Genomic DNA, 288,358 nt, shown 5'->3' with positions numbered 1-288,358 from the left:
AACAGGTGGATTTCTACTCCCTATTTCTGTTCCACGTGGGAAAGGAAGTACTGCCGACAACTGCTAATTAGAAGGTGATTGTGCACAGTACTTTGGACGCTATCCTGTGGTGCACCAACCCGGTATCTAGCGTGAGCCTTGTGCCGTTCGGGATAAGTTTTCCCTTACTAACCTTCCCTCCTTTTGTCGTTGTTTCCTTATTTGGATTACTTCAGAGACTTGTTGGCGGAGCCTCCAGTTATCAGAATCTACAGGTTAGTGTTATACTAATTGCTATTGCTGTGCTATTAGTGAGAGTTAATGTTGGGACACTTCCTCATTACACCTTATTGTATCCTATGCTGACTTTCAATGGTTTTCCCATGCCCTTTCCAGTGATTCCTCTCTCTGCCTGTTCTACTAGTCAGAGAGTGGTAAAATTTGGAAGGTCTATTTTGACTTCACTACTTTCAAGCCGTTTGCCTCATCAAGGATCCGGAAGAACCCTACCAATGTTCTCCTTTATGGTTATACCTGTATCCTTTTACAAAAGATACTTGGGTGATTTATGACATCTCTATATGGCAGAGGAGAGGCACAGAGGACCCCATCCAAGATTCTCTATTGTAGGTAGCAATGGACCAGCAATCAAGGCTTAGCTCTCAGGAGGTGATGCAGGCTGGTTCTTAAGTACAGTGTAGTCCCAAACCACCCACAAAGTATTGTCCACACACTATGTTAGTGAAAACACAGTTCATTATATAAATAAGGTTCACGTACGTTATATACACAATAACACACTTTCGCTCCGACAATTCTAAAATGGTAAATATATACAGTTCTAGGTGGTACCACTATTACTCTGATTCCATTATAATGCATCAACTGTACTCAGGTCAAATAGCATATGAATAAACACATCAAAACGATATCAACCATAGATTTAGTAGGAAATTAAGTTGGTTAGATAATTGGCAGAATACTGGGCCCCTACCCCTAGTCACAGTTCTGTAGGAGGATCCCCACCTGGGCAACCTCTAAACGAAGATGCACTACAAGCCCAGTCCATATATTGTCTATTAAAGTCTTATCTTCTTCTATAGTTCTGCAACCCAAATTTACCTTGGGCCTCATTCCGAGTACGGCGCTAATGGAAAAACGATGGCGGTAAAGTAATTCCGCCATCATTTACCGCCGTGGACTATTCCGACCCTTCACACCGTAATTACCGCCACCGTAAAGTACGACGCCGTAAATAGCGTACCAGTGTCGCGCGCCCGACACACCACGTCGGAAATAACGCCAGGCGTAAACCAGTGCTGATCCCAAGTAAAGCGGACACGGTAAAAACGGCCTCCACAAGGGCGCAAAGTACCTTAACGCCATGGCGTAATTACCGGCATCGCAGAGAAGGTGTTAACAACCCTGAACAGTGCCAGAAAGAGGAACAGGTGCACCCAATCAGCACAGGTGGAGTCCATAGAGTCAGGCACAGCACAAAAGGAGCACACCCACACACCACACCCCCTCCCACACCAAGATGATACCAATTCTCGCAGCATTCATGGAGCTGGAGGCCCTGCTTGCAAGGCAGCAACGACGACAACATCAACAACAGCAACCACAGCAACCACAGCAACCACAGCCCCCACCACAGAGGATACACAGGAGGAGAAGGAGGCAGAGACAGGGCCAGCATGCCCTACCGGTGCAGCCACAATTACCACGCCGTCAACCCCCAATCCCACGCATCAGACCCACCCCCTTCAACCTCACACCAGAGCAGATACACACCCTGTACCGCCTTGACCGGGACACGATAACCACCATAGTGGCCCTGATACATAACGACATAGTGAGCCTAATAGAAATCAGCACTGCCATCCCCCCTCTACTAAAGGTAGTGTCTGTGCTCCACTTCCTTGCCACAGGGACCTACCAGCATACAGTGGGGCACATGCATGGCATTTCACAGCCCATATTTTCCCGGATACTCAACCAAGTGCTCGATGCCCTCCTCAAGCACAGAAGGGACTACATATGCCTCCCCCGGACTCCCCAGGAGACATATGATACCAAAGCTGCTTTCCATGCACTTGCAGGCATGCCAAATTGCATAGGTGCCATCGACTGCACCCACGTAGAATTGGTGGTGCCCCATGCCATGGAGGTGCCGTATCGCAACCGCAAGCAATATCACTCCATCAACGTCCAGATGGTGTGTAATGCAAGTAAAACCATCACACAATGCAATGCCCGATACCCCGGATCAACTCATGACTCCTTGGTCCTGCGCAACTCTACACTACCACGCTACATGGAGCGACATGCTGAACGACGTACCTGGCTGCTTGGTGAGTAACCGGAATGGGCCATGGCAGTCCATTGGGGCTGTGAGTAGGCTGCCAGCATACTCCACCAGGGTGGTAAAGGGTGGGGTAGAGAGATGCATAAGGTTGGGGCAGTCAACGCCATTGTACGATGTAATGGGGTCACTGTATCCTGGGACATGTGTGCATGGCCAGTGAACACCTGCTGCAATGTCAGATTAGCCCATTTCTCCACCATGATTGCACGAACACTTACCTTCATTCCACTCTCATGCAGGTGATGCTGGCTACCCATTGAAGGCATGGCTCATGACCCCCGTCCGCAACCCACAAAACAGGCACCAGGAGGACTACAATAGATCTCATACCCGTACACGGGTGGTGATAGAGCAGACCTTCGGACTTCTGAAGGCACGATTTCGTTGCCTCAGCCGGTCAGGTGGGGCCCTCATCTACAGCCACGAGAAGGTGTCCAAGATCACCATGGCATGTGCAATGCTGCACAACATGTGCATCCATCGGAACGTGCCACTGCCCCCTGACGTGGGTCTGCTCCCACCAGAGGAGGAGGAGGAGGAGGAGGAGGAGGAGGAAGGAATGGCAGGACAGCATCACGGGGCCGATGCACAGGAGGGACGTCACGTGCGACAAGCATTGATTGACCAATATTTCTGAGTCACAAGTCAGCTGAGGGGGTGAGGATGACAGGACATTGGGCACTGGGTGTGGGGATACGTGTACTACATGCACTGTGAGACATTAAAAGACACATGCACAATGATCAATGTCCACTCTGTTTTCAAGGAAACACCAAACTGTGTATTTTACAATCATGTGAAAACGTGTACAAATAATCCTCCACCTTCACCCCCCTCCCCCCAACTCCCACGCACACCCTCACCCCCCTCCCCCCCAACTCCCACGCACACCCTCACCCCCCTCCCCCCCAACTCCCACGCACACCCTCACCCCCCTCACCCTCCCCCCACAACAGCCCCACAATGGTCCCATCAATACTACATAGGCCACATGTGTGTGGCTTCATAGTCAATGGGCACGCCCCGAGCATGAGGAATCATTTACGCATTGTGCGTTGTGACCTGCGGACCGGGCTGGTCTGCGTGGAGGAGCACTGGGAGGGTGGTTCCTCCTGCTGGGGCTGAGGTCTGGGGGTAGCTGCCTCCAGGGCATCAGCAATCCTGCCGAGCACCTCACAGAGCCGGTTTGTTGATGTAGTGATGACCTCGCCCAGAGCCTGCAGGTCATTGTGATGCACCAACCCTGATTCCCGGTTGTCCCGGAGAAACTCCTCAATCATGGCCGTGAGGTTCTGGGAGTGCACAGCTTCTGCGGCCGTTGTGGGGGATGTGGTTTGCAGGCTCGGTATTGTGCCTGCAGGCCTCTCAGGTGTTGCTCCAGGGGATGTGGGCTGATGTGAGACAGGTGTTGCCCCTTCGCCTGTGAGGCCTGGCCCATCACTCGACCCGGAGTCGCAGTGTGCAACCTGGCTGTATGATGGTGACTCAGGGCTGCAGACGTTGGTCTCCTCCACGTTGACCCCAGAATGGGATGTGGGGCTGTCTGGCACACTAAGGAGGCACATGGCAGCATTCTCCCCTGACATGCTGGATTCCTCAGGGTGCAGCGTGGGGCATGTTTCCTGCGGAACTGCAGCCATGTCCAGGTGCGCGGGTGGGGGTTGTGTACCCTCCATGGGGGTTGCTGGAGCAGGTGGCGTGGAATGGGCCTTATGTCTGCCAGCAGGTATGCGCTGTACCCTGCCCCTGTCCCGGGAGGTACTTGGCCGGGAGCCTTCCTGCTCCTCACTTTCATGTCCGCTACCTGTGGGGGGCAAGAGGGAGAGAGACAGCATGATCAATGATCTGGGGGTCATCATGACTACAAGCCTATGGTAACACATTGGGAGAGCAGCGTCTTGGTGATATTTTGGTTGGTGAGAGAACTTGGCTTGGATGGTAAAAGCATACTGTTGGCGGGGTCAATCATGTTGGCGGAGTACAGTGGTGAGTGACATTGGCCAGCTTTCTGTGTGGAATGGCCAATATGGGTGTCTGCCTTGCACCTGACATCATCCTGGGTCCCACTTGTTACGACATGGTTGCGGGGGGGGGGGGCTACGAAGCAAACATGATGTGACTCTTTGGGCGGCCCTTTGCGGTGAATTAAATTAAGGATGCATGTACTGTTTGGACTCATGACACTCACCTGCATCAGCGGATGAGGGGTCACCGCAATCCATTTCGCCCACACCTTCGATGGCTTCTGTGCCCATCATCTCCGCACATGTTTCCTCCCAGGGCATCATTTTAATGGGTGAGCCTGGGCCTCCTCCTGTCTCCAGGGCCTGCTGACGGTTTGCTGACATGATGGCCCGCACCCTGAGACGAAGGTCATCCCACCGTTTGCGGCAATGCGTTGTGCTGCGGGGGTGTTTCCAACGGCGCTCACCCTCTGTGCGACCAACTCCCATATCTCCTTCTTTCTGAGGATGGTGGGCCTACGCATGTCGCCGCAGAATACGATATCTGCATGTTCATGCAGGGTGTCGACCAGGACCTGTAACTCCTCCTGGGTGAATTTTTCTTTTCGGATGCGCGCAGCGCCCTTTTTCAGAACTTTTGGCATGATGATCTTCTCTGTTGTATATTTGGTCGATCTGAGTCCTGTATGGAGTCCTGTATGTCCTGTATGGTGAGGATTGCAATGGATTGTGATTTTAAATATGGCCGCCGTGATGCTTCCCGTTCCTGTGCGATGACGTTATTTCCGTTTCCGGTATTTAACGGTGGCCGTAATTTACGGTCAGCGTAACTTACGGTCACCGCTAATTACGGATTCGATCGAAGGCGGTGGTGTTAAATGCGTCTAGGCTTATGGCGGTAAGGGGTTTGACGGGACCTTTTGCGCTATGCCGCAAGGGAGTTTACCGCCATGGCGGAATACTCGTGCACGCGAAGTCGGAATATGGTGGAAATAGCGCCTTCCGACCACATCGTACATGGTATTTACGCCATGGCGGTAATTACTATTACTTACCGCCGGACTCGGAATGAGGCCCCTTGTGTTGCAGAGTTCTTCGCCTGGGAATCGACGGGCCATTCTTGAGTGCACTCCCTTTCAGGGAGGAGCCATGGGTCATCGAACTTCTGAGATGAAGGAAAGGGGAATGTTGTCGTTGAGGCAGCAGCTTCTGTCCTTGCTGTGCTCGTTGACGATTGGTCGAAAACGTCCTGCAACAGGGGAGGCGTGCGGTTATATTGCTCTCCCAGAGTGCACAGACAATCATAAATTACCAATGCAATTACGGAGCCAATACTTTGAACGCAGGAAGACACAATAACTTGCAACCACACACTCTTAGAAAATAATGAGCACTTAGACGGTTATTTATTCAAAGCTTAGAAGCAACCAGTGACAACATAAAAATAAATCACAGAAGAAACAAAGAATTCAAAAGAAAATACATCACCGTGAGCGTAATTGGATTCCTCATCTCGCCAGAAGCGGCTGGAAGACCCAGATAACAGCCAGGCCAAGAGCACAACAGCCCACAGGTAGGCCGGACGGAAGCGTCCCCCCCTCCGGCTGAAGTCTCACCTGACCGCTCAGGGGTTCCGCATATATGCACTCTTCAAAAGGGGTGGCGATTTCTCGAACCTTCTGGCAACGCACTTGCGCATTGATGAGCCGCTGTTGGTTGCCACCTGGGTCAACCGACAGTAACCTCAAGGAGCAAAGTGCCTCCCTCCTCTAAAAACAAGCACCACGGAAAACAGTCCCATAGCTCATAACAAGACATAACAAAGTTAGCTTTCCCAGCAGAAATGTCCTTGACTGCATACCAGGTTTGGAAAGCCCGTTTTCTCCAGCATCGTGAATCTAGCTCTTAGCAAAGTGAGTGCAGCTTTTCACTGCGGCCTGAAGTAAATATCCATCATGGCTCCGAGCGCTCCCAGAATGCACTGCGCACCAGCGCCATGTTTTAGCTCAAGCATAACAGCGGTGCACCTTGACGACGATGGTTCCTTGCCGCAAAGAGTCAGTGAAGAACTTTGGGTTGTCGGAGTCGACGAATGGGACGTGACCACGGCTGGTTTCAGTAACTTCGTCAGCGTTTCTGAGGTCTTCGGGTGGCGGGAAACCCACCGCCAGATTCTCCTCGGTCGTCGGCAGCCTTGACTTTCTCCGGCAGGACGAAAGCAGTCAACGAAATCGAACAAGAGGGTTCTTGGATCAAATGTTCTTAGGAAAAGGAAGCACTGCAGCTCCAGTCGGTGACGGCGGTCGTCAAACGGCTGTCCGGTTTTCTCTTTGTCCTCCTCGGCGGTCTCCTTCTCAGGTTCACAGCCTTTTGTAGGTTTGTCTACCAGGGAGCTTTGGCAAAGATCAGCTGGTGCACGATGGTCCTTCATAGCTCGGGAAGAGGTCTCCTAGCCAGGTCCTCTCTTGGATCAGTTCCTTGAAGGCACAGCAGCTTTCAGATTAGCGAAGGACAGCAGCAGCAGTTCTTCTTCGAGTGGGATTCAAAGTTAAGCATCAGTTTCAACTTCAGCTTCTGAATGATTTCTAGCAGTGGCAGGCCCGCAGATATACTGTTGATCTCCCATTCACTCTGCTGGGTCATAATCAGGCAACCAATTATCCAGAAGGGCATTCATGCCTTGAAACACTTGTGTATTCGCGCCTTGAAACACTTGTGTATAGGCGCGTTACAAAGGCCATATCATATCATATATCATATCATTCAGGCAGTCAGGGAGCCAATCAGGCGCACAGTGCATTCAAGCCATTCTTCTCCATCCAGAAACTCACAATACACAATGTGGATTCGGGCAAGCACTCTGCCATTCAGCACTACACACTGCATTCATGCCAGTTTCGGGCAGGGCTGTCTCAGTCATTGTGTCAAACACCAGATACCAGACACCCATAAGACAGAATGCGTATTCGTCACACACTCCATTCACCCAGGTCCCACCCCACGGGCATACCCACAACATATGGTCATTGGGAACGCTCCAGCCAGTCTGGCCTGGACTTCCCAACACCACATATGGAACTTCCACCCAGCAGCCAGTCAGGGGGAAGGGACAGAGTCAGGGATTCCCGGTACTTTGGCAAAAGTAAGGTAACAGGCGATAGAAAGCAAGAGGCCACAGGGCCCATCTTGTTTCCATCAGGAATCCACGGATTCCAATGACAGGGCCTCGGCATCCCAAAATGGAGGATGCGCGGGGCAGCTGTCAATTCATCATGGAGCTGCCACCAGCCCATACCGTGCTCTGTGGGTCACACACAGGTGCCCAAAAAACATACACTCGGAGTACAGGGTCGTACTCCCACCCATGGGTGCCATAAGGGTATCCCAAGGGTCTGTTCACCAACCAAATACAGGAAGAGCCGCACCACCAGGAATCCCACATGAACTTTGGAGGCCCTGTCCCTCCGATGCATTTCCAGCATCACAGTGGCCTACTGATTTCTTGTGATCGCTGGGCTGCATGACTCTGGCTCAGCAACGATTTTGCCTCACCTTAGGTAGACAGAGTTTTCTGCTTTTTCACAGGTCGCTCTTCTGACCTAGATTTATGGCTGTACAGTGACTGCTTTCCAGAGGGTCTGGTAGCTCTCCCACTTCTTTAAGAGCCTTCCTCCGATGCAGGGTAAGACCCCTCGTTCAGCCAACAGATTAGACGATGCTTTCTATCTTTTAGGGTTTTTTGGGAGAAACCCTGACGGATCTCACAGTCCTCCAACGAGTGATTTGGGGACAGGCAGTATATGCAGTCTAGATGTCTTTCCTCTTCGTAGACGTTTTTTAGGCTACACATCCCACATGCTCTAAATAAGGATTTCTTAGACGCTGTGGTTTCCATGTTTGTTGCCGATGTCGTCAAATGGTCATCGTATCCGGTGTTTGTTTTGTTGAAAGATTACATAATTCTTTCGAGATTAAAAAGATTTCTCTCTGGAGAGAAGAACACAAGGATTACTATCGGCAAAGAAGACGGTTGAAATCTGTGGGGAAGCTGGTGGGGCGGAGCTATACACTCGACGTCCTATTGGTAGGGACCAAAAGCACACACAGTGATGTGGGTAGGACACTCAAGGTGGAAGAGGTTTTTCCTTAGGAAAGGTATTAAAATATAAGTAACCAGTGATTCCCAGCCTGACGACGGGGAATATTAACAGCATGAAAATCTATGAAAGATCCAATGCTGAAGAAATCTTTGGTTTAGGAAATGTCATCCAAATCCATCCAGTAAGTCAAAAGTTGTTAGCCTCACTCAAGTCAAAGGTTATTAGCCTCTCTCAACCTCTCTGCTGTGAAAAAAGCACCAATGCCGAGAACAAGGTTTTGTTGGGAAGGAGCTAGCGCCTTCCTTCATTGCCAAGCGCTTTAGAATTAGACAAGACTTCTGTTGACTGCTTCTAAGCACTGGGAAATCTCTCTTATGCAAATATAATCACACACACAGACATGAGTGGGCACTAAAAGAAGGCAGTTATTAAAATATAAGGTGCAAATAACTATTAGTTGAATACATTTGTAAAACCCTCTGTGCCAAAAGGAATGTGGCCTGTGCTAAAAATGGATCGCAGAGCATGCAGCGTTGCGTCACTGAGGCTAAGCTCAGGCAGAGCACACAAAGTGGCTCACCAGTTGTTTGCTGTCTGTCAAAAGCCCACATATGCTAAAATGGGATTGTACATGCCCAATGCACGACATGCAGAATTATGAAAAACAAGGTTTTAAAGGACAATTACTGGACCAGATAAAAATATGGGTATAATTAGTGAAGTATGGAGAGCATGACGGGAACATGTGTTTATTTATAAATGTTCATAAGCAGCAAAATGATAAAAAATTGAAGCTACAGTATATTCTTGCATAGGCTAGCAATATGTAAAGTAGTATTTCCTAAACTATTTTCTAAACGGAAATTTGACCATGTAAGAAGGAAGACCGGAGTATCCCTGGTATGGAAGAAAGACGAATTGGGATAAAGCTATGCCCATATCCAGAGATGCCACTACAGCAAGTTAACAGTATATATAAGCGCCTGCTTCGCTCCAGTCTGGACGAGCATGGAACGGTTGAGGGACAGAACAGACCATTCAGGAGCAGAGTTCTTTGCCCCATTCTCATTTCTGTACAGATTAAACTTGTTATCCTTGCAAGATAAGACTCTTGGCCTTGCTTCCCTAGAGGGGTGTATTTATTCTTGTGTGAGCGTAATTAAGGGGTATCCCCTAATTTGGGATAACCTTACAGTTTAAAGTAGCAAGGGGCACTCCCTTCTCTGTCAAATATATTAAAACAATACTGGATGGATTTATCCTAAACTAGTCAAGGAAATTAAGTCAATGCTCTGTGCTCAACTTGTTTCCTCTTCGGTCCGAATCTTCACAGTGGTTTTCATGCTACGGCTGTTCAAAAACAGCACTTTTTCCTCTATGGGAAAATGGATGCGAGTAAGTTGAAAATAGTGTTTTTATGTTTTCTTAATACATTTTCATTTTTTAGCAAATTCCCAAAATGTCCAGTTTGGGGAGGCCCCTGACAAATCTTTGGTTTAGAAAATTTCACCAAATTCATCCAGCAAGTAAAAGGTTAACTAGCCTATACCAACCTCTCTGCTGTAAAAAGCACCAAGGCCGAGATAACGCTTTTTAGGAGCAAGGGGCTCTCCATTCTCTGTGAAAAAATTTTTTAATTACTGGATGGATTTACCACAAAGCTGTTAAGAAATGTAAGTCCACGATTTGTGCTCAAGTTGTTTCTTATTAGGTCCAAATCTGCCCAGTGGTTTTCACGGTACATCTGTTCAAAGACTGCACGTTTTCCACAATGGGACAATGAATAGGCTGAAAAGGATGAAACGTTTTTTCTTAATAACCTTTTCATTGTATAACGTTTTGTTCCCAAAATGTGCAGTTTGGTGTGGGTAGAGGGATCTTGATAGATGTTTTGTTTAGTAAATGTCATCCAAATACATCTAGCAAGTCAAAAGTTATTAGCAATAGAATTTTGTGAAAAAATGGCTGCTTTTGCATTTCTGAAAGGTCTCTCAGCTGCAAAGCACCATGGTATAGCTATAATTTTGGGAGAAGAGAGCTTCCCTTCTCCATCAAATATTTTACAAACTACTGGATGCAATAGACCCAGACCCTCCACCCCTGAAATCGAGTCAGCGTTTAATGCCCAAGTTGTTTCATACCTGGTCCAAGTGACTTTTTATGTGTGGCTAGTAGCTTGAAATTTAAAATGTTGCAGTAGAAATATATATATACACACACACACACAAATTATGGTGGGTTTAAAAAGGCTTTATTCATTCATAAAGCGCATCGAGGCGCTGTTACAGAATACAGTAGAATGCTTGCAAAATCTAGGGTACGGGTTATACATAGTTACATAAGAACAGGATAAGGTAGGTGGGTGCGAGAGAGGAGGGCGTATACATGTATTTAGGTAAACAACCAAGTTGACAGCTTTCCGGAACGTAGAGGGTTCTGCTCAGAGAGAAGTTGGCAGGGAGTTCCAAAGTCTGACTGCAATAAAAGGGAAACTGGCCACACCTTCTTTGGCGTGTTTGACTTTGGGCGCATGAGACGATGGGAGTAGGGTGTTCTGGTGGGTCTGGATGAGCTTGCCCGAGGTAGGGGGGCTGTATTGGCAATGCACTTGTGAGTGATCGCTAGCGTTTGAAAAAGGATGAGTTCTCTGACGGGGAGCCAGTGGGCATTGCGCCTTGCTGCGCTTATGTGGTCTCTTTTGGGAATGCTCAGGGCGGTTCAGAGTGCATTATTCTGTACGATTTGTAGTTTTGTTTTTTTGGAAAGGTACAGCGAAGAGGACATTACAGTAGCCCAATTTGACCCAATAATGGCTCTGGCAATATTGAGGCAGTTTTCGGTGGATAAGTAGGGTTTTGCTGCATTGAGTAGTTTGGTTGCGGAGGCAACACAGGGGGGGATGGCAATAACCTGCCGGGACATTGAGAGAGTGGCATCAAGGTGGACTCAAAGTTTTGACTGATGAGGATACATGGATATGTATGTTGTCTATGGCGAATACAGTGTATTGGCTGCTGAGTTTTTTTTTAGGGTTTCTTGTGGTCCAACCAGAAGGATTTCCGTTTTGTTTCCATTTGGGCACAGCCATTTGTCAGCCCTCCAGGGCTGGATGGTGGAGTAGGCTGTATTGTGGGTATTGGTATCAGAGTTGTAGTGACCTATGAGGGGGAGTGGGACTTGTAAGTCATCGGCAGAGTAAGTATAGGCTATTCCGATGGAGTCAAGATGCTGTAAAGTGTGGGTGAGATGCATGAGCCCTATGGGCAGGCCTTTTTACGCCTTTTTACGCATGAAAATCGTGTAAATACGACAACTTTATTATTTTCCTGTGTACATTTACACACAAGTTTAGAGCATAGGGCAGTGCAAAGGTCAGGCTACTTGACAGAAACCAGAAGGCTTTTTTTTATTTTTATCTACATGGATGTAATTGCAAGCCATGAATAAAAGCCTCTGAAACAAATTTCTCTGAAGCCTTTCAAAAAAAGAAACTGCACACTGTGATAAAAAGAAAGGTTTATTTCCATTCAGCTTCTGCTGTGTTGCTGCTCATGGAGGAAACAGAAGCACTGTGCATATTTATTTTCCTAGCATTTTAGGATTGCAAAATTCATAAAATGGAAAACTAAATTGCCATTGAGAATTAATAGTTTGTAACAAATCATGCCTTTTCCAGTGAAAGCAAACCAGCATTGCACAATTGTATTTTTCAGCGTTCCTGTGCTATGTGCATAATCATTCGGAGGCAGATCATTTTTACACTTATAATTTACATTTTTACACTTATAATTTAATTTACAGTCTAATTATAAAAACAGTGTATAAAATGATGACTATGCACGGTCTAGTTTACATGCATTCAACCTTGCAGTCAATGGGGTACATTACTAGAAATGGTCAGTGGCAGCAGAGTCTTTGTTCAAGGGTGAGTGATTGTTATTACACCAATCACAGGTGTTCTAGCCTTTCAAATCTTCAAGACTACAATTAAAACATCCAGAACCTGACTCCCCACAAAGGTGCAAGCGCTGTTCAAAAACAAAACAAATGAAAGTTACATTTGTAATTGAAATAGAAACTCAGCAAAACCTGTCCCTGTGATGATTCAGATAGGTATTTAACTTTATCTAGCGCTTCATACATGGTTCCTCCAAAATCTAGGCACTGTGATTATTATACCACAGTCGATACTCAGTTAACCGACCTCTGAAGGATGTTAGCCAATTAGATACCTCAGCCGGTTGAGCACTCGTTGCTGCGATCTGTAGGTTGCAGGTTGGAATCCCGGCGAGGATAACTCAGCCTTTCCTCCTTTCAAGGACGATAAAGGAGTACCGACTTCAGTTTGGTGATAATTGTGATCAATATTTACTATGTACAGCGCTTTTCCAAAAGCGCTATATAAATAACCATTTGGCCTTGAGATTAAATATAGAATTTAGCATAGAGCCCTTACTGTTGTATCATAGCATTGGCATACCATTAGGTAGTAATAGCTCCAGGAAATGAGGACTTTCATTAAACATCAAAAGACAATTCTGCTATTGAACCTCAAAACACACAATACAATTCATGCTTGCTTTACTATGTAATTGGTTAGGGTTTTGTGTTTTCAACATTTAAATATATACTGGAGAGATAGAATGGCCAGACCTTAGAGAAATAATTAAAGGTGTATTCTATCACAATGCAGAAAGCTGCTGCATAGTAATGATTTCCATACAGTTTTTACACACGTCGGCTAGATGGCACATACATTTTACTCTCTTGGAAAGAAGAAAAGTCATTTTTACTATCGTAAAATCACATTTACTCTCAAAGTTTAAAAATACGGAGTAAAATACTCCCATCTCAAAATCTTATCTGGAGCACTGCCTATGGAACTCCGCAGTGGATGGTGGCTGGGGTGGCACATGCCTGTTCTGAAAAAACTCTCATTGCTCTTCCTTCTAGGAATGAGGGGGTCCAGGCTGTGGCATTCAGTGAGAAGTGTGCAGAGGTAGTGAGGTGGTGGCAGAGAGTGTTGTGGTCCACTAAATCGAAGTCAGCTGACAGGTCTAGGAGGAGGAGAAGGGCCTGCTTGCATAAATCCCTAATTTCGTCCAGCTGGTTTTTTTAAATCAAGTAGTGCTGATTCCGTGCCATGGCCGGTTCGAAAGCCGGATTGTCATAATCCTAGGAAATGATTAGTTTCGAGGAAGTGTTGGACCTATAGATAAGCTTCCTTATGTAGAATTATTTGTAAGAAGGGGCAGTTGTCATAGGCCTGTAGTTGTTGGGTGCAGTGAGGTCAAGAGAAGATTTTTTTTTTTTTTAGGCCTTACCCATACCTCCTTAGGTTGGGCAGGGACGAGTCCCGAGGCAAATGACGCATTTATAAAAAGGTGGTGAAGAAAGGGGCAAGGGTGGTTGTGCATTCCTTGATAATAGTGGGTGGGCAGGGATCCCCTTTTCATTTTGAAGGTTTTAGGTTTTTCAATAGGCTGAGGACTTCAGGTTCGGAGACTTCTCTGAAAGTGAAAGGGGGAGGTTCTGGGAGGGTGTGTTCAGGGTGGTGGTGGTAACTGCAGTGTGGGGTATTCAGGCTGTTCTGGTTGGTCTGGGTACTGCTGTGTAGGAGGTCTATTTTTTTTAGCATGGCAGATTGGATGTTGGAGCACTCGGCTTTATCTTTGCTGAAGGACTGTGCAGTGGGGGACTGGAGCTTCGAGTTCCCTAAAGATAGAGAAGATTTCCCTGGTGTCTGATTTTGCGTTGGCAATCCTGGTGTTGAAGGAGGGGCTTTGGCTAAGGAGATGGCTTTTTTGTATTTGGCTCAAAGCTTGTTGAATTCTAGTTTCAGGGATTCAGTTGGGCTTTGTTGCCAGGTGGTGAGGGCGGTACCTTTACTGTTTTGCAATGCAAGCAGCTCTGGGGTGTTCCATGAATTTGAGTGGCCGATGGGTTTTGCTCTCCGTGCTAGTAGAGGGGCTATAGCGTTGACTGCTTGTGTTAGTGTGGCGTTGTATATGTCAGCGAGGACATTGGGGTCCTTGGAGAACGGTGGTCTGAGATGGGGGACTTCTAGGATTGGTAGAAGGTTGTCCTTAGTTTATGTGTGCTACCTGCAAGAGCAGTTGGTAGAGGGGTGGCGACTTGTTTATGTTTCTGGGGTAGGGGGATGGAGAAGATGAGGTGATGGTCTTTCCATAGGCAGGGCTCGTTGGAACTTATGGAAGGTGAACAGTTGAGGTTGCCAATCCAGTCCAGGGTGCAGCCTTTGATGTGTGTGGGATTGGTGACACATTGTGAGGATCCAAGGTTTTCTAAGGCCTTTATCAGCTTGTAGGTCTGCTGGATCATTGAGGCCTAGGTTCAGGTCCACTAGCAGGATGATTTTTGAAGATATCTTAATGTTGTCCTCAAGGATGTTGAGGAGGTTATCATGGAAACTTGTGGGCCTGGTGGACGGTAGACAATGTGGAATGTGGTGGTTCAGGTAGGGGAGGTGGTTAGCTTGCGAGAAAGGATGTTGTTGTTGTTTTGGAGTGAGGCTTCCCGAGGGGCAGGGACTCTTTGGCTATGAGGGCCACTCCTCCCCCTCTAGTATTCGAGTGGTCCTGTCGCTAGATGGTGTAGCCTGATGGGAGGGCTAAGGATAAGGCTGGTCCAGAGGCTTTGTGGAGCCATGTCTCTGAGATGGCTAGGGCATCTCGGTTGTGGGCTGTCAGCAAATCATGCATATCAAGGGCGTGCGCTGGCAGGGAGCGAACTTAACAAGAGCACAATTAATGTGCGCTACAGGGCCTGGGGGCGGTTTAGGAGTGGGTGCGGTAGTGGCAAGGTTGTCGATGGAGAGTAGTGGGGTGGGCTTGAACATTTCAGCTGTAGAATGCAGAGTAATAGAATTTACATTGGTGTGCATTTCTGCTTTGGCATGCAAGATATTAACATTGACATTAGTATGCATTGCAACAATATTATCCAATACATTGACATTGGTTTGCAGGGCGTTGGTGGAGGATTCCTTTGGTGGGACGGCAAAAATGTTGGTATTTTCCGAATTATGATCGAGGGCGGCCAGTGTTTGAGAATGAGCATTGCTGAATGGTGGCAAGAGCACATGGGCTCGTAGAAGTCTTGATGGCTTCTGAGGGGTTAGGTAGGTCAATGGAGATGTTTGCGAAGGAGAAGTGGGGGCGCCCTTCCCTTTAAAGATCCTTGGTAGGTGTTCCTTTCTTAGCCTGGGAAAGGAGACGACTCATGTTGCTGGTGCCGGCAGGCATGGCTTGAGAAACAAACCCTTGCACCCGAAATGTGAAACTGCAATATTACATTTGAGCCAAGTCACAAATGGACTCCCTGCTCACTGTGCTTAGAGAGGCTCAGCTTCACCTCACTGATGATGCCCAACAAGGCTGAAAAACGTGTATGGGGTTGTTGTTGGTACTCTTGTTCAGAGAGGAATTGCCATAGCATTTCGGTGCTGAAATGCCCATGTGGGCGGGACAAAGACTGATATGCAAATGGATATTTCCCATCTGTGTAAGGTACAGTGAGCAAAAAGCAGATGGCTGCAAACTCTCAATGTGGTTAACAACCACTGAACAGGTTATCATGCCTTGTTCTTCCGAGAGAGGGGCGCCTGCTACCTTTGTTGAATTCCAAGTCACAAATGCCACAACGCCACCTTGTAACCATCGTTGGAAGTACACCTTCAGTTCGGGTCTACATCAGCAAGGCATTGTGGGTATGCACATTATCTCAAACATTAGCCCGTTTCCTCCAGGAATATTGCACTTTAACATTTCAGGTGGAAGGTTTTTTTCGCAATACTATGACAGCAGTCGAGATGTAGAGGGATGGAAAGCAAATCACGCAATGACAGACACGACAGACTTTCTCCAGAGCGCCGACAACACCACAGGGTTGAGACTAAATGTTCTATACATGGACACTAGGTCTCCCTCTGACAGCAAATCCAACTCCAGTTCCTTGCCAGGCGGCCGCTCCAAAAGGGGATACGTGTATGCGCAGGGGAGCAATTCACCGTTGGACAACAGCCCTACCATGCTTCTACACATTAACGAGTTTCCAGCGGAATTCCTGATTGACACAGAGGAGACAGTTAACGTCATCACAGAGGAGGTGTACAAGCAATTACTTCATGTCCTGTGCCTTCAGCCCTCGGAGGTGGACATATATCCCTACAGTGGCAAGATACCTGTACTGTGCAAAGGATAATTCTCAGCCATGACCAAATATAAAAACACATGCTGCCCGCATAACGATCCATGTACTAGAGAAGGCCACGGATAGTGGATGCATACTGAGTTTTAAGGCTACATTGGCCATGGGCCTGGTACACATCATCTACAATCTGATGGCTCACAAATACATGAACATGACAGGTGGCATAGAATGGACTTCCATCGCTGTTCGCAGGACTGAGAAAGTTAAAGAATTGCCAAGTACCATTGCACATTGACGAGATGGTGAAGCCCATAACACAGCACTACAGAGGCATCCAATCAACATACAGCAGCTGGTAGAGGAAGAGTTGGACAGATTGTTATAACAGGACATTATTAAACCGGCCACAGGACCGACGCCCTTGGTGTCCCCAATAGTGCCAGTGCCCAAGAAGGATGCGGCAAAGTCAATACGTGTGTAGACATGCAGAGGGAGCGACATCAGACCTCTCACATCACTGATATGATTCACCCCCTGAATGGTGCCACAACGTTTTCCAAACCCGATTTGAATGAAGGACACCATCAACTGGAGCTGGCACCTATGTCCAGGTACATAACGACCTTCCTCACAAATTAAGGCATACATTAGTTTTGCAAAATGGATTAGCAGAAATTGTTAAACAAAAAGAAATGTTTATCAATCCAACCTAAATGGTTAGCATTTTTTATATCTTTATTTTTAAAGGGATGAGCAGTTAATTGCAATAAGGCAATTGCCCAAATAAGGGACAGTTGCAGCTAAAATGAAATATATTACAGTAGTAATCTCCAGGCCTTTTTAACCGTGCAGCGCAGGCACCATCCATTTATTACGTTGCCACTGAAACAACATTTAGAAGGCCTCATGCCTGCAGGCTATCAGTGCAGGCACAACTTCTAGCAAATGGCTGGGAATAATCTATCTTCAGCCATTCATCAAGCGGGAGAAATATTATTCCCAGACACTTGATAGCACACATCCTGTTGGTATATGCATGCCTACTAAATGCTCTTTGAAACGAGGGCGGCAGCAAATCACTGCAGTCCAGGGCGGCATCAGGGCCTTTCAGCCTTTTTAGTTGAAAGGGGCCTGAGCCTCAGCTTCCCGCATGTTAGCAGTCATGAATCGTATGACACGGCAACAAGGCATAAATTAGTTTTCAAAAATTGATTAGCAGAGTTTGCTAATTAAATGTTTTTTGATTAGCAAACAGACCCATTTGATTAGCAATTTTCTACTAATATTGTTAATGTCACAAGACGTTATTTGTAGCCAAGACATGAAATGAGCAACAGTACAGCAGTTATGAATACTGCTGAAATAAGACATTAGTGAGAGGAGTCAGGCCTTGCCAGTTCTTTACATTTCAGCTAGACCTACAGGTCGGGTAAATTAGTTTACCTATTCAGCCTAAGAGAAATGCACTCAACCCATAAGAACGGAGGACAACAAATTTAAAATGCGATTTCTGTCAAATGGTGCATGTTACTACAAACTTACTTTATGTTTGGCACACTGCTGCCCCCCAGAGGCCAGCCATGCACAGTGAAACTTGTATTTGATATTTACTGCAAACAAAGTAAATGTTAAATAAGTTTCAAACTTCTTTTGTAAATGCTACTCGCCCTTCAAAAAATCTACTCAGCTATGCGAGTGGGCAAAAAGACTTTGCAAGCCATACATGAGTCTGTAAAATGTAAAAGGTTAGCTGCATCAAAGGACACAAATAGCTATGATAAAAAAGGCTCAAACAGTTTGACCAGTTGTCTCCCACAGGTGGTGATATATAATACAATCCTTAGCATAAAGCAATGCGAGAGCTCTGGAGGCTACCTACAGTGTTTGGTATTGCAGTAGATCTGTAGATGTACAGACTGGATGGAACTACTGATTACTACGTTGCATAAGCCTCTAGTTCGCTTTGTGTATTCATTATGTATGAGGTAAGAAAGAGACTAAGCAGAGTGGATTGCATAGCAGGCAAAGAACTGGGCAAATTAGGTGGAATGCTGTAGTTTGTGGTCATCTCACTTTTAGGGTACTTTGTATAAAGCAAAGGGGTGATAATATAGAATGTTAAGGAGTATGGGTTCGCTCATGGGTTGAACCCCAGTTGCAAGGTTGGTCATCAAAAGCATTTGATCATGTACATTTTCAAAAGTGTTCTCGTCAATATGATGCATCTTTCCCAACAAAATGAAATATAGTTGGCACTATGATATTTAGATACACTAACCTAAACATTCCTGTAAAGCATGGAGATGAGGCAGTGTTTTACAGTATCAATACTGTAATTATGCATTATGTAACCACTTACATTTCAGGAATGGCATTGCACGACTATCTTTTAAAGAAATATAAAGTTGACACATACATCTTTTTGCCAGACAGGATATAGATAGTTTAATAAAAGAACTGTCCTGCCTAGCACTCCCACACATGCCTTTGGCACTAAAGAGTGGAGGAGACTATTACTGCTGCACTTTCTCTCCATTAGCACTTGAAGTGAACAGAGAAAAGTGAGTGAAGAGAGCACTGGGGGTAAGAGAAGAATGTAGGGCGAGCTGTGCCTTCATTGAAGAGGGCAACTTAAATAGCTAACTTTGCTACACCAGTGTCCATTTGATTAGTAAACCTACAGAATTGCATAGCAAATTTCTATGCAACACCGCTTATTGTATGCCTTGCGGTAACAAACATCTTCTATTCCATTCTTTAAATGTGCCCTTTGCAGTGCACACATAAGCTGCACTAGCTGGAGTCCTTCAGGGCATCACCTTCCTTGGGCCTCTGTGGTATCTAAAAGTGTTCTCATCACCTTGATGCATTTTGTGTCCAGTGGCTCAACAATCAACCCCCTGGTGGGTTTTTTTTGTCTTCATTAAAATGTACGCACAGGTGCCTCAGACTTTCTCAGCTCCAAAGGGGCCCCTCAAAGATCATGTTGAAATGGGCCAGCTGAGCCATGCCTCTTCTTCGGCAAGCCCTGCTGCAATACAGTGCATCAAAGACATTTAGAAGGCCTCCTTTCTGCAGGTTGCAGCATCAGTGCTGGGTTGAGCATTCGCAAATGGCTGGGAATAAAATATCTTCTGCCAATCATGGCGGGAGAAATATTTCCAGACACTTGACAGCACACAACCCGCACTAATAACGCAGCCAGACCTGCCTAACTTATGGTATTGTTTCGATCCCCTTGGGTTTTCATGCTCTTCTCCGGGTCTCCAAGGAAGAGCATAAACGCCTCTGGGATTGTCAGGGCCTGCAATAAAAGCAGTGCCTTTCGTCCCTCAGCAGTGATCAGAGGATGCCTGTGATGGAAAGGGTGCACAGTGCTGCTCAGTCTGCAAAGACCACAGGCCCCCCATCGAGGCATTTAAAGAACCAACACCTCTTTGATATTACTCAGTGATCAGAACAGAGCAGGCATTGGCTATCTTGAACCATAAAGTACAAATAAAAGGTCCCGCTATGTTATATTATCTTGAATGTGTATAGCGCCTGCTGCCAAACCTATGACAGTATTCTTTGTCATGTGGCTTTAAGTATTGAGAGATCTATTGCACCTTAAGGTTATTTTTGTAAGCATTTGCCCTCTTTTTCAATATAGGACGAGGCAAGGACAGAATTTATAGCAATTAGAGGTGCAGCTAAGCATGGACTGCAGAAATCTCAGGGTTTTTGATTTTCAAATGTAGGTAGGTCTGCCTGCATAATACCTTGTAAATGTTGTTTGAAGTACAGTGCAGCAGCAAATCACTGCAGCCCCGCGCTTCATAGAACATTAAGAAGGCACTATGCCTGCAGGCTGTTATCAGTGCTAGGGCAGTGTGAGCCCCGCACTAAACACTGCCTGCAGGCCCAAGATTGTCTTAATGTTCTTTGACGAGCGAGACAGCAGCAAACCACTGCAGTCCTGTGCTTCAAAGAACATTTTTTAAACTTTTTTTTATTTTTTGTTTATAATGCGCCCATACAGCCAAATGGTGATTCAAGGCGCATCAAGAAAGGGAGGGGGAACATGAAAGAAAATCAATATAAAGACAACAGGGTCCAACAAGGCCTTGAGACATTCAGAACGTGCAAGTGCTTTACCATGAAAGCAGGAGAGAGCTGGGGGATAAGGAGGAGTAAGGGAGTGCACGACAGGGAGGAACAGGGGTGAAGAACGAACAAAACAAAATACCGAATGATCCTACGCAGCCACGAGGCAATTCGGATCGTGGAAGTGCTGTAGCATAAGAAGGGGAGAGGAAGAGAAGGGGCGGGGCACGTCAGGTTGGAAGGAGCAATGCTAAGGAGAGAGGGAGGAGTTCCAGCACCTCTCAATGTTGCTCCTATGCATAATGCATCTAATGAGACAGTTCGATCACCTCTCAGCATCACTGCTATAGAGCTAATGAGACCACTCCAGCTGTGCAGCCCAATAGCTCTCAATCTATGCTTATTTATAGGCGCTCTAATTCTTAGTGAAAATAAGCGATTGGTTTCCCAAGTAAATGCACGAGAGAGTTAACACTTGTCCAGCATTTTAAGACAAATCGCCAGCATTATAACTTGACGAGCCGACCACTGCACCTGTACTATGAGCACACAACACACACAGGACAGCCTGCCGCCCCAGTTAATTCTGGAGGACACTCTATGGGGTCTGTGGTCAGAAGCGAGCTCAGCCTCGGGACACAAACCACTCCACTCATAGCAGTTGGACAACATGAAGCCTGCAGGCTGTTTTGTCAGTGAGGTGCTCTCACAACCGTCTGCACTGATAACACAGCCTACAGGCACAAGCCCCAGCACCTACTAAAATTAAATTAGCATGTACTTACCAGTGGCAACCAAGATGGCTGAGAAACTGTCTCGAGCTGCCTCTTGCATGCTTGGGCCTCAGCACACAGGCTGCTCTGCGCATGTGTTTTACACAGTGCCCGGGCTGCGCACATAAATAAAATGCATACAATGTTTCAGTCCAGCCCGGGAGCCACTGCCTCGCCTGTGTGCGCTCTGCACCCCAAGCGCAAGCTAGGCTAACTAAACTTATAATCCTCGTTCTAGAAATCATGTCGCAGTTAGTGCGACATGATTATTGAAATAAAATGCAAATCAGCAGTATTGTATCGCAAACTGCGATGCAATACCGCTTATTTTATGCCTTGTACATCTGAGTCTGTGCTGATATAAGAGACTCAGCTTCAGGGCATCGTCAGCAGCTGAGATCTTCCAAGAAGAAGTACACAATATCAACTACAGCAATGATATCTTGGTGTTCGCCAATATGCCAGAGCGCCACAATGCCACATTGTACGCATGGCACTGGAAGCGGCTCACCTCATGCTCAACAAGGAGAAGTGTAAATTCGGGACAACGACGCTGACATTCTTCAGGCATATATTCTCAGAACAGGGAAGATAGCAGCTTTGAATGAGGTGTTGAGCCTGCAGACTATGACGAACTACGGTCGTTCCTGGGGCTTGCGAGTTACTGCACTAGATACCTGCAAAGGGCACCATTGAGGGAACTCACAAAAGAAAGAGCTGACTTCATAAGGACACGCCAGTGTCAGGCTGCTTTTGAGGTCATCTGATGGAACACAGCATCGGTGGAAGACATGACGTACTTCAACTCTGACCAATGGACAGAGCTGATGCAAGCCCCATAGGATTTCATAAACTTAGCGTAATACCTAGAATTTGTCATCGCAGAGTGACGCCGCTGTGGCCTCAAGCCAATGGCATGGTCGAGCGATTCATGGCTAATATCAAATGATCCCTTCAAATATCACACCTAAGCAGTCAGCCGTTGGAGCACCTGACGAGTCAGCTGTTGGTGCAAGTGTTCTACAGGCTATGGAGAAACTACCTTTAACACACCACATTGCTCTACAGGGCTATGTACTTTGGAGGTGATGTTTTGACGCCTCATAAGAACTTGTTTGCCGCACCTGCGAGCAGGTAGGGATCATTATCAGGAAGATGAAGACATTAGAGAAAGGGATGAGCAGGCTAAACAGAAGATGAAGTCATATGCTGACCACAGAAGGAGAGCTGAAGGCTCACATCTTGGCATAGGCGACCAGGTAGTTGTGAGACAGCCGCAAAGATATGACCTCATCATGAACCATTGACGGTCACGAAGTACAAATGTTCCATGGTGACGGCAAGAAGTGAATTAGGAAGGGAGAGCACAAGAAACTCCTCCCACTTTAAGAAACTGCCTGAATACTTCCTTGTGGCGGATGATGAAAAAAGTGGAAATGAATCGGATGACTCCTACCAAGGTGACTATGAACTATCTGATGTGGAACAGACCATAAGTGATGTGATCATGGCTCCAGAAGAAAGGAGTCACCTGGCGCGAGTAAGATACAAAACAATGAGACTCATTGAGGAAATGGAACAGATGGGTTGGTGTATGTTTAAAAAAGGGGGAAGATGTAATGTATGGGGGTGTCTCATTTAGTAGGGCATCCACATTGTGGGAAAAGCGGCTATGGGGGGCGGAAATGACGTGGGGAGCTGGGAGGAAGGAAACAGTATTACAAGGAAGGATTCAGAATAAAACAGGCATAGGCACCCGTCACACGTGGCCTCCTTATTCTGCTATGCTGTAACTGGATGCTCTCAGAGCTGGGCTCCAGCACATTTAGCCTTGGTTCATTTTACCATTAAACATACATGTCTGGTCCAGCTGTTGTTCCCCTGAACAACATTATAGCCAATTAAACAGCTCCAATGGCCGCAGGGCATTATTGGCAAATTTGAATGTTGAGCAAAAGATCTACATTTAATATTTTTTAAATTTTTACAAATAAATACTCAAAGGATACAGAACGATTTCCATGTGTATTTGTATGTAAAAATCAGTAAGCATGGAAACGGGGTCTTGCATGCAAAGCCCCCCCCCTAGCCTAGACCAGGCAAGCAGCCAGAACCATCATCTTGTGCAACAGCCCAAACAATGACACAGCAGCACTGAGTGCCTACAGCAGATCCCAGGCCTGCCCCACTAGGTCCCCTCTGGGATCCCGTGAGCAGAGAGCTCAGTCACAGTCATGAGCCTGCACGTGTGCCCCAGTGTCCTGCTTTACATGTGTATTTACCTGCGAGTGTGTAGAGACATCGCGAGAGCCTGCGCTCTCGCGAGATCTCGCGAGTGGACCAAGCTCCGCCCCCGCGCGCTTCGCGCGCATTACGGGACGAGCGGAGGACGCGAAGGTGCGTCCTGCATAGCCCTCCTGCTACGGGGCCCGCTCCTTACACGACTTGACCCAGATCATCACGGCAACATTCTCTCTGCCACTTTAGGCCCGTTGGCCTTTATCATTAATGCACAAATGTGTCTGCATGCTGCACAAAGCTGTTTAAGTGAATAAATACATCGTCACCAGATCAGAGGCTCCTGTCTTCATTGAAGGTATTATACTACATAAATTGGCGACGAGGATCACCACCAGAACCCACGGAGGAACATGCAAGGAGCAACGCCACCGCCGCCATTTCTCCAAACTCCAGGTAGGCCTTCCATTCCATGGCCACAATGGCAGCCCCTATTCACGACATATGTGGAGGCCCTAGGTGGGGCGGGGTTTTCAGCGGCAAGGCGCAGGGCCATGCTATTAAATGCCCTGGGAGTGGAAGGACAGAGAATATTTGAGAGTCTCACCCCGATACCAGTGGCTGGCGACAATGACGATGTTTTTAAGGAGGCTGTCAGGAGAATCATAAAAAGGTTTGCCAGCAAAGAGAACACAGTGCTCCACCGAATACGGTTTTATACACGAAAGCAAGAAATATCTGAACCAGTTGACGATTACGTCACTAAGCTGAGGGAATTGGCGGCGCTGTGTAACTTTGGCAACAACGCGGAGAGTCTCATTTGTGACATGTTGGTCGTCCACACCAACAGCCGGAAGGTCCAAGATAAGTTTATTGTCGAAAAAGAACTGCAGTTGGAGAAAGCGATTGAGATCGCCAGGGCAGTCGAAGAAACGGCAGGAAGACGTAAGGAGCTCACGGGGGCCCAGAGTTCGGCAGAAATACAGGCAGTGGGTTACCATGCAAGAAAAGAGAGGATGGCTGCTGACACGAAAGAAGGGAGAGGGAACAGAAAAGAACCCCTAAAGTGTCACAGGTGCACCAGCACGAAACACCTGGCGTTTGACAGGGAGTGCCCAGCCAGAGACAAGGAGTGCTCCATTTGCAAACGCATTGGCCATTTCTCCATCGTGTGTCGGTGGAGGAACAAGAAAGTCTCCAGCATCAATGCAGATCGCAATCCGGAGAAAGAGTCATCCTCCGAAGATGAAGGGAGACCCACTGTCATCATGGTTAACAGCACAAGAGCGAGGAGAGAGAAGCCCCACTGCGTGATCAAGATTGATGGAATAGAAACTAGGGTCATGGCAGATTCAGGGTCCGATCTAACAATCCTTCCCCTTCGCACGTACAAGGACATGGTGGGAAAGGAAAAGGTGCAAGTGCTCACAACGATGCACAAACCTACAGTGTTTGGAGGGGCGTCAGTCGAACTACTAGGATACATCCAAGCCAAAGTGGAATTCAAAGGAAGGGGAACCACGACCAGGGTCTATTTCAGTCACGAAGGCCCAGCAGTGCTAGGGTGGGACGACCAGGACAAGCTGAAGATCAGACTGGATCCCAGCACTGAAGAACAAGTCCTGTCAGTCAGGGTGACGAGAGGACCCGTGGTCAAAAGCGACTACCCAACACTTTTCTCTGAGGAGCCGGGGCACATCTGGGGTTTTCTCCACAAGATAATACTCAAAAGGAATGCCGTCCCTGTAAAGCACCGAGTGAGGCCAGTACCTGCCACGGCAAGGGCTACCCTTAGAAGTCAGCTGGAAAAGATGAAAATGGAGGGCGTTATAGAAGAAATCGAAGCATCAGAATGGCTGAGCCCCGTCGTGCTCATAAAGAAACCCCAATCACAGGAACTCAGGGTATGCATAGACTTACGCAGCTTAAACTTGGAAGTCATCACCGATAACTACCCCCTTCCAAGCATAAATGAACTCATTCTGTTAATGAAAGAAGCCAGGATATTTTCGAAACTGGACATGAGGAATGCATACCACCAAATACAGCTACATGATGAATCGAAACCCCTCACGGCATTCATCACTCCATTTGGCACATACCAATTTACCAAGATGCCATTCGGGTTGTCATCGGCAGCGTCGGCGTTCCAACGCATGATGGACGTCTTGCTGAAGAAAGTAAAAAATGTAGTGTACTTCCAGGACGACATCCTCGTGTATGCGGAAGATGAGCAGACGCACGACGCCACGTTGAGAATTGTCTTAAACAAGCTACAAGAAGCTGGGGTGCGGTTACGCTATGAGAAATGTCTGTTCAGAGTGAAAGAAGTTGAATACTTAGGATATAAGATTTCAGAAAAAGGGATCAGTCCCAAACAGAATCTCATGCAAGCAATCATTAAAGCACCGGAACCAGTCAGCAAAGAGGAAGTAAGGTAATTTCTGGGACTGGCTGAGTACTATGCGAAGTTCATACCGAAGTTTTCCGAAACCACGGCACCCCTTCGAGAAGTACTCAAAAAGGGCTCGGAATTTGTGTGGCAAGAACCCCAAAAGACAGCGATGGTGAAGATAAAACAGCATATCGTAGAAGCACCATGCCTCCAACCGTTCAATCCCGCGTGGGAAACGGTTGTCACCACCGACGCCAGTGCCTATGGGCTGGGAGCAGTGCTAACACAAAAGAAAGGCGACACTGAACACGTTGTGGCCTTTGCATCGAAAGCATTATCAGAGGTGGAACAGAACTATTCCACCATTGAAAAAGAAATGTTGGCCTGCGCATGGGCGGTGGAGCATTTCAGGACATATGTATGGGGCACCAAATTCAAGTTGGTAACTGACCATAAGCCCCTGATCCATATGCTTAGCCCGGGAGGCACAAAAGTATCCACGCCCAGATTGGCACGCATCGCAGCCAAGCTGCAAGAGTACACGTTTGAGATCCAGCATATTTCAGGCTGGAAAAATTCACAAGCCGACTGCATGTCGAGACTGCCGGAGTGTAAGGATAAAGCCACCACTTTCCTCCACGGAGAATGCATAGTGGCATCGATTATGGACGTGAGAGCGCCAGAGTACCTGGAACTCAGTGAGAGACACTGGGAAGAGGAAGATGGAAAAGACCCCACCATGGCCATGATCCGCAAATGGACAAAGGAAGGTTGGCCGAGTGAAAAGGCGTTACCCGTGGGCATGAGACCTTACTGGAAGGTGTCGGAAACGGAGGGAATAATCATGAAGTCAGACCAGATTATTCCTCCCACAGGTATGAGAAGAATCATCCTAGGTAGAGCCCACGCGGGCCACTTGGGAAACACCATGACCCGTCGCAGAGTGAGAGAGGCCTACTGGTGGCCATCCATGGACCAGGAAATTCGATCCATGATAGAATGTTGCCATGAATGCCTCAACAGTGACAAGAGACTCAAGGTTCGCCAAGCACCCCTAATACCCACAGAAACTCCAGAAGCGGTGTGGTCAAAGGTCGGCATAGACTTCATAGGACCTTTGGAAGCAATGGCACCGGAACACCGGTACGGCGTAGTACTGGTTGACTACCTATCCAAGTGGGTGGAGGCCGGCCACTGTTATAGAAGTACTTACAGAAATTTTTCAGAGGGAAGGTCTTCCCAAGGAAGTAGTCACTGACAATGGGGTGCAACTAGTCTCGAAAGACATGGAGGACTTCTTAAAAAGAAACAACATAAAACAAAAGAAAGCGGCCCTGTATCACCCACAAGCAAATGGGCTTGTCGAAAGGGCCAACAGGTTCATAAAAGGCGCCATCCAATTGGCGACAGCTTCAGGCATGGACCCGCTCAAAACCACCAAGGAGGCCATAGCAGCCCACAGACTCACACCAAATGGGATCACCCAAATATCCCCGTTCAAATTGTTGAGAGGGAGGAGTGCTGCATCCACGCTGATCCCACCATGGTTGTCGAAAATACGTGCGGATGATGCGGTGGACATGGCGGAAGTAGTCTGGAGAATTGAAAGCGACAAGGCACGCATGAAATCATGGAGCGATCGAAGAAGAAGAACCAAGCAGACGTCAGACATCGGAGAGGGAGACTTGGTCAAAATCCAGTTACCGAAGAAGGATCAAAGCACAGGGTCTCGGTTTAGCCGACCCATCAAAGTGATTCACAAAGGGGCAAACCACATCCGCACGGAAGATGGGCGAGCGTGGAATTTAGAAAGAGTAGCATTATACCAGAAGAATCGAGGAAGAGCAAAGACCCCAGAGAGACCACCAGCGGAAACCGAAAGGGATTTTGGAGCAGGCGAAGAAAGAGAACCAGAAAGAGACGACAGAGAGAGGGGTGAAACAGAAGTTGAACCGGAACCATTGGGTGAAGATCCTGATCAGGAGCAACAAGAGAATTTCACCCAGACTGTTGATCGTCCCAGAAGGGAACACAGAAGACCGGTGAGATATAATGACTATGTTTTACAATGAGTTTGATGTGCGTTGAAAAGGGGAGATGTGTAGAGACATCGCGAGAGCCTGCGCTCTCGCGAGATCTCGCGAGTGGACCAAGCTCCGCCCCTGCGCGCTTCGCGCGCATTACGGGACGAGCGGAGGACGCGAAGGTGCGTCCTGCATAGCCCTCCTGCTACGGGGCCCGCTCCTTACACGACTTGGACCCAGATCATCACGGCAAAATTCTCTCTGCCACTTTAGGCCCGTTGGCCTTTATCATTAATGCACGAATGTGTCTGCATGCTGCACAAAGCTGTTTAAGTGAATAAATACATCGTCACCAGATCAGAGGCTCCTGTCTTCATTGAAGGTATTATACTACAGAGTGAACAGCCGATTCATGCTTTCCGTGGCCCGGGTCACGCGACAAGACTGTCACCTCTGCGCATGCTCGTTCAAAGTGACCCCGACTCGGAGCATGCGCAGATCTTCACCACGTAGGATAGAAAACGTACTTTAGAGCCTGCGCAGATGTGCGTTTCCTGTGCGTTGATCTTATTTCACTTTCTGAGCATGCGCAGATCTGTGCTTCTTTAGCACGGGAGATCCTGTCTCTCCTCCTCAAACCTGTATTGTTTTATAACGCTCCAGGAAACGTTAATCCCCCTGCTCTGAGGGTGAGAATAAGCTGTGCTTGATGCCAGAAACCCGATCAGCGCAAGCTCTGCAAAAGAGATAGAATTACAAATGTCACAACAATACTGATGTATCCAGTGGTGGGAGTGGAAAGAAGGAACTAATGGGACTCTGGCTGCATCCTAAAAGGAGGGAATGGGATAGTCCAACAGATGGCTAAGGAAGGGGAGGCATATGGTATTGAGTGAGGTCACCAGGATGACCAACTTCGGCTCAGATTGTTGGATTTCACTGTCTACAGTAATAATGTCTTATTGAGTTTACTTGCAAAAAACACAAATTGCATAATTTATCCATATGACAACATGTAAATCCTTATAGCAACATGTTAAAGCCACAAGAATATCATTCAGGCTTTCATTTTGACATCCTGAATGGTAAACTATAAGTCCCAGAATGCAAGATAATGCCAACCTGACAAACGAGTTAACCCCACTGTACATTCAGTGTTATAATGTAGATTGTGTTTGCAACCTGAGCAGTTTAACAACCTGTAGAGCCACTTTGAGGAATTTGACCATCCGCACGTTGTGTGTACAAACCTGGGCTTTTTGGACATTTTAAATGAAATTGAATAATGGTAGATAATCCGCACACATTTTCCTACGCTCACTGCACCACATGTGCATAGACATGTGTACTCTGGGTGGACACAGCCTACAGGTGCAACCCCCCCACCCCTCCTTTCATATGTAGTTGGTACATGACAGCCAGGAGTACACCATGTCATCCTAGAAGGGAGAGAGCCAAACCTTCCCCCTGCCATGGGCAGCCTAATTAACAAACAAAAGCTCCATGGATCCTCCCTGTCCTTTTTTGAGACCTGTAGCTGGTGGCAGCATTCGCATATTAAGTTGAATTCAAACAGACCCACATGGGGCATGCCTGCAGAGCTTAACAAAGGAGACAGGAAATTCCAACACCCTTTCATATGCCACTGTGACAGCTTGATGCCAGCTCCCACACTCAGTATCGATTGACAGTAGAATGTCATGTATGGGGCTGCGTTTTTACAGTAGTCATCCCCCACACCATTCAGAAGGTACGAGTATTTGATTTGGCAGAGGCAGACAGTCTCGTCTCGCCGCAGCTTCAAGGGGGACCGGCCTCTTTAATCAGTTCTGCAGAGAGCTCCATTGACCAGAGAGACCCTTTGATCCACAACAGACAGGAAGATGGATAGGAATTAGTATGACTTGTTTCACCCCTACACCTTTTCTGTTGCAAAGCACTCTGGTTATGCCATCACACATTGTTGGTGGGGACCCAGGATTGGTTAATTAAGGTAGGCTTAGCCTGCACCTATCACTGTGGCCCATCTGCTTTGAAAGAGGGCTGAGCCCCTCTTTTGGCAGATCATCTGAAGGATTCACCAGAAGCAGAAGGAAGAACTCATCATTGGACCCTGGCTGAAGGTCCAGTCTACCTTACATCTTCTGCCAGTGAAGGAAGGCCAGGACCTCCAAGAGGGAAGTAAGATGCCTCCCCTAAACATCTCCCAGGGAATAGAGGGAGATACCGAATCCACAGGACCTTCCTACAGCTCCAGAACCAGTACACAGCCTGCACACAGAGTGCCCTGCAGCAAGCTTCTTAAGTGCGAAGTGCCAAAGAGTTTCTGAACCAAACCAAGGACAAGGCAGCTGCCTGCAACACTCTCCCCAGCTTTGGGCCGTCCACCTTAAAGGACGACACAAGCCCAGTGAACAAGCTAGGAGGAGTGCATTGACAAGCATCTACTGATGTCCACCTTAAAGGACATTTTTGAACCAGTCGTGCCCCTCGAGACGCAACTGACTACATCGCTGACTTTTATCATGCCGCAGTCGCTAAAGCCATCCAACACAACTTGACCAGTGCCTCAGAACCCCCGACCAGCACTGAGACAATGATTCCTGACCCTGAGCCGCCATGTAGGCCAGCCTGCAGCCATCCATCCTGGTACGCTCACGAACTGTCTGCCGCCTGCTACCTGCAGCTGTCTCCTGTCTTGACCTGTTGCAGAAGCGGCAAAGCACCCTGAGACTGACTCAACCCTGTCAAGCACCAAGAACTTTCTACAGCACAAAGTACATTGTGGTTCTGTCCCCCTGGTCCTTCTTCGAAGGCCCCTAGTAGCATTGTACGACCCATTGCTCTCTTTAAGTATCCTTGAACTATTGCAATTATTTACTATACCAACTACTCTCCTGTCAGAATCCAGAGTGCATCCCCTTTTCTTCTTTGAAACTGCCTGTCCTCTGCATTTCTTTACAGGGTGGGTTGTATTTCATAGTGTGCTAGAACTGTCTGTTGTGATAATAATAAGACATGCTTATACAACCTTGACTGGACAGTCCCTTTTATCATTGGGTAATAATTGTATTTTCGCTGTGTTGCAACTAACCAACAATCCACAACCTTTCAAGAGATAAGCCTGCCATTCCGTCCCCGTTACCAAAATTGGACAAGGAGGTTTAAAATTGACTTGTGTTTATAATCTGTTTGGATCCTTTCTGGTGTACTAGAGGTGTGGGGCTAATTGATGGTTTAGAAACTGATATTCATCCCTGGACCACTGGTGCACCGGAAGTTGATTTGTCACAGCCACAGAAGATGTGTGTGTCTGCCTAGCTGTGACTTGGGAAACTGCCAGTACTTGAATGTCCGGCCTGAGCACATTCTATAAATGGCTCAGGAAAAGAAGAAGCATCACAGACGCGTTTCGTGAGCCTTTAAACTAAAGGTACACTGTCAAAAGCAAACAAACTAGTGGTATGGCACACCAATGGTTTATATTATACTTCTGTCTCTGGGTGTATCCATGCTCTGTGGGAGAGACGCGTTTGTGGATGCTGTAGAAAATACTTATCAGCGCACACTCTGAGGGCTACATGAAATGGCAAATGGTACTGATACACACATCTGCACATGATGCAAGGGAAAGGGATAGCTTGTAATAAGAGTTGCCACCCTTGCGGATTTAGACCGGACTGACCTATTTTTAGTGCTGTGTCCTGTTTCTGGTTTACAAATATTACACCCATATTGGTAATCTCTCCCATGCGTCAGTCTTAGTTTAAAGAAAGACTCAGAAGCCCGGCCAGCCAGGGGCATAGCAACAGAAGCAGCCTATGTGGTCTTAAGGTGTGTGTCAGTCAGAGCTTTAAGTGGCCTGCAAATTCAAGCTGGTGGTTTTAGGGGGGCGTGGCCTGGCAGTAGTTCAGAACCACAATTAAATGCCAAATCAACACTTACCTGACCTGTATGCTGTCTTAAGCCCCGGCTCGATTTTGCAAAAGGGCTAACCGGGGACGGGGCCTAACTACCAGCATTCAGGTCTGGCAAGTGTTGTCTTGACATTTAATTGTGGCGTGCCCCCTGCCACGGCATCCATTTCAATAGAGATGCTAGGATCCTCACCCTCTCACATGGGGTGCGAGGGTGATTATCCATGCATCTTTAATGGAGGGGTGTCTGGCAGGGGGTCGGCGACCCAATAGGCCTGAAGCTCAGGCGCAGGTGCTTCATGCTTTACTTAAAAAACATTGCTTTTTGATTGTGTCGCCGACCCCCCTGCCAGACACCCTTTTCATTAGAGATGTAGGGATCATCACCTCTGCATCGCTAATGAAAGTGGTGCCTGGCAGCAGAGTCGGTGAAACAATAAAAAGGAGAGGCTTTTTTATCTGAAGTCTGAAGCTCTCGCTTACATGTGAGAGCTTCAGGCTTTAGAAAAAAAGCCTTGGTATCTAGTAGCATGGCGGGCTGGGGTTAGCGGGGGACTTTAGAGAGCCCCGGCAGGGCCCCGTCTTGGATTTCTTGGAGCCTTCTGAGGCTCGGACTGGCCCACTTAAAGCCCTGATGTCAGCCTCCCAGGCTACGAATTGCATATAAATTGTATGGTGCTCTCCTTGGACCTGTGATTTACAACTCCTTTGTCAGAGAAGGGCTTCCCACTAGGCAGGAATGAATGGAAAATGGGTCATGAAGGCAAGTTGACCTTCAGTTACCCTTTCATTTGCAAAATTCAAACTCTTCATGCAAAGTGCTAATCTTGAGGCTGTTCATTTTGATGGCACATATGCATTTGAAAGCCAAGTCCAGACAATAGGTCTCACTAGCTATTCAGTGTTTTTGAAGAAAAGGTAAACTGTTTATTTAAAGAAATGTACAAAGTTGCCTGCTTGTTTTAAAGCAAATAAAGTACTTTTTTGCAAAACTGATCATGTTATGTAAACCTACCCACAACAATATGGTGAATGCCTGTTTTCAACAATGAAAAACGCAAGCAATCTTTGTAATTGTGGTAAATACAATTCACCTTCTCTATGGGAACAATACTGCGGTGGTGAGGTGGGGCGTTGCAGGGGAATACACTGCTGAGTTTAAGGTGGACAGGCGTGTGAGGCACGGCTGCGTGCTTGCTCTGCTCCTGTTCTCTCTTTTTATTAACAAGGTCATTTTGGCATTGTCAATTGAGTGCGCTGGGGGTAGGCTTGATCCCCCAAAACTCTGCATCGATACCATCCCAGCACTTTTTTTTTGCTGACGCTGCTGTGTTGCTATCAACATCTCCTATGAGGATCAAGTGTAGCCTTGAGTGCTTTGTCACTAACTCCAGCAGTTTGGGCTCGACATTGAGCAAGAGTAAAACCAAAGTAACCTAGTGAGTGCCGGCTGGAAGTTAAGGGGGGTCAAGCTGGAGCAAGTGTCATATTATGATTACCTCTTGGTAGGATTTACTGATAACCGGGTATGGCTTCCCCAGCTGGAAACATCTTTTCGTCACTCTTAAAAGAAACAGTGGGGGAGTCAGGACATATTTTGTAAATCATGGAGAAGGGTCGGCATCCCCAGCTGTTAGTATTTATCAGACCCAATCTGTCCCGGCTGCCCTCGATGGAGGTGAACTGTGGGGAGTCACTAATTGACGAAAGATGGGGACCATAGAGAACAAGTTCCTAAAAATGTTATTGCGCCTCCCGCAGTGCTTCCCGAATGCTCCCCTGTTGATAGTGTGTGGTCTTGAGCCTATTGATCTACAGCTATACTGGAAACCGGGATAGCTGTTTCCAGGATAACTGTAGACCCAATAGTCTTACTTCTATTGGCAGTGGCGTCACTAGGGGGAGTTTAGGGGGGGCGGGCCCCGCCCGCCCCCCCTGTAAAACCCTGTGCCCCCCCTTGTGCCCCCATACCTAAGATGAGCAGTGACCATGTTCTTCCTCTACTTTTGTCTGTGCCCCCCCCTACTTTTGTCTTTGGCCCCCTCTGTGCCCCTCCTAAATGTGAATCCTGGCGACGCCACTGTCTATTGGGTAAGACTCTGGGCGTCCACAGATTTAGGCAAGTATCGCAAGTACCTTGTTGGTTTTGCCTGGTCATCCAGGTGGGTGTCACCGACGTGGGTGAAACATGTTAGACTATCATTGGAGGTTCTAGGCCTGAGCGATATCTGGAAGAATCCGGAGAACATTAACAAACGTACGAGAGAAGAGGGAAGTACTACCAGGTACCAGAGAGTTATCTGGACCTGATACCACCGGCCTAGGCTGGCACCCTGTTTGTGGAATTTAGAATTGGCCGGCTTAAAACGACCAAATTCATAAGTGGCTGGAAAGGCCAAGAGTAGCTGTCTTGTCCCTTAGGTAATGCAGGTTTGGAATGGGTTATGCATTTCTTGTTAGTCTGTGCGAGCTACAGGGATCTAAGAAGACTTTCTTTGCTGCCCCTGTTTAGGAAAGCTTATGTTACACACGCTAGGGAAGCTCTATTCTCATGCCAGTTGACCACAGTTGTTATTGACGTATATCATGTCTACCGCGAGTGGACCCGCAGGAGCCATTTGCTCAAGCACAAGAATTGAAGCTGAGACGTGTTTTTATTCTAGATTCTATATTAGATGCTGCTTTCTTTGTTGTCACTGTTTTGACTAATGTTGCTATTGAGGATGATTTGTTTTTATGCATGAATTACTCTTGAGCTGCCCCTTTTCCATGATCGCATAGCACTGCTGACACCATTAATTACTTGGTGCCGCTCCTGCTAATGTATGAATTCCTTCTAATTATACGGATTATTTGCAAAGCAGGAATTGTTTGCTGGACACTTTTGTCAAATAAAGCATTTGTTGATGGTCATGATTAATCATACAACCAACCCACCGCCGACTGCATACACATAAGGGTGTTGCAGTGTCACGTGTGATTAGGGCATTCAAGCCTGCCTGTTCATTTGCATTCGGTTACTTACAGCTCCAACATGTTCAATGACAAGGAAAACTACAAATACCAGAATGCAGAGATATACTCTGCACAGGGTGCACCATGCACACCGGACTGACATGGCATGAGGGAACATACATCTCTGCTTCACAACCGAAGTAAGGAGGCAGAGGTCCGTGTTTGCTTTATAGCCATTGGCAACCTGCATTGCTTAGCGGTGCACACCTGTGGGAAAAGCTGAACTACAAGCCCCCGAATGGAAACTCCAGCAGAATGCACAGCCAGGGCTAGATGGGAGGTGTCAGACATGCTACAGGATCACTTCTCTATACGTCAGGCTGTTTTGGGGAATGGAGCCGGCTGTATCTCGCTAACTCATTGCAAGTGAGAGTCACACCATTCATGGCCTCCAGGTCCACATTAACCCTCAAGCCCACTATTTGGAGACCCGCATTTCCGTTTGGAAAAATTCAACTTCATTATTCAGACCCAACAGGATTTTTCGGCATGAAATGTGATGTTTTATGACATTAAAAAGCACATTTTGAGGTAGAATTGTGTATTTGTTGCAGTAGTTTTGCTTCACATTTTGTACTGATGGGAGGGTGCTAGAGAACTAAGTTGCAAGAAGTTGTGTGTGAGGCTGAAAAAAAGCCAGGTCGTCATTATTTGCACCTTTTGTCTGTAGTTTCTGCTATCAAGTTAATAGAGGCCCATGTTTGACTTAACAGTGTTTGTTTTGATGTACTTCTGTGGTTTATTATACAAGTCTATTTTATATGAATAACTTTATTGTAATGGTGCAAATATTTCCCTTATGTTTTCTCCAATCCCCCAAGCACTGACGCGCCCCCATTCACCAACACCCCTCACACTGACCAATTCTCCATCATAACTTACACTTCCAAACCACTCACTCTGCCAATCATGGGCATACTTAATTGCTCTGTCACACTACTGTAAGGGAGGCATGATATCAAAAGTAGACACTGACACGAGAGTTGTACGTTTCAAAAACCTAATTGTTAGAGTGAAAGGGGTTGGAAAAACTCCTATCTGGCCCTATAAAATGGGAGTAATCTCGACCATTGAATAATAAAGAAACAGTCTTAGTCAGACTTAGTCAAACAATAAAGGCCTATACTAACAAAAACCTAATGCCTGCCCTCACTCTAATGCAAACTAATGTGACATTGGGATATGTATCTAAAAAAGGGAAAAGTGGTGAAACGAAATGTCAGAGTGCAATATAAAGCAGTACTTATTCTCCTCCCCACGTTGTATAGCACAGGGTTAGATGGAACATTTGATGGATGTGCACACTTTGGCAGGCAAACACATTTAGGCGGCTGGCTCTGCCCTCCAGAGCCTTCTTGGCCGTTCAAGTCTGAGTCACAAGTTCACAGGTTTAACCTCTCGGGTTCCCATCAGCCAAATACAAGTCACCCTTCAAGCTTCTACACAGTTTCAACAAAAAGTTTCTAAGTATAGTGTTTGGTTGCAGCTCACTATAGGTTCCCCTCAATCGGGCTCAAACCTATTCTCCTTGGTGGAGTTCCCTTCCCCAAGCTCTGGGAATCCATGAATACGCGTGCTGCGCAAAGATTTCTCTGCGCCACGGCTGGCGCAGACTCCTTCTCGGCGCGCTGCCCTTGCGCCTTTTATGCGCCCGATTCTATTAATCGAGCCCCTTGTCATGTACTTCCTTTATCAATTATAATGGCCTTTCACAAATGACCTCATGATTAATCACGAGATTTGAATAATCAACTTAATTCTGATATTTTGACCTGAGTTGTATAATTCCGAGGACTGTGAGTTGTTCATTTTTGAAAAATTTTGAAAATGTATATACTTATTATTATTATTATTATGATATTTATTGAGTGTGGACGCATATTACATGTACCAAAACACTACCACCTATCCTTAAGAATATTATTTTCTCTTTTCTTACCTAATAGTTTGACAAACTGCTCCTGATGAAGGGAGCCCACTCTCGAAACGCGTTGAGTACCCATTGAATAATACTGGATGCGAACCACATCACATTGGAGTCGAAATTTCTAGCAAACTAGATCTTAGTTTATTTATAAGATTATCTTTTACCTTTTTCTGACCTTTAACAAATCTATCGTTGTTTAAATATATGTAAGCTATCTTGATATTGTTTGACTTGAGACAGAACTGGTTCTACCCAGTTTAATGGTGTGCAGGGGACAATAGTTTCTCTAGGTTGAAATCCCTTGACGTGATTGTATCACCCCTACCTCCAAAGTCTTGCCTCCACACCCAGCGTAGTGTTCATGACACACCCCAATGGGGGTTGTGGTAGGTATAGGGGTAGGGAAAAGCATGTACACGTCACTGTGCAACAGGGATGACAGCAGGCAATAACCCCTGCAGTAGGCGGCTGCTCACATCTGCCAACACAGGAAAGGTTACCAATGTCACATACATTTATATTGATAGTCCATTGCTCACACCATCCATTAACCCTTGGTGTGTATTAAAAAGACTTGTACCTTGTATGACACATCAGTACACAGTAGTTTAAATAGATGCCCCACACTTAATATTCATGTTTAAAGTCATCTGATATCACTCAGTAATGAACACTCAGTGAATGTGTATTACACTCTCATATAAAAAAAAAATCTTTTTAATTATGAGAAATGTGTAATAAAGAACCATTTTTGTTATTATGATCACTATACGCAACACACTTTAAAATGCAATACACATTAATGGAAAAGTTGAACCATGGTCATTTGCCTGGACCTCAAGACTAAGACTGATGAACCTTCTCCAAGAAATCAAAGTCACCTTTGAGACAAACTACCTGAAGAACTACCAAACTCATCAGGTCACTAGAGGCAACCTCACAGAATATGCTAGGCAATCTAGCACCTGCCTCACCAAACTATGATAGGCAATCTCATAGAGGCCTCTGCCTCAATCAATAATCAATACCTCAATACCTTTCTCAGTGTGACATCAAATGCAGGGTAAAAGAGGACCCTTATACTCACTAACGTAGAATGTAGGGAGTTGAAGAGGGCTGGAAAAAGCAGATGCCCGAAAAGAATCCCCAATTCAAAATAAAAAATGGAAAATATGAACATTTTGAAAAATTCCACAAGACACCTATTAATGCACCATTAATGCACTTTGGGATTTTTATCAAAAAATGCATTAAATGAGGGTAGAATACTTTAAAAAGAATTAAGACTGAGTCAAGCCGGTCCGTGGCATATGTGTCTACGCGGAACGCTGATCGTATAACATTAAATTAAGGTGGGTTGGTAGCTATCCCTGCTGATAATGCCTACTGACAGTAAGCCTTATTTTTACACATGAGATTTATTGCTCGCAATTAAGTATTCTAATCAGGGATCTATTTCTTTGCGCACTTCGAACAAAACCAGAAAGATGAAGATTGCACGGCCACTTCCGACCGATGCCATATCTCCTATGACTGTAGCAGACGAGTGCTTTAAGTTAGTACTCATCAATTCTAGGTCTGCTATAAAGAACGCTGTTTTTTGTGTGATTCTATTGTAATGAATAACATTGATATTATGATGATTACAGAAACATGGTTCACAGAGACATGTCAATCACATTTTTATATGCTGACTCCACTTAACTATTTTATTAAATGGTTAAACAGGGAGGGGAAAAGGGGAGGCGGAGTGGCTATTATCTATAGAGATAATATAAATCTGCATAGTACTGATACTCTAAAATGGGATGACACTTCACAGGTGTTAGCATGTCTGTTCCAATTCTCACCTAATGAGTACTTTAGACTTATCCTATGCTATAGCCCTTCGGGCCCTGCCACTACGTTTCTTAATGCCATGGATACCTACTTGGGGGTGGAGGTATGCAATCATTCAAACATTGCGATTGTTGGGGATACCAATGTCTGGTGTAATGAGCCAGACAAATGTGGATTCCTCACATCTTAATAGCATACTGGACTCGCATAATCTCAGCCTTTTGTCGAAACAATCCACTGATGTAAATGGACATTTTCTGGACCCTATAATATCTAGAGGATTTAGGTTGAATAATGTGTCTCTGATGCAAGTCAGTTGGTCTGACCACTTCATGGTTCATTCTAACTGGGTACTGACACCCACTGTAGATAGAAGTATAACCCCTCCTATTGTAGACTACCGGTGACAGAAGAAAGATCTGGACAGAATTTTGGACGTTAATGTGATGCTACTTATCCCAGATAGTTAATATATGTCAGAAGGTGAGGTGCACTACACACGTCTGATGCAACAGTACAAGTAAATTGTGATCTCCTTGCACCTATAAAAAGAAAAGTCAGAAAATCACTAGGAGAGGGACCCAATGGTTCAGTGAGACTGTAAAAAAACATCAAAGAAAATATCTGAAGGCTGAAAAGAGATGGTGCTCAACTCACTTCAGTGAAGATCGCATAATAGCTAAATTAGCTTTAAAATGCTATAAAGAGGAGATCAGACAGGCAAAGGCACTTAGCCTACAAAATCAGATTCATTTAGCGCACAACAGACCGAAAGAACCTTTTAAGGTCATTGGAATGTTAGTGAACCATGATTGCATTAACACTGGGCTGCACCCAAGTTTGAAGATGGGTAACGATTTATTTTAATAACTTCTTCTTTGATAAGGTTGAACAGATCAGGGTAAATATTAATAGTCAATCCACCGGCGAATCTGACCTTACTATGCTGACCCAAGAGGCGGGGGAGATATCTCCAAACATGGAGTTTAACTTTACCCCAGTGGATAAAGTGACCATCAAAAATCTAATTGGTGCACTAAAACCAACAAATCATAGCTATGATTTCTATTCCGGCATACTTAGCACAAAAACATGCAGAAGTCTTTAGTGGACCAATGCAAAGCTTTGTGAATGCATCACTGGCTCAGGGATGTGTGACACAGGATCTAAAGAAATAATACTTGACGCCGCTATTAGAAAAACCTAGTATGGATCCCCATGTACTAGCTAACTACTGCCCTATTGCCGGGCTGGTGTAGCCTACCAAGATTCTGGAAAAGGTTGTGACCATGCCACTCCAAAAACATCTGGAAGAGAATAATATTCTTGATACATTCCAATCCGGCTTTAGGCCGGGACGTGGAATGGAGACGGCACTGATCAAAGTATGGGATGACATACTTGAGAATGTAGATAGTGGCAATGTCAGCATGCTCATTATGTTAGACCTGTCGGCAGCACTCGACACGGTCGACCCGAAAATGTCGAATGCTATACTGAGTGAAGTGGCACATGTCTCTAAAGAAGCACGGAGATGGTTTGACTCCTTTTTGAGCGACCGTAAGCAGCAGGTTAAGATGGGCTCTTTCCTATCAGAAATGCTGACAATAGTTTGTGGAGTTCCTCAGGGCTCCTCACTATCGCTGGTTCTCTTCAATCTTTATATTCGTCCTCTCTTAATTTTGGCACAGTTTAATCTGCAGTATCATTCCTACGTGGATGATACGCGCATTTACGTGAGCCTAAAAAAACCAGTGGGGGCAGTAGAGAACATTCTGAAATGTGCAGAGGCAGTTCGAAGATGGATGATAGATAACAAGCTTCAACTTAACCGTAAAAAGACTGAGATTATTATTTTTGGATCTAAGAAGAATTAAGGAACCACCTTTTAGATGGTCCCATGCCCTCCGATATTTGGCAATATCGTAAAGTAAACAGACTCTGTTAAAATTCTGGGGTGTATTTGGCAGTCAGATATGGAGTACAATCAGCAAGTGAACCAAATGGTCAAATCAGTATATTTTCAATCGAAAATGCTGAAACCACTTCTCCCCCTTATTTAAGAAAGTGATTGCGCAATGGTGGTGGTGAGGAGAGAACAGAGTGAGCAGCGAGAAAGAGTGGAGAGGCAAGGGGGGTAGACTAATGCAGTTGCAGGGTCAGTGATAACAGATAAGGTTGCAAGGAACAGCAAATGCAAGACAGGATTCAGGAAGAAAGTGGCACAGCATGATACAAGAGTCAAAAGAGTCCACAAAGTCAAAACCAAGCATTTGCAACAACACAGTGATGGGTGAGCAATAGTGTATCAAGACAAAACTCCTGCAGTGGTATGATGTAGGGGGGCACAGGGAGAGGGCAAAGAGGGATATACAGGAGTAAGCCAAGACAGGAAACACAAGCAAGCAAGAAGGGGGGTATGGAAATGGCACACAGCATCACAGCCTGCTTATCTGCTGTCTGGGCAGGGGTTCGAGCCCTGGGTCCTCCTGGTCCAAACAGGAATTGCCCTTTTCTTTGTCTGCCCTTCACTTCAGACGCCCAGGCGAGAGATGCCCTTGATCTAAGAGCTAAGAGAAGGAAGGAAGAGGCAGGGCTAAGAAGGTGTGTGGTTCTTAGGCCAGGTGACCAAACCTACTTGCACCTGCTCCCCACCTGCCCCATCTGACTTTGCTTCTGGGCGTCTGCCTGTGACTCAGCCTTTCAAGTTATTCTGTCCTTGTCCTTTGATCCTGCCTAGAAGGTTGCCTTTCTTCTTACCCCATCTCTGCTTTTCCTTACTCGTGCCCAGCCATTCTTTGTTAAACGTCCCTGCTTCTACTGTCTTCTAGCTGCCATCCTTTTATGCCTCCTGTGTGGTCCGGTCCGTCTCTTGCTGCTTGTGTCATTATGCCTGTCAGAAGATGTCCTCCAGCTCTTTCTTCGATATATCTAGCAGTATCATCTCAGCAGCTGGCACCCTGTCAGTGCTCTGCACTGTCCTTGTGTCACACTAATATAGGGGAGGCCTACACATGACATAGGGAGTGGTCCCAGACAACTCACGAGTACCCTCTGGGGTTGGTTGGGCCGCTCCTTGTGTTACACCATCTACAGCTGTCAGCACACCTACTCCTACAGAGCACTTCACGAGAGATAAAGGTACGCAGTGCAAGATATCCAGCTTCACAGTCTAAAATATTTAGCTTGTATGCACACATCACATCCCTTAAGATATAATTTGATGTGTTGAGATTGGTTTGTTCATCAAGCATATCTTTTTACCAATGCCATAGTTTTTCTTTGGCCATAGTGTCAGGCTAAGGGGATGTCATGACACCACTCTATCAGGTGATTTTCTTGTTCTCTTTTGGGACCCAGAAATCCTTGTCATGATATAACAGACTGTGGGCCTCATTACACGGTAGGCGGTGGACCAAGCTGCTATTAGCACCTTGGTCCATGCCGGTAAAATACCGGCACCGCCTTGACGGAAAGGGGATTTACCGCCCCATTCCAAGGTTGGAGGGGCGGTAAATCCCCTTTCCGCCATTGCCCTTCCCCATTCCCATTTCTGCCCCATAGGGCTCTATGGAAATGGGGAAGGCGCTAATTACGGCACCGCAATTTTGCGGTGGCGTAATTAGCTCCGAGGTCCCTTAGCGGGTTGGATATTAACGCCTGCAAGAAGCAGGCGTTAAATCCTCCAACCCGCAAAGGGACCTCGTAGTACGGCGGTAAGGGTTAACGGTCACCGTTGCCATTAACCCTTACCGCCGTCCGTGTAATGAGGCCCTGTGACTATCATGGTTTTCTTTATCTTGTAAAAAGAATAGTACCATCGCCGTAGGATAGGAGTCTCGTACTTCACCAAGAAGACATGGCTGGGGGAATAAGGGCATAATGGCTTTTTCTTGTAGGACAAAATATAAAAACCTTCTTCTTCCGGTAAGTCTTTGTCTGTGTATCTTCTGGACACAGCATCCACTTTGGTGTTCTGCATACCTGGCGTGAACGTAATTGCACAATCGAATCTACTGAAAAATGTAACCATCTGGATTGTTTGTACTCTTTGCGGCCTTCAACCTACCTATATTCCTATGATCCCTCAAGACTGTGATAGGGAACATAGTCCTGTTCCTCCATTAGAGGGGACAGCGGGCAGGCGTATGGAGGAAAGGGGACTATGGACTACGAGTAAGGTAGTCACTACAGTGAGTAACTGTGTCATACTCCTAAGCCCCGTCCCCTTATCTCCATACTTGTGGGAGATTCCCAAGCACTGACAATAGGAACTACAGGCGGATGGAAAATCCCTTATTGGAACACATTTTTAAGAACTGCCTGGCTGAATTGGGCATCAACCCGGGAGCTCAGATCAAGACAGTCATGTCTGCAAAAGGCTGGAACGGGAACCCATGTAGCAGCCTTACTCACAAGGGATGTATTCTTGGAAGGCAACTGCAGCTGCTTTGCTCTGAGCTAGTCCCTGGAAGCATAAAGAGAACCTTTCCGGTTCGATGTCGTAAAGAGGTTCACCGCTGGAGAACCCCATTGCTGGAAGATCTTGTGAGAACATCAGTGTCCATCTCCCACTCGTAACTCGCTGCAGATTGGCAGCTGAGGGAGTCTGCAGCCACATGGATGTGACCTGGAATGTGCACAGCTTGAAGCCAGGCATTGTGTTGGATAGCCCAATTCCAAATTTGGATAGCAAGGTCCACCAGAGGGGGAGATTTGGTGCCCCCCTGTTTATTGATGTAGAGCATTGCTACGGAATTGTCCATGTGAATTCGAGCCACACTGTTGGTGATAGAGAGTTGAAAAGCCTTGAGCACCAGACAAACTGCCAGGAGCTCCAGGTAACTGATATTGAACCGCCTGTCCTGTGGCATCCATAAATCATACACCTCGAGGTGGCGCAGTGTCGCTCTCCACCACAGAAGAGAGGAGTCTGTAGTAACCATTGCTTGTCGGTATGGGCTCCTGGAAGGAGGTCCCCACTGAAAGGTTGCTGGCGGATGACCACCATTGAAGATCCGCCATCATGCAGGATGGGACTGAAATCATCTTGGAATCCGGATCCGTAGCCTGGGACCAGCAGCTCCGAAGAACAAGCTGTGTGTGCCACATTTCCAGGCATGCAAAAGGTAGAGCTAACACGCAAGAGGCCATGAGGCCCAGGAGTCTCTGGAACCACCAGGCCGACATGTGGGAGGACTGTAGGAAGAGTTGGCACATGGCTGAAAGGTCCGTAATCCTATCCTCCGTCAGGAACACTCTGGTACTGACCCCGGTGAAAATGGCCCTAGAATAACTGGGCCTAACTTTAGCCCCCAAAAGGGGAACCTCACATGAAGATCCGGTCCTGGCAGCCCCTTTGCAGGGGACCTCGGAGGGAACTCCGGAGTGCCGATTAGATCCCTTTCGGGACACCTCAGGGAGATCCCTGGTAACAGAGCTACTTGAGGCCCTCCCAAACCCCGAGGACCCCGGAAAGGAGTCCACTGGCTGGAGTGCCCTAAAAAGGAACAAACTTACTGGTCGCTTCCTTTTTTCTTCAATAAACTGCTGTAAATGTGGTGGAGGAATCCGCTGGAACACATCCTCCCACCTGACAAGCTGACGCTGGAGTGCCCGGACGGAGAGGGAGTCACAGTAGAAGTACAAGTTCCACCGGTGTTCCGGGCCTAAGCACACCACGCAAAGAGAGGGGGGATTGACATTTGCACGCTGAATAGGACACGAATCCCAGACACTCCGGCATAGACGGAAGAAAGATGACCGTGGAACCTGAGCAGGAAATGAAGGACAAGGGAACAAAAAGAAAAATATTCCCTGAGATGCTAGTGCGTCCGACAGTGACCGTGCAGAGAAAAGGACTGAAGGGCAATGCACGGGGCAGAGCTCAGTAAGGCAGGGCTGTGGTCACGTGTGATGGCCCGGCACAAAAATAAAAGAGGTACAAAAAAGTTAATTTTTTGATGTTATTAAAAAGTGCTCCGGTCCCGTCCTGATGGACGAAATGTCCCACACGTATGGAGGAAAGGGGACGTGACGTAGGAGTATGGGGATTAACAAATGTACCGGCACCTGACATCCCGGCTGCCGAACTTGTAATAGCGAGGTGGCACTGGGAAGTCAGGCGCTGGAAAATTATTATGGGTCCGGTGGCAAACCGCCAGTAGCACCGGCAGGGTTACCGCTACACCCATAATGAGACCCAATGTCTCCATTCATTAAAGGCATCCTTGATGGAGAGGAGCTCTCTATCGAAGATGGTATAGTTAATCTCTGCAGCGTTTAGTTTCCAAGAGTAAAATGTCCCAGGGTGCATGGACTTGTGGGGGCTGTTCAGACAACACGGCTTCTAAGGAAGCGTTGGACGCATCAGTTCTACCACAAAAGGTAGATTAGCATCGGGTGGTCAAAGTACAGGTGCTGTGGTAAACGAGTTCATTGCGGAGTGAAAAGTTGACTATGCTGGTTGTTGCCACTTGAAAGGAACATCTTTTTATAATGGAGCTGTTAAGGGATGCGGTAGCTGAGAATAATGTGAGATGAAACGCCTGTAATAGTTAGAAAACCCAAGGAATCTCTGGAGTGCAGCGTGTAATTAGATTTAATACAGACCTCCCCTGGGGGCCAATCAATATAAGGGAAACGAAGGGCCAACCAAGGCATACCCAGAATGTTCTGGAAGTAGGGTGCATAAATGATATCAAAAGCTATTTGTTTGTGGTGAAAAAAACCACAAGTGATATGAAATGTACCAGTTTGTTGTGTTATGGACCCTGACCAAGTGTTGACCCATCAAAAGAATTATTGTTTCTATTTGCATTTATATTTGAAGGAGCAATCTATGTCAAAGGAAACACTTGGGGTGAATAAAGGCTCTGTTAGTGAATATTGAAGTGTAATTCCTAAAAAGAGATGGTTGACAGCGGGCACGAGTAAGAGTACCGAAGGGTTACCTAGGGGTGTCTGTTTCAGTCCACCGCCTTTCACCGAGGACCCAGGGCCTTTCCTGGTCTTTTAGGTCAACTGCGTACGGGGTGTCCTGTGAGTCTACAGTAAAAGCAGAAATGGTGTACTTGCCTGTGCAATCGTTCTTCCTTACCAACAGGACCCCTTATATCCTCTAACTGGATAGGCAGTGGAGAAACTTTGCTGAAAATGTTGGGGGGGACATGACCGCTGAAGAAAAGGTGCCCCATTCAAATGAATGGGGACAAAATAGTGTGCCATGAAAGTTGCGGGGGACAAACACCCCTGTCCCCCCCTAAAATTACGCCCATGTGGATAGGTTCAGGAGTTTGAATTCCTGGTTCTATGTCTATAGGCCATGCACACAAGTTTGCAATCCCGTGGGTGTGACTTTTTGTGCATGGCACCCTCTGACTCCATTCGCCCACTCCCACTCCCTCCCCCACTAACCTCCTCAGAGATCTGTTCTCCAGCTGCCATGTTCCCGGTTCCTTCACCGCTCTGCAGAGAGCGTATCCAGAGGCCCGGGGCACAGCATGGCCCACTTTTGTGTGCAACATTTTGTGGGTGGGTTTACATCATTTAAAATGCCTCTTCTCCCCTCGTCTCTCTCCTTTCTGTTGTTGATTTGGAGGGCTAAATCGATCAATTTTAGTAAGGTTTTAGGAGTGGGAATTACTTGTGATACTGTATTCCTAATATCTTCTTTGAGTCCCCTATATACACTGTTGCCTGAATGTCCTCAGCCCAGGCTGTTTCAGCTACAAGATGTTTAAACTAGGCAATGTAGGCAATGCGGTCCCAGGAACCTTGTTTAATATCCAACCATTCATTCTGGATACATCTTTCACAGATCCTCCATTCAAACATCTGACGAAACAACTTTAGGAACTGATCATAGTCATTTAGAATGGGATCATGATTGTTTATCCAAGGCGACACCCACGTGAGTGCATGTCCGTCAAGATTCATAAAATTAATGCATCCTTTGTAGTTCCTGTGTTTTATAATTGGGGTCGATTCATGAAATGCACTAGACATTGGGCCTCATTACGACTGAGGCGGAACGGGTTAATGGGCTCAGCTAAAGAAGGGGGACCCGTTAAACCCGTTCCGCCTCATTGCAAGCTCCCCTCATGGGACCCGGTAAGTACCAGGCGTCCTTACCGGGTCCCGCGAGGGGAAGAGGGAGCAAACAACGGGCCGCTCGTAATCGGCCCGTTGTTTGCACCCTCTCTCATTCCCATTGAGCCCTATGGGGAAGGTCCGGGCCCGGGTTCGTGGAGGGAGGAATTACCGGGCCCTCCGAACTTGGAATGGCCCGGTAATTCCCCATTCTGGGAACCCGGACCCGATTTCGGCAGCAGCCATGCCCTTATTAAGGGCATGGCTACCCCCAAAGTCGTAATGAGGCCCATTGTGTCATGAATTTAGAAGAGTCTCCTGCTGAACCTGTATATTTCACAGGCATAGGCGGGGATGGAATTAGAGACTGGTTTTCTAGACTCTATGGGCCTCATTACGAGTTTGGAGGTAGCCATGGTGCTATTAGCGCCATGGCTGCCTCCAAAATCGGTCCGGGTCCGGGTTCCTTGAATAAGGAATTACCGGGCGATTCCAACCTTGGAGGACCCGCTAATTCCTCATTCAAAAAACCCATCCCCATTCCCATTTGAGCCCCCGTAGGGCTCAATGGGAATGGGGAGGGAGATAATAACTGGCCCGTTAATAACGGGCCGTTATTTGCTCCCTGGTCCTTTAGCGGCTCCCGCTAAGGGACCTCATAATGCGGTGGTAAGGGGTTAACGGCACCGGCATCCTTACCGGTGCCATTAACCCCTTACTGCCGCACTGGTAATGAGTCTCTCCCTCTACCCCTTTGAGTTTCCTGATCTGCCTTATATGTGAATTGAAAGCTGGTAGGTCTGAGTCGTCCAGGGTCAGGCCTTCCCAGGTCAGGCGTTCCTTCACCACCTACTGCAATGGATAATGGGATAGCTTTGGTCTGGGGGTGAAGATCAGTAATAGTGTTCTAGAGGTAAGCAGCCTTGTTAGCGATGGCTAATTTATCTGCTCTCTAAACAGCCAATTTCGTCTGTAATGCTTTCAGGAAATTAACAATATTAAGGATGGCGGCTCCATCCTAACCTGTTGGCACTAAAGGTCTTTGCAATCTGCTAGTACCTGTCTAGCACTTGCTATTACCCGTCTCTTATCTGTCGCAGTGATTACACATGGAGGTAGGGTAATAACAATAATGTGTGGATGTGCAGACCTACTAGGCGGACACGCAGAAAAATTGATGCGATTATAGTCATGCACGCCAGTGAATAGATCAGGGGCTGTGATGACCACTCACGTTTACAGACTATCGAAAAAAGCATCATCAATTATAAGATTGAAAGGAGTCAAGAAATTACTTTCGCATGACAGAGCTTATGAAAGAGCAGACTAGTGCCTGCTACAATTAATTGCAAGCAAGACATTTTGTTAAATTAACTCCTGAAGAGGCCTATGAGTAGACCGCAAGGAGGAGCCTGCGGCTGTATTGCACAGCATACATGGGCAAAGGGAGACAATATCGAGATCCTAAGGGCGAAGGAGTGTGTAGAGAACATACATCCCTTTCATCTTAAGGGTAATGTCTCTGGTGCAATATTTGGTCATGATTCTTGGCCAGCAATAAAGAGAACATGAACATGTTGTTCTTGACATGGTTGGCTTTTCACTTATAAATAAAGGCTGGCCATTAACTATGGTCATTTTTGCCTACAGGTGCCTAAGGTTTTTTATTCTCCGAAGATGGGGGACACTTCATCATTTTGTTAACTTAAGGTTAGTAACAAATACAAAATAATGAGAAGAAAGAGACAGTGATAAGAATAAAAGAAATAAAAGTTATTCTGTGAAGAGTAAAAAGGGCAAAATGTGATTCTTCCAGATCCCAACACCATTTTAAAAGACACAGTTCTAAGAAATAGGATGTGCTCCCCTGAATAATAACATAAAGAGGTTAGTAGCAACTTTAGGAATAGAATTGCCAGCAAATTTAGAATGCAAAGAAAGGATCTCCAATTCATAATGTGTGTATGTTTATGTTGTAGAATGAACACTACCGAGAAGGGTCAGTGAAGCGCTTGGATCTCTCTGTACAAGCAATACATCCTGTCCTGCCGAAGGCCTAGAGGTGAAAGAACGAGAGATGAAAAGGAATGGGTGGATTTCGAGGAAAAAGGCTGAAACGCTATGCGCCGACAATCATTAGAAATACCTACTTTTGTTAGATAAAGTAGAGGGATCAGGATATTGAAGAATAGCAATCCTGATGGAAATTGTGGGGACATTGAGCCTCATTACGACCCTGGTGGTGGAGTGATAACTCAGCCCCAAATCCATCAGTATGACACCCCCTCTCCCTAGAAGTAAAAAAGATACTACTGCCGAAAAACTCAATCCTCTCCTCCTTCCCGCTATTAATGGCCTGGAGAACAACACCGACCCAGACACTCTAGTGGACACCTTCAACAAAGCTATGACCACTGCACTAGACACCATTGCACCAACCAAACTGCGCAAAGGCAAGCAAGAAGCGCACTTGAATGCCTGGTTCACACCTCAACTCAAGGATCTAAGAAAGCAGAAAAGAAAGCTTCAAGCTATCTGGCGCAACTCACCTACCGACAACAATAATGTTAAATTAGCACAACTATCCAAATTCTATAAGAAAGAAATTATCATCACAAAAAAAAATCTGTTTGACGACAGAATCACAAAAGCCAAATCAAACACTAAGGAACTTTTTTCCATCCTCCGGGAAATGGAACCCCCCCTTCAACTAGTAGACACTGTCCCCAAGGACAAGATATGGTGCACTAACATACAAAACGCCCTCGAATAAAATCTCTACCCTCCAACTTAAAATAACCAAAAAAAGGACTCTCTGCCCCTATCTGATCAACAAACACCATTGCCCACTGAGCCCAACACTACTCCGCCCTTCAGCTTCAAAACTATCTCAATCATTGAAACTGAAAAGGTCATTCTGCCGTGACTGCCACCAATAACAGTACCGACTCCGCTATAGGTCAATGGGGACTTACCGGTCTATTCCAACCTTTGCGAGACCAGTAAGTCCCCATTGAACAAGCCATTCCCCATTCCCATTTGAGTCCCTAGAGGGCTCAATGGGAAGGAGGAAGGCGCTAATAACGGTACCGCAAATTGCGGTACCGTTATTAGCTCTGAAGTCCCTTAACGGGTCCAGTCCATAATGCCTGGTAAAACCAGGCGTTAAAGGAGGGACCCGCTAAGGGACTTCGGAATAGGGTGGTAAGGGATTACCGGCACCTGTGTCCTTACCGGTGCCGGTAATCCCTTACAGCCCACCTCGTAATGAGGCCCTATGAGAGTTTTCTCTACCTCCACCTGCGCTGATCCTATCCAAATAACATGCAGAGTCCCACAGGGATCCTGTGTCTCACCCACCAGGTATAACATTTTCACCAAGCCACTGTTTGACAAATTGGACAGACTGGGCGTCACCTACACTAATTATGCAGATGACACCCAGATCCTCATACCCCTTTCGGGCAACTATGAAGCGGACCTGACCTTGGTGAATAAGATATACATCCTCATTCAGGCTTGGATAGCGACCCATGGCCTCTGCCTGAACGACGATAAAACTGAGATCCTGTTCCTCGGATCTGACTCTAACCTAAAAAAACTAACCCCAAACTACGCATCCTGTAACAATGACAACAACATCATTAAGGTTATGACTGAGGTAAAAACTCTAGGATTCTATCTGGACTCCTCTCTCACCCTTACGAAGCTAGTCAACTCCCTCTCCTCCACAACAGCTCATACTTGTAAATTAATCCGAGCTGCCAGACCATTCCTCTCCAGTGCCAGCTGTGTCCCCCTGGCCAATGCTCTTATCATGTCTAGACTAGACTATTGCAACACCCTGTACTCAGGAGCCAACAAGTCTGTCACTTACAAACTTCAAAGATTGCAAAATAACGCTTTAAGAGCAGCGCTGAACATCCCACTTAGAGAGCATATATCTAAATTCCGGACAGAGGCCCATTGGCTAAAAATAAAGGATAGAATCCTCCTTAAAACCATCTCTATCACTTCCAAATGCCTAAATAATCTAGCACCTCCTTACTTATCTGAAGAAATCTCCAGGAGATCCACAACTCGACCCACAAGATCTGCTAAAACATTTATGCTTGCAATCCCTAGATTTAAACTGACCACGGCTGGAGGAACCAGCTTCCCAGTCAAAGCTGCGCAATCCTGGAACGCACTCCCAATTGACCTCAGAAGTCCTCTACCCTACGCCAGATTTAGAAGCAACGCTCTCAAATGACCTCACAATAACGACCCATAACCTTCCTCTCCCCCACTGCCACTCTACCCTCTTGACACTACCCCGACTACCACTGCACTTAACATCACTACTTCAACTTATACACTGAACCTGCTTGTCCCTAGCTGTAGGCACTCCCCAAATATATGGAATGTTAAGCCTGATCCCTGTCATGTATCTGATTAGCTATACCTTCCATGCTTCTCGATTGACAATTATCTGTACTGTATTATAAACTGTATTTTACATTGTATTCACATGTATATACCAGCCTGCGACAGGCACTGTAACTAAGCTTGGAGACTTCTTTTACTGCTGCGCCCAGCTGCCTAAGGGCTTGGTGCGCATTATCTAATAAACAAACAAGCAAACAAACCGCCACATTACAAGTTCTGCTTGCGGGGCTGCTCTGTACGTCTGGTCAGACCTGACGTGCAGAGCAGCATCCGCTAGCAGAACAGGATGGTAGCAACGTTCCCTTCATTAACGGGACCGTTGTTACCATCCTCCCCGTTCCCATTGAGCCCTATGGGGGCTCAAATGGGTGATGGGGACGAACCGGGTCCAGGTCCCGCAAATGGGAATTACCAGGCCCGCAAAGGTCGGAATGGCCCGGTAATTCCCATTTTTCAGGACCCAGACCCGAGTTTGGAGGTAGCCATGCCGGTAAAAACGGCAATAGGTACCGGCAAACTCGTAATGAGGCCCACTGTGTTTTCTCCAGTTTTTGAAAAAGAGTGAGCATTTTCCAACAAAAAATGTTTTGTTTAGTGACCCAAACCCAGTGCTTTATATACACCTCATTAGAAATGTCAAAAAGAAAAACTGGCTGGTGTTGAATAGATCACCACGATCCCTGTGTTACCATGGTGTAGCATGCAAAACAATGTACTGTATTTGCACAAATGGCACTTTAAAACTAACTCCGCATTACACTATTGCACCTTGAAATGTTGAATGTGTATGTCCTGTGAGTTGTTACAAGATGTGAGATGTTTGTCTTGGCTAAAATGAATACATTGGGCCTCATTATGACTCCGGCGGTAGCTGTACGGGTAAAAACAGCAGGCTGCCGCCGGAATCATGTTTTTTTCTGGCGCCTGGCAATGGGGAATCACCAGTGCATTACAGCCCCGGCGGTCCCTATGGCCAGGTGCCGGAAAAACAAACTCCCCATTCCATTCGAGTCCCATTGGACTCAATGTGAATGGGGAGGACGGATGCATCAGCACTGTGTTCAACAGTGCCGGTGCATCCGTCAAAGACTGCGGGCGGGTGCCGTTCTGCCCGCCAGGTCAGACCGAGCAGGCGGAAGGGCATCCCGCCCACAAACGTATACTCTGCTGGTCTGGTAACAATGGTGCCGGTATCTCACCAGCACCGTTGTTACTGCGACCGGCAGGTTTATAATGAGGCCCATAGTGTTTTTTATATTTTCACACGTGAGTTGGAGACTCGTATGCAGTAATTGAATTGTTGGCTGCATAATGATTCATAAGTTGTGTAATTAAAAAACAGGCGGAGGAGGTAGTTTGTGACTCTTGTTGTGTTATGATATAATAAATCCCTGTTTTCACACAAGCTCCTTGTTAACAAAAAATGAAGGGATTGACCTGTTGTTATAAACATGGAGGTTGGTGTCAAAAGAGGATGGCCAAACAACCGAGACTGTTAATGACCCTTGGTTATAACTAAGCAAGGATCACTGACTAACCCTGGTCTGTTTGCCTGTAATATGCTTATGTGCCTGCAAGGTGTGTCTTGGAATTAAACCTTCTCTTCAGTAGACTGGAACAACAGGCATGGAGGGTCAGGAATGGCACCACGCTGGGGAAAGGACTAATCCAATGAATAACATGGTATGTGGTAAATGGAATCAACACAGAGTAGGTTGAGCCGGAATGGATAAATAATAATGATTAACTTTACCCATGGGGAGGACATTTGGCCGTATGGAATTCAGCAAAGTACAATGTGTGTGGACAAGTGAAAGGGTTAATGCCACTACTATAACTGAATAGATGGCTCTACCCTCTGCTATAGCAGGGAGGAGTTGTATCAGTTCTCTCTGCCCATCCTGCCCCGTTATGCTCCTGATCTGGTTTCAGATTTCAGAAATTAAAATATAACATGAATATCTGTAAACTTGAACTGTCTCACTATGAAGACAGTGGCCTCATCATGAGTTGGCTGGGATACAGTAAAATAAGCTGTACTGGAATTACTGCCACTTTTAACACACCGCTGAACAATGTACCCTCTAATAATTTTTCTCTGTCTGCGTAACTGGTTGGCTGCCGTGCGCAAATTATTTTCCATGTGCTCAACTGACTAATGAGGTAAGCCACTTTGTGAGCACGCGACGTTAGTGAGCTACTGTCTCTGAATTGAGTTTGGAAAGGAATTTCTGCTTCCCATCCACTGCAATTCTTTACAAATCTGTGTAAAAGTTGCATTTTACAACACGTTTTACAAACGCACAGGCTAAAAAATATTTTATATATTATAAAGACTCATCAACAAGTCCAAGACTTCATGATCTGCCTCAGTACCTGGCAAAAGTACTCCTGTGCAGAGAAAAAAGTGTGTTTTTAAGCCACTGGAAAAACACTAATCTGTATTTAAAAAAAAACATATTGCATAATTGATGTAGCTGTCTAACTATTCAGACAGAATACACTATTTACAGATGGAATAATGGCAACGAAAAGGAATGTGTCCAAACACATTCTAATAGGCTTTTGTGTGTCACTTTAAGTAATCCTTGGGCCAGGCTAACATGCATAGTTTGTCTAAGGATGTGCAATAATGATAATTGCATCAGAATAGCTGCCCCTCCGAATATGTTGGTTAACATTCCTGGGCCTCTGTTTGCTATCCACTTTGCGTTGTCCTGTGAATTGTGACAACACTTACTCAAAAGAAGCCTTATAGCTAAGAGACATATACACCATCCATTTTTGCTCCCTAAAAACAGGAATATGTGCCTAACAAAAATGGAAAACAATGAACACATGGGGGCCTCCCCCCTGTTTCAACTCACAAAGCTGCACTGATATGTTTTCAAGTTAGTTACCAGCAGACCAGTGGCATAGGAAACAACTCTAATAAGATTGCTGCCCGATCTCAAGAGGAATTTTAAGAGGAAAGAACATATTTTAATAAGCATAAAATATCCTTAATAGCAAAGCTAATTACTTTTTTACTCTCTGAAAATTCATTTGAATCCAAGTAGGTAGCAACATCTTATCAGAGCCCTGCTTGCAACCCTGACATAGGAAGTGAAATGACAGGGCTCATAATACAGCCCATAGTTGTGCCCTCCCTTCCTCACCACAGCCAAGACAAAATCAACAAGCGCCTTACTGAGGTTTCTACTGGAACTCGTGAAGAAAATCCCATATATATGCCTTTTTAGTTAGTGGCAGCAATGGTCATCAGTAAAACAGATTGAGTGCCTTCTTGTGTAACCAGGGACCCATATTCTGTAATTCATTATCACTTAAATATGTTGCAGGGGGATGCTTGAGTCAATAAACGGAAGAACACATGATGATATAGAAAAGCTTCAGCAGCGGAGCATAGATAGAAAGACAAGATGTAGTTTCCTACCCTTCAGCAAACAAACAACATATTTCCTTCCCTATCCTACTAAAAGGTGTTATTTGTTTTTTTGAGTTTGCTGATTTATTAATCACAAGGAGTGTTCTCACCTGCCCTTCCACATGTAGTCCCGCACCCCCGGCTCCTGTGCTACCCTCCAATACTACTTTACAGAGCACTGTAAAACCTGAGGGATTGTCACAGTCAACACTCACTGGGATATTTGCATACCAACAATACTTTGCAAGCAAAACATATTTAATGTCTCATAACGTTATTATGTGCATTCTAAGAAAATGTCATCAATCGGCATGTACATAAATATTTTGCAGTGCATACAATATTTCTTGCAACATACACCACACCTACAACCCTATAATATTAAACAAGTGCTCAGTGAAGCTGTTTCTGTATATCAGCGAGTTACCATATCATTTGTTAAGGTCTATGCCCAATGGAACTCTGAGCACTTGGAAAGGATGTAGATTTTGTAAAAATCATTCAATTATCAGAATATCCATCGCCCTAATATTATAGAGGAGTAATGCTAGGCATGGCCGATACCCATTTTCCCTTGCAGGCCAAGAAAATTATATTGCAATGTTGTTCTCCACCTATAGGGTATTGTTAGCAGTGCTAAAGTAGGAGATGCTGAGCATAACATTTGTCTACTCAAAATCCTTACATGGCAAATTATTATTTGAGTTTCATAATGTATTAACTTGCAAGGGGACCGCTGCAAAACACTTGCGTGACATATGAGGAAGCACCGGATGAGGCTACACATCCAAGTAGACTGCTTACTCAAAGTCAGTAACCCATTTTTGGCTGATAGTTCGTTTACATAGTGTGGGTGACGCTTTTGGTGAGGCATCATGAGCAACAAAAATTCTGGTACTTGAACGTTATTCATATAAAACAAGAGGATGTCGGTACAACTCTGGTAACCTCTTTTAGAGCCAAAAGAGGATGAGTCAAGGTTGATTTCTAAATGTCTTCTGAGGCACAAGTTAGGTTAAGGTAAAAGCATGGAAGAGCCAAGTATCAGAGACATGGGTCGGGAGGGAACATTATTTGGGTAATGTGTCCAGGCAAATCTTCGTTAGATTCTGCTGTGCATGGAGCCACTTTTTCATATTAGTATTTAACCGCTTGTGGATGTATTCTGTTGAGGTTTATAGGTTTTTAAGGTCATGCTTGCATAGTAGGGTAATGCAAATGAGCTATACCAGAATATTAAGATTAGTTCGCTATTTTAAGACAAAGCAAATGCCAGGTAATTGTTGTAGCTTGTACCTTATGAAATATTTTTAATTAGGTGAGAATTGTCTGTGTGCGCTGCTAAAAATCTTCTGAGCGGCATCCAGAAGCAAGCTGGGCAAGCACACATGCGCACAGCTTAGATGCCAGCAGAATTAATGCCAGCGGAATTAACACCAACATCTGGCGGAATTAGCCCAGTGCTTATTTCCGCTGACAGAATTACTGCCAAGAGTTAAAACTGTATTTCTGCTGTATCACAAGTTTAAATGCCACCGAAATACTGCCAAAATGGGAGATAATTCTGACAATAGCACAGCGCAGTTACCGCCACCTATTAGGTGGAGGTAAATGAATACAGGTGATGGAAAACAAGCCACAGGTGCACCCAATCCATTCCGAAAGACTACTAAAGGCCTGCACCTGACCCAAAAACACCTTCCAATACCATGCTTTGTGACAATTCATGGGATTTTGTCACTTCTCCCCAGAGGGAAGCACATTCCTGTGAGGCTAGGGAGGTGAGCCTGCTACACAAGATTTCCCCCAGGGGTGTCAGCATGCAGGACCTCACAGAGAGAGGGAAGAAGGACCAAGGGCTGTACTCTCACAGCAATATGAGGGGGTAGAACATCCAGTCCTGTATATCAGCAGGAAACTCTTCCCTCAAGAGCAAAACTACGCTACTATTGAATTAGAGGCCCTCGCCATCAAATGGGCCATAAGATACTTAAAGTATTATCTGATAGGCCATAGGTTCAGATTGACGGCACATCATTCACCATTAACTTGGCTCCGTTTAAGAAAATACACAAACCCCTGCATAATGCGTTTGTTTCTGGTTCTTCAACCATACTGCTTGTCTACTGAACACAGAGAAGGAACAGGGGAATGTAGATTTCCTGAGTAGTTTTCCCATCTGTGAGGAAGGGGAGAGGCATCTCATTAGGGTAAGGGTATGTGACAATTCATGGGATCTTGTCACTTCTTCCCAGAGGGCAGCCTTTCCCTGTGAGGCTAGGGTGGTGAGTCCGCTCCACAATATTCCCCCTAGGGGTGGTGGCAAGTGGGACCTAACAGGGAGAGACTCCCCTCTTGGGGATAAGGACTTCCATTCCGTGAGGGAACTCCCTAATCCTCTTCCCTATGAAACTCTAAATACCTCGAGGTCCCGAGAAGTCCAACCTGAGCAAACTACTGTCTGTTATGGTAGTGTCTCTCCTTTTATGCAATCAAGATAGGAAATCACTGAGACGAAGAAGAGGAGTAAAAGAAACAAAGAATGACCATATGTTGGAACTCAGTAGTACTGGGACAAATTGGCTTCAAAGAGAAAGAAAGAATGCATCACAGCAAAAAAAGGAAGGACTATGATCCTCCTCTCTGGAGGAACCAGCCACAGAGGATAAACACAGAGAAAGTAAAGCTAGTAAAAGAAAACTGCATTGAGCCAGCAGAGCCCGGGAAGTTCAAACCTGGAAGACTGACAGCCATGGGAAGAAGACGGTCCTCAGAGGACAGGACAACGGGAAGCAGAAGCAGCCAATGAAGGACTCCGTGAACCAGCAGGAAGCCGAATCACTTGACAACTGGGGAAGCTAGGGTGGTGTTGTGACCTCTAAGAGATGGACTGTGCGGTCCAACAAGGGCACTGAAAACGCCAACCCAGGTCTCTGGGTTTGTTGAATACTTTTTTAGTAGTGGTACAGACTACCACAGATTAGGATAGTTTTGGATGGAGGACAGAGTTTATACTTTGGACAACCACCCCGGTGACGAGCACCTCTGTTACAGTTCTGTTAGCTAGGTCAAACCCTTTATAGGGAAGGTAGGCCATTTTGCATCTTTATATCATTAAAATGTAAATAAGATGCCACTCCTTTGTCTGTCTCCTTCTTTTGACATACCACAGTTGCCAGTAGCTATCGCGAACTGGGACATGCAGTGTGAGACATGCATGTAATCAAGGGGGATGCTACAGACAACAGAGGTATAGTTAGAAACAAAGTCTTTAGCTGAGCATTCAACTTGTTTCATCTGTTCAAAGTTCACAAGAAAACACTGGGTCCACTTGACCTACTTTCCGGTTTGCTTCACCAACTGTTTCACACCTCTATGGTGCTTTTTCCTTGTCTAGGTGCAGTTATCAGACCACCCAGGCCACCCATCACAGGTCACGCAACCAGTACCACTATACTTTGTCCTTTGGCTTAATCCTTGATGTTGGTAACTTTAATATTAGGAGACTTTCTGGTCTAGGCGCTGTTGTCAGAACACCCAGTCCACCCATCACAGGTTGCCCAACCATAAGCCTCCCCAAATCTATTGCTCGGTGATGCTAAAAATATCTCTTCACTGACATCATAGATCTATAGTTCTGATCATTTTGCAGTTCTTGGCCAGTGTGCCACTTGATAGGTCTACTTAACTTAAAGTGTTCATGCACCATTCTGTACCTCGAAGTTTTGTCAAATAATAGCTTTCTTTCAGTTCAGCATTTAATATATGCAGTATTAATGTGTGCTCACTCACATAGTGACTTTCTTGCAGTTAGTGAATTCTATATGCCCCAGGTAAAGCCAAGCCACTGTTCAAGTTAACTCAGATGGTTAGTGGTGTGATTTCACACTCCCCTATGCGAGTAGAAGCGAATAGGGTGAAAGTACTGATTGCTCTCAGCAGGTCCTCTAGAGCTGCTGGACCCAAACGCCTTACTAATAGCACCCTAAAGGTGGACCCAGTTAACTGGGCCAACGCTCTGTTTATATTTTTTAATAGTGTGATCACCACAAACATATTACCAAAATTATGGCAGATGGCCCATGTTGTTCCTATTTTTAAGAGGGGCGCAAATGTGTAGACCCATTTCTCTGTTAGATGTGGACAGTAAGATCTTTGCATCCCTCACCTTGAAGCTTGGGCCACCTCTTCTAACAGGCTTTCCAAATTTCAGATGAGCTTCCGTAAAGCTCACTCCACAAATCTTAATGGTGTTACTTTGAAGGCTATACAGGAATTAGCTTGGTCAACCCCTGCTGGCTGCACATATGTTGCTTCAGTTGACTTATCATCTGCATTTGAATGCGTCGACCGCACAAGATTATGGTGGCAGTTGGCTAGCTGGGGCGTGCCACAAGGCTTACTAAATTTAATAATAGGTCTTCATGATAATTCAGGGATCCAGGTCTGGTTGAACAGACACGGTTTAGGCAGGGATGTATTCTAGCCGCTTGTCTTTTTAATGTTTATGTCTCTGATCTAAATGATTTTTTAAGTCCGGCTACGTTAAGTACACCAACAGTGGGTAATGTGAAAGTGTCCTGGTTCACCTACGCGGATGACTTTCTATTGCTTGACAACTCCAGCGTTGGCCTAAAAAGGTTACTATCAGCGTTTTCTTCTTTTGCGAGTGACAATGGCCTGCTCATTAATCAGATGAAAACAAAAATTCTCTCTTTAACAAGAAGCAAGAAAAGAGCAGCCTATACCTGGTATTTTGAAAATGTTGTGATTAGTCTGTCAACTAGTATGACCTATTTAGGTTTTTCAATATTTGCCACTCCAGGGTATTGCAATGTTAAACAAATTCTCCTTCAAAATACCACATTGCTGTTAAATCAACTATTAATGGTAAATCGAAAATTTGGATGTTACTTTAATGTACCATCTATGACATTTTATGATGGAAACGTTATTCCGTAGATTACCTATGGGTTGGGACTATACTTTAAAGCGGTTCAAAAATGGTTGGACTTGGTAGAAGCAAAAATTTGGAGGAGGGCTAGGGAGTTTCAAACACTGTTCCCCTTTCAGCTCTCTGATTTGAGCTTCAATTAGAGCATGGATACAGTGGAACTATCCCAGTATAAAAAACTACTTCTACCAGTCGCTGCCTCCCTGAATGAGGATCTGGGCTTATGTATGAATCAGGACCTCCGTAGTAGTTCTTGAAATTACATAGTGCAGCTCTGCTTATCATGTGAACATCTATTGAAAGATTTAAACTTGGACACTGAAGTTTTGTTCAATAACCCTGTTAAGGTCAAAACCTGCTAAATGATAATGACTGGACAGAGACATTGGAGAAATTCCATAGTTGCTCATCCATGGGCCATCTTGTTCATGAACATAGAAAAAGAGGGGCATTATGGCCCTATCCAGTTCAATTCCCCAATAATCGGTATAGATCAGTTTTGCTCAGATTTCGGTGGAATCATATACCAACTAATGAAGTAGTCTGCAGGAGAGGTTTGATTACATCAGCAGATATAACATGTAGATTTGTAAGATCAAAGATAATGAGGAAACTTCTAGACATTTGATTTTGTACTGTCCGGCATTTAATTAATTTTGAGGGTGAGTTATCTGGGGAAATTGTTCCTTTCTATAGATTGGTGCAATGATGAACATCTTTGGCGCAAATGTCTGTACAGTGAAAACATCTCTGATGACTTGGCAGTAGCAGCATTTTTTTAAATTGTTGAATTGAAGCGAATGTCCCAATAACATCTCTTCTATTCTGTAAGTGTTTATGCACTTGAATGCGAACATTTGTATAGTCTCGCAAAACATCGAGGTACATGAACCAGGCTATGAAAGTTTTATTTTGATATTTTTCTGTTTGTGTTTCTTATGTGAATTTTAATAATGTTGATTATGTTTTAATGATGTAGATGAGGTATCATGAATTATTAATTTACTTTTTTATAGTTGTAAAGGTTTTTTAAACCATGCACAATAATAATTTTTTTTAAAAAGAACCGGGCTAAGGGCAAGCAAAAGAGCCAGCTTTTCTTCATCGTGGCACAGCTTGGCCAATTTATTTTTCAGCAGGCCATTTAATCATTCAACAATTCCGTTGGCTTGTGACTGGTATGCTGTGTATAGCTTGTGCTCAATACCCAGTAATGTTTTAATCTCATTGAAGAATTTGTTTGCAAAATGAGGACCGTTTTTGAACCTCAGAACACTGCATATTCCCCACCTTGGAAAGACATCCCTCACCAGAAATGTGGCTGCAGATTTTGTATCGGCGTTCACACAAGGATCCAGCTTCAATCCAACAGGAAAATGGGCATACAACTACTATCATATACATATATGTACTGCACCTGTTCATCATCTCGATAAAGATGACATGGAGTTCTTTGAAAGGTACTGATGGCCGGGGCAGTGTTGCCTGTAGGGTCTTAATGATCTGCGTGAAACATGTGGCACATTGTGCAGTTGGTCACAAACATATGCACTTGTTCGGAGGGGTTTGGAACGTACCAGTCCTCACTGATATCAGAAGCGATGTGCTGCTTAGGTACATGTGTCAGGTAATGGAGCTGTTCCAGGGTAATATTCAACAACTCTAGTGGCATTACTACTTGATCTTTGTGGTTCTGTCTCCATAGCATGTCTGTGGGTGAGAATGTGCATCCTCTTTTCACCTATAGCGCTTTTTCTTCTGCTGGTGCTTTTTCCTGTAGCTCTACAATCTGTGCCATGGACACTGAACTGTATAATTCTGGAAACTGTTCCTGCTTTACTGCTATGATAGGCATGTTACTTCCCATTGGAAAGGGCATATAAGCTGCCTGCGTGGGTGCTGTGTGGGCAGCTGCATTTCCTCACGAAATTGCATCTTTTGTATTAGTGTGCGCAGCACACTTTACGATGGCTACATGAAGAGGACATTTCAATGCATCTATTAATCTGGCTAGTAGTCCAGCATGCTGGACTGGTGATCCATCAGTTCTTCAGTATCCTCTTCCTTTCCATCTTGATAATCATGAATGTACTGTGAACGTTGCATAAACTGAATCTATGTATATGGTGACATCATAGTCCGATGATCCTTCAAATGCTTCTATGAGTGCAACAAGTTCTGCCGCTTGTGCTGACATGTGAGGATAACCTTTTTTGCATCACTATTTGATATTCTTCCTGATCTTTTAAATATCTCATTACTGCTGCACCTGTAGGTCTTTGGCCATCCTCCCGATTTATTGTTGATGGCCCGTCTACATAAAGTACTTCTCCTATGTCAAGTGCATCTTCACTCACTCTGTCTCTGATGCCCCTTTGCACACTGCACAGTCATATACCTGATCTTGTGGTTCTACGGGAAGGGCTACAAATGTTGCTGGGTTTACAATGTGACATCTCACTATGTTAATGGCTGTGTTAGACAATATGATCTTGTATCCTGATGCTCTTTGTTGTGAGGGTGGATTTGATTCTCTCGAATATGGTGAAAACTGCATATTCAACATGGGCCTCATTACACGTTGTGCGGTACAAATCGCAATTTACCGGCATGGCGCTATTAATGTGTCCACCTTGGCAAGAGGCCGCTAATAGCGTACCATTACGAGTATGCGGACACGAGTTTAGCGCCTTGCCGGTAATGACCCTACCACCATGCCGCTAAAGACCCCAAAAAGACCCTTAGCAGCACCGATGAAAGCGCTGATAGCACTTCCGACCTCCCGCAACATGCAAATAGCGGTCACCGCTAATAACGGCCATCGCAATTAGCGGTCACCGTTAAATAGCGGAACCGGAAATAGCGTTATCGCACAGGAACGGGAAGGAGCATGGCGGCCATCTTTAAAAACACAATCCATTGCCATCCTCTGCCCCCTGGACCTGTTTTGAGTACTTCGCTATTGGAAAGTCAAAAGGACACCCTCGCCATGCCTAAGGCTATTAAAAAAACAACCGACCGCCAACGCAAGGAGAAGTTTACCACCGAGGAGCTAACAATGCTCACAGAGACCCTTGCAGCGAATGCCAACGTGGTATTTGCGAGCGACATGTGTCGGGAGACCCTTATCCGCAAGAAGGCAATCTCGGCAGAGGTTGCCCTGAAAGTGAGTGCAGTGGGCACCACCACCCGCACTGGCCCGGGAGTGCAGAAAGCAGTGGGATAATCTCTGCCTCTGGGTCAGAAGCATCCTGTCTGCGAACCGCAACATAGCCACAGCAGGTGGATCTGATTCGCCAATAAAATTAAAGGAGTGGGAAGAGACCTGCGCCAACATGATTGGAGTTGAATCGATTGAGGGAGTCGGGACCATGGAGCATGGTGTGGCAACTACATCAGATGGAGGTGAGTGTACACATAAAAGTATGCACTGTGAATGTTCAGGACCCCCAAATGTGAGCCCAGAATCACCTCATGGATGCGCAAACATCCATACATGCATACATCCCTGGCCATGTCAGTGTCAAACCCAAACACACACACATGCACACATCACCAGAGGCAAGTGACACACACAACCATGCATGGAGCAGCCACTCAACAGACACATCTCCTGCATCCCTACCAATGAAGTCCAAATGCTCACAACAGCAGGATTGACGTATTCTGCATGAAGTACATAGAACCGTTACCAATACCATCCCCCTCTTTGTCCCCGACAGGCTCACATACAGACAGTGAAGATCCTGGCACTGCAACTCAGGCACCCCCTGCCACGAAAAAACCAAGGCCACAGGACACAGGGGACACCCTCACGACATCAAGGGGCAAAGGGAGAAGAGTCCCCATGCAGAGTGCCAAACATCGGCGGAGCGCCACTGCTAACATACAACTGTCCACACCAGCAAAAACTGCCCCACCTTCTGAAGTGAACCCCCCACCACAGATTCCAGCCACGGAGGGCCCACCCTCTGCTGCAACAAGTTCCACAGGAGAGGCGGCAGCCACAGCGCCGCTCTTAGATGTGGAGGACCCAATGGAGTTCCCCATGGAAATTCACACCCCAACCCCCCCAGGAAGCCCAGAGGCAACTCCACAGGAAACACCTGGGTCCAGTGTCCAGGGCCAGTCTGGCGAGGACAACATGGGAGGGTTCAGTAGCCCACCGGTGGCTTCACCAGATGTCCTGGTAGCAGAGGAAGGCGCAGCAGCCACACCACCAGAACGCCACAGTGCCCTTGACCTGGCCAGCATCAGGCAGCGCCAAGAGGACATAACTGTGCTGGTTGGGCAGCATGCGGAGGAGGCTGGCCGTCTCAGGGGGAGATAACAGAGACTGCCAGGCACTCAACGGAGGCAATTGAGGCCTGTACCAACAGGCTGTGTGGGGAGATTGGCCAACTCAGGCAGGTCCTCACGTGGATAGTGGATGCGATGGACTGCCAGTTCCCACCACCACCACCCGGACAGACGGCCACATCATCATGAGCTAGTTCGAGGCAGACAAGCCCCCTCCGCCGCTCCATGCGCACCACCAGGCGCACGTGAACCCAGCCTCCTAAAGCTAGTGGTGCAATGGGGAATAGGGACTGCAGGGTGAACCTTCCACGCGTGCATCTGGACAACTACATTGTGCCAGACACATAAGGGACTGTTGTGGGGGAAGGGGGGAAGGGTGTTTCGGGACTGTTGTGGGGGGAGGAGGGAAGGGTGTTTCGGGACTGTTGTGGGGGGAGGAGGAAGGGTGTTTCAGGACTGTTGTGGGGGGGGAGGGTGTTTTTGGGACTGTTGTGGGGGGAGGGGGAAGGGTGGTGGGATGGTTGGGGGCATGCACTTATACCTCTTTAAATTCCTTAATACACTGGTGATTAATCAAAACACAGGCTTGGACTTCTTCATTGTGTATGTGTACTTTATTGGTGACAGGGTCCATTGTGCGCTTCAACACAGACACCAGTGCATTTCTACCCATATCCATCGTACAGAGTGAAACCATGTTACTCAGAAAATTAGGTTGATCAGATGCTATCTCACATCACGTCCCTCTTGGCCATCACCCCTTGCATGACCTGCATCCCCGTCACCTCCGTCCTCATCCCCATCATCATACTCATCAGGTGGTTGCATTTGAACGTCAGAGGGCAGTGGCACATTCCGTATGATACACATATTGTGCAGCATGACACATGCCATGGTGATCTTGGCCACCTTCTCATGGCCATACAGGAGAGCACCACCCTACCTGCTTATGCACCTAAACCGTGTCTTCAAAAGGCCAAATGTCTGCTCAATCATGACACGGGTACGGGTATGTGCACGATTGTAGTCCTCTTCGTGCCGGTTCTGTGGGTTCCGTACAGGGGTAAGGAGCCACCTCTTCAGGGGATAGCCGGCATCGCCTGTATGGGGGGAAGAATGGGGACCTGTTACTGTTCAACTCTGCAGTGGCATGTACATGTCACACAAATCAACTATGCATACTGATTGTGATCCACGACTACCAGCATGCATGCAGACGATCTGTGTGACTGCAATGTGCAAAGGTGTACTTGACCCTGCAAGTGGACATGCGCGAATCATACCTCCAACAGCAATTGACATGTCCTGGGTGAGGCCAGGTCTTAGGTGTCCCTGAGCCCAGGCATATTTGGTTCCACACTGCTAGTGTACTGCCATTCCGACATTGATGTTGCCATTCTGTGTAGCATTACTTCACTGGTGCTATAGGTGTGTGGTTCAATGCTATGGCTAGGGGTGATCCCTTTGCATGCATTCAAGGGCATATTTATGTATTGATGTTGTGCTGCGCTGATACTGTATTACCATCTTGACGCCATGTTGCTGAATCGTGTATTATGTGGTGTAGCATAATGTGCAATGTGGATGGATGTGTAATATTCGTAGACCTGGATTGTTCTCTATGTTGTGTAGCTTATAATTGCATGCAGGTTCTTCTCAAGTACATTGCGGCCTTCCCTGATGGACATGGCGTACATCTGTATGTCCATTTGTCCTACGGACGATAGGCTACACCCAGCTGGAGTATGTATCTCCCCCCCCCCAATCACACCCAGTTGGAGTATGTATCTCTCCCCCCCACAATCACACTGCCATGTGCTTGCCCTGCTACTCACCAAGTAGCCAGGAACGTAGTCCAGCTTGTCGATCCATGTAGCATGGTATGGTTGAGTTCCGCAGGACCATGGAATCATGAGTTGATCCGGGAAATCTGGCACAACAATGAGTGATTATCTTGCTTACTGTTTTGGTAGACTACTTCATTGTGATGTGGGACCACCAATTCCACATGGGTACAGTCGATGGCCCCAATGCAACTTGGGATGCCTGCCAGTGAATAGAAGCCAACGTTGGTGTTTGCGATCTCCTGGGCAGTCCGTGGCATGAATGTGTTCAGGTGCATGCTTCAGGAGGGCATCAAGTACCTGGTTCAGCGTGTGTGAGAATACTGGTTGTGAGATGCCATGCATCTGCCCCACTGTATGCTGGTAGGTGCCTGTGGCCAGGAAGTGGAGCACAGTCACCACCTTGAGTAGAGGGGGGATGGCAGTTTGGATGTCTATGAGGCTGACAATGTTGTCATGTATCATGTCCACAATGCTGGTGATGGTATCCCGGTCCAGATGGTACAGGGTGTGTATCTGCTCAGGGGTTAGGTTCAATGGACTGGCTCTGATCCTGGGGATTGGTGGCTGCCTCTGTGGTATGACTAGGTGCCCAGGTGGTGCTTGCTGCGCCTGTCTTGCCCTCCTCCTCCTCCTGCGTATCCTCTGTGCTGCCTGTTGTTGTTGGTGCTGCACTGCAATCATGTCCTCCAGCCCATGTAATGCTGCTAGTATTGGAACCATCTTGGTGTGGGAAGGGTGTGTGAAGGGGTGTGGTGTGCTCCTTTTGTGCTGCCACAGTGTCCATTGCCTCCACCTGTGCTGATTGTGTCCACCTGTGGCAGGTGGGAACACTGCTCAGTTGTATTAACGGGTGGTTCGCGATGCCAGAATTAGCGCCATGGCAGTAAGGGGTTTTGGGGGCTTTACCATGCCGCTATTAGCATGTCCGCTTGGCTTGTGATGGTGTGCTATTAGCGGCATGGCATTATTTACGGGATAGAGGGTCGCGCACACGCAGACTAGCCGCTATTAGTGGCACCGTACTTAGCGGTGCCGCTAATAGCGGTGAGCCGGGTCGTAATTGGCATGGGGATTTGACGATACCGGCATTCCCTTACCGGTAACGTTAAATCTCTACCGCACAACGTGTAAGGAGGCCCATAATGTTATTGGGCATCCTATGGTGATTGGGGCAGATTTCTAAATTGCAAATGCTGTGACTGCTAAAGCCTTTTCACATTGGAAATGTCTCTGCATAAATGGGTCCCAGAGCCCACTGTAGTAGGCTAAAGGTTTGTGTTTCTGAGATGATTTTTGTGTGAGTACTGCTGTCTTCACCTGCCCATTTGGGTCTGACATGGGTGGAGTAGTCGAAATTCCATGTTCTGCAATAGTTGCTGCCTTTATTTCACTATTTTGGGTTGTGGTGTGTTTCTGACTGCTGTCGCTCTGTCTGGGGTTACTCTTCTTCCTGCTGCTGAGAGTACCTGCCCTATGTACACTCATTCCTTTTAACAGTATTGCAATTTCTCTTTGTCTGTTTTGTATACTTTGTAAGGAGTTGCAGGAGCTTGATGGTGTCTTCTCTATGTTCTTCTGTAGTGCTGCATACTATCAGGTCAATTCTGTGCAGGGCATTTGCATGTTTCCTAGGTCCATCTGGAGGACCCTGTTGAACACTAGGGCACTCGCAGTACCCTTGTGGTAAACAAGAATGCCGGTACCTCTGGCTGGGGTAGGAGAACACAGTAAGGTAATGGGAATCTAGGTGTAAAGGCACTGAGAAAAACTAATGTTTTAGGTCAATTACTGTGAAACAGTGGCATCTGCAGGGATATTGCAGAGTATTGAGGCTGTGTTGGGCACTAGTGGATACCCTGCTTCCACTATATTGTTAAGAGGCCTAAGGTCTTGTATGAATCTCCAAGATGAGTCTTTTGCTTTGTTTATTGGGTATATCGCTGTGTTGCACAGTGATGTGGAGCATACCATGATACCCTGCTCAATCAATGCTGTAATGGTGTCACATATTCCCTCATCTGCTTCTCTGGAAATTGGATATTGTTTCACATGTGGAAGTATTGTTCCTGGTTTGAGTTTGATACTCACTGCTCCTATGCTGTTCAGTAACCCTACATCATGGGGGTTGTCTGTCCATAGTCTGCTAGGCCCTGATGGCAAGTCCTCCTCTAGTTGTGTAGGTGGTGCTGTTGTCGCTAGTACTGTCTGTGGTACCTCTCTGTGTTGTATTACCATGTGGCATGGGACGTACATTTCAAGCAATATTTCCCTTTCAGATTCTGTCTCTGCGAATACAAGTTTGGCAGTGATTTCTATCAATGATAGTGTGGGGTCTATGCATAATACTGTGTTCCATCCTATACCTTCCTCATCTGTGTCTGCGAGAATGATGGCATTTTTTCTGGTGATCACTGCATCAATGTGTAAAATTAACTTTGTACCTAGTGCTCTTTCTCGTGGAACTGCTGATCTAAATAACAATTCTGTTGGGAAGTGAACTATATTTTGAACTCTTGGGAGCCATCCAATCAGGACGGTCAATGCAAATAAGAACATTTGCTCATCCAAGGGTAGTGCTCGAACTGCCTTGGTGCTGCATAGTGCTTGAACTACACCAGCTACTCTAGTGTAATGCATGCCTGGTATGGAGCACACTATTCTGTAGTCTGTGAATGAGATTGTCATGTTGAGTTTTCGGAGTAGATCCCTACCCAGTAAGTTTACTGGTGCCTCAGTGCTGTATAGTAATGCTGCTAGCATCTCTTGTGTCCCTATAGTGATGGGTAAATCTTCTGTAAAAGGAATCTTGGTTATACCCCCAGAGAATCTCTGCATGCCCATATATCTGTTCGTCAATGGGAACCTTCCCTCCTTTATGCAAGACCTCGTAGCTTCCATATCCACCATGAAGGTAAACATTCTGTCTCCTATCTTCACTCCCACTTTAGGTTCCTTTTCTGGGTTCGGCATGGGAGATAACACTGGGCATGTCAGGGCTCGCCGTGGGCTGCCCTATTGTGAATACATGTTTGTCCCTGGGACCAGGAATGTGTTATCATCCATGACATTCACTCCTGTATAGTGTGTTACTGTCCCTCGCAGCAGTGCGTTCTGCTCCCAGAGCGGTGTTACTGCTTGGGATGGTGCCTGCTATGTGGTGCTCTCTGCCATATCTGGGGTTAGGTAATGTATGGGCCATCCCTCTGTGTGGGCCCCCCTCTGCTGTGGGCATGGATACTGTGGCTACGCTGACTCAGCGGCATATCCCCACATAGGCTGGTGCCCTATGTGATGAGTCATAAACTGGATACTGATTTGGGAGTACACCTGGATGATATTGCATTGGTTGCCTGCTTCTACAATCTCGTGCTATGTGACCCACTTTACCGCATGTCCAGCATGCCCCTCCAAACATTAGTCTCAAACCTCCAAAATCTCCTCCTTTCCCTCTTTGGGAGTTGCTCCATGGCCCTTGTACCCTACTCATGTTTCCTCTATCATTTCCTATAATACCTGCCCTTCCTTGCTGAGGCTCTTCGTCCTGTCGTCCATCACTGGCATTTGTAACCATTGCACCTTCCATACTCACCTTTGATAACTTTTTCTGCACTGATTTTGCTTCGGCACATTGTGACTGCTCTTCCTTCTCTCTCTATTTCTCATGCTTTCACTTTCAGTAATGTACTGTGTGCGGTGCGCTTGAATTTCTCCCCATGTTTTAGCTTCAATGCCCACTATTTTATCTAATTCCATTTGTAACTCTGTTGTAAGACCCCTGCGTAATGCATGACAGAAAATTGGTATGGTGTTATCCCATGCTTCACCTGTCTCTTCCCTCCACATCTCCTGAATTATTAATGTATAATGCTGGGTCTTCATCTGCTCACATTGTGCGTGCCATTGATTGATCTTATGTCAGGTTTATCTGGATATGCTCTTCTCAAGGAATCCCATACATGGGCTTTACAGTTATTAAAAGGAGCCCATCATGTGTGCCACTCTCTAAGTGGACTCCAGGATACCCTGCTTTCTCCCAAATGCTGTACATCTGTTCCCCTAGTATGCTGGTGCGCAAGCTTTTCATGTCTCCCACTGCTAATGTAACTCTCGCTGTTTGCTTTCCAGGTGTGTGTATCCACTTGCCTGCTCCCGCTGAAAGAGTGGGCAATGTCTTTATCGAATAGTATTGTGACCTCCCTGTCCCCTTCTTTATCAATTAAAATTGAGTCCTTATTTCCCCTTCTTGTGTTTTCTTGGCCGGTTCTTCCCACTTTCTACCGCGACTTGCTGCAAGGTGGTGGGGGCACCTACTGAAGAGGTGTCATGGTTAAGTTTGGTTTTCTTAGCTTCATGTTTGTTTTGGAGAAGGCTGATTTTGTCTGCAAGGGCATTTTGGACATTAGAGCACCACTGCTGATCCTTAATGCAGTTATCAGGGGGTGGGGCAGACGATTCCAACTCACAGAGTATAGCAAAAGGTTCCCTAGAGCTAGATTGGGAATTTTCAATTCTCTGGTTGTAAGAGTCCGCTTTAGCTTTGATAGTTCCTTCCTTGTATTCACTGGATAGGGCGTGGAAGTGTGCCTTATTTGTGTTTCAAGGTATTTTTTCCAGTTGCATTCAGCTGACCTTTTAGCTGAGCACAGGGTTTTCAAGTTTGCCGAGAACCAATGGTTAGCATGTGCTATTGGTTTTGTTTTCTGGATGCTTAAAGGAGCTACTTTGTTGATGGCCGCTCGGATGTTTTCGTTGTAGAGAGTAACCAAGGAGGTGGGATCAGAGTTAAGGTGAGGAGCGCTGGTTATTGGTAGTAGGAGGGGCATCATATTATCTTGGTTGATGTTTCTCTGGCTTCTTGATGGAATTGACAAGGTGAGTAGGATAGGTTTGGCAGGTTTGGTGGTTATTGCAGTAGAGAAGAGAATGACGTTGTGGTCGGACCATGGGCAGGGGGTGTTTGCTAGTATATTGGTGACACAATTGATATCGGCTAGCCAATCCAATGTTGGTCCTTTTTCGTGTGTTGAGAGGGAGATACGGTGAGTGAAGCCTTTAGCATCCATCATGTTGGCGAGGTGGCATGCTTGTGTCTCTAAGGGGACGGTCAGGCCTAGGTTGAAGTCACCCAAAATGACTATTTTTTAAAGAGGCTTTGTGTTAGATGCTAGAAATTAGGTAATATCGTCTTCAAAAGAGGATAATGGGCCTGGAGGTCTGTAGACAATGTGGAGGGTGAGGGTGCAGGTGGGCGTGAGAGAGATTTTTTGTGTGATTACTTCACCAGATGGGAAAATGTGGTCTGTGGATATTCTTAGGTTGATGTTTTTTGTGAAAAGTGTCACTCCACCCCCTTTAGAGGTAGTTCTGTCTTTCCTGTAATGGTATACCCTTCCGAGATGGTCAGGGAGAGGGCTGGGCCCGATGTTGAGTGCAACCACATTTCAGTGATTGCGAGGATGTCTAGGTCGTTGGTCTTAATGAGGTCTGCGATGTCTAGGGATTGAGCATGGAGGGATCTAGCATTGACAAGGGCTCCTTTCAGGTTTGTCGTGGTGTCAATATAGTCAGTGCCCCTAATGTTAGTTTTTGAAGGTTTCAGTTTTTTAGGCTTTTCTTTGTGGTGTGAAGGTTGGTCCAAAAAGGGTTTCAGCAACCCCTGAAGTGCTACTCTATTTGACAACATGTTGATGATCAGAGGAGGAGAATGTCTGGTTTCATGGGAGGATGATTGGTTTCTGTAGGTGGAGAACGGGGTAGGCGATGAGCACTTTTTGGAAGAGGAGTATGTGTGGGAGGCTAGGCGTTTGTTTCTCAGAATGGCAGTGCAAGGGACTGAGTGTGTGGGTTGTTTCACGGCTCAAGGTGGTCTGCGGTCATCCCATCAAGGGTGCGTGGTGGAATGAAAGGGGTAACTTTGGTAGGAAGTGAGTTGGAGGAATAGTGTGTCTATATAGGGAGTGTGTATGCCATTTGCAGTCTCTGTAGGCTGCGGGGTAGTGTTTCATTTAAGATTAATTGCAGCTTGCAAGTTGCCGCAGGGAGCAGTGATAGGGTTAGCGGAAGTTCCACACTGGCCATACACCAGTCTCTTCTGGTTTGGAGTGTGAGACTAGATTTAACACGTCAGAATGGGGCCAGGATAAGGGGCTAAGGCAAGTAGGCTGTAGTTATGGGTCCTGTATCGGGGGCTCACAGAGTGGTACACGTGCAATGCGTAGGTGTTGCTAGGTTTGGCAGCAGACTAGTTAATCAGCTATAGTTATGCACTTCAGTGAACTTTACATGTAGATGTCAAGATTGGTCCTAGGTTAGCTACGGCCTGAGTGATGCAGGTGGGACAGAGAGGTCGCTGAGGCATGAGCACAGCTAGGTTTGGGGCTTATGCTGAGTGTGGGTCCTATGTAGGTAACATGAGGAAAGAGACATGTGATTCATGCGGCCTTGTGGTAATTGCATATTAGTGCAGCATGATACGGGCAATTAAATATGGGAGCCCAATGATGCAAACACATTAAGCAATTAAGTGTTCAGGCAATATGGGAGCACAGCGATGCAACAATTAATTGAGTATGCAGGCAATATGGAAGCACAGCGATGCAACAATTAAACAATAGAGTGTGCAGGCAATAAGGGAGCACAGCAATATGGGAGCACAGCGATACAACAGTTAAATTAAACAACTGAGTGTGCAGGCAATATGGGAGCACAGCGATGCAACAATTAAACAATAGAGTGTGCGGGCAATAAGGGAGCACAGCAATATGGGAGCACAGGGATACAACAGTTAAATGAAACAACTGAGTGTGCAGGCAATATGAGAGCACAGCAATGCAACAATTAAACAATAGAGTGTGCAGGCAATAAGGGAGCACAGCAATATGGGAGCACAGCGATATAACAGTTAAATTAAACAACTGAGTGTGCAGGCAATATGGGAGCACAGCAATGCAACAAGTGAGCAGTTAAGTGTGCCAGCAATACAGTGCTTGAGCTGTTTTGCAATGTGGCACACACAGATGGTTAGAGGTTTGTAGTCTATTAGACTTTGGTAGAATACAGAAATGAAAACTGCAAATCAGTTTTGGCTTGCTCGCACATAGTCGGTAGCATGGGAAGGCACACAGGCAGTTCCAGTTGAGTGAGTTACACTCTGGTTGACAGCAAGAGATGGAGGGCGCACAACATTGGCGGTAGGCTGGGAAGTGAGCAGTGGTTACTCCGATAGTTTGCAGATGTGTGACTTGAAAGAAGATGTGACTCTTAGCACGTGTGTGCATCAATGATCAGTTCGAGTATCAGGAGGTAGGCCTTCTACGTCGTGATGAGGCAGCGTGATAGGCAGCTCTAAGCGCTTGTTTTGAGGGTCGGCAAGTGATGCTGGTTTAGGGTAGTTTGGCTGCATCAAGTCTGATCATATGGGGAGAACTGGTGCCTCTGCAGTGGAGGCAAAGGGCAGGATATATTGGTTGTGCCTTACTTGGGTATGACTGGTATAGCTGGAGGCGAGCTGCGCGACGGGGCACGGTCGTCCCAGACAGGCACATACAGGGTCCTTCAGCAACGGGCCTTGGGCTACAAGGGCCAGCTTCCGCCTGCCTGCGTGATTGGCTGGCTAAATAAGGAAGCCAGGATGCAAGAGTCAATCACTGCAGGCCTCAGTATAACGCTTGGTTGCAATGCGTGCATGGAGAAGGATGATAGTAAGGGACGCAAATGGCCGACCGCCGTTTTAGAATGCCATTCCAAATATGTATGTGGACGTGGACCCGTCGATGTTGATCAAAACAAGGGCAGATATATATATATATATATATATATATATATATATATATATATATATATATAAAACAACAAATAAGTAGGTTTTAAACAATGACATTCATTTAAATGACAAAAAGGTATATTAAACCAATTTTTTAATTTTTGTTACCAAGTATTATGGAATGTCCTGTTAATTTTAAAATCAAAAAGGAAACAACAGATGCAAATTCATCAACATAATTTATTAAGCATACCAATTTCTGTTAAAGAAAGCATTTAAAAAAACATTAGGATGGCGAAAATAAATAGGAGTTAATTTGTCTATGGACATTTCATTACAAGAAGTGAAGATATTAACAAAACATCACTTTCTTTGAAATACAATGAAGGAGCCACATACCACAGGTCTGGAAGTGTTACTTTATTGCAACACCAATGCATTTCACACACAAATGTTTTGTCAATTTACTTTCTTTGAAATCATGTAATAAACAAAAATGATTTTTGGTTGACTTTTTGCAGACAAGAAGACAGCACATACATTTGCGTGGCAGCATTTTGAAATAACGCATAGTAAAATCAAAATTTTATTGTAAACACATTTCACCTAAACTACACAGAAAGAAAAGAAAATATTACATGGAAAATAGGAATAAAGTGTACAAATGTGTTTAATTTAGCGTAGCTGAAAACGTTAGATACTATTTCAAATATGTATCTCCTTCTTCTCTAGTTTTCTACACCTACCCTAAGTATGCCAGAGCTAAATTAGAAGGCAAATTCTCCCACCCCAAACAAAATGAAAAAAAGCACCTCTTGCCCTACCGCAATTACATAACACCTGGATTAAATCAGTACATTTGTGGTATAAAAACATCATATGATCTGCTATTTCAAATGTTTAAATATCACAAGTACATTTGTTTTCTTATAAGAAGAGTCCCATGCACAGGCCGACTAATGTCAAAACAGAGGACTGTCCTAATCTTGTCTTGTATCGTAGCCTTTGCTGGAAATGAGGTAGGATGTAAAAATAAGTTTGACCTTGTTGTTGAATAATTAAATGTGAATGTTGTTGGAAGAAGCTATTCCTTGAAATACTATCCCAATACCATCCCAATCTCCATGCAGGGATAATTCAGAAGCTAAGGTTTTAGATACAAAAGGCATCAAACCATCAGATTTAATCACTAGCATGCCACTGCAAAGATTCACCAGTGTGAATACATCCTCAGGCCTAGCAAATTCTTAAAAATCTCACTAGACCCACAGGGGGAAAGCCCTTAGTTTACATACTGCACCTAAGGGAAATGTTATGTTATGTCATGTTGATTTATACCGTGCACTGCTGCCATTTTCACGGTCTCCAGGTGCAAATGAGCTCACCCCATGTTGCCAGATGACAGAATACTTATCAGTGCTTTCTCTAAAATTGTGAACGTCACCATAAGCACACTTTATGTTTGATGCAATGCTGCCACCCAAAGGCCAGCCATGTACAGTGGCCAGTTACTGCAAAGAAAGAGCCTCATTAAATAAATCCGCAGAGTTACCACCAAACAGATTTACCATAACCACTGGATTACAAGCGGCATTATGGCAGTGTTAATCATTTTGGCAGAATTACTTATGGTAATTCCACCGAAATGGCCGTTTTCTGCCAGTAAGGTAGCAGAATTACTTCCAATATTTTGCTGGCGGTTTTTCCTCCACCTTACCTACACACCCATAGTTCAGTGGTGCAGTAATGCAGTGGTAACATGTTACCACTGCATTACCACCGTTTTTGGCCACACCACCAAACTCAAATGTTTGTTTGTTTGTTTATTTAATATAGCTGAAACCAAACCCGCGGGTAGCTGGGGGCAAACATTACAAAGGATATTTGAGAACTTAGTTACAGAGCAATGCAGGATACTTAGGAAACATGGTTAAATACAGTGAGTAATAAAAGCAGTTGAAGCAGGGTGGCATGGATGCAACCATGAGTTGGCAGTGGTCGAGATGGAACCCAGTGACATTCCTAAAGGCAAGCAGCAAATACCAGAAGTATATTCGGTAAAGGCAAAGTGATCAGAAAGGGCAAAGGGTGGCAAAGCAAAGGGTCCTAAGGAAGGAGAAATGCTCGGGTTAAGCGTCATTACAGCGTAGCCAGGCGAGGACCTTCCGCCTGAAGCTGGGGTAAGGTTAGTCAGTTCTAAGGTCTAATGGGAGTCCATTCCAGGTTTGGGCAGCTATGACCGGAAAGCTGGAGCCGCTAGCTGTGCTCTTTTGAGGCCCAAATGGGAGTCCATTCCAGGTTTGGGCAGCTATGACCGGAAAGCTGGAGCCGCTAGCTGTGCTCTTTTGAGGCCCAAAGTTTTTTTGTAGTAAATATCAAATAAAAGTTTCAAACATACCCATATACCTCAGAAAGGTTCAGTACCAAGCAAATGGAACACGCCTTTTGTAAAATCTCTTAGCCAATGTGATTGGGCTAGAAGAATTTTTGAGGCCCGATGCTCCATAATTACTTATAGATTGCACCCTAAGTGGATTCATACTATTTCATATTCAAGGTCTGGCAATGGAGATTTGTGTATGCCCTCAGCAAAAGGTTTCATTGCACGTCTTCCATACATTTCTATTAAACCTTATGAGGTATGAAGACATGAGACTTATACTCCTGTCCAATATTAGCATGATGTAACCATGAAAGTGAAGCCATACAATAAAAACATAATATCTGTATTTTACAACTGGTTCCAACATGTTAGAATATGAATAGTTTTGATGCACTCTGAATCCATACAAAAATCATCACTTTCAATGATGAGCAACGCCTTATTTTTTTTTACTGTACTCTGCTAACTTGCCAATTTGACCCTATAATCCAATTAATGTTTGGCACAATATCAAAGTCATCAGCATACATGAGACACAGGATGGGCATGCTACCTGATCGGGGAGGAAAGAAGAGTGTAGATCTGAAGGCATGTCTAGTAGGTGAACATTAAATAACACAGAGGCAATAGACACCGCCACCCAACACAAAACCTCAATTTCTACTTACTATATAAGTACATGCATGATTTTAAGGACAAAAACCATGTTAAAGAAAACTACTCATTTTTATTTTAACCATGTACATTACACTGCTCATGGACTCTATGTCGACGAAGTAGACCATTCGAAAAATCAGAAAACACTCAACACACATTATGGTTAACCTACTGTGAAACATGGGGAATCCCCTGAGAAATCTTTAGTTGAAATGCCATTAGGTTTGTACTGTTAAAAGTAAAAACCACTGAAATATAAACATATGCACACAAAATATGACTCTATAAATCTATAGACTGTAGCATGGCATATAAGTTGGGATTCCAAAAGGATGAAAAGAGGGTTTCAAGAATGCTCAAGCAATGACACTCAGTGCAAGAGCTGACTGTGATAATGAGGCACAATACAATTCTAACAGCAATGTAAACGATATCAATGTGAAATATACAATGACATGGAATCATGTAGAGCAGACAGCTAAACCGTGTAAGCAGGACAATTAAAAGCCTTCTCTAATGAATCACCTTCCTGTATGCACACCTGCAGGTGCATTGTTATGATACATGCCATGTTTCCTTGTGTTATTAAATACTTTTTATCTTAGATAGAGCCCCTGATGGAAAATCCTGATGCACAATTACTTGAGAGGCGTGCCAAGTGTCAACATTTCTGGCTGACGCTTACGTGGCTATCAACGCTCTGAAAAAGGTCTTTCTCTTGTGTTGGGACTCCAAAGCAGAACTACATTCATTCTGAGATTGCAGATTTTCTGTATTGAAAGCACTGATGAGATAATTCTCCAATGTGGGTTCTCTAATGTAGAACACAATGGCTTTTCTTACTGAAGCTCTTCTGATATTCTGTGCACCAGTAAGGTATTTATCCTGTGAGGGTTTTTTTTGTGTAAATTTATACTACTTTTCTGAGTGGAGCTTTTCTGATATTCTGTACACTGATACAGTTTTGTTTGCGCATGTGCGTTGTTCCATGTTGAATGTAATCTAACAAAAACTGTTTATTCTGACGTTCACTGCGCTAATACAATTTTCCTTATGAGTGAATTCCCCCGTGTTCAGTTAAAGTGCCTTTTCAACTGAAGCTTTTCTGATATTCACTGCTCTGATAAAGCTTTCTGCCTGTGTGTGTTCGCTCATGTCGAATTAGACCCATTTTTTGAGTAAATCTTTTCTGACATTCACTGCACTGATATGGTTTTTCTCCTGTGTGGGTTTTTTCATGTAGAGTAAGATTGCTTTTCTGACTGAAGCATTTCTGACATTCTGTGCACTGATATGGTTTTTCTCCTGTGTGGGTTCTTACATGGTGAATTAATGTAATTTTATGACAAAAGCTTTTCTGACATTCTGTACACTGATAAGGTTTTTCTCCTGTGTGGGTTCTTACATGTTGAATTAATGTAAATTTATGAAGAAAACTTTTCTGACATTCACTGCACTGATAAGGTTTTTCTTCTGTGTGGGTTTTCTCATGTAGAGTTAGATTGCCTTTCTGAGTAAAGCATTTCTGACATTCTGTGCACCGATATGGCTTTTCTTCTGTGTGGGTTTTTTCATGTAGAGTCAGACTGCTTTTCTGAGTGAAGCATTTCAGACATTCTGTGCACTGATATGGTTTTTCTCCGGTGTGAGTTACTTTGTGTAAATTTAGATGGTTTTTTAGACTAAAGCTTTTCTGACATTCTGTGCACTGATATGATTTTTCGCCTGTGTGGATTTTTTTGTGTACATTTAGATTGCTTTTCTGATTGAAGCTTTCCTGACATTCTGTGCAGTGATACGGTTTTTCTCCTGTGTGGGTTCTTACATGTTGAATTAAGGTAATATTATGACGAAAGCTTTTCTGGCATTCCGTACACTGATAAGGTTTTTCTCCTGTATGCGTTCTTAAATGTTGAATTAATGCAATTTTATGACGAAAGCTTTTTTGACATTCACTGCACTGATATAGCTTTTCGCCTATGTGAGTTTGCCCATGTTGAATTAGACCACTTTTGTAAGTGAAGCTTTTCTGACATTCTGTGCACTGATACGGTTTTTCTCCTGTGTGGAATTTTTCATGTACATTTAGATTGCTTTTCTGACTGAAGCATTTCTGGCATTCTATGCACTGATGAGGTTTGTCTCCTGTGTGTTTTTTTGTGTGTACATTTAGACTGCTTTTCTGATTGAAGCTTTCCGGGCATTCTGTGCACTGATATGCTTTTTCTTTTGTGTGGGTTCTTGAATGTGCAATTAATGTAATTTTCTGATGAGCGCCTTTCTGATATTCACTGCACTGGTACCGTTTTTCTGCTACATTGATTTTCTCATATTCAATTAGAGTGACTTTCTGACTGACTGGTTTCTGGCATTCGGTGCACAGATAAGGTTTTTCCTTAGTGTGAATTTGTTTATGTGGAGGTAAATTGTATTTGTGGGTGAAGCTTTTCTCACATTCAGAGCACTGATAATGTTTTTCTTGGAGGCTCACATTTCCAAGTCGAGCTTTATTTACCAAGGATGCCATAACAAACTCAATCTCATTCAAGAGCCAAAGCGTTTTTAGATAAGGCTCGATATTAGCCCCTAGTAAGATGGAAACCTCTCTTGATTCTTCCAGTTTTCATTTATAACAACGTCTCCTGTGATTGTTCTCTCTTGGAGAATCAGGTTGATTTCAAATTCAAGTTTATCTTGCTTTTTCTCAAGGTAACCATATCCAAGGTAGGAAAGCATGACATTGGAAAATGCTGTGAGTTCATATGTTTAACACCATTTGCCGTTTTTTTTAATAATACCTTTTCCATCTCGAATTTATATTGTATCATGGTTACTGTTTGCATCAGCATCATGTTTACGCACGTGCTAGAATTACTTTCATGAAGTATTTCTTTCTCTCAATTACCCCGACATTCTGAGAATTCTTATCAAGTGTATATGATAACAGAAGTCACTTTCCTGGGCCCTTTTGCCTCCCTCGATCTTGCGCGTTCTGTTCCAGTCTCTTAGCTCTTGGACATATTCACTTTCTTTCAGGTAAATCATTTCATTGTGTTGACGTATAACTTAGTTGCCATCTTGCTCTTGTGGTGTATGCTTTAGTTATCTGCAGAAGTAAAATTACATGTTATAATTTTAAATGTATAATAGCACATATTATTTGACATGTATGGTCTGCAAGTTTTTAAAGCAAATATGAGACGCATTACAGGTACTGAGCTGCTTTTCAGACAAGGTGGGCAGTGCACTGGATATCTGTATAGGTTTGAGAGATGTGAAAAATGCAAATATTTTCTAAAAATGTGACGTTGAAGGAGTTGATAAAATCTGGCAAAACTATTCTCTATTCTGTACCAACAACCCAATAAAGGTACTATGCCTCCATGAAGTTCCACTCGCTAGAACTTCCCTGAGCTGCACAATAAATACATAAGAGGCCACACAACTAGTGACATACCCCCTGGTACAACTATTGCAAGACCTTACTGTTATGCAAAAAAGTGCTCTTCACCACCGATCCCTCTCAACTTAAAAAATTCAAAATAATAGGCAACCTTCTAAACTAATCCTTCCAGTCCATTATGCCTCACCAGCATTAGATCTGTCAACATGCAGGTTTCAACTTATTTTGTACTGCACTCCAATCACAATCTGGCAATCCCTTTATGGTCACTGATACCTGGGTTCCCGAGTCATCTGCACCTTAGAGTGTCCCACTTAGTTCTACTTGGGTGCTCTTTGCAGTAGACCAATAATGCACAAATCATCTCTCAAAGATGCTTCACTACGGGTTCAAAGGAATGCTCATTCTCATCTATTTGATTTGGACTGTGCTCACTGCATTGTGCAACTGCACCTGCCGCCATTCTAAGAGAATTCATTGGATGTCGCTGAGGCAGCCAGCAAGCTACTTTTCTCTACTTTCCAGTCTCAGGGTTATAGTGACCCAGGACACTTCTCACTCTGTATACAGCGATAGTGATCACAGTTATATACTGATTTAGTGATCTTCTCCCTTGGATCCAGGATTATAGCACTGCACTTTCCACCTACCTGTGCCACTTCACTACCCAGGCAGCAGGTAAGCGTGTTGGCCCTTGTGTCCCCCTGACCCTTTTTTGCTTAAAAACATCTGTTGTGCATGGCGCAAACCTCGCGCCTTCCCCTGACTCCCTTGCCTAGTTCCAGGTCCCTTCTCGCCTCCACTGCCGGCCCCCAGACCCTGATAGGTCCATGGAATGAGTGCACAACAACGAGGGCCTAACCCTATGCACTCCACCTACCTGTGCTACTTCACTACCCAGGCACCAGGTAAGCATGTTGGCCCTTGGGCCCCCCTGATCCCTTTTTGCTTAAAAACCTCTGTTGTGCACAGCGCAACGCTCATGCCTTTCCCCGACTTCCTTTCCTTTCCTAGTAGAATTGCTCCCCCCCTGCCCCTGCAAGCTCACCGGGTCTCAACCCGAGTGTTTCCCCTCCCATATCCGGCCTCCCTTCCCTACCCACTCCCTTGATTGGCCAACAGGTCCCATAAATACCATAGTGCTCGGGTAGCCCTCTGCCCGTTGCAGCCCCTGCAGCAAAGGGCCCCAAGGCAAAGGGCAGCCCCTACAGGTCCTAAATACCTTCAACTCTCTCTTCCCAAATATCTTCCTTCCCGAGCCCTTCGCTCATCCGCCTCCAACTCCCTCATGGTCAGCCGCTTCTCGAAGCAACGAGCTGGGGGTAGATCTCTCTCCGCGGCAGGGGCCTCCCTCTGGAACAGCCTTCCTGCCTCCCTGAAACTTGAGGAGAACCACCTCCGGTTCCGGAAGCACCTCAAAACCTTCCTCTTTGCTTCTGCTTTCTCTCTCCCTCTCCCCTGCTGAACAGCTAATTAATTCTTCACTAAACTGCACTGATCCTGCAACTGGACCACTCTAAACGGCCTCGGTCCTGGGTCCAGCCACTGATCCCCTGGAACCCCTCTGCACTGCGGGACTGTCTCTGTATCCCTACAGCCCCCCCCCCTTCCCCAGCACTTGTTCTGCACTTACCTTGCACTTGCCACCAGCTGGCCCTTTTTATTTATTACTTTACGCCACTTACCTTTACTGCACTTCCCCCCTCCCCTTCCCCTTGCACTTTTTCCCCCTCCCCCACCCCTGCACTTGCGCGATCTGAATGACACCTGGCCTAGTAGGATCGTTGTATGTCTCCCCTTGTTCCTCCCCTCCCTGCCTCGTCGCGCCTTGAAACACCTGTGTATAGGCGCGTTACAAATACCATATTACAAATACCATATCATATCAAGAGGTGTCTGCAGGTGTCAGCAGGGGAAACAAACTTTGGAGCCCCTGCAGCTAATTGCCCCAAGGCAAAGGGCTGCCCCTACAGGCAATCCCAAAAGTGAGTACAATGACCCCTATGCATTTAGATATGTCCTAGGAATTAGTTAAATCCCTGATAGCAATACTTTACAAGGTATGCCACTAAATGGGGTCTGTGCCTTTAAGGGAACCTTTGTGGAATCATACTTGAAATAGGATGCCCAAGACTTTATAGGGCATATTATTCTCTAACAGTAGCCAAATATTTTAAATCCCTGTGCAATTGGTACCTGGATGTATCACATGGTATACAACTTGTTCCACAGATCTACAGCAATTGATAGACTTCTTTGCCTGTCAAAACCATTGTTACATAAAAACAGACATTTTGAATGCAGTTTTTGGCCCCTTAAAGTGGAAAAGGATGGAGGTTATTTTATTGTCTTTATTCCCTGGGAAATAACCAATGTAATTTTTCTAAATAACATTGTGAAGAAGAAAAGGGAGTCTGCCATTACTGGACTCTTAATGCCATTTAAAATGGAAAGATGAAACCTTTCAGGCCTCACAAATTCTTAAAAATCCCACCAGACCTGCAGTGCGAGTTCCTTCCATTACATACTTGCACTCAACCCATAATGATTAGTGACATAATATTTACCAGTAGTTTCTGTAAAATGGTGCATATCACCACAAGCACAATTTTAATTTGGTGAAATGCTGACACCCAAATGTGAGCTATACACAGTGAAATGTTTTGTTGTCATGTACTGCAAACAAAGCTAGTTTTCAGACATTGTCAAATAAATGTTTCAAACATCCCCATACTGACCAGCAAGGCCGATTAGCATGCAAATGGCACTGCCCCTTTGTAAAATCTCCTTGCCAATGCGAGTGGGCTAGCAAATTTGCCAGCCCGGTGCCTATTCTATCTCAAATGTAAAAGTAAATCAAATGTATATGTGCATCCTTGTGAATTAAGATTTTTTTTAACGTTCTCTGAAAATGAAAACTTCTTTCCTAAACCAACGTCTGCAGACAAAATAGCCAAACATACCATACCCTCTTTTTTTATATACTGTGACAAATCAGTTGAAGCTGTCACTGACTCCACGGAGAACGTCTTGCCCCATATGGCCAGGGAAGGGTTAGAAGCTACCTTACTCCAACCATAGGGGAGCCTATTTGTGGGAGGACCACATGGGGAGAGACCTGCCTCGGGGGAGTGGAGGCGGTTCCTCATGGAAAACACATAATAAACCCCCCTGAAGGGACTGATAATAATAATGCTCTTTAGTCATCTGAAACCTGTATGGCATACTGTGCAGTAAAAGATATTGAAAGCCATGGTCAAATACATCTTGATTCCCATGAATCCACTGGGACGAGGAAGAGGACAAGAGCAATGCAGATTAATAACAGTAAAAAGCATGTTATCCATATGTTATGTTATCCAGATCCAATAAAGCGCAATAGTCACACCGAAGGCATCTTGGAGCTGAAGGAGGACAGACACAGAACAGCGAGAAAAGTCACAGAAGAGAATTAGAAGAATGGTGAAACAAACGATTATCTTCAATAGAGAGGATAGACAATGGAAGAGTATTTTCCAAAGGATGGAGGCCGCAACTGAACAAGCACAGCTGCCCAGTCAAGTGCAATGAAACAGAGGCACCTGGATGTGCAGAGCCTTTGTAGAGCAGAGTGATCTGGCAGGGGCATACAGGCAGAATTTATCGTGGAGAAATTCTGCACCGTGACCATAAAAGGCATGGTGGACGATACAAAGGGTCTTACATTTAATTCTACCAGCCATAGGGAGCCAGTGAAGCCCACGTAAAATAGGAGAGATGTGTGCTGTAAGGAGCTCATGGTGGCAACAGTAAAGACAGATACAAGTGATCACAGTTCAAGGGTGTTTTTTAAACTGTATAATAGGTGAGATAAATGCCTAATCTAAACCTAAATCTAAGATGGGAGCAAGCTACAAACATCAAATAATAATAAGGCAATCCTAGTGGTTTCTTGTCAAATAAAAAGGGCCTATGCTAAAAAAAATCTATTGCCAATCCTTACAACTAAATTACAAAGTAGTGTGGGATTATGTTCACAAGAAAAGAAAGACATGTTCACCAAATGATAAGTCAGGATGATAGGGCTGGGGCTGCGCAATGCAACCCAGGCGTTCTGTATTTACAGGAAACCAGGTTGGTGGAAGGGAAGGAGAGGCGGCTATGAGGTGCTGGAATTGGGCAAGTTTATGGGGCGTCAGGGCCAGCGAAGCGGGGGGAGGGATAATATTGCACAAGCAGCGGTGGATAGAGGAGTGTGCAGTTGCGAAACTGAGGGAGGGGCGCTTGCTTACAATACATGGTACTCTAGATGGGGTGAGGGTGGTGCTGGCGGCACTTTATGCCCCTAACCAAGGCCAAGAAGTATTTATTCACGGGGGCATAGATGCGATATGTCCCTTTATGTGGGACCTGTTCATTATAGGTGAGGACTTTAATTCGTGGGCTGATGAAACATTGGACAGGAAGTCTGCAGAGGGCTCGCTCCTCCCTCGTGGGGGGGAGGGAGTGGCACCTGTGTTGTGCGATTGGGGCAGGAGGGTAGTTAGATATATGGATAATTATGCACCCAGGGATTGGCGGTTATACTTTCTCCTCTGCCCCCCACACCACCTATACTGGGATTGATGACCTGCTCCTGGACAAGGGGGAAACGTGATCAGTAGTGCTATTCAGCCGGTGGGGTAGTCCGACCACGATATGGTGGTAATTAAACTGTATGTAAGAGGGCTTAACAGGGTTGATAGTCGATGGAGATGTAACAAATCCTTATTGGGGACACACTCTTTTCTGAGAAACTCGAGCTAGATATAGTTGCATACTTCGAGATTAATGAAACGGGGGCGATGGATGTCAATGTGGTCTGGGAAGCAGGGAAGGCCTCCTGGAGGGGACTCCCTGTGCGGGAGCGGGCGCGTAAGAAGAGGGAACAGGGCCTGCAGGAGGAGGCGCTCAAGGCAGACATTTTAGAAGGGGAATCGCGGATGCATGAGGAGGGGCAGTATGATGAAGAGGTGTTAGACGCAATACAGAAGGAGAGGGCAGAGCTAATGGTGCTTTGGTTGGGGTATACCTTATGTAAGCTAAAGTATCTTAGGCAAAGGTTTTATGGCAAAGGTGATAGGAGATAAGGTAGATGGAATGCTGGCCATGAGGCTTAGAGAGCAGAGGGCTTAGAAGTGGGTTGCAGCGCTGAAGGATGAGGGGGTCTCACAGTGGTTACACCTGAGGGGATAGCGGAAAGCTTTGCACGCTATTATGAGGGCTTGTATTATACACAGTGTTCGGGGTGGATACAGAGTCTGAGGAATATCCCTGAGGTGTGGAAATGTTAGCACTCACCGGCCCAGAGGCCGAGCTCTTGGAGAGCCCTATAACAGCTGAAGAAGTGCTGGCAGCGATCCATCGACTTCCCAATGGAAAGGTCCCCGGCGAGGATGGCTACACAAGAGGGTTTTATAAATGGTTTTCGGGGATCCTTTGGACACACATGACCAAGGTGTATAATAATATACTTGAAACCAACACTGCCCCTGCGTCCTTCAATAACACACTCATCACGGCGGGACCCAACCCGGTACCCCTCCTACCATCCAATATCATTGCTCAAGTAAGGAGGCCTGCCTACTCTCTTTCCTCTGTATTGCATGTGGCGAATTTCATGTGTGGGAAATAGGTGTTTTTAACCTTTTAAAGGCTTATGTGACTTCTGTTTTATTTACCCTCACCCCAAAATATCCTTGCAGCATTTAGTGCTAACATCCGTCATTACCTTGTGAACGGTATTTCCTCAGTGTCTGTATCCCGCTCAGGCATTAGGTGATCTTCCCATCAGCACTTATGTGCTGGTAGACATGCCCGCAAAGCGGGCAGGCGCTGTGGGCATGCCAGATGAATGCTGAAGGCGCACAAAAAGCAAGCCTGTCTGTGTCCGTCTGGGGCCCGACTGTGCCATGGGGAAGTGATGCTTGTCAAAACAAAGCTTCTGGGTTGTCTCCTATGCCCCAGCCCCTGGATAGTTATAGGCCCTGTAATAACTTTTGAAAATATTCTCGGTTAGAGCTGATTAAGCTTGCCCCTGTGCCTGTGGTCCTCCTCATAATTGGCCATGTGAGCTACCTGGGATAGTTAACAAACTGATCGAAGGGTGCAGTCGGCCATATAATAAGGAGGCCACAGATCGGCTGTTGCCAGGCTTCCTGATTAATGCCCACTCTGCCAGAGCACACTGCCACAAGATCTACAACCTCTTATTGGAATACCAACGAGAAATGTTTTGTCTATCAGAGACGTAGTTTTCCGACACTTCTGGTCCCGACATTTTCCAGCTTTAGCCCCCTTCTTATTTAATTCTTTGGCTGATCAGCTGAGTCATCAAAAAGGTGGGGGTCTCGCGTTTATCAATTTAGCATCCTTGAAGTGCTCCATCATCCCACTGAATTATGGTATTCCTTGTGAACTAATACTAGGATGCAGCCCTCAAGCAATATCTCTGTGCACTTATTGGTGGTCTATCGCCCACCGTCCCATCTGACAAATGACTTTATTAACAATTATTCTCAAATGGTAACTGATTTGCCCCTTGTTCACACAAATTTGATCCTGCTAGGTGAGGTGATTTTAATATTCAAGCTAATGAGGCGTCAGATTTACAGGCTGTCATTTAATCTCGAGGATGTCAGATTGCCATCTCTACCTGCAAAATTATCTTCCAACTCACAATAGAGGCAATATCCTTGACTTCATTTTCTCTGAGGTACTACTCACTGTTTCATTTCACTGCCTATTAGCAGTCGGGTCTGATCATTTTCTGCTTCCTTTCCTGATTGTCCGGCCTACACGTAAACAGGCATTAAGGAAAAAGGCTAAAGGCTTAGTGAAAGCTCGGGCCCAGCACTATCTCTTGCACTTTCGACAGGGTACACCATTTTCAGAAAAGATCGGGCCCTCAAGAGAGGCGGGGGTGAAGCCCTCATTGCCCGGGAAACTTTGGCCATTAGAGAAGTGGAAGGGAAACTGGTCCACAACTCTGACTACCTCCCATTAAAAATTAATGTCTCCCACAATTGCACTATTAACATGCATATTGTTTACAGACCTCCTGGTCCTACTATAGACTTTCAGGACACCCTCATCCACTCACTATCCGACAATATTAAAAAGCCATCCCAAGTCATCCTCCTGGGCGATCTAAACCTAGGGCTCAACGACCCAAAGGACTCCCATGCCAGATCCCTCAAAAAGGCCCTCTCTACCTTGGGCTTCACGCAATCTATCACAGCCCCTACCCATGTCAAAGGACGTACTCTCGATTGGATCAGCCAACATAACTGCTCCATCCAAATCATCGCTAACAGCACCATCCCCTGGTCTGATCACCACCATCTTCAATTTAACATCGAAACAAAAAAAGGACCTCCGGGATCTATCACCCCCCTCCCAGTAGCACTCGCAAGGAGCTCACGCCAACTCACTGCCGAAAACCTAGCACCGTTCTTACAGGTGCCAGACCTTCAAGCCCCCTTCTCCAAAGATCCAGAAACCCTAGCCAACACCTTTAAAGAAATCATCACCCAAGCAGTTGACGCCATAGCTCCACTCACCCTAAAAAAAGCCAAGAAAATTAAACATTCTAATACATGGTTCTCAAAAGAACTGCTTGACCAACGTTCACCGAAGAGGGCTGCACTCTCCGCCTGGAATGCTAACCCCTCAGAAGCCATAAGAAATGCCTTCAAAGCCATCTCCCTTTCCTACAAAGCCAACATCACCTTAGCCAAATCCTCATCATTCAACTCAAGGATTAATGACGCCAAATCAGGGCCCAAAGAATTATTCACTATCTTTAGGGAACTAGAAAAGCCCTCCACGCCACCTCCCCCTCTCCTTAAAGATGTGAATTGGTGCAACAGCATTCAGACAGCCATGCTAGATAAACTTAACTCACTCCAAACCAAAATCCGCGGCCACCAAAAAGCTCTGAACAGCCTCATAGCTAATTTACATAAGGATACGCCCAAATCCTCCCCACCCTTCCATTTCAGAGATATGACCAAGTTGGAAGTGATCACCCTGCTCAAATCTATCAAACCCTCAAACTGCAAAGGAAACGCCTGTCCTGCCCAACTCGTCAAAGACTCAGCACAAACCCTAGCGCCCTTCCTTACTGCATTCATTAATTCATCTTTCCAGTCTGGACACGTTCCATCTGGTCTAAAGGAAGCATGGGTTTGCCCACTCCTCAAGAAACCATCCCTTGACCCAACGGTTCCAGGGAATTATAGGCCCATTACTACCGTCCCATTTTTGCTTAAAATTCTCGACAAAGCAGCCTACCTGCAAGTCCGAGAATTTTTGGAAGAGAATCGTCTCCTTGGCCTGCGGCAATTCATTTTCCACCCACGTCATGGCACTGAGACGGCCCTCTTAGACTTAAAGAACCAAATGGATGATATCAGAGACACAGGCAAACCTGCGTTCCTTCTGCTCTTAGACCTGTCAGCAGCCTTTGATTTGGTCGACCACAACACTCTGTGTCACCATCTAGCTACTGAGGCCAACTTCTCCCCAAAGGCATGTGATTGGATCACCTCCTTTCTTCAGCAGAGACTCATGAAAGTATTCTCTGACTCTGCCTGTGCCACCCACAGCCACATCAAATGTGGCATTCCACAGGGATCGTGCATTGCACCTACCCTCTACAACCTTTTTACAAGGCCTTTGTTCAGCATCCTTGACGCCATGCACATCTCATATACTAACTATACGGATGACACGCAGGTGCTTATCCCACTCACAAGGGTCTATGATGCAGATATGAACACACTCACCACCATTTACTCCACCATCCAATCCTGGATGGCAGACAATTGGCTCTGCTTCAATAGTAAAAAAACGGAGCTCCTGCTCATAGGGTCACCCACCACCCTGGGCAACCTCGATAAGCAGTACTCATCCTTTTCCACTGATAACATTCCTATAAAAGTCTCTAACAATGTCAAGACCCTAGGAGTCTACTTGGTCGCCAACTTGACAATGGATAGACAGGTCAATGCCATTGCCTCATCACTGCATACTACAACAAAGTGCTCAACGCAGCCAGACCTTTCCTATCTCGCCAGAACTGCGTTACCATTGCTAGGGCTATAATCGGCTCAAGGCTTGCTTATTGCAATGCTCTCCTCATAGGAACGTCTAAAAATAAACTCAACAAACTTCAGCTGGTGCAAAACAACACCCTCAGGGCAGCCACAGGATCATCTAGAAGAGACCACAGCTCTGAAGTCAGAAGACAGGTTCACTGGCTCCCGGCCAAAGAAAGAATTGTCTTTAAAACCCTTGCCCTCACCCACAAATGCCTCCATGAGGTCGCACTCCCATACCTATCCCAGAGAATCACGAGGCACACTGCCATGAGGCCTCTTAGAGAAGGCTACTCCAACACTATTCTCACGCATAAAATCCGAAAAGCCCAAGCAGGCGGCTCCAGCTTTCACACTGGCCGCCACTCACTGGAACGCACTCCCTTCTTACCTAAGACAGATCGAATCCCACCAAGCATTCCGCAAAGCCATCAAAACTAAGCTCTTTAACTGAAAGCTAAATACTTAGTACCACCCCTCAAAGCTATAACTGCCATACTGTTACTCTCTCTATGCCTGTAACGTTGATCATTCTGTATGTCATGTTATCTGTAACTAACTAAGAAGCCCAAGGGCGAATGAACCTGTATTTCAAACTTCTTACATATTCTTGGAACAGCGCCTCGATGCCTCCGGGCTGCAAGTTGCACGATACAAATGCAAATAAATAAATTAAAAATAAATAAAAAGGTTCACTCTAGCCGTCATCACTGGGCTAGCGTTTCTACTGGGTAACTGACAGATGCCTTGAAGCTAAATGTCCTGACAGCTCTTTCAGGGAACCAATGAGATGCTTGTGGAGCATTAATATCAGCTATGTCTCTTACAGCCGAACTCCTGGCGCCACTGAAGAAAGGAGTGTGTCATTTAAAACCTTCTGACCCCTGGTTCTTGCTGGACTTGAGAGCTCTGAAGCAGAAGTGTTGCAGAGCAGAGCCTAAATGGCAAGTTGCCTATGAGGCCCTAGCCAAAGCAGAATACAAAAAGATCTCATCTCAATATAAATTGGAGGCTAAATCTGTGAAATCCCAGCATTACGCAGCCCATGTCACTACTTCATCTTGCACATCACGGGAGCTGTTCAGTGATGAAGGAGCTCTTGGCTCCTGTTTGCGCCCGGATTGATCCTTATCACTCCCAAGCGACTTGTGATGCGATTAGTCCATTTTTTGTAGAAAGATTCAATAAGATTAGAACACTGATGATGTCAACTGGACTGGGGTCTGCCAGCCCTGTCCCCAAGCCCCTTTCAGTGGTGAAAGCTTCTCTTGCTTTGACAGAGTCTCTGATGAGATTGTATTGTCGGCCTTGTGTAAACTTAAATTTTCTTCGCCATCTGACTCTATTCCTTTGCATCTGCTGCAATCATTGCCCTTAGATTCTATGGCACTGTTTACTGTGGCACTTCGTCACTCTTTTGAGAGTGGAGCTATTCTGGCTCCTCTGAAACACATGATTGTTGTTCCTGTACTGAAGAAGCCTTTACTGGATCCTAGGTCCTCTGCCAGCTACAGCCCAATCACTCTTTTTCCGGCTACGATGAAGCTGATGTAAGCCATTGTCATGCCGCGGCTTCCTAGTTTCTTAGAGAACAATGAGAGGCTGCATCCTTTCCAGTCTGGTTTCAGGCCACTTAGGGGAACTGAATCAGTCATGTCTCGATCCTGGATGATCTTGCCTCGGCGCAGAACTCAGGGAGGGTGGAGTTCTGATTATTTTTGACCTCTCTGCAGCGTTCGATACCATTGACCACAATATTCTCCTTTGACACCTGGAACACGCTGTATTGTCAGGTTAAGTCTTGGCCTGGTGCTCCTCCTTTCTGCGGGATCGTATGCAGGCTGTGTCCGTCACAGGTTTCCATGCCCCGTCTACGCAGATCTTGTGCGGGGTGCCGCAGGGCTCCTCACTGTCACCTCTGCCTTTCAATTTATACTTGCATCCCTTGGTCAATTTAATTGAGTCCTTTGGAGTACGCTTCTATAATTACGCCGATGACACTCATTTTTTAAGCTGGATACTCCGGCATCAGACCCACCTTCTAAGCTTACATCCTGTCTAGCACAGATCGACCTTTGGATGTCTCAAAATTGGCTAAAACTTAACAGCAATAAAACAGAGATCATGATAGGCAGCCCCCCACCCCAAGGTGCACTTTCTTTGGCAACTTGATATTTGGCCTGACTCGTTGAGACTGTGTCCCCCCTAGCCTTTCAGTTAAGAGCCTAGGGGTTAAACTGCTGCCCTCAGGCTCTAGAGAGGAGCAGATTGCGGTAGTTTGTAGGTCAGGCTTTCAAAAACTCAAACTTCTCAGGAAAGTGCTCGCCTTTGTGCCTTTACAGCTCCGGTTTCGGTAGACACAGTGTCCATCATTTGCACCTTAGACTACTACAACAGTATTTATTTGGGCCAATCTGAATTTTTGGTCCACCCTCTTCAAGTCCTACAAAATGGTGCTGCGCGCCTGGTGCTCAATGCTCTATTCCGGTCCTCGACCTCGCAATTACTGGTCAAACTCCATTGGCTTCCTGTCAAGAGGCGGATTAAGTTTAAGGCACTGTGTATTAGTCATTATGCTTTTTTCATACAGGACCGTCTTTCTTTCAATCTAAATGATCCTTCTATCGGCCTGTGCGCTCTTTACGATCTTCTGCTAATTTGCTCGAAGTGCCTCGTTTTCTTAAAACCCGAGCAGGAGGTCGTTCTTTCTTGGTCCTTGCTCCTGTATTATGGAACTCTCTTCCAGGTTCTCTAAGAGAGATTCCAGATCATCGTTGTTTTCGTAGAGCACTCAAGACCTTTCTGTTTTGAGACTCGCTGGGGTTGTTTTTCCTTTTTCTGCTCTTTTTCCTACCTGTTTAGCTAGTGCCCAGATGCCTTTTTGGTCGTGGTTTTGTGCTTTATGAATAAAAAGAAAAAGGAGATGAAAAAATATTTACACACATATTGGCCACCCGCCTGGAGAGAATGATGCCCCGGCTGATACATTCAGATCAGGTGGGTTTTATTGCAGGGCGACGAGGAACAGGCAGTATAAGGAAAAACCTTGACCTCATGGAGCATGTTTCTGCTGACCGGGGCGGGTGGGGGTTTAGGGGGGAGAAGAGTTCGCTCAACTTAGCCCGGATGCCGAAAAGGCATTTGACCGGTTTGAATGGGAGTTCTTATTTACAGTGCCTCACAAGGTGGGGTTTGGGGAAAAAATTAGACACGCAATTGGGGCTATATACGCTGCACCAAACGTGAGGGTGGTGATCAACAGAAAAACATCACAGGCCTTTCGCCTCAGCAGTGGCATGAGGCAGGGATGCCCTCTCTCCCCACCCTTTATCCCTCCCTCTCTTTGCATTCTCTATAGAACAGCTCAGCATTAAGATAGGACAAGATGAGCAGGTAACGAGCATTAGAGTTGGAGAAGTGGAATATAAGCTCAGTCTTTACGCCAGTGATATTCTCCTCCCATCTGTCCAAAATGGCCACATCGGTCCAGGGGGTTCTCCGGTTGTTGGCTAAGTACAGACAAGTATTGGGGTTAAAAGTCAATAAGGCCAAATAGGTCCTTTTACCCCTGTGCGGATGAACAATTTAGTGTTTTTGCCATAATTCCGATTGCAAAGGACTGTATAAAGTACCTTTGAATACAGATACCCAAGGATCTCAATGATCTTTATATGATTAATGACCCCGTTGGTGTGTGCTCTCTTTGGGGACATGGAGAGATGGTCAAGGCTCACCATGTCGTGGTTAGGTAGGCTAAATGCCGTTAAAATTACGTTGCTTCCCAAGGTGTTATATTTCTACCAGGCGCTGCCCATTGCAATGCCAGACACACACTTTACAGAGGCAAAACGTCAGCTAGATAAATTGATATTGCAGGGGCAGAAACTGAGGGTGCCCTAATCCCTTCTCCTTTGGTTGATATAACCAAAGGAGAAGGGAGGGGTGGGGTTGCCAGACATATGTTTATATTATAGGGTGGTGCAATTTAGGGCACTGATTCCGCACCTGGAGCGTATACGCAGAGACACTGGGTGCACATCGAGAATCACCCACTAAGGCCAGTAACTCTAGGAGAGTGAGTATGGCCACCCTCAAAGGCGATCCCACGGAAAGTACACTAGCATCAAATTCTAGGCTCGGTGTGGGCGTTATGGAAAACAAAAAGGAAATGGACGGCGTCACGACATGGCTGTCAACACTAAGCCATATATGGGCACCCCCGGTACAGGCTTTTATCGCGGACCAAGATTGGTTCGAGGCAGGGCTAGAAAGGGTGGTGCAGGTCATGAATGAAGATGAGTTTGTAGGCCTACCTGTGCTGAAGGAGGGTGTGGGCATAGGGTCGCTATCAGTGTTTAAATAACTCCAACTTAAAGGGGCATTGTTTATGCTGGAATGGAAGGAGGCCCAGAGGGACTTGATGCCCACTGATGGTTATGGGGTATGGAGGTCTCTATGAGGGGCTTGATCTCCAAATTATATTAGGCCCTACTGACAGCCCTGGGGGAGATATAGAAATGCACAAAAGGAGATGGGAGAAGGATCTGGGAGTTGAGTTGGATGCAGAGCAGTGGAGAATGCTGTGTAGGAATGTACATAGAACATTGATTGCCTGCCAATATGAATTGCATATCATTAAGTTGTTATATAGGTGGCAGTGGGACCATGTGCGGTTATCGACGATGTATGCAGGGATAGACCCCAAATGCTGGAGGGGTTGTGGCCAAAGGGCTGATTATTGGCACATGTGGTGGGGTTGTGAGGAGGTGCGGAACTACTGGAAGGAGGTCCTGGGGTGGATACGATCCCTGGATGGCATAGAGGGACCCCTCGACCCCAGGTTGGTGCTGTTCGGACTGGAAGTGCTAGACGGGCAGTGGAGGAGGCTCCCGCACATGACCGACGTTCTTCTGCTGGCCACACGTGCTTGCCTGGCAGGGAGTTGGAAGAGGGCTCTGCTCCCTGGTGAGTGACAATGGGCTTTGAAAGCTTGGGACATATACGAGATGGAAAGGCTGACCGGGTTGTTACACGATTAGAGACCAACATGTGCATTGGAGTGGGTGCCCTTCCTTGGCAAGTACAGTGCCGTCCTAGGATTGTCTAGGAAAATGTGACAAAAGTAAGAGAGCTGTGGGAGGGAATGATGGGGCTTGCATAAGGGGGCAGACGGTAAAGATGAATGGCGCCCTTAGACTGGACTACTGACCTGGTGGAAGAGTGCAGACCCCATTGCAATGGACATGACAATGTGCGGTGGTGTTTTGTGCTGAGGATTTCTAAACTGCTCTGTCTAGCTACCCATGTGGGGGGGGAGGTGGTGGTAAGGATGGGAGGGAAGAGAAGGGCAGGTTTACTTGTTTTTATTGGGAAAAGAAATGTAAAATAGGCAAGTTGCTGGAATGTGAAGCTATACGGTTCCATTATGCATATTTGTGTTATGTGACAAATGCCAATAAAATAAAATACAAATTTAAAAAATTGACATCAGCACAAAGTGGGCTGCCCCAAAGAGTAAGAAAGGTTATAGCTTATTTACCCATAACTCCAAGAGGCACTCCCATCTTTTAGTGCCTTGAAACACTTGTGTATAGGTGCGTTATAAATGCCATATCATATCACCTAAAGTATCTCCTGATGATATTCTTCACTCTTACAATGCAGCCCTTTTGAAACCATCACCTGATCTACCACCAAATAAACAGACCACAACCAAATTAATTGTCAGCCCCTCATCAGCCTGATGAAAAGGTTAAATTACACAGCCCAGAATCACAATAAGTGACCCTCCGGCATATCGGCATTATACTGGGACTGTTTCCCAGTCATGTCCAGCCTTGTTTCCTTGCATAATGGATGAAGGTATCCTCTACTATTGCAGTGTTCCCTAACGCCATACCTCAAGCAAGCTCCCTAGCATTTCCACTGGGGCAATTGCCCCATACTGGGAACATGTTAGCAACCGTCCATGCCTGTTTAATGTTGTGCAGTGATTCCCTAAAATATGTGACCATCCTGTTTGGTTACAATAACAGCTCCAGTTGTCACCTGGCATGCACCACTACATTTCTCCAAGCTGCTACAAAACTAGAAACGATTGCACTACTTCAACACAAATCCAATTGATCCCTACAGCAGTACCCAATGGACATTTCTTTTAATGTACAAACAGTTTTCTCTAAACCCTACTGGAGGCTTGCTCTATGAAAACTGACTGGACTAAGATTAAGGCATGCACAAAGAACAAGAATGAGAATCCAGCAGACTATCTGCAAAGGCAGAACGTTTGTTTTGAACAATACTCTGCTATAGCTTGTTCAACAGAGCCTGCACAGCAAACTATTGTGTTAGCATTTCTAATAGGATTGCAGCCAACATTTTGGATGTGATCAAGAATGATATGGTTAGTTGGGAAGAAAAGAACCAACAGATGTTCTAGGAGCTGCCCAACAATTCCAAGACAAAACCAAAAGAAGGAAGCAAATGAAAATAAACTGATGGCTTTACAGATTCAGCAATGTCAACCGCCTCAGATGAGGGAAGCACATACAGCAGGACTGGGAGAGAGGGGATGAGAAGAGCCCGGGGAAGGTGTGCATTGTTAGTTCTGGCCTAGGCGGAGCCACAGACAACCACCTGCCACAAAAATCCATAGTGATCCGAGCAATTATTGCAAAGTGTTCGGCCACTGGAGGTCAGAATATATGGCCTGTCCAGCTCTAGAGATGGCCCAATCATTTTCATCACCTCTATGCCCACTTCCCTTAATGCCCAACAGGACAGCCGAAGAGCCAGCAACGTCATTGCTTTGCTGATTGCGCTTGACCCTTCTGCTCCTTATATAGAATGTATCTGGGCTAGTGGACACTGGAGATTTGAGCTTAACATTAAAAGAGTCAGAGTATCCCCATGTCCTTTGCTCAGATGAAGCTATGGCTGCTGTTGGGATTAGAGGTCAGACAACAGCACACTCTGCTACTCGACCTTTGACTGTTACCCTAATGCCTAGCTCTGAACACCATGTTTTATGCTCCGCCCTTTGGTACCAGTAACCCTTAGATTAGATCTGCAGTGTAAAATACCAAATTTACTGTTCTCCTGATGTTATCTGGTGGGACCCGTTTACAGGGAAATTGGGTTTTTGAGCTCATCTGACGGATTAACCTCAAGGTACCCCTCCCTCATGGCAACAAGAACATCTATGATCTTCAGCTATTATAGTTTTCTCATGCAAATGGCGTAGGATGGATACTCAGGGTTCACAATTAGGGGAATTGGGCGCTATTTAGTTCCTGCTTGTAGCCTAGAGGAGCCTGGTTAGCCTGATACAAACCACTACCAGGAGTTACTTTTGACTCCCCAGACCAAATGATGCTGAACAAACGCCTATGTGAATTTAACTCTGAGCGTTTTGTTGAATCTGCAAATTAACTTCAGTACACATTGGGAAACATCTATGCAACATTTAAAGCATAAGGAGTTAAATATAATGGTCACAATTACATGTTTTCATCTTATGTGTAAGTTAGATTGGTGTAACACTATGTACTAGCTCTTTATTCCCAAGCGGTAGCTCCTGGTCACTGGTTAATGCTGGATACCCAGGAGTTGCTTTTAGCTGCTGCTTCCCCAATCCTAATTTCAAATCCCAGTACTCAGGGTCCCAAAGTGCTGGGGGCTATTTCACTCCCAGATGCAGTGTAAAAGAGCCTGGTGAACTACTTTGGGCTCCCCAAACCAAATGGTGCCACAAAGATATACCTTTCAGCCACTAAATATGTGTCTGGGATTTGTATTAGTAATCCTCTATAAGGCACGTGAAGCACGAATGCTCATATGTACTGGCCACAAAGTTATTGGTGCATCTCATTTACAGGTTAGGGTTGTTGCTTACTATGCATTAGCACCGCATTCTGCTGCAGCAGCAGCAGCAGAGAGAAAGAGGGAGCAAAGTCACATCACATATCAAGAGGTGGCAGCAGAGGGAAAAAATGTTGTGACGTCTGTACGGGTGCAGAAGTACGAGTCTTGACACAGTGGGCATAGACTTACAATAATGAAGGAGAAAGAACAGCCTATCTCGCACTACTTTCTTTGATGGGTTGCCCTACTGCAACAAAAATAATAAGGACATCCATAAATGTAAATCAGTAAATCGGGATGTCCGTAAAGTGTCCACTGTCCTGTGTCTAAACCTATTTCCGTCCCTTACACTTTCAACCTAACTAAAGATAATGGAATGTTTCATTAAACCGAAGGAGGCCCCTCTCATTCTGGATGTAGACTCCGAGGCACCGTTCATGTGAAAGAATACTTAATTAACTCTTCAGTTTCAATGTTCAGACCAAAAAAACACAGTTCCTCACTCTCTTGGGAGGAACCTCTTCCTTGGATTTTGTTTCCACTTATAAAGAGAACATAGTACTCCCTTCTCCTGGGGGAAACCTTTCTTAAACAAAACAAGGTTCCCCTGCCTTGGAGAGGGAGCCTCTTCCACTGTCTGTGAATCAAAATTGAATATTTCCAGTCTTTTATCAGCCCTGATTCACTAACCTTCCAGGCCGGACTGTAGACTTTCACAATGGTGTATCTACCACCAGACTTGATTCCATATCTTTTGAGTTCCAAGGATGTTTCCTCTTTCACTGATTTCCTGTCTTATCTTTTTACATCCTCTTGGGGTCTCCATGACTGCTTCTGGGCTCATGTCCACTGGTTACCCATATATTTGCATTGATGTGGGTCTTCAACCCGTATATGCTTTATTGATGCCTTTGCCTGCTCCCATGTGGGTCCCAGACCCTGTTGCACACCGGCAGGGCTTCCCCGCTTTCCTATGAGTTCCAGACCCTGTTTGTCTGCTTTACCTAGTGTCCAGTTGGACAGACCTGGTATACTCTCCTGCCTGGTACTACCCACCTAGGTTTACCTTCAATATGCATGTCAGCGTGTATGATTATCCTGCTATCCCCTTGTGCTCTTTGCGATGAGTTTTTCTGGTTTCCAAAGTTCGTATCAAGTTGTACAATTCCTCTTTCATCCCCTTGTGCTCTTCGGGATATATATATATATATATATATATATATATATATATATATATATATATATATATATATGAGGCTTTCTCTTCCTCACGGCTCCGCAGCTCCAGACTGCCCCTCACATCTCCAGCTTCACGTGTCTTCCTTGTCGGTCTGCTTTCACCGGTCTGACTTCCTTTCTCTATGCCACGGCTGGAATTTTTCAGATAGTCACACCTCTCCATGTCCTGGTTTCCAACCTTTGGGTACCTACCACAAGCATCTTGTTCCTTACTCCTCCAGAGCTGGCTCAACGGACCATTGAGTCCTTTCCTTTTTATGATTGGGGCTGCCTCTTGACAACTGTACCGCATGTGTTGGTTCTGCAGGGGAGATTTTGCCTCCTTGTTCCCTCCTTGTTCCCTCTTCTTCGTCACAGTGGTATTTAAATTTGGGTAAGCCCCCCTCTTCCTTAACCCAGTATTTTCAATGAGACTTTCTACTCTACTACAACATATAGAGGTATAGGGGACCAGAGGGCCTGAGTGGGGTACCAAAGGGGTAAGTGAATACAGTGTTCTCCCAGGGCCGTCACTGGTCCCATGAAGGATTTCCCTCCCCATGAGATCCACCATATCATACCTATCATCCTTCATATCGTGTCAGCAATACCCTAAACACAATCCCTTGTAAGGACTTTCCGTCAGATTTGTCGATTGTCGATTGATGTCAAAGTTTACTGACACTACCAACCACCCAACTCCAAGGAAAACAAAGACCTAGAACTCTGATACAGTCTCAAGCGCCACGAAGATCGGCAGATGAGTCACTCATAGATTAAGAATTACTTAATATATCTACCCATGAAGACCAAATAGCAGATAACATACCGTCACCCATACAATCAATAGCCCATGCGAGCTTCATAATAATAGATGAATACCCTCTGGAACAGGAACAACCAACAATAGATAACTATGAAGAAATTTCATACTTATCTCTGGAAGAAATCTCAGATGTGTCCCTAGAAAATGATACAATGGATGAACTAACAAAGGAAACCTATGATCAAATATCATCAGAATCACTCACGACAAGATCACAAGACCATACCGAACACAATTTTAACTTTCCATCCCTTGTCAACCCGCTACAAAAAATCAAATTTATGAAATTCACATTGAAAACGAAATTAATAGAGCGGAACCCCTAATTCTAAACAGAAACAATGTTCTACGCCTCTTTAGAGCAATACCTCACCTGAACAAAATAGCAACAAAAGACATTGACTTAATAACATTCAAAGACGATCTAAACTTAGATAAGATTGTCGTTGAGTTAGCAGACTCTAACAATCAGGAATGAATCCTATCAAGTGGTCCATAGCTACAAAAGCTCAGATTCACCTGCTGGGCTGCCACAATCACAAGAGTACCCAACAAACCAAAATACAGAGCAAAATCTGACAGAGATGACAACTGGTAATACCAAGCGAGATCACAAACGAATAACTATACCACCGACCACCCTGCAGCTGACAGAAAGCAGAACCAATCACCACAAACATACCAACCACGCAGAGATGAACGACCGATCAGAAGAACATACGACTCGGAAATTTCTTCCACAGAAACTGCATCCTTGGAATACTCAACGGACTCCCGATCATAACAACCAATGAACCTGGGATACACGTGGTCACTCTGCTCTTGGAATACCAGAGGAAACTTGCATCTTTTTACCAACTCCTCTAAAGATCTAGAACACTATCAAATCATATGCTTTCAGGAAACCTGGCTCAACGAACCCAGGTTTCCTGAAAGACCAGCAGCAGGCCTTCGCACCCTATTCAAAATAAACCCCCACTGGACAGTACCGGGCAGTGAAAATATCAATCCCTGGACTCAACTAACAAAACTAAATTGCACCAAGAACTATCCAAACAGAAAAATATATGACACAACAGTTGCAATATTAAACCTGTATTCGAATCCTGCAGCAATATCAATGGAAGTATTCATTGATGGTGTGTTCCTGGCAATCGACAAGGTCATGACAAATAATCAATTACCAGAAATAATAATCTGTGGGGACCTGAACATCAATCTATTCACTCGCAACGGAAACCTCCGAATTCATTCACAACTTTCACCGAAAGCAAGAAGATGGATGAATGAAATCACAACTCGCAATCTCATCCTCTTGAACCATGCAAAGAACAACTCCACAGCCTACATGCCAACCTGGACCAGAGGATCATCAATTTCAATCATAGACTATATATTTCTATCTTACAACCTACATGAATCTGTCACAAAAGCTCAAACGATAATAACTGATAAAAGCGATCATAACCAACTCACTGTCCACTCGCGGTCACCAATTGAACAAAGAGAACCAATACCAATCGGCTCCGTAGAACTTGACGGCACAACATCAAGATTAAGGATCCCACAACAAGCCATGGCAAATCTACCAAAGAAACTTCATGCTGCCATTTTGACAGATCCTGAGAAACTCAATTATGAGTGGATCCTACTCCCCTTCCGTCAAACATTTAAAAACCGTCCACACTTACATCATCCCATACCTAAAATCAAGAAACAGCTGAAAAGAAAAAATGCCTAACGCGATCAATACGGCATTTAAAGAAAATAACATCCGCAGAAAACAGGACACAGATAAAAAATCTGAAACAGAAATATGCCAATTGGAGAAAATCTCAACAAAACATCCTTCAACAAGCAGATGCAGAATACATAATGAAACACAAGTCACACAACACGGGAGAGCTCTGGAACCTGCTCAATGATAACTTGCAAAAACAACACAAACTAACAGCCAACGTTGCGCAAAAAACTTGGATTACGCATTTCTCAACCATCTACGGAGCCCGAACAACGCAACCTCAAGATCAGATGTCCAGAAAGGGACCGAAATGGCATGTAAATGCAGAATATGATGACTTCATGCAGCTCATCAAAAACTTGAACACGTCTAGAGCGCCTGGTCCTGACGGATTATCCAATGCCGTCATCAAGCAAAATCCATCTGCCTGGGCGAATTTCATGTGCCACATCATAACGTTGGTAAACACACTCAACCAGATTCCAAACTCCTGGAGGTCGGCTATAATTGTTCCAATCTATAAGCAAGGACCAAGAGACGATCCCCACAACTTCCGTCCAATTGCCTTATTAGACTCGCTTGGAAAACTATCTGCCTCCATATTACTGAAACAACTAACTACATGGGCACTTGAAAACAGCAAATTCTCGATCAGGCAAACAGGCTTCACTGCCAATGTCGCAACCAACATCAATCTGATATTACTCCATCTAATAAAGCATGAAGCCATCAACTCTCAAACCACAATACATGCAGCATTCATTGACTTGAAGGTGGCCATCGACGCCATATCACGGCATAAACTATGGTCAAAACTCAGAGCATGGAATTGCCCTCCGAACATCCTCGAGCCAATCATCCTACTCTATTCAAAAACTTCCATAAAAGTGAGACTAACAAAACAGGAAGCCACCACCAACGCCATTCCAACAGTAAATGGTCTAAAGCAAGGCTGCCCCTTGGCAGCAACTCTATACAACCTGTTTAAAGCTGACATTGAGGAACATTTAAGAAGCAATCAACCAATCCTCCTAAAATAAATTCCATACCAGTTCCTGCCATGGCATATGCAGATGACATTGTTCTATTGTTCTATTAGATAAAACACCCACCGGACTACAAGCATCTCTGACAGCTCTGAGCAGCTATATGGAAATAAATGAATTAACGATCAACATTACAAAAACCAAGACAATGACCTTAACCAAACCACTTACAAAAAAACCATACTAACTGAGCTTCAATATTAATGGAAACCAAATAGAAAATGTGACAACTTTCAAATATCTTGGTGTCTTAATAAATCAATCAAAATCGGAGGAATAATGGATTGACAAAATCGAACAAACTGCACAAACCCTCGCAAGACAAGGATGTATACTTCACAGGAAATATGGCCAGTTCTCTTTCAGACCCATCATTGCCTATTACAGACAAAAGTACATCCCGATACTAACATATGGAACAGAAGCAATGCTGAACACCTGTACAATAAAATGGTTGAAATTTGAAGCAATCTTCTGGCATAAAATTCTCCACCTACCACAGTCATAACCAATGCCAAGAATACGATATGAAATGGGAACCCAGTCAATTGAATCCATTGTACTATGGAAAAGACTTGATACTTTTCAAAATATACTTACCGACCAAAGAACCCCAGCTATTCAAATTCTGCGAGCTCAAGCAAATACCTTCAACAACACGGTATTACAAAAATGGAAACATTCAATGAGGAAGGAAATGGAAAACGAAGAGATAACAGAAGAACTTCTAACTCTCCGTCCCCAATATGCGAAAATTAAACTTCTCTAGAACGATTGGATAAAAACGATTAAAAAAAAGAATGCCTACAAACAGAATCTTCAATGCACCAAAGATAACAGGAAAATACATCAGCTACCTCCATATCTTCAAATCTTCCCAGACCAGAGCATTAGAACAACATATCTAAGATTACGTCTGAACATTTTACCTATGAACTCATTCCTATCAATAACGAGGCAGATTGACGTCACAAACAACTACTGTCGATTCTGCAAGGATCAAGCCATCCCAGAAACCATATTTCATCTGGTCATGGAATGCCAATCACTCTCCACTCAGCGTAAACAATTTGGAACATTCTTTCAACTCTCAGCACGACAAATGAACACTCAAGAAAGGTGGGCCGCCCTACTCAGTGGACATAACAACAAATATACATATACAATCACCCTTTTCCTAAGCACTATATTGGAACTCAACAAAAGAACACCATGAGATTCAACTCAAACCACTAGCTCTTACCACCTAGAGATAAAGACGAAAATTATGAAAAAGTTTACAAACAAACTAAATCATCAATAAAAAAAATAATAATAATAAGTGATGTAATTGTTCTGGGTGTTAGTATGAGCAGTGTACAGCGGTGGTGCGAGTTATGTTTGCAAAGCTTACCATAACTGGTGAATTTCTTTGATTTTTCGATTTGGCTTGCAACCATAACGTAATAATAATTTTTGTCTGAGTATCAAGGGTTTTTAATTAGAGCAACTTAATCAGTGTCCTTTATCAAATTTATTTCTCTGAATTGCAACTTAACCATAACATTCCTGATGTTTTTAATTGAACTTCAGAGATGTTTATTGGAGCAACTAAACCATAACATTACTTTAGCAACAAAAAATTCACTCAATTTCAATGGTTTTTATGACTTGCCTTGTCTCATGATGTTCCAGCACTGTATGAATGTTATGAATAATTTCTCTTTTTGCATATCTAAAAAAACTCTAACGCTCCTATTTATTGTAGCACATACTGATGTCTGTCATGTTGAACAGCACATGCCAAAAGCGCAAGTCATGGTTGAATTAATTAGGGCAAGAGGCTCAAACATGACGCACGCCTGCAGCAGGGTCGAGTCTCCACCATACAACAATAATGGGACCTGGGTCCACTGTCCATAACTTGCAGGCATGGCCTGTGGTCACAATGCTTGAGGCGTAGTTTCAGCCATACTGCAGACCAATCTACATTCGAAATTGGGCACAGCAACTTAATCATAGCGTTCTAGTAATGATAATTTTTCAGTGAATGTCAATGCTTTGTGTAACAACATGTTTCATTCTGTGCCAGCACTGTATGTAAATTGTTTAAAATTTCACTGTAAAATATGTGAAACTATGAAGTTCTTTAACATATATTTTACAACACACATTGACGTTATGGCTGAAGTGACTGGGGCATAAGGTTCAGCCATGCCCTATTCTGTAACCTGGGGCAGTGCCCACTAATACCATAATGGGATAGTGGGTCACTGTCCATAGCTTGTGGCCCTGGCCTGTTGCCACAAACCCTCGGGTATGGGCTTGAGCCTGCCATGCAAAGCAATCCACAGTGGAGATTGGGCCTGCACTGCAGCATAGCCCAGTGGATGCAAAACACCAAGCTTGGGATTGTGGGCCACAGTTAATTTCAAATTAAATCTTATTCATTTGTAAAGTGCGCCTTGCGTCGGGCATCTGGGCGCCTATCTTATGAGAGGTACAGCAGGCATATAATAGAGCGGCATGTAGTACATCAAATACAAGGGAAATATAGTCTCTATTTACATATCAGGGTTTTTAGAGATATTCTTTGGGCTACTGAAAGCCAGCCCATGTTGCGTCTGGTGTCTGAGATGTGGTTGTTTCTAGGAATGTTGCTGCTTTGATGGCGTTGTTCTGGGTGACCTGCAACTTATTTAGGTTTGTTTGGCTGGTACCCAAATAGAGTGCGTTGTAGTAGTCGATCTTGGACATGACAAGGGATCGGGCTAAGATAATACAGTTAGCCGTGGAGAGAAAGGGTCGACAAGCGGTAATCAGTTTGCAAGTGTAGGCAGAGGCCGATGTAACTGAGTTGGTTTGTCTGGAGAGAGACAGAGTGGAATCAAGTTAGATACCAAGGGTTTTGATGTAATTAGAGACCTTGATGGTGTTGCCGTCAATGATGAAAGACTTGAAAGCAGGATCAAGTTTACTGAGGTGGTGGTGTGAGCCGAGGATGAGGAGCTCAGTCTTATCATCATTAAGACATAGCTCATGTTGGGCCATCCAGGCTTGTATGACCAGGTAGATGTCATTTAGTGATTTGGTGTCAGCCAAATAGTATCCAGTGATAGGGATGAGTATCTGGGTGTCATCGGCATAATTTGTGTAGGTGATGCCCAGATAGTTAAGAATATCAAAGAGAGGTTTGGTGAACACGTTGTATAGTGTGGGGGATACGCAGGAGACCTGGGGCACGCCGCAGGGGACAGGTGATGGTTCAGCGGCCGCGGAAGGGGAGAAGACTTGCATGGATCTATTGTAAAGGAATGATCTGATCCAGGAAGTGGCAGCATCTGAGAAATTGGTGGCTGATGAAAGGTGTTGACAGAGGATGCGGTGGTGGACAAGGTCGAAGGCAGCGGATAGATCTAATAGTAGCAGCAGCGCGAGTTTCCCTTTGTTTTTAAGGTCCTCAATTTGTGTTTTCAGATCAATGAGGGCCGTTTCTGTCCCATGCCTGGGTCTGAAGTCTGATTGCCTGAGGCCAAGGAGTTTATTGGATTCGAGGTATTCCTGTATCTGAGGGTATGCCGCCCGATCAAGGATTTTAAGCAAGAAGGGAACTGTAGTAATGGGCATGTAGTTGGTAGGTGTGCTCGGGTCGAGAGTGGGTTTTTTGAGTAAGGGGATGGCCCATGCATCTTTTAGATTGTTAGGGACAATGCCTGTTTTGAAGGAGGTATTGATGAATGTGGTGATAAAAGGGGCTAGTTTGTGTGCCGCATCCTTAATAGTTGAGGCAGGACATATGTCGCCTTGGCAGTTAGTTGGTTTAGGCTTGTTGATGATGTTTTCCACCTCAGATATACTGAGGGCTGTGAAGCTGAAGGGCTTGTGAGAAGAGCCAGGGGAGGTGATGCAAGTGGGAGTGGGGGTGGGAGGTTGGATGCCAGTCCGGAGGCACGATTGTTTGGCATTAATTTTGACTTGGTGCGTGGTAATTTTACCCAGTAGGGCAGCTTGTATGTTTGTGCACGACAAGCTGTTTTTGATACATGTATCTTGGGGGGGGGTTGCGGGAGATTCAAGTTCCTTGAGGTAGTCTTTGTTGGCGTCGGAGGGGTGACTTTTCCAATGAGATTCAGCAGAGCGTTTGGCTTTGCAGAGTTCTCTTAGGTGAGGGGTGAACCACGAGTTGAGGTGGGCTCGAGTTTTAGGTCTCCTTGATTTGATGGGTGCAATGGCATTCAGTGCTTTAAGCATGGACTGGTTGTAGGTGTCAACTAGTACTGTGGGATCCGTGCATGACGATGTAATGTTGTTTAAAAGCGGGAGGATGAGGGGGGGTAGTTTAGCCTTGGTAATGTCTCTTTTGTTTCTGGTCTGGGTGGCGGGGCATGTTCTTGTTTGGGGCAGTGGTCAGTGGTTTTAATCTCGAAGAGGATTGTGTGATGATCTGACCATGTGCAAGGAGTGTTGTCCTTGAGGTTGATGCAACAGTTAGATTCAGCTAGCCAATCGAGGGTTCTCCCTTTGGAATGGGTGGGTTCTGTGATGTGGTGGGTGAAACCCTGGTCAGTTAAAGTGTTAGCCAGATCTAGCGCTGCAATTTCATTAGGGTACTGGAATCCAAGATTGAAGTAGCCAAGTAACATTATTTGTGATTTGGTTTTGGCCTTATCGGCTATGATGGACATGATGATGTCTGAGAAGGTGTATATGGGTCCGGGTGGTCGATAAATAAGGTGGAGTGTGGCTGTTTGATTAGGGGAGATGGGTAGTTTGACCGTGAGAAGTTTGCAGACGGGATTAGTTGGTTGTTGATGCTTCTGATGCCGATGGAGATTTTGTGGATGAAGGCGACACCGCCACCTTTAGATTGGTTGGTATTGCGGTCACATGTGATAATAGTGTAACCGGCGGGAATGGCGAGAGCTAGTAGTGGTCCTGATGCGCCATGTAGCCAAGTCTCAGTTATGGCCACGAAGTCAAGGTCTTGGGTTGTAATCAGATCAGCAATATCTAAGGCATGCGCAGGGAGTGACCTGGCATTGATTAATGCACCTTTGATCAGAGTTGCTTTGGGATTGTTGTTAGGTGGTGAGTGTATGATGTTCTGCTGGGAGATTGTGTAGATGAAGGGCTCTGAGGAGGGTGAGAGAGCCTCTGGGGTGCACAGGTGTGGCGGGGGAATCTTGAACCCAGTCTTGCGTTTCTGAGGGTCGCGAGCAGGGTAGATTGGGCGTTGGTCTAATGGCGAAGTGTTCCAACCATAGTGCAGGTGAGTTCACATAGGGATTATGTGGGGGCGGGGGGTGAGTTGGAGTGCTGGCTGAATGTGCCATGGAGAGCGTGGGTATCATGCAAAGCTTATGTTGGGTGGAGGGGCTGCACGAACTGGTGAAGGCAATGGTGGTGAGTAGGGGAGGTAGCCAGGTGGTGTTAGACGATAGGAGGAGCTGGCGCGTAATGAATAGCAGGCTGGGTTGGGCTGTAATGCTAGAAAACCGCAGGGTGCAGATGGCCAGTAGTTGCTATATTAGAGTTAGGCACAATAGGCTACAGTTGCTAGATTTGAGTTAGGCACGATGGGCTACAAATGCTAGGTTTCGGCACAATAGCCTACAAATGCTAGGTGTAGGCACAATAGCCTACAAATGCTAGGTGTAGGCACAATAAGCTACAAATGCTAGGTTTAGGCACAATAGCCTACAAATGCTAGGTGTAGGCACAATAGGCTACAAATGCTAGGTGTAGGCACAATAGCCTATAAATGCTAGGTGTAGGCACAATAGGCTACAAATGCTAGGTTTAGGCACAATAGCCTACAAATGCTAGGTGTAGGCACAATAGGCTACAAATGCTAGGTGTAGACACAATAGGCTACAAATGCTAGGTTTAGGCCCAATAGCCTACAAATGCTAGGTGTAGGCACAATAGGCTACAAATGCTTGGGCAAGTGGGTATGATTGGGCTGCAAATGTTGAAGCCGGGGAAGACTGTCTCTGTACAGACTTGGTAGATCTCACAATGCAAGAGGTACATAGGTGTTGGCGTTTAAAACATTAGAGGTAATCATAGGAGTAGAGGGCGGTACGCCAATCAGAATCATTGCAAAGCGGTTCTGTCGGCCCCAGTCGTCATTAACACAATATGCAAGGAGTTTTAGTTTTGTATACTCGGCTCGGACGGGCGGGGGTTCCAGCGTGGGGAGATGAGTACAGTACCTTTGGTCATTGGGGCACCGCTGAAGGGAGTCTTAGTTGGGCATAGGTTCTGGCAGACGGCAGGATAGGCCAGGACAGGCTTGGACAGGCACCAGCCTTGCCGATCTTACTGGAGGTGGGCCGGCTCGCGACTCCGGTCACGGATTGGTGGACAAGAAGGGAGCCTTAGCCAATGAGATGGCGGTCAGTGCAGCTTCAGGCTGTGGCTGCAGGTAGGTAAACGAGGAGCCGCCATTTTGGAGCGGTTCAAGCCACGTGTTGGCTAATGGTAGAAAGATGTTTGCGGGCACAATTGCTTACGGATCAACAAGATAGAGGAAGCAAGCAAACTTGATAAAATGACTGATGGTAATGGTGATTACTGCGCTATAAGCGCTAAGAATAATCCAATTTCAGCAAATCACGCTGCGGTCGGGGAAGTAGCCAGCAAGTCATGACTTGTGGTCCTGGCCGCACTCCCTGGACCATGAGAGCCATGTTGCCTACTCCACAAATCAACCAACAGTAAACATTGGCCAGGGCCTGCGGCTTGACCCAGTGGTCACTATAGCCCCATAATGGCCACAATCGCTGGGGCATGGGCTTCAGCCATGTTGCATGCACTACTAAGCATCTCAGAGTACACATTGGCCCTTGCCAAAGAGCATGCCCAGTGCCTACTTTAACCCCATAGCTGATTCCTAGTGGCCATGGGCGGTTGCCAGTTTGCCCAGGGCTATCGCTCCCAACACCAGCTGAATTTAAAGGGTTTTGTTGTTATAAATCTTCACTCTTTATTTATTTGTAACTGGTGCCGAAAGCCTGTAGGCATCGGGGCGTCAGGGTAACAGCAACACCAAAAGATGAACACAGAAGATGGGACAGAAAGCAGCAATGTTAAATCATGATTTCAATCAAGGGAGGCACTGATTAAAGAGAAAGGTTTTTAGGTGTCGTCGGAATCTTGTGAGATTGTGTTCCTGTCTCAGGGCCTGGGGAAGTGAGCACCAAAGTTTGGCTGAGAGAACAGGTGGAGATTTCCCCGATCTGTTAGCCCGTTTAAAGCTAGAGTTGGTTATCAGAGATAGTGTAGATGAGCAAAGAGTTCATCTTGGCTCGTAGGTGGTTACCATGTTTCTGAAGTAAACTGGCACCGTCCCATGTAGACATCTGTGAATAATCACAGCTGACTTGAAGTGCACCCTTGCAGGTACTGCGAGCCAGTGTAAATCTTGTCGACTGCTAGATATGTGCTCCCATCAAATGTACTTTTAATAATGCAAACAGCATTATTCTCAGTGATTTGCAGTTTTTGCAGACATTTCTTATTAGCTCCTATCATTAAGGCATTACAGTAATCAATCCTTGATAATATCATGGCTCGTGCTATTGGTGTACAATTGGGCTCAGAGAGAGACAAATATTTTTCAGCAATCGAAGGTAATAGGTGCAGTTATTTGTCACCTGACTGGCGTGAGCTTCAGAACTGAGTGAGGACTTGAGATGGGTGCCTAATGTTTCACCTTCTCAGATACCTGGATATTGCAGTGTTGAACAGTATAAGACCGGTATCTGGATTCAGGTTTAAGCCTAGCCTGAGGTGACCCAAAGATCAGCAGCTCAGTCTTATTTCCATTTACACACATCCAGTTCAAGTTCATCCATGCTTCAATCTGGGAGTAAATGTGTTCTAAATCGGCAGTGTCGCACTCATAGTCCCAGAGAGATGCAGGACTAGTTAGGTATCATCAGCGCAGTTGGAGAAGAAGACTCCAATATCCTCCACAAGGCTATACAGTGGCCTAATATACAGGTTGAAAAGCAGTGAAGACAGGCAACCTCTCTGAGGTACGCAAGAAAACAATGGGGGCTGGGGCAGAGGCCGCATCGTCCCAACAAATCCTAGAAACCAGATGTGAGAGAAAGGACTGTACCCAGTCAGTTGCTTCCTTGCTGCATAGTCCTACATTCCTCAGAGTGCAAAGGAGCTTGTGATCTAGGAGCTCAAAAGCAGCTGATAAGTCTAATAGTACCAGAAGGCCAGTTTTGCCACCATCCATAATCCTTAACATGTGAGTCTGAAGGTCCATGAGCGCTGTCTCTGCACTATGATGTGGTCTGAAGACAGATTGTCTGGGATGTAAGACGTCAGACTCCACAAATGCTTGAAATTGAGTTATAGCTGTTTTATCCAATATGTTTAAAAGAAAGTTACAATTTGTGATAGGTCTCGAGTTGTTGGTGTCATTGGGATTGAGTTTGGGCGTCTTTATCAATGGTGTAACAGTGACAGTCTTGATAGAGTCAGGTACCTGGTTATTGCTAAATGAAGAGTTGACGAATGTCACAAAGAAGGGGGCAACGATTTCTTTATTCTCGAGAATAAGCTTCGGTGGAATGACATTTTCAGGACAGCGGAAGGACGTATGGAGGACAGAATGTTAATCCTATCTGAGGTGAGAATTTGAAGATAGCTTGATCTTCACCTGGTGGTGGGAGTGCTGTCTGTAATGAGGCAGATGTATTCCAGGCCAGGTCCTTACTAATCCTTGTGCGAGCTTTAGCAATCTTTGCTTCAAAGGCCATTTGTATTTTGACACACATCTGGTCAGAGGGAGCAAAGGAAACAGACTGAGCTTTTGGTCTTTCTAGACACTTAAGGATCTCAAAAAGCTTCTTTGAGCTATTCTTAAGCTTCCTACATTTGTTTATTAAATAGATTTTTCTTGGTTTCAAAGATTGTAGATTTGGAGGCTCTTTCTAAAGTTTTCCAACAGGTTTTGTTTGCTTGTGTTGGGTGTTTAAGTCATCTGCTTTCAGCCTTTCTTTTGTTTATTTTTAAGACTGTGGGTTTCTGAGTGAACCATTTTTGATGCAGTACTTTGCCTCTAACTAATTTATTCTTGAGGGGTGCGACTTTCTCCAACATGATGCCCAGGCTGGAGTTAAAGGCATTGATATGGGAGCTTGGATCGTCAGATGTTTTAGGTGTTTTTTGGCAATAATCGCTACTCCCCCTCCCCCATGTCCACTAGTTTGGTTTTGGCAGGAGATCGTGTAACCATCTGTGGCGGCCAGAGAGCTGATAGGACCACTTTTGTCAATAATGCAGCTTTCTATTAGACAAATCATGTCGAGGTCTAACTGTAAAATTTAATCATGAATGCGCAAGGCGTGTTTATTAAGGGATCTTGTATTGAGTAAGGTGCATTTAAGTGTCTTAGATGAGTACATGCTTTGGGGTTGTGCCGGGCTGTGGACTGAAGTAGGTGAGGAAGGTGGGAGGGGGCTAGAGTCGTTACTACCTGTAGAGGGAGTTGGCAAAGTTGAGGTTAGTTCCATGGCCACAGGGCTATCTTTTATCCCGGAGGTAGGTGGATCGTTATTCACTAGGGGGTTCATTTCAATTTGTTTGAGGAGTTGAGGTAGGCATTATTTTAGAGAAAGTATGGTCATTTTCAGGTTCAAACTTAACTAAAGTTTTTTTTCAGTGAATTCCAAGGCTTTTAATATACTATAGTTTCTTCGTAGCACACAAGCCATTGCCGACCACAGGGTCCACTGCCCTTCCGCCATTTCCTGTGGCCCACTGTAGCTCTCAGGGTTCACTGGCCACAGCCATATCCATTGTATTCCACTGGCCGTGGCTGTGTCCATTGTCATGTTGCACCAATTATTCCCAAAGGCCATCGCCCCCTGCCTAATAAATGTGATCCGTGCAAGTTTGACGAAACTGCACCATAGTTAATAAAATAATTCCGTCAGGTCAATTTTCTTTTTGTGCAAAGTTATGTGAGGACTCATCGAACAGCTCCAAAGTTATAAGCCACCCAGAAAGTGCTCTTCCTATGCGAAAGCCACTTACATAACTCCAGGCTCGCTATCATGGACGCTGTAATATATATGGGCCTGAATCCCAAAGCATTTTGCAATGGGGTTTTCCTATTAAAAACATTTGTTAATGAGGCATATTTACATATGCATGTATTTATTTCAAAAGATGTGATTCAATTTAAAGAACAACTGTACAGCTTTAAAATTATTTACATTAATTTCACGCATATTGTAACATAAAAGTAAGCTACCTGTATTAATCATATTTACAACTTTCATAAGTGGGATCATTAGAGAAGGCTGTCTACCTGCTAAACATCTCATCCAAAATTGATCCAAAATGAATCCAAAAATGTAACAATTTTGCAGAATCGATAGTTGGGTGCATTGCAGTAAACGAGGTCTAGCAGTCTCCAGATGAATAGCAGTGACGGGCCCTATGTGGAAGACCACTGCGTTGGCCCGTAACCATCAAGCAAGGAAGTAGGTTTAGACGAAGAAGAAACATTTTCTGATAGTGGGAGATGGAAACTTAATATTGGGGACCTGTTTTAACATATGTATTAGCTTTCATCTCCTGGCTACTTTTCTCTGTAGCAGCAGCAGCCGCCAGCTCTAACATGTATATTTTATCCCATATTTTGGCTTTTTTGGTTAGCTGTTTTTTTTTTTCAAGCTTTCAAAATCATGCTCCCAGTTAGCTTTCCATTCTACTATCTTGAAGAGATGTACATGCATGCGAAAAGATTCATGAGGGCATTAATTCCCCATAATGATATCAATAAATGCAAACACATATATACACACACATACTTATACATATAAACATGCTAGAACTATAGATCAACCTTAAGATACCTTCCTCCATGTGGTGTAGACATGGGGCTAGTGTACTTCATATTAAAGCGCCTGTGGGTAACAGAAGGATAAAGTGATTGTCCAGGAGCACACACTTGCATTAAGCGGGGCAGCCAGGCTTTGGGGCCAGCCCACGACTTCGTGCCTCGGCAGGAGATTTTCTCAAGTATTCTTGGTAAAACTATGTTCAATGATTGCAAGAACACTGTTTTAATGAGATTAATTCTGAAGTACAAAAATCATAATATACACCAACTTCACAACTGTTTAACTCCCTGTCAACATTGGTTGGGAAAAGGAGTGTGCACATCAGGATGGGGATGGGCAAACAGGACACAGCAAACATTGTGCTTGTAAGATAGCTGAGTGCGCTGAATACTTGTTGCATGATGGTATCTCGGAGGCCAAGGATTGGAAACCAGTGAAAGGATGAACGCGGGAACATCTAGCATCAGTATTTTGCTTTACACGTTGTTTGTTTACCTGGAGAGTAACATCTGATGCTTTCTTTCTGGGGCATAGGGCACGCGGCGGCACGGGAACTACGCGCATGCGCAATTCAAAAAAGACTTCTGAGCATGCGCAAATCTACATACAGCCCTGGTAATAGTGACGCCATTGTAGAGCATGCACAGATGTGCATTTACCTGGGCCACTTGTGAATGTGTTTTACTTTCCCAGCAAAACATTTACAGTCCTGTCGCTCTCACTTATCTATATTGATTGTAATGCGAAGGAAGTAGAGCAGTGCCTTAGGTGGGATGAGAAATCGAGTGGGTGTGGAATGGGGAGTTGGGCCGCATTTCTATTATTAGGGGCTTAGCCTAAGTAGTGCTGGGCGGAGCCTAGCAAATACCCGTGAATTAAAAATAAAATCCCCACATGGTTCTAGGTTGCCTGTTATTTATATCAATGTACACGTTTTACATTCTAATCTAAGGAAATAGTGCGATTTGCTTAGCTGCCTAAAAAGCGCATTTTTCTGATACTTGTCAGGCAACATGTCTGTTGTGTGCTAAGCAGCACTCTGCCCCGGGGTCCAGCCCTGGGGTGAGGTTGGGCCTGGATCCAGTGTAATGGTATGCGCTGTGCTGCAAGTCAAACAGGTCCACTGTGCTTTACTGACTGCCACTTCCCTTACCGGTAGCGCCTCAGCTTTTAGCGTGATGACGTCAATGTAACATCCCTCTTCTTTGCCTTTTTTAACAAAACAGAACATATATACAGACATTATGTGATATGTCAAAAACGTTCCTTTTTAAGCACATAGGGCCTCATTACACGGATGGCGGTAGGGATTTACCGTTACCGGTAATGGAATACCGGTAACGTTAAATCCCCATGCAGATCACGACCCGGCACACCGCTATTAGCGGCATCGCAAATTACGGTGCCACTAATAGCGGGCAGGCCGTGTGCGCGCGACCCTCCATCCCGTAAATTACGCCATGCCGCTATTAGCACAGCATCACAAGGCCAGTGGACATGCTAATAGCGGCATGGTAAATCCACCCAAACCCCTTACCGCCATGGTGCTAATACCGGCATCGCGGACCACCCGTTAAGAGGAATGAGCAGTGTTCCCACCTGCCACAGGTGGACACAATCAGCACAGGTGGAGGCAATGGAGACTGTGGCAGCTCAAAAGGAGCACACCACACCCCTTCCCACACCCCTTCCCACACAAAGATGGTTCCAATACTGGCAGCAATACATGGCCTGGGGGACCTCATTGCAGCGCAGCTGATACTACAACAGGCAGCACAAAGGAGACGCAGGAGGAGGAGGGCAAGACAGGCACAGCAAGCACCACAACGGCACCTATTCATACCACAGAGGCACCCACCAATCCCCAGGATCAGAGCCAGTCCATTCAACCTAACCCCTGAGCAGATACACACCCTGTACCGTCTGGACAGGGTTACCATCACCAGCATCGTGGACATGATCCACGACGACATTGTGAGCCTCATAGACATCAGAACTGCCATCCCCCCCGCTACTGAAGGTGGTGAGTGTGCTCCACTTTCTGGCCACAGGCACCTACCAGCATACAGTGGGACACATGCATGGCATCTCACAACCAGTATTCTCACGCACGCTGAACCAGGTACTCGATGCACTCCTGAAGCATGCACCTGAACACATATCCATGCCACGGACTGCCCAGGAGATTGCAAACACAAAAGTTGGCTTCTATTCACTGGCAGGCATCCCAAGTTGCATTGGGGCCATCGACTGTACACATGTGGAATTGGTGGTCCCACATCACAATGAAGTAGTGTACCGAAACAGGAAGCAATTCTCTCAATACTAGGATCTCCCAGGCAAGCTCTAGTACTAAGGAGCTCTTTAACATACTAAAGGAACTAGAAAACCCCATTACTCCTACCGACTCCTGCACTAAGGATAAACTTTGGTGCACAGGGATCCAGAATGCCCTAGCTAACAAAATCTTAGGGCTCCAAACTAAAATTAACAACAAACGACAACAACTCACTCTTGATCCTACTTCCACCCCCACTCCCCCTCCACTTACTGCCATTAGTTCAGGCTTCACTTTCAAAAAAGTATCCATATTGGAGGTTCAGAAAATTATAACATCCCTGAAACCATCGAACTGCAAGGGGGACAGCTGCCCCGCACAGATTATAAAAGATGCAGCTAGGGATCTCTCCCCTTTTATCACTAAATTAATAAACCTGTCCTTCGCCAATAACATGGTCCCCAGCAATCTGAAACAGTCTTGGGTCCTACCTCTACTAAAAAAAACTACTCTCAACCCTGACATTCCCACGAATTATAGACCTATTACCACCGTCCCATTCCTACTAAAAATTTTGGATAAAGTGGCTTATCTACAAATCCAGGACTACCTCGAGACTAATCATCTACTAGGAACTCGCCAATCCGGCTTTCGACCACAACATGGGACAGAGACAGCCCTTGTTGATCTCAAATGCCAGATAGACGAACTCAAAGACAAAGGCAAGGCTGCCATCCTTCTACTCCTTGACCTCTCCGCCGCCTTTGACCTGGTCGACCATAAAATCCTGTGCAACCATCTGTCTCTGGCAGCACACTTCTCTCACTCTGCGGTCACATGGATCCAATCTTTCCTGGACAATAGAACCATGCGGGTCTTCTCTCCCCTAGCAGCGGCTGACCCCATCCCCATCACCTGTGGTGTCCCACAAGGTTCCTGTGTCTCACCTACTCTATACAATATATTCACCAAGCCCCTATTCGATAAGCTGGACAATCTGGGTGTCACCTACACAAACTACGCAGATGACACCCAGATACTCCTCACCTTATCAGGTAACTACAACAAGGACGCCAAATGGATCAATGAAGTCTTTTCCATCATTCAGGCATGGATGGCCACACATGGCCTGTGCCTGAATGATGACAAGACCGAACTGCTTCTTGTCGGCTCACCTAACACTATCCGAAAACTCTGTCCCGGCTACACTAGCTTCACTATTGACGGTAACACCATACCCATCGCCAAGAGCGTAAAAACCCTCGGCTTCCACCTAGACACGAACACTAACCTAGCTAAACAAATCAACATGACCGCCTCGGCCACTGCCTACACTGGCAAACTTATCAGGGCCTGCAGACCATTGATCTCCCCTAGCAATTGCCTCATCCTAGCCAGAGCTCTCATTCAATCTAAACTGGACTACTGTAATAGCCTCTATGTAGGTGCCAACAAAACAGTAATCAATAAATTGCAAGTCCTACAAAACAATGCACTCCGTGCCGCCCTCAATATTCCCAGAAGGGAACACATCTCCGCCACCAGAACTGCCTGTAAATGGTTGTCCATACAACAAAAAATAGACCTGAAAACTATTTGCCTTACTTACAAAGCCCTTAATCATCTTGCCCCGCCCTACCTCTCTAACAAATTTACACTAAGACAGAACACCAGAACCACCAGATCGTCCAACACACTACAACTAACAGTTCCCAAATACTCCCTCAAAAGAGCCGGCGGATCCAGCTTCCCAGCTCTGGCATCACAACTTTGGAACTCCATCCCACTGGATATTAAATCTACACCCACCTTCCAACCCTTCAGAACTAAGGTCATCTCCTGGCTAATCAACAAATAACTGTCCTACCACATATGTATGCACACCCTTTCTCCAATTTTACTTATGTTGTTTGACCACTATTATCTATGCATTTCTGCCTTCTTGTTCAGCTCTCCTATGACTTATTACTACTGTACCATTGTCTGTTATTTGTAACCTGATGTTCAAAGCGCACATATACCTCTGGGTCAAGAGCGCTATATAAATAAATAAACAAACAAACAAACAAACAAACAAACTCTATCAATGTCCAAATGGTATGTGACGCCAACAAGATAATCACACATTGCTGTGCCAGATTTCCAGGATCAACACATGATTCCATGGTCCTGCGGAACTCAACTATCCCACGCTACATGGAGCGACACCCCGGACAACGTTTGTGGCTACTCGGTGAGTAGCAGGGCAAGCACATGGCAACGTGATTGGGGGGGGGGAGAAACATACTGCAACTGGGAGTGATTGGGGGGGGGAGATACATACTGCAACTGGGAGTGATTGGGGGGGAGAGATACATACTGCAACTGGGAGTGATTGGGGGGGGGAGATACATACTGCAACTGGGTGTTGACTGTTGTCCGTAGGAGAAATGGACATACAGATGTACACCAATGTGCATCCGGGAAGGCCACGATGTACTTGAGAAGAACACACATGCAATTTGAAGCTGCACAACATCGACAACAATGCAGGTTGCTAAATATCACACATCCATCCACATTGAACATCCTACCACGCCACATTTCACACGAATCTGCAACATGGCGTCAAGATAGTAATACACAATCAGCGCAGCACAACATCAATCCAGCAATGCGCACTTGAATGCATGCAAAGGGATCACCCCTAGACATAGCACTGAACCACACACCTATAGCACCACTGAAGTGATGCCTCACAGCATGGCCACATTGGTGTCAGAATGTCAGTACACTCGCAGTGTGGTACCAAATTTGCCTGGGACAGGGACACCTAAGACCTGGCCTCACCCAGGACATGTCAAATACTGTTGGAGGCATTAATGTTGCATTACTACTTGCAGGGTCAACCTCCCCCTTGCACGTTGCTGCCACACAGACCATCTGCATGTATGCTGTCAATTCAGTACTTGAATCACAATGCAATGTCAATTAGTGTGATGTGAACAGGCCGCTCTTGAGGTGAACAGTAACAGGACCCTGTTCATTCCCCCATACAGGTGATGCGGGCTATCCCCTGAAGACCTGGCTCCTCACACCTGTACGGAACCCACAGAACAGGCACGAGGAGGAATACAATCGTGCACATACCCGTACCCGCATCGTGATCGAGCAGACTTTTGGACTTTTGAAGTCACGTTTTAGGTGCATTAGCAGGTCTGGTGGTGCTCTCCTGTATGGACATGAGAAGGTGGGCAAGATCACCATGGCATGTGTCATGCTGCACAATATGTGTATCAGACGGAATGTGCCACTGCCCCCTGACGTTGAAATAGAAGCACCTGATGAGGATGATGATGGTGATGAGGACGGAGGTGAAGGGGATGCAGATCTTGCAAGAGGGGATGGGCAGGAGGGACGTGCTGTGAGACAGCATCTGATCAACCAAATATTCTGAGGAACATGTTTTCGTACTGTCACATGGTAATGGGGAGTAATGCACTGGTGTATGTTTTCGAGCACACAATGGACCCTGTCCCCAATAAAGTACACACACACAATGAAGTTGTCCAAGCCAGTGTGTAGATCAGAAACCAGTGTATTGAGTAACATTAAGGTGTGAAAGTGCAAGTCCCAAAACATCCCACCACCCTTCCCCCCACCCCCACAACAGACCCATAACACCCTTCCCCCCACCCCCACAACAGACCCATAACACCCTTCCCCCCACCCCCACAACAGACCCATAACACCCTTCCCCCCACCCCCACAACAGACCCATAACACCCTTCCCCCCACCCCCACAACAGACCCATAACACCCTTCCCCCCACCCCCACAACAGACCCATAACACCCTTCCCCCCACCCCCACAACAGACCCATAACACCCTTCCCCCCACCCCCACAACAGACCCATAACACCCTTCCCCCCACCCCCACAACAGACCCATAACACCCTTCCCCCCACCCCCACAACAGACCCATAACACCCTTCCCACCCCCCCCCCACAACAGTCCCTCATGTGTTTGCCAAGTTTGCCCTGGCCTATGCACACATAGGGATCTCTATCGACCCCCTATTTTCAATAGTCCTCGGGGGGATTCAGAGGGCTGGCAGATGTGCGCCTGGTGGTGCGCGTTGAGCGACGGAGGGGGCTTGTTTGTCTCGACCCAGAAGATGAGGATGGGGCAGACTGGCCTTGTTGGGAAATGTGGCGGTCCATAGTGTCAGCCATGCGTACCAGGACCTCCCTGAGCCTCCCTATCTCATCGCACAGCCTGTTGGTGTTGGCGTCCATCCGCTCTGTGGAGTGCCTCAACGCCTCCACGATGTTCTCACTGCGATTGGCAGCCTCCTCAACATGCTGGCCAACCAGCACAGACAGCTCTTGTTGGCGCTGCAGGATGGTGGTCAATTTGAGGCCAGTGCTGGGTGACTGTGCACTTGAGGCTGTGCCCTCGGATGCATCCACTACAGCAGGTGATGCCAACATGGGGGACATGATTGCAGGGTTGGTGTCCTCAACTGTGGAATCAGGCGCAGGGGTCTGGAATGGCACTGGCTCTGGTGATCCAGGGGGGCTTGGGGTGTGCATCTCCATGGCCTGGTCTAGGGTGTCCTCCAGATCGGATAGGGGGGCAGTGGCGGCTGCCTCACCAGTGGAGCTTGCCGCAGCTGATGGTGGGCCCTCGGTGGCTGGCATCGGTGCGGGTGGGTTCACCACCGGTGGTGGGGCCGCAGTTGGTGGTGCAGCTAGTACTGCCGTGGCAGTGGCACTCCGACGAAGTTTGGCACTCGTCTGGTGGGGCCTGCCCCCCTTGCCCCTTGATGTTGTTGGGGTATCCGCCGGCTCCTGTGCCCTTGGCCTCTTGCATGTAGCTGTTGCCTGTGTTGCATCAGCGGCATCCTCCCCATCTGTATGTGAGCCTGTCAGGGACGAGACGGGGGATGGCATTGGTTGCGTTTCAATATACTTGATGCAGATTACATGAATGATGCAGTTGTGGCAATTGGGACTTAGTGGTTGTGGATGCAGGTGATGTGCCAGTTCAGTGCCTCATCCATGCATGGTTGTGTTTGGGACTTGTCTGTGGTGTTGTGTGCATGTGTGTGTGTGTGGGTCTGACACAGGCATGGTGAGGGATGGATGCATGTGTGGATGTGTGTCCATGCATGAGAGGAGTCTGTGCTCACATATGGGGGGTACAGTACATTCACATCGCATCCTGTCATGTGTACACTCACCTCCATCAGAAGTGGTACCCACGCCGAGCTCCATGCTGCCTACTCCCTCTATTGACTCGACGGCAATCATGTTAGCGCACGTCTCCTCCCATTCCTTCATCCGGATTGGGGATCCATCTCCACCAGCACTGGCAATGCGGTGGTTCTCAGCCAGGATGCCCCTCACCCGCAGCCTGAGGTCGTCCCACCTCTTCCTGCATTCGCGCACAGTGCGCATGCTGGTGCCCACTGCACTGACTTTGGCAGCGACCTCCTCCCAGATGGCTTTCTTCCTCACCAGGGTTGGCCGGCGCATGTCATTCGCGAAGACCACCTCAGCATTCTCCGCAAGGGTCTGTGTCAACATCACCAATTCCTCATTGGTGTATTTTTCTTTGCGCTGCCTGTCAGTTGATTTCTTGAGTGCCTTAGGCATGATGCAGGTGTCCTCAATTGTTTGGCACTGCTCACGAATCAATACAGGTCCAGGGGGCAGAGGATGGCAATGGATTGTGTTTTTAAAGATGGCCGCCGGGCTCTTTCCCGTTCCGGCGCGATGACGCTATTTCTGGTTCCGCAATTTTACGGTCACCGCTAATAGCGGTGACCGCTAATGGCGGTCACCGCAATTTGCATGTAGCGTGAGGGCGGAGGTGCTATCTGCACTTTCGTCAAAGCCGGTAAGGGACTTTTTTGGGACTTTTGCGGCATGGCGGTAGGGTCATTACCAGCATGGCGCTATGCTCGTGTCCGCGTACTCGTAATGGTACGTAATTAGCGCCCTCTTACGAGGGCGGACACGTTAATAGCGCCATGCCGCTAATATGCGGTTTTTAGCGCACAACGTGTAATGAGGCCCATAGTCACTTAGCTTACAGGGAGGTCTTGGTGCCGCCCTCAAGTGTTACCGGCTGTTGTGGGCAGGCCCGTGCCTCGGGCTGCCCCGTGCTAGCACACACGCACACGCATTCGCACAAGGAGACACGGGACATGGGACACGCGTGTGTGTCGTCCGGAGTCCCGGTGGCAACTGCCGCACGGACGTTCTTTATTAAGAACGCGCATGCGTGACCCAGAGCGAGGCTCGCGCATGCGTCGTTCGTGGTTGGACATCACATCCCTTTTTTTCTTTAATCAAAACAACATATACATTGCCAATGGAAAAACAGTGCAAACTGTGAATACAGAACATGTGACCCAACGTGGGTTATAGAATGGCTGTAACTTCGGCTCAGTCTCCAGAGTCCAGGACGCAGTCCTTGAGGCGAGCAGGCAGTCGGCAGTCCCGTCGCGCGGGATACCGCGGGGTATTCGAGGGAACTACGCTGGGACCCTCTGCTAGCGGAACGGCGTCCCGCACTGCGTCCTCCACTGGATTCTGTTGGACGGTTTCGGAGGAGGTGCCTTCGCCAGGATCACTCGCGTCAGTTGAGGTGTCCACCTTCTTAAAGAAGGACCTATTGCGAGTGACGGTCGCTCGTGCACATGCCGCTGTGACCATTGTTCTCTTCACATGCGTGACTGTCCACGGGTGAGGTTCATAGGGAAGGGACAGTTTGCCTTCCGGTTGGCGGTTCCGTACTAGCACGGAATCGCCTACGGCTACTTCCTTCTCTTGTAGACCCCCTTCGTTCGCTCTCTCTCTGGTTGTGTGCTGCTCGCGCTTCCCTGTCACGGCTCGCAACCTTCGCTCCCGTTCCCGCCACTTGGGGGCATGTTTTGGGGTTTCTTCCCTACTGGACATTTCCTCCGAACCTTATGCTACAGTGTCCTGATGAATTGGGAGCGCTAAAACCTTATTTCCCAAATTACTTCCCTTCCGGATCCATTCCAGGTTTTTGGCAGCCAGCATGCTACTGCTACTATAATCAAATGACTATGCTTCCCAGAATGCCTGGCTCACTGCCTCACCTCCTCCCTTGCAGGACAAGGTTGGGTGGAGGATAGGCAACACCTGTGGCTGCAGGTGCAGCAGGCGACACGCCTGAGGGGTGTGCTCGTTAAGCAGCTTTAAAAGCCTCAGTCTGCTTCAGTCCAGCGCTGGTCATTGTTGCAGCGTTCCTGTCGTGACTGGTCCCTTGTTCCTGGTTCCTAGTTTTTGTGCCCAGTTCTAGTTAGTGTTTCTTGTTCCTTGTCCTGGAATTCGTATTTGTATGCCTAATTGATTTCTGCCTTTTGGAAATCCCTTTCTCCCTTTCTCTGTCTGCAGGCAGCCTTTCTCTGAGCTTTCCTTTTGCTGTAGCCCAATTGCCTGTGTTCACTGTTTCCTAGAAATTGCCCTTTGCTACTGAAAGACTTGTTGCATTAATCTTTCCTTTACAGGTTTAGTTTCCTGCCTTTTCACCTTGGATGGGTGGGAAAGTTTCCCTTTTGAAATCGTTTTCACTGCTCCTGATCCTTGCCTTCTATTGGGATCCATGCCATGTTTTCCTTTACACTTTTACATTTATTTCCTATTTTATTATTAGGTATGGGAAGCTGTTGTAACTAGCCCCTGTGTGATTATCTTTTGTTTTCCACACTGTACTATTCCTTCTTGCCTCTTGACTTGGGTTTAGGTATTTAGTCATCCTCACTCTTTGCCTTTACTGCCTTCTGGGTTCTTGTTTGATTTACAGGGTTGTGGGTTAGTACTGACTTCTGAGTGGTCTTTCCGGTCCTCGTGAATACGGACATCCAAGTGGTCTTTCCGGTCTTCGTGAGTACTGGCATTCATGTGGTCATTCCGGTCCTTGTGAGTACTGTTTCCAAATTCCTTATCCAGTACCGTCTAGAGTGTCAGCTTACAGATTCTGTCCCTGCTTGCCCTCTACGTGGGCTTAGCGCTGTCAGTATCTGTAATAGCATAGTGGGTAAGGAGTTTGCCGACTTTCCTTTCAGTCATAAGGAGGTTCTAAGTGCTTACCCTACATTCCTTTTCTTATAGTGGTATACACGAGTCTTGGGTATTGAATGCACGTTGTTATATTCAAGGTTGTTTACTGTGTATTTTGTGCACATTTCCCCTGCCATATCCATCGCCTTCTTCCTTTCCTGACATTCCCTTACTTTCTCATTGTCAATGACCCCCGGTCCCCGGCCTTCTATTTCAGGTATCATTCCGCGGGGGCAGCACCCGAAGAGCGCTTCAGCGGGGGCAACACCAGTTGACTGATGAGGCGTGGTCCTATACTCTCTCAGGAACTCCACTAGCTTCTTCTGTAGGTGCTCCCCTCCACTTTCAGATATCCTCAGCACCTAGTTCAAAGTGCGCATGAGCCTCTCGGCTTCCCCATTTGCACGAGGCCACAGAGGCGACACCCTCCTGTGCTGGATGCCCCTCTCTGTTAGGTACTGAGCGAATTGGCTGCCCTAAATGGAGGGCCATTGTCCGAGCATAATAGTTCGGAGAAACCATGTGTTGCGAACATTCTGTCCAGGACCCTAGTGGTGTACACGGTAGCCGTGCCTTCCACTACCGCCACCTCGGGATATCTTGACCATTGGTCTACCACCGCCAAAAAATACATGCCTCGCCCCGTCGATTCAAAATCCACATGGACAGTTCCCCAGGGCTTTTCGCTCCATTCCATCGAGCTAATAGGCGGGGCTCTCTCCCCCGGACTCGCTGTTTGATATGGTGAACACCTTCTCACAAAGAGCTCAACCATTCCATCTAGGCCGGGGAACCAAACTTTGGGTCGGAGTCTCGCCTTGGTCTTGGCGACCCCTTGATGCCCTATGTGGGCTAGTTCCATTACACGAGTTCTCAGTACCTGTGGGATCACAATTTGCCTCCCTCTCAGCAGTAGTCCATCGTCTGAAATGGACAGTTCGTCCCTCACCCTCCAAAGTGCATGAAGATCTCTTTGGGCATCTGCCAGCCACCTAGAGTTGTTCTGAAGCACCTCTCTCCAATCACCGCTTCTCACCGCCGTTCTGATAATGTGAAACACTTCATCCTTGGACGATTCTGTCGCTATGGTGAGCCTGGACAGTGCCACCGGCAGCACACCCTCCACCACGTGACACAGCAGCCCTTGACAGTCAGATGCCTCCTGGGTAATTTTGTAATTTGTAATTTATTTATTTGTAATGCGCACCAAACCCGAGGGTAGGAGGGCGCAGGAGCAGCAAGGTTATTCAAAGCTTTGTTACACTTACATATCATTACATTGCAGTATTTACAGTAAGTTACCATCGGGTAGAAAACAGTTACAGCAATCATGATAAAGACAAGGAAGTATGCAGGTTACAAGGGTATATATATTTACAAGGTGGGTATGCAGGTTTACGAGTAAACTTCTTTACAAGGTATGTACCGGGTCTGGGTAGGATGGGATTAGCAGTCATTGCTCTTTGTCCAGTGTATGTATTTGCGCCTAAAGTGTGAGTAGGTTTGGGGTGTCCTTAGTGGGGGTGTTAGTGAGTTCCAGTGCTGGGCTGCTTTCACTTGGAAGCTGTTGCCCTCCATTTTGGTGCGTTTGAATCTGGGGACGGTGAGTAGATTGGCGTTGGAGGTTCTGGTAGGTCTGTTGGACGAGTGTTTGCTTATTCTGTTGACTAAGTAGCTGGGGGCAGCGTTGTTGAGGCACTTGTGTGTAAGTGAGGCTACTTTGAGCATGATTTTTTCAGTAGTTTTGAGCCAGTTATGGGCTCTCCTGGTGTTGGAGATGTGTTCTTTCTTGGGGATGCTGAGCGCTGCTCTGAGAGCGTTATTTTGCAGCGTCTGTATTTTGTTGATGATCTGTTTGCTAGCTTTTTTGTAGAGGGCATTACAGTAGTCCAGTTTTGATAGTATGAGGGCTCTGGCTAGTGTAATGCAGCTCTGGGTGGATAGGAAAGGTTTGGCTGCTCTTATGAGCTTACATGTGTAAGCCGTGGAGGAGGCCAAGGAGCTGATCTGTTTATGGAAAGAGAGGGAGGAGTCAATGTATATTCCCAGGGTTTTTACTTCCTTGGCTACTTTAATTAGGTTTCCGTCTATTCTGAAGCTGGTGTAATTGTGGTCTAGTTTGGCTAGGTTTGCAGTGGATCCAAGTATGATGAGTTCAGTCTTGTCATCATTCAGGCATAGACTGTGTGACGCCATCCATGCCTGGATGATGAGGTACACCCTGTTCACCAAGGCCAAATCATGGTTGTAATCTCCCGTCAACGGGATGAGGATCTGGGTATCATCGGCATAGTTAGTGTAGGTGATACCCAGACCATCTAGATCATCAAACAAGGGCTTCGTGAACACGTTGTACAGTGTAGGTGAGACGCAGGAACCCTGGGGTACTCCGCATGTAATGGGGACGGGGTCTGCGGCCGCTGTGGTAGAGAAGACACGCATGGATCTATTGCTGAGGAACGACTCAATCCAGCCGATGGCTTCTTTGGAGAAGTGGGCCGCAGAGTCGAGGTGATTGCATAGGATTTTGTGGTCGACCAGGTCAAATGCTGCGGATAAGTCTAGGAGGAGCAGTAGGGCAGTTTTCCCATTGTCTCTCAGAGTGTCGATTTGAGCCTTCAGGTCGATAAGGGCTGTTTCTGTCCCGTGTTGGGGTCTGAAACCTGATTGCCGAATGCCGAGTAGGTGGTTTGATTCGAGGTGTTTTTGTATTTGTTGGTAGGCTGTCTTGTCTAGAATCTTGAGCAGGAAGGGAACGGTGGTAATGGGTCTGTAGTTGGTGGGAATGGACGGGTCGAGGGAAGGTTTTTTGAGAAGGGGGAGGACCCAGGACTCTTTGAGGTTGCTGGGGACGGTGCCTGAGGAGAAGGAAGCGTTGGTAAGTCTTGTGATGAATGGCGAGAGGTCTCTTGCCGCATTTTTAATGATTTGAGGGGGGCAGAGGTCGCCCTGACAATTGGATGGCTTTAGACTAAGGATGATTTTTTCCACTTCTAGAGTGGAGACCTTGGAGAAGCTAAAGCGGGAGGGGGTGGGCAACGGGAGTTGGGGCGTGGGACGCGGGGTCCTGTTGGTAGGGTTGGTCTGTTTAGTTAAGGATTCTTTCTTGTTTTTAATTTTAGTTTGGAGGTTTGTGATTTTATTGTTTAGGGCATTTTGGACACTAGTGCACCATTGTTTGTCCTTCACACAGGTGTCAGGAGTTATCACTGGTGTTTCCAGTTCTTTAATTGTTGTGAATAGCTCTTTGGTACTGGAGTTAGATTGTGTGATTCTCATGTTGTAGGATTCTTGCTTGGCAGCTATAATTTCTTTTTTGTAGTTGGATCTTATTTTATTGAGTATTGATTTATTGAGGTCTGTGGGAGATTGTCTCCAGGCCTGTTCCTTTTTGTGTTTTTCTGTTCTGAGAGTTTTAAGGTGATTAGAGAACCAGTGGTTGAGATGCTTTTTGGGTTTGCATTTTCTTAGTTTTGAAGGTGCAATGGAGTCTAAGGCTGTGCGCATGATTTTGTTATAGCCTTCGACGAGGTCGTGGGGGTTGGGGGTGGCGGGGAGTTGGTTAAGTGTAGGGAGGATCAGAGGGATCAGATTTTCCATTGTGATCTTTTTCTTGCTTCTCGTGGGAATGGCAGAGGCTATCTCGTTGTTAATGATGGGGCTCGAGGCTTCGAGGGTGAAGGAGAGTAGGTGGTGGTCGGAACAAGGTTGGGGGGAGTTGTCAGTGATGGCGGCCACGCAGTTGAAGTCTGCGACCCAGTTAAGGGTTCTCCCTTTGTTGTGGGTGGGGGCCAGATACTTTTTGGGTGAAGCCTAATTCAGATAGGGTATTTTTGATGAGGGTGGCGTGGTGATCTTTAGGGTCTTTAAAACCTAGGTTGAAATCTCCAAGGAGAAGGCTCTGGGAGGAGTTTTTCAGGTTGTTAGTGAGGATGGTGCTAAGGTCTTCCTCGAAGGATCCTAGAGGTCCGGGCGGTCTGTAGAGTAGGTGGATGGATATAGTTTGGGATTTAGTAGTGGGCAGCTTGGCTGTGAGTGATTCGCATGATGGGAAGTGGGTAGAGGAGTCGAGTCTGATGTTGAGATGTGTTTTGGCAATTATAGCCAGGCCACCACCTCTTGATTCTGTCCTATCCACTCGGAGAATGGTGTAGTCGTGTGGGATGGCTAAGGAGAGGGCTGGTCCGGCGGCTGTGTGGAGCCAGGACTCTGTTATGGCTAGGAAATCTAGATCTGCTGCTAAAATAGTGTCCGCTATATCTGTAGCATGGGCTATTATAGAGCGAGCGTTAATGAGGGCTCCTTTTATGGGTGCGTCTCTTGTCTTAGTGGGGGTGGTGGTGGTGGCTGTGTTGTCGGTTTTGTGTCTGGACGTAGTAGTTTTTGGGGTGGGCTTGGGTCTTTTCATCGTAAGGTTGGCACAGGTGCTAGCGAGATAGGAGCAGTTGGTGAGTTTGTGTCGGTCTGTTCCGCCTTCTCATGGTTTGGGTGGCGAGACAGATAGTCCGCCGGATTATTGGTCCCCGGTCTGTACACAAGCTTGACCCCATATTCCATAAGAGCCAACATCCATCGTTCTATTCTGGGCGGTGGCTTTGATGACTCTCCCGCCAGGATGGGCCGCAGGGGCTTCTGATCAGTCACGACCACAACAGGCTTGACCAATATGTATAGACGAAAATGACGACAGCCCCAAAGAATCGCCAAGGCCTCTCTTTCTATTTGCGAATATTGCCTTTCTGTGTCCGTGAGCGCTTTGCTCACGTAAGCGATGGGTCGCATATCCCCTCTGTTGTCCGCTTGCATCAGGACCGCCCCTACACCCACCAGGCTGGCGTCAACAACAATCTCGGACTCTGCGGTGGGATCAAAGTACGCCATGGTATCCCCATCCGACAGGGCATTTTTGATGACCTGAAAGGCCTCCTGCTCCTTCCTGTCCCACACCCACACAGCGTCATTCTTGGTTAGCACCCTGAGGGGTTCCGAAAAGGAAGCCAGGCCCCTAATAAAATGCCCACAGTAGTTGACCATCCCCAAGAAGCTCCTTACCTCCGTGGGGGACTGGGGTGCTGCAGCCTCTCGAATGTCCTTGACCTTTGCAGGATCGGGTGACACATCGCTGGCATGAAAGATGAAACCGAAGAAGCAAATTTTGTCCTTGAAAAACCCACACTTTTGACGGGGGAGGGTAAGACCCAACTCCTCCAGTCTCTTCAGGGTGAGTTCCAATCTTCTCATGTGTTCTGCCTCAGATTCGGCAAAGACCAAGATGTCATCGCTCATATTTAATACACCTTTCAGTCCCGTTAGCGCCCCCCTGATTGTATTTTGGAAAACTTCTGCAGCAGATGAAATGCCGAAGCTCAGGCGCTTAAACTGATAGAGGCCATCATTCATCGTAAACGTTGTGATATAACGGGAATCTGGGTGGAGCTCAAGCTGGTGATAGCCCGACCTCAGATCCAACTTTGAGAACACTCTCGCCCCTTGCAGCTCTCCTATAATGTCATCAAGAGTGGGCGTTATATGTCTCTCCCTTTTGATAGCCGCATTCGGGAGGCACATATCAACACAAATGCGCACCACTCCCGGCTGTTTTGGCTTGGGGGCTACCACTATTGGTGAGACCCAGGGCGTTGGATCTTCCACCCTTTCAATGATGTCCATTTGGATCAGTGAACGGAGTTCTTCCTCTACCTGATCCCGGAGATGAAACGGGATCCATCGATGTTTGAGAGCTGTAGGCCTGATGGGACCGTCAATGTGCACTCCTTTAAAAATGCCTGAGAATCTTGCCAACAACTGCTCGATATCTACTTGATAAACTTCAAATGCAAAATGTGCAAGGTCCAATGCCTCTGACACCGCACAACTGAGCAGAGAGTGGGGGCTAACGTCGCTGACGAAAAAATTGGCTTTTATGGTCCTGTTGCCCTTTGACACAGGCGCCGCGAACACGCCCTGAATGGGGAGTGGTGTGTCTCCGCCAAAAGTGAAAATCTTTGCCCTGGAAGTGTCTAATGGAGGTGGCCCCGGGATTGACTGATAGTGATCGGAGGCAAGCACGCACACGGATGCTCCCGTGTCAATCAGCACTTGTGTCGGCGTCAGCACCCCTTGAATGTCCACGACACACTTGGGCTGCCTCTTTTTCTTTGTCCCTGTCGCTATGTTCGAAATAAAGAACACCACATCTTCCTCCTCTTCTTCTTCGGCGATGTTTAGGTCTTGCACATCCTGTTCCAATGTTGCAATGCTCCTTTGCCTCCTTGAACCGGCGCCCATCAACCTGGCCGGTCCCCTTTGTATGGCTATTGGTGCTGGAGCACGACACATTCGGGCATAGTGTCCTGGACCGTTGCATCTGCCACAGGATCTTGATTTGCCGGGACAGTCCTCAGAGTGTGGTAAATCATACCCGCAGTATTGACATATGGACGCAGCCCCTTGCGTTGGACCCACCTCCTGGTGTTTCTGGCTCCACCTCGCCTTTGACGACGACTGCTTCCCAATTGCAAATGCCTCTTCTGACCTGCTGGGACGCACAGCCGTGTCCATTTTGGCACCCCTTGATTCAGCCAGTTCATATGTTCTCCCACTGCCCAGGATCTGTACAAGAGTCTAGCCCGGATCCCTCAACACCTGTCTGCGAAGCTTGCCTGAACTGCAACCCTGGATCACTTGATTTCTGATCATGGCCTCATCGTTGTCCCATCTACAGGTCGTGGCATTTGTCGCATGTGCACGCAGAATTGATCAAGTGACTCCTCTTCCCGTTGTTTTTCACCACAGAAAAGGAATCTCTCATAGTCTACATTGGACAGTGGAATGAAATGATTCTTTAAGGCAATTTTGACTGCGTCATAGGTTGCCACTGGCAGGTTAAGAGATTCATAAATGCGCAGGACGTCCATACCAGCAGAGTATAGAAGAGTCGCCCTTTTTGCGTCGTCATCGGTTTCTCCTGTCGCAGTAAAGTACATGTCCAATTTTTTTATCCACAACAACCATTTTGGGCCCAACTTCGAGGGGGGCCCGACGTGTAAAATTCTTGCATGGGTAACAAAGACCCCTGTTGTCTCCGTACCACCACCTGCGCTGCCTCTGCTTCACCTTCATTTCCCGCCATGTTCACAGGTCGCACAGGCACCTCCTACCGGGGTCAGAGGCCGCAAACCTGACTTGGACAGACAAATAGACGTACCTCGACCCACTACGCCATGAGGAGTAACGTAGCCGTAGGACCTTCCAGTTGTTTGGTGTTCCTCTATGCTTCTGTGTCCATCTTGTCACCACTCATGCCGTGGTCACTGATTAAAGTGCAGTCCTCTTGCTGAAGACTGCCAGGGTTCCAAAAATTCATGTGGCGGTGTTCCTTTAAAATGTGGCCAGCGCACGAGCACCTTTCCAGACCGCTACTGCCACACACTTTTCATGGAAACACATCCGTTTTGCTCGCGTTGGATTCCGGGAACGCAACGGTGTAACGTTGCCACGGTTGACACGTAGCGTTGTGTCAACGAAAGGCTCCGTTCGCGTACCGCCTCATCGCCAGATGTTGTGGGCGGGCCCGTGCCTCGGGCTGCCCCGTGCTAGCACACACGCACACACATTCGCACAAGGAGACACGGGACACGCGTGTGTGTCGTCCGGAGTCCCGGCGGCAACTGCCGCATGGACGTTCTTTATTACGAACGCGCATGCGCGACCCAGAGCAAGGCTCGCGCATGCGTCGTTTGTGGTTGCGACAGCACACCGGCTATACCGTTGGCCTGCTGGGTTGGATAGAGGGCTGATGGGCTGCACCTCTTCTACTTGCTGAGTTGGGGTGTCGGTGTAGGCTGGCCTTGTGGTATGGGGCTGCCTCCCTGCTCGTTACAGGCTTCCTGCTTCGAATGGGCTGTTAGTTAGGTGTCATCCTTCTCCTTGGCTCGGTTTCGCTACCTCTTCCTCCATTATCTCTTGGTTGTCCAATTGATCTCCCTCATCTCTCCATATTGTCCGGGGCACTTTCTTGAACCACAGTGCGTTACTACCGATTTGCCTCCCTTCCCGGCTTGCCATTATCATGGTACCCTTCCGTTTGGTCACTGTCTAGGGGTGTCCTGGAAAGTGTTCACAAGCTTGGTCCTTGAAAAGTTCTGGAGGACCAACACATGATCTCCAACTTTGGTGCATGATTTCCTGACTCATTGTTTCTCGCTCATGTGCTTGTTTGCTCTGACCCTTTTGTCATGTGTCCTCCGCTTATTGTTGGATCCTGCTTTGTGGTGACGTTGGTGAGGTATGGAAGACCGCAGTACTGTCCTGAACATGATGTCAGCTGGTGCGATGTTGGTGGAAGCGTGTGGTGTCAGCCGGTAGTTCAGTAGGAAATGATACAGTTCAAACTTCCATGGGGCTCCCTGAGCTCTTGCGATTCTGAGGACCTTATTAATCGTTCTCATTAAACGTTCTGCATCCCTGTTTGCATGGAGCCAACACAGTGTGATGAGGTGGTGTGAGATCCGAAGGTCATCCATGTATCTTGAGAAGTCGGCCCCTTGGAACAGGGGTCCATTGTCACTTTTCAGATATTTGGGTAGTCCGTGTGACGCGAACATCTTATCTAAAGCAGGTACCACAGCCTCCATGCCGCTAAATGTACCACCTCTACTTCTTGGTATCGAGAGTGCTCGTCAATGGCGACTAGAAGGTAGGTCCCCTCCTGTACTCTGCAGAAGTAGAAGCTTACTGACTCTGAGCATGATGTTCTTTTTGGGGCGGATCTGATGGCTCAGATCGTGGCGGTGCCCCCGTAGTCAGGCATGGTAGACATGAAGCAACGTGTGCCTCAACTTTGGCATCAATTTGTGGGAACCACACTTGATCACGTATCCGTGCTTTGGTTCTCACCATCCCTTGGTGGCCTTTGTGCGCCAAAGCAAATATGCTGTTTTACAGCTTACACAGTATTTCTTCTATGCACTTACTCTATCAGAATTGTCCCTGGACCTAGTATGATAGCAACCTCGTCTGTCTCCTCCCCCTCCCCTTTCTGGTTTTTCCTCCCCACCACCCCTCTAGCACTATCTGAAATGTCGTCAGGCCTAGTATGATAGTCGCTTGTTTTGTTCCTCCCCTACCTTTCTGCACCCCTCTCCCTCACCTCTTGTTTTTCTCCGGCTCTACCAGAAATGTCGTCAGGCCTAGTACGGTAGTTGCCTGTCTGTTTCCATTTCCTTCCCACTCTCCCCCTCCCTTCCTTATCTATGTCTTAGCTCTTGCACTATCTAAAATGTCGTCAGGCCAAGTACGATAGTTAATTTCACATCCTTACTGTTCATGGCCTGTAAGAATGTCATTGTATTTTCCCTTGTTCCCACCGTTGCCCTGAAGCACTTTGAAACACATTGTGTATAGGCGCTATATAAATAAACTATCATATCATATCATTAGGATGCATGTCCCTCTTAGGATGAGGCCCTTGTCTGTGATGGATAGTTCATGTTGGACTGTGAAGTCCCCTGACAGGAAATCCTTAGCAGCCAGGGTGTGGTTATGATTGTTTTGAAGGAAAGAGATCCACTACCCGGCCAGTATGGCGTTTTTTGTCAAAGTGCAGCAGGGGTCGCTGTTTGTGGCTTCCACCGGTTCAGCTTTGCTCACCGCTTTAAGTTTTGTTGACTCCACGAATAGGCATATGCGTTCTTCCATTTCCGCTGACTCTGAGGTCTCTGCGTCTGTGGCCGTTTGTGGGTGTCTGCACAGGAAGTCTGCAGGTTTGTCTGTTCCTGGTCTGTAGATGAGGTCAAACTCATACTGCTGCAGTTGTAGTAACCACTTCCTGACTCGCGCTGGGGGGTGTGATGCTGAGCCTGTGCCGATTGGGATTACCTGGTTATGGTCTGCAATTGTCTTGAACCTTCATCCATATAGATACAGACGGAAGTGTCTGTACCCCCACAGGATGGCAATGGCCTCCTTTTCAATGTGTGAGTACCGTTGTTTGGTGGGGATGAGGGCACTGGACACGAAAACTTCCCGTCATGCTTCGCCTGTTGAGGTCTTCTGAACTAGTACCACTCCTAGACTCACAGGGCTTGCATCTACGTACAGTTCTGTGTGCAAGTGTGTGTAGCTGATAGCGATTCCTTGATGTTTTCAAAAGCCTCTTGGCATTGCTTGCTCCACTCCCATTTGGTGTTTGCTTTTGTCAGGGCTTGCAGTGGTTCTGAGAGGGTGGCTAGGTTGTTGATAAACCTTCCACAGTATGTGGCCATTACCAAGACGCTCCGGATTTCCGTTGGTGTGATGGGTGGTGCAGCTCCCTTGATGTCTACCACGTTGAGGGGGATCTGCTGACACGCCCCTGCTATTGAACACATAGCTGAAAAAGGTTAGCTCCTCCTTGAGGAATTCGCATTTGTCCTTGTGGCTTCCTCCAACCTTACGAGGACTGCCGCCAATCTCACATGTGCTTTTCCTTTTTCCGGACAAGCACCAAGATGCCATTGCTAACATTAAGTACTCCTGGGAGGTTGTGTGATAGCGTGTGAATGGTTTGCTGAAAATCCTCTGCAGCAGACTATATGCTGAAGTTCAGCCGCTTGTACCTCCTCAGGCCCAGGTGTGTCAAGAATGTGGTTTTGTATCTCGAGTCTTTGTGTAGCTTTAGCTGATGATAACCTGCTTTCAGGTCAATCTTGGAGAATACTTTGGACCCTGTGAGGTCTACAATTATTTCACCAAGTGTTAGAGTAACGTGTCTTTTTTGGATGATCACTGCGTTGGGGAGGTGCATGTCTATGCATATTCTGATCTTCCCCGGTTTTTTTTTATTGTGACTACCATCGGGGTGACCCATGGCATCGGTTCTGTCGTCTCCTCAATAATTCCCACTTTTTAAAAACGCCAGTAGTTTCTTGGCAGCTACGTCCCTCATATGGAACTGTGTCCTCCGGTGTCGTACTGCTTGCGGTTGAATTTTCATGTGAGGCGCAAGGGGTTTCCCTGCAGGAGATTTATAGGGCTGCAAACCTGGCCGGATCAGAGTACCTTTATCAACCACTATCAGCTGAATGTCTCCCACTCCAGGGATGATTCTTTTGGGGTTGGAGTTTTTTTGGGGAAATGTGAGTTTGGGGTCATTAAAGATGTGCTTTGTGTTACTGCACTTCTGTTTCTGTGTCTCAATAGGACCTCTCCCCGTTGCTGCTTTGATATACCTGAAGAGGTAAGTACTGGGATGAGGAAGAGAGACGTGGAGGTAATGCTCTGATTACTTAACGGTAATCTTCATTATTCACAGTCCTACTGTTCCTCATAACAGTACTGATGACCCTCCTCTCCCTCCCTGCGGGGAGAGTCCCATGCTCCGGCTTGGTTTTAATGAACTGAGGGTTGTGGGTAAGGGGACGAGTTATACAAAAACAAGAAATAGAAAAAGGTCCTGTGTCAGAGGCAGGGGCCTCAAGTACTGTGATGAGGAAGAGTAGGGCGAGGAATAATGAAGATTACTGGTAAGTAATTAGAGCATTACCCACCACACCAAGAGCAAATAGAATGACATTTTTCTTTATTTTACCATGCTGGGGTTTAGAACCCGAGCCGGTGAACAGCCAGTTTCAGATCACACTGTGCTATTCAGTATGTTCTGGGTTTTGTTCGTTTCATTCAATAGACAGCTTGTCACATAAAGCCCTGTTACAGACTTTATCGGGGAAGCATTCTATTGAATGAATCAAAAGAAATCCAGTGCCTACAAAATGGCACAGCACTGTGCTGTGCTGTTTGGTAGGTGCTTGATTGCTTTAGTTTTCTTCAATAGATTGCTTGCCACATAAAGACCTTAACAGGCTTTAAAGCAGTTTAATGAATGAAATAACCGAAGTTCATCATCTCCCAAATAGCACAGCGTATATGACACTCGCTTCTCAGGGGCAGGGCTCCTGGCAGTGCAGTGGGAAATAAAACAATGCAAATTGCCGTTGGGAGACTGTCAGGGCTTAACGAACCCCACTAAAAGCCTTCAAGTACAGATATGCACATGCTAAGAAAAACCTCTGATCTTGGCGCACACCACTAGAATCTTGAAAGAAAATCACAACTTAGACCTCATTATTTCTAACAGCTTCGTTTAATAACTGCCCCCAATAGTGTTTGTCTTGGCTATTTTGGCCCCCAAAAAAGGCACTCGTCCATAAATGCTTGAAATACACCTATAAGAGATTACAGCTATTAGCCACTAGCACTGCCACGTGCCATCATCTAGCTACTGGTGCGCGTGCCAATGTTTCACCATATGTAGGCTTTGTCTAGGCTAGAACGCATGTTCTATTAAGAAATTGCAGAGCCAAGAGTACATTGATTAGTCACACATGATCCACCTGTGTAAGAGCATAAGAAGGAAAGAACATAAACATAGAAGAGCGACAAGAACACATCATACATCGTTACATGCACATTTCTTGAAAAAGCTGTTATTCCTAGTTTATCAGGCCAGTCTATGATACCCCGTGGCTATCAAACATGTAATTATTATATATTCATTATTCTTGAAATATTGTATACATTGACGGTAGACCTCTGTACGGTACATTGATTTTGCTTGGTGTCTTACCTATTTCTAACGTGATTAACTTAAGGTCTGGAGCTGTCCCCAAGAATTCTAAGACTTGTGAGGATTGGTTGTAATAACAAATGCCACCAATTAGAATACTGCGAAATATTTGCACGTGCACCAGTAGGCAGATGTTGGCACATGATAGTACCAGTGGCTAATAGCTGAAATCTGTTATAAGTGTATTTCAAGCATTCATAGTCATAGGCCTGTTTGTTGAACAAAATAGCTATGAGTGGACATACACTATTGGGAGTAGTTAAGTTGTGACTTTCTTTAAAGATTCTAATGGTGCGCACCAAGACCAGAGGGTTTTCGTGGTTTTAGTTCAGGGCGCTTTTGTGTTACAGCCTCCTTGGAACAGGTGCTGCCGGGTGTTCTGGAAATTAGCATAGTGAAAACTCCCTGTATCCAATGTTCAGACTGGGCTGGCGCTGTGTTTCCTAAATACTCTGCCAAATTCCTGGTCCCAGATATTCACATGCACCGTGGAAAATATTATGGTTGTGAGTAACACAAGGGAAATACACCTCTGCATGCTTTGGGTCAAGGGTGTGTATTTCCCCCGTCTAATTATCATTCCCAAAATATATCACCAGTATGAATATGTACTCTTCAGTCCTATGGTATGTGGAGAAACTGCTAGATGGTGGTTGTGGCGCTGCCCGATGACGGGCACGCACGCGGCGGCGTGACGTTGCACGCCGCCGCGTGCAGCATAAATAAACGGGGCGTTTCCCGGCCGCGCAGAGCGACCGGGAAGCCCGAACAGTAAAGACGCGTGTGAGAGTCGTCCTTGCTAGTTGGGGGCTACGGGACCGCATGGAGGCATGGACGAACCCTCAACAGTGGTGACGAGTGGGGGAAACGATGCCCGGACCCAGCAGTGACTATTAATATAATTTTTTCACCGAAACGAGGTGGATGCAACACTTCGTTTCTTTGCCGCGGGTAGTGCGTTACCCACGCGGCTGGCGGCCATTTTGGAACACATGCTGTGGGACTTCACGAGGCTCCGGTTTCGGCTCGGAAGCGGCCCCAAGCTTAATTTTTGGAACCCCTGACAGCAGGAAGGCATACCTGCAGGAATATATGCCTATCTTCAATTTTGGCTTTTCTTTGGGTTTACTACGTCGAGTGGAAACAAGGAAGAAGGCTTTGGGCCTAGGATCCATATGACACACTCATCTTTCTTCTTCTAATTTTTGGAACTTTTAAAGGCTGAACAGTTCATCCTCATCTCTTTCATCATCTGGCTGATGGACACACTCTGTTTCATCCTCTTCATCATCAAGGTGGTGCATCTTCATCAACAGGTGGGTGGCCACGCTGATTTCACCCTCTTCATCATCACAAGGTGCTGCAGTGACTGTGGAGTTTGAGTTGCGGCCCCAGTGTTCCATGCTGGGGTGCCTGTGCGCTCAGACTCATGAGTGACACTGAGGACCAATGTGGCGCAGCGGCAGTTCAGCGGCCTCCTCCACCCCCGCCACGTGCGCCACCTCAGGGGCAGATTGTGCAGCAACCTCCACTTGTTCAGGCGGCTCCTCACGGTCTTCCACCTTTTGTACAGCCAGCGGCAGGGCCCGTTGCTCCACAAAACCTTCCGGTCATGGCCCAGGTGCGTACCCAGGCGGCTCTGCAGCCCATCCCCGAGTTTGATGTGTCGGGCCCACCATCTAGCCTAGGGCCCAGATGGAGAAGGTGGGTGGACCGTCTGGACATGTACTTTCGAGCGGCCCAGGTGGTGGATGATGACACCAGGCTGGCAACCATGCTGTATTCAGCAGGACCGTCCGTGCAAGAGATTTTTGAATCGTTGCCGCCTGGGGATGGATCATATGGTCAGGTGAAGGCTGCCCTGCAGGCTTACTTCTTGCCTCTTGCCAACGCGGACTATGAGCGTTTTGTGATGCTATCGGCCAAGCAGAAGGACGATGAATCTCTGGACTCATTCTATGGACGCCTGAGACGTCTCTCCTTAGCCTGCGCCTGGGGAGATGCAGAGGACATGATTAGGATAATGCTTATCCAGGCGTGTTAATCAGGCAAGCTCAGGCGCCAGGTGTTACGAGAACCAGGCATCACGCTCCAGCGCATCCTTGAATTGGGGAGGTGCCATGAGGTGTCAGAGGCGAGAGCAACCAAAATGGAGGCAGGGTCGTGCCCCATCAAGACTGAGGAGGTATGTGCGATGTGGCGCGGCGGCAGGGGTGTCAGAAGGCCTGGAGGTGATCCCCGAGAGAGGGCCGGAAGGGCAAGGGAAATTTGCATAAAGTGTGGATACGACCTGCCCCACCCAGCAGAGTGCCCGGCGGCAGGAAAGACATGTGGGCGGTGTGGTTTGCCGGACCATTTCTTCAGGGTATGCAAGGCGGCAACACCTGTGCTGGTACCGAGAGGCCCAGGGCGGGCAAGCTTCACCCGCCAGGGTCTGCCACCCAACGTCGGTCAGGTGGATCAGAGCGAGGAGGACGCCTAGGTAGAGGAAGTGGAGGAGGACGAGGAAGAAAATGTGTTCTTTGTCTCGAGTGTGGGGGTCCTGAAGAGTAAGAACAGGAGACAGCCCAGGTGTGTAATCGAGGTGAATCAATCTCCCGTTCCGGTCCTCATGGACACTGGGGCATCCGTCAATGTAATGGCACAGGGATATTATGATGTTATGGACCAACCCCCCAAGTTGGCTGCACCAAGGGCCCGCATTTTTGCTTTTGGTGGTCGTCACCCTATTCCCCTGGACGGTGCGTTTGTGGCCAAGGTGGAGCATGATGGCTCGCAAATTAAAGCACGGTTCTGTGTGACACCTGTGAGCACCAACACGTTGCTGAGCTGTGCTGCAGCGGAGGCCCTTGGTATTGTCACTTTTGCGTATTCTGTCTACTTGGAGGACATAAATGACCTGTTAGAGAAGTACGCAGCACTGTTCAAGGGGATCGGACAGATGGTTGGAGAACCTGTGAGACTACACATTGACGATTCGGTGCAGCCCATTGCCCTGAAGCATCGGCGGGTGCCGTTTCACCTTCGAGAACAGGTGGATAAAGAGCTGGATAGCCTTGTGGATCTGGACATAATAGAGAAGGTGGAGGGCCCCACCCCCTGGGTGTCCCCCATAGTAGTGGAACGAAAACCCAAGCAGCCCGACGCTGTTAGGATCTGCGTTGACATGAGGCTCCCAAACAAGGCCATCAGGAGAGCAAGACACCTCACCCCGACGATAGACGACATCATTGCAGAGGTACAAGATGCTTGTTTCTTCTCGAAACTGGACCTCAGGGCGGGGTATCACCAGGTTGTCCTCCACCCCGAGTCGAGATATATCACCACCTTCACCACACATCGGGGGCTCTACCGTTACAAGAGGCTTAGCTTTGGTGTCTCCTCGGCGGCCGAGGTATTCCAGAACATAATCCGGGGTGCCCTAGCGGACTTGGAGGGGGTTCTGAATATAAGCGACGACATCTTGGTGTTCGCGTGAACGGAGGTCGATCATCTACGGCGTCTGGCAAAGACATTTGAGAGACTCCAGTCCTTGGGCCTCACCCTGCACAAGGAGAAGTGTGAATTCCTCCGACCATCCATAGAGTTCTTTGGTTTTGTGTTCAAGGAGGGGGGAGTGTCTCCTGATCCCAAGAAGGTGCAGGACATAAAGAAGGCGCAGCCTCCGGAGTCTGTGTCTGAGGTACGGAGCTTCCTGGGCATGGTTACGTACTGTGGACGGTTTATCAAGAATCTTGCCTCCAGGTCGGAACCGCTCAGGGCACTAACGAGAAAGGACACGATCTGGAACTGGGGGCTACTGGAGCAGGCCGCGTTTGACGACATCAAAGGCACCCTGGCTGCCGAGGACACCATGTCCTTCTTCGATCCCATGTTACCATCGGAGATCATTGTTGACGCCAGCCCGTTCGGACTGGGCGCCGTCCTGACCCAGGTAGACCCGGATGGGGGTGTCCGCCCGGTGGCCTACGCCAGCAAGGCCCTGTCGGAGGCAGAACAACGATACTCGCAAATTGAGCGGGAGGCTCTGGCGGTGCTCTGGGGATGCCGGCACTTCCGACTCTATGTCCTTGGACGCCCAGTGACGGTCGTGACGGACCACAAACCGTTGCTGCCCATCCTGGCGGGGTCATCATCCAAGCCACCCGCGCAGATTGAAAGATGGATGCTCGCCTTGCTGGAGTATGGGGTCACTCTAATCTATCGGCCTGGGGCCAACAACGCGGCCGATTACCTCTCCAGACACCTGGGAGCACCCGGCGGAGGAGACCCGGACACGTGCACAGAGGACGCCGAAGAACATGTCCGGGTGGTAGTGGAGGCGGCAACACCAAATGCCATGCCTCTCCAAGAGCATGAGGTGGCGGCAGCCGAGGATGAGTGTTTTAAAATTCTGAAGCAGTCCATGCAGCACGGCTCTTGGAAGTTGGTGCTGGAGGCCCTGGCAGCTATGGAAAGTCCGGGAAGAACTATCATTTTCAACGTCCGGGCTCCTGCTCAGGGGTGACCCGATTGTGGTGCCCCAGTTGAAGGTGGGCGACGTGATTGCGCTGACACATCGTGGTCACCAGGGTGCCGCCAAGACCAAGGCCTGCCTAAGGCTGAAGGTGTGGTTTCTGGAACTCGAGCGCAAGGTGGATGATTTTGTGGCGGCCTGTGTGTGGTGCCAGGCGGCTTCTCCACTACAGCGAGAGCCGGAGATAGAGGCGATGCCTCGCGGGACGTGACCATGGGAGGTCGTCTATGCAGACTTCGGCTCCACCCCGATGGGCACCCACTTCTTGGTAATAGTTGACGAGTATTCAAGATATCCAGAGTTGGAATTTGTGGATTCAGTAGCGTTCGAGCACGTTGTGGTTGCCGTGGAGAAAATATTTGCGGCCCATGGATTCCCTCAGACGTTGTGCTCGGGCAATGGCTCACCGTTCCAGAGCGAATGCTTTTCGGAGCTGTTGGAGAGCTATGGGGTGGTGCACAGGAAAATCACTCCCCTGTGGCCAAGGGCCAATGGTGAAGCTGAACGGCTCATGAGGACCCTCAACAAGACCTTTAGAATTGCCCAGGGGCAGGGACAGCCATTGCAGAGAGCGTTGTACCAATTCCTGAGGGTCTATCGCAGCACGCCCCACGCATCCACTGGAGTGGCCCCGGCAGAGGCCCTGTTTAGGCGTTGCCCGCGTGGGCTGCTACCCGAAGTGGGGGAGAAGGAACCGGGTGTGATCGATGATCGGCAGGTCGAGGCTGACCGTAAAACACGGATCGAGCAGGAGAATGCTCGGAGAGGGCTTTGCCCACAACGGCTGGAACCAGGGGACGAGGTCCTCATTCGCAACAGACATCCACATGGAAAGCTCTCTCTGCCCTATGAGCCAGAACCGCTGGACGTTGTCGCGGTAAAAGGGTCCATGATAATTGCATCGGACGGCCGGTCTGCGGTCACTTGAAATGTCAGCTTTTTCAAGAAGCTACGGGATCCAAGAACTGACCCGCCTCCTGAGCCCGACCCCGGTGAGCTCCCAGAGGACACTGATGAAACACCAGGCCTGCCTGAGTCTCCTGCCAGACCAACACCTGTGGACAGATCACCCGTGCCGGATGTGAGCAGGAGGTACCCCCAGAGGGCTGGGCGAGGGAAACCTGCTCGCCTCACCGATTACGTACTTGGACATTTGGCCGAATACTGTAGTGGTAATCACTGTTGAAGTAAGGGGACCCGGGTGGCTGGTAATAAAGGGGTGTTTCCGACAACGGGGAATGTTAAAATGTTATTGTTATGGTGTATCATGTGCAGTGCATAGTTGTAGTGTGTGTTGTTTGTTCTCCTGGAAAAAGGAGGAGTGTGGCTCTGCCCGATGACGGGCATGCACGCGGCGGCGTAACGTTGCACGCTGCTGCGTGCAGCATAAATAAACGGGGCGTTTCCCGGCCGCGCAGAGCGACCGGGAAGCCCGAACAGTAAGGACGCGTGTGAGAGTCATCCTTGCTAGTTGGGGGCTACGAGACCGCATGGGGGCATGTACGAACCCTCAACAGTGGTTACGAAAACAGATTTGCCCAACAATGTAGGGATTACTTACCGGTAATATTCATTATTCCTAGTCCTTCCTCATTATAATACTTACTTGTGGGGTGCCACTCCTCCCTCAGGAATCCTTTCTTTCTTTATAAACTCTTTTAGGTCCTGCCCCTACCCAGTGGATCTTTAGGCATTGCCAACCCGACAGAACTCAGTTAACCATACCCATGCACAGCCCCATTCGGCTAAATCGGGAGGGAGAGATGGGAATATAGTACTGTAACGAGGAAGAGTGGGACTGGGAGTAATGAAGATTACAAGTGAGTAATACCCACATTGCCTCCACGTCCCTCTTCCTCGTTCCAGTACTTACATGTGAGGTATACCAAAGCAGCAAGCTAAATGGGCAAGAGCCAGACACACCAGCAAAATTATATGCAATAGACCAGCACTATTCTGTGCAGAACAAAACAACAAGTGACTCAGAAGGTCCTGACTCCAAGAACACTTGAACCTCAGGCCTCAGCACCCACTCTATACAAAGTCAACCGACTGGGCTGGTTAAGACATTAGGGGGAGCCCATGCGGCCGCACTATAACCTCTGCAATCACAAACCCCTGAGCCCCCACCAAGGAGGTAGCCCTGGCCCCAGTGGACCTGCCCAGCACTCTGGTGGGAGATGGAATACCCCTGGACTAATATGCCAGAAAAACAACCTCCCGGACCTGCCAGCATATGGATGGATCCAAGGCCGTCTGCCCTGCAGAACCCTGGAACGGACCAAGGAAACCAACACTGACCTACGGACATCCAGACAACACCACCCGCACACATCAGAGAAGCGAGAGAAAAAGCAGGACGCACCACTTCCGGAAACCGAGGAAACGAAGAGGACACATGAGCCAGAAAAAAGGGAATCACACCCCAGAAAAAGTGTTGCCCCCGAAGCACCAGAAAAGGGCAATCCACACAAAAGGGCGCAGGTCAAAAGGGCGCAATCACCTGGCAGATGCGATAGCCACCAGAAAAGCAGACCTGATGGTGAGAACCATCAAGGGCACATTCACCAACCGCTCACAAGGAGACACTTGTAGGGGCTGATCACCAGAGGAGGTTCCCAGGTAGGCCGACCTAAAACCACAACGGGCCCATGGAAGGAAAACCCCTTCAAGAGCCCAGAAACCAACGTGCCATTCACAGTCCTCCAACCTGAGGATCCATGAAAGGCCCAACAGCAGCCCATTAGGCCCGCAAAGAGGATACCGCCAGACACAGGCCAAAACCGGCATGCAAGAACAGCAAGACCCTTGAAACAGCTCTGAAACCTCTCAGCAGCCATTCCCAGCATACCAGACCTGAAAGAGGTCCCAGTGCCTAGAGTATGACTTCACCAGGGACAGCCGTAGGTCCCCCTGGATTGAGGTCACCACTCCTAAGGAAAGTCCCAGGCCAGCATCCAGCGCGGCCAACTCCCAAGCCCCCCAGTCGAATATCTACATATGAGCATGAAGCACTGGCGCAGGACACGCAGCAGAGAAAGAACCAGTGCCACTGCCAACTCCAACAATAAGGGAAAACCAACCCCTGCATAGCCAGACAGGAGTGACCAGAAACACCATCACTTCAGAGTTCCAGATGTCGACTCAGACTTGTGGGATCAGGGGCAGCGGGAGGAGGTGTAAAGGAGAGCCTTTGGGAACAGGAAGGACAACGCAAGAACCCTCCATGCCCTCTGGCAAGGAAAACAGGAGCAGAACGGGGCCGCCTGGGGAGAAGCGAACAGATCCAACCACGGGACTCCCCACAGTCTGCAGAGACCCCTTATCTCAACACCCAGTCTCCAGAAGGGAACCCCCAGCTGAATCTGATGGCCGCAGCATATAGAAGACCCCCAGTGGGAACCGCCTTGATCAACAGGAGATGCAGCCCTTCCAAGAACTCCAGAGACCTTTGCCAGGGCCCCAGTTACTGAGAAGGGCAACCCCTCCCCCCACCCATTGAAATATGAACAGTCGTGGCAGTTTCTGTCTACTCCTGCACAGCCTACCCCTTCAGGGAAGGCCAAAAACTTTGATGGCCTGGAAGATCTCTGCCGTGTTATTGTAGTGGTGCAGGGTCAAGGGGGCATGGCAAAAGCAACCAACAGTGATATGCTGTACAAAGTATACAAATCTTTCACTTCAAAGCTTCTTGCCAGCAAACAGCACTTCACTGTGCACTTCCACTGATGTGCTATTGGATCCAGTTCCTGGGGTTGGACCAGTGGGTGAGGATCACCTGGGCGAGGGGTCTTTGGGGACCGAGGGTTGAAACACGGTATCCCCTTCCCTGTAACACCTTTTCCCCATCCTACCCTGTAGAATATTTAGAAGTCCCTCCCTTTTCCCACACAAACACTTTCTTACAAGGTAACAGACAACGGACTTACACCAGAGCCATTTACCTGACATGTCCCAACACTCGGGTCAGGCAGAGTCAGCCAACTGACAATAACCATGCTCACATGACGGCTCTTTACCTTCCCCAGAGGGATAAAAGGCGGAGCACGAAAGCACACTTTAAGCAAGGCCGAACGCATGAGGAGAAAGCCAAACCAAACTGGCGGTACAAAGGGAGGAGAAAAGCGGCGAGACCTGGAAAGACAACAAAGGGGGAATTGCCCTTGCCCTTTTCAACTCAGACCGCAAAAGCCTCCGAATGGGAAATCATATGATTGGGAGTTAAAGCTGGCGTGAAGAGCAGCAGATGTCAACGGTACACGGGGGCCTCTCGCATTGATAACGCAGACAGAGATGGAAGCTGTCTACCGTGGTACTATCCTTGACTCCAGAGAACAAAGAAGCCAATGGATTCAGCACAGCCAGTGAGTCGGAGGAAACAGATAGACAACCAAACTTTGTTGAGCCCAAGGTTGCTAGTAGCAACATTTTTTAATGCACGGAATTTACAAGAAGAAGAACTTGTGTGTATGTTTTAACTTTAAAGAAAGCCCAGTTGAGGTCCAGGTGCAAAGTGGTCTGGTGCCACGTGGGCGCTCATTCGAAAGACTCTGACTGGGACTTGTTTTGAAACTACAAAAATGAGAAGGCCCTAGGAAAGTGTGGCGTTAGGCCTTACAGTGGTCCTACAAGATTTACGTCAAATCTCTTGCACAATCGAAAGTCTCTGACCCGTTGCCAGAGGAAAGGGAAGGGAACCCCGCTTTCCACTATGATTGGGAACTGTGAAATAAGGCAAGTGTGAACCCGACAGAGGGATGCCGAAAGAAAGCTAGAAGAAGGAAATACCTGCTTTCTGATGAACTGAGGAATACATGAAATGTGTTAAAAGAAGACCGTAGTGAACCCGACAGAGGGAGGCCCAAGTTTCAAGAAGGATCTGAACATGGCAGAGGGAGATCCCAGGGGGGAAGAGCAATCGCCCAAAGAACTTTTGTTTGTTTATGTGTTTGCTGTTTTACGAAAAGGGGTGAAGAATAATACATCCGAGAACAGTGGGTCAGTGCGAGTGTCATGATGCCTACCCCCAGGCATCCGGACCAAGCCCATCAGCCCCGGGAGCAGGCATCTAGACATTTAGTAAAACCTCAGCAGCCCCGGTTAGGGGCTATCTGGGTTCAGTCCTGGTGCCTTAGGCGCCAGGCTCATAGTAGGAATCAGTCCTGGAACCTAAGGCGCCAGGCTCAGTCATTACTTACCTCAGGCAGACCATGCTGCAAATGACTCCAATCCAACATGAAGCCTGAAAGGGACTATTTTTCTACAGGGACTATTTTTTACTCTGGTATGGTTCTAGGGACTTCTTATCTGGGACTACTTTTGAGGCTATTTAAACCACGGCCGATCAGCAACACGTGCATCGCGTTATTCTGCATCCAGCAGCGTAACGCTCACCGTGCCTGCAGCCTGCATCCAGTCTTCTGCCACGCCCGCCTCGAATCCGGAGCTCCTAAAACAAAGAGGAAAGAAAGGGACAAGGTTAGAAAACAAACTTATTTCTATTCCACACCTGATTCTGGATCCATCTCGTCTCCGGACCTGTAAAGAACATCATTTCTGCACGCTCCGCACCTCCAGCTGCAGCGCCGCGCCATACTCACCAATCTTCACAGCATCCTTCGGGTCGGCGCTGCCTCCATCATTTCTTCGCCGAACTTCGGCACCTAGGAGACGAAAGAAAACCACAAGGTGAGCCGAGGGAACCAACAAATATAATTCTTACCACCATAGACTTACCTGATTTACCACCGGAGGCATCCTTTTGTGACTCTCCATATTTTCACGTGCCGCATCTGTAAAGAGAGACAAAACAACACGTTTTCCATGTGCAACATTTACCAATTGCGCCGGGTAATACAGACTCTTACCTGAGCGTCACCAGCTGCCATAAGTGCATCTTTTTACGAGCCAGCTGCAAGACAAGAAAGGAAGGGGGGAACAAGAGTGAACATCGGACATATTGAACTCTATGAACTTAGTACTTACTGGTCCTCACCATGAACCTCAGAGTCAATACTCTCCGGAACTCTCCCGAGCCTTAAAACCAGTGAAGTAACTGGAATTGACGCGCCCCTGCAAATCCACGCAGGATGGAGAGCTCATCTTTCAAGAATATAAGGTGAGATTGCTGTGAGGGCATTTCTGAGGTGATTAGTTGGGGAGGACTGTGGGGGTGCCATCGCTTGAATTCAGAAGTGGCTAAATCCATCCCTCCACTTGCAGGAGAATATTTCTACGGGTTAAGCAGACAAGATTAGGAGGGCAGATCTAGTCAGTCATCGCTGCACTACGCATCACGTGGGTGGAGACCGCAGCTGTCCGGGTCCTACCGACGCCCCTATGGGAGCCAGGTGAGCGTAACAGTGAATGAACCCGGTAGAGGGTTGTCCACCCTGTCCACTCCACCAACAAAATGACAACCTTAATGAACCTCCACGTCAGGCCCTCCTCAAAAAAGGGAGCTACACCCAACACACCCATTTTTCACATTACTATAGCCTCACCTATCATGCCCACAGATTTTAGAACCAAATCTACCAGGCATCCCAAGACCACACTATCCCGTCCTACCTCCTTGGAAAGACTCCCACCCAAGGACTCCTCACCCACCACCCTGACCACCACTAACCCATGCACCACACATACCTCCTCTCTCAGCTGAGACCTTATTAATGCCAGATCGCTCTCTGCACACGCACTTGACATTCACAACCTCGTCACAACTTAGACCTTCTGGCCATCAGCAGAACCTGGCTTCACGAAGCCTCGGGCCCAACGCTAGCCCTCGCAATCCCACCTGGATACACGATGTTCAGGCAAGATCGCCCGCACCTCAACGGAGTGGCTCTTATATCTAGAGAATTCATTGCAATTTGAAAAGTGGACAGTGAAATCAGCAACCAAAGTGACCACCTGCTCCTCAAAATTAGCATCTCAGCCAATTGCACTATCACACTCCACAATGTTTACCGCCCCTCAGGCTCGACCAACGACTTCCATGCCTCACTAATGCACCTGCTATCCGACAACTTGAAGAAAACCACACAGTCCATTCTCTTGGGAGACCTTAACCTCGGCCTAAATGACCCTAATGATGCCTCAGCCAAATCCCTAGACAAAGCTTTATCCACCCTAGACTTCAAACAAGCTATTATTGGTCCCACCCATTCAAAAGGACGTACCCTAGATTGGATAGCCCACCACAAGTGTGACCTCACCATGAACTCCACATCCGCTATACTGTGGTCTGGCCACCACATTATCCACTTCAACCTTGAGACCTCCAAGGCAGCCACACAAAAGGAATCTCCTCTCCCCTTGCCCTCACAAGAGGCTCTCCCCCCACCTCTTGGTGCCTGCCCTCAAGCCACCATTCTCCAGTTGCCCTGAGGCGCTAACTCAAACATTCAATGGTATCATCACACAAGCTGTTAACTCTATCACCCCTCTCACCTCTAGGAAAGCTAAGCCCACCAAGCACTGAAACTCCTGGTAGACCCCTGAACTCCTTGAGCTATGCACCAGGAAAAGAGAAGCCCTCACGAGATGGAAAGCCAATCCTGCTGACTCCTTGAAACAAGATTTCAATAAAATTGCCAAAGATTACAAACTGGCGGTTATCAAAGCCAAAGCTACCTCCTTCAACGCAAGAATAGCCAATGCAAAATCAGACTCAAAAGAGAACTTCACCATATTTAGAGAGTTGGAATCCCCCGCCCCCACCCCTCAATCCTTCACCAAAGATTAAACATGATGCAATAGCATCCCATTGGCCATGCTGAATAAACTCAACACCCTACAAAACAAAATCCGAGCTCACCAACAATACCTAAACAGCCACACCGCTAGGCCTCTCAACCACACTGACCCTGATGAGAGCATTTCTCCCCTCTTCTCCTTCCGCGACATTACAGAAAAGGAAGTAATTCATCTTATGAGTTTGATCAAACCATTAAACTGTAAAGGGGACATCTGCCCCGCACAGCTGATTAAAGAATGCGCTCCCACCATCGCCCCCTTTCTTACCGCCTTCATTAACAGGGCATGTTCCACCCTGCCTGAAGGAAACGTGGGTTTGCCCTCTTCTAAAAAAACCCACACTCGACTCCACCAACCCTGGGAACTACATACACATCACCAGAGTTCAGTTTCTACTGAAGATCTTGGATAAAGCTGCATATCTCCAAGTACAAAAATTCCTTGAAGACAACAAACTTCTTGGTCTACGTCAGTCCGGCTTCCACCCAGGTCACGGGACCGAAACAGCGCTGCTAGACCTGAAGAACCAAATGGATGACATTAGAGACAAAGGCAAACCAGCTCTCCTCCTCCTTTTAGACCTGTCAGCTGCCTTCGACCTTGATAACAACACTCACTGCCACCACCTATCCTCCGCCGCTAACTTCTCCCCTAACGCCATAGCCTGGATCACCTCATTCCTCAAAGTCAGAGCAATGAAGGTCTTCTCTGACCAAGCATCTGCACACCCCAACATCCTGAAATGTGGCATCCCACAGAGCTCCTGGATATCCCCTACTCTGTACAATATATTCACAAGTACTCTCTTAATCATCCGTGACACCCTAGGCATCACCTACACTATGCAGATGATACGCAGGTACTCATCCCACTCTCAGGTGACTATGAAGCTGACACATAACCATTAACTCAATTTACGCCACCATCTGAACATGGATGGCAGAAAACTGGCTCTGTCTTAATGGGGAGAAATCAGAACTTCTCCTAATCGGCTCCCCAGAAACACTAAAGAAACTTGACGTAGAATATAGGTCATTCACCATTGACAATGAAGATTGCCCATGTTGAGAGCACTGGACAGTCGTGATTCTATTAGAGACAAGGAGGCAAGCATTATGCTTTTCTTCCTTTATTACTGCATAATCAGCCATTTCAAATGTTAGACATTTGAACACTTTAAACTGACCAAACATTTTTTGTCCTTTCTGTTTCTTGAAACCAAAAAAGGGTTGTTAGTTTATGTCCATTTTAAAATGTTTCTTTAAGGACTACTAAACCCCATACGTCTCTGCTTTCCTGTAGTCCTGCCTAACCTTCAGTGTCCAATCAGGCTCAGTCCACTCGTATATGTAGTCCTCTCTTCTATGCCTCCTCCTTTTTCTTTGGCAGCTAATGTCCATGTAACTTTTACCCCAACTGTTAACTCAATCAACTGAACCGGAACTTCATTCCTGTATTCCCCACAATCCAACGCGACTCTAGACCTGCACTCCTGCACCTATGGCTTTACTCCTCTCACGTTTGGTTCTGGTCTTCCCCTGCAACCAATAGAGATATTATCATAAGGGTGTGTGCCCAATAAAATATGTAACATATACCTTCATAAAGCATATTTTATATTTCATATACGTATTCAACATTACGTATCCCTGGGTGGGATATAATGCTCGCCTCCTTGTCTTTAATAGAATCAAGACAGTCCAGTGCTCTCAGCATGGGCAATCTTCATTCTATGTCGAGACAGGAGGCGAGCATTATGCTTGTTCAAAACTGTCTATTTCTGTATTCGCTATCTGGGAGATAGGTTTGAAATAAAAGGTTTTGAATTAAGATTCATTCGACCAATCAGCAGCTTTCATAATATCCTGCAACGGTACGCCTGCTGCAAAAGCCCTAAAGACCACCGCGCCTCTTACTGAATGAGCCCCAATCTGTGATAAATCAATGCCAGCCCAGTGCATCACCTCTCGAACCCATCTGGCGATTCTAGCTGTCGCTACTGCGTGAAATGGTTTCCTACGCGCAATCAAAAGCTGGGTAGCCCCTCTGGGCCTAATTTGCGCTGTCGCCACTTTGTAGTCTTTAATGCATTGTGCCAGACTTAACTTGCTGTTATTGCGAAAATATGGGTAAGATATTATTGTCGAATCTGACTTTGTCCTATTTGCCACATTAAATGCCACCCCTTCTGGGTAAAATATCTTTCTGTCTGCTTCTAAGGCCTTCACGTCTGAGACTCTCCTGCATGCTATGAGGCAAAGAAGCATTGCTAATTTCCCCGACAGTTGTGACCGGGAAATATCCCTGTTCTGCGGCCATGATAGAAACAACGTAAAGACTGCCTGAACGTCCCAAAGCGTTGAATACTTGAGTCTCGGCGGTTTGCGCATCTTCATCCCTTTTAGCAGCCGTGAGATAGATGGGTGCTCTCCTACCGGTCTGTCCTCCACCTTCTCATTACCTGCTGAAATATCAGATCTGTACACGCCTATCATCCTGTATGCGGCTCCCTCCGCGAATTGTTGTCCCAGGAAGTTTAGTACCTGAACTACAGGGGCTGAAACGGAATCAGTATTAGCTCCTACACAGAATTCGCTCCACCGCTTCCATGCGGCACCATAGCTCCGAATGCTAGACAGTGCCCATGAGTCCCTGATACACTTGGCAGCGAGCTGTGAAATTCCTGGGAGTCACCATCTCTACCCGAAACCCTGCATGCCATCAAGCGCAGTGTACCTCCCACTACTAGTGGATGGAGTTGCCCGTTCGACCCCCGAAGGATGTCGGATCTGTGAGGAATCATTCTCGGAAAATCCATAGAAAGTTCCATCACTACTGGAAACTATGGCTGCAACTTCCATATCGGGACTACTAGCACTAACTCCGCCTGCTCCCTGCGGACTTTCGCTACAACTCTCGTTAACATTACGAACGGGGGAAAGGCGTAGTGAATCGCTCCCTTCCACTATTGTAAAAATGCACCAGTCCCTGCTGCTGCTGGGTCAAACTCCAGCTGAAAAACTTTGGTAACTGCGCATTCAGTCTGGATGAAAACAGATCTGTATCTAGGGGACCCCAGAAGTCCTGAAACCGCCAGAAGACTTCTGGGGGGAGGCTCCAATCGCTGGAGTCTACCAAATACATCAAATTCCAGTCCGCTATCGTATTCTGAATCCCTGGCAAATATTCTGCCAATACTGATATTCGCTGTCTCAGAAAAATGCCAAAACTCTTTAGCTAATTCGCTAACATCTTGGAGGCGGTCCCCCCAGTTTGTTCATATATCGGACCACCAAAATATTGTCCATTTTAAGAAGCATGCAGCATTTGACCCGGCCTTTGGTAAATGCCTGAACCACGAAAGAGCCTGCTAGAAGCTCCAAAATGTTTATATGGAGGGAAAGCACCTCCTCAGACCATTTCCCTCCTGTTTCCAAGGAGCCGCATCATGCTCCCCACCCAGCCCTGCTCGCGTCTGACTCTGTCACGACGTCCCTGGTGTCTCCGAAAATGGCCCTGCCATTCCAGGCCTCCATGTTTTGTAGCCACCAGTGGAATTTGGAGATGGCTTCTTGGTCTAGCTTTACCAATTGATGATAACCTAGACCTCCTCTGAGGTGTCTTATTTTTAACCTCTGAAGCGCTCTGTAGTGCAGGGGACCGGGAAAAATGGCTTGTATGGATGCTGCTAGTAATCCAACTATCCGGGCTAAACTGCGAAGTGACACCACTTTCATCGCTACTACCGCTCTCAGTTCCTTTTTCATGGCTTTTATTTTTGCTGGTGAGAGCTCTAAAGACGCCGTTCGGGTGTCCACCACAAAGCCTAGAAACTCCATCCTCTGATATGGGTGCAGATCGGATTTATCTTTGTTCACGACGAAGCCGAGGACGACACGAGCTTGCACACCCATGTAGCCTGTTCTTGTAGGCTTGCAGCGCTCTGCCCTAGGATAAGAATGTCGTCCAGGTACAGGATAATCCTGATCCCCCTCTCCCGAATGGCTGCTGCCACTGGACGCATGATCTTGGTGAACACCCATGGAGCAGACGCTAACCCGTATGGAAGGCATGAGAACCTCTAAATGTCTGTCCCCCATCTGAACCCAAGATACCTCCGATGCTGTCCTGCGATCGGGATGGTAAGATAGGCATCCTTGAGGTCCAATCTGACTAGCCAGTCTCCTGCTCTGAGCAGGTCTCGCAGAAGGTGAATACCTTCATCTTGAAATGTCGGTATACTACCCACTCGTTCAAGCTCTTTAAGTTGATGACTGGTCTGATCTTTTCTCCTATGTGGAACAAAAACATGTTGCTGAGGAACCCTTCTTCCTCTGTCCTTTCTCTATCGCTCCTTTGTCTGCTAGATTACGCAGCTCGGAGAACAGTAGATGTTTCTCTTCTAAAGGCATATGTATCTTCACTGGCTCTCGCGCTTGCGTGGGGGTGCCTACTAATTCCAACTGCATCCCTGAAACTGCTTGCAATACCCATGCATCGCTGGACAATTCTCGGTATGCACTCAAAAACCAACACGTTCCTGCCCACCACAATTGGAAGAGCAGTTGACTGCGCACTCACCGCTTGGCGTGTTCGTCTGCCTGTAAGCGACTCTGCCTCTGCGATTCCTGGGGAACTCTCCCAGTATTGGGCTCTATGTCCTTGAGGTCTTCTGAATTGGCCGAAACGACCGGACGACCCAATCCCTTTGCCGTCCGGTCCCTGCAAAAACTCACCCCAGGAAAATTTGCCAGATGGTGCTTTGTGCTTTCTCAAGTGCCGAATATGTCCCCACAAACTGAGACATTTCTTTTGCAAATGTGTCCCCAAATAACAGGCCTTTTGCCTCTCCACCTGCCTCGTACGAGGCCAGATGGCTCAACTTACTATCGATATTGAGCAATACCCCCCATCTCCTCTCAGTTTAGAGGGCGCAGTTAGCATTGCCTAATAGGCACACCACCTTTTGGGCCCAATTTCCCTGGGCTACTACGTCCACTGGTTCACCAGTGTCTGATGCTTTTTCTACCAGGTCCATTATTCTGGCGAGCAGGCCCACCAGGTCCAGGACTGCGTCCTGGCATCCTCACCACGCTCTATCTACCCCTTTTCTTATGTCCTTTGTCCCCTTTGTGAAGAATGCCACCATTTTTGGGTCCAACTATGGGATATCTATGACCTTACCTGGCAGTATCGGTCTGGGCATTCTGCTCTCATTTTTGCTCTGACTTCTCTGTCTAGCGGCTTTCGCAGGTGATGTGCCATATATTGGGCCACTCTGGGTGATGGCACCCACTCGAGGATCTCGGATGTGCAATGGCCTCGGGTCAAACATATCCAGAAGCCCTTCCTTGTCCTCGTCACGAGGCTCTTTTGACATCTTGGGTTGAGGCATAACAATGTCCTCCTCGCCTTCAACATCTGGCGATTATCTGCATCCTCCTCCTCCTCCCCTTCATTGTCCACCCCTGGGGCAGGGGGTCGGGGGTCGAGGGTCCGGCACTGCCGCCCTCATCATGAAGGCTTTCTTCTGCCTGCTTAATATCAATTATCTTTGCGGCGTTTGAAAGCTCTGAGAAGTCAGTTGAGTGAGCGCGCGGATGGAATTTCTATGACGAGATCTGTTGCGCTAGGTGAGCCGGGAGGTGAAACCCTCTGTGTCTGTCGGTGGTTGCCGGTGTACGTGGGGGTCCTAGAGACCTCGGCACGCCATTTATCACACCTACTCTGTGAACGAGGAGGTGGGGCCGGCCGCCTAACGCTGGTACATTTGCCTGCGGCTCCGGCACCAGCCTCCGATTGAAATACTCCCTAGATCGCGGAGAAAAACAGTAATGCGCGTATCGTCTCATACACACGTGTATATAACACTGAGGGTTGAAAGCATTAGCGTGTTGTTTACTTAAGCTAATTACACTTGCACAATAATGTTAAGGTTTCTGGAAGCACTTGCGTGCCTCTTATCACTAAACAAATACACTGGCAAGATCACAATCTGTAAAACCCTAGTCCACTTAATCAGTCACAAAAAGGGTACTTATCTGACATGCATCAACAAAGAAAGAGGAGGAAGCATAGAAGAGAGGACTACATATACGAGTGTACTGAGCCTGATTGAACACTGAAGGCTAGGCAGGACTACAGGAAAGCAGAGACTTAGGGGTTTAGTAGTCCTTAAACAAAAATTATAAAATGGACATAAACTAACAACCCTTTTTTGAACGGACAAAAAATGTTTAGTCAGTTTAAAGTGTTAAAATGTTTAAGATTTGAAATTGCTGATTATGCAGTAATAAAGGAAGAAAAGCATAATGCTCGCCTCCTGTCTCGACATAGAATGTTCAAATCTCCACCTCCCACACAGTCAAAACAGTTGGTGTGTACCTGGACTCCAACCTCTCCATGTCAAAACAGGTTAATGCAATTACTTCTGCAGCAGCCTATCCCGCCAAGCTTCTCATGGCAGCTAGACCCTTCCTCTCTAAAGAAACTGCTTAACCATATCCAGAGCCATAACCGGTTCCCGCCTGGACTACTGTAACGCCCTCCTAGCAGGCAACTCCACAAAAACTCCAGGTTGTCCAGAACAACGCCCTCGGAGATGCCATCAGCATTCCCAAACGTGACCATATAACCTCTGCCAGACAACAAGTGCACTGGCCCCCTATCAAAGAAAGGGTAATTTTCAAAACCCTCGCCGTCACTCACAAATGCCTGCATAACACAGTCCCCCTTTACCTACCTGAAAGAATCTCCAGACCACTCTCGACAAAACCAACCAGAACCCCTTACACAAACTGAATCCCTGTACCCAAGGTCCTTAGGTCACGCGCCGGAGGATCCAGCTTTCCATTTATCGTGGCTGCCCATTGGAATGCTCTACCACCTCACCTTAGAGGGATAACTTCACACTTAGCCTTCCGCAAAGCAATAAAGACCCTTCTCTTGACTTGAACCTACTACCCACCTTCACCTTGCTTCCACTGTCTACTGACTTCCTAGAACAAAACCCCAGTACCCACTGTTAACACTACTTTTGCTGTATTTCACCCCCATGCTACGCCCTCCTGGAACCAGTAGCTTTACTGTGTAACCTTGTATTTACCTTGTATTTACTGTTAACTATATTCACCCAATGCTACGCCCTTTTGTAGCCAGTAGCCTCACCCTGTAACTACTATTTCTATTTTCTCTTGGACCAGTGCCTCGATGCCCCTGGGATGCTAGTGAGCTTTACAAATTCAAATAAATAAAATAAATAAAATAAAGGGACATAAAAGCTCCTAAAGATTACGAGTGATATCAGAGAGGCCATAGTGAACCCGACGGAGGGAGCCCCAGTTGGCAAAGAGGATCTGAGCCTGGCAGAGGGAAGTCCTAGGGGCAAAGAACAACTGCCCAAGGTGCACAATCACTGATAGAACATTTGTTTGTTTGTCATTGTGAAATCGTGGCGAAGAACAATCACCCAAGGTGCAAGATCACTGAGAGAACTTTTGTTTGGTTGTTATTGTAAAACAGCAGGCCTTCTAACACAAGAGACTTTTACAGGAAAGAGACGTAGCCTCTGAAGGTTTCTGATATCGTTGTACTGTGAACCTTGTGCTGACGAGGTCCAGGAGTGTGCTGTGTTCAAGAGTCCTGCCTTGCCCTGTGTTTCAAACGTGGGGATGGGAGACCCAGCCATACCATCCTGACTTATCATTTTCTGAACACTTCTTTCTTTTCCGGTGAACATTATCCCACAATCTTTTTGTAATTTAGTAGTAAGGATTGGCAATATTTTTTTTTTAGCATAGGCCCTTTTTTTGACAAGACGTCACTAGGACTGCCTTATTATTATTTGATGGTCGTAGCTTGCTCCCATCTTAGATTTAGGTTTAGATTAGGCGTTTATCTCACCCATTATAAAGTTCAATAAACACCCCTGAACTGTGATCAATTGTGTCTGTCTTTACTCTTTCCACCATGATTCCTTACAGTGCCTGGGAACAGAAGTGGCAGAGCGGTTTCTTATCCAGAATGCCTCTAGGTGATGCAGTGAGGAAGCAGATGAAGATGTGGAGATAGTGATGGTGATCAGCAAAAGTAATAACGCAATTGCAAGTGATAAATGTGTCGAAGGGGTGGCCAAGGGAGCGAGTACTTGACGAAGAAATGCAGGTTTCTGCCAAAGTCAAGGAGGAATTGTCTATAGTGCAGGCTATGTTGATGCAGGATCATAGGTTGGTACCCCTGGTGGGTATTCGTGGCAGATTGTTGAACTTGGCTCATGAGGGACATGTAGGTGCTACACATACTAAGAGGTGGCTTTGAGAGTGTTACTGGTGTCCTGGCATAGACAAGAAAGTTGATTGGTTGGTCAGTAGATGTGGAGTTTATTGCACATTAGATATGGGTATTCAATGTCATAATGTCCCTTTGCAAATTGCAGATTGGCCTAAAACACCTTGAGTGAAATTGGAGGTGGATTTTATTTGACAAATTAATTTGTTGCATTTGGAGGAGTGCTATGCACTGATATTAATGGACTACCACTCCAGGTGGTGTGAGGTGAAGTTCATGCCAGTAACAAATACAGAGAGTATAATAGAATATTTCGGAGAGCTATTCTCCACCATAGATCTATGATCTGGCTATCATCAGATACCTCTGCATCAGGACTCTTGCCCAACAACAACCTTTTCGTCTCACACAGGGTTATTCTGATATAAGATCATTCGTTTTGGAGTGTCCTCAGCTGCAGAGGCCTTTCAGCGCATGGTGAGATGTGTGCTGGCGTACCTGGATGGAGTAATGAATATGAGCGATGATATTGTGATCTATTCAACTTGAAGTGGTGCTCTAAAGATGCAGTTGTTTGGTTTTGTGTTTCAAGACACTGGCATTTAGGCCGATCCTCAGAAAATAACTAGCTTCAAGGACATTACACCTCCCACGTCCCCAACAGAAGTCCAAAGCTTTCTGGGGATGATACATATTTGTGGGAAATGTACCGCAAACTTGGCCACAATTACAGAACCGCTACACAACCTCGATCACGAAGACAGTGGGCCTCATCACGAGTCTGGCGGTATCCTGATGGTGATTGCGGCTGGATACCGCCAGCACAAATAGCGTTACTGGTACTCGGTCCGACACTATTAGCGCTGGCTGCAGCGGTTTGGACCCAATGGGGGGTTCATGGCACTATGCGCAGAGGCGCAACTAGTGCCGTGCTAATAGCACCCAAAACGGGCAAAAAGCAGGCTTTTTACCTCCAGCAAAAGCTGTAGGTAAAACTCCAAACTGTCTGCCTCAACTCATAATAGGGCCAGCCCTTCAATGCAGTGGTAATAGCATTTCCACCACATTTAAGGGCTACCGCCTGACTCGTTATGAGGCAGTGTGAGTGGAAATGGACCAGCATCACAAACAAGGCCTTTGAGGACTCTAAAGCTGCTCTGGCTGAAGATACCACAATGGCATTCTTCAACCCTCTCAGAAAGTCTGAGATTTTAGTGGATGCCAGCCCAGTTGGCCAAGAAGCAGTGCTACTACAGGTGGATAAACATGGTGTGAGGCAGTCCATTCCCTTTGCAAGCAAAGCATTGACACTGATGGGGAGAAGATGTTTGCAAATAGTGTACGTGGCACTCACTATCGTATAGAAGCATATTCGTGGCTGATGGGCTTCAGCAAACGGTACGTACAGAAAAAGGGCCCCCATTTCAAAGCATGGACTTCAAAGAATTCATGTCATTTTACAATGTTTAGCATCGCTGCATCACGCCATGCTGGCCAAGAGTCAATGGTGATGTGGAGAGATTTAGGCAAACTTTGAATAAGGCTTTCAGGATTGCTTATGGAAACAGAAGTCCAATGGAAAGAGCATTAACCACATTCTTGATGGCCTACAGAACAACCCAACACACTGCCATGGAGGTATCTCCAGCAGAGGCACTTCTGAACTGGAAAGTCCATTCACTAGTACCTGAACACACCTCTTGACAGATGCAGGAGATTGACGTATCCAAATGAGACACAAACAAAAGTTCAACAATGACAAGGAATCCTCCAGAAGATGACAGGTGCCATCGCAAATACAAATGGGGAATGCAATATTATAAAACAGGAAGCCTAGCCACAAGTTATACATGCCTCACCAAGCGACTCTGTGGAAGATCATAGACCACAAAGGTACAAAGGTTCAATGGCCATGACCACAAGCAATGGCAATGAAGTAACAAGGAACTGCTGCTGGTTCAAACAGTCCTCACTGCTGGACACCAGCAGGCCTCTGATGGACGAGGGGGCTGGGAGACTAGGCCGCCTGCAGATGAGGGAAGACATTGGAACGAACAAGAGATGGAAATGGGGGGATAGCCGATGTCCCCAATGGCGTCACCCACTGCACACAATGATGGACAAAATCCAAAGTTCAAATACCCTAGGAGAAACACAAGAAGGATGTCTGTGAAAATTAAATACTATGTTATGTTTTGGAAAAGAGTAACTGTCAACAGAACAATGTAAGGAAGGCATGGTATCAAACAGTGAAGACCGACACACGTGATCACAGTTCAGGGGTGTTTATTGAACTTCAATGCTTTGGTTGAACGCTTATCTAACCCTAAATCTAAGTATGGCAGCAAGCTATGACCATCGAATAATAATAACGAAGTCCTAGTGGAGTAACTGTCAAAATAAAAGGGTGTATACTAATGAACCAATTGCCAATCCTTACTTCTAAAAATAAATAGTGTGGGACAATAATGTATGCAAAAAGAAAAGTGTTGAAGAAATGATATGTCAGGATAGTTGAGCAGTTGGCTTCCCTTCCCCACATTTTCAGCATGGGACAAGGTGGCACGCTTGAGCTTCGCACACACTTCTCTGCAACGAGGATATAGTTCAAAGCATAGGTATCAGGGCCTTCTGCGACCAAGTCTCTTTCCCAATAAATGTCCCCTATTGCAGAGGTCCTGACATAACAAACAAGCACCAAAGTTCCTTTCTTATAAGGATGTTCACATTCATAAGTTCTTGGATCTACTGTTTACCATGGGTCTCCCTCCTTCAGGCTCGGACCCCTTTTAACACAATGTTCACAATTAGTCGCCCTCAATCGGGCTCGGACCATGGATCCCCCTCATTCAGGCTCGGACCCCTGAAGCACAATGTTCACAATTGGTATCCCTCATTCTGGCTTGGACACTTACGTACAATATTCAAAATTGGTCTCCCTCGTTTGGGCTCAGACCATGTAATCTTACTTTCTTAGCTTTCCTCTTTGTATCAAAAATTGAAGACTTTCGATTGTGCAATGAATATTGATCAAACCATCGCAGGACCACTTTGATTGAACTTCATTTCTCATTCTCATTTTTACTTTCGCTTCTGCCACTTCTTGGCTGGATACCTCACAGAGACCTTTGATTGAGCACACTTGCAGTGCCGGACCACTCTGTCACTGGTATTGTATCTAAAGAGGGAGTCTCTCACCTGGGGAGAAGGGGCAAATTCCCTGGATTCATCACATAATATATTTCAACTGCAATTGTGCCTCTGCCATTTCCCCGGTGTAACCTGGTGCAACATTCCTTTTCCCAGAAACTAAAAAATATAAGATTTTTCAATGGAAGATATCATAAAAGCAATAACCAATATGAACAATTTGAGGGCCTGCTGGATTGCCAATTCTTACTCTTAAAAATCAACCTGAATGGTGCATTAGGCGGTTAGGGTACCTGTTTAATACTATCAGAAGAAACATATTTATTTAGTTATTTTTACATTTATAGCACAAAACTCTCAGACATCTAGGCACCAGTTACAATAAGTGTGAAGGGACATTCTGCAAATTGCAAGACCACGAATGTGGGTTACATCGAGCAGGTGGTTATTGAGAGCATAATCTGGCAGAGCCACGCCTCATGGTGCTGGGGGGCTACATCAGGTATACAGATATACAAGTGACAAAATTAGGATAAGTGTACAGTCTGGCAAAGCCACACCTCATGATAGAGGGGCTACATCAGACATACAGATACGCAAGGGACAACATTAGGGTAGGTCTACAGTCTGGCAATGCCACGCCTCATGGTACGGGGGCTACATCAGGCATACAGATACGCAAGGGACAACATTAGGGTAGGTGTACAGTCTGGCAAAGTCACACCTCATGATAGAGGGGCTACATCAGACATACAGATACGCAAGGGACAACATTAGGGTAGGTCTACAGTCTGGCAATGCCACGCCTCATCGTATGGGGGCTACATCAGGCATACAGATACGCAAGGGACAACATTAGGGTAGGTGTACAGTCTGGCAAAGTCACACCTCATGATAGAGGGGCTACATCAGACATACAGATATGCAAGGGACAACATTAGGGTAGGTGTACAGTCTGGCAAAGCCACACCTCATGGTACGGGGGCTACATCAGGTATACAATTACGCAAGGGACAAAATCAGGGTTGGTGTGCAGTTTGGCAAAGCCACGCCTCATGGTACGGAGGGGCTAAATCAGTTATACAGATACAAAGAATAAGTAAATGCCAGAGTACTAAGATATCTAGTTACTGGTTATACATACAGGCAGGTAAAGTTATCAATTATCATGCGCAGCGTGAGGCTGGCAGTACAGATCAAGATGGTTGCAAGCAGATGATAAGTGTAGCCACTTCGGGAAGATCAAGGCCATCTCTCCTCCCTCTTTCTCTTCCTTTCCTCTGTTCTCCCCTGACAAGGGTTCTAGACAAGCCTGATCTATGAATGTCTTGTCAAAACAGGTTCTTCCCTGTTCTTCCAAAAAAATCAAAGACCACATTGACACCCCCGCTCCTGCCCTGGCTGACTTCTGCAACCACTCCTTCACCACTGGAGACTTCCCTTCTCCCCTGAAGCACTCTCTTGTGCACCCTCTTCTCAAGAAACCCTCAGCCGATCCCTCCCGCCCCGCTAACTATCGCCCGATCTCCATCACTCCTTTCCTGGGCAAACTCCTGGAAAAGCTGGCCATCTCCCAGTTTACTCTCCATACTGAATCTGATCTGTTGGTTGTCTTCATGACCATCAGTCTGGCTTCAGAGCAGCCAGAGGAACGGAACCTGCTCTCCTGAACACCTGTGAAGATCTGCTCTCTAATCTTGACTCCAGCCTTCCTACTGCCCTCATCCTACTTGACCTTTCCTCTGCCTTTGACACCATCCTGATCAATTGACTTCATGAAAACCTTGGTATCAAGAATCAGGCTTTGGAGTAGTTGACCTCCTTCCTCTTGGACCAGCCCTCCCAGGTCCAACTTGTGTCCTTTCTCTCCACCACATCCCTCTCCACATGTGGTGTCCCCCAGGGCTCTAACCTTTCTCCCTGGCTCTTTAATGTCTACTTGGCCCCTTTGGCCCATCTGATCTCTACTTTCTCCTCTAACTTTGTGTTACACGGATGACACTCAGGTCTCTTTCAGGCTCCCCTCAGCCTCCTCTTCTCTCTCACTCATTCCTGTCTATCCGCAATTCAGGATTGGTCCACCTCCAATGATCTCTGCCTTAATGCCAGTAAGGCAGAGATCCTTCTTATTGGGGACTCCTGCTCCTGCTTTCCCTCTCACTCTGGCCTCCCTCCTTGGGCACTCTTCATTCACCTTCCTGTGAGGCACAAAACCTTGGCGTCATCTTCAATTACACTCTCTCCTTCGCTCCTCACATCTCAGACCTCGCCAATTAGTCCCACTTCCAGCTACACCTCCTTAGAGGTATTCTTCCTTTTCTCACTTTCCCCCAGAAACTCACTGTCTCTAGAGCCCTGATTCTCTCTAGTCTGGACTACTGCAACAGCCTCTTTCTCAATGTGCCTTCCTCTACTCTCCGCCCTCTGCAACTAATCCAGACCAGGACTGCAAGACTTATCCTTGGTCTCAAGCCCAGGCACTGTATCTCTCCAGCCCTGAAATCTCTCCACTGGCACCCGGTGACTTCGAGGATCAAGTTCAAGACCCTCTGCATCGTCCACAAGGCATTCTGGGGCCGGGGACCGCACTGCATCCAACTCTCTCTTCCAAAATACTTTCTTTCTCGAGCCCTTCACTTAAGGGCTGCAACTGTAACCTCTACAGTCCCTTGCCTTCCTGAAGTTACCTAGAGCTGGGCAGCCCTGGTTGCACTTGCTCAGCGCATTGCTGCTCTGATCGCACTTCCCCTCCCTCTCCCTGGCACTTCCCCCTCTCCCTCCTCCTGCATTTTGGTGTTCCTGCACTTGCACGATCTGGTAAGTCACAAGGCCTAGTAACATCGTTTGTATTGTCCTCCCTGTCTTCCCACCTTTGCCTTGTCGCTCCGAGAAACACTTGTGTACAGCGTGTTATAAATGACTTATATCATATCATCATATTCCTGGAGAAGGCATCTCTAAGCGGTTGTCTTGTCTTCCTGGGATAGTGTATTTCATGGCCTATTGCCAAACAGCAGCTGCACAGCATGTACTACTCATTGTCTGTGTTCTGTCTGCAGGGCTTAAGGCCGCATTCCTTGTGCAATCTAAGCTCTGGGACCAGCTTCAGCTCAGCCTGGGATAAAGCAAATTAATACCTGATATTCTGGCCACATGAGTCTGTTTATTATCTTATATATTCTGTAGAGGGTTGGAGGAGCTGGCTCCATTGCATTATGTCTGCTTGCTGTGAGCTGCTACAGAGACTAAATAAATAAGCGGGGCGGCTGAGGCCATTAGTTCACTCCAGAGTTCAGCCAGAATGGGAGAGGCGGGATGGAAGGATTCCTGCCTCATGATATCCGCTCATAGTCATTATAACGTTTTTTTTTTCATATCCTCATATGATTCTAATGTGGCGCCATGCTTGTTAGTAGCAATGCACCCTGCGAAAGTCGTTTCCAACTTGTAAAATCTTTGAAAAACCTGTATTCTTACCTTGAGTTATCAGCACCTGGCTGGCAGCAGTATTCTGTGTAGGAAGCATGATTGACGTGCAGGAATGCTGGCTGGGAGTCAGCGACCATTTTTAAAGTTTAATTCGTCAAACTGTGAAGGGACCCTAGTGTCCACAAAATCGCATTTGGCATCTCCCAAGAAAGGTACTGTTAATACTCCATGTACTAAGCTGACTCCTCACCCATGGCGTATTAGGAATTAAAAAGGTTTTGTTAGTAATACTGCATCACAGCACTGCACATTCAGGGGCACTTGTTTGCGTTCATGTAGACCTGTCCTTGGAGGCTTTTTAACTGGCTGTTGGAGTGCTTGAGTATTAATGGATAGTTAAAAAAACAAATAGGACTTTCATGTCCTTGTGAACACAGTCATCCATCATGTAACAATTATAAGCCTAGTGACGGACTCGCAGCAGGAATTATCACAAACAATATGTTCACCTTAGAATAGGATGCTTCTGTTGGTTTCCATATAAAAAGAATCCTTAAGTCTTATGATTTAAGCGTGCACAAATACTTCTCTGCCGTATTCTAGTTCACTATTAATATCTTTATAGCGACTAGTAATCATAACCACGTCACACTTTCCACTGTGTGCACAGGAACAAGAAAACAGCCACTTTACATGACTGAATATGGAGCAGTAGCAAAGGAAAATGGATAAGAACAACAATGACATGTACACAGGTCTAAATAGGCAAGTAGACTGCCTAGTCGCGTTAACAATTCAACTTACCATCAGAATTGTATAAATAATGTATAGGATCTATTCCACAGCAGACTGGATATTGATTAGTGCAAGACGGAAGCATCAAAAGATAGAGGTTGCATCTCTGACTGACAGAGTGTCGAGTAGTCTCAATCATGAATCCTCCTGTGCTAACATGAAGAACTGATCATGGCTACAAACACTCTCCTTAACAGTCTATAAGAGAACTGCTGAATGTCAGTGGCTTAAAACAATAATATACAAGTGTTGGTGAAGAATAGATTAACCTTTTTGATCCTTTAGAAATAAATTCAGGAAGGTAAAACCTCTAATACAAACATGCATGTTCTGAGTCCGAAGATATGTAGCCTGCTTTAAAACGCCTGAATCAATCAATCACGTGTTTTCAAGTTAAAAATGAATAGGGAAGGATAGAACTGCTATGCAACAATCTTACTAGCTTTACATTTTTACTAATTTGAAAACCAACATGATCACTTTGTTTATTTTTCCATTTATTTTATTTTCTTCCTCATTTATTAACAAGTGCAACCATTATTGTGATGGAAAATGTCCGCCTTGACCACTGTTAATGTCAATGCTACCATAGAAAGACTAATAGAGTTACTATATGAATATTCTCAGCACAGAACAACCTACCCTGGTATGTTTTCACTGTGTATTTTCACTACAAAAGGTTTTTGGGTGGAGTGTCCAATCCATGAGCAGTTCTACGCCCCACACCTAGTGAATAACCGCGTTTCTAAGTCACCACTGACTGAACATGGACAATCAATCTGAGGATTGATTTGCTACTAGATTGCGCTTGGCACTCACTAGAAGATGTGGGTGCAGCAGCATGTCACATCTAGACAAAATTGTGAAGATTAGGTTGCGTCACATCCAGTTAGAACTGTGAAGATTAGCTTGCGTCACATCTAGACAAAATTGTGACGATTAGCAGGTGTCGCATCGGGACAGAATTGTGAAGATTAGCCTGCGTCACATTTAGAAAGAATTGTGAAGATTAGCTTGCGTCATATCCAGACAGAATTGTGAAGATTAGCTTGCGTCACATTTAGAAAGAATTGTGAAGATTAGCTTGCGTCACATCCAGACAGAATTGTGAAGATTAGCCTGCGTCACATCTAGACAGAATTGTGAATACTAGCAATCAACCCTCTGCATACACTTCTCACATACTCCAATAAAACATCCAGAACTCTTCAACACAGCAAACACTTCACAACACTGCAACAAGACATAGCACCCACCACCTTGTACAACACCACATGACGTCCGCCTCCCAAATCTTGCACCCAAGCTTAGCGAACAGTACATCCGAACTGAAGTTGCCAACAGCACATTACAGCTCTATTGCTCTTTTTTCCTGCTCCTACCACTACCGCCCTCTTATTTTCACAGAACTGCCAGAGCGCCAAGAGACCACGCAAGTGGCACCTGTGTGCAATATAAAACCTTTAACATTATGTGCATTGCTAGCTTCTGCATGCCTCGAAAGTAAATGCTGGGATGAAGAAGTAGAACATGGAGGTAATTAACATATTACCTGGTAATCATCATTACTACTAGTACTACTCTTCCTCGGCACAGTGCTTACTACCTACATCACCCAGCCGGCATGGTATGGAGGGACAATGACTATGAAAAGAAACTAAAATATTATGGGATACTTGGGGATTATCTCTCCAGAGGGATTCAGACAGAATTTACACTCAAAATGTGTTCCTGTCAAAGAGATTGATACCTGTAAATAAGTGCTGTGACGAGGAAGAAGACTAGGAGTAACGATGATTAATGAAAATTAATCTGATCATTGACCAACAGTGGACCTGATTCATGGAAGTGTTTTATAATGGTGCAACCCCATAGGAAAATGCTCTGTGAATCAGGCCCATTGTTACTTGCAAAAACGTCAAAAATCTGAATCATGTTTGCTGTGGATTATATATTATTTCATCTTAATGGCTTATTAAATGTACTTCAACCACCAAAGTGGCCTCCTGGAGCTAAATTGAAAATGCTACAGCCTTGGAAGAGGAATTCATCAGTGCAGTGCGGCACGCAGAGAAGCTGCAGCCAGCCATATATTTATTAAATACATTTTGTTCTTGGGACAATGAAAAGGGCAGATTCCGATTTTAAAGTTTGTGTGGGGGTTTATTTCTGAAAACTGTTGCACAAACTTGTTACGCGCTGTATGTCCCATGCAACAAGACTTTCCTTTAATTCTGCATTCAATGGGAAACCGGTGAATGGAGAGAAAAGCCGGATATTGGCAAGGATTTGGCCTTAGTTGCCACACTTTCAACATAACTACAGCCGCTTCAATGGCACAACCCTTCCAACTCGGTTGGCCAAACTGCCCTATTATTGAAAGTACAAGACACCACGAAATAGCCCAAAGAGTAAAGAGGATGAGGGAGAGATTGCAGATAGGTAGGTCCTTTCCTAGGCAAACAAAGGGTTGCCATTAAATCAGGAATGCATTCACACATGCACACACACACACACCTGCTTTTAGTGTATGCGTCTATTGCCTCATAGACCACTAACAGGGTTTCTGCTTCTCGGAGGTTGTTAATAACACACAGCACATGTGTTGTATCATGCAGAGAAGTTAATGCATACACTAAATATACATACACTGGTGATACAGGTTTCTTTAAAAGAGTTCCCGGTTATCATAAACAGTGCCTTTGGTGTTGAACTCCAGATTGCTGATTGGAAAGGATCTAAAATACTGCTAATCTCAGAGGACTGAAGCTGGCCACACAGGGCAGATTAGAAATAGGGTGGAAGATTGAACCATTACATGGATCAGCTGATGAATTCTTGAGCAGGGGGTTGCAGTTGCATATTTCAGAGATGACATCAGGATTCCTTAACACAGATCGTTATTAACTATATTTTTAATAACATTGCAAAAGGTGTCAGCGAGGACACTTTCAAGTACTTCTGGAGGACAGGGGTCTTTTGTAGACCCAGAACATTTGCTTAGATCAGAAGAACGGGGGTGGGTAGAGTAGTTGAGTTGGGTAGAGTAGTTGAGGTGGGTAGAGGAGCTGAGGTGGGTAGAGGCGGGTAGAGTAGCTGATGTTGGTAGAGTAGTTGAGGTGGGTAGAATAGCTGAGGTGGTAGAATAGCTGAGGTGGGTAGAGTAGTTGAGGTGGGTAGAGTAGCTGAGGTGGGTAGAGTAGCTGAAATTCTAGGAATTATCAATTCCACTCTGTAGGGTCTACAATAAGTGTCTGAGCCGGATGTTTGGCATTAGACTGAATTTGTGAAAAGATATTTTTCACAATAACCTAAAATAACTGGCAATGCTATCCTGTAATGATTGGGGTGGGGTGACCACATTTTGCATAGCTGCAGGTGCACACAGCTCGTGGATAATTAAGGTTCTTCCTAGGAACGTCCGGCCATCACAAGATGCACAGTACTCTTTTAGCGCAAGGAAGCATTTCTGTACTGTCTATTAAGCAGAAGAAACTTAAATCATGATGATAGAGTCAACGTTAATTCACCAGTTTCGATTCAGTTTCTTTTTTGATCCTTAATAAGTAAGGTGTAAACAAATTGTTTCTTGTTTCTGTTTTGGGATGACTAAAGGGATGTTCTGTGATCTATGCATACCAGCCCAGAGCTTATGCTCACATTACAGGTATGCACAGTGCAGATGTGTCTGTTTCTTTTACCACAGGTACAGCATACAAGGCCTGTGTTCTTCCATGAGTGACCCCACCGTCTGGCATTAAGCAATAGTATATCCTGGGGTAGTGAGGTGGGCAATTTCCTGGCCATACAAGCAGTAGGATTAGAATTCCCCTAAATTGCCCATGTTAGGGAGGCATCACCATTCATCCAGGGTTGCTGCACTGGAAACATGGTACTTAGAGCGGGGTTCCCCCTCACCATATGAGCGCCATGTTAACACCCTGCTGCCAGCGGCCCTCTCCTCTTCGCTGCACCTAACAGACCCTGCCTGAGCACCCTGTACCTCTCCTTACATACTTAGGGTGGGGCAAATGGCTCCCCCCTCCTGCCAGCACTGCACTCCCCGTACTGGCACTGAAATCACCCAGCCCCCTCACCACAACCCTTATCTTTTTAGGGTAGGGGGCCTACCTCATTATGTTTGTACCTGGTTGCTGGGAACTAACCATTTCTCAGCAACCACTCCAGGCAGATTACGATAACATGGTGGAGAAAATACGACGAAAATGTAAACTCCTGACAGCTCAAGGATATACCCTAAACAAGAAATATGGGAAGTTTTCGATAAAACCTGTAGTCCAATTTTACATGGCAAAGTCCATTCCAGCTCTAAGTTTTGGCGCTGAAGCAATGCTGGGATGCCCGGCTCAGATATGGCCGTGGTGCGAAAATACATTCTGGAGCAAAGTATTAGTACTGCCCAGAGGGACCCCAAACGCTTGTATTAGATTTGAACTTGGTCTGATTTCAATCAATGCAAAAGTTATATAGAACATGCTGTCTATTTACAGGAAAGTCTTGGGAGCCGACGATCTTCCACAATATCAAATCCTACGTAGCAATCCAAAACATTTTAATGCCTCAATATTAAGCAGTTGGAAACTTACGTGTGCTACTCTTCTGAAACAACTGCAGGTACATCCGGACACACTAATCCAAAACCCGAATGCTGTAAAAAAGAAGCTATGGCTTCAGGATTGGTGTGAAAACCAAGATCAAAGAGTTATGCATAGATGTATGGACCAAATTGCACCAGAGTCGCGTGCAATGAACACTCTCCCAAATTACCTGTAAAAGTTTCCATGTAACAAAAAAAGGCACACGTTCTTGAAGTTTAAGATGAATTTGTTTCAAACAAAAGCAATAATGAACATAAGAAAGAAAGAAAAAGATCCAGAAGAATATTGTAGATTCTGTAAAACAGAGAAAGAAACACTAAAACACCTAGGGCCTCATTGCGAGTCATGCCAGTAAGGGAAAAATGATGCCGGTATGTAGATACCGGCATCATTTAACGTTCCGTAGCATTCTGACCCGCAAACCCGGTATGAACGGCACATATAATAGCGGCATAGGCGCGTACACGCGCCTCTTCAGATAGTAAATATCGGCATGCTGATAATAGGGGGCAATCACAACCCACGCAAACATGCAAATATCGGCATCGCGAACACGGTAACAACGGGCTACATGATGCCGGAAAAACAGGCATCGCGGACCACCCGCAAACAGCAACCAAGATACAAGGCAGCTGCCACAGGTGCACACAATCCCCACAGGTGGAGTCAAAGGAGGCTGCGCCAGTATGAACTGAGAACACCCACACACCACAACCCCCCCAAAGGTGTAGGCAATGCAGAGTGAGCCAGTACAAAAGGCCAGTGTGACCATGCATAGCAAAGAGTATACTGCATGAATTGGAGGCTAAACATTGTCGCACTGCCACAGCACATCTGCCTCAGCATGCATGCTTATACCCTGCATCATCTATTCAACCCCATCCAGTGTTCCACACCTCTTTACAGTATACATTCCATATAGGTGACTATTTGGTACACGTACAGGGACATGTGCATACTCACACCTAATAGCTGCTGCCATGACCGTGCTCCCTGAAGGTGTCAGTTCAGAGTGACACACGCCTATTTGTATCTGCTTGCAGGTGATGGAGGATATCCCTTGAGGCCGTGGCTACTTACCCCTGTGCGGAACCCGCAGAACAGCTATGAAGAGGAGTACAATCGTGTGCACACTCGAACCCGTGTTGTGATTGAGCAGACCTTTGGCCTGTTGAAGGCGCGGTTCTGCTGCCTAAGCAGGTCTGGTGGGGCACTCCTGTATATGCCTGAGAAGGTGGCAAAGCTCACCATGGCCTGTGTCATGCTGCACAACATGTGCGTCCAAAGGAATGTACCACTGCCACCTGACATTGACATGCATGGCCCGGGTGAGGATGAAGGGAATGGAGACGGAGGCGAAGGAGCCCCCCTGCCAGTACGTGATGCACGGGATGGCCATGCTGTACGCCAAGCACTAATTGACGAATACTTTTAAGACACAGGGACCATGAATGACTTTTGTCAGTCAGACACTGGGCCAATGTGAACATGCACAAAGGGAATGTTGTAATTTGGACACTGAACACCGTAACACATTAAATGGATGCACACCAAAAATAACAATGTCCAGCCAGGGATTGTTCTCCAGAAAACTTGTGTATTATATGAAAGTGCAAAACTGTGCCCACTCCCCCCTCCCACAATCCCCCAACAAACTCCCTCACCCACCCCACAAATCCCAAATGTCCCCATGTGCGCAACAAACAGTGTTGCCTTCACCAATGTTACTCCTCACATTTTTTTCCATTTTTCAGAAAGTTACTTTTTGGCGACTTTTGGGTCTGGGGGTTCCATGTCCATGTGCCGTGCGCTCCTGCGCGTTAAGCGCACAGGGCTAGATTGAACAGAGGTGGAAGGTGTTGACGTGGTGGATGTGTCAATTGTCAATCCCCTTGCAGACCCATAGTGTGGCTGCTGCACTTGCCTGATGTTGGCCCATAGGGCCTCGGTCAGTGACCCCATGCACTGCCTGAATGCAGACGTGGACACCTCCACGGCAGCTGTATTTGCAGCAATGGCTGTGGCTATGGCCTTCATGGCCTCATTACCGGCAACGACCTGTTGCCGCATAATCTGCAGCATCTCGTCTTGGCGGGCGTCCACCCTTGACAGACGGACCTCAAAGGGGGTTTCTGTCGCAGGTGTACCGGTGGCTGGTGGGGTGGTGGAAGGCAGGGTGGTGGAAGGCAGGGTGGTGGAAGGCTGGGTGGTGGAAGGCTGGGTGGTGGCAGGCAGGGTGGTGGAAGGCAGGGTGGTGGAAGGCAGGTTGGTGGAAGGCTGGGTGGTGGAAGGCTGGGTGGTGGCAGGCACCTGCATGGGGCCCTCGTCCTGGGCACTGTCGTCCGCGAAAATGCCGATGTCCGAATCTCCTAGGTCGGAGTCATGGAGACATGGGTCATCCAGGCTCTCTGTCTCCACAGGGGGGCAGGGGGTGCCAATGGATGTTGGGCTGGCCAATCCCAAAGATTCTTCGGCCTATTCGACCACCTGGTGGCCGGTGGTACAGCTGGCACTATCGCAGCAGGTGCACCCTGCAGAGATGATGCCTTGTGTGGCACACTGGGAGTGGTCGCAGGGAATTTTTTGGAGGAGGGGGTTGCGGTGGCCCTGGTCCCCTTGCGTGCACTGGATGTGCTTGCCCCCCTGTCCTGGGTTCCACCTTCCTCATCGGTGCCTGGGGGATAGAAGAGATGCAGGTCATCAGCGAGATTGCCAAATGGCAGCTGTGATTTGTTGCAGTGTAATATCTTGATACATTCAGGCATGATTTCATTTCTGTTGTGTGGCATTTGGTGTACTGAGGGGACATGTTGGCAATGATTGCATGGTTGGTGGCAATGGATTGTCTAGGTGTGGGGGGGCATGGGCATGGATGGGTCATGTTGCACCTCTGTTGGGTTTACATATTTCACGCAGCAAGCATGTGGTGCAGGGGGTGGCAATCAGTATTCTGTTGGTGAGTTGATGTTGCCTTGGGTAAAGGAATTGCCTTGCCTAATCGGACTCCCACCTCACTTGTGTCACATCATGTTTTGTTATTGGTGGATGTGATGGTTCCCTCACCTTCCTCTGTTGTGGTAACTGCCCCGAACTCCTGCTCTCCGATCCCCTCTATGGATTCTGGGTCGATGAATCCACTTGCAATCTCCTCCCATGTGGTGAGCTTAACAGGGGAGTGTGTGCCACCGCCTGTCGCCATTGCGGCCCTCCGGTTCTCCGCAAGGATCTTCCGGACACGGAGGCGGAGGTTGTCCCAGCGCTTTCTGCAATGCCGGACACTCCTTGGGGTGCTTCCCACTGCTGTTACCCTCTGCGCAACCTCCTGCCACACCTGTTTTTTACGCGTTTGGGCCGCATGCTTCAGGTCCGTGCTTCGAATTATGTCAGCATGCTGTTGTAGGGTGTCCACTAGCATTGTCAATTCAGCATCTGAAAAGCGCTGCTTCCTCTTCCTTTGTGAGCTTTTTCCAGTGGCCTTTGACATCCTGGTTGTGTTTTGGCACTCAACAACACGGGTGTAGTGGTAGTAATGGAGGATGGCAATGGATTGTGTTTTTAAAGATGGCCGCCGGCCCATTTCCCGTTCCTGCGCAATGATGTAATTTCCGGGTCCGTTTTTTGCGAACACGGTAATAACATGCCGGTATTACCGTGCCGGTATTTATGGGTTAGTGTGAGGCGGTAGCGCAATGGGCGGGTCCCGCAATGCCGGTATAGGGGGCTTGGAGGCCCTTTACCGGCATGGCGGTATTGCCACTACCGGCATGGGGGAACGCGCATGCTCGTGCACTCGTAATGACCCGCTATTAGCGGGTTCATACGTGCACGGAAACGCTCATTGCGGCATGCCGGTAATGAACCCGGTTTTACCGGGCAACTCGTAATGAGGCCCGTAGTGTTATACTGCAAAGAATTGCGGGATGAAAGGACTCTTCATCTGGGATCGGAAATATCAAAAAGACCCTCTCTTAATGGCGAAGAGTGGTGGCTTGTTCTTGCAGAGCGAGCTGAACTGAAACTAACTTTTGCTCTAATATCTTTCTTAGAAAAACTCGAAGGCAAAATGTTAGAATATCAGATATGCTGAAATTACTAAGGGTTGAGAATAAGAAAATGAATTAAATCCGAGGTTGAATACCTTAGTAAAGACAAAGCATAGAAAGAATAGTCTAGATAATAGACAAATGGTTGTAGAATTTAATGATGAATTGGAAATATTTTAATTTTTTTTTATTCTTTGGCTTTTATCAGAAAGTAATTGGAACATTATGATGAATTGAAAATATTTTTAAAAGTTTGTAATGAACTATATAAAATAAATAATAATAATAAATTACCTTTTTAACCCTGCCTTCACCCCACAGAAAGGGACAGCTTTATTAACCATGCCCTCTGGCCGTAGAAAGGGATATGGACCCGCAAACATTGTTAAACACCCTTGCTGCACTCGGGCCTTTAACTCGGCATTAGGTGTCCATAGCTGCGGCTACGGCTATGAAGCTTAATTATAGCCAGCCAACTGGGTCATGAGAAAGTCAATCTGATAGGCGATTTGTTGACCCAAATGAAAAGAAAGATGTGGATGAACGGAAGAAACATTGACAGGAAAGAATACCAAGTTTGTACATTTTCACTTGATGTGTGGGTGTCATAATCTGTTTAAATAAAGGGAGTCTATCAGGTCCACGTGCATATTTAAATCACCTAAACCAACTGGATTCTTCCGACCCATGAGGGGTTCAGCAACCAGGTCCACTCAGTCTGGGGAACAAAGCCTGATGTTACTCTGTATACAAACAAAAAGTACTTTGCAGCACCTCAAACGGCCTCACAGCTAGACTCTCAATGATACCCTAGGCTGGCTATCACAGCCAGACTGCCGTCAAGTTTTACCGTCCCGACCAATAATTGTGACATCACTGATACAACAAATGCAGATTTTTATATGATAAAATATTATGACAAATCTATCTGACAAACACAATTCTTCACACCATCCAATGAAGAGATTAGCATAAGTTGTGCAAAGATGCACCCTGTCTACATTTACTTTAATTGTAGAAAACATTTCTGGTTAAACAAAATGTAGTTATATTGCAATACCAGTTTCGCCAAGCATCGGGGTATGGCTTTGGAGGGCTGGCAACTCGCTAATCTAGAATATATGAGATCCTTCATACCATCCAGGTGGTAAACGTCAGTGTGCAATAAAACAACCTTCACAGGATATTTCTTCCCATTTAATCAAAATACCTTTCGTGTCACAAATAAAATCTCAGTATAGTTAATAATTCTGAAAAAGAAATCAATATATCTAAACACATTTTGCGTACGATTTAATGTGACAAACAGGTTTTACTGCAGGTGACCCAGTCAATTCGGTATCCCTACATATTATCCCCACCAAAATTATCGCCATTTATATGGTCGTCTGGAACGCCATAGGCGATCATTTTTGGGGGAGATAATTTGTGGGAGCAGGGGATGCCGGGGTGTCCCGCGGACATTTAAAAATAATGCAGGGTTGTGGGGGTGTCCCTCGCAGGGTCCATGCCTCAATATCGCCACACAAATATGACGATATTTTTGTATCGCAATATTTTTGCGGGGATATTAACACATGGAACCCTCAATTCATGTACTTATGGGAGAATATAGATCATAGCAATTCGAGGATTTAATGTTGCTTAACACCCATATGCCTCTGATGTGATCATGCCAGTTACTTTCCAATCCATCAAAAGTGTATAGAGATACATTTTATGTTTAAGCAATAGGACCCAAGCTGGCAGGCTGGATAGGGTGGTAACGGGCCGGGGGCCTTATCGATGAGCCCCAGCTCCGTTACCACCTGATCTTGCCCTCCTGCGAGGGTTTCATTACTATTAGCACCACGTTTTTTAATCTGGAAGCCTGGCGTATTGACACCAATGTCATTTTGTTTGAATGAACAGTGCTTGCGGCGTCCCGTACATTCAACAAAATATGTACCTAAGATGGCTGCCGTGGAGCAGCAAGTGGGGCTCCATGTGGGGCAGGGATGCAGAGAGGCGATGAATCAGGTAAGTGTGACAGGGTCCTGGGGAGCGAAGGGAACAGTGACTGGAGGAAAGTGGATGGTGGGGGGGAGATGGTGGGGCGGGAGAGCAGTCTACAGGTTGCTCAGAATGTGCACCTAGATTGTGGGATTTAGCCCACAATCCGAGCAACCTGATTGGCTGGCGCCAATGCCCAAGGTGGTAATAATTATTTCGATCCGCTGGATGTTGATGATAGGTCTGAGGATCATTTAACAGTTGGCAACTTTCATGAACATAATCAGTTATATTTAAAATAGATTGACACCTTCATCAGCTGGTAAGTTATTATGGTTATATAATGTTGGATATCAAGTAGGATTCTGTGGTCACTATTAATCAAATTAGATTGAATAGCATCTTTCAGATTTCCCCCCCAAAAAATGTTCTTCTAACATTGATGCTCTTTAATGCACATTTCCCAGCTATTTTTCATTGGAACTGTTTTGAAGTCAACAATGCCATATTTATAACAGGCTCTTCTACCTGTTCAAATGTTGTGCAAGAATGGGTTTACGGCGCCACAATATGCCTACAATATACCTACATTATTTTTTCAACATAATGTCCTTATGTGCTTGCATATAATTGAGGAGAATTTCCCGACTTTGTAAATATTAGGATAATGTTCTGACTCATTCCAGAATTAACAATCCTTTACACATACCCTTGCTGGTATGCTGCAAGAGAACAGACAGTTTTTCACTGCTCTATTCTAGAAAGGGAGTTACAAACTGAAGCATGAAACAACTTGTGCATCTAGCCTTTTGAGGGGTGTGACATCTGTGTAAGGATATACAGTGTTATTACCAAGTTAAACATGTACTGAAGTAGTGTATGTCATGCCTTTAAAATAGAAAATCAGGATTTGTCAGCTCTTTGATTTGCCATCGGGTTTGATAATAGTTAAGAAATGAAGATGTTGAAATGAGTAGAGGATAAGCAGTGAATTCTTTTTTCAGACTATTCCCAAGCTTTAACAGGCATATTTATACACTGAGGGAAACAAAATAATACAAAGTGAACTTAAAAAACAAACCCAACTTTTAGAGCCTACTACACCTGGTCTTTCTGAAAAGAATTCAAACAAAGGAAGGAATAAATTAACTGCTGAAAACAAGATTAAAATGTTGCGCATGTGGATATATGGAACCACAATCTAGAGACAAGTGTTAAAAAAAATACATTGTTTGCGAAATCGATAAAACATCGCAATTTGAAGCAATTTATTTTTATTTATTAAATTGCATGAAATTCTACTTATAGTAGTGATTTGTGTTTCATTTTAAATCTGAAATCTGTACAACACGTAAGTATGTTTTAATAACTGACCTTCATTTAAATGATGAAAAACCGATCTTTAAACCTTGTTACTAAATATTATGGAATTCCCAGTTCATTTTAACATCAAAAGAAAAGAACGGTCACATATTCACCTACACAATTAGTAAAGCAAACCACATTTTTTAAAGAAGGCATTATAAAAGTACAATTAGGAAGTTACCAAATAGGACGGAATTTAGTATGAACATTTATGTACAGGTATAAGACATTAACAGCAAAATCACTTTCTTAGAAATAGAAGGAAGGAGTGTCATTTTGTTGCAACACCAGTTCATTTCACGTGCAAGCATTTTGTCAAGTTACTTGTGTGAAATCAAGTAACAAACACTAATTTAGTTTACTTTTTGCAGACATGCAGCCATCACATCAATTTGCGCACCAGTCTTTTGAAAAAAACACATAGTAAAATCTCAATTTCATTGTAAATAAACTTCACCTAATAAACACTTAGCTGACAAAGCTAGACACTATTGCAAATCCTCATCTCCTTCTTCATCTTTCTACACCGTCCCCAAATTTGCCAAAGAGTAAGTGGAACGGAAATTCTCCCTACCCCAAACAAAAACAAAAAGTATCACCTCTTGTACTAACCCTATTAACATTGCACCTGTTTTAGAAATATGTGTTAAATGAGTACATTTACGGAATAAAAAACAACATAGGACCAACTATTTCAAGTAAACAAGTGAATGCAACTGCCCTTAATCTCAATTAATTTCAGAGATATGCAAACAGGGTGCTCGAAGAAGAGCTATTACCTTTCCAACAAAAACTCTCAAAGTCATTGAGGAATTTAATGTCATTAGTTACTCCAGATGCCAATCCCATATAAAATGGTCAGGTTCTTCTGATAGGCTTCCAGTAAAAGGTGCCAACTTGTCTTCTATAACCAGGCCTGAAAATATGGCACTTAGCCATGCCAAGTGTTAGTGAAACATGATGTGAACATGAAAGTGAAGGCATACAATATCAAGCCAAATATCTGTTTTCAACATGTTAGAAATAAATACTTGTCTGACTCTGTATCCATACAAAATCATCACTTTCATCGATGATCAACATTTCTTTCTGCTAACTTGCCACTGTAAATGTTTGGCTGAATATCAGTGTCATCAGCAAACATGGGACACCGGATGGGGATGCTACCTAGTTGGGGAGGAAAGAAGAGTGTAGATCTGAGGGCATGTCCAGTAACACAGAGGCAAGTAGGCATCCCTGTTGTGTCCATTATGAATGGAAACAGTTTCTGTAACATCACAACGTATTCCACAGTTGGATTTTTATGCAAGCACTGACATTCAATTTCTATAAGAGGTGAAGCAGCCTTATGGTCATCACACTTATCAAATGCAGATTTAAAAGTTATATTCTTCCTTTCCTGTTCTCTCAACTAGCCAAGAATGGAAGTATACGTAAATGGTTGTACGCCCGTTGCCCCCCATAAACCCACCAGCAAAAAAGTGTTTAATAGCTGGGAAAGCAACTTTGTGAATCATGCCACAAGGACAGCTTTTTATGAGCCATTTTATGAAAGCATTCATTATGTCTGCTAACATGTCTAAAAATTAAACAATGTGTACACACATACTCTACATTTCTTTACAAATGTATTTTCCTTGCAAAAGGAAAATACAATTTGAAACATTGGGTATGTTTTTCAATTAACATTATAAAGTGTCGATATCGACCTGATTTAGTTAAATGTCTAACATAAAATCTCACTTTCTACTGGTTATATAGGCATATATATGATTTTAAGGAAAACACCTATATAAAACATGTAGTAGCTAGTTCTTAAAAAACGATCAATTTCTATATAAACCATGTGTATTACTCTGTTCATTGACTATGTGGACAAATTTATTAATGAAGTAAATCATTAAAAAAATATAAAAGGAAACAGTCAACACACCACATTGTGGTTATCTTACTGTTAGTAAAACATTTCAAACCATTGTAATCCATTGAGAAATCTTCAGTTGAAATTAGATTACGGCTGTAGTGTAAAAACTAATACTCACTGAAATATAAACATACACACACTATTTTCCCATAAACTTATAGTTGATGGAACAGCTTATATAATTGGATTCAAAAAGTATGGAAAGACATTTCCAAGAATGCTCAAGCAATGGCACTTGGTGCAAGAGCTACCTGGAGTAATGAGGAACACTACAACTCAAAAATTAATGTAGACTATATGAATGCATAATGACATGAAATCACATGAAAGAGCCAACAGCTACACCATGTAAGCATGACAATTAAACGTCAACTCTACTGAACCAGCTTCCTGTATGCATATCTGCAGATGCATTCTTATAATACCTTGCATCTTTTCTTGTGCCAGTAAATAGTCTTCCTCTTAGATATCACCTCAGACAATCCTGATACACTATTACTTGAGACGCGTGCCAACTGATATCATTTTTCACTTATGCTTTTGTGGTCATCAATGCTCCCAAAACTAGATGGCTTTTCTGAGTAAAGCTTTCCTGATATTCTGTACAGCAATACTGTTTATCTTCTGTGGGGATGTTACATGTTGCATTCATGTCATTTATTAACAAAATATTTTTTTAAATTCATTGCTATCATATTTTATTTCACTTGAATGGATTCTCATATTCAATTAAAGTGCCTTTCCAACTGAAGCCTTTCAGCACATCTTTTCTGATAAAGCTTTTTGCCCGTGTTCATTCACTCATGTCGAATTAGACCAGTTGTTTTGTGAATCTTTACATGCATTAATTTCACTGAAGCAGCTTTTCTGGTTTGTGGGTTCTTTCATGTACAGTTAGATTGCCTTTATGAGTGAAGTGTTTCTGACATTCTGTGCAGTGATACGGTTTTTCTCCTGTGTGTGTTTTTTCATGTATAGTAAGATTGCCTTTCTGACTGAAGCATTTCTGACATTCTGTTCACTGATATGGCTTTTCTCCTGTGTGAGTTCTTATATGATGAATTAAAGTAATTTTATGACTAAAGCATTTATCACATTCTGTACACCGATATGGTTTTTCACCTGTGTGGGTTCTTACATGTTGAATTAATGTACATTTATGACTAAAGCTTTTCTGACATTTATTGCACCGATAAGGTTTTTCTCCTGTGTGGGTCTTTTCATGTAGAGTTAGATTGCCTTTATGACTGAAGCGTTTTTGACATTCTGTGCACTGATACGGTTTTTCTCCTGTGTGGGTTCTCTCATGTACAGTTAGGTTGCATTTTTGACTGAAGCTTTTCTGACATTCACTGCATTGATAATGTTTTTCACCTGCGTGACATCTCTCATGTTGAATTAGACCGCTTTTGTAAGCAAATCTTTTCTGACATTCTGTGCACTGATACGGTTTTACTCGTGTGTGAGTTTTTTCATGTACAGTTAGATTTCTTTTCTGGCTGTAGCATTTCTGATTTTCTGGACACTGATATGGTTTTTCTCCTGCATGGACTCGTACATGTTGAATTAAAATTATTGGATGACAAAAGCTTTTCTGACATTCACTGTACCGATCAGGTTTTTCTTCAGTATGAGTTTTTTCTTGTAGAGTTAGGTTGCATTTCTGATTGAAGCTTTTCGGATATTCTGTGTACTTATACGGTTTTTCTACTATGTGAATCTTTTCATGTACAGTTAGATTGCATTTCTGACTGAAGCTTTTCTGACAATCTCTACACTGATAGGGTTTTTCTCCTGTGTGTTCTTTTTGGTGTGAATTTAGAAAGCTTTCCTGACTGAAACATTTCTGACATTCTGTGCACCGATAAGGTTTTTCTACTGTGTGGGATTTTTGGTGTAGATTTAGATTGCTTCTCTGGCTAAAGCTTTTCTGACATTCTGTGCACTTATATGGTTTTTCCCCTGTGTGGGTTCTTACATGTTGAATTAAAGTAGTTTTATGACGAAAGCTTTCCGGACATTCACTGCACTGATAAAGCTTTTCGCCTGTGTGAGTTCGTTCATGCTGAATTAGAAGTCTTTTGTGAGTGAATCTTTTCTGACATTTTGTGCACCACCACTGACTGAACATGGACAATCAATCTGAGGATTGATTTGCTACTAGATTGCGCTTGGCACTCACTAGAATATGTGGGTGCAGCAGCATGTCACATCTAGACAAAATTGTGAAGATTAGGTTGCGTCACATCCAGTTAGAACTGTGAAGATTAGCTTGCATCACATCTAGACAAAATTGTGACGATTAGCAGGTGTCGCATCGGGACAGAATTGTGAAGATTAGCCTGCGTCACATCTAGACAGAATTGTGAAGATTAGCCTGCGTCACATTTAGAAAGAATTGTGAATATTAGCTTGCGTCACATCCAGACAGAATTGTGAAGATTAGCCTGCGTCACATCTAGACAGAATTGTGAATACTAGCAATCAACCCTCTGCATACACTTCTCACATACTCCAATAAAACATCCAAAACTCTTCAACACAGCGAACACTTCACAACACTGCAACAAGACATAGCACCCACCACCTTGTACAACACCACATGACGTCCGCCTCCCAAATCTTGCACCCAAGCTTAGCGAACAGTACATCCGAACTGAAGTTGCCAACAGCACATTACAGCTCCATTGCTCTTTTTTCCTGCTCCTACCACTACCGCCCTCTTATTTTCACAGAACTGCCAGAGCGCCAAGAGACCACGCAAGTGGCACCTGTGTGCAATATAAAACCTTTAACATTATGTGCATTGCTAGCTTCTGCATGCCTCGAAAGTAAATGCTGGGATGAAGAAGTGGAACATGGAGGTAATTAACATATTACCTGGTAATCATCATTACTACTAGTACTACTCTTCCTCGGCACAGTGCTTACTACCTACATCACCCAGCCGGCATGGTATGGAGGGACAATGACTATGAAAAGAAACTAAAATATTATGGGATACTTGGGGATTATCTCTCCAGAGGGATTCAGACAGAATTTACACTCAAAATGTGTTCCTGTCAAAGAGATTGATACCTGTAAATAAGTGCTGTGACGAGGAAGAAGACTAGGAGTAACGATGATTAATGAAAATTAATCTGATCATTGACCAACAGTGGACCTGATTCATGGAAGTGTTTTATAATGGTGCAACCCCATAGGAAAATGCTCTGTGAATCAGGCCCATTGTTACTTGCAAAAACGTCAAAAATCTGAATCATGTTTGCTGTGGATTATATATTATTTCATCTTAATGGGTTATTAAATGTACTTCAACCACCAAAGTGGCCTCCTGGAGCTAAATTGAAAATGCTACAGCCTTGGAAGAGGAATTCATCAGTGCAGTGCGGCACGCAGAGAAGCTGCAGCCAGCCATATATTTATTAAATACATTTTGTTCTTGGGACAATGAAAAGGGCAGATTCCGATTTTAAAGTTTGTGTGGGGGTTTATTTCTGAAAACTGTTGCACAAACTTGTTACGCGCTGTATGTCCCATGCAACGAGACTTTCCTTTAATTCTGCATTCAATGGGAAACCGGTGAATGGAGAGAAAAGCCGGATATTGGCAAGGATTTGGCCTTAGTTGCCACACTTTCAACATAACATCAGCACACGACGACTACCGGCCGCATACACCCCAGGCCCAGCCGACGGAACCACCAGGCTGAGGCTGCCAACAGCACATCACTGCAATCTTGCACTTTTCCAGCCTCCACCCACTAACCCACCCCTCCCTCCCTCTTTCAGAGCCGCCAGAGCAATTTATTTTTATTTATTAAATTGCATGAAATTCTACTTATAGTAGTGATTTGTGTTTCATTTTAAATCTGAAATCTGTACAACACGTAAGTATGTTTTAATAACTGACCTTCATTTAAATGATGAAAAACCGATCTTTAAACCTTGTTACTAAATATTATGGAATTCCCAGTTCATTTTAACATCAAAAGAAAAGAACGGTCACATATTCACCTACACAATTAGTAAAGCAAACCACATTTTTTAAAGAAGGCATTATAAAAGTACAATTAGGAAGTTACCAAATAGGACGGAATTTAGTATGAACATTTATGTACAGGTATAAGACATTAACAGCAAAATCACTTTCTTAGAAATAGAAGGAAGGAGTGTCATTTTGTTGCAACACCAGTTCATTTCACGTGCAAGCATTTTGTCAAGTTACTTGTGTGAAATCAAGTAACAAACACTAATTTAGTTTACTTTTTGCAGACATGCAGCCATCACATGAATTTGCGCACCAGTCTTTTGAAAAAAACACATAGTAAAATCTCAATTTCATTGTAAATAAACTTCACCTAATAAACACTTAGCTGACAAAGCTAGACACTATTGCAAATCCTCATCTCCTTCTTCATCTTTCTACACCGTCCCCAAATTTGCCAAAGAGTAAGTGGAACGGAAATTCTCCCTACCCCAAACAAAAACAAAAAGTATCACCTCTTGTACTAACCCTATTAACATTGCACCTGTTTTAGAAATATGTGTTAAATGAGTACATTTACGGAATAAAAAACAACATAGGACCAACTATTTCAAGTAAACAAGTGAATGCAACTGCCCTTAATCTCAATTAATTTCAGAGATATGCAAACAGGGTGCTCGAAGAAGAGCTATTACCTTTCCAACAAAAACTCTCAAAGTCATTGAGGAATTTAATGTCATTAGTTACTCCAGATGCCAATCCCATATAAAATGGTCAGGTTCTTCTGATAGGCTTCCAGTAAAAGGTGCCAACTTGTCTTCTATAACCAGGCCTGAAAATATGGCACTTAGCCATGCCAAGTGTTAGTGAAACATGATGTGAACATGAAAGTGAAGGCATACAATATCAAGCCAAATATCTGTTTTCAACATGTTAGAAATAAATACTTGTCTGACTCTGTATCCATACAAAATCATCACTTTCATCGATGATCAACATTTCTTTCTGCTAACTTGCCACTGTAAATGTTTGGCTGAATATCAGTGTCATCAGCAAACATGGGACACCGGATGGGGATGCTACCTAGTTGGGGAGGAAAGAAGAGTGTAGATCTGAGGGCATGTCCAGTAACACAGAGGCAAGTAGGCATCCCTGTTGTGTCCATTATGAATGGAAACAGTTTCTGTAACATCACAACGTATTCCACAGTTGGATTTTTATGCAAGCACTGACATTCAATTTCTATAAGAGGTGAAGCAGCCTTATGGTCATCACACTTATCAAATGCAGATTTAAAAGTTATATTCTTCCTTTCCTGTTCTCTCAACTAGCCAAGAATGGAAGTATACGTAAATGGTTGTACGCCCGTTGCCCCCCATAAACCCACCAGCAAAAAAGTGTTTAATAGCTGGGAAAGCAACTTTGTGAATCATGCCACAAGGACAGCTTTTTATGAGCCATTTTATGAAAGCATTCATTATGTCTGCTAACATGTCTAAAAATTAAACAATGTGTACACACATACTCTACATTTCTTTACAAATGTATTTTCCTTGCAAAAGGAAAATACAATTTGAAACATTGGGTATGTTTTTCAATTAACATTATAAAGTGTCGATATCGACCTGATTTAGTTAAATGTCTAACATAAAATCTCACTTTCTACTGGTTATATAGGCATATATATGATTTTAAGGAAAACACCTATATAAAACATGTAGTAGCTAGTTCTTAAAAAACGATCAATTTCTATATAAACCATGTGTATTACTCTGTTCATTGACTATGTGGACAAATTTATTAATGAAGTAAATCATTAAAAAAATATAAAAGGAAACAGTCAACACACCACATTGTGGTTATCTTACTGTTAGTAAAACATTTCAAACCATTGTAATCCATTGAGAAATCTTCAGTTGAAATTAGATTACGGCTGTAGTGTAAAAACTAATACTCACTGAAATATAAACATACACACACTATTTTCCCATAAACTTATAGTTGATGGAACAGCTTATATAATTGGATTCAAAAAGTATGGAAAGACATTTCCAAGAATGCTCAAGCAATGGCACTTGGTGCAAGAGCTACCTGGAGTAATGAGGAACACTACAACTCAAAAATTAATGTAGACTATATGAATGCATAATGACATGAAATCACATGAAAGAGCCAACAGCTACACCATGTAAGCATGACAATTAAACGTCAACTCTACTGAACCAGCTTCCTGTATGCATATCTGCAGATGCATTCTTATAATACCTTGCATCTTTTCTTGTGCCAGTAAATAGTCTTCCTCTTAGATATCACCTCAGACAATCCTGATACACTATTACTTGAGACGCGTGCCAACTGATATCATTTTTCACTTATGCTTTTGTGGTCATCAATGCTCCCAAAACTAGATGGCTTTTCTGAGTAAAGCTTTCCTGATATTCTGTACAGCAATACTGTTTATCTTCTGTGGGGATGTTACATGTTGCATTCATGTCATTTATTAACAAAATATTTTTTTAAATTCATTGCTATCATATTTTATTTCACTTGAATGGATTCTCATATTCAATTAAAGTGCCTTTCCAACTGAAGCCTTTCAGCACATCTTTTCTGATAAAGCTTTTTGCCCGTGTTCATTCACTCATGTCGAATTAGACCAGTTGTTTTGTGAATCTTTACATGCATTAATTTCACTGAAGCAGCTTTTCTGGTTTGTGGGTTCTTTCATGTACAGTTAGATTGCCTTTATGAGTGAAGTGTTTCTGACATTCTGTGCAGTGATACGGTTTTTCTCCTGTGTGTGTTTTTTCATGTATAGTAAGATTGCCTTTCTGACTGAAGCATTTCTGACATTCTGTTCACTGATATGGCTTTTCTCCTGTGTGAGTTCTTATATGATGAATTAAAGTAATTTTATGACTAAAGCATTTATCACATTCTGTACACCGATATGGTTTTTCACCTGTGTGGGTTCTTACATGTTGAATTAATGTACATTTATGACTAAAGCTTTTCTGACATTTATTGCACCGATAAGGTTTTTCTCCTGTGTGGGTCTTTTCATGTAGAGTTAGATTGCCTTTATGACTGAAGCGTTTTTGACATTCTGTGCACTGATACGGTTTTTCTCCTGTGTGGGTTCTCTCATGTACAGTTAGGTTGCATTTTTGACTGAAGCTTTTCTGACATTCACTGCATTGATAATGTTTTTCACCTGCGTGACATCTCTCATGTTGAATTAGACCGCTTTTGTAAGCAAATCTTTTCTGACATTCTGTGCACTGATACGGTTTTACTCGTGTGTGAGTTTTTTCATGTACAGTTAGATTTCTTTTCTGGCTGTAGCATTTCTGATTTTCTGGACACTGATATGGTTTTTCTCCTGCATGGACTCGTACATGTTGAATTAAAATTATTGGATGACAAAAGCTTTTCTGACATTCACTGTACCGATCAGGTTTTTCTTCAGTATGAGTTTTTTCTTGTAGAGTTAGGTTGCATTTCTGATTGAAGCTTTTCGGATATTCTGTGTACTTATACGGTTTTTCTACTATGTGAATCTTTTCATGTACAGTTAGATTGCATTTCTGACTGAAGCTTTTCTGACAATCTCTACACTGATAGGGTTTTTCTCCTGTGTGTTCTTTTTGGTGTGAATTTAGAAAGCTTTCCTGACTGAAACATTTCTGACATTCTGTGCACCGATAAGGTTTTTCTACTGTGTGGGATTTTTGGTGTAGATTTAGATTGCTTCTCTGGCTAAAGCTTTTCTGACATTCTGTGCACTTATATGGTTTTTCCCCTGTGTGGGTTCTTACATGTTGAATTAAAGTAGTTTTATGACGAAAGCTTTCCGGACATTCACTGCACTGATAAAGCTTTTCGCCTGTGTGAGTTCGTTCATGCTGAATTAGAAGTCTTTTGTGAGTGAATCTTTTCTGACATTTTGTGCACCACCACTGACTGAACATGGACAATCAATCTGAGGATTGATTTGCTACTAGATTGCGCTTGGCACTCACTAGAATATGTGGGTGCAGCAGCATGTCACATCTAGACAAAATTGTGAAGATTAGGTTGCGTCACATCCAGTTAGAACTGTGAAGATTAGCTTGCATCACATCTAGACAAAATTGTGACGATTAGCAGGTGTCGCATAGGGACAGAATTGTGAAGATTAGCCTGCGTCACATCTAGACAGAATTGTGAAGATTAGCCTGCGTCACATTTAGAAAGAATTGTGAATATTAGCTTGCGTCACATCCAGACAGAATTGTGAAGATTAGCCTGCGTCACATCTAGACAGAATTGTGAATACTAGCAATCAACCCTCTGCATACACTTCTCACATACTCCAATAAAACATCCAAAACTCTTCAACACAGCGAACACTTCACAACACTGCAACAAGACATAGCACCCACCACCTTGTACAACACCACATGACGTCCGCCTCCCAAATCTTGCACCCAAGCTTAGCGAACAGTACATCCGAACTGAAGTTGCCAACAGCACATTACAGCTCCATTGCTCTTTTTTCCTGCTCCTACCACTACCGCCCTCTTATTTTCACAGAACTGCCAGAGCGCCAAGAGACCACGCAAGTGGCACCTGTGTGCAATATAAAACCTTTAACATTATGTGCATTGCTAGCTTCTGCATGCCTCGAAAGTAAATGCTGGGATGAAGAAGTGGAACATGGAGGTAATTAACATATTACCTGGTAATCATCATTACTACTAGTACTACTCTTCCTCGGCACAGTGCTTACTACCTACATCACCCAGCCGGCATGGTATGGAGGGACAATGACTATGAAAAGAAACTAAAATATTATGGGATACTTGGGGATTATCTCTCCAGAGGGATTCAGACAGAATTTACACTCAAAATGTGTTCCTGTCAAAGAGATTGATACCTGTAAATAAGTGCTGTGACGAGGAAGAAGACTAGGAGTAACGATGATTAATGAAAATTAATCTGATCATTGACCAACAGTGGACCTGATTCATGGAAGTGTTTTATAATGGTGCAACCCCATAGGAAAATGCTCTGTGAATCAGGCCCATTGTTACTTGCAAAAACGTCAAAAATCTGAATCATGTTTGCTGTGGATTATATATTATTTCATCTTAATGGGTTATTAAATGTACTTCAACCACCAAAGTGGCCTCCTGGAGCTAAATTGAAAATGCTACAGCCTTGGAAGAGGAATTCATCAGTGCAGTGCGGCACGCAGAGAAGCTGCAGCCAGCCATATATTTATTAAATACATTTTGTTCTTGGGACAATGAAAAGGGCAGATTCCGATTTTAAAGTTTGTGTGGGGGTTTATTTCTGAAAACTGTTGCACAAACTTGTTACGCGCTGTATGTCCCATGCAACGAGACTTTCCTTTAATTCTGCATTCAATGGGAAACCGGTGAATGGAGAGAAAAGCCGGATATTGGCAAGGATTTGGCCTTAGTTGCCACACTTTCAACATAACATCAGCACACGACGACTACCGGCCGCATACACCCCAGGCCCAGCCGACGGAACCACCAGGCTGAGGCTGCCAACAGCACATCACTGCAATCTTGCACTTTTCCAGCCTCCACCCACTAACCCACCCCTCCCTCCCTCTTTCAGAGCCGCCAGAGCGCCAGGGGACCACTCCGGTGGTGATAGTGCGCGGTACAAATGACCTTTAACATTAACATTAACATTTAACATAACTACAGCCGCTTCAATGGCACAACCCTTCCAACTCGGTTGGCCAAACTGCCCTATTATTGAAAGTACAAGACACCACGAAATAGCCCAAAGAGTAAAGAGGATGAGGGAGAGATTGCAGATAGGTAGGTCCTTTCCTAGGCAAACAAAGGGTTGCCATTAAATCAGGAATGCATTCACACATGCACACACACACACACCTGCTTTTAGTGTATGCGTCTATTGCCTCATAGACCACTAACAGGGTTTCTGCTTCTCGGAGGTTGTTAATAACACACAGCACATGTGTTGTATCATGCAGAGAAGTTAATGCATACAATAAATATACATACACTGGTGATACAGGTTTCTTTAAAAGAGTTCCCGGTTATCATAAACAGTGCCTTTGGTGTTGAACTCCAGATTGCTGATTGGAAAGGATCTAAAATACTGCTAATCTCAGAGGACTGAAGCTGGCCACACAGGGCAGATTAGAAATAGGGTGGAAGATTGAACCATTATATGGATCAGCTGATGAATTCTTGAGCAGGGGGTTGCAGTTGCATATTTCAGAGATGACATCAGGATTCCTTAACACAGATCGTTATTAACTATATTTTTAATAACATTGCAAAAGGTGTCAGCGAGGACACTTTCAAGTACTTCTGGAGGACAGGGGTCTTTTGTAGACCCAGAACATTTGCTTAGATCAGAAGAACGGGTGTGGGTAGAGTAGTTGAGTTGGGTAGAGTAGTTGAGGTGGGTAGAGGAGCTGAGGTGGGTAGAGGCGGGTAGAGTAGCTGATGTTGGTAGAGTAGTTGAGGTGGGTAGAATAGCTGAGGTGGGTAGAATAGCTGAGGTGGGTAGAGTAGTTGAGGTGGGTAGAGTAGCTGAGGTGGGTAGAGTAGCTGAAATTCTAGGAATTATCAATTCCACTCTGTAGGGTCTACAATAAGTGTCTGAGCCGGATGTTTGGCATTAGACTGAATTTGTGAAAAGATATTTTTCACAATAACCTAAAATAACTGGCAATGCTATCCTGTAATGATTGGGGTGGGGTGACCACATTTTGCATAGCTGCAGGTGCACACAGCTCGTGGATAATTAAGGTTCTTCCTAGGAACGTCCGGCCATCACAAGATGCACAGTACTCTTTTAGCGCAAGGAAGGATTTCTGTACTGTCTATTAAGCAGAAGAAACTTAAATCATGATGATAGAGTCAACGTTAATTCACCAGTTTCGATTCAGTTTCTTTTTTGATCCTTAATAAGTAAGGTGTAAACAAATTGTTTCTTGTTTCTGTTTTGGGATGACTAAAGGGATGTTCTGTGATCTATGCATACCAGCCCAGAGCTTATGCTCACATTACAGGTATGCACAGTGCAGATGTGTCTGTTTCTTTTACCACAGGTACAGCATACAAGGCCTGTGTTCTTCCATGAGTGACCCCACCGTCTGGCATTAAGCAATAGTATATCCTGGGGTAGTGAGGTGGGCAATTTCCTGGCCATACAAGCAGTAGGATTAGAATTCCCCTAAATTGCCCATGTTAGGGAGGCATCACCATTCATCCAGGGTTGCTGCACTGGAAACATGGTTCTTAGAGCGGGGTTCCCCCTCACCATATGAGCGCCATGTTAACACCCTGCTGCCAGCGGCCCTCTCCTCTTCGCCGCACCTAACAGACCCTGCCTGAGCACCCTGTACCTCTCCTTACATACTTAGGGTGGGGCAAATGGCTCCCCCCTCCTGCCAGCACTGCACTCCCTGTACTGGCACTGAAATCACCCAGCCCCCTCACCACAACCCTTATCTTTTTAGGGTAGGGGGCCTACCTCATTATGTTTGTACCTGGTTGCTGGGAACTAACCATTTCTCAGCAACCACTCCAGGCAGATTACGATAACATGGTGGAGAAAATACGACGAAAATGTAAACTCCTGACAGCTCAAGGATATACCCTAAACAAGAAATATGGGAAGTTTTCGATAAAACCTGTAGTCCAATTTTACATGGCAAAGGCCATTCCAGCTCTAAGTTTTGGCGCTGAAGCAATGCTGGGATGCCCGGCTCAGATATGGCCGTGGTGCGAAAATACATTCTGGAGCAAAGTATTAGTACTGCCCAGAGGGACCCCAAACGCTTGTATTAGATTTGAACTTGGTCTGATTTCAATCAATGCAAAAGTTATATAGAACATGCTTTCTATTTACAGGAAAGTCTTGGGAGCCGACGATCTTCCACAATATCAAATCCTACGTAGCAATTCAAAACATTTTAATGCCTCAAAATGAAGCAGTTGGAAACTTACGTGTGCTACTCTTCTGAAACAACTGCAGGTACATCCGGACACACTAATCCAAAACCCGAATGCTGTAAAAAAGAAGCTATGGCTTCAGGATTGGTGTGAAAACCAAGATCAAAGAGTTATGCATAGATGTATGGACCAAATTGCACCAGAGGCGCGTGCAATGAACACTCTCCCAAATTACCTGTAAAAGTTTCCATGTAACAAAAAAAGGCACACGTTCTTGAAGTTTAAGATGAATTTGTTTCAAACAAAAGCAATAATGAACATAAGAAAGAAAGAAAAAGATCCAGAAGAATATTGTAGATTCTGTAAAACAGAGAAAGAAACACTAAAACACCTAGGGCCTCATTACGAGTCATGCCGGTAAGGGAAAAATGATGCCGGTATGTAGATACCGGCATCATTTAACGTTCCGTAGCATTCTGACCCGCAAACCCGGTATGAACGGCACATATAATAGCGGCATAGGCGCCTACACGCGCCTCTTCAGGTAGTAAATATCGGCATGCTGATAATAGGGGGCAATCACAACCCACGCAAACATGCAAATATCGGCATCACGAACACGGTAAGAACGGGCTGCATGATGCCGGAAAAACAGGCATCGCGGACCACCCGCAAACAGCAACCAAGATACAAGGCAGCTGCCACAGGTGCACACAATCCCCACAGGTGGAGTCAAAGGAGGCTGCGCCAGTATGAACTGAGAACACCCACACACCACAACCCCCCCACAGGTGTAGGCAATGCAGAGTGGGCCAGTACAAAAGGAGCACACCCACACACCACAACCCCCCCCCACAGGGGGGATAGTACACCTGGGTGGCAATAGCCAGTGAGTGGAGAATGAATGCAGAGCTAAACACTCCTCACCTGCCACAGCCAAACTGAAAATGACACATCACTGGGCCACATATCACAAATGATGCAAATGGATGACAACAAGTAAGAGGCACAACCAGGGCACCGTGGTGATGGCAAGCAATGCATGACTGAATAGGATGGCAACTGTGCCAATGCGGTCAGTGTGACCATGCATAGCAAAGAGTATACTGCATGAATTGGAGGCTAAACATTGTCGCACTGCCACAGCACATCTGCCTCAGCATGCATGCTTACACCCTGCATCATCTATTCAACCCCATCCAGTTTTCCACACCTCTTTACAGTATACATTCCATATAGGTGACTATTTGGTACACGTACAGGGACATGTGCATACTCACACCTAATAGCTGCTGCCATGACCGTGCTCCCTGAAGGTGTCAGTTCAGAGTGACACACGCCTATTTGTATCTGCTTGCAGGTGATGGAGGATATCCGTTGAGGCCGTGGCTACTTACCCCTGTGCGGAACCCGCAGAACAGCCATGAAGAGGAGTACAATCGTGTGCACACTCGAACCCGTGTTGTGATTGAGCAGACCTTTGGCCTGTTGAAGGCGCGGTTCTGCTGCCTAAGCAGGTCTGGTGGGGCACTCCTGTATAGGCCTGAGAAGGTGGCAAAGCTCACCATGGCCTGTGTCATGCTGCACAACATGTGCGTCCAAAGGAATGTACCACTGCCACCTGACATTGACATGCATGGCCCGGGTGAGGATGAAGGGAATGGAGACGGAGGCGAAGGAGCCCCCCTGCCAGTACGTGATGCACGGGACGGCCATGCTGTACGCCAAGCACTAATTGACGAATACTTTTAAGACACAGGGACCATGAATGACTTCTGTCAGTCAGACACTGGGCTAATGTGAACATGCACAAAGGGAATGTTGTAATTTGGACACTGAACACCGTAACACATTAAATGGATGCACACCAAAAATAACAATGTCCAGCCAGGGATTGTTCTCCAGAAAACTTGTGTATTATATGAAAGTGCAAAACTGTGCCCACTCCCCCCTCCCACAATCCCCCAACAAACTCCCTCACCCACCCCACAAATCCCAAATGTCCCCATGTGCGCAACAAACAGTGTTGCCTTCACCAATGTTACTCCTCACATTTTTTCCATTTTTCAGAAAGTTACTTTTTGGCGACTTTTGGGTCTGGGGGTTCCATGTCCATGTGCCGTGCGCTCCTGCGCATTAAGCGCACAGGGCTAGATTGAATAGAGGTGGAAGGTGTTGACGTGGTGGATGTGTCAATTGTCAATCCCCTTGCAGACCCCTAGTGTGGCTGCTGCACTTGCCTGATGTTGGCCCATAGGGCCTCGGTCAGTGACCCCATGCACTGCCTGAATGCAGACGTGGACACCTCCACGGCAGCTGTATTTGCAGCAATGGCCGTGGCTATGGCCTTCATGGCCTCATTACCGGAAACGACCTGTTGCCGCATAATCTGCAGCATCTCGTCTTGGCGGGCGTCCACCCTTGACAGACGGACCTCAAAGGGGGTTTCTGTCGCAGGTGTACCGGTGGCTGGTGGGGTGGTGGAAGGCAGGGTGGTGGAAGGCAGGGTGGTGGAAGGCTGGGTGGTGGCAGGCAGGGTGGTGGAAGGCAGGGTGGTGGAAGGCAGGTTGGTGGAAGGCTGGGTGGTGGAAGGCTGGGTGGTGGCAGGCACCTGCATGGGGCCCTCGTCCTGGGCACTGTCGTCCGCGAAAATGCCGATGTCCGAATCTCCTAGGTCGGAGTCATGGAGACATGGGTCATCCAGGCTCTCTGTCTCCACAGGGGGGCAGGGGGTGCCAATGGATGTTGGGCTGGCCAATCCCAAAGATTCTTCGGCCTATTCGACCACCTGGTGGCCGGTGGTACAGCTGGCACTATCGCAGCAGGTGCACCCTGCAGAGATGATGCCTTGTGTGGCACACTGGGAGTGGTCGCAGGGAATTTTTTGGAGGAGGGGGTTGCGGTGGCCCTGGTCCCCTTGCGTGCACTGGATGTGCTTGCCCCCCTGTCCTGGGTTCCACCTTCCTCATCGGTGCCTGGGGGATAGCAGAGATGCAGGTCATCAGTGAGATTGCCAAATGGCAGCTGTGATTTGTTGCAGTGTAATATCTTGATACATTCAGGCATGATTTCATTTCTGTTGTGTGGCATTTGGTGTACTGAGGGGACATGTTGGCAATGATTGCATGGTTGGTGGCAATGGATTGTCTAGGTGTGGGGGGGGCATGGGCATGGATGGGTCATGTTGCACCTCTGTTGGGTTTACATATTTCACGCAGCAAGCATGTGGTGCAGGGGGTGGCAATCAGTATTCTGTTGGTGAGTTGATGTTGCCTTGGATAAAGGAATTTCCTTGCCTAATCGGACTCCCACCTCACTTGTGTCACATCATGTTTTGTTATTGGTGGATGTGATGGTTCACTCACCTTCCTCTGTTGTGGTAGCTGCCCCGAACTCCTGCTCTCCGATCCCCTCTATGGATTCTGGGTCGATGAATCCACTTGCAATCTCCTCCCATGTGGTGAGCTTAACAGGGGAGTGTGTGCCACCGCCTGTCGCCATTGCGGCCCTCCGGTTCTCCGCAAGGATCTTCCGGACACGGAGGCGGAGGTTGTCCCAGCGCTTTCTGCAATGCCGGACACTCCTTGGGGTGCTCCCCACTGCTGTTACCCTCTGCGCAACCTCCTGCCACACCTGTTTTTTACGCGTTTGGCCCGCATGCTTCAGGTCCGTGCTTCGAATTATGTCAGCATGCTGTTGTAGGGTGTCCACTAGCATTGTCAATTCAGCATCTGAAAAGCGCTGCTTCCTCTTCCTTTGTGAGCTTTTTCCAGTGGCCTTTGACATCCTGGTTGTGTTTTGGCACTCAACAACACGGGTGTAGTGGTAGTAATGGAGGATGGCAATGGATTGTGTTTTTAAAGATGGCCGCCGGCCCATTTCCCGTTCCTGCGCGATGACGTAATTTCCGGGTCCGTTTTTTGCGAACACGGTAATTACATGCCGGTATTACCGTGCCGGTATTTACGGGTTAGTGTGAGGCGGTAGCGCAATGGGCGGGTCCCGCGATGCCGGTATAGGGGGCTTGGAGGCCCTTTACCGGCATGGCGGTATTGCCACTACCGGCATGGGGGAACGCGCATGCTCGTGCACTCGTAATGACCCGCTATTAGCGGGTTCATACGTGCACGGAAACGCTCATTGCGGCATGCCGGTAATGAACCCGGTTTTACCGGGCAACTCGTAATGAGGCCCGTAGTGTTATACTGCAAAGAATTGCGGGATGAAAGGACTCTTCATCTGGGATCGGAAATATCAAAAAGACCCTCTCTTAATGGCGAAGAGTGGTGGCTTGTTCTTGCAGAGCGAGCTGAACTGAAACTAACTTTTGCTCTAATATCTTTCTTAGAAAAACTAGAAGGCAAAATGTTAGAATATCAGATATGCTGAAATTACTAAGGGTTGAGAATAAGAAAATGAATTAAATCCGAGGTTGAATACCTTAGTAAAGACAAAGCATAGAAAGAATAGTCTAGATAATAGACAAATGGTTGTAGAATGTAATGATGAATTGGAAATATTTTAATTTTTTTTTATTCTTTGGCTTTTATCAGAAAGTAATTGGAACATTATGATGAATTGAAAATATTTTTAAAAGTATGTAATGAACTATATAAAATAAATAATAATAATAAATTACCTTTTTAACCCTGCCTTCACCCCACAGAAAGGGACAGCTTTATTAACCATGCCCTCTGGCCGTAGAAAGGGATATGGACCCGCAAACATTGTTAAACACCCTTGCTGCACTCGGGCCTTTAACTCGGCATTAGGTGTCCATAGCTGCGGCTACGGCTATGAAGCTTAATTATAGCCAGCCAACTGGGTCATGAGAAAGTCAATCTGATAGGCGATTTGTTGACCCAAATGAAAAGAAAGATGTGGATGAACGGAAGAAACATTGACAGGAAAGAATACCAAGTTTGTACATTTTCACTTGATGTGTGGGTGTCATAATCTGTTTAAATAAAGGGAGTCTATCAGGTCCACGTGCATATTTAAATCACCTAAAGCAACTGGATTCTTCCGACCCATGAGGGGTTCAGCAACCAGGTCCACTCAGTCTGGGGAACAAAGCCTGATGTTACTCTGTATACAAACAAAAAGTACTTTGCAGCACCTCAAACGGCCTCACAGCTAGACTCTCAATGATACCCTGGGCTGGCTATCACAGCCAGACTGCCGTCAAGTTTTACCGTCCTGACCAATAATTGTGACATCACTGATACAACAAATGCAGATTTTTATATGATAAAATATTATGACAAATCTATCTGACAAACACAATTCTTCACACCATCCAATGAAGAGATTAGCATAAGTTGTGCAAAGATGCACCCTGTCTACATTTACTTTAATTGTAGAAAACATTTCTGGTTAAACAAAATGTAGTTATATTGCAATACCAGTTTCGCCAAGCATCAGGGTATGGCTTTGGAGGGCTGGCAACTCGCTAATCTAGAATATATGAGATCCTTCATACCATCCAGGTGGTAAACGTCAGTGTGCAATAAAACAACCTTCACAGGATATTTCTTCCCATTTAATCAAAATACCTTTCGTGTCACAAATAAAATCTCAGTATAGTTAATAATTCTGAAAAAGAAATCAATATATCTAAACACATTTTGCGTACGATTTAATGTGACAAACAGGTTTTACTGCAGGTGACCCAGTCAATTCGGTATCCCTACATATTATCCCCACCAAAATTATCGCCATTTATATGGTCGTCTGGAACGCCATAGGCGATCATTTTTGGGGGAGATAATTTGTGGGAGCAGGGGATGCCGGGGTGTCCCGCGGACATTTAAAAATAATGCAGGGTTGTGGGGGTGTCCCTCGCAGGGTCCATGCCTCAATATCGCCACACAAATATGACGATATTTTTGTATCGCAATATTTTTGCGGGGATATTAACACATGGAACCCTCAATTCATGTACTTATGGGAGAATATAGATCATAGCAATTCGAGGATTTAATGTTGCTTAACACCCATATGCCTCTGATGTGATCATGCCAGTTACTTTCCAATCCATCAAAAGTGTATAGAGATACATTTTATGTTTAAGCAATAGGACCCAAGCTGGCAGGCTGGATAGGGTGGTAACGGGCCGGGGGCCTTATCGATGAGCCCCAGCTCCGTTACCACCTGATCTTGCCCTCCTGCAAGGGTTTCATTACTATTAGCACCACGTTTTTTAATCCGGAAGCCTGGCGTATTGACACCAATGTCATTTTGTTTGAATGAACAGTGCTTGCGGCGTCCCGTACATTCAACAAAATATGTATCTAAGATGGCTGCCGTGGAGCAGCAAGTGGGGCTCCATGTGGGGCAGGGATGCAGAGAGGCGATGAATCAGGTAAGTGTGACAGGGTCCTGGGGAGCGAAGGGAACAGTGACTGGAGGAAAGTGGATGGTGGGGGGGAGATGGTGGGGCGGGAGAGCAGTCTACAGGTTGCTCAGAATGTGCACCTAGATTGTGGTATTTAGCCCACAATCCGAGCAACCTGATTGGCTGGCGCCAATGCCCAAGGTGGTAATAATTATTTGGATCCGCTGGATGTTGATGATAGGTCTGAGGATCATTTAACAGTTGGCAACTTTCATGAACATAATCAGTTATATTTAAAATAGATTGACACCTTCATCAGCTGGTAAGTTATTATGGTTATATAATGTTGGATATCAAGTAGGATTCTGTGGTCACTATTAATCAAATTAGATTGAATAGCATCTTTCAGATTTTCCCCCCAAAAAATGTTCTTCTAACATTGATGCTCTTTAATGCACATTTCCCAGCTATTTTTCATTGGAACTGTTTTGAAGTCAACAATGCCATATTTCATAACAGGCTCTTCTACCTGTTCAAATGTTGTGCAAGAATGGGGTTACGGCACCACAATATGCCTACAATATACCTACATTATTTTTTCAACATAATGTCCTTATGTGCTTGCATATAATTGAGGAGAATTTCCCGACTTTGTAAATATTAGGATAATGTTCTGACTCATTCCAGAATTAACAATCCTTTACACATACCCTTGCTGGTATGCTGCAAGAGAACAGACAGTTTTTCACTGCTCTATTCTAGAAAGGGAGTTACAAACTGAAGCATGAAACAACTTGTGCATCTAGCCTTTTGAGGGGTGTGACATCTGTGTAAGGATATACAGTGTTATTACCAAGTTAAACATGTACTGAAGTAGTGGATGTCATGCCTTTAAAATAGAAAATCAGGATTTGTCAGCTCTTTGATTTGCCATCGGGTTTGATAATAGTTAAGAAATGAAGATGTTGAAATGAGTAGAGGATAAGCAGTGAATTCTTTTTTCAGACTATTCCCAAGCTTTAACAGACATATTTATACACCGAGGGAAACAAAATAATACAAAGTGAACTTAAAAAACAAACCCAACTTTTAGAGCCTACTACACCTGGTCTTTCTGAAAAGAATTCAAACAAAGGAAGGAATAAATTAACTGCTGAAAACAAGATTAAAATGTTGCAGCATGTGGATATATGGAACCACAATCTAGAGACAAGTGTTAAAAGAAATACATTGTTTGCGAAATCGATAAAACATCGCAATTTGAAGCAATTTATTTTTATTTATTAAATTGCATGAAATTGTACTTATAGTAGTGATTTGTGTTTCATTTTAAATCTGAAATCTGTACAACACGTAAGTATGTTTTAATAACTGACCTTCATTTAAATGATGAAAAACCGATCTTTAAACCTTGTTACTAAATATTATGGAATTCCCAGTTCATTTTAACATCAAAAGAAAAGAACGGTCACATATTCACCTACACAATTAGTAAAGCAAACCACATTTTTTAAAGAAGGCATTATAAAAGTACAATTAGGAAGTTACCAAATAGGACGGAATTTAGTATGAACATTTATGTACAAGTATAAGACATTAACAGCAAAATCACTTTCTTAGAAATAGAAGGAAGGAGTGTCATTTTGTTGCAACACCAGTTCATTTCACGTGCAAGCATTTTGTCAAGTTACTTGTGTGAAATCAAGTAACAAACACTAATTTAGTTTACTTTTTGCAGACATGCAGCCATCACATGAATTTGCGCACCCGTCTTTTGAAAAAAACACATAGTAAAATCTCAATTTCATTGTAAATAAACTTCACCTAATAAACACTTAGCTGACAAAGCTAGACACTATTGCAAATCCTCATCTCCTTCTTCATCTTTCTACACCGTCCCCAAATTTGCCAAAGAGTAAGTGGAACGGAAATTCTCCCTACCCCAAACAAAAACAAAAAGTATCACCTCTTGTACTAACCCTATTAACATTGCACCTGTTTTAGAAATATGTGTTAAATGAGTACATTTACGGAATAAAAAACAACATAGGACCAACTATTTCAAGTAAACAAGTGAATGCAACTGCCCTTAATCTCAATTAATTTCAGAGATATGCAAACAGGGTGCTCGAAGAAGAGCTATTACCTTTCCAACAAAAACTCTCAAAGTCATTGAGGAATTTAATGTCATTAGTTACTCCAGATGCCAATCCCATATAAAATGGTCAGGTTCTTCTGATAGGCTTCCAGTAAAAGGTGCCAACTTGTCTTCTATAACCAGGCCTGAAAATATGGCACTTAGCCATGCCAAGTGTTAGTGAAACATGATGTGAACATGAAAGTGAAGGCATACAATATCAAGCCAAATATCTGTTTTCAACATGTTAGAAATAAATACTTGTCTGACTCTGTATCCATACAAAATCATCACTTTCATCGATGATCAACATTTCTTTCTGCTAACTTGCCACTGTAAATGTTTGGCTGAATATCAGTGTCATCAGCAAACATGGGACACCGGATGGGGATGCTACCTAGTTGGGGAGGAAAGAAGAGTGTAGATCTGAGGGCATGTCCAGTAACACAGAGGCAAGTAGGCATCCCTGTTGTGTCCATTATGAATGGAAACAGTTTCTGTAACATCACAACGTATTCCACAGTTGGATTTTTATGCAAGCACTGACATTCAATTTCTATAAGAGGTGAAGCAGCCTTATTGGGGATTACGGTTGTTTTAAATTTGACCATAATACATGGTCATCACACTTATCAAATGCAGATTTAAAAGTTATATTCTTCCTTTCCTGTTCTCTCAACTAGCCAAGAATGGAAGTATACGTAAATGGTTGTACGCCCGTTGCCCCCCATAAACCCACCAGCAAAAAAGTGTTTAATAGCTGGGAAAGCAACTTTGTGAATCATTCCACAAGGACAGCTTTTTATGAGCCATTTTATGAAAGCATTCATTGCTAACATGTCTAAAAATTATTTTTAGAAATAAAATATGACAATTAATTCACTTCTATTATACAAACTAAACTAAAGAATGTGTGTTTTTCTAATGAATAAGCATTATTAAACAATGTGTACACACATACTCTACATTTCTTTACAAATGTATTTTCCTTGCAAAAGGAAAATACAATTTGAAACATTGGGTATGTTTTTCAATTAACATTATAAAGTGTCGATATCTACCTGATTTAGTTAAATGTCTAACATAAAATCTCACTTTCTACTGGTTATATAGGCATTTATATGATTTTAAGGAAAACACCTATATAAAACATGTAGTAGCTAGTTCTTAAAAAACGATCAATTTCTATATAAACCATGTGTATTACTCTGTTCATTGACTATGTGGACAAATTTATTAATGAAGTAAATCATTAAAAAAATATAAAAGGAAACAGTCAACACACCACATTGTGGTTATCTTACTGTTAGTAAAACATTTCAAACCATTGTAATCCATTGAGAAATCTTCAGTTGAAATTAGATTACGGCTGTAGTGTAAAAACTAATACTCACTGAAATATAAACATACACACACTATTTTCCCATAAACTTATAGTTGATGGAACAGCTTATATAATTGGATTCAAAAAGTATGGAAAGACATTTCCAAGAATGCTCAAGCAATGGCACTTGGTGCAAGAGCTACCTGGAGTAATGAGGAACACTACAACTCAAAAATTAATGTAGACTATATGAATGCATAATGACATGAAATCACATGAAAGAGCCAACAGCTACACCATGTAAGCATGACAATTAAACGTCAACTCTACTGAACCAGCTTCCTGTTGTTAAGATGGAAATCACGGGAATGCTGCGTACCTGTATTTCTGGATGATCTCGACGGGGCAGCCAGACTGACGGGAAGACTTGGTAACACAAGCAACCAGCCCTTCCTCCACCCTGAATGGGAACTGGGTGGAAGATGAACCGATTCCCAATGCCACAACCAGGTTGCAGAGATGGCAGTTCTGCACGGCGTTGACCGAAGAAGTGGTAGGAGGGAATCCTTGAGGTGAAGTTAGAGTCCCAAGGTGTGGAAGGCCACACTCACAGCTGGCAATGGATGATGAGAAGCAAAGTCCAAGGTGTGGGAGGCCACACTCACAGCTGGCAATGGATGATGAGAAGCAAAGTCCAAAGGTGTGGGAGGCCACACCCGTAACAGGCAATGGGTGCTGAGAAACTGAGTCCAAAGGTGTGGAAGGCCACACCCGTAGCAGGCAATGGGTGCTGAGAAGCAAAGTCCAAGGTGTGGGAGGCCACACCCGTAGCAGGCAATGGGTGCGGAGAAGCAAAGTCCAAGGTGTGGGAGGCCACACCCGTAGCAGGCAATGGGTGCTGAGGAGCTAAGTCCAAGGTGTGGGAGGCCACACCCGTAGCAGGCAATGGGTGCTGAGAAGCAAAGTCCAAGGTGTGGGAGGCCACACCCGTAGCAGGCAATGGGTGTTGAGGAGCAAAGTCCAAGGTGTGGGAGGCCACACCCGTAGCAGGCAGGGGAAGCTGGGAGGATGAGAATCCAAAGAATGGCACAGGAGAACCCAGAATAGCCAGGCCAAAGATAGGGAGGAAAGAGGGCTGAGAACCAGGGCTGAATAGGGAGGAACCCAGGAGGAGAGAAACTGGACCAGAGAGAGGAGCCAGGAGAACCCCGGCAGCAGGAGGGAGAGGACCGGCAGGGAAGGAGGTAAGGACTGAGAAGCAGGGAAAAACAAGACTGGAGCTAACTGGTAGCGCGGGGAAAGGCGAGGACACGATCCGGAACAGAACGCGTTGAGACGCGATCTGCTCCCGACCGCGCCCTCCCCTTTATGGGCCGCCGGCGCCTGCGAGGCCTGGAGCGCAAGCCCGATGGTTGCCAGGCGCCGGCGGCCTCAGAATGAGGCTTGAGCAGCAAGCTGCTCCAGGCTTCGGCGGCCGCCCCCACGGCGCATGCGCGGGGCCGTAATTGCGGTCCCCGATGCAAGCGCCGCGGAGCTGCCGCCCCTGTCCCTGGAGCTCTCCCCCCTGCGCCTCCCCAAACGCGGAAGCGTGGGTAAAGGCGCCAGGGAGGGGGAGCGCGAACGGTGAACCCCGGTCTCCTGGTAAGCGTGACACTATACCCCCTCCTAGGAAGATCCGGAGCCCCAGGCTTCCAGGGAAACCGCCGATAGAACTCGCGCACAAGGCGCGGAGCGTGCACATGCCGAGAGGGTTCCCAAGTGCGATCACAGGCCGGGTATCCCTTCCAATCCACCAGGAAATGGAGCACCCCCCTGCGATAGCGGGCATCACAGATCTCCTGAACCTCAAATTCCGGAACCCCCTGTACTAGAACTGGGGCTGGACAAACACTGGAGCGACCATAAGGATCCGCCACATAGGGTTTCAGGAGGGAAACATGAAAAACAGGATGGATGTGCCATGAACGAGGTAGTTGGAGACGAAAAGCCACAGAGGATAGGCGTTTGATAATCCTAAATGGGCCAAAGTATCGGGGAGCCAACTTAACAGGTAGATTGCGGAGAGGCAGATTCCTAGAGGACAGCCAAACCCTATCACCAACCTGGAAATCGGGTTCCATCCGCCTCCCTCGGTCAGCCTGAACCTTCATGCGGTCACGAGCGGCCGTCAAAGAGGCACGCGCCAATTCATGCTGTTGTTGGATGGAGGAGACCAAGGCGTCAGCGGAAGGAACCGTACTGGTTGGTACAGGGTGAAAGGGAATCAGCTTAGGATGTTGTCCCATAGAACAATGAAAGGGACTGGTTCCGATGGACGAATGAAAAGAATTATTGTAGGAGACCTCAGCTAAGTCTAAATAGGTACTCCAATTGGTCTGTGTGGCATTAGCAAAACTACGGAGATAGGCTTCCAAGGTCTGATTAGTTCTCTCCGTGAGACCATTGGTTTGTGGATGATATCCCGAGCTTAAAGCTCTATGAATGCCGAGATGACCACAAACCTTACCCCAAAAGGAAGAGAGAAACTGAGATCCTCGATCTGAGATGATCTTCTCAGGAAGACCATGTAAACGGTAGATTTCGTGAAGAAAAGCAGTGGCCATCTGGACTGCAGTGGGAATCTTTTTAAAGGGAATGAAATGGGCTAATTTCGTAAAACAGTCCACCACGACCATAATACAAGTATGTCCTGCAGAAGGGGGAAGGTCGACAATAAAGTCGGTAGCAATCGTGTGCCAGGGGTACGGTGGCAATTCAGTGGGAGAGAGCAGCCCTAAAGGATGTTGTCTGGGAACCTTGGATTGGGCACAGATGGGACAGGCCTGTACATACTTCCGAACCTCCTCAGCCCAGCCAGGCCACCAAAACTGTCGGGATAGTGACTCTTGTGTTGCACGAATCCCACGATGACCTCCAATAGGGGAATCATGAACACCATGCAGAATGCCATCGCGAATGTCCCCTTTAGGGATGTATAGTCTCTTCCGAAAGAACAAAAGGCCTTGATTTTCAGATATAGAGGGCCGTTGAAGCAAGACTGACCTCCAAGAATCAGACCGGGTGGCATCAGATATCGACTGTAAGAGTGGCGATACCGTCGACAGAAAACGATGAGAAGGGATCAGTGGTTGAATCTGGCTGGAGGTCTCTTCGTTCTTCTCTCTCTCCAAGGACCGAGACAAGGCATCTGCTCTTACATTCGAGGATCCGGAGATGTAGGTAATATGGAACACAAACGGAGAAAAGAAGAAGGCCCACCGAGCCTGTCTGGGTGTCCGACATTGTAAAGAGCGTAAATACTGTAGGTTTCGATGATCTGTACGGACCTCAACCGAAAAACGGGCTCCCAACAGATGGTGTCTCCATTCCTCGAAAGCTATCTTGATGGCCAATAGCTCCTTCTCAATAACTGCGTAGTTCCTCTCACTAGGATTCAGTTTGCGAGAGAAGTACGCTACGGGATGTTCGATTGACGTAGCAGAATCTTTTTGTAACAGGACAGCTCCAACAGCAAAGTCCGAAGCGTCTGCTTCAACGATGAAGGGCAATTCATCCTGTGGATGGCGTAAGATCGGGGCAGCCATAAAGGCTGATTTCAGAGCATTAAAGGCTTGCGAAGCAGAATCATCCCACAGAAAAGTTATCTTGCTGCTTGTCAATCTCGTAAGAGGTGCTGAGATTTCAGAGAAGCGTGGAATGAATTGCCTATAGAAATTGGCAAACCCTAAAAAGCGTTGCAGAGATCTTACGTCATGGGGTTGCTGCCATTCTTGAATTGCCTTTACCTTCTTGGAATCCATCTCAATGCCGGACTGACTTATTACAAACCCTAAGAATTCGATCCTGGGTTGATGGAAAGAACACTTTTCCGCCTTGACAAACAGATGGTTATGAAGCAGCCGATCAAGAACCTCCCGTACATGACTTATGTGTTCCTCTTTAGATCGGGAAAAGATCAAGATGTCATCCAGATAGATCCAGACAGAGATTCCAATTATGTCCCCAAAGATATGATCCATGAGCCGTTGGAAAATCGCCGGGGCATTGCACAGACCAAAGGGCATAACCCTATATTCGAAATGCCCAAAAGGAGTCTTAAATGCTGTCTTCCATTCGTCTCCACACTTAATTCGGACCAGATGATATGCCCCTCGAAGATCTAGTTTAGTGAAAATCTGAGCCTGATGTAGGGTCTCTAGAATACTTCGAATCAGCGGTAGTGGGTACCGATCCTTGATGGTGATATCATTTAAGAGCCGATAATCCACACAGGGTCTTAAGGAACCTTCCTTCTTCTTTACGAAAAATAGAGGAAACCCAGCAGGAGACTTGGATGGTACAATGTACCCCTTACTCAAGCAGTCTGATAAATAATCCTGTAATACTCGTCTCTCCTCTCGAGACAATGCATACAGCTTGCCATGCGGAATCTCAGCTCCTGGAGATAGTTCTATGGCACAATCGAACGACCGATGAGGTGGCAGAGGTATATTACTTGGTTTGGCAAACGCTTGTTCGAAGTCAGCATACTCAGGAGGAATCAGCAATGCAGAACAAAGGTGAGTCCCCTTGTCTCGGAGTTCCAGCTTAGTTGAAGAAGCCTGAGTCTGGACAGGCAAACTGCATCTCGAGGTACAAGAGGTAGAGGAGAAGGTCAGAGTATGAGTCCTCCAATTAACAACAGGATTATGATACTGGAGCCAAGGTAGCCCCAAGACCAACTTGTAGGTAGGTGACCTGATAACGTCAAAAGCAAGCCTCTCCACATGATCAGCGATCCTAAATCTTAGTCCGATAGTATGCAGACGAACTGGTCCAGAGGACAAAGGAGTACCATCAATAACCTCCACAGGAAGGACTGAATGTCTGGGTAAAAGAGGGATCTTATGAGTGCTAGCGAAATCCTCATCAATGTAATTGCCCGATGCTCCACTATCCAACAATCCAAACACTTCAAGCGTCCGGCCGGGCAGTTGAATCTGAATCTTCAAGGTCAATAAAACAGCTGGTTGCATGGGAAGAAGAATCGAGCAAAAGGCGGAAAGGTCTGAAAAAGGGGTGAGACCTGTCGTTGCCTCTCCTTCATACGACAGGTCCTCTAGTTTCCCGACTTCTTCTTCTGAGGCCGTAAAGGACACATTCCCAAAAAGTGTCCGGCGGCTCCACAATACAGACATAATCGTAATGTTCTTCTTCTCCTTCTTTCTTCCTCTGATAAAGGCCCTCTCACGGCACCCAACTGCATAGGTTCTGGTCCAGAGTCTGTTGAACCAAAAGCGCCGGCGGGAAGACTGGCCGTTCTGGGAGTGACTCTCTCTAGTCGACGTCTCTCGGTCTTTCGTTCAGTTAGTCTCTGGTCTATGCGAAGCACCTGGTTTATTAAGAGTTGGAGACTTTCGGGTTCTGGGATGTGAAGTAGTTCGTCCTTATATTCTTCCCTCAGCCCTCGGCGAAACAGGGTCTTTTGCGTTACTTCGGGCCATTGCGAATCCGTAGCCAGCAGGCGAAAGCGACTGATATATGTTATTATGTCTGAGCTGCCCTGTTTGATGTCCATTAACTGATTCTGCGCAGCAGCAGCCAAGTTAGGTGTCTGAAAGACCTCCAGAAATGCCTTCTCGAAAGCAGCAAAGTCGTTAAGGATGGGACTGTTGGTGGCCACAAAAGGTGTTGCCCAGGCTAGGGCGTTTCCCGTTAAGTTTCCCAAGATATAACCGATCTTGGCCTTATCATTATTAAAATAGGTTGGCCTGAAAAGGAAATGGATACGGCAGTGGTTACAAAATTCTGCTACTCGACGCGGGTCTCCATCGAACCTGATTGGGGCAGTATGGGCCAATGAACCTTCGGCCTGTGGAGCACCTCCTGTCCCCTGAGTTACCATCTGTCGTAGAACTTGATTTTCTTGATGAAGAGCAGACATCTCTGCCCTGAGGGCTTGCAACTCACTTCGCAGGTCCTGTGTGTCCTCCATATCCAAATCGGAAGGAAGGCGTCTCAATCTGTTAAAATGGAAATCACGGGAATGCTGCGTACCTGTATTTCTGGATGATCTCGACGGGGCAGCCAGACTGACGGGAAGACTTGGTAACACAAGCAACCAGCCCTTCCTCCACCCTGAATGGGAACTGGGTGGAAGATGAACCGATTCCCAATGCCACAACCAGGTTGCAGAGATGGCAGTTCTGCACGGCGTTGACCGAAGAAGTGGTAGGAGGGAATCCTTGAGGTGAAGTTAGAGTCCCAAGGTGTGGAAGGCCACACTCACAGCTGGCAATGGATGATGAGAAGCAAAGTCCAAGGTGTGGGAGGCCACACTCACAGCTGGCAATGGATGATGAGAAGCAAAGTCCAAAGGTGTGGGAGGCCACACCCGTAACAGGCAATGGGTGCTGAGAAACTGAGTCCAAAGGTGTGGAAGGCCACACCCGTAGCAGGCAATGGGTGCTGAGAAGCAAAGTCCAAGGTGTGGGAGGCCACACCCGTAGCAGGCAATGGGTGCCGAGAAGCAAAGTCCAAGGTGTGGGAGGCCACACCAGTAGCAGGCAATGGGTGCTGAGGAGCTAAGTCCAAGGTGTGGGAGGCCACACCCGTAGCAGGCAATGGGTGCTGAGAAGCAAAGTCCAAGGTGTGGGAGGCCACACCCGCAGCAGGCAATGGGTGTTGAGGAGCAAAGTCCAAGGTGTGGGAGGCCACACCCGTAGCAGGCAGGGGAAGCTGGGAGGATGAGAATCCAAAGAATGGCACAGGAGAACCCAGAATAGCCAGGCCAAAGATAGGGAGGAAAGAGGGCTGAGAACCAGGGCTGAATAGGGAGGAACCCAGGAGGAGAGAAACTGGACCAGAGAGAGGAGCCAGGAGAACCCCGGCAGCAGGAGGGAGAGGACCGGCAGGGAAGGAGGTAAGGACTGAGAAGCAGGGAAAAACAAGACTGGAGCTAACTGGTAGCGCGGGGAAAGGCGAGGACACGATCCGGAACAGAACGCGTTGAGACGCGATCTGCTCCCGACCGCGCCCTCCCCTTTATGGGCCGCCGGCGCCTGCGAGGCCTGGAGCGCAAGCCCGATGGTTGCCAGGCGCCGGCGGCCTCAGAATGAGGCTTGAGCAGCAAGCTGCTCCAGGCTTCGGCGGCCGCCCCCACGGCGCATGCGCGGGGCCGTAATTGCGGTCCCCGATGCAAGCGCCGCGGAGCTGCCGCCCCTGTCCCTGGAGCTCTCCCCCCTGCGCCTCCCCAAACGCGGAAGCGTGGGTAGAGGCGCCAGGGAGGGGGAGCGCGAACGGTGAACCCCGGTCTCCTGGTAAGCGTGACACCTGTATGCATATCTGCAGATGCATTCTTATAATACCTTGCATCTTTTCTTGTGCCAGTAAATAGTCTTCCTCTTAGATATCACCTCAGACAATCCTGATACACTATTACTTGAGACGCGTGCCAACTGATATCATTTTTCACTTATGCTTTTGTGGTCATCAATGCTCCCAAAACTAGATGGCTTTTCTGAGTAAAGCTTTCCTGATATTCTGTACAGCAATACTGTTTATCTTCTGTGGGGATGTTACATGTTGCATTCATGTCATTTATTAACAAAATATTTTTTTAAATTCATTGCTGTCATATTTTATTTCACTTGAATGGATTCTCATATTCAATTAAAGTGCCTTTCCAACTGAAGCCTTTCAGCACATCTTTTCTGATAAAGCTTTTTGCCCGTGTTCATTCACTCATGTCGAATTAGACCAGTTGTTTTGTGAATCTTTACATGCATTAATTTCACTGAAGCAGCTTTTCTGGTTTGTGGGTTCTTTCATGTACAGTTAGATTGCCTTTATGAGTGAAGTGTTTCTGACATTCTGTGCAGTGATACGGTTTTTCTCCTGTGTGTGTTTTTTCATGTATAGTAAGATTGCCTTTCTGACTGAAGCATTTCTGACATTCTGTGCACTGATATGGCTTTTCTCCTGTGTGAGTTCTTATATGATGAATTAAAGTAATTTTATGACTAAAGCATTTATCACATTCTGTACACCGATATGGTTTTTCACCTGTGTGGGTTCTTACATGTTGAATTAATGTACATTTGTGACTAAAGCTTCTCTGACATTTATTGCACCGATAAGGTTTTTCTCCTGTGTGGGTCTTTTCATGTAGAGTTAGATTGCCTTTATAACTGAAGCGTTTTTGACATTCTGTGCACTGATACGGTTTTTCTCCTGTGTGGGTTCTCTCATGTACAGTTAGGTTGCATTTTTGACTGAAGCTTTTCTGACATTCACTGCATTGATAATGTTTTTCACCTGCGTGACATCTCTCATGTTGAATTAGACCGCTTTTGTAAGCAAATCTTTTCTGACATTCTGTGCACTGATACGGTTTTACTCGTGTGTGAGTTTTTTCATGTACAGTTAGATTTCTTTTCTGGCTGTAGCATTTCTGATTTTCTGGACACTGATATGGTTTTTCTCCTGCATGGACTCGTACATGTTGAATTAAAATTATTGGATGACAAAAGCTTTTCTGACATTCACTGTACCGATCAGGTTTTTCTTCAGTATGAGTTTTTTCTTGTAGAGTTAGGTTGCATTTCTGATTGAAGCTTTTCGGATATTCTGTGTACTTATACGGTTTTTCTACTATGTGAATCTTTTCATGTACAGTTAGATTGCATTTCTGACTGAAGCTTTTCTGACAATCTCTACACTGATAGGGTTTTTCTCCTGTGTGTTCTTTTTGGTGTGAATTTAGAAAGCTTTCCTGACTGAAACATTTCTGACATTCTGTGCACCGATAAGGTTTTTCTACTGTGTGGGATTTTTGGTGTAGATTTAGATTGCTTCTCTGGCTAAAGCTTTTCTGACATTCTGTGCACTTATATGGTTTTTCCCCTGTGTGGGTTCTTACATGTTGAATTAAAGTAGTTTTATGACGAAAGCTTTTCGGACATTCACTGCACTGATAAAGCTTTTCGCCTGTGTGAGTTCGTTCATGCTGAATTAGAAGTCTTTTGTGAGTGAATCTTTTCTGACATTTTGTGCACCAATAAGGGTTTTTTCCTGTGTGGCTTTTTTTGTGTACATTTAGACTGCTTTTTTGAGTGAAGCTTTTTAGACATTCTGTGCACTGATACGGTTTTTCTCCTGTATGTGTTCATACATGTTGAATTAATGTAGTTTTATAACGAAAACCTTTCTGACATTCACTGCACTGATAACATGTTTTGCCTATGTGAATTCGCTCATGTTGAATTAGACCACTTTTGTGAGTGAATCTTTTCTGACATTCATTGCATTCATACAGTTTTTCTCCTGTGTGTTTTATTTCATGTACAGTTAGATTGCATTTCTGACTGAAGCCTTTCCGGTATTCTGTGCATTGATACAGTGTTTCTCCTGTGTGGGCTTTATCATTCACATTTAGGCTGCTTTTCTGTTTGAAGCTATCCGTACACTTTATGCACTTATACAGTGTTTCTCCTGTGTGGGTTCTTGAACACTGAATTAATGTAATATCATGATGAAAGCTTTTATGACATTCACTGCACTGGTACATTTGTTCTCCTGAGTGGATTCTCTCGTGTTCAGTTACAGTGACTTTCTGACTGAAGCTTTTCTGAAATTGAGAGCACTGGTAAGGTTCTTCTGGGGGGTTCATGTTTTCAAGTCAGGTTTTATTTAGCAAGAATGCCAAAACAAACTACACATCATTCAAGTTCAAAGCATTCTCATATTATGTTCAATATTAGTCTCTCAAAGTGTTATAATTCCATTGTGCTAAAGGTATCTGAATTAAACTGCAACCCTTTCATGATCAGACCAGTTTGCATTTACGACGACTTGTCTCATGTTTGTTCTCTCAGAGATAGTCGGGTGTATTTCATATTCAAAGTTTTTCTTCCATTTAGCATGTTTATATTGTTCTCAAGTTGACTGTATCCAAGGTGGGTAAGTAGGGTCCTGTCAAATGCAGTGAGTTCATATGTTGTTCACTTAATTTCTTTTGTGCATAATGTGTTTCCCTTTGAATGTATAATGCATTATGACTGGTATTTGCATTGGGCATCCTGTTTACACGTGTGTTTGGTTTACTTTTAGGAATCCTTTCTTTCTTCTGATTACCCCCGGCATTCTGAAAATTCTTATGGAGCGTATATGATATCAGAAGTCATCTTCATGAGCACTTTTCGCCTCTCCCAGTTCTTGAGCACACTCAGTTTCTAGTAACTGTTCCACCATCACAGCTCTTGGACATCTTCATTATCTTTCCAAGTAAATATTTTAATTTTGTTAATGTAGTATTTAGTTGACATCTTGCTTTTGTGGTGTATGCTTTAATTATCTGCAGAAATAAAATCATATATTATTATTTTGAATGTACCATTTGGCATGCATGGTTTGTTTAAGAATTGCATTCAAATTCTACATACTAGATCTGCCCTAAGCCACACAACCAATACGTAAGAGGACACACCAAAACCAATGGCATGATTCCAGTTACACTTGTTTCAAGAACTCACTGTTAATGAAAAAAAGTGTCAAAACTGATCCCTCTCAACTTCAAAAATTGTAAACAATAGACCACCTTCTAAATTCATCCTTCAACTCCGTTATGCCTAATCAGCATTAGATCTATGAACATTCAGGTCTCGACTTATTTGGGACTGAATTCTAATCACAATCTGGAAATCTCCTTACTCCTTGCTGTAGAGCAACAGTGCACAAATCATCTCACATAGATGCTTCTTTAAGAGTTCAAAAGAACGCTCATTCTTCTCTGTATGAATTGGGCTGTGTTTACTGCATTATTCACCTGCTACTGCCGCCATTCTACGAGCATGTCCCGGATGTCCCTGAGACACCCATCATGCTGACTTAATTGCCCCTTTGGGCGTGATTCCCTGCCCGTCCCTCTCGACCCTAGGTAGGGCTGTGTGGTATGGGCACAGAATCAAAAGTCTTAAGTTATGATGAGAGGCGCCTCATGGGTTCCGGCCTAGCGCTTTGACCGATTCCCTGAGTGTTTGCACCTCTTGTCATAATTGACCAAAATTCAGCCAGAGAATATTGTGTAGTTCGTTTTGACTCAGAGAGACCTCACTTTGAAGCATTACTCAAAAATATGAAGCTGACACTGGAAGGTAGCAAGTCAATATATTTAATATAATTTCTGATCTCTACCAGCTTTGATCATCATTAAACCTGCTATGATTAACACAGTAAAAACATAGCATACTGTTAGATAGAGAGCAAGCATTGTCGCATAAGCTATAAGCATGATTCGCATTTAACAAAGATAAAGTACAATTCATCATTCTGAAACACCAGCTTGAGCAATCATGGAGTTCATGTTATGTTTGTCTAAGCTATACTATGGTATGATCAGGAGTGGGGTGACATAATAAAACATGCTGTCAGTCTAACATATGCAAGAGAGGTTCAACCAACACACTTGAAACTCGCAGTCTCCTGGGCTTGCTGCTCCGACCTGCTAGCGACTGCTCTTCCCAACCCCCAACAATCTCTTGGTCTGCCTGCTGCGGAATCCTTTTAGCCCTAGTCTGTTGTGCTTTTATATTAACACCTGTGACTTAGCCTACATGTGCTATGTGTGTCACTTCCTCGATCTGGAGAGAAAGTCTAGAGTCTGAATATGCTCTTGGGCTCCGGTTTGCATTGCACACATTATTTACCTATGTGAAAACTCAATCGACAGGTATCGTCTCCATCTCTTGGATATTTTACCTTAAAGTGAATGTGCTCCGTGTAGGGACAAGAGCAAAGCATGTCATTTGCTCGTTGACACCTTTAAAGCCTCATTCTAGTGAATGCCTTTCTTCAGAGGGAAACAGCTACACTTGTCTTCAGCCACTCTACCCGCATATTTTCTATTTTGGTATTGTGTTTCCTGCCTTTGACTTTTCATCAGCCCAGAAGCATCTTAACTCCTACAAGCTTATCTTAAAACAGGAAGATGTTACTTGTGGTTGGCGTTCTCCTGTTTGAAAGGGGAAAGAACTGTTCACCTTTAGCTAACCCTAACGGCAAGTGCCTGCGGGTTTTACAGTTAGTGTCTGATTCTGTCTTATGAAAGCCATGCTAGCATTGTGTGTGAATGTGTGTTTTTTGCTCAAAGAACATCCACAGCTTATTACTATGATCGTGTATTTTCAAGGCATTAAGTCGTTGAAGACAAGAGGCTGCTATTCTGTGGTTAGGAAGCTCTGCGCTTGCTTCTTAGCCGAAACCACAAGCGTTATTCATCAATGGCAATATATCGGCTACAGTAGATGTCTTAACTTTGTCTTTTGACACTAGCCTTTGCCGTATGTACTTCGTATTCACTGCATGCACAGTGATTGAAGTGGTCTAATCTGTGGCACACCTGCCTTAGCTCGTTTGTAAAATTTGTAAATCATGACAATGCTTATTTTCTCTACTTTGCAGGGTGAGGGTCATAGTAACCCAGAACACTTATCACTCTGTATTGTAAGGAAGGCATGGTATCAATAGTAAGACAGACACAAGTGAACTTCAACAAGGGTGTGATAAATGCCTATCGAATCCTAAATCTACAGATGGGAGCAAGCTACGACCATTAAATAATAATAATGCAGTCTTAGTGGAGGCTCATGAAAAAAAAGGGCCTATACTAAAAATAAACAATTGCCAATCCTTACCTCTAAATACAAATAGTGTGGGGGGTAGTGTTCATGAAAAAGAAAGAAGTGTTCACAAAAATGATATGTCAGAAAGTTCAGGCCGCTGGCCTACCTTCCCCACGTTTTCAGCACGGGACAAGGCAGCTCACTCGAGCAAAGCACACACTCTGGCTTCTTCAGCACGAGAAAAACTTTCCATTACCAGCATCAGGGCCTTCTGTGCCCAAGTCTCTTCACTTATCAAAGCCTCTTGATTCAGGGGGCTAGACGTATCAAAACAAAACACAAAGTTCTTTTCCTCTTATAAGTACTCAAGTCAGGTGATTCACCCTGGATTCCCCTCAGCCAGGCTCAGATCCTTTTTTATACCACACTCGTTACTTTGGATCCCCCACTTCTGGGCTCAGATCCCCTTCTCCAATTTTCAGAGAATATTCTTTCTCGGGTGAATCACGGTTCACCCCAGATCCCCTCAGCTGGGCTCATATCCTTCCTCTTACACAATTCGTCTCCCGCAGCTGGGCTCGGACCAATTGTAGTTCATATTAGCTATCGAAGACATTAGAGTGTGCACAGGGTTTACTTAGCTTGACCCGTTGCAGGACCACTTCGATTTCGCAATTCACAATTTACATTTGCCACCTCTCAGTTGGATACCTAACAGCAAGCTTTGGATGAGTACCCACGTGGTGCCGGACCACTCTGTATATGGTATCTATCTTGGCTTCCAAAGCTCAGTCACTCCTTGGATGTTCAATTATATTCGCATTGCTCATCACATACGCTTCACACACTGTTCTCTTCAGATTTCTTCATACAATGTTGCCAATTTCAACCCTGGTTCTAACACAGACCGGTCTGCTATCACTCTCCCAGACTCACCGTGCTGACTTTACTGCCACTGCTTTGTTGTAGGAGCCAAGAACAGTACCACAGTGACAAACGCTCCTCCCCACCTTGGTTATTGACACATAATTACACATTTCTTCGGCTATAATTCCAGGTCTTATGTTTCTTAGTCTTGAAGGCTCGTGAAAGTAGCTGTTTTTCTCCGAAAAGGTCAAGGGCACTACCTTCCTTGCAACCCTCTCCGCTCTTGCCGTCTTTCTCCTCGTATTAAACTGCCATCTCAGAACTGCTGCTTCCTCATGTGTTTTGCCTTGCTCAGAGTGTGCTTTGTGCTCTGCCTTTTATCCGTGTGGGGAAGTGTGATGGAAGTCAGGTGTGTGTGTAATGATCAGTAATTGCCTGATCCTTGTGTTGGGACATGTCAGGTATATGGCTCGGGGGTTAGTCCGTTTTCTCTCACAGTGAGCTGTCCGCGAGAAAGTGTTTGTGTCAGGAAAGTGTGGGGGGTTGTGTTCCTAGGTATCCTACCAAGTAGGATGTAGAAAGGTGTTACAGAGAAGGGGATATAGCGTCTCACCATCCGGTGTTCCACTCCCACTCCCCGAAGACTCCTCATCTAGGTGATCCTTCTGCACTGGTCCCCCCCCCAGGAACTGGATCCAAAAGTGATGGCCGTGTCCTGGCCCCCTGGATGACAGAAGCCCAGGGACTAGCGGGTGAGACACCTTCTTGTTTCTCACAGTATACAGAGAATGTGTTCAGTACACTCTGTTCCAGCACTGTCCAGCTCACTCTTATAGTGCTATTCTCACTCTGATCCAGGGGTATAGCACTGTGCTTTCTTGCTCAGCCTCTAAGGATATAGCACCTAGCTCACTCTGAAGAATGCATGTACTGTGCCCCCAGAAAACAGTTCCCAGCTTGCTCTTCCCAGAATGATATTGTACCCAACTGACTCTTCAGGTCCTCCTCACTCCGTGCCTCCTTCACATACTGTTGACCCCTCCCTTTCCTTCTGTACTAAGCAGGATTTTATACGTGTTTGCTGTTTGGTATTACTTGCAGCTGCGAGTTACACATTTCTCACAGGGCTTCAAAAGACCAAGCACTAATTTTGAAGTCAGGTAGAAATCTTTTTCGGCATCTGTGCGGCTCTGCATAGCAATACAGACCTGAGCATCTAGGTCACCGAAACCGCTCACCACTTTCTTCAGGCCGCCTAAGAATGGGATGCTTCTAATGGGTCACCTGAAGGTGATCGACTCACAAATTAGACGCAGAACTACCTGGTTCTAGCTGTTTGATTGCACTCCATGTTGTTTCCAGGTAAGCCTGTCTCTTATTCCAGACAGTCTCTATGCTGCTTTTTGTTTTTTAAAACACTTAAAAGCATAAGATGCTTACATTAAATTTATTGGTGGTACTTGCACTGCTCTCATCGCCACCTTCCTTTTCGTATGATGTTGAACCTTGTTCTACTGATGAGACATTACCATGAGAAACTGTCCCCAGCGTTCCCTTTGTTTCATCCTCGTTATCAATATGCATGTCAACGATGGGCTCAGATGGTGAATCGGCACTACTGATTCCGAAAGTAAGCCTGCATGATCTCTGGCAGACATTCTCCCCGCTTGTTTTCATAGAAAACACCACTGCCAGTAGGAAGCATTGGCAAAGCCAATATGCATGGCTTGTATATACTGAAAAGTGTTTCTGGTGAGCAGGAAGATATGTTTACCAGTTTTCTAGACTGTGTGTGGATAAATGGTTAGCAAACCTGCCACAAGTGTGATGTGTTTAGTGGTACTGGGTTCTGTACTTGGTCTATCAACTAAGTGCTTCAAGTTTCACTCTTTTATCAGTATTCAGCTGATTTCTAAGCATGTCGAAATTGAAGCAGGAGCCCAGGATATTACATGTTGCTTAAGTGGGAAAGCTGGAAGATGTTGATTTTCGCAGGGTCATACAATTTGGTCAAGTAGGGAACCTGACAATTTACCAACTGGGCCATGTATGGGATTGGAGTGGATTTGAGTGGGACGTTTTAGAAAGTTGTTATTGCAAGCATATGACGTGTTTCTAAATATTCTTTCTTTTCTGGAAGATAAATGAGGGAGTCACTGACAATAGTGATTGTTCCTTCTGGAGAAACTGTGAGACAGTGATTTCACATAGAATACATACTTTCGGGTTATCATTCAAATCAAACCTGGTGGCATATCTGCCTGTGAATGGTAGATTATACAAAGGTCCCAGCAGCAGGCATATTAAACTATATTTCTGGTATTGGACTCTGCAACCAGTTGCTCATATAGTTCTGCAGTAGAAAACCTGAATGACTGTGCTCTTTGACATATGTTGAGACCAATTTCTACAAAGCAAAAAATGATGAAAAGCTTTGAATAAGTCATAACCACTGGGAATTCCACTGCACATTTTTCCATTTTCTTTTGCCCCTTGTGCCATTACAGAAGGGGGTCATTATAAGCAAATCAGACTTGGCTTACAAATCCAGCTCACATTGCAAGCCCAGGTTCTCTGTGTGCAGGAAGAGAAGCAGCAGCCTTACATCCAGAAAGCAAAGAAGCCCAGACATATTTCAACATGTCCATTTCCAGATGTGGGTACTTTGCTCGTTGTGCAAGCCAAACCATGTCTGGTACTCCCATACACACAGGACTTGGAATGTCAGAAGCCTGGTGAAGCAAGCGGATGTGGGCTGGTTGGTATAGCTCAGAGTGTTATTTTATAAACATGTGTAAGTGTTATATGGTTAAAATTAAACCATAAGCACTCACAGCCTTTATTATACGAATTGAAATTAAAAGGAAATAACTATATATTATGTTACATTTCATTATAGAATCTATCAAAACCATCCTTGTTCATAATTATTTGTTCAGCCTGGATGCGCTATGTGCCCAAAAGTGGACTACTGCGAACAATGTCCTAAGTTGACATCAATGCATGTAGCACACCCAGAATGAGTCAGTTGTGAATTTAATGAATATATTCTTAACTCTTACAATCCAGCCATATTAAACTCACCAACTAATCTACCACCCAGTCAATCACAACAATGCTGTTTTGTTCAGTCAGCTGTCATTTGGTTACTTATAGCCCCATTCTAGCCCAACTCAGAATTTACACCTGCTTCTTCTCAGCCAGCCCTCAGCCCCTTCCCTTTCCACTGACCCACCTCCACTCCTTCTCTCTTGCCTGCACCCTTTCTTCATGGTCTACCCTTGACTATTTCCTCTATCGTCCATCATGCACCTTGATTTTGCTCCATTCCTCCTACTACTCACTCCTTCCCTTCTTGCATAGCCTTCAGCCTTGGTATAACTTCTGCATCAGTCTCCAGCCTCCCCATCTTCTTCCTTCCCCACTCCCCCTTGCACCAAAACTCCTCAAATAAGATGCTCCCAGGATCTCCACCCTCATCTTTCCCCCTTTCCTTACCCTAAATTAACTACTCTTTTATCCCTACCTCTGTTCACTCTTTCACCTGTCTCTGCAATGCACAATCCCTCTGCAGCCAGTCTTCCTACATCACTGACCACTTCGAATCTTATCACCCTCAACTGTCACTTCTTGTCATCACACAAGCCTGGATCTCTCCTCATGACTCTGCTACACGAGCAGCTCTCCACGCTGACTTGGCTTTCAATCTTCCACCTTCGAGACCTTCGGGAAGGGTGGCGGTGTGGGGTTCCTCATCAATAAGGCCCTAAACACTGCCCCATAGCCCCCCCACCATATCTACATCTCCTCTTTTGAATATGCCACATTTCAGATCCTCTCTCCTACTCCTATCACTGTTCGGGCTGTCTCAACCCCCTGTCCTCTCAACTTCTTCCATTTCGGACCCTTCGCCTTGAGTCACTTCATACCGACATCCCTATCGACATGCTTGTGGACTTCAAGCTTCTCAAGCCCTCTGCAGCCACCCACCTTAAACTTAAATCCCTCCTATCTGACCACTCCCTCTACATTTATGACAGGGCTACTCACTCTGGTTAAAACTGACCTTGTCTTTCTCTCTACTTCTGTGTCCACCTCTAACCTCTCCATTGAACCCTCTCCATCTAATCACTCCAAAGCCTTTGCACAACCCTGGCACGAGAGAGCAACAGGGACACCAGGGCCGACATGCAACCCCATCAATGCCAAAGAAGGCAAAGTGACCACGTTCTGAGGCTCGAGAAGAGGTTGCCAAGGAACAAGGCTCCCGACGACATTCCCCTTCGTAAGAGAAGGTAACGGAAGACCGAACAGAGATCATTATATTGTGCAGCTTACTCGTCCCAGTAGAAACTCTGAGAGGGACTTTTCCTTGAACCAGGTGAACCTACATTGTTGGAGAAAAGAGAGAAAGAGACAGAGGGCCTCATCACGAGTTGCACGGTGTGGTAAAAATGCAGCAGTGATAGCGTTACTGCTGCATTACTGCACCACCCAATTACGAGTTTGGAGGAAAGTTAGAGGATTCACCTCTAGCTCTGAGCTGGGGGTAAATCCGCTGACTTTCCGCCCATTTTTGGCACAATTACTGCAGCGCAATTACTGCCACAGTAATTGCGCTGAAAATGCCCCATTGAGTCCTATGGACTCCCAAAAAATGGGGACTTAAACCGCCACTTGTAATCCGGTGATAATATCGCCGGACCAAGTGGGGGGGTAACAGAAATTGCATTGGGCTGTATTCTGGTGGATTTAATGCAGCGGTACTACCCAACTCGTAATGAGGACGAGAGAAGCTAAATGTTAAAGTATTAAAACATGGAATAACAATACCCTGGGAGAAGGGAAACCCCATAGAATATTTCATACCAGAAGAGGAGGGGATCAAAAGAAAAGGACATTGTAAATCAGAGAATATACTTGAGAGCCAGCTAAATAAGCAAGTAAGACAAACCAAGTTGAGTTCTAATTCACCCAGAGAGAAAGGCCACCTGATGTATGATATGATAAGTCCTTTATAAAGTGCCTGTACTATAACGCGCCTGTACACAAGTGTTACTAGGCGCGACAAGACAAGGGAGGGAAGACAGAGGGAGGAAAAGACAAATGATTTTATAGGCCTTGTGTCATTCAGACCTGAATAATCATATCCTTCCCAGATACGCTGAAATAAGCAACCAATAGTATATATCTTGAAAAAGCAGCCCTAAAGCGGATCCTAAGGAGGTGAGAAAAATACAGAACATAATTGAAGAGTTACAGAGACTATTCAAAGAAGTCATAAGAGACTATAGGAAAAGTTACAATACTCCTAGTTCATAGCCCCCCCCCTCCTCCATACTTGTGGGACATTCCGTCCTTCGGGACGGGACCGGGGCATTTTGTAGCACCATACAAAACATTTTCTGTCCTATTTTTATGTCGTGGGCCCGAGTGCATGTTTGGCCACAGGCTCTGCCTCCCCAAGGCCCGCATCTGGGACTCCCACCTCAGTCCTTTTCGACCAGCCTAGGTCAGTATGTTACTAACTAATTGTGGACATTTTAGGGGGGTGGAGGGAGGGCGTATGGAGGAAGGGGAACTATGGACTAGGAGTACAGAAGTCACTACGATGAGTAACTTTTCCTTACTCCTATGTCCTGTCCCATTTCCTCCGTACTTGTGGGAGATTCACAAGCACGTCTCCCAAGGGGTGGAAGGTCCCTCTCATTAATTTAGCTGAAGAGATTTTTCAGGACCACCTGACCAAACTGAGCATCTGCTCTCAAGCTCATGTCCAGGCAATAGTGTTTACAGAAGGCTGAAGGAGTAGCCCAAGTTGCTGCCCTTGTGATAAGTTTCCCAAGTGTCATGTCTTTGAAACTTCACCGAGCACGCCTTAGCACTGACGAGATGGCGTGAAGACCTCTCGGATGCAGCTGCTTCTGTATCGAATAACTCTATAGAATTGCTGCCACAATTCACCTGGCAATGGACGCTTTAGAAACCAATGTGCCCTTGTTTGCTCCACCGAACATGACAAAGAGTTGAGGGGATTTTTCCTAAATCCCTTGTTCCTGTCGAGGTAAAACTTCCAAGGCTCTACTGATGTCCAACGAGTGACGGACTCTCTCTGATTCCGATGTTGGATTTGGAAAAAACACTGGGAGGCACATTTTCTGGTTAATATGAAATTCGTAAACTATAACATAACATAATATAGAGGGGCATCTTGGCCCTATTGACAGATAACAGATGTTTATTTTTCCCCAACTTAATGGTACTCATTTTATCGACCTCGGAAGGATGAAGAGCTGACTGGACTGCCGGGATTCAAACTTTTGACCACTGTACACAGGCCCTTGCAGTGGATGCATTAGTCCACTGAGCCACAGACCCGAACTATCTTGGTGAGGAACAAAGGATGTTTGCACAGCACCACTTTGTCCTGATGGAATGTTATGAAAGGTATGTTTGCCGTTAGGGTCTGTATTTCACTAATTCTCCTGCTGAAGTTATGGACACCAGCAATGCTATCTTCGAAGACACCAGCCTGATATCCGCCAATGGCATTGGTTCAAACGGTTTGTGGCATATGGACTTTGGGGCGATATTTAAATCCCATTTGGGGTGAGGAGGTTTGACCGCTGGGTACAGTCGGCACAGCCCCTCAAATGTAGCCTTATCACAGGATTCCCGATGGAGAAGGTCTAACTTCAGAATAGGCACCCATTGCTGACAAGTACGTTTTGAAGGTGCCGGCTTATTGCCATACTACACCAGATAGGAAATAAAGGAAAGCATATCATCCAAAGAGGCTGATAGAGGGTTCTTTTGTTTCCCCAGCAACTAGTGGCAGAACTGTAGCCACTTACTCTTATATTGAGCCCTGGTGGAATCCTTCCGGGCCGCCTGTACGATTCGCCTGTTTTATTCCGAGAGTCCCAGGTGCCCTAAGGACCCGATCTCAGGAACCATGCTGTCAAGCTAAGCGATTGTGGGCAGGGATGGAGGATCCTCCCCTCCTGCATGGACAGCATGACGAAGTGGTAGAGACAAAGGAAAGTCATCTTTTCCATCAAGTTCACCAGATCCGAGAACCGGAACCTGACTGGTCACCATGGTGCAAGCGCTCAATGTATTAGAAGTACAGCGGGACAACATACACTATCATCCCATCCCATAGGATCTCTAGCGTTCTGCCAAGGGAGCTCTCTCCCTGTCCCCCCTTGGACGCATAAGAAGGCAGTGACTGTTCATGCTGGAGGCAAAGAGATCTACCTAGGGAACCCCCCATCAGTGAAATAATCCCCTCACCACCTAGTTGCCATTCGTGGTTTGCCTCCGCAAGCCGGCTAAATTGGTCCGCTTCCACATTTGATGCGCCCGGGAGGTGGACTGCCTGATGCCATATATTGTGAGCAACAGCTCATTCCCACAACTCCAGAGACAGGCATATGAAGGGAGGAGACCTTGCGCCTCCGTTTGTTGATGTAGAACATTGAGACAGCGTTGTCTGTCATTATGGATACCATCTTGCCCTGAATGTTGTGGAGCAAAACTCTCAATGCCAGAAAGATGGCCTTCGGTTCCAAATAGTTGATGTGGCGGGAACAATCCTCCTACATCTACAGATCGTAGGTTTGTAGATCGTTCAGCATTGCCACTCAGCCCAGGAGCAAAAAGATCTGTTATGATGGACACTTGGGACGCATGGACGCCTGCAACAGATTTTGGGGTACGCCCACCAGAGTAGGCCTTGAGTCAAATCCTGAGGAATTTGAATTGACTGTGACTGCTGATCCACCCCCTGTGACCAGGAGCGCCTTAGCGCCAGCTGGGTCCTCCTCATCCTCAACCTGGCCAGATGGACTGCCTGAACGCAGAAGCCCCAGCAGCCTCTGGAACCACCATGCTGTGGCGCTGGTGGAAGAGAGAAAAACAGCACGTCTTCTGGATGTCTGCTACCCTCTCTGCTCTCGGGAAGACTTTGGTGCTGCTGCGACAAATGAAGAAGATGGCTGCGGGCAGGCTGACAGAGTAACCTCCTCAGTCTGCAACAGCCAATAACGGAGGTTGATTCTTTTATTGGTAGGAGTCACTGAATGTGGCTTACTCCAGATACTCTTCACCTCTGCCAGAACATCCTTCTGAAGATAATGCCCATTCCATAAGACATTTTAAATGATTGGGCCCGTGCCAGCACCCTCTCTACTGAAGGCGGCGGTTCCGGGACCGGGTGTTCCAGGAAACCCATCAGGTCCATGATCTGGTCACAAATAGCTGTCGCTGACGGTGAAATTTCTTCCCCCTCCTCGTTCAGGTCCGGATCTAATGGGGCGTGCGTGTCCGGCACCGATGCAGGGGGCGGGTCCTGTAACAGAGGATCCAAGGGAGGGTTAGGGTCCTGGGGTAGCGTCAGCAGAGGCTCGGGGTCCATGCAGGTTGTAGCAGAGGTGGATCTGGGCTCCTCGGAGGGATCAACATTAAGTCTTTAATAATGCCTTTGAAATACTGCTTCATGGGGCCTGAATGCATGAGTGCCCGGAACCTCTGAAAGAATGCCTCCTCCGATTGATGCAACCCTTGATGAGGAGCAGGCATCTGAGGTGGAGCAGGCCTGGACCCAGAGTCCGATGAGATTTGCTGCCAAGTGGGCCTGTATATCCACAGATCACGTGATAGAGCGGAGAAGAAGAGACAGATACAGAGAAGATGGCAGAGTCATTCTAGTCGGTACCAACCACTCCAGCATCAGAGCTAATGGAGCACCCTCACCAAGAGTTATTTGCAACAGCCCTGGTGGGTCACATTCCTATGTCTGGAGTTGATTTGGGCCACTCTTTTGGCGGCAAAGACGCTGTCGAAGTCACTGGAAATGGAGCATCTGAGGGAGCAGACTCCATTTTGAGCAGCAACCGCACTAACAGGCTCCTTATGGTCTGAACCTCATCATGCTTAACCCTCTGGAAGGAAACCTCGGCAGTGCCAGTATCAGATTTAGCCCTCAACAAGGGATACTCAGGGAGATCCCCAGTAGGTTTAGCTCCCTGAGGAGCCTCAGTGTTGCTGGGAAGATGATTAGCCCTACTGGAGGGAACCTCAGTGAGTACCCCGGTAGTTTTAGCCCCCAACGGGTTGAACCTCAGCCTTGCAGGTGTGGACCTTAGCCCTCTTCAAGGGAACCTTGGTGATGACCCTGATGCGTTTAGCCCTCACCTGGGGAACCTCAGCGTGGCCGGTAAGAGTGTTAGCCCCTGAATGGGGAACCTCAGAGCAAGCTCTGGTATCCAGGTTGGACTCTAAGGTCTTGCGACGATTCCTGGTAGTACTAGGGCGTGATCAGCCCCTCCCATGATCAAGGACCTCCGGAGAGGAGTCGCCGGCCCGGGGTACCATGAAAAGGAAGTCACTTACCAACCAGTCGATGTTTCTTCGCGGAGACGAATTCCCGAATGTGCTCCGCACTACCTGATGAAAGACTTCTTTCCAGGGCTCAAGACGTCGAGTGAGGGCCCAAAGTGAAAGTGTGCCACAGGCGAAGCACAAATCCCACCTGTGATTTGGGCCCAGGCACTCCAAGTAGAGCGTGTGCAGTTCCGCCACTGACTCGTTTCTAGCACAGGATGAGCAGAAGGAAAACTCCTTTTGTTCTCGCATAAGCAGGGCAAAAAGGACCACGAAACCGGAGACGAGGGGAAAGAATTGTGACAGAAGGAAAAGAAGGGTGGGAAAAATAGTACTCGCTGGTGCTGAAGCATCCGGCCCAAAAAAATTCATCCTGGGTGCAAATTCTGGCCTTCCCATCACAGACACCTATGTCAGTGCATCCTCCAGAGAAATCTTCACGGATATCCTCTTGTCTGTCTCCTCTCCAGACCTATGGACTTCTCATCTCATCTCTACTCTCTCCCCTTTTTCATCCTCGTCCTGGCACCAAGTGGGAACTCCTCTTGGCGGGCTTCTTCTCATCATGCTGCATCATTAATGTCTACCACAATGGCACTATCCTGGTTCAGGGTCCCCTGGCCAACCTCCTTCTCTTTGACTGGATCCTGAAATCCCTCATTAACTTTCTTCCTTCTCCTGCCTCGCTCCCTATGTCCCCTCACCTATGACTGAAGTACCACGCCCCTGTACTCCACCTCAGAAAACCTTCAAAGGCAGTGATCATCTCCACCTGGCAACATCTGCTCAGCCAACAAACACTCTGCTGACAACTGCCTTCTTCTTGAAGACAATGACCTTGACATTCTCGGGCTTATTGAAACATGGTTCCATGCCAGCTCAGTCACCTCTTTTGACTCTTTTGACCTGACGGCTTTAAGATCATTTCCAAGCCTCAACTTCACTGTGCTGGCGGTGGGTTGCCTTAATCTTCCCCGAGTGGGTTCCTTCTTGCATCTTACCCACTCAGCCCTACTCTTCCTTTGAGAGCCTGGTATGTAAATTGGTTATCTGTCCCTCCACAACCATGACCATTGCTACCATTTACCTCCAGGCGCAACCTCACTGTTCTTTTCTGAATGGGCTCATTTCTGTTCTTCCTTACTCTCAACCTCCTCCAACCAGCTGCTCCTGGGTGACTTTAACATCCAATTGGACTCCCCTGGCACATAATCCACTCTTGTCATTGACCTCTGCACCGCTCTATCCCTCTCAATTCTCCCTTCTGGTCCAACCCACTCTGCTGGACACACTCTGGATGCCCTCATCCACTCCAACCTCCCTCTCTCATCTCCCTTGGTCACCCCTCTCCCTTGGTCTGACCACTCTCTTCTCTTCTCTCCTCCCTCCTGGGTCCCTATGGCCCTGTGACCACTCCAAAAGCCCTGCCAACCTTGTTCACAAACATTCATCCAATGAAACCAGTGTCACGTGCTGACTTCACTTCCACCTTTATCCCCCCTTGCCCTCCAAACTCAGATTCTACCACTGGCACTGCTCTCATCAACTTCCACCTGCCCATCACCAACACCCTTGACATTCTTGCCCAAGTCATGAGGATCTGCTTGAAACCCACCTCTAAGCACAACACTTGGTATGACTCCAAACTTGTAGACCTAAAATGAAAGTGCAGAGCTGCAGAACAGAAGTGGCAAACCTCAGGCTCATCCTCTGACAAACTGGCCTGCCGCCTGCTCCAAAGACAATACAGACTCTTTATATGTGCCAAGAAAAGGGCCCACATTCAGGCACAGGTATCTGGCGCTTCCAAAAACATGGCTGAACTGTTCAACATCTGCAGGGAACTAGCCAACCCTTCTACAGTATTCTCCTCCCCTATTCCTACTCAGGCCTTCTGCAACGCACTCACCATTCACTTCATCACCACATCTCAGGACATTCTGAACAGCCTTGCCACTCAATCCCACAAGCCATCCCTCACCCCCTTGCCTCCCTTGGCCGCTCACCCTCCTCCTCCTCCTCCTACTTCACCCATGTCTCACCGGAAGAAGTCACCAGAGTTGTCCGCTCCATGAAAGTCTTCGGAAGGCAGACGCAGCAACCCGCGGCGCAGCTTGATACTGCTCTTCACAAAAGATCGAACTTAAACGTAAGTGGCAACGGAAGGTCAAAGCACTTACAGAAATTACAACTGTGACAGTGCCATCAACCTCGGCTCAACGAGACGTTGATGCACCGCCCTACAATTTACTAGCAAGCATTCACGAGCACCTGCTGGGTCTAGCCAAACAGACCAGCGCCAACATGAACATACGGCAAACCCCAACCTTATGATCACCTACAACATAAGGACCTCATACCCGGAACCACACAAGCTAGGGCAATCATCGCCCTGAAGCCGTGCAAGCCCGTGCCCCGCCTAGCTTGCCCCCTGACTCACTGCAGAGAGACTATCCCAGAGGCCAGATGAAGGTTTACCAACTAGGAGCCGAAACGCCAGTGGACACAGCTAAACAACAAGCTCTTTAGTCCACCACTTTTAAGGGGGTCACCAACCCCAGGTGTAGACCTACGGTTTGGTCCTCTTTCTCAGAGTCAAGCTGACATATGGTTTGGTCCCCTTAGCTATGAAATAATTACCAGGTCTGACCTAGTTAGTGGTCAACAATTTATTTGTAGCTGTTTTTTGTTACTGCACGCAGGACCAATGCACTGATTCACTTTAAGCGCAAAATAAATACTAGAGTCCTAGTTTCTCTTTCAGAATTGAACTTCTGCCTGAATGTATATGTGTATGACAAATATGCTGTAATATTTGCCTGTTTATTCGCAACAACACACATGCCTTTGGAATAATGTATGTTTTGTTTGACACCTTACCTGTGTTCAGACTATGTTGTATATTCTTGTTGCCACAAACTATGTACTGAGACTATCTAATATGCTTGTCTACTAAACAGACAAAAATAACAACTAAATCAATAAGGCTGTAACATGAGTTGAATCACTGTTTAATGCTGTATGTACGGATTGAGTCCTCACACTGGCAAACACGTCAAGGAACGTCTAGCTTACCCTATGAAGCAATATTGTAACTTTTTGGAAAACGAAATCAGACATACTACTATGTACTGTCATGAAATTTCCTTGTGGTAGGATAACCCCCCTTGTTTTACACATGTACGTACTTGGGGCACAATTGAACAGACCTTTGGCCTGTTGAAGGCGAGGTTCCGCTGTTTAAGCAGATTGGGGAGCACTGATGTACAGCCCGGAAAAGGTGGGAAAGATAGTGCTTGCCTGTGCCATGTTGCACAACATGTACATCAGAAGCAACATCCCCCTGGCCCGACATGGACATGCACCCACCAGATGCTGAGGACGACAGTGATGATGCTCAGGCAATTGGCCAGTGCCGTTATGGCATGGATGGACGTGTTGCACGTGATGAACTTATACAGCACTACTTCTAATCACCTGTCACACATGTGGCACATGCCACCTTGTGCACTTGGCACTGGACGTAAATAAATACATTCACACTGAATAATCAATGTCCAATCATTATTTCTGTTTGCTACACCAACTATATTTTGTGATTTGAAACTATGTACAATTGTGAAGTGACTACACTACTAATACTGTGCACCCCAATTATCCCACCCGACACCCCCTCCCCAACTATCCCTACCCACACCCACTCCCCAACTATCCCTCCCCAGACCCCCTCACCAAACTGTCTATTGCCAACTCCTGTCCTGTATTACTATGTACATTTGCGAAATTCTCTGACAGGGCACCCATGGGTCCATGGCCTATTTGTGGCCCCTTTTATGCTGCAGTGTGAGGCTCTGTGCAGGGTGAGACAGCCACACCGAGCGGCGCCTTGGGCTGCTCTGTACTGAACTCCCTGCTGTGGTGCTAGTGGAGGGAGCCGGTGGTGTTGATAGGGGCCTTCGGTCCAGGAAGGCCTGGAGCAACATGGCCATAGTTTCTGCAATTGAGGACATGACACAGTTGCCCTCCCTCACCCAGTGTGACATTTGTACTATGGCATGTGTGCATCGCCCCAGTGCCCGTGCATTCTGCCTTGAACTAGCCTGCACATTCTCCCACATCAGCTGTGCCTCATTAAGGTGCTGTTGCACCAGTGATGTGAGAGCATCCTGGCGTTGCTCCATCCGTGTCAGACGGCCTTCTATGTCCCTCACACTGTGGAAGGGTTGAGGTGGGGGGCTCATTGGGCCATGGCACTGAAGGGCATGGCCTCTTCATAGCTGTGGTCTGTGCCACCAGTATCGGGTCCACCCTCGTCAGCAGTGTTTTCATCAGGACACCCTTGTGCATGTCCTTGTGGCTGGGATGCAGGTGCCACCGGGATCAGAGGTGGCTGGAGTGCAGGTGCCACCAGGATCAGAGACAGCTTTGATGCAGGTGCCACCGGGATCTGAGGCGGCTAGGGTGCAGGTGCCACTGGGATCTAAGGTGGCTGGAGGGATGCGGTTGGGTGTTGCACTTTGATGTCTGCCTGCTGATGCTGTGGAGTCCTGTGTCGAGGTGGTGGTGGTCCTTCTGCTGCGAGGCCTGGTACCCCTTGATGTACTGGGCTCGCCAGCCTCATTGCCATGTGCCTGAGGGAGTCAGAAAGGCAGGGCATCACTGATGCATGTGGATTGATGAGACAGACATGAATGCTTGGACCTTTTGATGACAGTGCTGTTTCAGGAACATGGTGGGGGACATGGCATGGTGCCCACATGCTTGTGTCATGGATACTGAGCGGGTGGATGTGTGATGCGCCTACATGGTGTGTGCAGTGCCAGAAATGCTTCTGTGGTGTACTTGTGCTTTCCGGGTAGGGTGTTAGGGGTGAGGCACACAAGCTGTATGATGTTGTGCTGTGGCGGGTTGTGCCATGTATGTGTTACACACGTGCTTGCTGCCTGTGGCACTTATTGCGTCAGTGATAATTTGGCGTCATGGGTTGTGGTGGATGGGACGAGGGGGTCACATGTTTCCTTGGTGTGTGATGCTGGTCATTTGTTGGTGGTGTAGGTGCTTGGCAATTGCATGACTTTGGGCCTGTGCTAGCACAGCAATAACAACAGAAGTTATGCTGTGGCAGGGGGATGTGTGTCTGAGTGCCAGTAGGAGCATGTTGTGAGGGCGATACAGGGTGCCTGTGATATGTTCCTTGTGTGAATGGGGTATGAGTGAGGTTTGGGGGCAAGGTGATGTGGATGTGTGCAACCAGGATGCAGGGTGTGTAGGGGTGCTCAGCAGAGCTGTACTGGTGTTGTGCACAACGTACTTGACGTGTTTGGCAACTCTAGTGTATGGAGGATGGACGGCGAGGTTGATGTGATATTGGGGTTACGGGTACTCACCAGCCTCCTCGGATGTCACACCTCCGGCCTCCGCAGCACAAACTTCCTCAATTGATTCAAGGTGCAGCACACTGTTGCAGATCTCCTCCCAGGGCTGTAGGAAGATGGAGGATGCAGTGCCGCCTCCTGTGGCCATGGCCTGGGTGCGCTGGGCCAACAAGAGGGTGCGCACCCTCAGGCGCAGGTCGTCCCACCTTTTATGGCAGTCACCCACAGTGCAGGGTGTTGAGCCAACTGCAGTGACCTTCTGTGCCACCTCCTCCCAGACGGCCTTTTTTCTCAGCTGGAGCTGCCTTCTGAGGTCTGTGCTGAAGGGTTGGTCAGCATGCTCCACAATTGTGTCTGCGAGCATTATCAGTTTGGCCTCGCTAAAGAGGGGCTTGCGCCTCTGGGTTGCAGGTACCCATGATGTCATCTCTCTTACTCTTGTTCAGTGCTCTGGATGTGTGTATCACTCCTGTGCTCAGAGGATTGCAATGGATTGTGTTTAATTAATGGCCACCGGTTGATTTCCTGTTCCGGCGAACATTGTATTTCCGGTCACGGTAATAACCGCTTCGTTGTTACCGGTGCCGGTGAGACCGGGAGCATGGTTCCGAGGTTGGCAGTGTTGGGATTTTGGGGGGAGTTTGGTGTAATTACCGGCATGCCGGTGCCACCGTTTCTGGCATACCGGAATGCGCGTGCACTCCAAAACAGAATCAACTGTTGTTTCCAGCAGCAGTGCTTCATGGACACGGTAGCACCGGCATGCCGGTAATTACGATTTTTTACCACTGAACCTGTAATGAGGCCCTAGATGTCTGATTGCTCATCTGACCCTATACCCATGTTGGACAAATAATTAGCATGTCAGAACCGCTGTGGACCTCCTCTGACATCACCCTGCCCAGGCACAGTGCACCATGTCTCAAGTCCTATCACAAACGCTCATCGAACACCTTTACAAGAGAGTGGACAAAAGGTGCTGGTGGCATGCACGGTGCAATGGGATCACACTTCCGCTGGTGTACGCCAGCCCTCTCTTCCATAATGTAACAGGCTTTGGTTTGGCTCTCCGTACACGTTAGTCTGTGTCACAAGATGAGTTGTGTGGGTAACCAACATCACTGCAGAGCCCTGACACCCTTTGCCACACTTTGTGGGCTTCCCCACATGACGATGCTACATGGTCCAGGTACACTGAAGACAGGCTAACCCAGTTGACAGTCGCACTGGGAGCAGGGGTCTCTTCCCCTGTCTCTGCCCTGGTCACCCCTAAAAGATGCTGTGATGGTTGCATAGCGAGTGCGTGCTGGTTGTCAATCACCAGTGGTCTCGTGGGCATGCTGAAACTGGAGCCAGGGGTCAGTTACACTCTTCACCAGAGTAGATAGTGTGATGAATCCCAGGATATTGTCACTGCTTCGATGGAGGAAGCCCCTTTCCATGAGACCAAGGAGGTGAGGTCCCTGCCCCTTGGTACCCCTGGGGGTAGTACTCAGCAGGTGGATCTCATGGGGAAGAGAAGTCCTCAATGGGACCAGTGGCGATCACTGTGGGAGAATGTGGTATTCCCTCCTTCATTTCTGTCCCCTCCTTCCTTTCACCCCACTCAGTACCCTATGGTACCCCACACCTCTATCTATGTAGAGATGAGGAAACCAAGATCCAAGATCTACTGGGATGAAGAAGAATGATACTGAACTCTGTAATGATCATCAGTTCAGTACTGTGATGAGGCGGAACAGTGGAGCAATGAGGAATACTTATAGTAACCAGAATACGCAGTCTAGTTGCAAGAGACTGCCTATTGGTTACCAGGACTACAAATTAGAAGACGGACTAAGCCATTCGCCAAGCCTGCCTGGAAGAACCGAGAGCCAAGTTTGAATGCCTCAGAGAGACACGGGAAGAAGCTGCAGACCGGGATGATGGTGGTGTGGACCTACCATCTTTAAAGGTGCTGCCAAGAACCGGCAGACCACAAGAAAGCAGAAAAGAACAAAGTACGTGGAAGACTTGAGATGCCTACTGGAGGGAAGCCGTGCAGCCTGTCTTGCTGGAGGCGAAGCAGAGACAGCGGCAGCTGAGAGAGGAAGATCTGAAGGTTGTCCAGAGAGTCGAAGGAGCCCGAGCAGGACACCATGCAGTGGGAACACGAAAAACAAGGTATGGGTGCTGCCTGGGTGCATGAGAGGGGCTGAGAACCGAACAAGGGGAACCTAAGGAGGGTCAGGGACCCAATAGGAACTGAAGCTGATAATACATGGGTCAAGGACCCTAAGAGAAATATAAGGACACAGTCATATGCCGTATCAGTGGACACTTGGCAAGAGAGGGCCACTACAAAGGGGTCTGCGACCCAAGTTGAACCACAGAGGCAAACCCAAAACAAACGGGTCGAAGACCCGAAAGAAATACAAGGGCAAAGAATATCCTTTGTGGAACAGTACCTGGCAGGAGAGTACACCAGGTCTGTTCAGTTGGACATCGAATGAAGTAAGGAAAGAGAACCCGCGAGAGGAACACACCATGGTCTGAGACTCATATGAGTTTGGGCAAGGCCCTCAAGATCAAGGCACATGGGTCAGGGAACCATAAAAGAGGGTCTGGAACCCACACAAAAGAGAAAGGAAGAGTCAGGGAGAATCCGAGACAACCCAGGTGCATCTGGACCGCATGTGAAAGAGTAGAGAAGTTGAAGCAAGGGGATGGGGAGCCACTTTTAAAGGAAGAGACATTTGCTGGAAATCTGAATTCGATAGTAAAGTCTGGCAATATAGGGTACCAGACTTGGCACTACAGTTTTGAATTGAAGAAAAGAACAAGGGGAAGAGACTCCTCCATTTGTTACTGAGGAACTATACTTAAAGAGTCACTCATTGTGTTTTCACACCACAAACTGAACTTTACAGGCGCTGTATCCAGAACGAGGGAAGCCTCCCTCTGTATCAAGAAGACGCCCAGTTTTCCTTAGTTAGTTTAGTGTAAGGGACGGAAACAGGTTTAGACACAGGATGGTGGACATTTTATTTTACAAGACATCCTGACCGAGTCCTTCATGTTTTTGTTAAGGTAGGGCAACCACTGATAGAAATAGGGCAAGATAAGTTTATCCTTTTCTTTACTTTTATAATAAAAGTCTTTGCCAACAAGCATGCCACCACTACGTCACATTTGTGCTTATGCACCCTTACAATAGCCACCCCTGGGGCTTTCTCCGTTTTTCTTTCTTTGTTCTCAGTGAAGACTTCCCCAGCAGAGCGTCAAAGTCTGTTCTTTTTGTTTGACTTGCATTCTGTATTCTTTGCATGTTTTTTTGTGCCTCAGTATAACACACTATTTTCCTTCACAGGTACAATTAAAGTATTTGGACTACAATAACAAATTCTGATTTGTACTTCATGTCTTTCTTGAGGAGATGTCCTTAAAGGTGTGTTTGTGATATGTAGCTCAGCGAGTTCCTCAAAAGAACCAAAGTCCTTGTCCCCAGAGGGAGACTCTTCTCCGGTGAGGTCCTGCTTGTCTCTACCCCTAGGAAGGGTATTGCATAGCAGGCTCCCACCCCTAACCTCAGAGGGAAAGGCTGTCCCTTGGGGAGACATGGCAGAATCCTGTGATTCATCACAACAGGGATGGAAAGCATCCGTGCAGGTAAATACAGCAACCTCTAGTGTTGATTGCCACCTTTCAGGTGTTGGGCTCTTTGCTGGTGTCTCATATTCAAGACGAGTATGGTCCGTCTACAGTCTCAGAGCCTGTAGCACCTCATATGCAGGATGAATAGCCTAAGTGAACCCCTCCAGTACAGGTAGAAAACATAGCTGTCTGTGTCACGAACCGAGGAAGCTGGCGGTTGTGGCCCCGTTGGCGCATGAGCCGCCATTGATATTGCCGCCACGTTCCCATCCACCGTACTGTGACGGTCTAGTTTTTTCGGAGTACGCCGTCGCAAGCCTATTTCTTTGCGTTCAACCCGGAAGCCGACGCGTTGCAACCCTTCGCGTTTAGGCTTTCGGGTTAACACGCTGTTTTTTCCTCTGGCTCTTGCTTCCCTTCCACCCTTCCCGCTTTCCGCCTTGCTAATGTTGCTCTAGTGCTCCTCTCTCTTCTTCTGTCTACTCCCCCATCTTATCTCCGCATTTATTTGCTGTATGACTTCAACGTACTTTATACCGCCCAGTGCACGTCCGCTGGAACGACCAAGGAACTACTCCACCGGAACCCTCGGATTCCTGCAGTTCTCCTCTACCATCCAACAAGACAGGGGTTTTTTATGCCGTAAGGCTTTTTCCCCGGACCGGCCTGCTGCGGAAGGAGTGCCCCTCCTGGACCTCCTAATAACGGGTTCAGGGTGGCTTCCTCTCGCGGCCGGCCTTATCTGCACAGCAAAGAAAAAACACTGTGGAGGAAGAGGTTCGGAGCAAAACCGGAATCCAAACCAGGTGAGGAGGAGGATTGGGAGCAAGGGGATCAGGAATTGGAACCATTACAGCCCGAGCCTGATAGTCTGGCACAAGCTAGCATAAGTTTTTGAAATTCTTAGCATCTCCCCAGTAAGTGTCAAATGAGGGTGTTTTACAGATTCTGGTGGGATAGTGACAGACAAAAGGGCATGTTTGTTGACAGCAAGTGTACAGAGGGTGACTATTTTTAAAACTGAACCATGAGGGGGCGCTCGAGAGCCCGAGAAAGATGGCTGCCGCGTGAACGAGCTATGAATGTGGCGAGTGATAATCTTTGAATAATTTGCATGTAGCGGTAGTGATTTTTGACAGGAACAGCGTCAGGGTGTGCCTAAGCATGTGGGTCGACAATGGTAAAAAACTGGGGGCTCCTACCGACTGCCTGCCCCAGATTGCCGAGCCGATACTCTGAGCGCCGAGGCCAGGCGGCTTCCCGCGCTCTGCTGCTACAGGTACCGGAGGCTAGATCATCCATGTGCAGCATACAGCTCTCTGCTGGGGGAACATTGGCGTGGCATCACGACTGTGGAGGCGCTGGCCCGCTATGCCTGGGCAGAATGGTGGCTGGAGCTGACCTGCAGCGCTGTGGGGGATGACTGGAGCCGCCTCTCGACATCGCTCAGTGAATGCAGGCGGATAGGAATGACTGTGATTCCAATGAGCGGACTGAAAACTAAAGCAATTTAATGTACTGTAACACCAACTGCCGGTAAGGCGATGAGGTCCCCTTGCTTCTACCACACTGACCGACTGACAATTTGACGAGGCAAAGCAGCGGGGAAGCTGCCCGGGACATGAGGAGGGGGCCCACCTGACCCAGCTATCGCCTGCATGCGGGCAGAGGATATGCAAATGCAGGAGCACATTTTGCTGCTGGGAGGCCAAACACAGGGTTGAGACCTGCATGTCGCAGCCAGTGCCTGGGGGCTTTTAACTGGGTGAGCATGCAACATAGTGGGGAAACCGAGCGTTGCATCAAACGGTGCCCCATGCAATGAGACCAGCACCGGACGACCCATGACCGCAGGAGATCATACATCAACAGTGAGAAGAGTGCCACGTGGGACTGAGTGTGGGCCCTGTCAGAGGCTTCTAGGCGTTGTGGAGGGGTCTGGACGCATGTGGTGAGGAGCAGGGTAAGAGTTTGCTGCAGCTACCCATATTACACAATTACTCTTCCTGCTCCCGCTGCGTACTGGGCGCATTCCATAAAACACCCAGTGAGATTGGCGGAGTGGTGCTGCAGCGACGGCTCTGGTGCGGGAGCCACTGTATGTGCCCACTGGCCCCCAACACGCTCAGCACACACTTCCTAGCAGGCAATCAAGACGCTTGTGAAAACCTACTGCCTTCTGTGCCCAGGTGTGGCCGGTCCCTGATTGTGACCATACTATGAACACCTGATCAGCAGCCCCATGACTTTCACGGCACCAAATACAGATGCAGCAGATGGCATTACAGGGCTGGGCTCCCGCTGTGGTAGTGACCGGCTATGGCCTCTGAGACTGTAATTAGTGTGCTTAACTGGTCTGGACCCAGAGGAGGGATCCAGGGGGACCATGCGCCATGTACTTTCGGCACATCACTCCAGCAATCCTTTGAATCTGGTCGGTATATCGCAATATCTGATGCCAGGTATATGGCGCTTCTATCGCCTCCTTGGAGACATCATTAGCTGCACACCAATTCCCCCACTACACTATGCCGACAGCATGCTATTAACGGGGTGCAGTGAAGGCAAGACGACACCTACGCTGAACATGCTGTCTGGGGGTGGACCGGCCCATTGCACCACAGATCTGCCAGGTCATGAACCAGAGCTCTACTCCACTACTTCCACTGTGGACGCAGGGGTATGTAACACACACTGGGGGTCCCTGAATCTGACAGAGGAGAAGACAGCAACCCCATCAACACTCCTCTTTGTAGATCTGCCACAATTGCAAGCGATCCTGAAGGAAATTAAGCTTATTGGCCAGCGGATGCAGGAGACCAACGCTAAAGTCCAGGATATCAAGAGGGAGATTCAGGATGTTAACACATGGATGAAGGCCGGGACGACAGAATTGCAGACAATGAACAACAGATTAGCACGCTCGAAGATAACTACAAAACGGCAAATACGCATCTGGATGGGCTTATCAGAGAGGTGCAATGTCGGGGGACCAAGATGGAGGATCAGGCGAACAGATCAAGGTGCAATAACCTTTGTCTGTTCGGCCTGCCAGATAATGCTGAGTGGAGCGACCTGGAGATCTTTATCTAAGGTCGTCTACAGGACAAATTACATCTGGAGAACCCCCAAACTTACATCATCGAGAGAGTTCACAGGGCCCCATCCCCAAGACTCCACACGGCAAGCGCCCACGTACCACCACAATGCGGCTGTTGAACTTCCAGCATAAGCTTGTCATACTCAAGTTCTACCGGGAGGCAGGGACCATTGGAGTAGAGAACAACACAATACACATATTCAATTCCTATTCCCTTGAAAAGTCCAAATGCAGGAAGGCCTTGAACCCGCTATTTGAGGCATTGAAAGGATACGAACATAATGATAATGATAACGATTTGTTATTTATATAGCGTCTTAAGCCAAAGCGCTTTACATAAACACTAGCTAAAATTCCTGTCAGTATGGTCCATCCAATTGAACCACCAGTGGCACTCATTCGAAGACCCTGTGGAAGCATGACGCTTCTTAAAACAGAGAGATGTAAACACAGAATACACCCCTGCAGTGGAGCAGCCACCACAACCAGATGAGGCACATACACAGCCCCACGCACAACGGCATTCACAATCTTGGGAAGGATGGAAGAAAGTGGGCAGAAAGCTCAGAGGATTGGGTCGACGGCAAGAGGATCTGATGCGAAAATACTAGTGGCCTGAATGATAGCAGTACGTGCTCCTTCACTGGGATGTGTGAGAAACCAGGTGTCTCACTCGCTAGTCCCTGGGGATCTGTCATCCAGGTGGCCAGGACACCGCCATTGCTTTTTGATCCAGTTTCTGGGGGTGGACCAGTGCGGGAGGATCACCTGGGTGAGGGGTCTTAATGGTAATCATTCACACCTGACTTCCATTAAACTTCCTCACATGGATAAAAACAGAGCACGAGAGCACACTCTGAGTGAGGCAAAGCACATGAAGGAACAGCACTTTTCCGATGGCAGCTGAACAAGGGAAGAAAGACGGGAAACCAAGAAAGGTACATAAGGACCTCTTCGGCAAAAAACTGTTACTTTCCAGAAGACTGCAAATCAGAAAGCATTAGGCCTGAGAACCAAACTACAAAATGCTATGTTGTGTGTCAGAGATACCGAGGGCCCTCCTGCACGTCTGCCCAAGTAGGATCAGCAGCCGCCGTGGTACCTTCCTTGGCTCTAAGAATAAAGCAGTGCCTGAGAAATCAACACAGCCGGTGAGTTGGGGAGACCGATACAAGACCAGTCTGTGTTGAAGTCAAGGTTGCAAGCGGCAAAATGGTATAAAGAGTGCAAGAACAAAGAGTGAAATGCGTGTGATGAAAGACACAAGGAAAGCTTAATTGTTGAGGGATGTTTGAACATTTACAGAAGAAAGATACAATACCAGTGACAGAGTGGTCCAGTGCCGCGTGGGTGCCCAATCGAAGGTCTCTGCATCCAGCCAAGTAGTGGCAGAAATGAAAGTAAGAACATTGTGTGAGGTGAATCGAAGTGGTCCTTCGACGGTTTAAGCAAAACCCATTGCACATTCAAAAGTCTTATATTGGAAACGAGAACTTGTACATGTGAAAAATTCTGATAAGAAAGGAATTTTGGTGCTTGTTTGTTATGAGAGGCCATCTGCAGTAAGAGACTGTTATTGGAAAGGAGGCTTTGGCAAAAGGCCCGGATATCTATGCATTGAACTGTATCCTCGTGACAGAGAAGCCAGAGTGTGTGCGAAGCTCGAACGTGCTGCCTTGCCCTGTGCTGAAAACGTGGGCAAGGGAAGCCAACTGCTCAACTATCCTGACATATTATTTCTTGAACACTTTTCTTTTTGCATACACTATTGTCCCACACAATTTTGTATTTAGAAGTAAGGCTTGGCAATAGGTTTATTAGTATAGGCCCTTTTATTTTGACAGACTCGACTAAGGCTGCGTTATTATTATTTGATGGACGTGGCTTGCTCCCATCTTTAGATTTAGGTTTAGATAGGCATTGAACCAACCCATTGAAGTTCAATAAAAACCCTTCGACAGTGATCATTTGTGTCTGTCTTCACTGTTTGATGCCATTCCTTCCTTACAGCTGCCAAGTGTCCTCTCGTTTGAATATGTTGATCTCCTGGGACTGCTGAACACTTTGGCCCGGCAAATACACAAAGTCGATGCAATACCGCCCCTTGGCCACTAGTGATGGACAATCTCACACCGATCTGCAGGCTGAAACAGGCCCCTTCCCCTTGCACTTCTCGTTCTCACACTTGCATGATCTGGATGACACAAGGCCTAGTAAGATCGTTTGATTTGTCCTCCCTCTGTCTTCCCTCCCTTGTCTTGTCGCGCCTAGAAACACGTGTGTACAGGACCGTTATAAATTACTTCTCATATCATGTCACTGAAATTCCTGAAACTGGTCCGGTGGGAAGGGCCGCTATGATGTGGCTCGTCACCCCGGGTAACTTCTGGTCAGAAGTGCGGCGAAAGTGCTAAGTGTTTGCATTTCTAAGGACCATAATTATTAATTTTGAGTTCCTACCTATTGTTGATAACACGCTCCATGCTGGACCAGCTGCTGGCAGTGGAAACTTTTGCTGGGAGCCGTGAGCTGCGTGTGCCTGCACAGTGCTGTGTCTTCTGTTTGGATGTGAAGGAGCCTGAATCAGGCTGTGGCTCCATTTACTCTAGTAACCTTGGCAACTCAGAAGCTCCCAGCCCCGCTCACGCTATAAAACATCCGCCTGTGATGTCTGAGTGTTTGGCGGTGTTCGGCGGGGAGGCGAGAGTCATCTGAATCCAGTCGTCTCTTTACTGGGGCCGGTACTACTGGCTTTATAATTAAGAGCTGATCGAGAACTGCGGATTGAGTACCTTTGTCTCGATCAGCGGGTCTGATCTCATTTTCTCATCTTATTCCTTGTCTATCCCCGCTACCCTTTATCCGTCTGCTTTTTGAGGTGGAAGGGGCAATGTCTAAAACCTATAATCTGCGGAGTGGGTCTTTGGGGGACAAAATGGCGCTATCTGACCCTCTAGGAAACTCTACCACTGCGGATGAGCTGGATATGTCTGGAAAGCTCCACGCCCGCCCCTACAAAATGGGGAGGGGATGTTTCTTGCCACCAAAGAGTACCTTTTTAGAAGATATGGAAGTCCCTACAAGCTCTGGACTTTCTGCTTGTAAGATAGATAAATTAAAGGATACAACTCAAACTCACTCTACTCCATTGAATGTAGCAGCTGAAACCCTATTAATGTCGAAATTGAATTACACGGTCACTGCGGTCACTATGAAAACTACAATTGAAGATCATTTCCCTATACCTACTGCTGTTGTAACAAAAGATCTCACTCCTATGTTAACGGAGGAAATCTCAGATTGCCATCGACCCCTGTATATGCTACACAATCAAAGCTATCAAAGCCTGCACTCCTCTGCTGATGCTTTTGATGTCCCAGATATTGATCTGTCCACCGAGCAAAATCCCGTGGTGGAATTGTGGCTGGCAGTAGAGGAAGAATGTCAGAGGGAACAGCTCCATTCTGATCCAGTCTATGACCACCAGAAAAAAGTTTCTAATCAAGTAGGCAACGATGGGAAAGATCTGGGACCTCCCACTATAGCGGCCTTAAATTTTACATTAAGCCCGTCAGTGAAGGTCTTTGAAAATATCAAAATGGAAGTGGAACAGCACTCAGGAATCCTGTTAAAACTAACAAAGGATATGGAGTCAGTCGACTTAAATATGGTGGCACTAAAATCAGCCATAAATATGAGGAGAGAAATACAACTATGAATTTCTTGAAATCTTGTCAGGTGGATCAACTAAGTAAAATGGACCTTCTGTTATCTCAAGGTGTGGATCTAAAACAGGACTTAGCTATAATGAACAAAAAATGGGAACATGGCCCAAAATGCCCTGCCCGCCCTGCTGCTCCAGTGAGCTCGGAGTTGGGCCAAATGGCCAATGATTGGGAAGATACGCCTCTATCAGCGTCCGTTATGGAAGAATTTATGCGCTTAGCTCAATTGGCTGAGGATGAGGCAACTCTGATCCCAAACAATGACACAATCAAGGAAGTTGACCCCTTGAATGAAAAGTGCCAATGAAATCTAATAGGAAGACAAAAAAAAAAGGAAAAGGAAGGTGGAAGAGTTAAAATTAGCACAAAAGAATAATAAGCCTTTAGGAAAGAATAAGATATCCGAGCACTACCCAGAAAACAGTAAGCAGTCTGTCAGAAAACTGAAAGAAATGAATCTGCCTGAAAATGAAAAAGGGAATTTGAAGGGCCCTAGGCCGGGCTCGATTAAAAATCAAAAAGCTAATCCAGCAGAGGTGGAAACAAATAAGAACATGGATGAGGGCCCCCGGCCAATAATAAGGTGACAGTGAGCAGTCAGACTGATTTTCCGGCTCCGCCTATGAAAATCGCACCCATCTTCCTTCCTCCTAAACAAAAACTTAAATCAAATGTGCCCCCTATGAAAATTGCTCCAATTTTTCTCAAACAAAAAAACTTTCATGCACTGCTGGGGCCAAAAAATCAAAGTAAGGGAACCAATTTTGCGATTCCACAAAAAGCTGATACAGATAAAGGATATGAAACTGTGAAATATAGTAGACTAACAGAAGATGGTCTGAATGGCGAACTTCAGATGGAGAAGGATGACCCCCCAACATCTAAGTCTTCCTTCCCACTATGGTTTCTTGCGAAGCTGAAGGTTTCTGTTTTCTCTTCTGCTAAAAATGGTGCTAGTAACGCCTCAATTCAGAGGATCTTTTTAAACAGGTCTCAAGATAATAAGTCCCAGAGCCACATTAATCGGCCAGTTATACTGGAAGAGATGAAGTCTATGAACTTACTGAAATGTTTGACATCAAGAGACATAGATCGAGTTAGCTTTCCGGCTTATCCGAATACAAGCTTATCTGAAATCTTAGGATGAATGGCTAAAAAGGAGATATATTATATCCCGAATCCTGCCCAGTACTGATACACATACTTCATCTTTGAAGGACCCCTCTAATTTGGGGGGGTCACTGAATCTTTGGGAAATGGTGCCAGAAATCATAGCTCAAGTGTTTCAGAAAATCGGTATGCCTTAACAGAAACTCTAGCCAAATAAAAGCTCAGGTGCCTCTCTTGGAATTCTAGAGGGTACAACTCTTTTTCTAAAGATACTCAGAGATGTTTTATTTTTCAGAATTTTTATTTGATTTCCTTACAAGAAACCTGGCTAGTTGAGGCTCTGGGCATTGAGGGTTTTTTCGTCTTTCAACAGCTTGCTGAACATAGAGGGGTTGGACGTCCGAGTGGAGGTCTGCTATTGGTTTGCAGAAGAGAGATATTTAACAAATGTACTTTTATATCATATACAGTTCAGGTCTCTTGGTGGTTAGAATCCAGATCAGGGAAAATATGAATTTCTCATACTGGGTGGTAATCACAGTCTACTGGAACCCTATGGTGATTTCCCTGATGGCTTTCTTGGAGTCCCTGACTGATATATTGGTTGAAGTTGTCTCTCAATTTCCTTCTGATAAACTGATACTTCTGGGTGATTTGAATACACAGTGTATTAATACAAACGTATTGTCTTTTCCTCCAAAAAAGAAATCACTTAATGGTTATATTTGGGATGAGTTCATGGCTGAATGGGATTTACCAATGATTAATGGGAATGTGAAGGGCGATATCCCCCTTCACATTCCCATTAATCATAGAGGTAGCGCTTTCTCAACAATTGATTACATGTATGTCTCCAGGAATGTTTTTAGCAAATGTCTAACCCTCAATTTGGTTCATACTCAAGATAGTGATCATGCTATGCTAGATTTTTTTTATAAGAAGTGAGGATACTTCGCAGTATGCCCATTCTCTGGAGGTGAATATTGTGGGCAATCGAGTTGTGAAGTTTGAAAGAGGGGGTCAAATACTTAATGACAATCTGGGAAGAGCGATTAGGCAGTCATCCAATTGTCAACTGATAGGGCAAAGTAAACCGAGTAACTATACCAGCTTTTTGTGTTCCCTGAATCCCCCTAAGATGGGGAATGGCAAGCCTCACAAAAAACACAAACATTCTTTCGATAAGGCAAATAAGAACCGAAAAACACAGAATTAAAAAAACAGTAAAAGACGGTAAGGAATGTATAACCCAAATAAAACAAATTAATAACATATGTAAAAATTGGGTAAGAGGCCACAGGTTTATGCTGTCCCACAGAGATGGTGAAGAAATGTTGAAAGCTCTATCTCTGCGAAACTCTAAGAACTTTTGGACAATTGTTAATTCAGTATAATCGACTCCACTCAAACGTCAGTGATTGACGAAAAAGCATGGTTGGACCATTTTTCGAAGGTCTATGCCCCATGGTGCAAATTAAAAAACTGGTGTTTACCAGACTGCGTCTTAAATATTCTCATCTACTTGCACCAAGGTTCTGCACTTAGCGTAAGACTAACGAAATCTGGATTCCTATCGACCTCAATTAAGATAGCAAGGGGGGTCCGCCAGGGCTGTCTGCTGGCCCCTTTCCTGTTTATTTTGTTTACGTCGGATCTTTCTCAATGGTTGTTGGAAAAGGGTCTGCTGGCTCCTAAGATTGGAATGGGAAAAACCTCTTGGTTGGTTTATGCCGACGATATTGTGGTAATGGACCACACCCAAGTTGGCTAACAGCGATTGCTTACAGCCCTAGCCGACTATGCTTCTTTGAATGATTTATCAATAAATCCAAACAAGTCAAAAATTGTTATCTTCAAACATCCTAATAGAATAAGTAAACTTTTTGTATGGCATTTGAATAATTCAATGATTCCTACAGTAACTTATCTGGGTTGTCAGATTCCGTCTTATCCCTCCATGACCCATCTCCTAACAATCATTGAGCCTAAGCAAAGAAAGTTGGGTGCGCAAATGAAGAGAGTGTACTCTAAGCACTGCAGATTCTCCTTTGTTCCACTTATTAAATACCATGTAGGGAAGGTCCTTCCATCTATTACTTATGGCTTAGAATGCTATTCACAGGCTTTCAATGTTAATTGGGATAAGATAGAAGGCCAGCTATGGAAAAACATATTAGTCCTACCAAACTCTATACAAATTCCATGGGCCTCATTACGACCCTGGCGTTAACCATGACGCTATTAGCGCCATGGTTGACGCCGGTATTTTACCAACTCCGCCATGGTGGCTCCATGGTTCCAAGGTTGGCGGGGCGGTAATTCCCCATTCACCATTGGCCCTTCCCCATTCCCATTTTTGCCCCCATAGGGCTCATGGTAAAACCAGCCGTTAAGGTGGGGACCCGCAAAGGGACCTCGTAATTAGGCGGTAAGCGTTTAACGGCGCCGACACCTTTTACGGCGCTGTTAACCCCTTACCGCCTGGGTCGTAATGAGGTCCGATGTGTTTGATACGAACTGGCCCTTGGCTCAATGCTGTCAGTAATGGAATGGAAATAGCTGAGCTTATATAGGTTGATCTTGCTACCTCAGAAAGCATCTCTATATGTGGAAGTTGCACAACAGATGAATTTGAACGATAACCTTTTTCTAAATAGCTTGAGATCCTATTGTAATAACCTATTAGAAGTGGCATATACTTCAATTGATATTCTAATCCAGAATCCATTAAAGGTAAAATAATCTGTCAAACAAATGGATTGGATCAGAACAATAGCTAAGATGAGAGCTGCCAAACTATCGGCGTCCTGGACGCAAATTGACAAACCTATACGCTCTCTTCCGGCATATTTGAAGAAGTCTTCAAATCCAAGGGCCAGATCGGATTTCTTGAGATTTAGGTTAAATTTGGTTCTCTCTTTGGAACTACAGTATATAAGAGATCTAATAGCCTTTCCCTCTAATGTTTGTGACAAATGTGAAGATGGTGTAAAGCAAACTGTCATCCATTTACTGACAGAATGCACGGGCACGTGCCCTTCAGATTGAAAAGATTTCAAAGATTTGTTCATGACCCGAAAACATTGAGCTCGAAACTGTTCGGGCAAAGACTGTTGCAGGGTCAAGAAACTTTTCTCACTTATGAAGTAACATGTCTTCTAAAAGAACTGACATTAATTGGGAATGTGACCTAGAAGAGCCTTTTTCTTTTTTTTCTCTCTCTTTATAAGACTTCAGACATTTTGCTATTTGCACTTGGTTGAAATGATGTTGAGTTGAGCTATATTATTGGTTTTCTTTTTGTTTTGTTTTCGGATTTCTGTTTTTTCTGATGTTTTAGGACTATTCATAAATTGTATGTTGATGAAAGAAATGTTTCTGCTTAGTGGGAATGATTAATTCCTAATTTTAGATAATATTTTTCGCTATTAATGTGTATTTTGATTTTTTTCTCTATGATGGTTTGTAAAAGTTGATATTTGTATAATATTTTTGTGTAAAAAGTCAAAATGTTGACTACAATCACAATTATAATAATTCTTTAAAAAGTCTGTTCCCTCCTTGTCTGCTGCGGTGCTATGGCACTGTTCAGGCCCCATGGCTGGCATTCTCGACCTGGGATTGCAAGCATGCAGGTATACCGGCGGCAACAATGAGGTCGCCCCTGCCTGCTACCTTGCATTGGCTCTATTTTGCTTTCAGAGTTGTATTGGAGTCATGTTCTTAGATTCCTATGTCTTACTGGTTGGTTGGTTTTGGTGGGGGTGTGTGGGTAATGGGAGGGAAACGCCAAGATATGTCTATGCTACATGATATACGAGCTTGCATATGCCCTGGGGTGGGGATTACACATGTTGGAATGTTATGTCCCCTAATGGGGCCTGGAATATGACCAAATATCTAGGGTTTTTGGATGAACACACTCACATGTATTACCCTCTATGTACACGGTCTGAGACACCCCATCAAGCGCCCATGACAGCTAAACCTGCTGTGCGATCTGCATGGGGACATCATATTCCTGCAAGAAACCCACTTACATGCTTATGAATCAGAAAAACTGTGCAAAGGTTGCACGGGAAGAGGGGTGTATCGATCCTGGTGCACCAGAGGGTCCCTATTCAATTAATCACTACAGAAACTGACAAGGAGGGGCGATTTGTTTACATGGTCTACTCCATAGTCAGCTAATAAACATTTACGACCCCATGACGGACACACCAGAGTTTTTCATCCATGTGCTGGATACACGCACACCACTAATGGGCCACCTGACACTGATGGGGTGTGACTTATAGTGATACAGCCCGAGATCGACTGACATAACCCTTCGTACTCAGATAACAGACCTGCCCTAAAAAAAGAGCAGACACTCTGGACCCTGATGTCGGACCTATAACTGGTGGATGTGTGAAGACACCTACAGGTCGCCCTCTTCCTCTCTGAATGGGCTGACCTCTCATCTTCTCTCCTTGCCTCTACCGCTCAACCTCTCCTACTTGGTGACCTCACCATCCATCTGGATGCTTCCAATCCCTCCTCTGGGCACTTCCACAACCTCTGCGAAACTCTCTCTCTCTCTCTCTCTCTCTATTCTACCATCTGGTCCGACACACTCTGCCGGGCACACTTCATCTCCTCTGACATGCCCCTCTCTAACGCTCTCACCTCTTCTCTCTCTTGGACTGACCACTTTCTGCTCTCCTCCCACCTGACACTCTCCGTCCCCCAGGTGAAGCCTACCCCAACACTACCACCAACCTAACCTTCTCGGTGATCCGGCCCATGAAGCGTGTGTCAGTGGAGGCCTTTGCTGCTACTTTCTCTCTTCCTCCTACTCCTGCGGGTGACTCACACTCTGACACAGCCCTCTCTAGCCTTCATCCTTCTATCACTAACACTCTCGATGTCCTTGCCCCTGTCATGAGAATCCGCCTGAAGCCTACCTCCAAGTGCAACTCTTGGTATGACTCCGACCTCACCACCCTGAAACGCAAATGTAGGGTGGTTGAGTGGAAGTGGAGGACATCTGGCACATCCTCTGACAAAGTGGCATGTCACCTTCTCTAAATGCAATACAGACTCTCTGTACTGTCCAAGAAGAGAGCCTACATCCAAGCCAATCTCTGTGGCCTCTAGCAACACGGACAAACTCTTCAAAATCTGCAAGGACCTGGCCAATCATGCTGCAGTCACCACCTCGTCTGGTCCCTTCCCAGGCCCTCTGCACGGCTATGGCCTCTCACTTCTCTACTTAAACCCAGGACATCCTGTCTTCTCTCTCCTCCTCTCTTTCCTATTCCTCTACCTCTCCTGACCCTCTTCTGGCTGCCTCTCCCTCATTTTCTGACAAGTCTGATCTATTTTTTTTATTTATAAGTTGTTTTAATCAAGAAACTTGATTTTTCAACAAATCCAAATTACAAATTCATACAAACAGAATATCCTTAAATTGTATACAATAACATATAATTAAGGAAATAAGAAGAAAGTAAAATAAACTTAAAAGAACCACTATTCAATTACAATTCATCATTCATAGTCTAAATATACATAAATAAAAGAAGACAACCAGCGGTCCTATTTAATAAGATCTGGAGTACAATCAAACATCACAATGACTGTGAATGATTGCCTTATCCGTTAGTTTCAAGCTATATAGAAAACTCAAAATCGCATATCTTATCACCTGCCTTGTAGAATGAAACAACAAATCCCATAATCTGGCACTAGTGACAATGACATGATCCTGAAGCAAAGGCTTGAAGTACATGATTCTCTGAGAAAGCAATGATGGACAATAAGTGCAAAGATGTTTCAATGTTTCGATAGCAAACTTACAAAATTGACAAGGCAGTTCGCTCAATGGAATTAATTTGCGTTTATATATAAATTCAGTGGTTGGCCAGATGTTTAGACGATAGCACAGGAAATCATCTCGCAAACGTGAGTTAGGGGACAATATTAGATCATTTTTGGGTGTGCCGTAACGTTTCATGTTAAAGGGAGACTCAATGAATGTACGATATTGTAAGCAAGCGCCCCTTGTTTGTATCCAATCATGCTCCCACAAGCGTTTTTTAGCTTTATCTGGATGTTCCAGTAGGAGCATTGTTGATATACCTATTTCGCTGATGATTTTCTGCTCTTTTGTCCTCCAAGTCAAGGGAAACACATCCGTTGATGATAAGAGATATTTCGCAACAATGTTTAATAAGCCAATCTTGTCAGCGGACATTACGGATTTTCAGTAAAATGAACAGATTTTCCACTTGTAAGAGGCATGTAAGGACAACAGCCCCAATTCGTGCCTTAAGATGCATATGGGTTGAGATAATGGTAAATTTAGGATCTGTTTCCAATAGCACCCCTCTATAGCTGCCCAATAGTCATATGATTTTTTCACAAAGACCTCGGACCCATATGTAATAACGGGAATACATTTCTGTTTATAGTAAGTTATAATTGGAGCTAAGGAAAACTTAAAATATTTGATCTTGATTAACCGAGCCTGAGACACTGCTGTTAACACTTTTTGTTTGACATGATGTTCATCAGCATTGCAACTCAGGTTATGCGTGACATTGGTGCCCAGATATATATACAACAACACTGTATTCAAAGTTGTCAATTACAATGGCCACCGATGGACTGCACATCGCTGTTTTGTTGGACCAAATTGAATTACTTTGGTTTTCACTATGTTAATCATTATACAGTTGGTCACCGAATGGCCATCTAAAATATTCAATAGGATACAGAGACCATTTGGGGTCTTCGAGAACAACACCATGTCATCTGCATACAACAGAAATTTAATTTGTACGCCATCAATCTTAGGTGAGTCTGTGATGACAGATTTAAAATGTGCCCTATGTCTGATATTAAAAAGTTAAACATTGCTGACGCTAACAGACAACCCTGTTTTAGGCCATGTGCAGTTTCTATGGATTCGGAAAGCAGGCCTTTGTTGTTTAGCCTAATCTGAATGAAAGTGCCTGAGTGTAAATGAATGACCAACTTTGAAAGGGACCAGGGACAACCTTTGTCCATTAATTTTGTACACAATATCTTGCGTGGGACAGCATCAAACGCCATGCAAAAATCAATGAAAGCCATGTATAAGGCTTGTTTTCGCTGGCGAGCCTGACGGATAATAGAGTTTAAAGCAATTACGTTTACTGCAGTACCTAATCCAGGGAGAAACCCTGTTTGGAATGGGTCACGAAGCTTGTTCAAGTCTAGCCAGGAGTTAAGTTGTTTCAAGATAAAGTGGGCAAATATTGTGCCTGGGCAGTCGAGAAGCGCAATAGGGCGATATGCTTTTGAATCGGCCCTATTGCCCTTCTTGAAAATTGGAAGTATGATTGAACGCTTCCAAGAATTGGGTATTTCACCCACGGCAAATACATGCTTAAAGATTTCAATGAGAATGGACTTCCATTCATGTGGATGATCTTTTAACATTCCATTATGAAGGCCATCAGGGCCAATGGCTCGGGAGCGACTCAGATTTTTAATGCAGTGTAGTATATCTGCATATTCCAATGGAAAGGAATGAGATATGGCCATGCTCGGGAAATTCCAGGGAAAGTCTTGAAATGGCGAGCAGTAAAGATCTCTAAAATGCTCACCACATTTTTCATTCGCTACAGCAGAAGTAACTATTGCAGCCTGTGATTTTAGTGTGGCTACATTTAAATCATTCCAAATGCCACTTGTTGATTTGGTGATTATTTGCTTCAACATTTCTTCACCATCTTTCTGGTATTGAAGGCTCCTTCTACCTTTCAACCAGCTTCTATAAATAGCTTTCAAATGCTTTTTTAACCCGGTTCTGTTAATCACAGGTTCATATCTTAAGTTGCGTATAGCGTGCCTAGGGTTTGCCTTTTTTTGTTGGACTTCCAAGTCATAGGTATGCTGATGTTTGTATCTGATGCTAGAATCAGGCATTTTTATTTGATTAAAAATGTGCATCATATTGACGTAACAACTTGAAACATTAGTTAACGGAAAATTAAAAGATTCAGTCAAAATGTGTTTGTAATGATTCAATGAATGTAAATTCTATCGCAGGCGAGTACCACTATTGTTCACTTGAAAGCACTGCAAGTGGGTGTTTCTACTCAGAGGATGCAATTCAGAGGGAAACTTGAACTGCATAATTAGCTTGTTGTGATCGCTCGCACATGATGGTATTACATTCATGGACTGCACCAGAGACAGAAATTTCGTATTTACATAAATATAATCTCTAATGGCCTGTCGAGTGCCCCATGTCCATGTTGGTCGAGCAGGCACATCACCAAATACTGTGTCATTCACCATACTAAACCCCCTTTCTTGCATGATTTTACACCAAGTACGTTCTTCATGCATTTGATTGACATTATCAACTGGCAAAATATGCACACTTAGGTCACCAAGAATAATAGAACACACAATATTTTGATCCACAATTATGTTATCTAGGTGCCATAGTAAATGCATGAAGAATAGATCTTCTGCTAAATTACGCCTGCTCCAGTACATGTTGATGCCAGCTATACTCCTTCTGCCTCGGGTTAGTTTCACGGCTTGGAAATAAGGAGAAGAGGAAGGGTATTTCACTGCAATGAACCCGCTATCATGTTTAACGGCCAATGAAAGACCGCCGGATGGATGTCCCATTGGTTTTTTAACAGCAAATGTTGAGATGACTAGGTGCGAAGCCCAGATCGGAGCAACCGTGAGCCACGTCACCTGTGGCACAATAATATCAAACTGGTCCAACTCCCTACTAGAGGGATGTAAAAGATGACTATGGCCCTTGGTGTTCCAGCAGACAAGACTAACCATATCTTCTGCAAACTCTCATTACAATTTTGCCCCGTATGCCTGCATTCCTGCAGTTGTTGTAGATGTTTGGTGAGTAATCATCATTTTAGATATGTCGCCTTGATGTGGTCGATATATCTTTGCTTGAGGTTTCTCAGATTGGTAACTATTTGAATTGATGTCTTGAGATAAAATAAAGCCCAAATCAAACAGAGTCATTCTTGCCTTCCAGAGCAAGTTATGCACAAGGCCAGAACGTACATATATTTTAACCTCAGATAAATCATCTTGATTTGCAAACTCCACTAACTCTATGTCAGTAGTCGCTAGCTTCTTCAAGATTGGAACATCAGTACAGATGTTTAATATACTTGTTCTATTAAGAACCAATGCTGGAAACGGAGGAGCGCGACACTTCAGATTAAAGGAGTGAGAAGTGATTTACCTGTGACGTATGAATTCTGAGTACTCGCAGTTAGTCTGCGAGTCTGTGTGTCACAGGCCATTTGTGTATTCTGTCGGATACCCTGCTCTGCTGTTTATTTGTTGTATCGGGACCTTGTAAAAGGGAGCTCACATCAGGAAATGTGGAAGTTGTTAGTGTTTTGCTATTCCGATCACCTGCTTGAGATTTAAGCAAATACAAGTCAATAGAAGACTTGATAAATTCTCTTAGCTCTTGCGTAGGAACAGTGGATTGATGCAGAGGCTCAGAATGTACATTACACATAACTACAGGGTTCAATGCAGAATTAATTTGGAATTGTGACTGTGTTGGAATCACGGTCTGGGGAGGTTTGTCATGATCTATAAGACTAGCAGCAGAATTTAAGCCACATATCACTTGTGGAATCATATGAACATTAGATTGGTCTGTCACACCCGTGAGAGGCCTTACAGTTGCAGCCATTATAGGCTGGGCGGACTCAGCTTGAGATGTAGAGGCTGCTTGCAGGGTGGAGGAGGATTGCAGGGTGTATGCATTGATAGAGGCTCTTATTTCATCTCGGAGTTGAGTGATGATTGTCTCAACTTGGATCTTTGAGTCCGTGTGAGGTATTAAAGAGACTGGGGGTGTAAAATGGTCTGAGTTGCGGGTATCAGGTATGATGGCTGGTGGAACTACAACCATAGGTTGGGTCAAAGACAAGGAGAATGTATTTGCTAAGGTGGCCTGTTTAGTTAAGGCCACTAGATCGTCAAGTGGTTTGAATGATGTTATTGATGGGGTCGCAACAACAGTTGTTTCCAGCATTGAAGGCTCGGGACGTTTCTCTAATCTGGACGGAATTTTAATCTATTTCTGTGTTTTGTCTTTGGATCGAGAGCAGCAAGTTTTTTGACTCGATGTTTTTACTCTCTTCCATTCTTTCCTCGAGAGTTAGCGAGTTGTCAGTTTATTTGTCGAGGTATTCATGGAAGGAACAAACAACTCAAAGACATTAGTTGGTTTAGGGACAATCGATTTGGGACTCAATACCAAGTCTTGCGCGACCATTGCTTGTATAGAGTCGTCGGTGATGACCTGGGGTTGCATCAAATTCTGGGCAGCAGATAATTCGTGCACTGGAGTAGGCGGAGTCGTTCCCAGCATTTTGCTGCTCAAAGGTTGAGGTGACTAAATATCTTTAGAGAGATCATTGGAATCTCTGTGCATCGGGACTGCCAATTGAATATCGTTTATGATAGTATGATTATTAGCTATACAGGCGATGTCCTTGTTGAGGCATTGTTCCAGTAGCTTTGTTTGGTGGGACATCTTGTTGTACAGGACTTCATACAATTTTGCAATGGTTAACAGTGCAGTGATTCATTGCACTCAATGTATTATTTAATGCTGGTGCTTTGGGAAACGAGAAACGCGTCCACTGAGTCTCATGTATGAAAAACTATGAGTTTTGAGCAGTTTCTAGGAACCTTGTGCGCCGGGGTGTAGGCGCTATAAACGATGGGGATTTGTCTATAATTTGATTATGAGATTTATCCGAGACTGGAGATAATGATGAGTTGGAGTGATTAACTTGAAGAGAAGGGATGCTTGTAGCAGCAATTGTAGCATTGTGTATGGGGTCTTCCTGCAGCTGAATCAGGTCACCGGTGTTTGAACAAATGTATAGAACATCGGGAATAGGGGAAGAGGAGTTGTTGGACAAATCCATGAAATCTAGGGTGTCCTCGGCCACCTCGCCCGCTATTCGCAGTTACTCATGGGCTCGACGTAAGTTCAATTGGGCTGCCACGGAACACCGGGTGGGTTCTATGATAGTGGCCGGGGCCATAATGTCCTGCAATTGTAGGGCATTAGTAGGCTGCGTGTCACTATTTAAACTGGCACCATTCGTGAGCAGACATGGCCTGCACATTTGGTTCTAATTGGGCGGTAGACTGTATTTCACCTGTTAGGCAGGCAGACTCTAACGTTGTGTCAGTGACCTTGCTGGTACAAAATACAATCGCTGAACTTTCGGTAGTAGGCAGGTTGACCGTGACCCTAGGGAAAGGTCGATGTGAATCTATTTCCATAGATATATTAGATATGATCAGTTTGGAGTTAGAATCGACTGTTATGGACGGCAACTGTGACATATCATCGGCACTCAGTACTAACGGAATCAAATTTCCGTCGGCACGTGTCACAATCTGCTGGTCTGTTTTTTTCTTAGGAGAAGCATTAATATAATAGGATTGAATGTCAGATGTAAGCGAAAGTGAATGCTGCAATTTAGTACCAGCAGGGTTTACAGATGGCAAAAATAATTGTTTAGAGAGAGGTCGAGATGCAATTGTCCATGATTGGATCGTGGAACAACACACGGCATGCCTGTTTTCAGAGTAAATTTACAAAGCACCATTGTGTTCAGTAAATGTAGTGTGACACTTCTTCGCTAACACACAATTCAAATTAAAGTTAAAGGCCTACCTGGGTGCGCGTAGAATCGTGGATGCTTCCTTTGCCGTGCGCTAGTGCGCTAGACAGCACCACACTTCAGCACTGCACTTCTCCACTGCGCGCGCGCCACTGCGTGAGCACGCTCAGAATATAGAACGCTGGGAAGGGAGCCGGGCACAAGCCTCATTCGAATCTTGCCAATGAGTAGTCAGCTGTATCACGTTACAAGGAAGTTCACAGGGCAAAGTCTTGACTCCAGCATAAGTAGCACAGTGAAGGGGAGCGGGACAGCGAGACAGCACCACACTTCAGCACCGCACTTTGCCACTGAGCGAGCATGCTTAGAATATAGAACGCTGGGAAGGGAGGCGGGCACAAGCCTCATTCGAATCTGGCCAATGAGTAGTCAGCTGTATCACGTTACACGGAAGTTCACAGAGCAAAGTCTTGACTCTGGCAAAAGTAGCACGGTGAAGGGGAGCGGGACAGCGAGACAGCACCACACTTCAGCACCGCACTTCTCCACTGCGTGCCAAGTCTGATCTATGAAAATGTCATGCAAGCAGGTGTTCCACTGCTCCTCCAAAACCACCAAGGACCAACCTTGGCATCATGGATCAGGCCCTCGCCTGGTTGACCTCCTTCCACCTGGACCACCTGAAACACGTATATAGGCACGTTATAAAAGCGATATCATATCATATCTGGACCGTCCCTCTCAGGTCCAACTGGGGTCCTTTCTCTCTACCACCTCTCTCTCCACATGTGGTGTTCACATGTGGTGTTCCCCAGGGCTCCAACCTCTCTCCCTGGCTTTTCAACCTCTACGTGGCCCCTTTCGCCCACCTCATCTCTACCTTCTCCTCTAACTTTCAGTGTTATGCAGATGACACTCAGCTCTCCTTCAGCCTCCCATCTGCCTCCTGTGCTCTCTCGCTCATTCCGGTCTATCCGTCATTCAGCAATGATGCGCCTGCAACGATCTCTGCCTCAATGCCAGCAAGACAGAGCTCCTCCTGATTGGGACCCCTGCTCCTGCTTCCCCTCTTTCACTCTGGCCCCCCTCCTTGGGCCATCTCCCTGCACCTTCCTGTGAGGCAAAAACCTTGGGGTCATCTTCGACTCCACTCTCTCCTTCTCCCCTCACATCACAGATGGAAGTCCTACTATCAGCTGCATCTCCTCAGAGGTATTCTTCCTTTTCTCACTTTTCCCCAGAAGCTCAATGTCTCCAGAGCCCTGGTTCTCTCTAGGCTGGACTACTGCAATAGCCTCTATCTCAACCTCCCTTCCTCTACACTCCGTCCTCTGCAACTAATCCAGAACATGACTACACGACTTGTCCTTGGCCTCAGGGCCAGGAATCGCATCTCTCCAGCCCTGTAATCTCTCCACTGGTTCCCTGTGGTTGCAAGGATTAAGTTCAAGACCCTCTGTAGTGTCCACAAGGCTGTCTGGGGCCTGGGCCCGCATCACATCCAACTCTCTGTTCCTAAACATCTTCCTTCTCGAGCCCTTTGCTCAGATACCTCTAACTCTCTGATCGTCAGACGCTTCTACAGACAGAGAGTTAGAGGCAGATCTCTCTCCTCGGCAGGGGTGCTCTCTTTGGAATGGCCTCCCTGCCCCTCTCAAACTCGAGCAGGACCATCTCATGTTCTGGAAGCAGCTCAAGACCTTCCTTTTCTCTTCTGCTTTCTCTCTTGCTCTCCCTTGCTGACCACCTGTCTGCCGCGCTAGCTGCTCGCCTGGCTACCCTCTGAACTCAACGGGCACCAGGCTTCCTCCACGACCTGCAAGCACGGGACTCTGTGCACTTAGGGGCTGTATCTGTAACACTACAGTCCCCCCACCCCTTTTTGCACTTCCCATACATGACTCCCCGGCTGCACATACTCGGAGCAATCGCTGCCCTGACCGCACTGCCCTTTCTCCCTCCCCCTGACACTTCTGCACACCCGGCAAATTCCCCCGCACTATGGTACACATAGTAGAAACATGCTCAATCCTGCCCATGACACTCTCTGCCCCGGTCCTTATGCATTTTACCCTCCCGGACGCCGCAGACAAAGCCCCCACCTGGAGGCACGACCTAATAGCGCTGCATTAACCTAATCTGGTAGAGTAGCTGGTGCAAGACCTGGGCAGGTTTTGGCAGGATAACCTAGTAGAAGGATTCAATAGTTTCAGGTGTTGGGACCCTTTAAGGCTTTCATTAGAGGGTAATTAATATTGTGTTGGGCATATAAAAAGAAATCTTGGGCTGCGAGGGGGAATCTCAACTAATGGCGCAGCTCACAGTGGACGAACGCACCCACAAAGCCAGTAGGGACACCCAGACATATGGCAAGATAGTAAAACTCTGATCAGAACTGCAGCGAGGGCCCAGAAGGCCTCCTCCAAATGGGCAGTGGATCTGTCGCGGCAGGGGACAGGCCCCTTTGCATGCTCGCTCTAGCCCTTAAGGGGAAACAGCTGAGTCAGCTTAATACATCCATCAAGAGGGCCGACGGTGGGCTGCGCACTGGGGGCCAAACCATTAACTAATGATTCGCAGAGTACTATAGAGATCTCTAAGCTGCTCCGCCGCACAGAGACACAGGAGTCCTTAGCAAAATCATCTCCCAACACTCGCCCCTGCTGACCTTGATCTCTTAAATGCTCTGTTGGAGGATGAGGAGGTCATAAGGGCCATACGGAGACTGACCTCGGGTAAAGCCTCCGGACCGGACGGTGGAGTTTTTGATGGGAGTGTGCTACAGGTGGTTCGGCCAGAGGGTTGATGCATTGCTTGTTGGATTTGAAGCTTTTCCTGTTTACCTTTACCTGTACAGCCCCTTCCCCTTTTGCCTAATGTAACTAGCACCTAGATACCTGAGAGTTCAGTGCTTGGTTACAAATGCAAAATAAATAAATACATAAATAAGAGGGCTCTGCTTTCATTGTTGGCCTTGGCAATGGTGTTTTGGTAGTAGTTGGACGTGGCAGTGTTCATCATTTGCCTGCCTACATGTAACACGGAGTTCCTTGAGAAGGGTGAGGTTGGATGCGTTGCAGGAATTTTGCCAATTCTTTTCTTGTTTTCTGATGATTTGTTTGTTGTGGTCGGGTTTTTGAGTGTACCCAGGGTGCAGAATGTTTAGAGTTGAGGGTGCACCATTTCACTCAGGCAGGTTGGTGGATGTTGTTTGTGAGGGTGGTGTTGAGTCTTTGGAGAAGCGAGTTGCAGTCCTGGTTCATCAGAGGTACACCAGCCCATGTGAGGTGGAGTTTGGTGAGGTCTTCTGTAGGAGCCTCAACTGGGAAGTTCTTGAAGGATCTGAAGACTTGATTGCTTGGTTTGCAATGGGTTTGCTTGAGAGCTGTGATGTGACTAATCTCAAAGTGGATTTCCAGGTGGTCCGACCAGTCAAGCGGAATAGGAGTGCCGTGATGAAGGGTGGGCAGGGTGCTGATGATAAGTTCGAGGAGATTACCTTTCCTGTGAGTTGCATTCTTTCATGTGCTGTGTGAGGTTCAATGTGTTGAGTAGACAGTGGAGATCTTTCTTCATTGATTTGGTTGCTGAGTGGCCACGGATGTTGAAGTCGCTAAGGAAGATGTTGGTGGCATGTGTGAGAGACATGGTGGTGACCAAGTCTGTGACGTCTTCGATGAAGGAGGTGCTGGGCGTGGGTGGTCTATAGATGAGATGAAAAGTGACTGTGTCTGTTAGGGAGAGCGGGAAGTGGCAGGATAGGTTTTTAAACGAGACAGTGGTGGCAACGTCCAGTCGGGTGCATGGCCATGATGCCTTGTGAATGATGGAGAGGCCTCCGCCGATCTTGTTTTGATGGTTTCGTAGAATTCTGTAGCCGCTGGGGTTGAGGACATCTAGGATGTCGGTGGAGGTGTATATCATCCAGATCTCTGTAATGAAGATGGCATTCAAGTCATGTGTGGTGATGAGGTTGGCAATGTCAGCAGTATGGTTGATTGCTGAGAGAACATTGGCGAGTATCAAATTTAGTGTAATGGTGGATGATGGAGTGGTAATGGGGAGTATGGTGACATGGGTGAAGTTGCTGGTGAGGGGCGCAGTTGGCGCTGAGTGGTGATGGTAGGAATGTGCTGTTGGGCGAGAATAGTGAAACATATTGGTTTTAAATATAACACCAGCAACCTAATTGAGGAAATTCTAGCAGGAAGGTTAAAGTTCCTTCATGCCAGTTACTTGCCAGTGGTAGTGGTGGTAATTGATGGTCCGGTGGCAAGAGCGGTTATGGTGGTCATGGTGGAGGACATATGTGTCAAGATGTCCTCATGCATGGCTCTCCCAGATTTCAAGTTTCCCAAATCTCCCGATTGCAGGTCTTCATAAATGGTTCCAGCAGCATCTCTTGCGCTCTTTTTTGTGATCACTGTGCTGGTTCATGCCAATAACATACATCTGGAAGAGGGTTAGGGGGAACAACAGAAGTCATTCCACTGCTTCCCATAGTGGAGGAGTTGGGCACATCGCTTCGGTTGAAAGCATCTACAATTCTATACCATGCGTGTGCAAAGACACATGTATTACATCTTTGTCACTAGAAAGATAATGCTATGGTTAACCAATGTCTATGGCTTATTTTGTCCTGTTCTGTAGTGGATCTAACATTGAAAATGGTTGATCATACCGGATATAACGAATATCTAAAAATGACATACATTTTTGCCTGGGGGTTAGCCCCCCTCTAAATAATTGCTAATAACTCCTGTTTTGTAGCAGATCTAATGTTGAACATAGTTGATCATACTGGATCTAACGAATATGTATTGAAATTAATGACTTTTCCCCCAAAATGTTTTTGAGGCGGGGCCTACCCCCTCCTTTGCAGCCAAATATTTCAGCACCTGTGTATGATCTAACAAAAGAAATTCCTGATCATACCGAATCTAACATGTATCTAACCAATGAAATTGATTTGTATGCATATTCTTGTTGAGGGGGGTGGCTAAGTAGCTCACTACGGGTTAGCACCCCCTCTAAATATTTGCTTATACATCGTGTTCTGTAGCAGATCTAACATTGAAAATGGGTCATCATACCGGATCTAAAGACGATCTAACAAATAACATACGTTTTTGTACTATTTTTGATTGAGGGTGGTGACTAGCTTACTACGGGTTAGCCCCCCTTTCTAAATAATACCTTATAACTGCTGTTCTGTAGCGTATCTAACATTTAAAATGGTTGATCTTACCGAATCAAAGGAAGATCTAACAAATGACATACTTTTTATACTATTTTTGATTTAGGGGAGGTGATAGCTTATTACGGGTTAACCCACCCTCTCTAAATAATTGCTTTATAACTCCTGTTCGAAGGGATTGTGTCCTCCGACGTATTCCTTATCTTAGATAATTCGTCTCCAGCTTGCTGTCCTTGGAATTTTTTTCTCTGTAGAGGGCGTTGCGTGTTGACGTCCGCCAAGTTGGTGTCCCTCGACAGCCACCGTATCGGCGCCGACGTCACCATGCCCATAAATAGCCACATGCGGCGTCCGTTGCTCAGTTCCGTTTTTCCACGCTTCGTGGGGCCTCGGAATATCGTTGCTCAGTTCAGTCAGATAAACCTCTTATATTTCCTCGATAAAACCAACTCGTGCTCGATGGCTTCCTCATCCGAACTGACGACTCCGCGGTCCGGCTTCAAAAAATGTTGAGACTGCGGAAAGAAAATGTCGCTAACATATCCTCACAGGATCTGTTTGTGGTGCTTGGGAGCCGAGCACCATTGTTCGGAGTGTGAGGACTGCATGTCCATGATGGCGAAAGCCTTGAAGGAGCGCAAGGGGAAGCTCGAGGGAGGTAAGTCAGTCAAAACCTCCTTGAAAGTTTCTTCGGCCGAGTCGAGGCATTCGGCTCCTCGCTGTCGAAAGCATTCCCATTCTCGAAGTAGCTCCCACCACTCGTCGAGATCTAGAAACTCAAAAAAGAGACATCGAAGATCCCCTTCCTCATCATCTTCTGTTTCCCCAGAAAGGGTCTCCTGTCCCACAAAACACAGCTCTCAAGCTGAGTGGGAGGAATTTAGGAAGAAGATGCTAAGCGTCTTCGAGAAAGCGGCCTCGACCCCCTCGAAGACAGCTGAGGGTGATACCCTGGGTGAAAAACCCAAAAAATCGAAACGCTGCGAGTCGTTGCACCCGGCGAAAGAGTCCACCCGAGAGCGCCACGGGCCATTGGGTAGGAAGGCATCATCTTCGACGCCGTTGTTGAAAGTCCCTGCGACGAATGGATCAGCGCCATCGACGCCGTTATCGAAGGGTTCTTCGACGCATCGGTCGATCAAATCGACGCCATCGTCAACGCCAACATCGACGCCGATAAAAGAAAAAAACACGGCTACCTCAAAGCCAACGGTTATACCCAGAGCCTCCAGCACGACGCTGAGAACATCATCGACATCCTCGAGCAGGATCCTGATCCTCTCGAGTTTCCCGAGGCCTCTTCCAGTTTTCTCGACGCCTTCGAAGCCTTTTACATCGGCGTCGACATTGACCTTTTCTCGGCCAATAATGACAAGTTTGGCTCCTTCTGCTTTAGAAATGGGTTTTACACCATTTCCGAGGTCAGAGTACCCCAGATTATCTTCAATCTATGAAGAAGGGGAGGATTCTGATCAAGAAAGACCCTTCGGGCTGCAGAGGACCACACCACCTGTTTCAGAGGATTTTACCTCTGAAGAAAGAAGGTTGAAAGACCTACAGGAATTATTACATGAGGCAAGTGGGTTAGACACTTCCCCAGAAGTGGAATTTGTCAAACCAGACCCAGGGGAACATGCCGAAACCCCCTATAGAACCCTGATGGCAAGAATTATTGAATTCATGGGTTGGTCTGCGCCTTCACCTGTTTTTCAACAGGATGACCTTACAGACATAATAGATAAAGGTCCACAGGAGGATCCTGTTGTCCCTTTCCATACAGCTTTACAAAGGAAGATTTCATCAAATTGGGAAACTCCCGAGGTTATCCCTGCAGTCAATAAAAAATTGTCAGCCAAGTATAGGGTAGCTGCGGCTGACCCTGAATATTTATCAAAACACCCGACTCCAGAGAGCCTAGTGATTCAAGCGGCAACTTCATCAAGCAGCAGATCTGCTTATCCTACTGTCCCACAGGACAGAGATGACAAAAGGTACGATTCTATGGCAAAAAAGTCTTTTCTGATTGTAGTATGGCGTTGAAGTCCATCAAGGCCACTTGTACGCTCGCCAGGTTCAGTCACACACTGTGGGAGTGTGCTTCATCAGCGGCTGACTGCATACCGGAAAGAGATGAAAGGGAAGCCTTCCTTAACATCATTAAAGATGGCAAAGATGCCATGTGCGAATCTCTTCAAACTGGCATCGATTCCGCTGACAGTATCAGCAGGGCCATGGCGGCAAGTACTACAATCCGCAGACATGCGTGGTTATAAAAGTCTGGCTTTGCTCCAGATGTACAGGCCAGACTTTTGAAAATTCTTTATTCGGTAAAAAGGCAGATGACAGTCTGGAAAAGTTGCAAACATCTAAAGCAGCAGCACAATCTTTAGGAGCTGCAATCCGCCAAACTCCTTTTCGCCCCTCAGGAACCTCTGGGAGAGGAAAGTTCTTTCGCTATTATTCCGCATTCGGGAAAGGCAGAGGACAGTTGGCTCAAAGAGGCCAAAGGAGATCCACAGTAGCAGGTGCCTCTTTACCCTCGGCATCTGCATCAGCCGCCCCCAAGCCACTCTGAGGTCTTTCCACACAAAACACCTGTAGGGGGCAGGTTAACTCACCATCTGACGGATGGCTATTACGTCAGATGCTTGGGCATTGGAGACAGTGGCCCAAGGTTACTGCCTACCCTTTCTACGCATCCCTCAGAGTCATCCACCGGGGCACAGCTCTCTAAAAGTTCCAGATCAGCTCCTCTTGCAGGAAATTGTAGACCTGCTAGAGAAAGGTGCCATAGAACCGGTACCTGTAGCGGAGAGGAACAAGGGCTGGTACTCCCCCTACTTTCTCATACCGAAGAAGGATGGAGGACTGAGACCCATCTTGGACTTACGAGAATTGAACAAGTTCCTCAGGAAGGACAAGTTCAAGATGGTAACTCTCTCTCAGATCCTTCAGGCCCTCCAGATCCAGGACTAGCTGGTATCTCTGGACCTCCAGGATGCTTATTTCCATGTGCCAATCCATCTCAAACACAGGAGATACCTGAGGTTCACAATTGGCGGCTCTCATTATCAATTTCGAGTTCTGCCATTTGGGCTGACCACCGCCCGAGGGTCTTCACCAAGCTAATGTCGGCACTGGCTGCAAGTCTAAGGAGGGAAGGGATCCACGTCTACCCCTACCTGGACGATTGGATGATCAAATCTGTATCTTTGGAACAAGCTCAGATCCAGCTAGATTATGTCTGCCACTTCCTTCACAAACTGGGCTTCTCCCTCAATTTAAAGAAGTCACAGATGATACCATCACAGAGACTCCAGTTCATCGGAGCGGTCCTGGACACTTCCCTGGGAAAAGCCTCGCCACCAGAGGTGAGGGCTCAAGATATTCTGCAGATGGTCAACAAGTTTTAAAATGCCCAACATCTCCCAGCCTTTGACTTTTTGAGATTGCTAGGCCTCATGGCATCCTGCATCTTCCTTGTGCCAGAGGCTCGCCTGAGAATGAGATCTCTCGAGTGGGCACTAAGAACTCAGAGGTCACAATACTCAGGAAGAATGACAGATCTCCGAATTCCGGACAAGGTAGCCCATGACCTTCAATGGTGGGCCTATCCAGAGAACATCTTGAAAGGAGAACTGGTTTGGCAACCATGGCCGGAGATAACAGTAGTCACAGACGCCTCATTCACGGGGTGGGGAGCCCATGCCAACGACTTGACCATCAGCGGTCGTTGGTCTCCATCGGTGAACAGATCCACCGATTAGAGCTGAACCTATTAGAGCTGAGAGCGATCAGACTAGCGCTGAAAGCTTTCCTGCCATCAGTACAGGGGAGAAATGTCCTGATAATGACGGACAACATGGTGGCCATGCACTTCCTCAACAAAAGAGGAGGCGTAGGGTCACTGCCACTGTGCAGAGAGGCAATGCAGCTTTGGTTTTGGGCAATTCAGGAAGGAATCTCTCTATCGGCAGTCCACCTAGCCGGAGAGAAGAACTTGACAGCGGACGCTCTGAGCAGGCAGAGCACAGTCTCCCACGAGTGGGAGCTAGCTCAGGAAGTCCTTCAAGAGATGTTCGCCCTTTGGGGAACCCCTCAAGTGGATCTGTTCACCACCAGCACCAACAGGAAGTGCGATCTGTTCTGTTCAAGGGAATTTCCCCCGAGAGGAGCTCTAGGTGATGCGTTCGTAGTGGACTGGGAGTTTCGACTCCGTTAAGCGTTTCCACCAGTCCCTGTTATTCCTGAAATGATCAGGAGGTTGAGAAGATTGCGGAAAACCATGATCCTAATTGCCCCGGACTGGGCCAGGAGAATGTGGTACCCGGACCTTCTGGATATGTCCATCTGCCCTCCAATCCGTCTTCCACTCAAATAGAATCTTCTCTCGCAGAAGGGAGATCAGGTTCTCCATCCAGACATAAGAACCCTCAACCTTCACGCTTGGCTTCTGAAAGATTGAGGTACAAGGATTGGGACCTTCATGGAGGTGTTGCTTTTGGCCAGAAGGCCAGCAACAAAGTCTTTATACCGCTGCCCTTTGAACTAATTTTACAGCTGGTGTAGAGAGGACAATATCGACCCTTTTTCATGTGGTACACCAACGGTGTTATTGTTTCTACTCTACTTGGCAAACTCAGGCCTTCAAGTTGGCACTTTAAAAGGCTATCTCGCGGCGCTATCACTCTTCAAGCGCACTGCGGAGGAACCATTGTATGTCAAACTACCCTTAGTAATACAATTTCTCAAGGGATTAACTAATCTTTATCCTCCAAGACCATTCCAAGTTCCCTTATGGGACTTAAATTTAGCCTTAAATTTCCTAATGGGTACTCCCTTCGAACCACTCCACTCTTGTTCGCTGAGATTTCTCACTCTTAAAACTGTCCTATTAGTAGCACTAACATCTGCTAGGAGGGTGAACAAATTACAAGCTCTATCTTGTAAACCCCCCCATACAATTTTCCATATGGACAAAGTTGTCCTACAGGTGAAGCCTAATTTCATCCCAAAGGTGGTTTCTGAAATTCACATCACTCAGAAAATTACCTTACCTTCGTTCTACCCTCCTCCCCATCCGGGGAAAGAGGAAGAAAGGCTACATAGGCTAGACCCAAGGCGAGCTCTAAGCTTTTACATCAGCAAGCTGGCTAGGATTAGGCAAGCAGACCAACTGTTTGTAGGCTACTCAGGTCAAAAGTTGGGACTACCCATAACAAAACAGACCATTTCCAGGTGGATTATTTTGCCCATTCTGGAATGTTACAATCTGGCAGGGAAAGAGCCCCGCCAGAATCTTAGGGCTCATTCAACCAGAGGTATCGCAGCCTCTTCGGTCCTCCAAAAAGGGGTACCGGTCCGAGACATGTGCGGCTGCCACATGGTCGTCCGCACATACATTCACAAGATTTTACAACCTGGATTCCTCCGCTAGTCAAGAGACCAGATTTGGCAAAGCCGTATTACATTCGGTTCATTCCTAAAGGGGATACATGACATTAATACTCCCACCTCCAATTACATGCCACTGCTATGGGAGTCTATCTAAGATAAGGAATACGTCGGTGGACACAATCCCTTCGAAGTTACTTCTTACCTGGTAACGTTCTTTCGATGGGATGTTCCTCCGACGTATTCCTTATTGCCCCTCCCATCCATCCCCGCAGTAATACTTCCCTTGTGGTTGCAGCTCACGATCCTTCAAGGTCAATAGCCAATTCATGCAAGATTTATCTTATGCTACAAAACGGAACTGAGCAACGGACGCCGCGCGTGGCTATTTATGGGCATGGTGACGTCGGCACCGATACGGTGGCTGTCCAGGGACACCAACTCGGCGTACGTTGATGCGCAGCGCCCTCTACAGAGAAAACATTTCCGAGGCTACAAGCTGGAGACGAATTATCTAAGATAAGGAATACGTCGGAGGAACATCCCATCGAAAGAACGTTACCAGGTAAGAAGTAACTTGTTCTTCTGTAGCGGATCTAACATTAAAAATGGTTGATCTTACTGGATCTAATTAATATGCATTGAAATGATGTTTAGGGGGGCCAGCCCTGCCCTCCTTTGCAGCCAAATATTTCAAATATTTCACAACCAATAACGTTTTTGTGCATTTTTTGGTTGAGAGGGGCTAACTAGCTTACTACAGGTTAGCCACCCTCTAAATAATGGCTTATAACTCAAGTTCTGTAGCAGATATAACATTGAAAATGGTTGATCCTCCCGGGTCTAACGAATATGTAACAAATTACATACATTTTGTTACATTTTTTGAATCAGAGGGGCTAGCTACGGGTTAGCCCCACCGACTAAAGAACGGGTTATAACTCCTGTTCTGTAGCGGATCTAACATCAGAAATGGTTGATCAAACCGGATCTAACAGAGATCTAACAAAACAGATAATTTTTTGTAAAAGATCATGACAAGGGGGGCTAACCCGGGTGAGGTAGCAAATGCTGCAGGGGCAGTCTCGCGACAGTGGACATAATGCTTTCATTTTGACGGCGCTGTATATTTGAGTACCAGAACTCTCTTTCAGTTTGGAGAAGTCCCAGTACTCACTATTGAGTAAAATTAGAAGGGCCATCCCAGAGAGACGGCTAGAACTGGCCAATTTAAAGCACTGGTTTAAACCATCCCTCCAAACTCAAACACTTTTGGCAGGTGTCACTCGTCAAATCCCTTACCCACCCATATATGGCAATGACCACACCCACTGTAGAGAATGCTTCGCAAGAAATAAAGGCCACGTGAGACTACAGGCGGATGTGCGCGACTTGGCACATAGAGTGAAGTGCAGAACAGACTGAGGGCACGAGACAGAGGTTCCCCGGCACTACTCCTGCTAAAAGACTTACGCCTCATTTGAACAGCAGAATTTAGACTTATAAGAAACCGTGATTAAAGACAGTGCATGCTGGCAGTGATGCAACTGCAGGACATTACAACAGGACTATTGGCAATGTAACTGATTGACCCATTCCCACTAATTTACTTATGCACAATAAACCCTCCCTTCAATCAACATTCTGTGCAATGTCTTATACAAGGCCACTACAACCCCCAAAACAAAATTGGATGTTTCCACCAGCTCTGAGGGGATAACATGTAGAGAGCTCTGCTTAAACCAGTTGCACCTGTTGGCCTTTCTATTTGCACCCCTTGGCTGCCCACACCCTTAATATTGTTTTCCAGAGACGCCACCTCACTGGTGAGTAGAGAGCTCAATCCCAGTACCCGAAGTACAAGTATTCTTGTTTAAACATGTTTAACTTACCGGTCTGCGATCGGGTGCTTTGTGCTGTTTCTTGCAAGGAGCACGTGGGTCACTCTCCAGCGCGCATGCTCAATTCCAGAAAAATCTCTGCTACAGAGCGTGCGCGCATGTGGCGTGCAGATCGTGTTTGTTACTACGCATGCGCATGTCTCCAATTGCCGAGCACGCTCTTATCTTGCTATCAGCGCATGCTAGGATCTTCAAATCCCCAACGTGTCGAGTTCCGTCTCTTCCTCGGAGTTTACACATGCCTGCGTTAACTTTAAGAGGCACCGATAAGTAAATACGCAACGAAAATTATGCGAGCTGTGCTGGAGGCGAGAGGACAGATCTGCGCATGCTCTGCTGGAGGCAGTTAACAGATCTGCGCATGCTCTGCTGGAGGTAGTTAACAGATCTACGCATGCTCTGCTGGAGGTAGTTAACAGATCTGCGCATGCTCTGTGGGCTAGATGTGCTTACAAATGAGAAAACCAATCCAGAGGTGCGCATCAGAGAATTTGGACTGATTAGTGATTAGTTATAAGTGTCGTTAGCCAAAGCAACCGCCGACAGGTTAACTCTCTTAACAAGAAAAATCACTCGTGGGCTACACGAAATGGTGGCTGGGACAGTAACACACATCTGTGCATGATGTGGGGGCAGGAAACTGATGATACAAGAGAAACAAATCCTTTATTCTTTGGGTGAACCATGTTTTTTACTCTACAACTAATCACACGTCCCAACATATTCTAAGGCAGATCAAAATATATAAACACACTCCTGTCCTAAAATATGTAGGGAAAGTGCTGGACACTGAGTGGAAAAAATAAGTTTTTTGTTTGATATTTTATTTCTATCGCGCTCGTACACAAGTGTTTCAGAGCGCGACAAGGCAAGTGAGGGGAACAGGGGAGAACAAAACAGCAATCTTACTAGGCCCAGTGACATTGAGAACGCGCAAGTGCATTGGAGAGGGGGGAGGGGAAAAGTGCATGGAAGGGGGGAGAGGTGGAAAGTGCAAAGCAGGAAAGAAACAGATAAATAACAATAAATAAATAATAAAGGCAACAAACAGTGGTAATGCAGCCAGCAATTTGCAAGTGCTAGGTTTAAGGCAGCAGACAGGGTAGGTCTGATAAGTGCAGGAAGAAAAAGGGGGTGCTGTATGGGTACAGATACAGACCCCAGTGCAAGGGGTGGCCCGGAGGCAGTGCGGGAGGGTGGCAGGATGAGCAGGTACCTGGGCCCAAAAGACAGAGGGTGGCCAGGTGCACGGTGCCAAGAGAGAACAGATCAGCAGGGGAGAGGGGGAGCGAAGGCAGAAGAGGAAGGTCTTGAGGTGCTTCCGGAACCGGAGATGGTTCTCCTCAAGTTTTAGAGTGACAGGGAGGCTGTTCCAGAGGGAGCCGAAGACAGATCTACCCCCAGCTCTTTTCTTAGAAAAACGACTGACCCTGAGTGAGTTGGAGGTAGAGGAGCGAAGAGCTCAAGAGGGGAGGTATTTGCAGAGGGATAGCTGAAGGTATTTTGGCCCCGGGCCCCAGAAAGCCTTGTGGACAATGCAGAGGGTTTTGAATTTAATCCTTGCATCCACTGGGAGCCAGTGGTGAGATTTCAGAGCTGGAGAGATTCGATCCCAGGGCTAGAGGCCAAAGACAAGTCTCGCAGTCCTGTTCTGGATTAGTTGCAGAGGGTGGAGAGTAGAGGCAGGTAATTTAGAAAGAGGCTGTTACAATAGTCCAAGCTAGAGAGAACCACAACAATGTGGTTTTACCAATGATGATTTTAATCACAAGTTACCCTGTGAATGGTCCTACTCTTCCCCCATCACATCACTTACTTCATGAGGCCCCTGGCTCCGACACAGGGCCTTCTTCACTTTCTTCTTTCTGTATAACTCCTCCCCTTTAACGACAACCCTCAGTTTTATTATAACCAAGCCGGAGCATGGGACCCTCCACGCAGGGAGGGAGAGGAGTGTCGTCAGTACTGTGACAAGGAAGAGTAGGACTGGGAGTAATGAAGATTACTGGTAGGTTATCTGAGTATTACCTCCATGTCCACTCTTCCTCGTCCCAGTACTTACCTCTTGAGCTCTTGAGATATACCAGAGCAGCAGCAGGGAGAGGTCCCAATGAGACCCAGATAGAAGTGCAGCAACATAAAGAACAGCTTTAATGACCCTAATACATTCCAACAGACAAAACTCCAACCCCGAAACAACCATGCCTGCAGTGGGAGACATTAATATGATATAATAAGTCATTTATAACGCGCCTGTACACAAGTGTTTCTAGGTGGTACAAGACAAGGGAGGGAAGACAGGGAGAACAAGACAAATGAACTTACTAGGACTTGTGTCATTCAGATCGTGCAAGCGCGAGAACGAGAATCGGAAGGGGAAAGGAAGGAAGGAAGTGCAAGGGAGAGGGGAGGGGAAAACAAGTCAGCAATGCTTTAAGTGCAGCCAGAGCAGCGCAGCTCTGGGTAGTGCAAGGAGAACAAGGGACTGTAGGGTTTACAATTACAGCCCCTAATTGCGTGGTAGGCCTGGAGGCAGTGCAAGGGTGACTGATCAAGAAAGAGCCTGTTCCCAGTGAGACTCTGAGGGTAGCCAAGCAACCAGTCAGTACAGCAGACTGGTAAGTCATTCAACCGATAGTGGTTGATAAAGGTGCTCTGATCCGCCCAGGTCGCAGCCCTACAAAGCTCCTGCAGCAAAACTCCTGTGCATCCACCCAGGAAGCAGCCATACCCCTGGTAGAACAACCCTGAACGTGGTCAGGCACAGGCATGCCAGAAACCACCTAAGCCATGGAAACGACTGTATGGATCCACCGGCTAGTGGAAACCACAGAGGCCTTCCGCCTGGCACCTGCAGGACCAAAAGTTACCAAGAGACTATCAGACCGCCGGAAGGGGGCAGCTTGCGAGCCAAATATTCCAGAATGCCCGCTGCACATCAATGGCATGCCAAGCCACCTCTTCCGGCATCTGCAGGTCTTGAAGAAATGCAGGGAGAACCAGATCCTGAGACGTGTGAAACCGAGAAACAACTTTAGGCAAAAACCTAGGATCACATCGCAAAACCACAGAGTCCGGTAGAACCCTCAAAAAGGGGAGTTGACACAATAGAGCCCCGACCTCGCCCAGCCCATGGGCAGATGTAATAGTAATTAAGAAAGCAGTTTTCAGAGTAAGGTGCTTGATATCAAGTTCAGACAGGTGCTCAAAGGAGGCCCTTGAAGGAACCTCAAGACTAGAGGGAGATCCCAAGGGGGAAGGCCATTATAGCCACATGGACGGGAAACAGAGAGACCACGAAGAAACTTTCCCACCAAGACCTCCCCCTCCAGATAGCCATCAGAGTCCCCCAAGAGGATTTTAATGGAGGCCCATTGGGAGCGAAGAGTGGAGACTGCCAGGCCTTTGTGAAAATCCTCCTGGAGAAACTGGATAACAGCCTGCAGACCACATCGGGGGGATCCCAGACCGCCCACGCCAAGCCTGAAAGTGACCCCAGTGCCTGTCATAGGCCTTCAGAGTAGAAGGCTTTCGAGCCTTAAGGATAGACTTGACCACAGGACCCGAAAACCCCTGGGAGACTAACTGAGACTGTGCAATAGCCAAACTGCCCATTGAATCTACTTGACCCCGAACCCCAGCCCTGCCTGTAGGGAACAAGGCTACCTCGGAATCAACCAAGGGTCCCAGGACTGACGTTCCATCAGGCATGGAAAACAGGTCCGCCGAGGCCAAAATGGAGCTACCAACAGTACTGTTGCCCTGCTTTCCCTGATGCGCTGAACCACCCGCGGAAGAATGGAGATAGGAGGGAACGCATAAAGGAGACCCCAAGGCCACGCTATATTCAGGGCATCTGCCCCCAAAGCTCCCTTGGTGAGAAACCCGAACCTGATGCAGATCTCCCCAAACACCCTGTCCGACAGAACCAGTTCCAGAGAGGAGGGGAAGTGGCGGCTGAGCCAATCTGCACGATTATTGTCCACTCCCCTGATGTGAGTGGTCACCAGAGATACCAAGGGTGTCTCCCCCCAAAAACCTATCTGAGCAGGCAGAGCATTCAAGGAGTGGCCGGACCCACCCTGGCAGTTGACATAGGCCAAAGCTGCGGTTTTGTCTGTCCGGACCACCACTGCCCGGCCTTCCAGAAACTCGAAGAACAGGGCCCGGAGAATAGCACACAACTCCTTCCAATTGGTTGAGCGAGGAACCTCTTTCTGAGCCCATAACCCATGGGCTGAGAAGGCACCCAACGTGGCTCACCCACCCGCTGGCATCTGTAGTAAGAATGGTCTTCAAGGGTTGGCCCAGGGACACCCCCGCCCAGAGATTTGGAACCCGCAACCACCATTGTAAGCTGGCCCTCAGAGCTTGTGATACCGGGATCCAGTGAGCCAGCAGATAGGAGACCAGAGGACATAAATGAAGATGAGACCAAGGGACCAGAAAAATACAAGAAGTCATGTGCCCCTGAAGCATGAGCAATAGGCGAGCCGTGACACCCTGCCGCATGAGAACCCTGACAAGGACAGACAGCAGGCACTGGAACCTTTCCGGTGACAGAAAAACTTTCCCCATTCTGGTGCAAATCAGAGCCCCGATGAACACCAGATCCTTAGAGGGTGCCATTTGAGACTTCTGCCAGTTCACCAGAAACCCCCCAGTCTCGTAAGGCCTGGCAAACAAGCCAGAGATGTGCCAGGACCATCTGCCGGAGGGCCGCCTTGACCAACCAGTCATCTAGGTAGGGAAAAATCTGAATGCCCTTCAGGTGGATATGTGCCACCAGGGGAGACACTAGCTTGGTGAATACCCTGGAGGCTGATCGCAACCGAAACGGCAGTACTTGGAACTGAAAATGCTGAGTCCCCAAAGCAAACCGGAAGAACTTAATCTGGCAGGGACAGAGAGATACGTGGTACTATGCATCCTGGAGATCCAGGGATGCCAACCAGTCCCCTCTGTGTAACATTGGGCGAATGTTCTTTTGAACTGCTCCTTCTGGATGAAGCAGTGCAGAGCCCTGAGGTCCAAAATGAGGTGAAACAATCCCAAAGGTTTGGGCATCAGAAACACCCTCGAGTAAAATCTCAGACTCATCTGTGGAAGAGGAACCGGCATGATTGCTGCCTTCTGCAGCGATTCTGACAGAGCCGTTGACATAGACAATTTCTTGGGCAGAGAGCGGGGAACAGCAGTTCGAACCATGCATCCTTGGACAGAGGTAGACAGGAAATCCACACGATAACCCGGAGCGCAAGAATCCGAGCACCACCGGGCCCATACTTGAAAAAACTACCAGAGACGTCCACCCACGGGCCTGCCCAAACCGCCAGGACTTCTGAGCCGGGCCTGGATGAGAAGAGCGCGGAGGACCACGGCCCCCTGTTGGGTTCCGAAAGAGTGAGAGGAGGAACCAGTGAATGACTGCTGGGCCCTGGCACCTGCACCAGAAGATGACTTCTTGAATGCAGAGGAAGGCTTCCGTCGTAATTTATCAGCGTGTTTGTCAGCCCAAAATTCTTTATGCACTTTATCCTCAAGAGAATCACCACAAACAGTTTGGAATCGCCAAAGGGAAGCTTAAGGGCAGCTACCTTCTGTGAACCCTCCGTCTTTCAATCTCGCAGATGAGCATGCCTCCGGGACGATACTCCTGCACCCATAGCCATGACCGAGCCACGCACCCCATCAACGTCAGATCAGACAAGAGTTCCACCTGCCGCTGCATGTCTGATAGCAGCGGGGCACAGTCAGAGCCCCCTTCCACTGCCTTCTGCAACTTCTTAAAACCCCCCCAGCACTGTCTCTGCAGTGTCTTTGCAGTGTAGGAGCCATAGACATCCACCCTGAGGGCCTGATGCGCACCAGCATGAACCTTCTTCAGGCTGGAATTTAGCCTACGGTCCATTGGGTCTCATACTGTTGCTTCCTCAGCCGACATAGAGGAGCGACCCACCAGACTAGCAAGGATATCCTCTATTTCAACAGTGTTCGAAAGCAACTTCTCAGTCCCCTTCAATTGGTAGAGTTTGGCCATAAAGTGGGGCATGGTAATCTTCTCCAGATCACGCCATCCGCGAAGGATTTTTGTATGAGTGTCAGAGAGCAATAGCAACCCAATCAGTGGGGTAAACTTACATTGCAGAATTGTGGGGTCAGTTCCATCCTCCTGGACCAAGGACTCCGAAAACCCCATACTGTCCTAAACTTGAGTAAGCACTTCCTCCACCTCTTCCCTGTCCAGATATTTCCCTTCCGCATCAGCCGACGAGGAATGGGAACCGGCTGAGGACACCTCCACCTCAGAAGAGGGTGACGAAGATGATAAACACCAGCGTTTGTGCCCATGTGTGTGCCCATGACCAGCTTGAAGGAGTAACTTTTTAATGTCTTTCTTGGTCAAGGAAAAACGTCTCGACTTTTTCCCCTTTTTAAAAAGACGAGGCTCAGAGGAAGTGGAAGAGGACAGCTCAAGGTGCCTGAGCTTTCTGGTGTGTTTCCCCATAGTGCAGTCAGGACTGTACCTCAGCACCATACTGGAGACCAGAAACACTCCAAGAGCCCTTCACCCATTATTCCCGGCCCAGGAGAAACAACCACCAACAGTAGCGAAAAGCCACTTAATCCCCCTGGTAACCGGCAGCTGCGCCTGCCCCAAGCACGTGAAAATCCCCGGAGGTGGCATCGACACACCGCCGGAAGCCTTTACATCTGCCATAAAGATGGCCTGCAGCACACGACCACAAAGCGATAAACATCAAGCCAGATCAGCACTGAATCCGGGGTGAGCACAGAACCACGACCCACACAATACACACAGTGCAGGCCCTTGCCTACATGACCCGGGCGCCGAATAACCCAGGGCAGTGATGCCTCCCTCACTGGCCTCGATGCCCTGAATATGACCCAGGAGAGGTTCTGAGCTCAACCGGTTCCCAAGCCCCACAGGGGAACTGGGAGCATGTCACACCTTCAGGGAAACCAAAGCCCCACCAATCAGACCCACCAGGAGGCTAGCACATAGTGCTCCCTGGTGCCCTGCCCCCAGAACCGAATCCCCTGCCGGAGGAAGGAAATATTAAACTGAGGGTTGTCGGTAAAGGGGAGGAGTTATATGGGAAGAAGAAATAGAAGAAGGTCCTGTGTCAGATGCAGGGGCCTCAAGATAAGTACTGGGACGAGGAAGAGTGGACGTGGAGGTAATCAGGTTGCATGCCCCATCGGTTGTTCTCATTGGTATGTGCAAGTGACTGGTCCAGACTCAGCCCTGTTTCCTTGTGGTACCATATGTGCAGTGACTTTGAAGCCAGTGAGGCTTTGCTTGATGTTTACGAAAACCCAGATGATTCAGGGCTCCTGGTTACTCTAGAGACAGTTTAGAGGCCTAAAATGTGGTTGAATTTATAGTTATTTCTCCATTCCGTTGGTGTTCAGTAACAAAAGTACACAGACACCAGAACGTTGTTTTTTCCCCACTGTGCCTCTTCTGCTCAAATGTGAGGACAAACTTTCATTTTCTTGAGATGTCACAACATAAGTCTCAGCCCTCGCGTCTGTATCTGGGGCTCCCCCCTGAATGGGAGCCGAGATACAAAATAATCTAACACATATACCCTCCCCTTCAACATGACTATTAAGATTCAAAACGTGTGTGAATGTTGCCCAGTGACTAAAATTATAGGGGCTAATTTTTGGAACACTGGGACCTTAAAAGCAAAGTGTAGAACAAATACGTAAGCTCTTCAAATTTTGCTTTTATGATCCCAGAGATTTCCATGGCGTTTGAAGGCAGATTGGGGCACGTAACGGGGTATACATTTTATTTTTTTATTGATATGGTTGTCTAAAAATGCAACCTTTCAATACATACAACATTGAATTATGCATCACAAAATATCTAAAAACATTTATATCATAAACACATTTGTTTAGCTATTTCTAGCGATTTGGCAACAAACAAGCAAAGTTACATCACATAATAAAACTCAAGATATCTCAGACAAACATCACCACTGCAATATAATAGAGCATGACATTTTCCACTTGGACAGCATTCAATCTAATATTAAGCACCAAGCAGGTAATTCTAAAAATGTAATTGTCATTAAAATGACAGAAAACTGTCGACATTTAAAAATAACCATCCATAAGTCTTCAGAATTTAAACCATTTCGATCTAACAAAAAAGGTGCTGAAGATAAAGCTTTCTAAGTTCCAGCAGAGCTGGGGAATCTACCATGATATGTTTCATCGATTCTAAAATGGTACAATTATTACAATGTCTACAGGTCGTATCGCCAAAGGGGGCCTTTGCTCTTAGCCTCCGTAAATCTTTCATCGGATGTTGATTCTTACTCTTACAAACATATTTCTATATTTAAGACTTAGACATTTAATCAGATATTGTTCTGTTTTATTAAGAGATTTTAGGGCAAACCTATTTTCTCTGAACCATTGATATGTCTCACACAAATGTCTTGTCTCTTGCTAGTCATACCACCATAATTTAAATTTAGCTTGGGTTGAGTTCTCAATCAACATCTCTTTCAATATGCCAGCCTCTTCCGTAGATTGCAGAGGCACTATCATCCATGGTTTTATTAGATTATCCATGGATGGTGTCAGTAGTTTTGTCCAAATAAATAGCACGTTCTGGAACTGGGGCTTTATTAAACATTTCCTATACAATGATATAATTTTCCAAACTATCAGAATATGCAGAGATAATAGACCAAGCTCATGTCTTATAATTCCCATCGGTCGACTCAAGGGAAGAGAATACACTTCTTCCAAAACTGGCCCTCCAATCTACTCCAGAAATGTCTTCCCAAATAAGGCCTAGATTCAGCTCCATAAAGTACTATGGGCACAACTTTCTGCTTGTAGTAAATGATCACAGGATTATACGTGAATTTCCCATACTTTTTGTGAATCAATATAGCCTGGGAAATTGATGTTTGTATTTTTATTTTCAGTTCCAGATGTTATGACAGATCTGAACAAGAGTTGTTCATATTTAACCCTAAATAGCAGTATTCGGCCACTCTTTGTATGGGTATGTTACAAAGCTTCCATTTAAAAGTTTCTTCTGTGTTTACGTTTGACTTTCCCGGAGACCAAAATCTTGGTCTTATCGAGGTTAATTGACAGATTTTTCTCTGCAGCGTAGTTTCCCATTGCTGTTAGTAACCAAGTCATCGGCGTAGAGGCGCCATGGGCATGGGGTTGTTTCTAGTCTAGGCGAATCCGATGTAACTGCTTTCAGATAAGTTCCAGTGTAACTTGAATAAAAAAATTAAACAAAGTCGCTGCAAATATACAGCCTTGCTTTAAGCCTTTGTATGTTTTAATTGAACTTGATAGTTGACCTTCATTGGATAATCTAATCTGAATTGATGTGTCTGCATAGAATGTGCCAATTAGATCTAGAATATATCTATAACAATCATATCGAGTGCTGGATTGTCTGGTGGCTTTGACGTTTAATCACGGAAAGGACAAACAAATGTATCGCTGTGCCTAGAACAGGAATAAACCCTGTTTGGAAGGTATCAGCCAGGTTATTTCGCTTTATCCATTTTATCATATCTCTTAACACCAGCCTGGTGAACATTTTGCCTGGTATGTCTAACAGGGCTATAGGCCAATAATTTAGTGGCAGCTCTCAGTCTCCTTTTTTAAAGATGGGAATGACAATGGATTTATTCCAAGTTGTGGGCAGACTTTGTGCATGGAGAGATGTGTTGAAAATATTATATAGGATTTCTGTCCACGCTTCAGGACGAACCTTCAACATTGTATTTGTTAGGCCATCAGGCCCAGGGGCTCTCGACCTGCTAAGTTTTCATATCAATAGGAAAATATCCTCCCTATCAAAAATCATGTGGTTTCAGAATTCCATGTTTTAGGAACCGTGTCGTGAGAATATGTGGAGACACCATAAAGGTGCTCATAGTTATCTACCCAGCTCGACTCGTGAACAGCATTTACCTGGAGGGGAAATTGATTTGTTTGATGAGTTGTTCACCGTAGCCCAAATTTGCCCACTATTTTTTGAGAAAATGGTATTTAACATATGTTCGCCATCATGTTGGTAACATTTTACTTTGTGAGCTTTGTACCAGTTTCTATAAATCATTTTAAGGTGATGTATCTTTTAGAATTTAAAGGACAAGCCTTGGTCGAGAAGAGCTTGTATCTCAGTTTGTAGTTTATTTTTTGTTTCAGCAAGTTCAGGGTCAAACACATGTTTGTGGATATAACATGGCTTCGACTTGCTTGATGGCTGTACTTTGAACAGATTCATTATGGCCACATATCGATTCTCCAGGTTATCTATTTCAGAGTCAAGCTTCCCATTGTGGGTATAGATATATTTATTAAGTGTTGCCAAGGTTTCCTCAGTCCAACTAAAAAGGTTCCTACCCCCTGATACAATTGGAGTATGTCTGTAATATTGTATGTTATTATTTGATATCTGCCATTTCCAGGTGCATTGTAGCAGGTCAATGCCACTTTCTTGTTGTTCAATTATCGCAAAATGTAAGTTATCATTTAACATGGTTCTCTGGATAAAGATATAATAAATTGTTGACTCTGAAGAACCATGTTTCCACGTTGGTTTGGGCAAGGTATCGCCCTTTATTGTCCCATTAAACATTATAAATTGCCACTCTTCCACAGAGCCATCCATTGCCTCACAGAGTCAGTCAGATCTATATGCTTATCCGATATACACCTAATATTGAGATCTTCAGCAATCGCAATGCCAAAAATATAAGGATCCGAATTTATGAGATCCAGAATCCGTATGACTTCTGCAAGAAAATTCTGCTCTGGTATATCAAAGTGGTTCCAACAGATGGTAAGTATCGCAAAATTACCTTTAGCCATCCTTAATTTCACCAGCGAATATATATGTTTGGAGAGGCCCAAGGCTCTAGGACAAGCCTGAAAGCTATTCTAGTAGCTACTAGGAGTCCTGACTTTGGGCGTCCATGCTTGCTTTTTGTAGCTGGTGGAGATCAATAACATAGCCATCCCACACTAGAGGATTAACGTACCAAGTTTCTTGTAATACAATAATATCATAATATGATATGGCATTTATAACGCACCTATACAGAAGTGTTTCAAGGCACGACGCAGCAAGGGAGGGGGGAACAGAGGGACAACAGAGACAGCGATCCTACTAGGACAAGTGTCATTCAGATCGTGCAAGTGCAGAGGAAGGGGGAGGAGGAGAAGATGTGAGATATATATATATTTACGGTGGGACAATGGGCGCAAGTGCTAGATAGCTAGATGTGGGACACCTGAACAGTGGGAGATAAGTCCCAAATTTGAGACACCTCATTAAGCCTATTGTTACAATGTAACCCCTTCCGAGCTCCACAATATGTACTAAATAGATCCAGCATATTAAATCTTCATGTGGATGCGTTAGAGGATTGTAAGAGGATTCAATTCAACACTACAGCTAAGTCAATGCCTAGTCTGGGATACTGAATGGAAACCCTTATTGATATATCTTTATGTCCAGTTCATGCGTTCTGGATGACTACCCCTATATAACACCCCTCTCTTGGAATCCCCCTGACCCCACTGAGCCAAGAAGTAGTTCTGTTTTGCAAGTTAAAAGGTTTATTTGAGAATTTAAACAATTGTCACGACTCGCTCCCTTCGCTCCCGTTCCCACCACTTGGGGGCATGATTTGGGGTTTATTCCCTACTGGACCTTTCCTCCGAACCTTATGCTACAGTGCTGTGATGAATTGGGAGCGCTAAATCCCTATTTTCCAAGCTACTTCCCTTCCGGATCCATTCCAGGTTTTTGGCAGCCAGCATGCTTCTTTAACCAAATGACTATGCTTCCCAGAATGCCTGGCCCACTGCTCCACCTCCACCCTTGCAGGACAAGGTTGGGTGGAGGATAGGTAACAGCTGTGGCTGCAGGTGCAGCAATCAGCACACCTGAGGCGTGTGCTCGTTAAGCAGCTTTAAAAGCCTCAGTCTTACTTCAGTCCAGCGCTGGTCATCGTTTGCAGTGTTCCTGTTGTGACTAGTCCCTTGTTCCTTGTTCCTTGCCTTTGTACCTAGTTCCTAGTTCCTGTTTTCTTGTTCCTCCGCCCTGAATCTCGGATTCATGCGCTAATTGATTTCTGCTCCCTTGATTCCCTTTTTGTCTTCCTCTGTTTGCAGGCAGCATTTCTCAGTGCTTTCCCCTTTTAGATGCAGCCCAGTTTGTCTGTGTTCTATATTTCTTTGACTCTGTCCTTTGCTGCTGTAAACCCGTATGCCTTAGCCTTCCTCTTAGATTAGCTTCCTGTCTTTTCCTTGGAGGGATAGGGAGAAGTTTGCATTGGTTATTTCGTTTTTCCCTGCTCCTGATCCTTACTTTCCATTGGGATCCATTCCATGTTTTCCATTGCACTTCTGCATTTATTTCCCATTTGATTATTAGGTGTGGTGTGCGGTTGTAGCTAGCTCCTGTGTGAATGCTTATGTTTTCCTCACTAATTTGTAATCACTATTCCAATTTAGGTATTTAGTTTTCCTCCCATTGCTGTTCTAGCCTTTCTGGGTCCCAGTTTCATCAACAGGATTCGTGGGCTAGCTGACATTCAAGAGGTTTATCTCGTCCTCGTGAGTACAGTTCTTTAGTTCCCTTATTTAATACCATCAAGAGTGTTAGTTCACAGATCCTGTCATTGCTTGCCCTCCACGTGGGTTTAGCGCTGTCAGTACCTGTAACAGCAATTGGGGGTAAGGCGCTTGCCGACTTTCCTCGCGGTCAGGTGCTTACCCCACATCCCTTTTCATATATTGGTTTTGTTGTCACACTCTATTTGCACTCCTGGGTTCTAGCATACATGAGTCGTTGTTCCTGTGTGCACGTAGTTTAATTCGAAGCTATTCACTGTGTGATTTAGTGCACATTTCCCTTGCCATATTCGCTGCCTTTGTACTCGCCTGACTAATCTTGACAACAATATATATATATATATATCACACTTTATAATAACTTAATAATTGAATATCACACTTAATCTGATATGATAAAGATTAACAACAGAGAATCTGGCACTAGCACACTTCTTTATAATCACTAAGGAGTTGACATGAAATGGATAAGGTAGCACACTGGTAAATAGGGACAGAAGAATAATGTGGTAGAGAATGCTTTATAGGGTTCAAGGAAATGCAAGGTTGAATGAATGAAATGCAGTATAGAAGATAAACTGATATGGTTTCACAAAAGACAAGGTAATCACTTTCCCTTTGTGGCAATTCCCCCCCTATACAATGTAAGGAGATGGAAGGAAGAGCACACAGTTCAGGTATACAATCACAATGTAATACAGAGTTCCAGTTTCCCAGCAAGCTTAGAGGAGAATAGATATGAGTTTTACACAGGCTCAAAATGCTTTAAAATGTGATAGCAATATATTGGAAAATGTGCTAAAATGATTTTAATTCCCTCTGGAGGTTCAGGTTGAGGATTAGTTGGTTTAAATAAGTTTAGGCTTACTTTAGCAATGTTCTAGGAATGATTGGCAGGTTAAACGAATTTTTGGCAAATGAAAGCAAGGAAGCTGCTGTTTTCACACGTGGAGAAATTTGCAAATCGCGGTAAAATTCGCGAGTGCGTTTCTCGCGATTGCGGCAAAAGTATAGGGTATAAGGAATAGGTATGCGGTTCTAGGTTCGTTGAAAAGCCAAGATTCCCAGCATTTCAGAGCGATGTGGTAAAGGTCGTTTTTCAGATTTGAAATTTTAAAAGTTCAAAGTGACAAGTTACAGCTAGCAACTAGAAATGACAGGTGACAGCTTTGCAAATGACAAGGTACAACTTCTAGGAGACAGTTCTGGTTAGATTAAAATAGATTGAATTATATTATTTTAACTAAGAGATTGGTTCTGCACAGTTCTGCTAGGTACTCACAATATATTTAGAAATAGAATGGGCCTCGCCAAGGATCTGGTCAGGTTTTCTTCACTCGCCACGGACGGTCTCTGCGCACAGCGGTCTGGGTCAGCTCTCTGGTTCTGCGAACAGCGGTCTGGGTCAGCTCTGCTCTGCCTCTGGTTCTGGATACTGCTCTGCTTTCTCTGGGTACAGCACTGCTTCTGGATCTTTCTGCACAGCTTTCTCTGGACCCAGCGCTGATCTGCACGGCTCCTGGATGCTGCTATCGCTGTTAGGTTTGCTGGATGCTGAGGCCCACTGAGAAGAGTTCTCAGTTTGTGGGTTTAGGCCCTTGCTTTGAGTTCTGAATCAAGTTCTTTGGAGTTTTAAAGTCTAAGTGTTGAATCTAGTATCTTCTGGATGTTGTGTGGTCCGGCAGAGCGCGTTGCAGCAAATGGAATTGAATGTCCCTATCTGTCCTGACTGTCTGCTTTTATATGTTTTGAAAGTGGGTGGAGAGGCTAGCTTTCTAGACCCTACCCCTCTCCACTTGTCATTGGCCACTTCATCCTCTTCCCCTTGATTGGGGGAATGAAATGAAGTGTCATCATGATGAGGTCTGTTTATGATACAGAGAACCCACCCCTGTCAAATTACACACAATCTATATTTTGACCCAAAAGACATATTTGCACAGATACACATTTGTTTAAAATTACATGCACCCATCACATATCACAGGAGATATACCCTGTCCAAATCTGCTCTTCCTGAGAGCTTGCATTGAGAAATGGCAACATTAATTGATGAAGTGTCAGATTTTTAACATGTATACATTTTAAGTAATACCCTCTTAACTGCTAGCTTGCCCCCAGATCATACCACAGGTGCTAAAAACCTCTTAAAATGTGGGCAGAAAAATCACAAGAATTATGGTATCATTTATAAAATTTTCACAAGTCCGCTCTATGAATGATCCATCTTTTTAGAGTTATGTTCTGGCCCCAAAGGGGTGTGGTTTCCCCCCAGCACAAGGTTGAATTTCTGTTTTTTCCAGTTCTGCCAAGCCAGCTTGCTCTCACATGCAGTGCTCCTCCCCTTTCCTTCCAGGAGGAAGCCACTTTTACGACTCCCACCAATAAAACATTTGCCTGAGTCAGGACAGGGCTTTGTTCAATTTCCTGCAGAGCCCAGGTAATTCAATCAGAGAAGTGTCATATCCCTTTTGGTGGGAACAGCAAACAGCAGCTAGGCCTGGGAACACAGCTGTTGTGCAAGTCTCATCTCGTGTCGGGGGTAGCTGGTGGGCAGAATTCAGTTCCTTAAGCCAGGCCCCAGCTAATGTCACTATTAGTTACCTAGTTTTCTGCATTCAAATAAAACTAACAATTTTTACATATGCAGCTAGAATGCTGATTCTAAGTTTAAAACTATGACATTTAAACAATTGCAACCTATGTGACACTCAAAGTAGGTCACTCATTTCTTTTAAACATTTAGATTTTTAGTGTCTTTCAGTCCAAATTTACTTAAACTGCTGAAATCCACAGCTCAGCCAGTCTGGTTATAAACCTTCAAGTCACTTCAGAATAGAACTTTACATTGTATCCACCTCTCAGTAAGTCTTTCTTTGGCCTGCTTTGGGTTCATTTATTCAGTTTTACACAAACAAAAAAGTCTGGTGTTGTTTTAAAACGCCGGCTTTCTGATAGTGGTGAGTACTGGTAATGCACCCATTTTTGGGATTTAAGAAAATGAATTCCCCACAATTCTAGGTTGCTTTTGGCAATCAGCATTGCCATTCCCAATGGTTTCAGGCTACTGTGTGGGTAGTCCAATGGTGGTTTTAGGCAGTGCCCTTCTGTGCCCATAACATCGGCAAAATGGGTGGCAGCCTATTCTTCATGCACTTCCCCTGGCATTTTCTGGGAATCTCTGGCCATCATGATGTTTTCAATGCCAGTACTGCACAGTTTTTGAGGTAGGGCTCGGATGCATGGGTAAAAACATCCCACAAGCCCCCCTCTTGCGATGGCCATTCTGTTTCACTGATGGAACTCGCAAGACCTGGGATGTTTCCTCATCTTCTTCCAGTAGATGGCACAGTTCAGCATCTTTTCCTCCATCCGGTACTGATCGATCGGTTCTCCTCGCCGGTCCTGATGGGAATATTGGGCGGTACACTGGGCCCCTTGCGTCTCTGCTCCCGGTCTCCGGATCGTCCTCCTTGGCCAGCCTGCAGGTTTTCCTTCTCCGAGGACGACAAAGGAAGAGCGGCAATACCTATTCATAGACATTTTTCCCCCACCATTGATATAGTGGGGTGGCATATAAATTTATAGTCAAAACATATGAACATGCACATTTCTTTTTGCATTCAAAAACGAAAACACCCACATTGAGAAACTCAGAATTTGATAGGCGATATGTAGGATCTTTTAAGTTAGAACTGAATTAATCTGAGACAGTACCCTCTAGGATTCCAGAGGATTCCTCCAGTTGTTGCAGAGTGTGCCTGGGATGGCAACACTTCAACTGGTTAATGTGGACCCACTTGTCTTCCCCCTCTGCCAAACCGCCTTTGGGGATGCGGATCTTGTAGGCCACAGGGGAGATCTTGTCTATAATCTCAAAGGGTCCCTTCCATGTAGGCAAGAATTTTCGCTGTTTTGCCTGGTTTCTTTGGAAGTTGTATAGATAGACCCGGTCCCCCACCTGATATTCCTTCCTGGAAGTTTTCAGGTCATAGTGGGTCTTCATACTCTCAGCTGATCTTTCTAGATTCCGCTGAGCATAGGCAAAAGCATGTTCAAGGTGTTTCCTTAAATTCTCCACATACTCATGAGTTGTGGAGGCATTTATCAATGTCTGCTCTTGGGTCCTATAGAGCAAATGCTGAGGAAGCACCATCTTGCGCCCAGTCATCAACTCAAATGGTGACATTTTGGTTGCAGATGAAGGGGTAGATCTGATGGCCATTAGGACCAGAGGTAATCAGATATCCCAACTTGGCCCAGAATCTGCCACAAACTTCTTTAATATGCTCACAATTGTTCGGTTATATCTCTCTACTGCCCCAGAAGAAGCTGGCCAGTGAGCAATATGCAACTTCCTTTTGACCCCCAGTATCTCCCACATCTTTGTCATTACTTCACTGGTGAAGTGGCTACCCCTGTCTGACTCAATCCTTTGAGGTAGACCGAAACAGGAAAAGATGTGGTTAATCATCAGGGCAGCTGCAGTTTCTGCCTTGCAATTTGGGGCTGGGAGACATTCCACCCACTTGGTAAACAAGCATGTAACGGTCAACATGTACTTGTTTCCTCTAGACGAGCGAATCATAGGGCCTACAAAGTCGATTTGCAAATCTGACCATGGCAGTGTCATCCCCCGCTTTTGGAGAGGCGCGCGGTGTGTGAGGGACGTCGGCTGAAATTGCGCACACACAAGACACCCCTTCAAGTATTGGTCGAGGTCCTGCCCCATGTGTGGCCAGTATGCAACCTCTCTTAAGATTTCCAGTGTTGTGTGAAACCCCCTATAACCGGCGGTGGCCGCATCATGGGCGTGACTTAACATCAGGCTTCGGAATGAGGTAGGGACCACCCACTGATCGTGGCCAGCTTTGGATTTCCTTACCAGCAAACCGTCTTGGATTCAGAACATTTTTGGACATTTCATCAACACTCTTAGGTCCTCTTTCCCAATATAATCGGTATCCGTCAGGGGAAAGTTCTCAGGGTCCTCAAGGTGTTGGTAAAACTTACCAATAATTGGATCCCCCTTCTGAGCGGTAATCAAATCAGCATCAGGGGTCTCCTTACTCCATTGTGCAATTGAAAGGTCGTTGTGAGCATTTGTCTGGGACCTAGTGATAGCAGTGACCTGGATTTCCCCCAACAGGGACTCAATCTCAATTAGATCCCCTTGGATGGCCCCGGTTTTGGCCAGCTGATCAGCTAAGTAATTTCCAGTTTTGTCTGGTCCCTCTACTTTGGAATGACCCTTGATCTTCTTCCAATAGATGGTCATTCCTTTCGAGGTGACCAGATCATCAATGTTTTTGATCAACTTCCCATGTTTCTAGGGTTTGTTGTTAGCACATAACATGCCTCTGGTTTTCCAATTAACCAGGTGCTCCACGAACCCGTTCCGTACATAATCCGAATCTGTGATTATGACCAGTTCGTGGAGTTGATGCTGGACAGCAGTGAGGATGGCCTGATGCACAGCCATCAATTCTGCCACCTGACTACTTCGGGGACCAATTTTGTATCCAGCGGAGGGTTCTGGGGACTCATTCACCCATGCATTCCCTACGCCGGCCACCAGTTCTTTCTCCCCGTCGTTGTCAACATGGTAAGAGCATCCATCCACATACACAGTGGGCATTCCCTCACACTTGTCTTCTTCAAAGACTTTGTGGGGGGAATTAAGGTATGCCTCCATGTTGTCCTTTATTTTTAGACTTTCGTCCACGAGACAGTTTTCTCTGGCACAATCATGCAAGTCAGCCAGACCTTGCGCGAGGGGACTCTTCTTGTTTTGGCCATATCTGACCTCCACAGGAAAGCCTTGCATTGACAGAATCCAGGAAGTAATTCGGGAATTACTCACATTTCCGGCCCGGATTCTGTCACTTTGGAGATATTGCAGAGGCTGGTGTGGAGTCTCCACTATGATGTGTTCCCCCTGGATAAACGGGCGGTAATTCTTCAATGCCCACACCGTTGCCAGGAGTGCCTTCTCACAATCGTTGAATTTTTCCTCCACAGAGGATAAAGTTTCGCTCGCATAGAAGATTACTTTATTGACCTTGTCATGCTTTTGGTATAATACTGCCGTCAAGCACGTATTAGAGAAACCCGTCTCCAGGAAGAACTCCTTGTTTCTGACAGGGCAAGCTAGGCAAGGCGCTTTTGAGAGGCTTCTTTTGAGTTGTTTTACTGCCTCGGCTTGTTCTGGACCCCATTCCCACTTGACCCCCCCCTTCAGGAGATGAATCAGGGGTCTGGTGATCTCTGCGTAGCCCTCAATGAACTTTCTGCTATAATTAGTCAGTCCAAGGAGGCTCCTTAGTTCCCGCAGAGTTGTGGGGTCTTTCAGTTTCTGAAGTGCTTCCACTTTCTTTACCTGGGGACAGAGACCCTGAGGAGTAATCTCATGCCCCAAGAAATTAACACGGGTTCTACACCACTGTGCGTTCTGAAAGGAAAGTTTTGCTCCGGCGGCCCTCAACTGCGTCAGAACATAACGGATCTCCGCTATGTGTTCCTCCACAGATGAACTTTTGATGAGGACATCATCTACATAAGCCAGGTTACCCCTCGCACCCAGGTCGGGCATGGCCTTATGTAGGAAAATATTGAACTCATTACCGGAGTTAAGGTATCCGAAGGGAGTCCGGGTCCATGTATACTGCTGGCCCCCAAAGGTAAAAGCCAGCTTGTATTGGTCCTCCCTACTGACCGGCACGGTCCAGTATCCATTGGTCAGGTCTATTGCAGTGAATACCTGTGACCCCTGGATCTGGGCCTGCCCTTGGTCAATGTAGGGCAGAGGCCATCGGGAAGTATGGACCCGTTTGTTGAGCTCCCTGAGGTCGGCGCAGAGTCTCCACTGGCCGTTTGGCTTCAATATTCCCAGCACCGGATTATTGAAGGTGCTGTGCACTGGACGGATTATTCCCCGGGACTCAAGGTTCTTAATTATTTCAGTAAGGGACTCCATTGATGCGAGAGGCAAGCGATATTGCTTCACAAACACAGGAGTCATGCCAGGGTCCGTGGGGATTGTTGTTGTGTGGATGTCAGTGCGACCACAGTCATATGAGTCTACCGCAAAGAGATCTTGGAAATCCAAGAAAACTTGTTTCAACTTTTGCTTTTGTTCCAGAGTCACACAGGCATCAGCTAGGTTGACTCTCTCTTCCACCATCTGCCTGAAGCCTGGAAAGACTTCTGGTTTGGCTATCTCCGCGGCCTCCTCCAGCTGGGTGGAGAAGTCCCTGGTCAGAGTGCTGATTTGGACCGGAGGCTTCAGGTGGGAAAGGCAGCCCTCATGGACCTGGAAAATCACCTCATCCCTCCTGAAGTCACAAGTCACATCTTCCTTACCATGGGGGCAGGAAGTGTACACCAGGAAGTTCCCCCCATGCCGGGTAAAAATCCTGTCTGGTGTTGTATTGTCCTCACTGTCACTGTCAACGCAGTCCTTGGGGATTGGCCCTAACAGTTAATTACCTAAATCAATGGAAAAATGTCGGTCATCAACCGCCATTCCAATAATGGTGCCTGCAGCTAGAGTAATACTCTTTAAGTCGCTGTTATCCACCTCTATTAGAATGGTGTCATGTTCTATGTTGACTACTGGTGTTGGGTTTACCCCTAACCCTTGCTGTTGGAGAGAAGCATTTAGATGTATGTAAGCATCAGGGTTTTGCAAATATTGTCCTCTTTTAGCTTTCACTTCCAGGGAGAATTGTCGGGTCCTTTCTGGGATGGTGACTTCCTCTTTGATCTGAATTTCAACTGCATAAGGTAGCAATTGAGCTGACCTAAATGCTTTTTCTGGATCATCAAAGCCCATGGGATTATCCGCTAATCGGGACCAAGCTTTGAAGTTTATTAGGTCCAAACTAATGGCAAAGCGATTGAGAATGTCACTGCCTAAGTAAAAGGCGGCAGGGACGTCTCGCATGACCCAACAATTGTGGACTATGCTCTTGTTGCCAATGGAGATTTTGAGCATACACCTGCTTGGCAGGAGATGTTTGGAATTAGGCGCTTCCAGGTCCATTTCCCATTTGTCTATCAGTTTGAAGGTGGGAATGGCTGGATCTTTTGGGAGTTGGCGAAACATGGCTTTGCTGATGAAGCTCTTACCATTGTTCACGCACACTCGAGCGAGAACAGAGTCCTTCCCATCATTTAAATGAACAGGGATGAACAACTGCTCTCCAATTTGCTGAATATCAGCCAGGCTCTGAGCTGATTGCACATCTTTCTGGACTATAGGAGTGGGAGTTTCTGATTGTGGATTAGTAAAGAATTTCAGGGTGTTTCCTTCCAGTGTGGAATACCACCTTAAACTGGAAGGAAGGTTGATTTTCAGAAATAGAGAGGACCCCCCATCACCAGTCTGTTGTCCTACTGCTATTACTGTCACGTCTGGAATTTGGTTGTTCTGGAAGTGAAATTCTACTTGGTCAGATTTTTGTTCAACCATGTGGCAGGTGCCGTTTAAACTAACATGGATGACACTCTGTTTTAATTTTATTGGTCGGCTAGTCTGGGTCCAGAGGACCTTGTTTACGCAATCTATTAAGGGTGACAACCTCCTCAGGAGGTCATTCCCCAGTAAACAAGGGGTGCCCTCTGGAGTCACTACTATGACCGGGTGTTTCACCTTGTGTCGCCCGATCTTAATGTCCAAGTCTGCAGTCCCCTCAACGGGAATTTCCTTCCCGTCAAAGTTCTGCAGTTGTCCAGGAAGAGAGGTGAGAGGAATTTGGTAATTCTCTCCCCTTCCTGCATTCAGTTCGTCAAAGGCCCTTCTGGACAGAAGGGTAGCTTGAGATCCAGTGTCCACCAGTGCCAAAATTGTACCCTGCCCCGGTACTTGTACTGGGGCATAGTATCTTCCCTCCTTCTCCTCAAGGGGGCACAGATAATGCACATTTTTGGACAACTGGTGGGCTAACTTTCTGGTTTTGGACATCGCTAGCGAAAAGATTTGGGCAGAATACTGTGGAGAGCCTTGGGAATCTGAAAGAAAAAATTGGCAACTGGAGATCAGAGCCATTGTGGGTTCCCCTGGCTCCGGTTCTGGGCCGCCCCCCCCTTTTTGGAGGCAGTCACCAGGATGGGTTTGAACCAGGGGATTTTCTTGCTGTTGGTTCTGGGATGAGATGGTGGGCGGCGGTAGCTCAGTCTCCACATCTCTGGAGGATTTTGGGGCTGGAAGTTGGGTGGATACCTGAGGAAGAAGTTCTGCCCAGGGTTTGGTGAGTTTCTGCCCTCCTGTGAGAAGTTGGGAGGGAAGTTCTCTGGGTTAGGTGCTTGGCTGGATCCCCCCCTTGGGCTGGAGGAGTCCACACATAACCCAGGATGGGTCTGTTTCCCTTGTAACGGGGGCTTACATAATCAGGAGAGCGAGGGACCCCATTTGTGGGGCTGCCTCCCTGGCTCCCTGTCTGTGACTGGCCCGAGGACCTTCTGGGCCTAGCATTATTAGGTGCAGGTAGGTTTTTAGGCCCCCCCATCTCCAAATCTAAAACGGGGGTGACCTTTACCTCTGCCACCTTGGCAGCAGCAGGGGTGTTGTTAGCTTTGGGGTTTTTGGGCGCATTATTTTTATTTTCTATTGGCTTCTGCACCTCATAGATCCGGGTCGCCTGTTCAATGACCCAGTCTAAAGATCTTTTCTCGTGAAAATCCCTCACAAGCTGGGTCATTATGCATTTGGGCAAGGCATGGAAAAACGTATTAATAAATTCTCTGCGCACCCTTCTTGTGGTCTGTGCAAAAGCATGCTTTAACTCCTGCACAAATTCTTGTGGGGCCTGATCCTCCCCACATTGTAAATTGTAGGCTGCCTTGCGAGCCTCTTGAGGATTTCTATGAGTAGAAAAATGTTTCAAGATGGCCGCCTTATAGGTGGACCATCTTAAATGATTTTGGTCCTCCAGCCCCGCAAACTGGAGTATTCCGGGGAGTATTCCGGGGGAGAAGGTCCACTTTACATATTGAATACAGCTTTGGCTGTCCTTCAAATGGAAAGTCTCCATCATTTGCTCAAACAACTCTAAGTGCTCCCAAACAGAATACTTGGCGTTCTTATGATAAGGCGTGATGACGCTCCTGATTGCCTTAATCTGCTTTAAGGGGTCCTTAAGCAAGGCTCTTTTTGTCTTATTGGCCCTTTTGGTCCGGGTACCCTGGTCCATTCATCTTCTGACTCAGAGGCACTGCTCCCAGAGGTTCCCGTCTGTTCTTCCAGGTTTTCCCTAGTTTTCTGCATTCAAATAAAACTAACAATTTTTACATATGCAGCTATAATGCTGATTCTAAGTTTAAAACTATGACATTTAAAAAATTGCAACCTATGTGACACTCAAAGTAGGTCACTCATTTCTTTTAAACATTTAGATTGTTAGTGTCTTTCAGTCCAAATTTACTTAAACTGCTGAAATCCACAGCTCAGCCAGTCTGGTTATAAACCTTCAAGTCACTTCAGAATATAACTTTACATTGTATCCACATCTCAGTAAGTCTTTCTTTGGCCTGCTTTGGGTTCATTTATTCAGTTTTACACAAAAAAAAGTCTGGTGTTGTTTTAAAACGCCGGCTTTCTGATAGTGGTGAGTACTGGTAATGCACCCATTTTTGGGATTTAAGAAAATGAATTCCCCACAATTCTAGGTTGCTTTTGGCAATCAGCATTGCCATTCCCAATGGTTTCAGGCTACTGTGTGGGTAGTCCAATGGTGGTTTTAGGCAGTGCCCTTCTGTGCCCATAACATCGGCAAAATGGGTGGCAGCCTATTCTTCATGCACTTCCCTGGGCATTTTCTGGGAATCTCTGGCCATCATGATGTTTTCAATGCCAGTACTGCACAGTTTTTGAGGTAGGGCTCGGATGCATGGGTAAAAACATCCCACAGGATATTCAGTCATGCGCCATAATGCAAGTAGAATTCATCCAAGAACACAATCCCAGCACAGTTAGGCTGTAGATTAAATCCGGAGTAATCTGTAATTCCTTATGGCAAGCCAGATCGCAACTGCACCAACTAGGCTTTTCTTTGAATCAAGATCATACACAACATGAGACGCCAGTAAACCAACAAAAGAAATACCCACCTCATCTACCTTATTACGATGAGAATTGTTTGCATATACCAAGTGAAGAAGGCACCCGTGCTAGAACAATTGCAGAATGTTCTAAAAGTCTGTCTATAGAAAACCGTCAAGTCACTTTTACTCCTCGCAAAACTTGGGAAAATGTGACTATTGTGATGAAACAGGTGAATGACTTGAACACAAATAAAACATAACAACTCAATACAAAAATGGGAGATAGTTGAAGTTAGCCAGCTGGAACACTAGATGGTTCAATCACTTGTTGTTTAATAAAAATGATACCTTTACACATGCACCTTCCTAAATCTCTTCCTTCTCGAGCTCTTCGCTCACCCGCCTCCAACTCCCTCAGGGTCAGTCGCTTCTCCAAGCAACGAGTTGGAGGTAGATCTCTTTCTTCGGCTGGGGCCTCCCTCTGGAACTGCCTCCCTGAAACTTGAGGAGGACCATCTCTGGTTCCAGAAGCACCTCAAAACCTTCCTCTTTGCTTCTGCTTGCTCTCTTCTTCACTCCTGCTGATTTCCTGTCTGATACATGCACTGGTCACCTGGCAACCCTCTCAATTGGGGCTCAGGTCCCTGCCTGTCCAGCTGCATGCCTGCACTGCCTCCTGACACCCCCTGCACTTGTGGTCTGTATTTCTAACCCTACAGTCCCCTTTCATGCACTTATCAGACACCTGTTGTCTACACCTCTAACACTCACACTTGCCACCTGTTGGCTGCACTACTTGCTGTGTTCTGGTTCCTTGTCCTGCACTTGCCCATCCTAAAAACCGCCCTCCCCTGGCACTTTTCCCCTACCCGCTCCCCTGCACTTAGCGATCTCAATGTCACTGCACCTTGTAAGATTGTTGTTTTTGTCCTCCCTCTGTTCCCCCCCTTGCCTTGTCGCTCCTTGAAACACTTGTGTATTGGCGCGTATAAATGCCATATCATAACACGCACTCCAAGGTCAAGCATGACCCTCCTGCTAGTGATTCCAGCCTCCAAGTCAGCCAGGATTGGAGTGTCTGCCTACTATACCTTGGCACCAACACTGTGGAACTCACTGCCTCCCCACATTCGAAACAACCAGGACTACATGGTCTTCCGTAAAACATTGAAAACCTGGCTTTTTCCCTAAACCATGGAAGGGACCACCTAGGGCCACCAAGCCCTCCAACATTGGCCAAAATTCTGCTAGAACAGCATTATCTCGTAAAGTAGGGACAGTCAGGCAACGGAAACCGGCTAATAAGGCATCACCATGGAAAAATAGGAACAGTCGAGGCATGAAAGCGGCTCAGGAGACCAGCAGGCTCTGAGCCATGCAGCTGC

At 46.1% G+C, this 288,358-nt stretch overlaps 4 protein-coding genes across 6 annotated transcripts; all 4 read right to left on the bottom strand.

Annotated features, from left to right (window-relative positions):
* Positions 1 to 74,010: 74,010 nt before the first annotated feature.
* Positions 74,011 to 263,316, bottom strand: LOC138453013 (zinc finger protein 84-like). 3 transcript variants are annotated; one of them, XM_069605423.1, is made up of 3 exons: positions 263,256 to 263,314; positions 250,826 to 251,452; positions 74,011 to 79,751 (listed from the first exon to the last, which is right to left on the bottom strand). In XM_069605423.1, exon 3 carries the CDS (start codon positions 79,170 to 79,172, stop codon positions 77,736 to 77,738), a length of 1,437 nt encoding a protein of 478 aa, XP_069461524.1. In that variant the 5' UTR covers positions 79,173 to 79,751; positions 250,826 to 251,452; positions 263,256 to 263,314; the 3' UTR covers positions 74,011 to 77,735. The 3 variants fall into 3 exon arrangements, 1 of the variants encoding a protein (XP_069461524.1); XR_011260351.1 differs by lacking the exon at positions 74,011 to 79,751 and adding an exon at positions 208,934 to 209,622; XR_011260352.1 differs by lacking the exons at positions 74,011 to 79,751; positions 250,826 to 251,452 and adding an exon at positions 208,934 to 209,622 and having other exon boundaries at positions 263,256 to 263,316.
* On the bottom strand, positions 177,425 to 179,683 carry LOC138452769 (zinc finger protein 568-like). Its single transcript, XM_069605114.1, has one exon. The coding sequence runs from the start codon at positions 179,681 to 179,683 to the stop codon at positions 178,571 to 178,573; it is 1,113 nt and encodes a 370-aa protein (XP_069461215.1). The 3' UTR covers positions 177,425 to 178,570.
* Positions 183,252 to 185,510, bottom strand: LOC138452768 (zinc finger protein 568-like). Its single transcript, XM_069605113.1, has one exon. The coding sequence runs from the start codon at positions 185,508 to 185,510 to the stop codon at positions 184,398 to 184,400; it is 1,113 nt and encodes a 370-aa protein (XP_069461214.1). The 3' UTR covers positions 183,252 to 184,397.
* LOC138452767 (zinc finger protein 84-like) lies at positions 205,965 to 208,836 on the bottom strand. Its single transcript, XM_069605112.1, has 2 exons — positions 208,509 to 208,836; positions 205,965 to 208,424 (listed from the first exon to the last, which is right to left on the bottom strand). Exons 1-2 carry the CDS (start codon positions 208,834 to 208,836, stop codon positions 207,061 to 207,063), a joined length of 1,692 nt encoding a protein of 563 aa, XP_069461213.1. The 3' UTR covers positions 205,965 to 207,060.
* Positions 263,317 to 288,358: the final 25,042 nt, after the last annotated feature.

Source organism: Ambystoma mexicanum, chromosome 4p (genome assembly GCF_040938575.1).
Source record: "Ambystoma mexicanum isolate Mex_15411 chromosome 4p, UKY_AmexF1_1, whole genome shotgun sequence".
Lineage (NCBI taxonomy): Eukaryota > Metazoa > Chordata > Amphibia > Caudata > Ambystomatidae > Ambystoma > Ambystoma mexicanum.
This window is presented reverse-complemented; position numbering and strand designations above follow the sequence as displayed.

Bases quoted from the DNA above. Each gene is read 5' to 3' on its own strand.
- LOC138453013 (XM_069605423.1), bottom strand. From the start codon at position 79,172: ATGGCATCCTTGGTAAATAAAGCTCGACTTGGAAATGTGAGCCTCCAA.
- LOC138452767 (XM_069605112.1), bottom strand. From the start codon at position 208,836: ATGTACCAGTGCAGTGAATGTCATAAAAGCTTTCATCATGATATTACA. The intron at 208,425-208,508 runs GCAAAACATGTT...GAACACATACAG, and splicing joins ACATGAGCGAATTCACATAG to GAGAAAAACCGTATCAGTGC.
- LOC138452768 (XM_069605113.1), bottom strand. From the start codon at position 185,510: ATGTTCAGTCAGTGGTGGTGCACAAAATGTCAGAAAAGATTCACTCAC.
- LOC138452769 (XM_069605114.1), bottom strand. From the start codon at position 179,683: ATGTTCAGTCAGTGGTGGTGCACAAAATGTCAGAAAAGATTCACTCAC.